This window comes from Aethalodelphis obliquidens, unplaced genomic scaffold, assembly GCF_003676395.1.
Source record: "Aethalodelphis obliquidens isolate GAN/ISIS:26980383/991018 unplaced genomic scaffold, ASM367639v1 scaffold1, whole genome shotgun sequence".
Taxonomy (NCBI): domain Eukaryota; kingdom Metazoa; phylum Chordata; class Mammalia; order Artiodactyla; family Delphinidae; genus Aethalodelphis; species Aethalodelphis obliquidens.
The window spans coordinates 94416565-94692661 of NW_020837945.1; the positions used below are offsets into that span (position 1 = coordinate 94416565).

Here is a 276097-nt window from a genome sequence, read left to right on the forward strand (position 1 = left end):
CAATATCCTGTGATAAACCATAACAGAAAAGAATATCTATCTATCTATCTATGTATCTATGTATCTATCTATCTGAATCACTTTGCTGTACAGCAGAAGTTAACACAACATTGTAAATCAACTATATTTCAATTAAAAAAAAAAAGACCTGGGTTCTGTACTGAGGATTCCATCTGATATATACAAAAAGGAATGAAAGGGCTTCCCTGGTGGCGCAGTGGTTGAGAGTCTGCCTGCCGATGCAGGGGACATGGGTTCGTGCCCCGGTCCGGGAAGATCCCGCATGCCGCGGGGCGGCTGGGCCCGCGAGCCATGGCCACTGAGCCTGAGCATCCGGAGCCTGTGCTCCGCAACGGGAGAGGCCACAACGGTGAGAGGCCCGCGTACCGAGAAAAAAAAAAAAAAAAAGGAAGGAAAAAATTAGAAAATTAATACCCTGCTAACCTCAGTGCAGCAACTGATTCAAGCACAATGGATACCTTTACAATGGAAAATATCTTAACCAGGATAAAGGTTAAGTCACCATCTTAACCAAGTGATCAAACTTTAAGTCACCAACAACAGGGCAAACCGACCTCACCGCCTCCTGATATGATGCATTGCCTCCTGATATGATACCATTACCTGTGTAGCACTTCTGGTAAAAATGTATAGCTTGAATCTAATCACAAAGTTACAGTCAAACTCAGATTACTGGGACATTTTACAAAGCACTAGCCTGGACTCTTCAAAACTGTCCATGTCATGAAAGATAATAAAAAAGTTACTGGGACAATTGGGGAAATATAAACCTGGAGTTTCTATTAGATAACACTAGTGCATCAACGTTAAGTGTCTTGGGAGTATGAATGGCATTACAGTTACGTAAGAGAACGTCCAATTGGTGACTAGGTACGTTAGTGTTCTTTATGCTTTCTTCCAGCCTTTCTGTAGGTTCGAAAATTTCAAATTAAAAGGTGGGAGAACAAAAGGGAAAAAAGAAAAGATCTATGGCTTTAGTAATGTGCAAAAAATGAAAGGCCTAACTTTTACTCAGACATCCAGCCATGCGGCTCAATAATCCTTGAGAGTATTGACGAATGTAGATCACAGTGTAAGGAATGCCCCTTCAACACCAAGACGAACCTGTCTTCCTAGCATAGGAACGATCGACAGATGTGTTTGATTATACCGTGAAGACACAGCCCTCATGCAGACACACTAATGGGTATCTTTCATATACTTTTTTGTCTTTCCAAATATTCCAGGTTCTTAACTGGATTAAAAACATTTCCAGTGCTCATTCATAATGCACACTTCCCTCTGCTTTTGACTAGCTGTTCGGCTTCAACTTTGAGTGAACCCTCCCTTCTCATAATGGCTTGGGGTTTAAGGAGAGCAAAGTTCAATATTTATCATCCCTAACTGGGAACTGTCAAATTTAAAGGCTTTCAATCTGCAAGATGTTTGGATCGAAATAGAGATCTGTGCCTCAACGTGTACTTACCTAATTCAGATTTTATCTGCCTTTTTGTATATCTGACCCTCAGATGTGTTTTGAAATCATCTGGAATTTATCAGAATTTTCTTCTGTTTTCTCAAAGAAAAACAACTCAAGTGTGTCACCGGCAAACTTGTGCAGCTTGCTGTCGGTTGGCTCTCCCAAGCCCTGCAGCTGGAAGGAAGTGGTCTTACTGGCAGACTTGACGAGCCAGGCAGCCTCCCACAGGCTACTGTGGAGATGTCTGTCTTTTAGAAAGGCTGCTCCTATCTTGTTTTATCATGGAGATAGAGAAGCCACAGATAGAATCGATTGTGACAGCGGCAGTGATTGATTGGTGCTTTGGCCACCAAGGAGAGGGGAAGAAACTAAGAAAACAGGAAGAGAGAAAACAGTGGGGGTGTCTGGGGAAGAGAGGTGGGGAAAAGACGGAGAGGAGAGAAGGACAACAAGAGAGAAGTCAGAACACAGAGGAAAACATTCCCGAGGCCAAAACCAGCTTCTTGCGTCACCCTCAGATCCAGAGCCTGGGTTTGGACAGAGTTGACTCCGGGACAGAGGAGTGATGGGAGCCATGGGCCGTCCGTGTACATTTTACAAAAGTGGTTTGTAGGGAGGACAAAAGGGAAATAAATAGAGGGAAAGGGCAAAAAAAGCAGAAGGAGAAAGAAGCTGCTCTAAGTATCCGGAAGTATTCTCAGATTATGCTTGTTTTTAAAGTTGCTTTTAGGGACAAAGTTTTAAGTCCTCTTAAATGGAAAATGTATATTCATTTAGATCCTTCTCTTAGCATTTTTGAAAGAGGAAAGGACCAAATTGTTCTGTGAGAAACGAAACACACTTTTTGATCCAATTATACCCATGTGAAAGGCAAAAGGGAGGGAGGAACAATGAGGATGAGTTCACTAAAGCCCTCTACGGTTGTCTTCATTATTCCCATTTTACAGATGGCAAAACTGAGGTTCTTGGGTGTTAAACAACAAGTGTGACCCAGCTAATTAGTGTCAAATCCTGGTTTGGAACTTAGGCATACTTGACTCTGACGTTTGTAATTTTTGCTTTTCTCTAGTAGATCAGTATACAGGTGTACCACATCTTTTAAAGCACATACGTACATCTGAAAATTGAACCGTGAAGTACCAAAGCATATAGGGCTGTACTCAAGCCAAGGGCATAATGGGAATGGAGATGCTGCTGCAGATGCACAAAGGAGACGTTATTAGAACTGCTGATTCTACTCTCAGTTACAAAAAACAAAAACAACATAAAAAAACTGAACAAAGAGATTCCTTGCTATTTCTTTTTTAAAAATTAGAACAAAGAGGGAACTAAAACCAAAGTTTCATTTCTGTGTATTGATGTGAAAATCCCAGAATTCCTATCTAGAGCGTTGCTGTGGCTAGTTTTCCATTCTGCAGTGCTTCATGTCGGGGCTCTTGCCCTTGATGTGGAGATAGACTGGGATGGTTGCTGTATGGAATGTTCCTGAACATCTGCTTGAGGGGGTGTGGGCTAAAACAAATGAATATTATGAGGAGCAGCCTGGTGTAGTAGACAGAGACCAGGGCTGTGTGACCTTGAGTAAATCAAAACCTCATAATCTTGGTGTCCTTCTCAGTAACATGTGGAGGTTAGACTAGATAATTTCTAAGACTCCTTCCATAGCTAAGATTCCATGGCTTAAAATAAATCCCAAAGAAGCAAAAGTACCTAAGTGGCCAAAATGCCTGTCCTTAAGAAGTCTGTATCACTAAGAATGTTATCTCCTTGAGGACTGGAAACTTCCAACTAGATCCCCCTCTATCTGGTACAAACAATGGGCATGTAATAAACACTGCATGCTGTGTACTGACTGGCTAATTGGATTCTTGCTGGACAGATTTCCCCCAGAATTCCTCCAAGGAGGCCTCACTTTGACCCTCGCGGCACACAAATAACCAGTAACTGGGAGCCAACATCCACCAGCTGGATAATTAAAAGACTCCAAGTAACAAACCGGTGATCTCAGCCCAGCTCTGGTGACTGTGTCATAAAATAATGAAAACTTGTCAACAAACACAGCAGAGGCTAAGGAGGGCAAGGATTGAAGGAACATAAAACCTAATCACTCTTCTTTCCCAGCTTCTTGAAAAGGGATGAAAAGCTGGGAGGGAACTGGTAACAAACATCTCAGGCATGGAGTTCCTGGCGGAAGAGATGAGAATTTAACGAGGATCCGGATGTGGCAGAAAACTCAAAGGCAAATCCCCATTCACTGGCCAAGAGTCACTAGATAGGGTAAGCCTCTCTCAACTAGTTTCTGATTGGTCAGGAACCAAAGTCCCTACTCTGTTTTCCAAGCAACAGTTAAAATATCAGCAGCCTCAATTTTCTATATATTTTAAAATATAGGAAAGCCACATGAGCTAAGCATGGTATGGACAACGGATTCACTCCTTCACTTCATCAAGCTCTCTGCTCAAAGGGCCCCTCATCACAGGCCATCCCTCACCAATCTGTTTCTCCATCTCTTTTCTGAGCTTACCTATGACTACCTGATTTATTCTCCCTAGCTTCCTGGCTTACTTGTTTACTGTGTATCTTCCCAGCTAGAATGAAAGCTCCGTGAAGCCAGTACTTTGTTTTGTTCGCTGCTGCATCCCAGAGCCATGAGCAATGCCTGGCCCACAGGAGATGTTTAGAAAGTACTGATGAATGAATGAATGAATGAATTTATGAAGTCACTGCTTATCACAATCGCTAGTTTATCCAGACCATTTTGCTGTGAAAGCTAGCTCCTGAGGCCTTCACGTAAAAAGATTTAATGTCTTGTACCTTAAATCTCTCCTGTTCTCCATGAAAATCCACACAGAAACACAAGGAAAATCTTCTGGGTTAGCTCACCCAGCTGTGAGACTGCACTGTGACACTTCTGCATTGTATGTAGGTATATGGGAGAGGCACTCTGAAGTCACCCACTCTGGGATTCTTTTGGCCTGGCTGAACCAGCACGTGACATACTGCCCATGACCCTGTGTTAAACAGAGGAAAACACAAGGTCACAGACTAACGGCCTGAGTCCAGCAAGAACTTCCGCCTCTGAGAGAAAGCTCTTGTGTGTACTTTTTTAATCCACTGATGATGCCAACTTTTAAATTGGTTCACGTTCACAGTGATCTATCTAACATAGTGATTTTATGGATCTCTGCATATTCAAAGGCTTTATCTATTTCTTTATCTGACCACTTTCCATAGATAAAAAGTATTTTCTCCTAATCTGTAGAAAAATGAAATAACAAAGACATAGCAAACTTTCACTTGGGAGAATCTGGCTACGCAAACTTATGCTTCTATTGTATTTTCATACAGATGATATTGTGATCTTTTCTGAGATAGGATAACTAATAAACTAAGTGCATCCTTATGACATAAGGAGTTGGGTAGCAGAGTAGAAACATGACCTACCATTAGCAGATGATGGTATCATTTTTGTATACAAAGGCCCACACTTTCCTTTTTCAACAATACAGATATCCTGCCCTAGTTTTTTTTTTATTTATTTTTTAAAGAGGAGAAAGGTAATTTCTTGAAACTTCTGCATAGCATTGTCCCAGTACATAAACCCTTCTAGTTCTTCCTCACTATCCACAGAAAGCTAATAGACATAAAAGATAAAAGCTAGGCTTAAGCAACCCTCCTTTATCTAATGGACAAGTTCACTAAGAAGAATGTGGGGCAATGAGAATGAAAAGTACATGGTAATAACCCAACTGGAGGATCACAGACAGAGTCTAAAAGAACCTTAGAGATCCGCTGGTCCATGCCTGTCATTTCACAGAATAATTCCATGGTTAAAATACCAAGAAAAAGAGCCATCCAATTGCAACATTAACCTTAAATTTAAAAAGCCAGTTGTGACCGATGATCTTTCTGCTATATCTGCGTTTAGCACTAGGTGTTGCTCTACTGCTATGTATAGACCAGCTTTTCTTTGATACGCAGCAGGAATTGAACCTCCTAATTTGAGTTCCATTCTGCAAATGCTGTTTCTAAGATTATGCTCTGCTACTATATTATATGTTATGTTGAACAAGCTTCATTTAAATGACGTAGATATAGCATACTGAATCTACTGAAACAGCCACTCTGGAAAAAAGTGATCAATACATGCCAGGGAAAGGCTATTCCAAAGCTAACTTTTTCAAATTGTCCTAATTCAAATATTTACTTAAACTCTGTTTTTATATTGTGTGCAATACAAGGGGAATGACATTGTTAGCCGTGTGTTTCCTGGAACTGACCATCTGCTACAAGGCCACAGATAAAGTTTGTTTATAGAAAAACAAAATATGAAAAAAAAGTTTACCACTGTTCTATTTGAGGTTTAATACTCCCACACACACTAAGTGGGAGAAAGGACAACTTTCTAGAATATGTCTTTCTCCGTGACAACAGAGGACAGAAATACTTTAACCCCCTCTAGTGACAGATGAATCATTACATAGATTAGTTCAGTTGTTCAGAGTTGAATGATAATACCACAAGGACAGACAGGTCATGCTTCAAGAAGTTTATAGTTTAGGAAGAGAGCAAATTTTCAATTCACCTGTAAGTTTTAAAGGGTATAAAATTCAGCTGTTGGGCTTCCCTGGTGGCGCAGTGGTTGAGAGTCCGCCTGCCGATGCAGGGGACACGGGTTCGTGCCCCGGTCTGGGAAGATCCCACATGCAGTGGAGCGGCTGGGCCCGTGAGCCATGGCCACTGAGCCTGCGCGTCTGGAGCCTGTGCTCCGCAATGGGAGAGGCCACAACAGTGAGAGGCCCGTGTACCGCAAAAAAAAAAAAAAATTCAGCTGTTAAGTGTGACTCTTCAACATCATTACTTGGTTCTTTCAACTTGGGTCAATTTGGTATAAACCTCAGCATAAATGTTCCAAATTCTGCAAGTTACATATGTTATACTTATCTAATCTGAATTTTAAATCTTAGGGATATATGTAACAAAACAATGTCTAGTATATTGTTGCTAAATGTTATTTCTCAGTTTTGATATTTACCAATAACTATTTGTAAGACCAATAATCGGGCAACGATGTTAATAACAGCCCTAGGTTTTTATCAAAAAGGAAAGTGGCAGCCTGAAGCCCAGAGTGGGAGAGTCGTCATCACGCTCTAATCAGAGCTTAGAGCAAAGAGAGAGAGCAACAGTTCATGCAAAGCTAGCTGCTGGGATCCATAGTGTAAATCCTTCAATCTAGTCCTAAAGAGAGGGTTTCTTCTAATTTTTATAGTTTGGGCTTCAGGCTGAAAAAACTGAGTCCTTGGTTGAAATTTGACTTTCTTACAAAATATACTTTTCAGCTCTCTCCCTAGCACAAACGCAGCTCTTCTTTTCTGAGGATTCTGTTTTCTTTACATCCTTTGAGGATAAAACTATACTTTGTGGTTTTTATACCATATTCACTTAGGATATTTAAAAACAGAGTAAACTCTACTTTTTCTCCCAATTCTCTCTTCACAGAGGTTCTCCTTTCCCCACCCCTTACAGCCTCAGTGATAATGTAAAATAGTTTCCACTATTAGTTTTGCACTTCTTCTGTCAGGCTCCATATTAAAGATGGGCAATTTTTCAAAAGTGATAGGTCAAACTCCTGATCCATGTTCTTGTAAACTTGGGGTAGGAAGATGTTTACATGTTAAGAGAATTGTCTATTTTCTCCAAAGGGGAGAGGGGGAAGAATTTCTGAAAGAATCCATTTTGGAAATCAATGTTTAGTGAATGGCAGGACGGAGAGGCCAGTAGGTGCCGAGGAAATTTCTGCCATCTCTAGTCAGACCCACGTCTACATGGACCATTTATAGGTAAGTCTGTGGGTGTGTGCGTAGTGGATAAGAACAGTAAGATCTATGAAAATACACTTACCATTCACACACACACACAAATTACAAAATGCTTACCCTTCATTTTTCTTAAGACTAAATTAACCAAAGCTTAAAAAAAAATTCTGCTGTATGAGCTCTTCTAATGTCACCTACTAATCTCTTCCATCCCTTTCAATCCTCCAAGCAGGTTCCATCTGCATGATTCCAAAGAGGTGAACATGGGTCCTGTTCCTGCTTAAAAATTGTTTCCAGCCTAGCTTAACCACCTCTAATGTTCAAGTTCATTCCAAGATTGAGACAAAATCTCTCTATCTAAAGCAAAATAAAAGCTAAATTCCAACCTTTTGGCCTCATTTCATGTTTTATTATTCTACGTTAAATTCCTACCTTTTGGCCTCATTTCATGTTTTATTATTCTATGTTTCCTAATAATACATTTTGTAAATATTGAAATGGGCACACGTGCTGTGTACCAGAGGCAAGGCTATGCACAGTTAACGCAAGTCGCGATCCTCAGAAGAGGTCCATTTCAGGCCACATGCAATTTACATTTTTTCCTCCTTCTTGATATAGCAAAAAGAAAAAAAAATCTAGAAAACATTATAGAATCCAATTATATGCATTTTTAGGCCAATGATAAAGCATAGGCTTTTAATGCTCACAGTAGGGACAGAGCTGGCCTGAGCTGCAGCCTGGGGATGTGTAAGCTGACGTACAGCTGTGATATTCACAAATCAGAAAATGTGGGGATCGCATTATTACAAGGTGCTACTAAAAAGCTTATTAAAGTCTAGCATTATTAAAGCCTAGAGATGTTTGCTTAATGCCAGCTAAGCTCACACACACTTGAAGAATTCATTTTATGTGTTTTAATAATAATAATAGAAATAAAAATTTCCCCCCAATCTGCTTACTTATTTCTTGTTAATTCTTGGTTAGAGAAGACAGTAATTATAAGAAAGACATTTCAAAGAGCACGTACACTTGCGTCAAATAAAAGAAGTATTTACAACATAGATTTAATTATGCTTTTTAAAATGTAATTATTTCAGTTAGACAAACCTTGTGCTCTATTTCCTTAAAGGAGAGGTTTGCAACATTTTGGGGGTGCACTTTCAGTGAGCAAAAGCCTTCCTTTTGAATACCCACATCAAAGTAACTTTGGAATGAGCAATCAGTAGTTTCTCCCTGATGTGATAAATGTGGTGTTTTTAAACAGAGGACACTCTATAGCACAGGTGAGTTACCTTTTATCGGCACTTCCTCATGATGAATGATAAAGATGCTCTTTGAAGTGCATCGGTTTCCTCTTCAGATTTTTTTCAAAATACTTCAAAACACTGAATCCCTGGGCAACACTGTTTTCCTGTGACTTTACTCCTGCCTGTAGAATTGTAGGACTCTGCCCCAATTCTGCAGCAGAATGTTTCCTGTCTCCCTCTGGGAGTCTGCTATTCTTGCAGCAGAGGCTCCTCCATTCATTTCCTCCAGCTGCCTCTAGGCGGCCCTGTGCCCTGTGCCTTCATCCAGCAGCTGAGGTGATGCTCCAGCTGCTGCATGTCCTTGGCAGATAGCTGCAGTATGATCTAGTCCATTATCTTTGGACCAGGCCTCTGGCCTTGACTCTCCTTCCTTGTGAGTCTTCTTCCCCAGGGGAGTCCACAGCCTCATACACGTACAGCTGGCCCTGGAACCTCCCTAGGTTTGTCTGAATTTGCAGCAGTTTAGGCTGGCCTGGGGGCCCTCAGTTATATAAAGATTGGGGCTCTCACTGTCAGTCACCAACTGCTTGGTGCTTAGCTACAGAAAGATAGGAGGAAAGGGATGGCGGGAGGGTGGGAAGAGGAAGGAAGGAGGTGGGGGGAGGGAGGGAGGAGGAAAGAAGGAAAAGAAGAGAGAAAGAAAGAAATTTTAAAAGGATGAAAGAAAAGGACTGGAAATGAAAATTCTAAAAGGTACATGTTTCCTGTCTGTAAGAAGTTTATTATCTACTTGGTTATAATTATTCATAGCTAAATACACTGCAAATTTCATAACAAGATGACTAAATCAGGGCATATCTAGATGCCAGCTTAAAGACTATTTGCAAACAGACAATCGATATCAATCAAGCCAGCCAATAAGCTCCTCTTATAGGACATGTCATTGCAAAAAACAGCTTCTCTGCCTAGGACCAAATCTAAGTTTATGGTTTTAGTAAATGAAAGGAGAAAAACTTTTTCTATCCATCAATCTTTTTTTTTTTTAAGATTTTTTTTTAATGTGGACCATTTTTAAACTCTTTATTGAATTTGTTACAATATCGTTTCTGTTTTATGTTTTGGTTTTTCAGCCCCGAGGCATGTGGGATCTTAGCTCCCTGACCAGGAATTGAACCTGCACCCCTGCATTGGAAGGTGAAGTCTTAACCAATGGACTGCCAGGGAAGTCCCTATCCATCAATCTTAAATTCAACTGTGGCCTGGACTTCAGAAATAAGTTTAGTGCTAACGATTTTTGAAAGTCCTTATGCAATATTTTTTCACCAATACTCTCATAGAGGAGGAAATTGCAAGTTAGGGAAATTGCGTATTTAGTCTTTAGCTGATCTAAGTATTGGGTCTGAAGAAGTGTGTGAACTTCAAAGACACCAGCAGTCATAGCATTGCTCACCTGGCACTGAAGAATGTCTCCCAAATTCTCTGGGATGAGGAACATCTCTTCTTCCCCCACCCTCCCCCATTCAATGAAACTGGGCCAATTAGAGCACAAATATACAAGTAAAAAGGGTTGTCATCTAATTAGAGAATGAGGGAATACTGTCTACCTGTTCCACATGTGACATTTTTATTAACACTGCCTAACATCATGGTAGCTTTGGGCCAGGCAGGCAGCACTCTTAGGTCTTACTGAGCTTGCAGTCAGCTGAAGCTCTCAGGTGTGTTACTGTACCAGCTCTTCAGGCATCTCCCATGCCATATATACAGCACTGATTTGTCGAACTGGACACTTATCGCTCCTTAATTTCTTGGTAATGTTCACCCACTCTCCTATTCTACTGAAATCAGTGTGAATCTTGATTCTGATATTTTCCCTCAGTTTCCCTCTGCAAACTTAATAAAGACAAATTTGTTACTGCCATCTACTTTATTTAGATGAAGCTACCTGGAATCCTGCGGCAATCTGCTAAAGGTCTTGTTCCACGCTGATAATCACACATTACTAGAAACACTTTTGGGGAGTGATTATTCAATCAGTTTTGGTTCCACATAATAAAATAATCAGAAATACCATGTATATGTATTCTCCTAATTTACCAGTAGCTCTAGCCAAATATTACATCAGGCTTGTTTATGATAACTAATTCTGAGGAAACCCTTGCTGGCTCATCTGAACTTCCTCATCTGAGCAAAATAATATTCATGAGTAGTTTTCTGCTTATAAAAGTAATAAGAGGCTCTTTGTAAACAGGGTTTGGTTTTTTTTTTGTTTTTTCTGTTTGTTTGTTTGTTTTGCGGTACGCGGGCCTCTCACTGTTGTGGCCTCTCCCGTTGTGGAGCACAGGCTCAGCGGCCATGGCTCACGGGCCCAGCCACTCCACGGCATGTGGTATCCTCCCGGACCGGGACACAAACCCGCGTCCCCTGCATCGGCAGGGGGACTCTCAACCACTGTGCCACCAGGGAAGCCCCCTGTAAACAGGGTTTTAAAATAAATGCATAAAGAAGAAAACAAAGCCATATGAAATCTCACCACCTACCACTGTAAACAGTTTGGTAACTTCCTTTCAGCTTGCTCCTTCCGTGTCCACTCCTCTCTCTCCCTCCTCTCCATGCACATACCTTATTCAATCCCCTCTGACATTCACTCTGTGCCTTCCCATCCCCCAGATCAAGTAACTGGATAATAGTCACCTGGCACTTTAAGAGTATATGGGTACAACAAAACCTGGAAAAAAAAGGGTAAGAGAATTTTGACCTTTAAGATCAAACGCTGCAAGACTAACTCTTAAACAGAAATGTCTGCGTGCATACTTGTAGAGTGATTACTCTTGAAACAGGTCAGAGTAAGTCAAGGACGACTGAGGTGTAGACTTGGACTTACATTGTCAGGAGCAGCCGGAGTTCAAGAGGACACGGCCCCAGCCGCTCATCTGCACCAGGGAGCCACCTGGGTGCCAAGTCAGTGCCCAGGTGTTCTCGCCGATGCCCAGTGGAAGCCACCAGTTGGTAGTGGCCAATTGTCTTGCAAGTTATACCCCTCTGTGGCCAAGGCTTTTTCACACGTGACACAGTCCTCTCTCTTCAATGGCCCAAATGATATTGGAGGAACAGGTAACTCAGATTTCATCAGCCCAAAGCCCTATCTGTGTTGAATGAATTTGAGGCCCAAGTAAAACCGTTGCCAACTGCCCTCCAAAAAACCCCCTTCAACATGTATACATATATCATCATATACATGTGTATTTATCTATAGCTGTACTGTACACTTACACCTCTATACCTCTGGGTACTTGTCAGCCCAAGGCTCTGCCATTGCAGCTGCCTGGTCTCTGCCACACTGAGGTGCTGCTACCATCCCTACAGCTAGAAATCTACTGAAGCCCTTCTCACCCCCCGCTTCCAAGGCTCCACCGCTGAAGGCCAACCTCCCCACTGTTCTGAGTCCCGGTGCCCTCAGCCCTCCCATCCCTTGGCAGCTCAACATCTGCTCAGACAGCACTGAGCTGGAGCGCTGTTTTGTTCCATACAGTTTTTCCTCCTCGGGTGCACACGAGCTCCGATATCTTACTGTGCTTTATTTTTATATTTTAAAACGTCCAGCGAGGTTAAATACTTTTTCATTTATTTATTTGCCATCTTTAAGTTTCTTTTGCAAACTGACTGTGTAGCTCATTTTTCTGTTTGTCTTCTTTTATGTGCCCCCCAATTACAAGCAAACCCTTTTCTCAAATATTGGGAAATCATCTCTTTAGAGGTCCATTGCCCTGAGGTCACTGAACAGCCTTATTAATTCCTGCATGGAGTAAAAAAAAAATATATAGGTCTAACTATGTCTTCCCTTCGCTATCTCTGGAATTCCCACTTCAGTAACCTTTTCATCAAAATTATGAAACCCTAATAAATCTTAGGGTTCTATGTAGCTCAATTCACACAGTCATTGTTAAAGAATGGCAGTCCAGGGCTTCCCTGGTGGCGCAGTGGTTGAGAGTCCGCCTGCTGATGCAGGGAACACGGGTTCGTGCCCCGGTCCGGGAAGATCCGACATGCCACGGAGCGGCTGGGCCCGTGAGCCATGGCCGCTGAGCCTGCGCGTCCGGAGCCTGTGCTCCGCAACGGGAGAGGCCACAACAGTGAGAGGCCCGCGTACCGCAAAAAAAAAAAAGAATTACAGTCCAACAACAACAAAGAGTAATTTTAGAAGATTTCTGATATTTGTATATCACAAAGACCATAAAAAGGGTTCCAATTCATACCCCCAGCAACACAGAGCTCAAGCCCTTTCGTGCAGCCGCACCGGATCCTCCTCTTGGCTCCGTGCTCTGACACTTTCCCTCTACTCCATTTCCCACACAAGTTTTCTTCCTCTCTCTTCCCCACTGTCTCCTAGATCTTCATTTTGTAGATAGCTTAGCCTCTCTGTCTGAGTCCTCTCTTCTTTTATATCTATCTCTCCTGCCTGGTTCCTTCCTACTCATTTTCCTAATTACAAGTCACAAAGGTAAGGAAGTTGACTAGGCACATTCACACCTTGATCAATTTTGTTCTTGTAACATTTGAAACATTTGACAAAGTCTACTACCATCTGCTAGCAACCACAGGCCTAAGATACCATCAGGAGCAACAGTTTGCACCTGCATGGAAATAGCTCTACATAAGAGAGCTATTAACACTTCAAGCCAATTAACTCCAACCCTGCCAATCTCTCCTGTACCCTTGGCCAGCTCCCCAACTGCAAATGTACTGGTTATTCATACTCTGGTGTGCTGTGTTTTATCTTTTTTGCCTCATTAGCTCCAACACTAAACCTACCTCTGGGGCCTTCTTATGGTGCTCTGTTGCCCTCTAAACAAACTTCTCATCCTGAAATACTCACAGAACAATATCATGTGTCTTGCACTCCTGTAATGCTACTCTATTCAGTGCAGCCTGATGGAAGGAGGCCACTGTGGGATTGGGGAACCATGTTCACATAATAAAAACTTATCCCTCTTTTTGACAACAACTCTTTGAAATGATTTCATCTGCAGTTTAAAAATGTTTGTGGCCCTCCTGTTTATGAGTATGGATTACATGCAAAAGTTACAAGGTTAAAAATAAAAGGCAGCCCTTAATAAATATTTGTTAAACTAGTAGAAATATTATTTGTATGGGCCAGTTGCAGATATTCTAAAATGGTTAAGAGGAATTAGTGGACTTAGATGGGACCCAAATCTATAATATCAAGTACAATCAGTACGCCAAAGTACACTTTCTTTGTTGAGTTACATTTTCTTTCTTGCTGAAAACTTGGATATCAGTTTTTATTTTCCAGTGTTCTGGTGATTTTCATCTTCTCCATGACTCTGCAAATGTTACCAAGCACAGATTCTGCAATTGCATCTACAATGTTTTTAGTGAACTGGAATGTCAAGCATCTGTGTTTAGAATCCAAAACTTAGGAGGAGCTAAGAGTTCTCTTCCTATCTGATTCTTCACTTACCTTAGCCTTAACCCTTGTGGTTGTTCTCAATTTTTTAGCTTGAAAGTTACTCCCTTAGATAAAGACAGGCTAAAATGGAAATTAAATACTTCTGCTTTCTTTTTGCATCTCTACTGGCTTCATCTCTTCTTCCTCCTATTTCATGTTCCAACCATTGCTTTATAAGATAGTCTTTCTTTTTTTTTGGCTGCATTGGGTCTTCGTTGCTGTGCACAGACTTTCTCTAGTGGCGGCGAGTGGGGGCTACCCTTCGTTGCAGTGTGCGCGGGCTTCTCATTGCGGTGGCTTCTCTTGTTGTGGAGCATAAGCTCTAGGCACGTGGGCTTCAGTAGTTGCAGCATGCAGGCTCAGTAGTTGCAGCGCGTGGGCTCAGTGGTTGTGGCTTGTGGGCTCTAGAGTGCAGGCTCAGTTGTTGTGGCACACGGGCTTAGTTGCTCTGTGGCATGTGGGACCTTCCCAGACCAGGGATCGAACCTGTGTCCCCTGCATTGGCAGGAGGATTCTTAAACACTGCATCACCAGGGAAGTCCCTATAAAATAGCCTTTTAAAGTTCAGCTTAGTATTCGTCATGAGTCTCCACTTAATCAGGGCTTGAGCCCTTTTAACAAAATTCTTTACTCTTTTGGTTTTGGTTCTCTCTTTCTATCTTTTCTATCTATGCTTTAGAGGGCTAGGAAACTCCAGGAACATTCCTTGAAGAGTCTCTTGTTATGCAATCATGTCAAAATTTCTCTAAATATTTTTTGAAATCTGCTTTTCTAATGTTTAGAGTTTGTGTGTGAGTAGGCTCAGGGTTCTCATTTTTGGCTACTGTAAATGCTAAGAAAAAAGTAGACAATTTCTGATCTCAAATCAACAACATAACTTTAAAATCTAAGGAAATAGTAAATAACAAAATAAACCCAAAGCCAGCAGAAGGAGAGAAATGAAGATTAGAGCAGAGATAAGTGAAATAGAGAATAAAAGAACAATAGATAAAATCAATGAAACTAATTGTTGCTTCTTTGAAAAGATCAACAAAATTGACAAAACTTTAGCTGGATTAAGAAAAAAAGAGGAAGACTCAAATTACCTAATTAGAGATGCAAGTGGGGACATTACTATTGATTCTACAGAGATAAGAGAGCACTAAGAACAATTGCATGTCAAAAAATTGGATAACCTAGATGAAGTGGACAAATTCCTAGAAACACAAAACCTACCAAGACTAAATCACGAAGAAATAGAAAATCTGAATAGATCCAAGACTAATAAGAAGATTGAATCAGTAATCAAAAATCTCCCCAAAAAGAAAAGTCCTGGACCTGATGGCTTCACTGGTGAATTCTACCAAACATTTAAAGAAGAGCTAATACCAATCCTTCCCAAACTTTTCCAAAAAACTGAAGAAGAAGAAACACTTCCTAACTCATTCTATGAGGCCAGCATAAATCTGATACCAAAGCCAGACAAAGGCATTACAAGAAAAAGAAACTACAGACCAATATCCCATATGAACATTTATGCAAAAATCTTTAACAAAATACTAGCAAACAGAATTCAATAGCATATTAAAAGGATTATACACCATGACCAAGTGGGATTTATTCCTGGAATGCAAGGATTGTTCGATCAATGTAATACACTACATCAATAAAATAAGGGAAAAACCCAACTTAATCATCTCAACTGATGCAGAAAAACATTTGACATAATTCGACACCCTTTCATCATAAAAACACAACAACATAGGAATAGAAGGAAACTACCTCAACAAAAGAAAAACTATACACTTGACTCTTGAACAGCAAGGGGGTTAGGGGCACCAACCCCCTGCACAGTTGAAAATCTGTGCATAACTTTACAGTCGACCCTCGGCATCCGCAGTTCTGTACACGTGGATTCAACCAACTGTGAATCGTGTAGTATCATAGTATGTATTTATTGGGAAAAAATGTGTGTATAAGTGGACCCACACAGTTCAAACCCATGTTGTTCAAGTGTCAGCTGTATATGAAAAGCTATGTTTCATATGTGAAACAGCAAACATCATACACAATGGTGAAAGACTGAAAGCTTTTCCTCTAAGATTAGGAACAAGGCAAGGATGCCCACTTTCACCACTTCTATTTAACATAGTACTGGAAATTTTAGCCAGAGCAATTGGATAAGAAAAAGAAATAAAACGCATACAAGTTGGAAAGGAAGAAGTAAAATTATCTCTGTTTGCAGATGATATAATCTTATGTGTAGAAAACCCTAAAGACTCCACAAAATAGTTGTTAGAACTAATAAATGTATTTACCAAAGTTATAGGGTACAAAGTCAACACACAAAAATAAATTGCATTTCCCATCAGCAGCAACATGGATTGACCTGGAAATTATCATACTAAGAAGTAAGTCAGAGAGAGAAAGACAAATATCATATGATATCACTTATATGACGAATCTAAAAAAAATGATACAAATGAACTTATTTACAAAACAGAAACAGACTCACAGACATAGAAAACAAACTTATGGTTCCCAAAGGGGAAAGGTGGGGTGGGAGGAGGGATAAATTGGGAATTTGGGATTGACATATACATACTACTATATTTAAAATAGATAACCAACAAGGACTTGCTGTATAGGTCCTTTTGCTCGATATTCTGTAATAACAATGGGAAAAGAGTTTGATAAAGAATAGACATATGCGTATATATAACTGAATCACTTTGCTGTACACCTGAAACTAACACAACATTTTAAATCAACTATAGCACAATATAAAACAAAAATTAAAAAAAATAAAGTGTACCTTTTTAGCATAAAAAATAAGCTGCATTTCTATACATGAACAATGTCAAAAGAAAATTAAGAAAACAATTCCACATACAATAACATCAAAAATAATAAAATACTTAGTAATTAGCTTATCCAAGGAGGTGAGAGATATGTGCAGTGAAAACTATTAAACGTTGCTGATGGGAATTCCCTGGTGGTCCAGTGGTTAAGACTCAGCACTCTCACTGCTGTGGCCCAGGTTCAATCCCTGTTCAGGGAACTAAAGATCCTGTGAGCTACAAAGCATGGCCAAAAAAAAAAATTATAAAAAAAGTTGCTGAAAAAAATTAAAGAAGACATAAATAAATGGAAAGACATCCCATGTTCATGGATTAGAAGACTTAACATTATTAAAATGTCAGTACTACCCAATGTGATTCAATGCAATCTCTATCAAAATCCCAATAATGGGGCTTCCCTGGTGGCGCAGTGGTTGGGAGTCCGCCTGCCGATGCAGGGGACATGGGTTCGTGCCCTGGTCCGGGAGCGTCCCGCATGCTGTGGAGCGGCTGGGCCCGTGGGCCATGGCCACTGGGCCTGCACGTCCGGAGCCTGTGCTCCGCAATGGGAGAGGCCATGGCAGTGAGAGGCCCGCATACTGAAAAAAAAAAAAAAAATCCCAATAATGATTTTTTTCCAGAAATAGAAGAACCAATCCTAAAATTCATATGGAATCTCAAGGGACCCTAAACAGCCAAAACAATACTGAAAGAGAAGAACAAAACTGGAGGACTCACGCTTCCTGATTTCAAAGCTTACTATTAAGAGCTACAATAACCAAAATCAAGCGTGGTATTGGCACACAGATAGACATATGCACCAATGGAATAGAATGGACAGTCCAGAAATAAACCTTACATATATGGTCAAATGAGTTTTGAAAAGGATGCCAAGACCATTTAATGGGGAAAGGACAATCTCTTCAAAAAACGGTGCTGGGACAACTGGATATCCACATGCTAAAGAATGAAGTTGGACCCTTATGTAACATCATAAACAAAAATGAATTCAAAGTGGATCAAGGACCTAATTTATGACCTAAAACAATGAAACTCTTGGGAGGGCTCCCCTGGTGGTGCCGTCGGTTAAGAATCCACCTGCCAATGCAGGGGAAACGGGTTCGAGCCCTGGTCCAGGAAGGTCCCACATGCCGCGGAGCAACTAAGCCTGTGCGCCACAACTACTGAGCCTGCACTCTACAGCCTGCGAGCCACAACTACTAAGCCCACGTGCCACAACTACTGAAGCCTGTGTGCTTAGGGCCCGTGCTCCGCAATAAGAGAGGCCACCGCAGTGAGAGGCCTGTGCACCACAATGAAGAGTAGCCCCCGCTCGCCGCAACTAGAGAAAGCTCGCGTGTAGCAAAGAAGACCCAATGCAGCCAAAAATAAATAAATAAAAAATAAATTAAAGTATAGAATCTTAAAAAAAAAAAGAAACTCTTGGGAGAATAAATAAGACAAAATCTTCATAATATAGGATTTGGCAATGATTTCTTAGATATAACACTAAAGGCGCAGGTAACAAATGAAAAAGTAGACAAATTGGACTTCCTGAAAATTAAAAAAATAATAATGCATTGAAAGACACTATCCACAGAGTAAAAAGGCAACCCACAGAATGGGAGAAATTATTTGCAAATTATATATTTGATCAGGGAATAATATCCAGACTATAGAGAGGACTTCTAAAACTCCACAATAACAACAACAAACAACAAACCCAATTCAAACATAAACAAAGAACTTCAACAAACATTTCTCCAAAGAAGATATGCAAATGGCCAATAAGCACATGGAAAGATGCTCAACATCACTAATCATTAGGAAAATGAAAAACAAAACTACAACCAGATAGCAACCCACAACCATTAGGATGGCTACTTTCGAAAAAACAGAAAATAACAAGTGTTGGTGAGGATGTGGAGGGACTGAAACCCTGTGCACTGTTGGTGGGAATGTAAAATAGAATAGCCAATGTGGAAAACATTATGATTTCCTCAAAAAATTAAAAACAGAATTATCATATGATCTAGAAATTCCACTTCTGAGTATATACCCAAGAGAATTGGAAAAAGGGTCTCAAAGAGATATTTGTACAGCCATGTTCATAGCAGCATTATTAAAATGTGGAGCAATCCAAGGGTTCATTGACTGATGAATGGATAAGCAAAATGTGGTATTTACATATAGTGGAATATTATTCCATCTTAAATAGGAAGGAAATTCTGCAATATGCTACAATATGGATGAACCTAGAGAACATTATGTTAAGTGAAATAAGCCAAACACAAAAAGACAAAATGCGGTGTGATTCCACTTACATAAAGTACGTAGAGCAGTCAAAAATCATAAAGTCAGAAAATGAAATGGTGGTTGCCAGAGGCTGGGGGAAGGAAAGAAAGGAGAGTTATTGTTTAATAGGTGTAGATTTTCAGGTTTGCAAGATGAAAAGAGTTATTTGTATGGATGGGGGTGGTGGTTGCACAACCACATGAATGTATTTAATGCCACTGAACTGTACACTTAAAAACAGTTAAGATGGTAAATTTGATGTTACATGTATTTCATATTTAAAAAATTGAAAAAAATAGACACTAGACATTTTCTGTCAAGATTTTCCTCATTCCTATGTTACCAACCAGCTCCTGTGGGTCAAAATTAAATCCTGAATAGCAGATCTCTTTTATTGCAAAGAAATTGTGAAAGTTTGTTTTCCTGTCACAGCTGACGGAACTGTGGCCCACAAGCAAGGCAGAATGGCGACATCCTTTTACCAGAACGAGAACTGCAGTGATGTCGCCATTCTGTCTTGCCTGTGGGCCACAGTTCCATCATCTGTGACAGGAAAACCCTACACCATCTATATGCTTTATTCCTAAAACAATTGTCACTTTTTAAATCTTTGTCTTCTTTTTTCCTCATCCCCTCCTTTTGGCTCATCTACTTCCTACAAGTGTATGATTTCTCAATTTAGAAAACTGAAGATTTAGCCTTTCTATTCCTCTATTTCTTTGTACATATTTTAACTCGTTCATTTTGTCTTCAATGTGTATATACAAAATTTTGGTGATACACATGTAATTTGTGTAAAACTATAAAATTACATTGCTTACTATTCATATGCAGTAATTGGTCTACAGTTAGCTAAATTGCATGAAAACAATACCCAAAAGGGATAAAAAAGAAAGTAACATATTCCTCATTTACAGCTATTGAACCTCAACTGCGTTTCAATATTCATTACAAAAGTCAATCTTTCTTGGGACTTCCCTGGTGGTCCAGTGGGTGAGACTCCGCACTCCCAATGCAGGTGGCCTGGGTTCGATCCATGGTCAGGGAACTAGATCCTGCATGCATGCCGCAACTAAGAGTCTGCATGCTGCAACTAAGAAGCCTGCATGCTGCAACTAAGAAGTCCGCAAAAAAAGATCCCACGTGCTGCAACGAAGATCTCGCATGCCACAACTAAAACCCGAAGCAGCCAAAATAAATAAATATTAAAAAAACAAAAAAAAATCGATCTTTCATAAGTGCTAGCCTAACAGATTTGTTAAGTTCTGGATTTGTAAATAAAGTTATGAGAAAAGATTCCTTAGTTTGTGTATGTCATATATATATGTATATTTAAATATTTATTTATTTATTTATTTGGCTGCGTTGGGTCTTAGCTGTGGCATGCAGGATCTTTCCTAGCAGCGTGTGGGCTTCTCTCTAGTTGTGGTGCACGGGGTCCAAAACCCACGGGCTTAGTTGTCACCCCCCATCCCGCATGTGGGATCTTAGCTCCCTAACCAGGGATCGAACCCGTGTCCCCTGCATTGGAAGGTGGATTCTTAACCACCGGACCACCAGGGAAGTTCCTGTATATGTTATATATTAATCAATATATTTTCATAGGGTTCAAGTCTGTAGAAATCGTTTTATAGTGACCAACCAAAAGAATAATGTAAGACACACTCTGATTAGGATTTATTTCTGTTTAGTGCCTGCAAATCAGAATTTCTAAGAGCAAATTGTTTTGGGCTAAATATATTTATATTTTTAATTTAATTAAAAAAATTTTTATTGAAATCTAATTGATTTACTCTAAGAGCAAATATTAAACTGTACAACTCAGAGGAAATAACTACTCTTACAATTCCCTGCAAAGCAGGGAGAAAATATTACATTTTTATTTATTTTTATTTTTAAAAATAAGAAGGGAGTTAAGTCTTAATAAAATATTTTGGTAGACACAGGCATCCTTCCTCAAGTTTTTCTTGTGTGGAAATAATGTGAGGAAAAAAATATGGCAACCAAATGTCAGCAAATAATTGTGGAAGATGCATAAATCATATTGTGGAAGAATTGAAGAAACAAGTGTTAGAACAAGTTTTCAGCATGGGAGCCTTTCTATACAGTTGGAGGAAAGAATGAATATTTCTACAGTGTCTGGGCTTATGTTGGATTCTGCTTTAATTAAATACTAGAAGTAATTTTCCTGTTTCACTTAAGCAGTGGCAATCAGCAGAGGTTATACTGTCCCACTGGAACATTTTGGAAATGGGGTGTATTCTTGACCAACACAGTGACTGGGGGGCACTTACGGGCATTTAGTGAGTGGAGGCCAGCGATGCTAGAGATCTGTTATTCATGGAATGGTCTTGTACACTGAACAATTGTCCCTGATCCCACACAACCTCCAAAGGTCTTATTGGACACTCATGTAAGTAAAAAACTCTGCTGAGTATCTGAGCCTAGAACCAACTCTGTGTTACGTAGAAGTTCATAATATTGTTTGTATATTTTTCATATAGACTGCATTTTTGGAGAATGTAACTAGTGTACATTGAGGGAAAATTGTTCTTTGGAACTTTGCTAAGAGCTGTTCACAAACAATTCTTGTTCATTCAACAATCACGAACAGATTGTTCATAACTCACTTGGCAGCAAAACCTGACCTGAATTGATTTGAAGGTATCTGGAAAATTAAGTCACTGGTGGCAACACCTTTATCAGCTGACAATTTAACTGTCACATTCAAATATCAATATAAAGAAATGTGTTGACCCTCTCTACTCAGTGTCCAGCTTTAGGTAGACCAGCAGCTTCAGAATCACAAGCTTGCTAGAAATGCCCACTCCAGACATGTGAAATCAGAATCCACATTTTAACACAAGCCACAGGTGACTTGTGTGCACATTGAAATTTGAGAAACAATGATGTAGACAATACTTAGGTGGAAATTTGTCTTTTAAAAGACCTATATTCATTATAGGGAATAAAAACATCTATCCCTCTTATTATGTCTTCCAGTATGGTTTGTTTGAGAATTTTACATGTTGAGAGATACTCTACTCTTTTATAATTTACTTTCTCTTATTTCTCCTTTATTTTCAATACATATTTGTATTTTGTGAAATTATGAATTAATTCCACTTCAAGATAATAAAGAGGATGTTACAACAATAAAAAGGATGTGTTGCTCTTATAGGGCTGAAAGCTACCGAATAAAGCAAAGATGTACTGAAGGACAAAATATATTATCAGCATATATGAATTCCATAACAAAAACAATGTTTTATGGAAAAATTGTGACAATGTCACCACTGATGGAAGAGTTGCTTTGGCTGGAATAAAATTTGGATTCTGGGATAAAAATGCAGACAGCTTTAAAATAAATTTATTCATTGCATCATTCAGAGGCAAGAAGTTCTTGCAGCTAATAAGGTGAAGCTAAAAGTGTGCAAATTGCTATAAATATAGATACTATATCTACTGACATAGATAATGGTATAAAAATAAGACCTTTAGACTATAGCAAACTATTCACTGTTCTTAGTAGAGATGATGAGTAATGATGTAAACATTTTGTATCGCAGACAAGGTTACTGGTTTTATCATGGCTGAGTACGTTAAAGGAGTGACACACTTTATTTTCCAAAAACATTAGTGTTTCACACTCTGTCTTTTCTATAACAAGTGTCTATCAATTCTGTGACAGTAAAACAGAATTTAAAATTAATACTGTCTTCATAATAGAAGTGTCACTTTAATAACAAGTGGGAGAGTTTCTGCTTTTGAAGGAAACTCGGGCCATGGTGAAGGGCATAATGACAGCAGACCTTTGGAAGTGCTTCCTTCGTAACTGATTGACTTTGGAAAATATGTGTCATCTATAAAAATTCTCATATCTGTCCCCCTTAAAAAGCTTGGAAATAGAGATTTTTTATTCAATTAAAAAATCTTCCCCAAAATGACTTTCAAATGGGTTTTGAATCTATTTGCTAAATACAGATGTTAAAAACATAAAAATACAATGAATCTGATTAGTTGGCAAAAAAAAACATTGTGCTCTAAGATATTGAATGAATTGGGAGGGGGTAGGGAAAAGGGTTTTAAAGTGTTCTTCCTTGTCTCCAGGGTCTACTCCATTCTGTTTTAATTCAGGTCTGTGATGCCCTATCCAAAATTCTAAAATCCAAAAAGTTCTGAAAACCAAGTTTTCTTCCGAACTCACTGCACAGGAAAATCGGACCTGAATTGATTCGAGGCTATTTACAGTTTTTATTTTTCCATCCAGTGTGTCTATTCATGTCTTTTGCTGCAGAAATATGAGGGTATTTAATTATGGGGTGCTGCCCCAAGCCTCACTGGGGCTATTATATATGATTATAATATAACATAATTATATAATATATAATTCTCCAAAATTCATAAAATTCTGAATATCCTAAATTCATCTGGTCCTAAGGGTTTTGGAGCTTGTGGACATGTGCGTGTGCGGTGGTGAATATAAGATGAGTAAAGAATTGAAAAGTATTTTTGATGATATGTCGGGGTCTTTTTCATTGTAAGGTTAAGGACTGATAATTCTGAAATTTGATCCCTGAATTTTTGTTGTTAAAAGGATAATGAAGTCACATCTTTGGGCAGAGGGTCTATAATTCAAAGTGAGCATGTAAGTCAAATAGATTGTCCCACTAAAGAAATAATATATGTATGTATATATGTGTAAAATATATATTTTTTCTTTTTTTTCCACTTTGTTCTTGCAGAGGGTTCTGCATCCTGGAAACACCCAGAGCTCAACTGAAGCTGCGAGCTGAGAGGTTTCTGAGAGATGCTTTTGCTGTATCTGGGTGTGAGGGTAGGACAGTCTCTACAGGCTTACAAACTAGACTAAGGCATGGATTTTTTTTTTTTTTTTTTTTTGCCGTACGCGGGCCTTTCACTGCCGTGGCCCCTCCTACTGCGGAGCACAGGCTCCGGACGCGCAGGCTCAGCGGCCATGGCTCACGGGCCCAGCCGCACGGGCCCAGCCGCACGGGCCCAGCCGCCCCGTGTCATGTGGGATCCTCCCAGACCGGGCCACGAACCCGCATCCCCTGCATCAGCAGGCGGACTCTCAACCACTGCGCCACCAGGGAAGCCCTAAGGCATGAATTTGAAAGTGCACCTTTAGTGCGACAGATTATACAAGTGTGAAAACCTACATCAGCAACAATTTAGTGTGAATGTCCATATGATTACATTTCTACTGGAAAATAAAAAGTGATGCAGGCAAATGATAATGTTTTCCAAACCCCTTAGCTGTTAGCAAATGTTTGCCAAGAAAACACTTCCATAATTCTCTGGAGGTTCTAAAAGATTAGAAGGCACACAGGCAGGGACCGAAGTGGCTCTCATCCTGGGAAGTTTTGCCACTCTATTATCATTAAAGAAACCTTTTATAATATGTCCTTCTATTTCTATTCTTTTATTCTAAGTAAAAACATTTGCTGGTATAACAAACATAAATTTCTAAATCTAAACTGAACTAAGAAAGTGTAAAACCAAACAAATGTTTGTAGAAACATTTAAATTGGAAAATGCAAAGAAGGCTAATGTGTAATAGAGTCTGAAGCTAGATGCTTTTGAGACTATAGGTACAATATCTGATTTCAACCAGCACTGAACTTATGATGTGAAAAGCTGGATTTGTTGCATGTTTATTTGGGCAAAGGCTGAGTCAAAACTTGATGGGAAAGAAATCTGTCTTTAATTTTGAAATGGGAATATGTATGGTGTAGGAACTGGTCTAAAGGGTGGTAGAACTGAGTTCCACAGGGCAGAACTGCAATAAATCAAACTTACATTTCATAAACAAATAGGGCATTTGCCCAAGTGAAGATAAAAAATGCAACAGTACAGAGAACTCTACTCAATATTCTGTAATAACCTGTATGGGTAAATAATATGAAAAAGAATGAATATATTAATAACTGAATCACTTTTCTGTACACCTGACACTAACACAACATTGGAAATCAACTATACTGTAATAAAATTTTGTAAAAAATAAAATAAACTGAAAAAAATGCAGCAATAATGCTACTAATTGGACACCACTGATGCCTTCACTAATTCATCTCCCCAGGAATTTTGTATGGTCAGGGAATAACTAATGCCCTTGTTGAGTAAGCCTCCTCCTTAATATTTGGTTTTCCTTCCTTGGTTTTCCTGAATATTGGTTTCTTTCCTATCTACACCAAGATGCAGAATCTGATCCCTTCCAACACCTCCATGACTCTCACTCCAGTCCATCCTTCCTTGGACTGCTCCTTGGTCTTCATGCTTCTATCCTCACCCCCACGCAGTCTAGTCTCCAGATGGCAGTAGGTGTGCTCCTTCTAAAACAAAAGTCGCACTGTGTCCCTCTTCCGCCTCAAGATTTTCGTATCAATCAACATTAAATTCCACATATACACACTACTATATATAAAATAGATAAGCAACAAGGACCTACTGTATAGCACAGGGAACTCTACTTAGTACTCTGTAATGGCCTATATGAGAAAAGAATCTGAAAAAGAATATATATATATATCTGAATATATGTAGAATATATATATGCATCACCTGAAACTAACATGACATTGTAAATCAACTATACTCCAATAAAGTGAAACACAAAACATTCAATTCAAACCCCTTCCTCTTAGGAACTTGCACCCTGCCACCCCTCTGACTCCATTTTCTATCATTTTTCTCCCTGCTCACGCCACTCAATTCACCTTTGCCTCCTTACTCTTCCCTGGAAAATATCAAATATATTTCTACTTCATGGCTTTTGTACAACCATGAAGTTGATGCTCTTCCTCCAGACATCTGCAAGATTTGCTTCTTTTCTTCTGCTCTGGTGTCACCTTATCAGAGAAGCCTGATAAGGCTTTTCTCTGTCAGCTTCCCTCAACCTCATTCTGGAAGCCCTTGTCTTTTCCTTTACCCTGGTTTATATTTCTTCATAGTACCTTTTATCTCCTACATATTTCAGTCTGTCCTACAGAAAAGCAGACGCTTCATTTGTCTTATTCATGTAGTACCTTCTTTTAAACTTAACATTATAAAAACCCACTATGTTGCAGCTACTAAAACAGTACCTGCAACATAGTGGTTTTTTATAATGTATGAATGAATGAAACTTTATACTTGATGTTAAGTTTAAAAGTTAAAAATACATAGATATGTTTGTATAAAACATGTTAGCTTTGAAAAACATGTTTTTCTTTATTATGGAGTCACAAAGCAATACTTCCTTGATATCATTTTTTTACTGTGCAATTTATGGATTTGGGGGGAACTGATTACAGTTGCTTTTATAGTTACTTGAATACAATTGTAGCAACCAACTGACATACAATTGTATCATGCTAAACAAATATTCACTCTTTTAAATGATTTTGCATGTTTTCTCATTTAATAATCATGCTACTTTTATAAATGTACAAATCCATGAAAATGAATACAATTTTAAAAGATACATAAACATTGAAGATATAAAGATATTTTAAACAAGGTTTTAGACTTACCTACTGACAGTTAGGGCAGTTGGATCCTTTTGGGTCTTTGGATATGAAAACACTTCAAAGGGACTGGCTAAAGGTAACTGAGAAGATTACCTCTGATGTTTCAGCTCCAGTTGTAGGCATCAGTGCGGCCCCTTTTTAAAGAGTCACATGGTAGACAGCCCACAAACTGAGTGCTGTTGGGAGAAATCATGAAATGGATGAATGGTCCGCAGGAAGCTAAAATGAAGATCGAGAGTTACAATGCTTCTGTACACCTTAGCAATATCCACTCTGTTCCTCGTTCTCTCTTGAGAGTTCTGGTCCTAACCACTGTCACTTTTTTTTTTTTTTAAGCCTTGATAATCACATTATTCTCATCTTTCATTCCATCAGTGTTATGATGGCTAAAATGATTTATGTCAGCAGGTGACTGAGGATAAAATATCCTGCTTCATACTCTGAGTTTCCAGAGTAGCATGTGTACTGTGATTAGTTAATTAGGATTCATAACGAATAAATGAAGTGCTAATCAGGGGACTGTTAGGTGGATGGAATGATATAGAAGTCACACAAGTTATGTTAGTGAGGGTTATCAAGAGACAAGCAATGGATGCAGACTCTTGCTATCTGAAGGAAAAGGGCCCCCAGGGGCTCAAAGACTCAAGGCAAGGCTGGGAGACAAGACTGGAACCAACAGTGACAAAGGAAGTGCCATAAGGTTAAAAACAAACAAATCAGGAAGTGGGGAATCGTCTCTGACTGGGCCACCCTGGTCAGGGTAAAGCTGCTGCTGAAGCTGCTACTGCCTCTGTCCAGTGAGCCCAGCCCCAGACACTACCCACTCTCTCATTCCTTGGGATTCAGTCCACCTGACCTACAGCATAAATGAACTGGTGGTGGGAATAGAGAGGAAGGATCTGCCTTTTGTCTTGGAGATTGCTGCCTCAAATTATCCTTTTGCTGAGACTATACACATTTGGGTAGAGATAATTCTCTATAAGAAAATGGAATTATTAGAAGAGATGACGGATGCTGGGTATCCAAAAATGACCTAGATGATCTGGACAGCAGCGTACATACAAAATATACCACAAGATAAAATCTGGGGGAGGACACTGGTATGTAAATTTTATTTATTCTATAGATAATACATATATAAATAATGTTTCTATTAAAAGCATTAATGTAAATTAACAAGAGCAGCAATAATATCACATAGGAAAAAACAGGCAATAGATATGAATAGATCATTCTCAGTAAATTGTACAAATAATAAACATGAAAAAAGTTTTCATCGTTATTGATTATTGAAGAAATGCTGATTAAAACAAGATATGATTTTGGTCCATCACATTTCCAAATTATAAGCAAGATTATACTTAATATTGGAAGGTATTTTTGCAGCATCTCAGAGTTTCAAAAATGTTTATAAATATTGATCCAGTAGTTCCATTCTTAGGTCCCTATTCTCAACAAAGATGGGTATTCAGTGTTCATTCCTGAATGACTTAAAACTTCCAGAAAGTCTGGAAACATTCTAAAAGCCACCAATAGATGAGCAGATAAGTAAATAATTAGAATATTCTTCAACCACTAAATTTTTTTTTAATTTAGCGATGGTAAAAAAATACTCAATTTATAAATATTCAGTGAGATAAACAGGATTCAACATTGTTTGTACAGGTGGTGTTACTTTAATTTTGTAACAAATCTTTATGTATAGAAAACAAAAAGGAAATAAAACAAAATGTTAATAATGGGTATGTGTGGAGGGGGAAAATATAGGTGCTTTTAATTTAAAAAATTATTTTCTGTCGTCTCCAAAACCCTGTATTTTTGTAAAATATAAATGTAAAAATTATAAAATGGGCATATATTACTTTTATACTGAGAAGAAAAGATAAAACTTGAGGAGGATTTAGAATACCACTTGTGTGATAAAAATGTCAAATATGTATCCAGATGGATTTATAACAGGATTCCATAGTCGTTTCTTTCTTGACATCTCTGAAGATATGCAAGATTTGGAAAAACAACCACCAACCGTCAGCAAATCTCTCAGGACAATAGAAATAATCACATAAAGAATCATACTATATATAAAACTTATATTTGACAGTCCATAGCTTAAGTTTATCTCTAAACAACGTATGGCCTTTTTCTATTTTATTCCTCTAGCTCAGGGAAGCAGAAATTCAATTACTGTGAGGGCACTTAAATAATTTTATTTCTTATTATACTTAATAGAAAAACCTATTGCCAAATGTTTTAATGATGACACTTCGAATTTGGGATGCAATTTTATAGCCTGCTGGTTCCCAATCAAAAGTGTTATAATTTCTAAAGACAAGCTTGTAAGAGTGCATTACTTGTGCGTATAATACTTATCAAATCATCTGTGACTAATAAAACTTGAGAAATAAGGGGAGGAAAGGGTATTCAGCCTTTTGGTAACATGCTTGTCTTACACTTGCCAAAGTCCTCTTAGGCAATACTCTGCTTGCTCAGAGGGCCATGTGTTTAACTGTAAAATTCTGTCAGTATCATAGGATTCAAAAGACATCAATCATTTCTGTCAACAAGGAAAGAGTGAAGGCAGTGTGACTCTTCTATCATTAGGAAAAGATGTGCTCAAGAGGGAAAAACGTAGTCCAGGGAGAGCTGAGCAACTATAGGTTACAGGAAAACAGAGTTCCAGACTACAGTATAATTTCACTTCTCCTACCCTACTTTGGACTGGAATATTATATTTTTCACTTCATGTAGTTACACGTGTGCAGTAAGACATTATGTAACTCAGCCAGTCTCGGCCGCGCAGTATCCACTAAGTGCTTTAAAGAAGCCATCATTATTAACAGTTTTGGGGTATGTGGAGGCAATAGCTTCCTTTGGCTTTGGCAGAAAGCAACACTATGTAATGAGGTTAGGGTGGCATATATTCAAAGCTATATTCCAAAATGGCTGCTAGTCAAGCCACATGACAACTGGTTCTTTTTTTTTCTTAAGACTTTGTTCTAAGTGGACATCAAAATCGCTTTATTTGGACAGTTCCGTGGGTGGCATGGGAAATTTTCCATGTTTTACTCCTGGTTTATTATTTTATACTAAGATTTCTGAATCATACCCAGCTTGAGTTTCAGACATCAAGACACAAATTCTAGTCTCCTACGTTCTTGACTGGGTGACCTTAGGCTGGTTACGTCACTTTTCTGAGTCTCAGTTTCCAGTTTCCTTTGCTTGTAAATTAGTGATAACACCTACCGCCAGGGAGTTGGAAGAAACCTTATGGATGACATCAACGAAGCTCCTACTTCTTAATTGCGTCACCTCAGGCAAGTTACTACACTTTTTGGCTTTTCTCCCCTACTTGTAAAATAGACCAATTCTGGCTACCAGCTGCGATAGACGAGGATAAGATAATCTAGGCAAAGCTCCTACAACAGTGTCTGGGCCCTTGGCGGCTCAAGAGTACCTGAAAATAATAATAAAAATGCTAGTTAACGTTCCCTAGGTTAACGCAGTTGAGTTCTGAAACTCTGGGAGAAGAGAGAATCAGCAATAGGGACCAGGAGAGAGGCCCAGCGGCCTGAGACCTCCTGCCCAGCGATGGCGGCCCGCTTGCGCCGCGACGCATCCTGACCGACACCGCCTCGCCCCACCCCTGCCGGGCCAGCGCGAATCCCGGCGCCGAGTTCCGGGAGACGGCGCGGTCCTCACTCAGGCCCTCCTTCCTTCCCTCCTCCCCAGCCTCCAGTGGTGCCAGCTGCGCCCGAGCCCCAAGAATCCGCCGCCACCGCGCAGGTTCCCGCGGCCGGCCGCCCTCGCCCCACAGGTAGGAGCCGCGCCGCGGCTGGGGCGCGCAGAGCTCCCGCGGGAGGCGGTTTCCGCTGCGCTCGCGCTCCGTCCCTCCTCCCGCCAGCCTCGGGCAGCTGGCCGCTCCCCGCCCAACTTGGACGGAACCTTGGCAGTGGCGTCGGCGGCGGGCGCCAGCTTCGTGCGGCCTCGCGGGAGCGGCCTCCCTGGCAGCCTCCGGGGTCCTCCTGTGCACGCCTTCGTCCCGGGTTCCTGCAGAGTCGACGCTGACAACTTCGGCGCTCACTCTTGCCGGGGCGGGCGGCTGTGTGGCGCGCAGAGCCGCGCTGGCTCCGGGCCGAAGTTGGGGGCGTCCTCTGCAGGATGTACCCATCTCCCTCGCCGCGGGGGCCCCCAGTACAGTGTGTCCGGTGACCCCAGGTCATCTCGCGCGCCCGAGGGTTCGCGTGCGCTATGGGATGACCGGGATGGCGGGCGCGATGGGACCAGCATCCCGGACCAACCAGGAAGTGCTGCGTTCCGAGGCTTGGAGCCCAGCCCGCCAGATGAACCGTCCCGGGCGTGTGGCCACACAGCTGCCCGCTGCGGGGCCCACGAAGTGATGACGCCGGAGTCGGGCAGGGCAAGGTGGGGGGCAAGGAGCTGGGCGTGTGTGAAGGGACTTGTTTTTCTCGCTCCAGCTCCAGGTATGTGGGACTTAGGTCTCAGATCCAAGAGCGTGGTGCTCCAAGCCTTGAATAGGATTTTGTTAAGCCCTTCAGAACTACCCTTGTAGAATCAGTCCAGAGCTACCGCCACGCCTATATTTGCTCCCTCTCCTAGTCTCCGATTATTGCCTTCTTTACTTCCTTTGTGAAGTACTAAACGCAAGTAGATTCTTACTGATCATAAGGGTTTCTGCATTTGATTATCGCTAGGTTTTTCCCCAGAATGAGGAGTTCCCTTAACTTTATCTGCCAGGCCTGCCTGTTACAGTTTAGATCGCCCTTTGAGTGCTTTCTCAGGGCTTTGGGGAGACCAGGTGTCCAGAGTCCTCTGTGCTGTGTTAAATGGCCAGTTAATGGTGGTGCAGTGCAAGTGTAAAGAATGGAAAGAATCTACGGCTTGAACTATTAACAGGCTCCACAATTACACACTGCCTATTTGAATAAGAATTTCTTAAATTCTTATTAAATTTTTAATAGTATTAAATGTTTTGTGATAACATACATACAAGTGAATTGTACACAGGCTTTTAGCTTGAGTTTGTACACAGCCTTTAAATGTTGTTTGAGGATCTTTTCACTAATTGTCTGAGCTCCCAGCCTGTCTTCTCAGGATCTAGTGTAACTCACAATCCATATAAAAAGTGTGAGTATTTATGGCTTTGAGGAAAGTGTGTCTTCACCATGTTTGTTCCTGATGTCAGAATATTTGTGAACCATGGCGAGAAGTGCTGCCTAACATTCATTTAGGCTTGTTGATGCACTTTCAACTAGGTCGTGGGGGGACCCTGCTCCTTAGAAGTTGTCTGATTACTAAATATGTGTTTCTTAATTGAAAATCATTTGTTATAAATTTCATTTACCTTTAAGTCTTACAGGGTTGTTGTTTTTTTTGTTTTTTCTTTGTTTTTTTTCTTTTTTGCGGTACGGGGGCCTCTCACTGTTGTGGCCTCTCTCTTTGTGGAGCACAGGCTCCAGACGCGCAGGCTCAGCGGTCATGGCTCATGGGCCCAGCCACTCCGCGGCATGTGGCATCTTCCCAGACCGGGGCACGAACCCATTTTCCCCTGCATCGCCAGGCGGACTCTCAACCACTGCGCCACCAGCGAAGCCCTTACAGGGTATTTTAGTTATTTTATTTCACTTTATTTTTATTGTGCTAAGATACACATAACATAAAATTTGTCATTTTAACTTTTTTTTTTAATAAATTTATTTATTCTTGGTTGCCTTGGGTCTTCATTGCTGCTCATGGGCCTTCTCAGTTGTGGAGAGTGGGGTCCACTCTTCGCTGCGGTGGCTTCTTCTGTTGCGGAGCACGGGCTCTAGACACACGGGCTCAACAGTTGTGGCTCGCGGGCACCAGAGCGCAGTCTCAGCAGTTGTGACGCAAGGGCCCAGCTGCTCCACAACTTGTGGGATCTTCCCAGACCAGGGCTCAAACCCGTGTCCACTGCATTGGCAGGCGGATTCCTAACCACTGCGCCACCAGGGAAGTCCTCATTTTAACTATTTTTTGGTATAATGTTTAGTGTCATTAAGTACTTTCATATTATTGTGTTACCATTGCCACTATCCCTCCACAAAACTCTTTTCATTTTTTTTAGGGTTTTAATAACATTTTAATGATAATGATTGTAATTCAAGCTTTAGTTTTCTCACTAAGCAAAGTTTGAGTTCCTTCTCATAGCTTTAGAGAAATTCACTTTTAAAGAAGAAAATTGAAAAGCTGTAGCCAGACTGTGTTTAGTAAATCTTACCTCCATCAGGAAAGGTCTAATACATTACTCTATGAGGATAAACTCGTGAGCTATTTAAATTTGTGTGTAAAGGTACTGTGAGGTTTAACTATTAAGTGGGAGAAACAGGTAAGGGAGTTTTTTGGTTTTGTTTTGATTTTGGTTTTTTGGGGCCACACCAGGCAGCTTGTGGGATCTTAGTTTCCAGACGAGGGGTTGAACCCACACCCTGGGCAGTGAGAGCTCTGAGTCTTAACCACTGGACCACCAGGGAATTCCCTGGAGTTATTGTTGATAGTTTCCTCTCCTTAATCTCTAACAGAAAAATGAAATACTTTTGTCTCCTTAGCAGTGCAGTAGCATGTTTCTAAATTATGCTTGAGTTCAGGTTGTGGCAGCCTTTTAGTAACTAGAAGGAGTTTGCTTTTTTTTTTTAATGTTCTTTTTTTTATATAAATTTATTTATTTATTTAATTTTGGCTGCATTGGGTCTTCATTGCTGCGCTTGGGCATTCTCTAGTTGTGGCGAGTGGGGGCTACTCTTCGTTGAGGTGCTAGGGCTTCTCATTGCTGTGGCTTCTCTTTTTTGGAGCTCGGGCTCTAAGCGTGCTTGCTTCAGTAGTTGTGGCATGCAGGCTCAGTAGTTGTGGCTCGCAGACTCAGTAGTTGTGACTCGTGGGCTCTAGAGCGCAGGCTCAGTAGATGTGGCGCATGGGCTTAGTTGCTCTGCGGCATGTGGGATCTTCCCAGACCAGGGATCAAACCTGTGTCCCCTACATTGGCAGGCAGATTCTTAACCACCGCGCCACCAGGGAAGTCCTGTAAAAGGAGTTTTGATCAAGCTAGCTGCTAGGTGTAGCAGTTTCTTTTCCACTGTAGGTGTTTTTAAAGATTGATGCCAGAGGACCCAGCACATAAGATATGGCCCTTTAAACTCTTAGTTTGAGTCATTGTGTCCGCGAGAGAAGCTGTAGCTGTGCGAGGCCTGGTTTTATGTTTATAATCCTTTAAGTCTTAGCACCACAAAATAAAATGTATTCTCCCACCAGGGTATGGGTAAATGTCTTTGCAGGGTTAAAATGAGAAACTTGTAACCTAAATTTCCCATAAGCCTGTGACATTTCTGATTAGAAAAGGAGTGGTACAAATCATATCTCATGCTGCAGTGGAAATGCCTTCCAGTGTGTTAGTTTCCCTAAATGCACACAGTGCAGTGTAAAATCTGGATCTCAGATGTTTTAGTGCTGGGTTATTAAACAACAGTATATGGATATGTAAGTGTTTCATACTGTCTCAGTTATTTTTTTCCTTTGTGTTGTGAAAGTTGCTTAATTTTTGAATTTATTGAACAAATATTCTGGGACAGAATAACATGATTTGCTTATTTAATCAACACTTAAAGGTGCTTACTGTGCGCTAAGTACTATTCTAAGCGATTTACAAACATGAATACATTTTATTCTCAAAACAACCCTGTGAAGTAGGTAATAGTCCTACCATCCCCATTTTATAGATGAGATAATTTGAGGCACAGCGAGATTATACAGCTAGCCCATGGCAGACCTGGGATTCCATCCCAGGCATCCTGAACCCAGGGTTTTGGCACTGCTGTCTCATCAGAAAAATATAACCCAAGATTCCACCCTCCTAACAGATGAACTTTTTTCATACTGTTATATTCCTATCTTGTCCTTGTCCTCAGGGATAAATAATTTGACATAATTGCAATCAAAGTGCAACTCAGAGAATCAATTCAATGCCCTTGTTTTTCAGTAGAGGAAATTAAAGTGGAGTGTGGTTATGTCCAGCTCTGTGAGCACTGGGGGAGGGTCCTGGAGACTTTCTACTGGTCTCCTTGCCTCTTGATTGTAAGGAGTTTGGGACAGGGATCCTGAGAGGACCTGGGGAGGCCAAGGTGTGTATTTTGGTGGGGGGCAGTATTTGCCAGTCGTGGGGAAACTCTTCAACATTTTAATAATCATTATGACCATTCCAGAGGCAATCTGCTAAATAAAGTCCTGGGTTATGTTCCGGGCAGATGGAGCAGAAGCTTGTGGGTGACTGTGGGTCCTGGAAAGTCTTGCTGCTCAGGGCTTCAGAACCCCAGATTCTTTCCCCAGCTGCTGGTGATGCCTACCTATGACCTCAGGCTCCCCTCTGGATGAGAGGAATATTTTATCCTGTACTCAATCATTTTTTGAGCTTTTTGGATCTAGAGTCGGGAACCTTTTGAAAGCCTCTGACGCACAAAAGAAAATGAGCCAAGAGCAACATGGAAATAAAAATAACTTTGGTTGTGGCTCTTTTGTTGAGAGAGGGAGAGACTTCTAAGGGCATAAACTGCCAAACTTTATATTAAGGACAGGAAAATCAAAGTTCAATATTCAACAGTGATTTTTTTCAAAGTCGTCTTTTGCAGAGAGTAAGTTACATTTGGATGAAGGGGAATAAGGAATAAACATGGACAAAGGAAGGTGGTGGAGAGGGAGAGAGGAGCCAGCACAGGGGAAGACAGGGTGCTGAAACCTTCGTCAGCTCTTTACACAAGCCCGGGCTTCCGTGTGGTTCCTCTTAACAGTGCCCTTTGAAATGTCAAATGTAGTTGAGAATTATCTTTTCTTTGGTTTATCTTGAAGTGATTATTTATTATTTTTTATTGAGGTTACATAGATTTATAACGTTATGTAAGTTTCATGTGTACAACAGTATATTTCTACTTCTGTATACACTACAGCCACCAACATTTTGTTTCCATCTGTCTCCATAGAGTTGACCCCCTTTACCCATTTCACCCTCCCCCACCAAAGCCTGGCCCTTCCCCTCTGGCAACCACTGCTCTGTTCTCTGTATCTACGTGTTTGGTTTGCTTTGGTAGGTTTGTTCTTTTTTTTGCTCTTTTGTTTGTTTTTTTTTTAATATTCCACAAATGAGTGAAATCATATAGTATTTGTTTTTCTCTGACTTATTTCACTTAGCATAATACCCTCAAGGTCCATTTATATTGTGCAAATGGCGAGATTTCATCTTTTTTATGGCTGAGTTATATTCCATTGTATATACCACATCTTTTTTATCCATTCATTCATTGATGGGCACTTTGGTTGTTTTCATATCTTGGCTATTATAAATAATGCTGCAATGAACATAGGGTGCATATACCTTTTTAAATTAGTGTTTTGTATTCTTTGGATAAATACCCATAAATGGGATAGCTGGATCATATGGTAGTTAGTTCTAGTCTTAATTTTTTGAGGAACCTCCACACTGTTTTCCAAAGTAGCTGCACCAATTTACAGTCCCACCAAAAGTACACTGAGGGTTCCCTTTTCTCCACATCTTCACCAACACTTGTTATTGCTTGCCTTTTTGATAATAGCCATTCTAACAGGCATGAGGTGATATCTCATTGTGGTTTTGATTTGGATTTCCCTAATAATTAGTGATGTTGAACATCTTTTCATGTGCCTGTTGGCCATCTGTATGTCTTCTTGGAAAAATGTTTATTCATCTCCTCTGCTCATTTTTAAACTGGGTCATTTGTTTTTTTGTTGTTGAATTATATGTGTTCTTTATATATTTCAAATTATTAACCCCTTATTGAATGTATGATTTGCAAATATCTTCTCCCATTTAGTAGGTTGTCTTTTTGTTTTGTTGATGGCTTCCTTTGCTGTTCAGAAGCTTTTTGGTTTGATGTAGTCTCACTTGTTTATTTTTGCTTTTGTTTCCCTTGCCTGAGGAGACATATCCCAAAAGATATTGCTAATAAGACCATTGTCAAAGAGCATACTGTCTGGGCTTCCCTGGTGGTGCAGTGGTTGAGAGTCTGCCTGCCGATGCAGGGGACATGGGTTCGTGCCCTGGTCTGGGAGGATCCCACATGCCGCGGAGCGGCTGGTCCCGTGAGCCATGGCCGCTGGGCCTGCTCATCTGGAGCAGAGGCCACAACAGGGAGAGGCCCGCGTACCACAAAAAAAAAGAAAAAAAAAGAGCATACTGCCTATGTTTTTTTTCTAGGAGTTTTACAGTTTCAGGTCTTACATTCAGGTCTTTATCTTGAAGTGATCTTACTTTTGCTTAAAACTATTGCTAATTAACAAAGCATGTGGACAGGGAGATACCAGGGAACTTTTAGCCCCTGCTTAGGATCTTCATACCAACCTAGTTTGTTTTTGTTTACACTAGTTTTATATGAATGAATTTTACATATAGCATAATATTAGAATCACTGGGTTTGAAATTATTTTATCACCCATCTTCCTTGTGAGAGGTCACAGACTGTGTTTTTGCCACTGTCCATTGTAGTGTTCAGTAAGTGTGAGCAGAATCAAAGGGTGCATTTAAAGGATAAAGCAAGATGGTGTGATTCATTATTCAAAATATGTAAATATTTCCCAAAAAGAAGGTTTTCATAGTGAATGTTTTACTTATTTATTTGTTCTGCTGTGCCATTTAACTATTTTTAGAAATAAATTTATAGATGTGGAGTGGACAGTCTGTGGCATTTTGAATTAGCAGCTGTACTCATTTTATTGTCCTTTTCCTGCAGTGTTTTCTACCTAAATTCTGATGAAAGAGTCCTTTGAAGTAAGGATATTGGGGAGGTAGCAGTGGACTGAGATGCAGGTTCCAGAATCCTGTTATCCTAAGGAAAAAAAAAATCACCTGATAGGATATTGTAGATGCTAAATATTTCAAAGCTAGGAACACAGAGCAAAGATTTTTAACCCTAACCCTCACCTCACCGCAGTCCCAACCCCAAGCTGCCAGTGTCTTGGCTGGTAATGCAGGGTGATGAGACAGTGACAAAGCAAAGCGGGTCTTGCAAAGCAAGTAAGGTAAATAACAGTAAGACACAGTTGAGCCGCACAGGTTCCTCACTAGGAGGAATAATGACCACAGGCCTTGTCCTAGGAGCCAGAGAGCTAGGATTCAGATCCTGAGGACTCTAGCACCATGTAGCCTGAGCCAAGTAACTTAAAAATCCCCTATACCGGGCTTCCCTGGTGGCGCAGTGGTTGGGAGTCCGCCTGCCGATGCAGGGGACACGGGTTCGTGCCCCGGTCCGGGAAGATCCCACATGCCGCGGAGCGGCTGGGCCCATGAGCCATGGCCGCTGAGCCTGCGCTTCCGGAGCCTGTGCTCCGCAGCGGGAGAGGCCACAACAGTGAGAGGCCCACGTACCGCAAAAAAAAAAAAAAAAAAAATCCCCTATACCTCTCTGTAGAATTGGGATAAAAATAGTACCTATCTCATAGGATTATTGTGAGGACTACAGGAAACGATGCCTGTAAAGCATTTAGCGTAGAGCCTAGAACATAGAAATGACACAGTAAATTTTAGGTTCCGCTCTTTCACATCGCCCTCCCTGCTCCACCCCAAATCCAGCAGGAGTGACATCCATAAATAACCAAGCAAACTGGAATCACTGCTGGAGGAGACATGGAGGTGGGGCCCTATGGGAATGTGGACGAGGGAGAAATTAATTTTGCCCAGGAGGAATTCTTGAGTGAGAATGACATTCCATGAGACCCCAGTGATGAGAAGCAGGAAGACTTCTGGCAGCAGAGCTGGTTACAACTAGGGAGAATGGACTGTATGCCGTTGACAGTCATACTTTTTGGGTATGTGTTTTGACATTAGGTAGAAAATTTGATTTTTCTTAATTTATAAGCATAGGATGGCATTTAGTAGAAGCAGGATTCATTGCTCTTTACCAAGGAGCGCCTGTATAGAGGTGTATTTTTTTTTTTTTTGCGGTACGCGGACCTCTCACTGTAGTGGCCTCTCCCGTTGTGGAGCACAGGCTCCGGACACGCAGGCTCAGCGGCCATGGCTCACAGGACCAGCCGCTCCGCGGCATGTGGGATCTTCCCGGACCGGGGCACGAACCCGCGTCTCCTGCATCGGCAGGCGGACTCTCAACCGCTGCGCCACCAGGGAAGCCCTAGAGGTGTATTTTAAAAATGTATTTAGAATTAAGAATAGAGTGCACTCTCAAGGTGAGAGTGAACTAGCACGTGCTGTGTTGGAAAAATATCCCTCCCATCACGTTCTTTAGCTTTACATTAGATTGGAGGAGGGCATCGTTGGCACCACCAGCTTTATTCGGGTGTGGGTAACACATATCTGCACCATCATGGATGGACGTGTAGACTGTGTGTCAATAACCTAGACCAGCACTTTTCACACTTGAAGAAAAACATTGTCGTTACTGTTCCCCGCCCTGCCCCCAAGAACTGCTTTTCTGAATGAGCTCTTGTGTGAAATCCCAGTATGTAAAACACCCCAAGCACAGGCATTCTTGATGAGTCCTAGATGGGGCCAGTGAGCCAGCTGCTTCCTCCCATCCCCCTCCCCGCCCACCTCCTGGCACCAGCTGCCCCTCAGCAGCTGGAACCGTGGGGCTTCTAGGAGCAGATGTGAAGACTGTACATTGATTGTAGGGAAGAGAAGACTAAGACCTGAAGAGGGAAAGGAAAGGAAAGGCAGTGGACTGTTTTTTTTAAAAGCTTTTGCCAGTGGTACGCAGGAACTGGCTCATGCTGAGAGCTGGTTTTAAATTTTCAGGAATTTCATGAGCCACTGTTAAACATGACATTATGAAACATCATATAGCCTAAGTTTAGATTTTAAACTTACAAGGAATACATTATATTGAAAACAAAGGTAATGTCTCCTGAATTTGGAGATGTGGCTGGAGGGAAAGGAATACACCTAGTTACACAATGTTCTTAACTGTATTTTCCTATTAGCTGGTACAGTTTTGGTTTCATATATATATATTTTTATTTCAACTGCATTCACTTTATTTTTTTCTTCCCAACTTGTAGAAGATTTTTTTCTTTTCCTTGTTTAATTGCATTAAATATGACATCTATAATGGCATTGAAGATAAGTGGTAATAGCTGTCAATCTTGTTTCATTCCTATTCCTAGGAGAATACTCTCAAATTCTCCATAAATGATATAAGCTATACATTTTTTAGATAATCTTTATTAGACTATAAAATTTTACTTCCCTTTTTCTTTTTAAATAATTTTTAAAATTATGAGTGGACACTGAGTTATACCAAATGCTTTTACTGCATTCACTTCAGTCCTTGATTCTGTTCGTTTGTAGAGACAGGATTCTTCAGACTCAACTTTCCCGTCCAGGACAAGCTTGCCCTCTCCTCACTCCCAATCACAGTCATTCTGAGATCTGGCTAAACAGAATCACCTGGGAACTTATTTACCTTCAGATTCCCAGGTCTGTCACATATCTACTCAATTGGGATTCTTGGGGTGGGGGAGACTCAGTGCAGTATATAGTAAGTTCCCTTTGGGTTTTGACGATCCTCCCGTGCACCTGCTTGGCCCTTGTGGGCCCTCGCTGCCCAGCCCTGGGGCCTCATGTGCCCTGTATAGTATCAAGTCATTTGGGCTGCTGGGCCCTGGCCACATTGCACAGGAGTCTTGATTTTTATGTTTGGCCTCAAATTCTCTTCCTGTGAAACAGCTTTCAGAGGCTGCCTCTTTGCCCCATGCACGTGTTTCTCAGATGAGGGCCTGATTCCCCGCACTCAGTTCTTTTGGGGCCTAGCTTCCCAGCTAAGGACACAGCTCTGCGTGGTGCTTGGAGACTAGCAGGGCCGTTGGCTGTGCTGGGTTTATTTCCACATTGGCCTCAGATTTCACCTTTCTGAACTACAGTTGCCCATCTCTGGGGATTGTCAGGAGGTTTTTGTTTCTGGAACACACCAACCTGGTTCCATTTTAGGGCCTTTGCATTGTGCCGTTCCCTCTGCTAGGAACACCCTTCTCCCAAGTCTTTGCATGGCTTGCATCTCTTTGACATTTGGGTCAGTGACAAAAAGTTCAAATATTACCTGTCTGGCAAGTCTTTCCCGACCATAAAATCTGCCTCCCCGATCCGTCCGTATTACCTCGCCCACAGCCTCATCATCCTAGCATTTTACCGTGGGTGATTTTCACCCCAGCACTTATCACTATGAATTTTTCTTCATGTCTTGTTTTCTTAAATATTGAGTTTCCTACATAAGAACATAAGCTCCATGAGAGCTAGGATTTGCCTGGCATGTAGTGTGTGCTCACTAATTACTTGTAAAATGAATGCCTCTCCAAACTGCTACATAAGTATGTGATGCTAGTGTGAACCCTGGGTTCCCAAGTGATTCATCTGTTTTCGCAATAGTTCTTTCCTGACTCCACAGATGTTACTTTCATGACAGAGATTCATTGCTGAGATATTACTGCCGTTTGGAACAATGGCCACTCTCAACTGATGGGGAACAAAGTCTTTTGCTCTCTGTGTGAATGTTAACTTTCATTTGCAGAGAGAGCGTAAGGGCTTGATTCAGCTGTACCCATTTGTCCTGTGGGTGATTAATCTGTGATAAAATGGATCAGTTAAACATGAAAGTAGTATAAAATAAACCTGATCGATTTTCGGAATCTCCTGTTTCCCTCCTTTTTTGAGTTCTACTGGAGGTGGTGTTTGGGTGGGGTTATGGGGGTGAGGGGGAGTGTGCATCACTCTGTAAGACTCCAGGAGTCCAGAAGGGCATGTTGGAGAGGTTTGTCCTATCTGATCTCACAGGGAACAGACTTGACGAATGGGGAAGTAATTTTTGCAGATCTGTGGCCAAGAAAGGCCAGTAGGGCTGGCAGTGAAAGCCATCACCTTGTGTTTGCAATGGTGCTGCTCATGCTGGTGCTGGTGAGTTTGTCAGCAGAGTGTTTTGTCAACAGAGCGCTCAGCATGCGCTTGTGTGGCTAAGATGTGGTTCCCACATAGAGCTTGTGGTCTAATACAGTCAGTTGAAGTCATGCAGCTCAATGCTGCTAGACTGCCTGAAATGGGCTGGTGTTTTGTAATGGTAACTTGTCCCAGTTTTTCATGATAGTGATTTCAAACTGCTCTGGGTTTCAGAGAGGCAAGCTAGGATTGGAGCAGCGGGTGGGGTCAGAGATATATATATTTTAAAGATTTTTCAAAAAATATTTATTTATTTATTTATTTGGCTGCACGGGGTCTCAGTTGTGGCACTTGAGATCTCCAGTTGCAGCATGAGGGATCTTTTAGTTGCGGTATGCATGCGGGCTCTAGTTCCCTGACTAGGGATCAAACCCCGACCGGCTGCATTGGGAGTGTGGAGTCTTAACCACTGGACCACCAGGGAAGTCCCTATAGGGTCAGAGATATAGAGAGCAGGGCTCTGGAGCTTCTCTGAACTCTACTTTTAATAAAAGCATCTCATTAAAAAAACATGATTTTGTATATTTACCTTTTTAAAAATAAACTTTTTGTTTAAGGTTTATAGAAAAGTTGCAAAGATGGTATACAGGGTAAACTATGGTTTCCTATCTTACAACTTACACTGGGATGGCACATTTGTTATAAAGAACCAATACTAATGCATTATTATTAAAGTCCATACTTTATTCAGATTTCCTCAGTTTTCTCTAATGTCCTTTTTCTGTTCCAGGATCCCATCCAGGATACCATGTTACATTTAGTTATCATGTCTCCTTAGGCTCCTCTGGGCTATGACACTTGCTCAGATTTTCCATGTTTTTGATGACCTTGACCGTTTAAAGCGGTACTGGTTAGGTACCCCATAGGTATCATGTAGAATGTCCATCAATTAGAATTTTCATGATGTTTTTCTCATGAATAGACTGGGGTTATGAGTTTTGAGAGGAAGACCACAGAGGTGGTCTCATCACATGTCAAGAGTACACACCAACAACATGACTTATCACTAGTGATGTTAACTTTGATCACCTGCCTGAGGGAGTGTTTGGAAGGTTCCTCCACTGTGAAGTTACTCTTTCCCCCCCCCCCCCAATACTGTGCTCTTTGGAAGGAGGTCACTCCACACAGCTATTGAGATGGCGAGTTATACTCCACTTCTTCGGTAGGGACAAGCAGCTGCATAAATGATTTGGAATTCTTCTGCATGGCAGATTTGTCTTTTCATCCCCACTTGTTTATTTATTCAATTATTTGTATATATCAGTATGGACTCGTGGATATTTATCTTAAACTGTGGGTTATAACCCAGTACCATGTTATTTACTTATATTTGGCTTTTTAAAGATTGTATTCAAACAAAAACATTCTGCTGTTTTAAAAGGTTAAAAAATATTGTTCATATATATATATAGTTATCTATATAGTTTTCTATATAATGTTATGATATGTAATAATTATTTATATAAAAATAAATATACATATATTTATCTTTCGCTCTGTTTTTCCTTTAAATGTCCTATTTATGCATTTATTTATTTGGGACAATGAAAAGCAAGTTACCACTTAGGATTTAATCATTTTGTTTCCATTATTTTTTGCAGGAGTGAAATTAAGATACAAATATTTATGTTTTTTGGGGAGTGGTAGAGGTCAAGGGCATTTCTTCCCCCACTGTGTACTGAGTTTGCACTCAGTTCTTTGAATTATTGCTGAGATCACCTATATGGCGATTTACACTCATCTGTCTTCCTAAAACTCCTTAGGAAGTATAATAACATACAGGGATTTAGGAATAATTTTTGTCCTTTTTGTCTTCAGATTTTTCTTAAATAGAAACTTTGAAAATGCTACTCAAGGTACTATTCTTCTCACTGCTGGAAAAATGGTAGATTTGTTACAGGAATCCCCCCATCAGTCTTCTACGCCTTCTGTTTTCTACAACCAATCTCCTATGTGCAGTTTTTTTCTCTAGTAAAGCATATAATTTAATAAACTGTATGTAAACTTGTATCTCACCTTTTATTTTTTGGAATTTTTGAATTTTATTTTATTTATTTTTTTATACAGCACATTCTTATTAGTTATCCATTCTATACATATTAGTGTATACATGTCAATCCCAATCTCCCAATTCATCCCACCACCACCACCCCGCTGCCACTTTCCTCACCTTGGTGTCCATACGTTTGTTCTCTACATCTGTGTCTCAATTTCTGCCCTGCAAACTGGTTCCTCTTTACCATTTTTCTAGGTTCCACATATATGTGTTAATATATGATATTTTTCTCTTTTTGACTTACTTCACTCTGTATGACAGTCTCTAGATTCATCCACATCTCTACAAATGACCCAATTTTGTTCCTTTTTATGGCTGAGTAATATTCCATTGTATGTATGTACCACATCTTCTTTATCCATTCGTCTGTCGATGGGCATTTAGGTTGCTTCCACGTCCTGGCTATTGTAAATAGTGCTGCAATGAACTTTGGGGTGTGTGTCTTTTTTTTTTTTTTTTTTTTACAGTACGTGGGCCTCTCACTGTTGTGGCCTCTCCTGTTGCGGAGCACAGGCTCCAGACGCGCAGGCCCAGTGGCCATGGCTCACAGGCCTAGCTGCTCTGTGGCATGTGGGATCTTCCTGGACTGGGGCACGAACCCGCGTCCCCTGCATCGGCAGGCGGACTCTCAACTACTGTGCCACCAGGGAAGCCCTGTTTGTTTTTTTAATATTGAGCTGCATGAGCTGTTTATATATTTTGGAGATTAATCTTTTGTCCGTCGATTTGTTTGCAAATATTTTCTCCCATTCTGAGGGTTATCTTTTCATCTTGTTTGTAGTTTCTTTTGCTTTGCAAAAACTTTTCAGTTTCATTAGGTCCCATTTGTTTATTTTTGTTTTTATTTCCATTACTCTAGGAGGTGGATCAAAAAAGATCTTGCTGTGATTTATGCCAAAGAGTGTTCTTCCTATGTTTTCCTCTAAGAGTTTTATAGTGTCCGGTCTTACATTTAGGTCTCGAATCCATTTTGAGTTTATTTTTGTATATGGTGTTAGGGAGTGTTCTCACTTCATTCTTTTACATGTAGCTGTCCAGTTTTCCCAGCACCACTTATTGAAGAGACTCTTTTCTCCATTGTATATCCTTGCCTCCTTTGTCATGGATTAGTTGACCATTGGTGCGTGGGTTTATCTCTGGGCATTCTATCCTGTTCCATTGATCTATATTTCTTTTTTTGTGCCAGTACCATATTGTCTTGATTACTGTAGCTTTGTAGTATAGTCTGAAGTCAGGGAGTCTGATTCCTCTAGCTCCTTTTTTTTCCTCAAGATTGCTTTGGTTATTCGGGGTCTTTTGTGTCTCCATACAAATTTTAAGATTTTTTGTTCTAGTTCCGTAAAAAATGCCATTAGTGATATTTGATAGGGATTGCATTGAATCTGTAGATTGCTTTGGGTAGTATAGTCATTTTCACAATATTGATTCTTCCAATCCAAGAACATGTTATATCACTCCGTCTGTTGGTATCATCTTTAATTTCTTTCATCAGTGTCTTATAGTTTTCTGCATGCAGGTCTTTTGTCTCCCTAGGTAGGTTTATTCCTAGGTATTTTATTCTTTTTGTTGCAATGGTAAATGGGAGTGTTTCCTTAATTTCTCTTTCAGATTTTTCATCATTAGTGTATAGGAATGCAAGAGATTTCTGTGCATTAATTTTGTATCCTGCAACTTTACCAAATTCATTGATTAGCTCTAGTAGTTTTCTGGTGGCATCTTTAAGATTCTCTATGTATAGTATCATGTCATCTGCAAACAGTGACACTTTTACTTCCTCTTTTCCAATTTGGATTCCTTTTATTTCTTTTTCTTCTCTGATTGCCATGGTTAGGACTTCCAAAACTATGTTGAATAATAGTGCTGAGAGTAGACATCCTTGTCTTGTTCCTGATCTCAGAGGAAATGCTTTCAGTTTTTCACCATTGAGAATGATGTTGGCTGTGGGTTTGTCGTATATGGCCTTTATTATGTTGAGGTAGGTTCCCTCTATGCCCACTTTCTGGAGATTTTTTATCATAACTGGGTGTTGAATTTTGTCGAAAGCTTTCTCCGCATCTATTGAGATGATCATATGGTTTTTCTTCTTCAATTTGTTAATATGGTGTATCACATTGATTGATTTGCATATATTGAAGAATCCTTGCATCCCTGGGATAAATCCCACTTGATCATGGTATATGATCCTTTTAATGTGTTGTTGGATTCTGTTTGCTAGTATTTTGTTTTGCATTTTTTCATTTTTTCATCAGTGATATTGGTCGGTAATTTTCTTTTTTTGTATCTTTGTCTGGTTTTGGTGTCAGTGTGGTGGTGGCCTCATAGAATGAATTGGGGAGTGTTTCTTCCTCTGCAATTTTTTGGAAGAGTTTGAGAAGGATAGGTGTTAGCTCTTCTCTAAATGTTTGATAGAATTCACCTGTGAAGCCATCTGGTCCTGGACTTTTGTTTGTTGGAAGATTTTTAGTCACAGTTTCAATTTCATTACTTGTGATTGGTCTGTTCATATTTTTATTTCTTCCTGGCTCAGTCTTGGAGGGTCATACCTTTCTAAGAATTTGTCCATTTATCCCAGGTTGTCCATTTTATTGGCATAGAGTTGCTTGTAGTAGTCTCTTAGGATGCTTTGTATTTCTGCGGAGTCTGTTGTAACTTCTTCTTTTTCATTTCTAATTTTATTGATTTGAGTCCCCTCCCTCATTTTCTTGATGAGTATGACTAATGGTTTATCAATTTTGTATATCTTCTCAAAGAACCAACTTTTAGTTTTATTGATCTTTGCTATTGTTTTCTTTGTTTCTATTTCATTTATTTCTGCTCTGATCTTTTTGATTTCTTTCCTGCTACTAACTTTGGGTTTTGTTTGTTCTTCTTTCTCTAGTTCCTTTAGGTGTAAGGTTAGATTTTTTATTTGAGATGTTTGTTGTTTCTTGAGGTAGGAGTGTATCACTATAAACTTCCCTCTTGGAACTGTTTTTGCTGCATCCCATAGGTTTTGGATCATCATGTTTTCATTGTCATTTGTGTCTAGGTATTTTTTGATTTCCTCTTTGATTTCTTCAGTGACCTCTTGGTTATTTAGTAACGTATTGTTTAGCCCCCATGTGTTTGCGTTTTTTACGTTTTTTTTCCCTGTAATTCATTTCTAATCTCATAGCGTTGTGGTCAGAAAAGACATTTGATATGATTTCAATTTTCTCACATTTACTGAGGCTTGATTTGTGACCCAAGATGTGATCTATCCTGGAGAATGTTCTGTGTGCACTTGAGAAGAAAGTGTAATCTTCTGTTTTTGGATGGAATGTCCTATAAATATCAATTAAATCTATCCGGTCTATTGTATCATTTAAAGCTTGTGTTTCCTTATTAATTTTCTGTTTGGATGATCTGTCCATTGGTGTAAGTGAGGTCTTAAAGTTCCCCACTATTATTGTGTTACTGTCAATTTCCTCTTTTAATAGCTGTTAGCATTTGCCTTATGTATTGAGGTGCTCCTGTGTCGGTTGCATAAATATTTACAATTGTTATATCTTCTTCTTGGATTGATCCCTTGATCATTATGTAGTGTCCTTCTTTGTCTCTTGTAATAGTCTTTATTTTAAAGTCTATTTTGTCTGATATGAGAATTGGTATTCCAGCTTTCTTTTGATTTCTATTTGCGTGGAATATCTTTTTCCATCCCCTCACTTTCAGTCTGTATGTGTCCCTAGGTCTGAAGTGGGTCTCTTGCAGACAGCATATATATGGGTCTTGTTTTTGTATCCATTTAGTGAAGCTGTGTCTTTTGGTTGGAGCATTTAATCCATTCACGTTTAATGTAATTATCAATATGTATTACCGGGACTTCCCTGGTGGCGCAGTGATTAGGACTCTGTGCTCCTAATGCAGGGGGCCCGGGTTCAATCCCTGGTCAGGGAACTAGATCCCACATGCATGCTGCAACTAAGAGTTCGCATGCCGCAACTAAGGAGCTGGTGAGCCGCAACTAAGGAGCTCTTGAGCCGCAACTGAAGGAACCCACTTGCCACAACTAAGACCTGGTGCAACCAAATAAATATTAAAAAAAAAATGTATTACCATTTTCTTAATTGTTTTGGGTTTGTTTTTGTAGGTCCTTTGCTTCTCTTGTGTTTCCTACTTAGAGAAGTTCCTTTAGCATTTGTTGTAGAGCTGGTTTGGTGGTGCTGAATTCTCTTAGCTTTTGCTTGTCTGTAAAGCTTTTGATTTCTCCATCAATTCTGAATGAGATCCGTGCCAGGTAGAGTAATCTTGGTTGTAGATTCTTCCCTTTCGTCACTTTAAATATGTGGTTGTCGACCATAATCTCTTCACATGTTTTCTCGGATCCTTTCTCTCTCTCTTCTCCTTCTGGGACCCCTATAATGGGAATGTTGTTGCATTTAATGTTGTCCCAGAAGTCTTTTAGGCTGTCTTCATTTCTTTTCATTCCTTTTTCTTTATTCTGTTCCGTGGCAGTGAATTCCACCTTTCTGTCTTCCAGGTCACTTATCTGTTCTTCTGCCTCAGTTATTATGCTACTGATGCCTTCTAATGTATTTTTCATTTCAGTTATTGTATTGTTCATCTCTGTTTGTCTGTTCTATAATTCTTCTAGGTCTTTGTTAAACATTTCTTGCATCTTCTCGATCTTTGCCTCCATTCTTTTTCCGAGGTCCTGGATCATCTTTACTATCATTATTCTGAATTCTTTTTCTGGAAGGTTTCCTATCTCCACTTCACTTAGTTGTTTTTCTGGGCTTTTATCTTGTTCCTTCATCTAGTACATAGCGCTCTGCCTTTTCATCTTGTCTATCTTCCTGTGAATGTGGTTTTCCTTCCACAGGCTGCAGAACTGTAGTTCTTCTTGCTTCTGCTGTCTGCCCTCTGGTGGATGAGGCTATCTAAGAGGCTTGTGCAAGCTTCCTGATGGGGGGCACTGGTGGTGGGTAGAGCTGGTTGTTGCTCTGGTGGGCAGAGCTCAGTAAAACTTTAATCCGCTTGCCTGCTGTTGGGTGGGGCTGGGTTCCCTCCCTGTTGGTTGCTTGGCCTGAGGCGACCCAACCCTGGAGCCTACCCCAGCTGTTTTGTGAGGCTAATCGTAGACTCTGGGAGGGCTCACCTCAAGGAGTGCTTTCCAGAGCTTCTGCTGCCAGCTTCCTTGTCCTCCCGGTGAGACACAGCCAACCTCAACTCTGCAAGAGACCCTCCAACACTAGCAGGTAGGTCTGGTTCAGTCTCCTATGGGGTTACTGCTCCTTCTCCTGGGTCCCGATGCACACACTACTTTGTGTGTGCCCTCCAAGAGTGGAGCCTCTGTTTCCCCCAGTCCTGTCAAAGTCCTGCAATCAAATCCCGCTAGCCTTCAAAGTCTGATTCTCTAGGAATTCCTGCTCCCGTTGCCAGACCCCCAGCTTGGGAAGCCTGACGTGGGGCTCAGAGCCTTCACTCCAGTGGGTGGACTTCTGTGGTATAAGTGTTCTTCAGTCTGTGAGTCACCCACCCACCAGTTATGGGATTTGATTTTATTGTGATTGCACACCTTCTACCGTCTCATTGTGGCTTCTCCTTTGTCTTTTGGTGTGGGGTATCTTTTTTGGTGAGTTCCAGTGTCTTCCTGTTGATGATTGTTAGCAGTTAGTTGTAATTCTGGTGCTCTCACAAGAGGGAGTATCACCTCTTTTTAAAGCACTTAAAAGTCTAATGTATAGCTGACCCCAACATGCTCATTGAACTGACTTAAAGTAGAGGAGAGAAAGATCCTAAAAATATTTCATTCCCTTTACTTCTCTTAGTGTTTTAGATTTTCTCTTGTATTTCATTAGTCAATTTTGTTCTAAAGTGCAGTGCTTTTCAGTGTTCTTGTTTCTGTGCCAGTTCATACACACAGAAATACTTTAGGGAGTGGTTTTAGTCACAGGGAAGTGCCTCTTTTTTTTTTTTAATTGAAGTTGTGGGTAGATAATTATACTTGGAGACCATTTGGGCCAGGAAGATGCTTCTGAGTCAGGTGTTTGCTGGTGGCTTAGTGTGTGGTGGATTCCCCAAGCAGCCCTACTGTTCTGATGCCCCACGGAGGACTCAGTACTCCACCTTCTTCCTCTTTCTTGAGTAGGCATCAGGCTTCTATCATCAGCTCCTTCTCCGCTTCGGGCAGGGGAGTTTTCTTGTCCCTACATGGTCAAACTGGGACTGTCATGGCACAATGGAAATGAGCCAAAAGGCGGTAACATATACTAAAATATGGTAAATCATTTCAGGTTTTAGTATAATATAATATCACCTTTTCCTTATATTTTTGTTTATAGTGCGTGCAGAGGAGCATGCCCTAGGAATCATTAACTTACTGACCTCACTGGGCAGGATATGGGTCTCTTTCCACCATTGTTTTATTGTTTTGGGGCATGTCTCATACTTCTGTTGCATGGTTTTGTTGCTAAGTAAGTCTGCTTGGTTTTGTGGTTAAGCAAACCTGCTTTCTTGAGTGATCATTAACTTACAGGGGTCTCCCATACTTATTTCTCTACTTACAATCCCCTAATGGGATTAACTATTTAATCACCTACTTTGTCCCTTTACTCTGTCTCTATCACCAGCATGACTGACACCATCAATGGCAAAGTAAACTCTAGCCTATGGGTCAGTTCCCAAGAAGATCAGGTAATATGCCTAGAGCTGGACCTTGAGATCTGGCCAGATAGGTGTGAAGAATTTTCTGTTACAATCAAATGAAGGATACAGTATTAATTTAGAACATGTTGAGAAGTCATTATTATACTGCATGGTAATTAAGCACAAGTTAAGCATAAAGGATAAGCACCTCACTTAATTGACTGTAATTAGAATTATTTTAACACAGCCAGAGCACACATTTCACTTTCATCCTTTCCCATCAAACCAGTGCCTGTGTTGACGGACACCTACTCCTGATACCATCCAGGATTTTTTTCTCAATTTATTTGTTGATTCACTGAGTCATAGACCTTTAATCTGATGACTTCTATACAGTAAAAGTTTTCTTACACCTTGATTTCCTTGGGCCACTGGCTCAGGAAGGCTATGAAATTTATCCATAACTTAAAATGACCATATGTTCCTTGAGCAGGAATGACTAGAAATGATGAATGTAATTTCTCTTCTTTGTTGTGGCTCACAGCCACTCTGGGTCTGGGGCAGGGAGGGAGGGGCATGGCTTCAGATAAGGCCTGGGCTTCTTTGCCTTTGGGGTCCTCTTCACCATAGCCCCCAGAGCTGATGCAGGGCAAGAGAGATAGCACAGCTCTGGGGCAGACAGGATGGTGACTCCCTCAGCTGGAAGTAGGTCCTGAATTGGTCTCTGGGCTCACCAGCCACCCTGGAGCCTCTTCTCCTCAGAGCGTAGGCCTGGAGGACATTGTTGCCCAAAATAGAGTATTGATTTTCTTCAAAGTGTAGATCCATTGCTTAATGCTGCAAAAAATGGCTTTAGAGTTATATTAGTAAAGGATGTTTAAGTGATCGTGATTCATTGAAAACACCCTCATCATTTAGTTCTGCATCACACCCCTCAGCATTTTAATCAGTTCACTTTGATCTCAATCCAACTCATTTTCCTACTATTGCTGATTGTCGACTGGAAAAAATACACAACCTAAAAGTTGAGCATTCTGTTTTATTTGGTGGCAAAACTGAGGACTTATGCCCCAAAGACAGCCTCTCAGCTAGCTCTGAGGGACTACTCTGAAGAGGTAAGGGACATCAAACGGAACATCAAAAGATTACTGTTAATTAAAGAAAACCAGACAGCTCAAGTTAATGAATTTAGCGCTTTTCTATGTATGGGAAGATGCAAAAGTCTGGGCTCATTGATATTATTCCTTTGATATACACCTTCACTATCTAGGGCCAGTATCCTGCTTTTCTCCATCCTGAATCCCCTCAGGGTGCACGGTTGGGGGCAGCTGCAGTCCCTGCTGGTTCGGTGGTTGCCACATCCTTTGTTTACTGATATGGCAGGCAGTATTTTTCATCCACATGATTATACAACAGTAGGACAATCTTACTACGCAAGCATGGGTATTACCTGGATTCAGTGGCCTGAGTGCTTTTTCCTTCCCTTTAAAGTTTCTTTAGGTTTCACATTTTAAGAGTCAGTGATATTTATATTTATCTATTATTTCTCATTTTACAAATAAGTCATGAAAAAATGGAGAACGGGTTTTACTATTCTCACATGACAGCCATCACAAAACTCATAAGAAAGAACAGCACTTAAGGACTAATAAGCCTCTAAAAACTCCAAAGATTGAGAGAAAAGGAATGAACTCTCCAAAATTTAGCCAACTTTAGTCAATAGGAGGCTCAAAATAAATGAGAAACTTAAAAACATTCACATCGGTACATGTCAGTTTTTTCATATTATTAGGATATTTGCATATGTTTTGGTCAAAAGCTGCTTACTTAAAAACTATGCATTCAAGAGGAAGATATCCACAATATAGTATAATGTGTTTTTAAAAAGACAAGCTTCTGAGTTTGCCTCTAAAAATCATTCTGTGTGCCTAATTTACTTGTTAATAGTGAGTCTCACGAGAAGTTTGAAGAACACGCATTCAGTGACTGCTTATTCTTCAGTTCCTGTAGGATTTCTCACTTCATGCAGACAGGGCGTCTCTAAATAAACCTTCTTGGCCAGATCAACTAATTCATCATTTTGAAGATGACAGATTGAAAATGACCTGATTTGTTTATTGTACAATCTGACATTATTAGGTAATGTAAGTGCATTTCCTATTCCATGTAGCTTTTTATGCACGGATTTAAGCAGTCTAAATTCCCTATCACAAACTGTGGACGTGCTGCAAAGAACTCTGGGCTGATATTTAGCATAACCTGAGTTCTGGTTTTGTCTCAGCTGCTAACTTGGTGTGACCCTGGGAAATTTATTTCGGGAAATTCCACTGGTACTCTTATCTGTTTCAGGCCAGGCCTCTGGAGCTGGGATGAATTAATCTTAATCCTCGCCACTACCCTCGGGGGATTTACCGTCTAGTGCAGTGGTTCTCAGACTCCACTGTGCCTCAGAATCCCCTGGAGGGCTCATCAAAACAGAGTACTGGGCTTCACCCTAGAGTTTCTGATTCAGTAGGTTGACTGAGCGGAGAATTTGCGTTTCTAACAAGTTCCCAGATGCTGCTGATGCTGCTGGTTTGGGGCCCACGATTTGAGAACCACTGATCTGACGGTTTAGCTGACACATCTGTAACCACAATTCAAAGATTAAATACTGTGAAATAAGTACAAGTAATGTGCAGTGGGAAACGGAGTGTGGAGAGGTGGGTCAAAAGATTAATGACCAGCTGGAGATCTGAGAAGCCCTAATGGAAGAGGGAGAGGTTAGGCAGGATCTTGACAGGTGGATAAAGCCTGAACAGGTAGGGCATTTTGGGGGCTGGCATCACACCAAGCTCCTGATGGGAGGGAGAGTGCCGAGTGTATGTGCAAGTAGGGGTAGCATCCAGCCTAGGTGGGCTGGAAGGTTGGTGTGGGGCAAGGAACAACCGGAAACAGATGGAATTGAGAATGAGAGAGTTGGAATTGTAGACTAAACATGCTTTTGGCTTTTGAATTTGGGCGGCAAGGGAACAGCGTGATCAGAGCCATGCTTAACAAGGGCAGCTCCGGCATTGTGATTTCAGGAATGACTGGGGTTTAGGCCGCTTAGGAATTCCAAGCAAGAAGAGCATGAAGGTGGGAAGCATGTCGTTGTGGGATGGATTTGTGCAGAAGCCACAGATTTGGTAGTTGATTGGTTCCTGGGGATGAAGGAGATGGAAAGGTCAAGAGAGATTGAGGATTCAAGTCTGAGTTGTTGGGGAGGAAGGAGGGTGGCTGGATCTCTCGGGGGAGGTAGGTTGGATAAGAAAATGAACCTAGTGGGACCTTGGTTTCTTTAGGAGGGGACTGGATCAGATGCCCTTAAAGGTCTCTTTTTAGTATGACTGTAATCGATGTTTTGAGGGTTGTTGATTGGCTGAAATATTACAGAAGATATTTTTACAAAAAATAAATGGCTTATATATAACCGGTACTCATACATTTGTTGATCGGTTTGTCTGGGTTCATCATTAGCTCTAAAATATTTACATCTGTAAATAGACTTCTTTTTGAGCTTTTCTTCATTTTGCTTATAGTTTTCTTAGTGTGTCGACCTCCTCTTCCTCCATTTTATGTACTGTACATGTAAACATCTTTTGGATATGTGTTCTACACACATATATATTTTTTATTTTATTTTATTATTATTATTATTTTTTGTGGTACGCGGGCCTCTCACTCTTGTGACCTCTCCCATTGTGGAGCACAGGCTCCGGACGCGCAGGCTGAGCGGCCATGGCTCACGGGCCCAGCCGCTCCGCGGCATGCAGGATCTTCCCAGACCGGGGCACGAACCCATGTCCCCTGCATCGGCAGGCGGACTCTCAACTACTGCGCCACCAGGGAAGCCCTATATGTATTTTAAATGAGTATAGCAAATATTTTAAACCTTTTGGACTCATTCTTCATTATAATAATCACACCATGTATTGGTATGTTTGTGCACAACCCTGTCTTTCCCACTGGATTACAAACTCCTTTGAGTAAGAACACGTCTTATTCATTTTTATCTTCCCCACTGCACTCCTCATAAGTGCTTGTATAAAGTGGCCAGCAAAAGTTTGAGGGATTGGATTGAATCATTGAGTAAAAGTCAATTACTATCTGCTTCTTTAGCAAGAGACAAAATGGTTCAGGCAATAAAAAGTAGTAGTTTAAAGGGAAATGGAAATCCATGTATCTTGGGAGGCTGAAAGAGGAAACATTTAATTCAGTAGACTTTCAGGACTAGAATAGAGATATTCATGGACATTTTCGGAACCAGAAGCAGAAGCCCGTAAAAACGAGGAGAGTTTTCAGCTCTGTCTTAAATTAGCCCTTGAAAACGTTGTGCCAGACATTCTACTCTGGACCTCAGTCTTTTTCATTTGTAAGGTTGTGATTGTAGTAAATTATAGCCTTTTATACCTCTCTGCATATCCTTTGGGGAGAATTCTAAGCAGAGGGAACAGCATGAACAAAGCATCAGAGATGGGAAAGAGTATGTGTATTCTTTGTGACCCGATGTGACATGCTAGGAAATGAAGCAGGAGAGGGAGGGAGAGGCCCGGGTTCAGAGAGCCATTACTGCTAAGATAAGGATCTTGGACTCTATCCAATGGGAGAGTCTTGTGCCAGGTAGTTTACTTGGGAATGCCATCTGGGGAGCAGGAGTGAAGGAACAGAAAGAGTCACACAGGGAAGGAGACAAAGCCAATACAAGGAGGAGTTTACTGAGTTGGCTATTGCTATAAGCAATTGGTTGCTTGTTTCCAAGAGATCTGCTTAGGAGAAGTCTTATGAAATGTGTCTCAACATAGTTCAGCTAGAGAAAAAAAAAGGAGTACCTTTTATTCATCTTTCTCGTCTCCCATTGATTAAAGGCAGCCCCACTCTTTCAGACTGGGCATGTCTAACTGCCAGGTGGGTTCCCATGGGCACCTCATGAAACAGCATCAAAGGAGCTTGGGATGGAGAGGCCCTGCCAGGCTACACTTGTGTGAAGCTGGTGGGATTCTTCCTGGAACTGGCTGCCGTTGCAATGGCAGGAATACAAGGTGTGTTTGAGAGGATTTGAAGTTATGTATAAAAGGTGGCCGATGCAGCTACTGAGGGTTTTTTAACAAAGGAACCAGCTGATCGGATTTATGCAGTGGTGTGCTTGTAAATGGTTAACAAATGTTGAACCAGCTCTCCAGAAAAATGTGTGTGTGTGTGTGCGCGTGTGTAGCAGTAATAAATTTTACTGATATAAAAGATGTGTAGTACCCTATTTACAAATAATGATAAAACAGACAGTACTTTTTATTGTAAAGTCCATATGGCTAATTGATTCTGACAGTTTTCTGTTGGCAGTTTTCACTGATCTCTTGTACCCGTAGCCAACCTATGGTTACAACTGACGAGAGACGACAGTTGATGCTTTCCTATTACAGTATGAAGTAAGATGAAAGTAAAACAATGAAGGCATATCCCAGAACTTCCCTTGATCATTAAGCATCTTCTTTATGAATTGGATAGTACTAGAAGAATATTACCTCAACTTTTTGTTTTATTCATAATAGAACTACAGCAGGCACCACACATTAACTTTTTCTCCATCACTTTTTGAAGCCTAGACAATCAACAAAACAAAAATCAAGCTATGATTCATAGGGTTTGTCAATTTCCATATAAAAATATTCCCATTCTGGCCGGTTTCAGGTTACAGGGAACCAGGAAGAGACATACAGTAGACAACATTATACAGCATTTCCACAGACAGTAAAACAGACCTAAGGAACCTAGGAGCATAGATATTACTGACATGTACTAAAGCAATAAAGACGTGATGAATTTCAAGTGTTTATTACCTTTGGGGTTAATATAATTTATTTCATTGTAAATTTATATAATTTAATTGTTAATAATTGTTAACATTTAACAACTGATTCATAAAATTTCTGAAAATTTACCAGTCAGCTCTCAGGATCTGGGATGACCAGCCCAGCACACTCCTGGAGTTATATTTTCAGAAGATCACTTTGGTAAAAATCTGTAGAAACGATTTGAAGGGGAGTGGTCCGGAGTCACCACTGAAAAACATACCTGAGCTACGTTAGGGGTGAAAAGTAGGAGAGAGACTTAGGAAATGTCTTCAGATCCCAGTAGCATGAGGCTTCAAATGAGGTCAGGTTAGTAGAGATAGTGCAGATTTCACTGGTTCCTGTCCAAACATGGTTATGTAGGACCTTTAATAGAAGTCTCCTCCAGATGTTCCTGGAGTCTCTGAGATATCTTACGTGTGCTTGCAGAGGCCCTCGCTCTTCGGGTTTCTTGTTGATAACTCTGGGCCAAAGGGATTTGAGGGTGAGGCCCCACCCCTACCATAGCTGAGAATGGGACCCATGCCAAGGAAGCCACCTGTCAGGCCTTGCTTTCCCAAGTTTGCAAATCTGGGGGAGGGGGCTTTCGAAGGACGCTGGTACCTGGCGTGTACCCCACAGAAATTTATCTCCAGGAACATGAAGTTGCTGGGTTTGTTTTTCTGTGACTCACAGATGCAGGGGGAAGACAGCCTTCTCCATTTCTTCCTGTAACTGCTCACTGCGGCAGCCCCGGCCAGTCTGGAGCTGGGCAGGGAAACAACCCCTCTTTCCTCTCCTGGTTTGGCCCCTGGAAGTCACAGAATTGTCTCTGTCTGAGGGGTCCCTCTCCCCTTGCAGAGCAGCTGGTGCACATGAGTTCCTGATGACCAGGAGGCCCTCTGACCCATCCAAACTCCCAGAGCATATGACTTTCATCTGGGGGTTGTATAGCCACCACTGCTCTTAGTAGAAAAATGAGGTGGAGTAGATAAAAGGGTGGAAGTGGCCCCTGGGCGCATGGTGGGGCTGGTAGCTGAGGCATTGAATATGGAGGGTGGTGCATGTGTGGCTGGGCTGTGGGAAGGGGAAGAGGATGGAATTGGGGTTTGAAGTAGAGAAGTTTAAATCATGCTTGGTTTTGAAGTTGATAAAATAGGTGCCTGTGGGACAGCTCAGTGGGTACTGGGCGTTCAGGAGAAAGAGAGGAAAGGAATGGTGGTGTTGAGAATAGTAAAGCTGGTGAAACCGTGGATGACTATGAGACCCCCTCCCCATGAGGGCATAGAATGAGAGAGTCGGCAGGTAGACCAGCAAGGGCTCAGAACCTCAAGGAACACTAGTGGTTAAGGGATGGTGTGGGGTTAGGAGCCCAAGAGCCACACAGAGAGGAATGTCCAGGGAACTCTGAAGGGAAGGAAATGGCAGGAACAAAGGAGCAGAGGCAGGATTGTGGCTTCTCCAGGGAACAGTTTGGGCCATTGTGTTTATGCTTATAGTTTTCTATACGTTTATCTATTCAGAGTTATGATGGTGTTAACCTTGCCTCCTTTCCTCCCTCTAACAAAAGAAGTCAAAGACTCTGCAGTATCATTAATGACCCAGGGATAGGAAGACATCTGACACTTTTGTACCATGTTAATACTTTGATCCAGGCTTTGATAGTCAGGGTGAGAAGAAAACAAATTTGCTAAAGGTTTTGAAGCTAAAGGAAATGTCAACTGTTTCCTGTTTGATGTTTCTTGCTGTGTTTTCCACATTAATCACTTCATTTTTCCCTTGGTCACTGACCTGATGTTTTGGTTTTTTTTTTTTTCTCTCACAGTTGTCAGCTGCCTGGTGTGTCAGACAGTTTCTCACCATGATATAGGGACACATTAAGAGTTTGAGCTGGCAAGTCTACCGCCCAAAGTGTGTTGCCACTCTCAGTGGTTATGTTCACGAACATCCCGAAAGCCCAGTGCTACTGAAGTGAATTATAGGTTTTGAAATGACCAGGTGGTTTGCATTTAGCAAAAAAAAAAATGTACCCCAGACGTGTTCAAGGGTTGCTGGTTTGGGAGAAATTAGATGACTCTGACATGAAAAGACAGACCCTATCTAAAGAGACAGGAGTGAGAGTTTTCTACAGCACAAGTCTGTCGAATAAGTGGATTTGGATGTGACCACAGGCCTGCCATGTGAAATTCTATCCCATGGGAATTAAAGTTAGTGGCTTTTTGAAGGCATTTATCGCAGACTGTGTAAACTTTTCTTGTTTTCTTTTGCCAAAGCATAGAAGAGTGGAGAAATAAAGGTGGGCTTTTACTGTGATTGTTTATCTGCTCTAATCCTCTTAAACACTTAATGTGTCCCCATGCACACAGCAGTGAAAGTAAATATAGCTATTTCTTATAACACAGCAACTTAGATGTGTTAGTTTACGGCTAAGGGAGTAGGAGAACTAGAGAAAACAGTCCTTATATCGGTTAGGTACTAGGTGTTTAGCTACAAGTATCAGAGACCCCAGATAGTGGCTGTATTTCCCGAGTAAAAGCAGTCTGCAAGCAGGCAGTTGAGAGCTGGCACGATAGCAGGAATCATTAGGCTCTCTTTAGCTCTCCAATCTCCCATCTCCAGGATGTGGCCCATGTCCAAGAGGGCTGTTGGAGCTCCAACCATCATACAGGCTGTCCTCCATTACCTGCGGGTTCCGCGTCCAAGCCGGATTGGAAATATTCGAAAAAAAAATGGCAGCGTTTTCCAAAAAGCAAACCATGAATTTGTCACACACTGGCAACTATTTGCATGGCATTCACATTGTATTACAATTATTTGGATAGCACTCCCTTACACTGTATTAGGTATTGTGAGTAATCTAGAGATGATTTAAATAAATGGGAGGATGGGCATAGCTTATATGCAAATACTATGCCATTTTATATAAGGGAATTTAGCTTTGGCAGATACCCACGGGTGAGGGGTGGTTCTAGAATCAATCCCCCAAAGATACCAGGGGTGACTGTATTTACATTACAGGCAGAGAATGAAGAGGGAAGAGGGCATGCCATCTCCCTTTTCAAAGATCCGTCTCGGATTTCCAGTATTCCTAACTTACCTGTCATTGGCCAGAGCTTAGGCTCATAGCCCTGACTAGCTGCCAGCATTGTGTTTAATTCACTCCATATCTCTAAATTATTATAAGTCTCATTTTTGAAGAATTAATTAACCCATAACCTTCTGTTCTCCTGGCCGTTATTGCAAGAGATTGGGAGAGAGCTTGTGCAAGAGTGAGATTCTTCAGGGTCTTTCTGGATGACTCCATACCAAGAGGTCTTCCTCTCAACAGTAATGACTGTAACATCATGAATCAGCCAGCATTTACCCTAAAGGCAGAGCTGGTAGATGATATAGATTAAGGGATTAATCTATTAAGGAGTTGGCTTACTCAGCTGAAGGGCCTGGTTGAGAATGCTTGAAAGGGCAAGCAGTCAAGAAGAGAATATGGGCTTCCCTGGTGGCGCAGTGGTTGAGAATCCGCCTGCCGATGTAGGGGACATGGGTTCGTGCCCCGGTCCGGGAAGATCCCACATGCCACGGAGCGGCTGGGCCCGTGAGCCATGGCCGCTGAGCCTGCGCGTCCGGAGCCTGTGCTCCGCAACGGGAGAGGCCACAGCAGTGAGAGGCCCGCGTACCACAAAAAAAAAAAAAAAAAGAATATTATTGGAGGGCTGGAGCAGCTCTTAGAGTCTCTGAATTCAGGGAGGGCCTGACCCCTCTTTTTAAGGGCTTTTAACTAATTACATCAGTTCGGTCTAGTAAAATCATACTTTTGACTAACTAAAGTCAGCAGATTCGCTCTCTTAATCACATCTGCACAATCCCTCCACAGCAGTGCTAGATTAGTCTTTGATTGACTACCTGGGGACAGGTGTATGTACCTGCAGCCTGGCTGCTGCCTCCATTTACTGCAGCTCTCAGGAGTCCATATCCCTCGCAGTTAACCCTAACCAGGGACATGTAGGAAAGGGAACTCTGGGGAATGTAGCGCGGCTCAGCCAAGTTGACACATCACAAAGCCATCGTATCCTATTAGTTGTCAACTAGAGTCAGAGGGGCTGAGCAAAAACAAATCAGTGTTTCTGTGTTTCTTTGTTTCTGGCAGAAGGTGGACTGATGCTCTGATTGGTCGTTAAAACCAGGGCCTGGCATTAACTGTGCATCTTAATTATATTTCTGCTTTGTTTTCCTCCTCTGTTTCTCATAGATAGTTAAGACTTTATTGTTGATGTTTTCGTTAGGCAAGTAAAGAGCTTTTAGGCTTATCAGTCATTGCGAACTCATCAAAGTTAACAGAACTTAAGATCTGCTTTTAAAACTAATGGTAAGATGTCCAGTTTTTTCCTTGCAGTTTTACTGAGATATAATTGACATACAGCACTGTATGAGTTCAAGGTGTACAGCATGATGATTTGGCTTACATACGTCATGAAGGGATTATCACAATAAGTTTAATGAACATCCATCAGCTCATATAGATACACAATTAAAGAAATAGAAAAAAATTTGTGATAAGAACTCTTAGGATTTACTCTCTTAACTTTCATATATAACATACAGCAGTGTTCATTATATTTATCACGTAGTACATTATACCCCTAAGATGTCCAATTTTCTAATAGCACAAATATTTTTTCTCACTTATGCCTTTTTTGGGATCTTCTTTATACAGAGATACTAATGGACCCTTTCATTCTTTATTCAAACCAATAATAGCTTTTGTAATTTAAGTAGCACTAAATTACACTAAATGCTAATCTGTTTTTACTGATGAGAGTCAGATGCTCATTAGTCTTTTGTTGAAAGAGTCCCGTATTCTTTTTTTTTCAAATAACAGCTTTATTGAGACATAATTCACATACCATGAAGTTCACCCTTTTAGAGTGTACAATTCAGTGAAGTTTAGTATATTCACAAAGTTGTGCGTTGATCATCACTAATTCCAGAACCTCTGTATTCTTTCATATTAAATATAGATGTGAATGTTTTAAGACAAATGAAGAATTTGAAAAACTCAGTTCTATTGTCTGATTTAAATTCATGTGAAAACAAATTGGTGACTTTTGCTCAGGGCAGAGCTGCAAACATTTGGTCTTAATTTTGTGAGAAGAATATACATGAGGCCTTCATTATGGGATTTTTTTAACCAATTTATGTATATTATTCCCTCAGATGTAGTTCAGAATTGGGGCTTTCATTCATTTGTTTAGCCGGTATTTATGGAACCTTTACTTCGTGCCAAGAGCGGTGCTAGGCACTGGCAGTCCCAAGTTAAATGAGACTTGCTTAGAAAGCTTGTGGTCAGGTGGGTGGAGAGGTTGGTAAAGTCATTCTTTTGGCCTTTCTGATGTCACCTTGACTGTGAGCTCCAAAGGCACGAAGCCACCTGTGCTAACATACACGTGTGCGGGCATCCACAGTTATTGCACCGTGACCAATTGGAGGTGACTGTGTCTGTAAAGAAGACTTTGAGAACATATCTGAACATTCCTTGAGAGACCCAGGTCTTCTTAGTGGCTGGTTTCACAGCAGCTATGGGGGAAATTGCTAAGCTCTTCTAAGAAGTGGACACAGATTCTGAGAAGTGCAGTGAATGTCGCTGCAGTTAGTGAGAAATGAAGGGTTCCCACTGCAGTGGGGTTTGCATCCTCACTCCCTCCAGAGCTCTACTTACATAGCACCTATCAGAGATGCCTTCCCTCACCGTCTCTCTAAAATAGAGCTCTCTCCAGCTCTACCACTTTGCTCTGCTTTCTATCTCTTCTGAGCTTTCATATCTGATACATTTTTTTTTTTTTTTTTTTTTTGCGGTACGCGGGCCTCTCACTGCTGAGGCCTCTCCCGTTGCGGAGCACAGGCTCCGGACCCGCAGGCTCAGCGGCCATGGCTCACGGGCCTAGCCGCTCCGCGGCATGTGGGATCTTCCCGGACCGGGGCACGAACCCGTGTTCCCTGCATCGGCAGGTGGACTCTCAACCACTGCGCCACCAGGGAAGCCCCATTTATTTTTTATTGCACACCACCCCCCGCCCTGCCCCTGGCCCCAGGAGAGCAGATAATTTGTTTTATTTGCAGCACTCTCTCCAGTACAATGTCTAGTGCTGTGTCCAGCACATAGTGCTAATGAGGATTTGTGGTGTGCATGAAGGATCTTAAAAAGGATGCAGATTATAAAATTCTGCTTATATGGTTCCTCATGCAAGCAGAAATTAATTTTCTTTTCCTTTTTTGGTCTTTCAGAATTCAAAGTTCTTTTTTTTAACTGAAGTATAGTTGATTTACAATGTTGTTAGTTTCTGGTGTACAGCAAAGTGATTCAGTTTTATATATATATATATATATATATATATATATTCCTTTTAGAAATTAATTTTCTTAATAAATATGCCAGATCTTTGGGTGTGTGTTTATTTGTGGGTGATAAATGGATGAGGCTATTTCTCATTGCAAAATAACAGTCTGAAATTTGAATCCATCTTACCTTTTCTGTTCCTAGACCTCAGTATGAAGGTGAAAACAGCTGGGACTTCGCTATTGGTCCAATTTAAAGAAGCATGCTTTCCAACCTGGGTTAGGTCCTCTCTTGGAATGTAAGCTTACTGGGAGCAGGTTTATCTGTTCTCTTTTGTATTCACAGAGCCTAGAACAGTGCCTGGCAAACAGTAGGCAACAAAAAATAAACTTCCACCCCTCTCTCAGTAACTGACCTTGTGTCTTTCTTCTCCGAGAAAACAGGCCATAGGAATGAACTCCCTCAGAATGCCCTTAGGCTCCAAACATTTCCATCCTCCCTTCCCTCTTTCTTATCTGTGTCAAACTGCTCGGAAGTTCTTCTCTGTGTGTTTTTTGTTCCTTTAGGAGACTTCCTGTGGGGCACGCCCCCTCTCAGATATGAAACCATTTAACACTATTAAATCTTTCTCTTTAACTTACGGAGTGCCCGAGTCTGCCCCATATGTCCGGACCTTGTCTGGGCCCTCCTTCTCTCTTGCTTCTCTTCTCTTTCCTCTTCCCTGGGCAGTTTCAGTCTCCTGAAACTGCCCAGGAAGGTTACCACGATGCTGAACGGCCTAACCCAGTGGCCTCGGCTGGTCCATAGTTGGCGCCTGTTTGAGCCTGCTGACTTACCCCCCAGTCCTCTTCAAGCTGGCGCCATGATGCTCCGCTTTCCCTCCACCCTCTCTTTTGGCTTTGCACATCTCTGGCAATGGCGTTACCCACACCTCCTCGTTTAAGTAAGAAATGTGGGTCATCTTTGACCTCCTGCCTCCCTGCTACCCAACTCAGCTCATTACTGAATTCTTCCCTGATGCCTCCTTTCCATCCCCACTGTGGCCACTGCCCAGGTGGGCTCTTGGCGCCTGGAATCTATTGGAATACTGCTAATTCTCTGCCTCCAGCTTTACAGAGTGCTCTTTCTAAAACACAGATGGCTTAAAACCTTCTATGCTCCCCATCTCCAAAGACTGGATCTAAAACTCCTTAGCATGGCATTCAAGACCTGTCTCAGTCCATTCACGCTGCTGTAACAAAATATCACCGACTGAGTAGCTTATAACCAACAGACATTTATTGCTTATGTTTCTGGAAGCTGGAAGTCCAAGATCAAGGTGCCAGCGTGGTCGCTTTCTGGTGAGAACCCTCTTCCTGCTTCATAGCCAGCGCCTTCTTACTGTGTCCTCACGTTGTGGAAGGGGGCTAGGAATCTCTCTGAATCTCTTTCTTACATTACTAATCCCGTTCATTAGGACTCTACCCTCATGATTTGAGGACCTCCCAAAGCCCTCACATCCTAATACCATCACCTTTGGGGGTTCAGATTTCAACATGTGAATTTGGCAGGGGTAGGGGGGCACAAACACTCAGACTCCGGGCAAGACTCTTCTCAATGTGACTGTCACGTGGCTTTTCAGCTTCCTTTCCATCTTCCCCAATACATATATGCGCATCCTCTCTCCCTCTCCCTCCGTCTCTCCCTGGCTGTCTCTGTCTCTGTGTCTGTCTCTCTCTGCAGGGATTCTCAGTGTCAGAGCATGCTGTGTGCTCTCTGGCCTTTGGGCTCTGTGAGTCGGATGCCTTTCCTCTCTTGTCCACTTCTAGATAGAAACATCCTAACCCTTCCTTGGCCACCCACTTTCCCTGCATGCTGACTCCCGTCTGCCCCCTTTTGTGTTTGCACGGCATTTTCAGGCACAGCTCTGTACACGTCTACTGGGCCACGTAGGCTGCCTTCTCCATGAGTTTGCCAGCTTTCTGAGACCATGTCTGTCTTAGTCATCCTTGAATCCTCAGTGCCTAGTGGAGTACTTAGCAGATTGAAGGTATTCTGAAGATATTGGAATGAAGGAATAAAATTCAATTAAGACGTCTCAGTAACAGATGCAAACCAACCTCTGTAATGGCAGCAGAGAATATAAGTGCAAACAGATGATTGGACTTGGCAATTGAAGTATATCTGAACTGTAACAAGAGCTCTTCTTTGCCTTCTGAAGCTATCTTCAGCAGTGATGTGTTTTTATAAATGTGGAGAACCACAGATCAGCATATGTGTCAAAGCTCTTCTGTCCAGGACAGAACTGAGTTTCATTGTCATCTTAACAGTACTTTCCTGGATCAGTGTTCAGGAGATGTGAAAAGTTTTTAGAACAATTCAAGGAATGTGTAGTAAAGTTTTGTTATTTTTTTTCCTTTGTTGCTGTATTGTTTTTGTCTGTGCATTCTGGTTTTTATTTGGGCAACTAATGAGACACAGCCTGTTAGAAAACCAGAGGCAAGCTGTTTGGCTTATTGACATACTAGCTGACTGAAGTCAGTTGTATGGGTGATCCAGGCATCTGTGCATTAAGGAAAAGCTCATCTCTACGACCTCCCTGGTGTTGGTAGCTTGTGAACTTGGCCTGGTTTTCTCTGCAGTTGGTAAACTGATCATCCTGTTTCTCTCTCTCTGTCAACCATCTCATCAGTTTACAGGTCAACATATCCTCTGTTCAGTTCTTACAAAGTGAAAATGCAGGTGCACTCACAAACACAAAGGTTCATTTTGTCCTGGAGGCTGACAATCATAATACTTTTTTAAAAGAATACTTTTCTTCCTTTTATTAAAAACCAAGTTCTCGTATTATCTGAATTTCATTAGATTATTAGAGAAAAGAGATTTCCTTTTCCCTGATGAGAATGCAGGTCCTGTGGACTTGCTGCTTCATACGAGGCATCGCCCTTAACTTGCATCAACCTGCCTTGTATATACCTGCTCCCCAGCCCCCAGTACACACCGCACCATGCACGTTAAACACCATGAACATGAACACCACACCAAGAACATTAAAAAGGGGGAAAATGTCCTTAATTTTATTTTCTGGACCTGTTGATATCTGAGTTGTTACATATGCAGATATACTTTCGATTCTTTTCCTGGTGCATAAGTCCGTAAGATTTTCTCTAGGGTTAATGTTACGGTCATGAGGCTTCTCTTGGGTGCTGCATTTTGTACAGCCAGCTCTTGCAGTGTGAGAGAAGCATCAGCCACTTGGGGGCACCCAGGTATTTATTTAATGAAGAAACTGAAGGAATTGCCAAGGAAAAGTAATTTGATCCTAAGAAAGAAGGGGAAAAATACTCAGTGCAGATAGACCATTTCAAAATAACTAATCCAGAAAGTAGGTCTGTGTTGAACACTGATGACCATATCCTAAGGAAGGAAATTTACCAGACAGCCTAATTTACTGTACAGAGTCAATAAAACCCCAGAGAGGTTCCTGTTCCTTAACGGGACTTCCGCATAGGCACGTAACCTTGGGGATCTCAGAGGGAGGCTGGTAGTGGAAACGCAGAATGAACAGTGATTGGCGAGAGAATTCAACTGTAAGCTTCCCCAGGGCCAAGACTATGCTTTCTCATTCTCTGTTGTTGTATGCTGGGTGCCCAGCACTCTGCTGGAGATGCGTATCCAATAAATATTTGTTTACTGCATGACGTCATGGATGAATTGAGTGAATGTACAAGGAATCTAACAAAGAATGGGTGGACAAAGCCTGGAAGGTTTGAAACAGTGATGACCTAGTAATGAAGGGAGCTAGTTAGCATGAAATATAACTACAAGGCATTGCAGGTATTATTAGAAATATTTGCTTGGCTCGAACATTTGCACATGTAGGGAAAATCCCACATGGCCTATTCTAGTTGAAATTTTGTCAAGTTGAGATATTGTGTTATATACGTTATATATGTAATATGTATAATAGACTTGTTCATTTGCATTTTGAGTATGTAATCACACAACACAGAAGCTCAAATGACACGGATGCTCAAATTACAATTTTTATGATACCATCCAGTGCAAATTTATGATTATAATGTTGTTGTTTGAGGCATAAGAGATTCTGAAGTGCCTTTTGAATCCTCAGATAATATTCAATTATGTTAAAATGTATTTTTAGTGTTCTTCCTTTTTTTATCCTTTTCTAGTTCCTTGAGAACTGGAGACCCAAGCAACTACGTAGGCAACTCAGTTGCTCTGTTAACCCTGACTCAGTAGATAGGACTCTGGGTTGGAGCATCCATCTGACCAGCTATTCTCAGATGGGTTCAGGGCTGGTCGCTTCTTGGTTCTAGCTTCCTGAGTCTTTTCCTCAGCTTTGTAGCTTCAGAAATTTCACTTCAGAAAGTCAGCTAGGGGTGAATGAACCCTTCACATTTGCTAGGAATCAAACTCACTAGGGACTGAAGAAGACAGGATACACTTTTATTTGTTCTGAGAAATTATTATTTCCAGATAGTCCAGGATATGTTATTCATTGGTGGGTAAAATATTCTGCTATCAGGAAAATCTGCCATGAAACCACAGTGAGTTCACAAGGCTCCTTGGAGAGAACAGAGCAGAAGAATAAAGGCTCTCTTCCAGCCTCATCATGGGCATTTAAATTGGGATAAACTATTTGAAGGGTAATTTGGCAACATCCCATGAGATTAAAAAGTCTGGATGTCTATGCTAGTTACTTTAGTATTAAACACAGAATGCTGAGCTTAAAATAGACACACCTACCATTGTGTTTAACTTTCCCTTATGAGTGTCTCAAAAGTATATCTTTGTACTGGCAACAGCTATTTGTTGATTAGCTATTATGCCAGGCACTATGTGAGGCATTCTGAGTTCAATACAAAGGTAAAGCATGGAGAGTTCCAGATTAGAATGATCTTCTCTAAGGGGGCAGGTTCTATAGGTCCCCAATAGCTATGATACCAGACACAACTTTATAGATATTTTAAGAGGTGCAGATGCAGAGCTTTGGCGGTTCCAGAGGAGTGTGGTCCCTGTTCGGCTTGAAGTGTGTGCTTGGGCTGGAGCCTGAAGGATAATAGGATGTGTGTGCCCAGAGATTGGGTAGGTGGAAGGGATGTCCGGGTGAAGGGAACAGCAAGAGCAAAGGCTCAGAGGTGAAGCAGGAGGGGTCTTGTAGGAGGAAGGGGAGTTCACTTGCCTGGGACATGATGTGTGTGCAGGGGAGTAGGAAGGAATTGGGCTTTAATAGTGGAAGGCCAGCCTGGGGAATCTGGACTTTTTCCTGTAGTACTTAAATGCCGGTGAGAGTGTGGTGCCTTCAAATGGTTTCTTAAAGACACAATTATCAGTCTTTCTCAAATTCTGAATGCCTGAAAGAGCGCTAGCATCTTTTTTTCTTTTTTTTGACAATGAGGTGACTTAATGGTTCAATGTTTTAAAAATAAATTCTCTTGAGTCTAGTTTTTTTCAGATCCTCCTAATGTGGTATTTGTTTTGTTCCAAGTAGCAACATGTTCTTTTTAGGAGTGGGAAATATATGGCATAAAGGGATGTGCTGAGAGACAAGAGAATAATTTTTTCCCTTGTAGCCGATTTGTTGAGATGAAAAATCACACCAACTCTTTGTCTTATATGTCCCAATTTCATGAAAATAAAAACATCTTCTATAAAAATTATTTTTAAGGACACGAGGGCAAATAGTGTCCTTGAGTCTTGGAAAAATCAAATTGGTACACAGACTGCCCCAACACAGAGAATGACAGAGGCCAGGAGTGCTGAAATCGCTAAGGAGCGTTACAGTTAGGAGGGTGGACTTCGGAATCAGACATATGAGTTCAAACCCCAGCTCCACCGCCCACCAGTTTCTCTGCTCACTTCTAATATCCCAGATCAATAATTTTATCGCTGATCCTTTGACTCTGCCACTTTTGTTTTCCATCAATGACCTGTGTATTCCCCCTCTACTCACCTTACATCCCCTGGTCTGCTGACCTCTCTCCTCCCTCTTTCTCACTCTCCTGAAAAACCCAGCCCTGGTTAAAGTCAGGTTTGTCCAGGAAAAACTGCACACACCGCCCCCAGTCACACACACACCGCCCCCAAACACACACACACACACACACACACAGAGTTCTGATGATACTAAACTGATTCATCTACCCGTTGCACTGACACTCAGCACTCTGGCAAGCCTACCATGTTCCCTAGTAAATTTGTTCTCTCACTTTCCCGGGTGATTATTTCACACCTTTGTCTCTTTGCTCAAACCTCCAAAGTCCCCTCCTGTCTCTCTCTCTCAGCCAGTGATCTTGCTGCTTATTTCAGTAGGAAACTACAAGTAGTTGGAACAGAAGCCTCTCATTCCCCTACCACCAAATCCTCCTGCGTTGGCCCGTAATTCTACTCCCCCAACACCCGGTCTTTGCTGTGGACGAGCTGTGTGTGCTCCTGGCTGAGGTCCATCTCACTCCCAACCCACCAGATCCTCTGCTCTTGCCTATTTGGAACTTTGCTTCTACAGTATCCTCCCACTAACTTCATCAAACTTCCTCTTTCTACAGGATCATTCTCATTATTCAAACATTCTATAACATCTCCATTCTTTTAAAATACCCTCCTTAATCCTTTGTCTCCCAGCCGCTTTGCCACACCTCACTGTTCCTCTTTAAAGCAAAACTCTTTAATAAGTTGTCTGTTCTCTATCTCCAATAACATACCTCATACTTTCCACCCCACCCTGCCTAACATGTTACTATGAACATTTTCAAACATACAGAAAAGTTGAAAGAATTTTAAAGTGAACACCCATATAACCACCACCTAGACTCTACAATTAATGTTTTATTTGCTTTAACGTTTTGTTTTATTTGCTAACACATATCTTGTCATCTCTTCATCCCGTGATCCTTCCATCAATCCATCTTAGGTTTGGGATGCATTTTAAACCAAGTTGCAGGCATTAGCACACGCTCTCTTAAACACTTCAGTGTGCATGTTATTAATTAGAGTTCAGTATTTGTTCATAGTGCTGCTGTCTTTGGAGGTGAAATTTACATACACTGAAACGCACCAATCGTAAGTGAATCATCAGGGTTCTGACAAATAGGTACATGCCTCTGCAATCCAAACCCTTACAAAGTGTGGAACACGACCATCACCACAGAAAGTTCCCTCATGCTCCTTCCCAATCAATCTCCAGTCCACCCTCCCATCTCCTGCCGGAGGCAACCTCTGTTTTGATTTTCCCCCACCATATGTAATAATTTGAATTATACAGTATGTACTCTTTTGTGTATGTTCTTTCACTCAGCAAAGTGTTTTTGAGATTCACCCGTAGCATGTGTATTAGTTATTCGTGCCTTTCTACCGCTAAGTATTATTCCGTTGTTTGACTATACAATAGTTTGTTTATTCATTATCCTATTGATGGATACCTAGGATGTTTTCAGTTTGGGGCTATTATGAATAAACTTGCCACAAACACACACAAAAGTCTTTTTGTGGATATAGGTTTTCTTTTCTTTTGTCTAAATACTTAGGAGTGAAATTATCATGTAATAGGGTAGGTGTATATTTAGTTCTATGAGAAACTGCTAGAACTTAAAAAAAAAATGGTAGTATTGTTTTACACTCTGACCAACGGTATATGAGAGTTCGGATTGCTCTGTGTCCTTGTCAGCATTTGGTTTTGTCAGTCTTTTTCAGTTTATCCATTCTGGTGGGTATGTAGTGATATCTCATTGTGCTTTTTATATAAATTTCTTTGATGAATATTAACATTCAGTACTTTTCATGTGTTTATTGATCATTAGTTTATCTTCTTCTGTGAAGTTCTTGTCCAGTCTTTTGCTCTCTTTTTATGGAATTGTAAGCCTTCATGACATGTCCTAGATATCAGTTCTTCATCAGATATATGGTTTGCATACATTTTCTCCCAGACTGTGATTTACCTATGCATTTTCATTTTTTTTTTTTTTTTTTCTTGGCCACACTGCACGGCTTGTGGGATTTTAGTCCCCTGACCAGGGATCGAACCCAGGCCCTCGGCAGTGAGAATGTGGAGTCCTAACCACTGGATCACCAGGGAACTCCCTTCATTTTCTTAATGGTGTATTTTGATGAGTAGAAAATTTTAACTTTGATTAAGTGTAATTTGTTTCCTTTTAAGTTTATTGCTTTCTGTGTCATATCTAAAAGCTTTATAGTTTTAGCTTTTACATTTAGGTCTATGATCCATTTCAAATTAGTTTTTGTGTGTGATGTGATTTGGGTCAAGATTTATTTATTTTGCCATAGAGATATTTAGTTGTCTTAGCACCATTTGTTATAAAGCCTTGTCTTTCTCTATTGGATTTCTCTGTCAACTTGTGAAAATTCAAATGATCGTATAAGTGTGGGTCTGTTTCTAAGCTCTCTGTTCTGTCTCATTGATCTCTTTGTGGATCCCATGCCAGTATCAGACTGTTTCATTACGGTAGACTTACTAGTCAAAGTCTTTTCTTTCTTTCTTTATTTATTTATTTTTTAAAAATTATTTTTGCGGTACGCGGGCCTCTCACCGTTGTGGCCTCTCCCGCCGCAGAGCACAGGCTCCGGACGCGCAGGCTCAGCGGCCATGGCTCACGCGCCCAGCCGCTTCGCGGCATGTGGGATCCTCCCGGACCGGGGCACGAACCCATGTCCCCTGCATCGGCAGGCGGACTCTCAACCACTGCGCCAGCAGGGAAGCCCTAGTCAAAGTCTTAAAGTCAGGTGGTGTAAGTTCTCCAACTTTGGTCTTATTTTTTATAATTGGTTTGGCTATTCTAGGTCATTTGCATTTCTATACACATTTTAGAATTAGCTTGTCAATTTCTACAAAAAGCCCAGTGAAATTGTGACTGGGTTTATTGAACTTACAGATCAGTTTGTGGAGAACTACATCTTAATATTTAGTATTTTAATCCATGAACATGGTATGTCCACTTATTAGATCTTTAATTTCTCTCAGCAATGTCTTGTAGTCACAGTCTCATTTGAACCCACTCCATTTAGGTTTTGTGCCCAAATTTCCCTGAAACCACTCTTTTCTAGGTCACCAGTGACCTCCACGCTGCTGTATCCAATGGTCAGTTCAGTCTTCCTCTTTCTTCATCTTTCAACTGCCTTGACATAATTGGTCACTCTATCCTTGAAGCATTTTGTTCACCTGGCTCTGTCTCACTGTGCTCTCCTGGTTTTCCTCCCATCTCACTGGCAGCTCTTTTTTTGGCCTCCTTTGCTGGATCCTTCTCTTCCTAACGTTTAGATGTGAGAGGACCCCGAGCCTCAGTCCTCAGACTTCTGTCCTTTATCCATTCTCAATCAGTCTCATGGTGTGAATATGTTACTTAAAGCCAACAACAATGTCTAAAGCCATCAGATTCCCAATTTCATATCTCAGTCCTGACTTATATATCCAAAGCCCAGACTTATATATTCAACTTCCTACCAATCTTCATTTGGATATCTAAAACGTATCTCAAACTTAACCCTTCCAGAATGGAACTCTTGATTTGCCTCTGAAATGTTTTGCACCTTCTCACTCCCCACCACCCACCATGTTCCCCAGATCAGTAATTGGACTTTTTTCCTTTTTGCTTATATATCAGTCTTAGAGTCTTCCCTGGCACCTTTCTTTCTTTTACACTCTGCATTTCCCTACATTAGAAAACCCTCTTGGCTCTATCTTAGATCTATCCACTTCTTAGCTATCACTCTATTCCAAGACACCATCATCTCCAGTTTACTGCAATATTCTTCTAAGTAATCTGCTTTCTCTCAGTCTATTCTTTATACAACTTGAGTCACCTTTTAAAATATTACAGCATTTCACTTCCCTGATTAAAACCTTCTAGAGCCTTTCCATTATATTTAGGGGGAGGAAAACCTGTGCAATGGTTTACAAAGCCTCACATGATCAGACTTCCCTGTTCACTCTCTGACTTCATCCCCTTCTATTGCTCCTTCTTTCACAGTACTCTGACTACATTGGCCTCAGGGCCTTTGCAATTTCTGTTTCTTCTGCCTGGAACCTTTTCCCCAGATAGTTACATGGCTTGTTACCTTACTTCATTCAGGTCTCTGCTTAAGTGTCATCTCCTCAGAGAGGCCTTTTCTGACCACCTTATGTAAGGAGGGTGCCCTCCACCCCATTTCTCTCCATTCCCTTACTCTGCTTTGGTTTTCTTCTTAGCCTTTAGCATTATTTGGTTTGATATTTATTTGTTGATAGTCTATTTCCCCTAGTAGAATACGTACAAGCTCCCTGAGGACAGGGACTTTCTGCTTTGAATCATTAATGCTGTTAACAATGCTTGTCACATAGTAGGTGCTCAAAAAATATATGTTGAATGAATGACTATGGGCAAGTGAACCTTGCAGGCTTTATTTTCTTCATCTGAGAAGTGGGGGAAATCATGGTATCTACCTCATAGGGCAGATGTGAATGTCAAATAAGATACTGGGTATAATAAGACATTTGTGGCAATAGTGTTGGCTGTTATTGTAATTACTGTTCAATAATACAAATAATTTAAACCTCTTACAATCAACCAACAAATAGCTAATTAAGGTGGGTTTTGCCTGTTATATGCTTTTTACAGTGGTTGATTTCAGAGGTATAACTTGTGATCCAGTTATTGGTAACTTAGTTGGAGGAAACATATAAGTACATGAAAAGTTAAATGCCATAGACTATTTAAATAACCAATCGAGACAACAGTAGAAATGTTATCAGGCTTAAATAGTTGCCTAATGCATTGCTGATGGTTATTGCTCTAGGTATGAGAAATAAAAGCGTTTTTTTTTTTAAACCAGGGTAGTATGAGGAGGCCTTGTGTAGCACGTGGATTTAGGCTATGCCTTGAAACACTGCGCACGATTTTAATCCTTTATTGGCCATGAGGTGGAAGGGCATCAAAGGTGGGACAGTGGCATAAAGACAAAGTGGGGGAAGAACTAGGGGAGTTGAAAAATGGAATGAATCAGTTTGGCTGGAGGGAGAGGTCTTGTGAGGAAGTTTGAGAGCAACGCAAAGAAAACAAGGTAAGAACAAAAGCAAGTGGCTTCAGGTGACAAGAAGCCCTTCCTTACTAGGAATGGGCAAGCAAGAAAGAAGTGCTTATGGGTAATTAGGAAAGAAGGTAACACATCACAGGCTTCCTGCTGCCAGGTTCACTCCCTTCTCCCGCACAGTGCAGGTGGCTCAGGGCATTACTCTCTGCTGCACAGATAGTGGACAGGCATGCTGAGTCCATGTGTCCATGTGTCCAAGGAGAAGCAGACACAGGAGGGCACTGCTCTTCTGTCCCCTGGGCCTGGAAGCCAATTTTGAACTCTTTTCATCCACAGGAATTCTCACTCTAGGTGGCTGTGACGAGAAGGCAAGGGACAATTTTCACTATGGCTTCTTACTTTAAAAAAAAGAAGGAAGAGAATAGAGAAACTTAGAAATTAAAGGCCAACCAATAAACATAATAATTTACATTTTAATATGCGTATTAAGAAATACTCAACTTTTTTTCGGAAGAACGTGAAAGAAAGCAGAATATGTCACCCTAAAATATGCTACTTTGGCATATTGATTATTTTGAATTAAAGTTACTTAAGAAACAGCCAGTGCAAGAAGGATACTCTCATCTCCTTTGTCTCCTTGAGAGCAGGAAATAACTCTCCCATGTGAAAGGGATCCTCCCTATACCAGGAGGGTAGAAGGCATCCTTATTGCCAGAGACAGGGAATTCAGGGCCAAGAAGGCTATATAAACAAATCTTGTTACTTCTTCATTAATTTGCTACCCCAAGCCCAAACCCGTATGTTTTGTCAATTTTTCACAAACTTATTGTTTCTTTTGTCTAAAAGGCATAAAAGCTGCCTGCTTCGGTCACTTCTTTGAATCTCATATTTTTACCGGCTCTCGTATGTACAAAATTAAATGTATATTTCTCCTGTTAATCTGTCTATGTCAATTTAATTATTAGACCAGCCAAAGAACCTAAAGGGAAGAAGGGAAAAGTTTTCTTCCCCCACAAGGATATTAGGTGAGTCATGTATAGCCACATTCTCATTATCATGTAAAAGGAAACACACATTATATGAGAAGAGGCCACAGTAACCTGTGAACAGATCAGATTTTTGAAAAAAAATATCTAGCCAACCACGAGATAAAACTTGCTTTAATGATATAATTTTGTGTAAATTTGAAGCAATCTAAAAGAGTGTCCTTGTGTCCCTTCAGTTTTTTGTTATCAAGAAGTTAAAAAATAAATGTTACCTTTTGCTGCGTTAGAATAGATGTCAGAGCAATTTGTAGTAGTTAAGAAAATGACCCTGTAAGAGAATCAAAATAAAACAAAAAAGATAAAATATAGATATGAGCCATGACAGATGTGGCAGAACAGGGAATGGATGTGAAGACAATAAACCACGTTGTCGTTCACAGAGCCCTGGCAACACGGCTCTGACACATTAAATAATGAACGCCTGTCGGTGGGCACAGCCAGGAGAGAACAGAGAGCGCATTGTTTCAGCCTGTTTATCTAATTTCAAACTAATGGCTTAACTATAGGCTTCTGTTCTGATTATAGCCAAAGGAAAATCAAACAGTTGGAATACTGTAAGTCCTGTAATTCACCCCGTTTAAGAATCAGAACTAAATAAGAGAATTTTGAGCAAAGCATCCAAATAAATTGTTAGTCCTCCCTGCAAACGGAAGCCTGAAGAGAAGAAGGATCTACTCGTCAGGTTCTGCACTCACTCTTCTGTCCTCTCCTGATCAGGTTCTAGCTAATGTGATATGTGGGCTCGGCCGGTCGTCGTCGTCGCCTCTTCTGTGCTCAGGACTATGGCTCGGCTCCATAGAGGGGTGTGAGGGGGTGGCAGATGCCAGGTTCCACGCCTGGGACTGGCCCGGGGAGTGGTGTCTTCTCGGACAGCGGCTTCTCTGAGGTTTCAGGCAGGTTGGCGTCACCTGCCTTTTCCTACTCTGGGTCTTTGTGATGAGCTAGTGAGCTGATAACCTATGAAAGCACTTTGTTGACACAAATGAAGGGGTTCTGTGGTTGGTGGAGGAAAGAACACAAATCAGAAGTCCTGGGTTTGAATCCAGGTCATCTCATACACGGTCTCCCCTTTTCTGTATTCCTTTATTTAAGTGTCTTCCTGTGTTTTTCTCCCCCCTCCCCTTAAATCAGATGTTCTTTGGTTTTTTGTGTGTGTGCATGGACCCCCTTTGGCATTCTAGTGACGCTAATGAATCCCTTTTCAGAATAATGTTTAATGCATTAAGTTAACTGCATAAATTTAAACGAATAAAATTAGAGGTTCTAGCTCTTTTTGCCGTAAACATCTTTGCCGTAAAGCAGTCTCATTGCACAACTAATTGGTCGTAAGGCAATTTTGCCGTCAAAGATAAAATAACTAGGCGACAGTTTGGTTTCGACTACGTTATAGCAACTTGATAGAAAATACGGTGAAAAGAAAACTTACTGAAGTGTGAAATAAGAAAGTGTAAAGCCAGACTGTATACTATACCAGAAAATAGCATAACAGTTTGCAAATCCTTCGATGAGTACAGTCATCCCTCTATCCCGTCAGAGCAAGTTTACCAAACTATGACAAATATAAAAGAGGCAGCTAGTAATACATGACAGTCTAAGCATTAATTATCAGTTCTTTAGCTCATTTAGATACAACAGCTTGTTTTGTAATGCCATCTTTACCAAGTTTGTCACGCAGTATTAGAAGTTGGAGGCAAAGGAAGAATCAAGCTTCTCATCTCCTAGAAAGAAATTGGTTACATGATTCTTGATAAGTTTTATGAAAATGGTGAAATTTTTTTGCTCTTTGATAGTGGAGAACATGATGTAGACAAAATTTTCGTATTTGGCATAGAAACTGGCTTAGATGATTTGGTGAAATATAAGGACTGTCATGGAACATATAAATGCGGTACAGATATGTACTACTTTACATATACGTTTATATACGTGACATAGATAAATAGCAGCATACCTTGTCTGTTCGGTTTACTTCCAGGGAAACCTGAAGAGCCTTACAGCAGACTGTTTTTTAAACCATGAAGAACTTATGTTCAACACGAGATCCTGAATCCTTAATGACTGACTTTGAGAAAGGACGTATCATTGCTTTCACTAAGAAGATATTTTAAAAATTTTGTTATTAGTTTTTCATGTTTTGTTATGTCCTTTTTAATGTCCCTATTTTAGTTTCATTATTTCATCTTTTACGGCAAAATTGTCTTATGGCCAATTAGCTATGCAGCAGAACTGCTTGCAGTAAAGATTCTTACAGCGAAAATATCAGACATGAAAATTAGTATGCATAGGGTTACCAAGGAAACCGATTAAACTGATATACAGTTATACCAAAAAAGTAATAATATAATAATATCCACCCCTTATTAACACACTACCTACCAAGAGCTAGTGGCAGATTTAATAACTACTGTAATTTTGGGGTAGTAATGAGCGGAAACGATACTTTGAGATACTTGCAATACTGTACTGTGATATGAAGATGTCTTTGATTTCTACTTGTGACAAGTCACAGTTACACCTAATTTTACCGTGAATTATTGCCTACATTTGTAATTGAAGGGGATGCTAAATTTCAGTTAAAGGTGAGTAAAAATTAAAACAAAAAATTTCCCGGGCTTCCCTGGTGGCGCAGTGGTTGAGAGTCCACCTGCCGATGCAGGGGACACGGGTTCATGCCCCGGTCCGGGAAGATCCCACATGCCACGGAGCGGCTGGGCCCGTGAGCCGTGGCCGCTGAGCCTGCGCATCCGGAGCCTGTGCTCCGCAACGCGAGAGGCCACAACAGTGAGAGGCCCGCGTACCGCAAAAAAAAAAAAAAAAAAAAATTTCCCTACCCATGTCCTGAATTCTCTCTGAAATCCTCAGATACCTCTTGCCTTGAAACTTCACCCTTTCCTCTTACGCTGTGTGCCCCACTGCTGCCCTCCAGCTGCTGTCACCCTAGATGTGTGCCTCCCGTCCATGCAGGGGACAGGAGCGCCAGACCTGTATCTCCTGCAGCCCACTGCACATCCACCCTGGACGACCCACAGGACTTTGCACTCGGCCTTGGTCTCCAAAAGCCAACTCCTCGGCTTGTCTATCCCACCCCTGCTCCTCCCGCCAGCCTGCTCTTCCTCCTGTGTTCCCTGTTCTGTTGGTAGCATTAACAACTTCCACGTGGCTCAGGCCCCAGACCTAGCTTGAGCAAGTAAGTGAGCGCTGCTGTGGCCAGGGTTACCGCCCTAGCCTCCTTGATAATGTTTATGGAAGTGTAGACTTGTACATTTTAAAGCGCTGGTCTGCCCTTTTCTTTACCTGCAACGTCTTCTAAATTCCTGCGTACCCTACAGGGCTTAGTTCCTTCTTTCTTCTCTTTCCAACATGTACACACTGTGGTTTAAAACGTCTTGGTCATGTCTCTTTACCTCCATGATGTGACATCAGAGGACTCCCGCCTCCCTCACAAAGTTTTCTTCTGTTGGTCCCCCAGCCTCACCAAGCTCCCTATGATCCCTCCAGCGGCCCACTCCTCACTTCCCCCTTTTCCTTGGCAGACAGAGTGAGTGCCTTCTGCCTGGGGATTCCTTACCTGCCTCATGGCCTCCAGGTCTCAGTTCTGCGGCTGCTTGGCTGGACAGCCTTTCCCAGCCTGTGCCGTTATGAGGACTGTCCATAGAGCAGTTCTTGTCCAACCAACTCCTGCTCCCTTGCATTTGAGCAGAGTCTGGCAGGGTTTCACCAGTGGTGTGCACCCGGGAGGACAGCATTATCAAAGTATGTGGTTAGCGGCGCTGACTTCAGAGCCAAATGACCTGGGTTCTAATCCCAGCTCCGCCACTAGCTGTTGGCAAGATACCCTTTAGATGCCTCAGTTTTCTCATCTGTGAAACTGGCATAATTATGGATTTGTGTGATATAAATGAATTAATCTCCTGAAGCCCTTTAGAACCATGCCTGGCTTATACTGAGAGCTTAAATATCAGCTATTGTTATTAGTTTTAGTTTCAGTAATGTGGCTTGGGCTCGTTTAAAAGTCACATCCTACTATACTTTTATTTTTGCTGGAGTTTTATTAGAGACTGTTGTGTAATTCGAAACCCAATATTTAACTCTTCTTCATCTCCATTGAGGTTGATATCAGAACGTTGATTTTAGCAGAAATAATTTATGTGAGGCAAAAGGAAATACTTTTTGAAAGAAAGGTAGGAGGACTCCTGGGGATACAGCCTCTTAACAGAATGATGGAGACACGGTCCCACCAGCAGTTAGCTAGTTGAGTTGGGGATTTATCCATGGTTCTTCCATTTCAGAGATTATGTTGATCTCACAGGAATTTTTCTTGCAGCCCTTTGGGTAGGAGAGAGATCAATATTATTTATCAGAGGATTTCTCTGGGAATGCATATCATCATATATGCTTGCAAACCAATCCACATAAAAAGATGATTTTGAATGTAATTACTTTTTTTTTGCATGAGTGTTTTCATATCCTCTATAAATATTGTGCTCTGAGGGAAGAAACTTTTCATGATTCCTACCACACATTGTGACATTAATGTGCTCTTATAACTGATCCTTTTCTTCCCTTTTTCTTTCAACATTGAAGCAGTATTTCCCCTGAGGTTTAACTGTTTCAGCCTTTTCTACGTTTTGCCACCAGGTGGGGCACTGGCTCCTTTGTAAGGCATGGGCCAGGGCTTGAGGCTGGTTTTCTCACTGAGGTGGCTGTCTTGCCCCGTCATTCTGAAGTGACCCCTGGAGAAGCTATTCAGCCCTGACCCTGGGAGTGCGTAGAAGAGGCCAGCAGGGTGAGTGTTAGATCTGAGGGAGTTTCAGGGCTTTTCATGCCTGATCTTGTTGAGCTAATATGCTAATGACTTCTGTTTCATAGGTTTTGAGTAACTTGAATTTTACCGGAAATACATGTAAATCTACTTGGCGACAAGTGAATCAAGTTTTCCTCGGAATATTTTTTGTTTGTTTGTTTGTTTTTTGCGGTACGCGGGCCTCTCACTGTTGTGGTATCTCCCGTTGCGGGGCTCAGGCTCCAGACGCGCAGGCTCAGCGGCCATGGCTTACGGGCCTAGCCACTCCGCGGCATGTGGGATCCTCCCAGACCGGGGCACGAACCAGTGTCCCCTGTATTGGTAGGCGGACTCTCAACCACTGCGCCACCAGGGAAGCCCCTTCCTCGGAATATTTGGTCCCATTTTTATGGCTCAGAAGAAACATTAAATTTGGTAACCTTGACCATTATGTTAAATAGGTCTTATTTAAATAAGATAGAAATCATGGAAACAAGAATTAAAACTGCTCTTGGCATTGAAAATTAGGGGAAGATTGTGTATAACTGTGAACACTTCATGTTAAAAAGCAGCGCGTGGATTTTTATTCTTTTTTTTTTTTTTTTTTTTTGCGGTACGCGGGCCTCTCCCGCTGCGGAGCACAGGCTCCGGACGCGCAGGCTCAGCGGCCATGGCTCACGGGCCCAGCCGCTCCGCGGCATGTGGGATCCTCCCGGACCGGGACACGAACCCCTGTCCCCTGCATCGGCAGGCGGACTCTCAACCACTGCACCACCAGGGAAGCCCGGATTTTTCTTCTTAAGCGATGTACTGGAACATTATTTTTTTTAAGATATAAATGCTTTAAATTATCAATTAAGTTTTTCTAGAATGAAAAATAAATTTCTTACTTTGAAACCATTGTGAGTCATAAGTCCCAGTTTAAACTATAAAAAACTACAAAACCACCAAAAAACTTTTTTTATTTTATAATATAACCTAACTGTAGATGGTGAATTTGAATTATGAGTGATTTTCACAGTTACAGACACTAAGTTAGAATCAGAAGTTAGAAAATGCTTTCATAAGTTTTCCTCTTGAACCTAATTGTTAGACTTTAGTGATTAATGAGGTTTTATGCTTATTTAATGTATTTTAAAAATCTAGAAATAGTGGTAGTATGTGCCTTTGGTTCTCAGAAGCAATAACTTCATGTGGTCCCTCTTAGGCAATGTGAAATTATAGTGCTATATGTTCCATCACCACCACCACCAATTTAGGCAACAATATAAAACTCATTTCATGGCACTAGTGGAGGGCAGACTGTATTCCTCTTGTTTAAAATGAATGAGTCACTTTAATACAGCATCTGAGGGGCAAGAAGGGAATGAGAGTGCTCTTTGTTTCAGCTGGTGTGTTACAGTTTTCTTGGGTAGCAAGTACAAAGATGAAGCCTGAAGCCTTAGCTCATTCTGTATGTGAGTTTTATTTCTCACAGCAGCCCAGTGTCTATTTAACATATGGGAGTGGTTTCAAGTTCATTACTAAAGCTTATAGGCTAAAGTGCTTTGTGGGCTTGGCTATGACTTAAGTGGCCTTTGGGGAGTTGGCCAAAAACGGGGCTTGGGAACACACTGCTTTCCCCGTGTCTGTGGATTCTCGGGGTAGTCAGTTATTTTTTCCCCTGTCGGCTATCAGCTGCTTTGGAGATTAGTTTCATAGTAAGGATTCTTTCTTTCAAGCAATATGAAGCGACTACTTTCACAGGGGCACCAGGTTAGTAAATAAGGTTTTGAACTTTCTGCTGCATGTGTCAGATTTTCTTTCTGTCCTCCCGGGGCGATGACATGACAGTCAGCATAGCATTTGTGCTGTTGCTGCGTTCTTTTAGAAAATAATGTGAGTTCGTCGATCCCACGGAGGTCTGGGGGTTATGGTTCTCCTTGTAATGTATGCATTGCTGGACAATATTAAATGCAGGTGGAAGCCAAGAAGAAATGACATTTATGTGTTGGATGTGCAGTCTAGAGGTTTGTACCTGTTCACATGCATTTTCAATTCCTTTTTCAGAATTCCTTTCTTTGTGTCTTCCCATTATATTTTCTAGGAATAACTATGATTTTATACATGGTTGATTTTACTTTGTGGAACGGGAGACAGCAGTGTGTAGTGCCCCAGCCAGTGGTGTCGTCCTTCACACCCTGTGCGTGCTTGCCTGATGCATTGTTTTCTCTGGGGCCTACCGCTTATAGTTACAAGGAACCAGAATATGATTTTAATTTTCTTTTTGAAAAGTCTGACATTTTCCTAGAATGCCTCAGAAAACACCTGCATAGCAGTTGACGTGGGCAGAGTGTAGGTGGATCAAGCTGGACTGAATCTCTTCCTTAGTGATCACTGTTTTTATTCTTAAGTGATTCCTCTAGGAATAAATATGACTGTCGAAACGGTGTGCCTTGTAAGACAATGAAAGGATCGCTAACAGTATTGAAATGAAATTAAGTCAATAGAGCGAAGTATCAAGAGAATATCTTCCTTAACGTCATTAACTTAGACATCTAGAGAGCGATATTACCTTTGTTTACTTGTCACCAAAGCAATCCAGCATGAAGTTGTTTCATAAGAGTACGTAGTTTGATTTGATGGTGTTTTCAAGTTTGCAACACTTTATGAAATATATTGGCTTTTATGTTACTTTATGTATGCTTTAGTTTGAGGTAAGCGCTGGTGGGTTTTTTTTTAATAAATGTATTTGTTTGTTTTTGGCTGCATTGGGGTCTTTGTTGCTGTGCGTGGGCCTTCTCCAGTTGCGGTGCATGGGCTTCTCATTGCGGTGGCTTCTCTTGTTGTGGATCACAGGCTCTAGGCGCCTGGGCTTCAGTAGTTGTGGCTCGCAGGCTCAGTAGTCATGGTTCACGGGCTGTAGAGCGCAGGCTCAGTATTTGTGACGCACGGGCTTAGTTGCTCCGCGGCATGTGGGATCTTCCCAGACCAGGGCTCGAACCTGTGTCCCCTGCTCTGGCAGGCGGATTCTTAACCACTGTGCCACCAGGGAAGTCCCAGTATGGGTGTTTTAAAATATGCTAATATGCTTCTGTTATTGCCATTTGAGTCTCCTCTTTTTTCCCCCGCTGGGAAATACAGTGTTTCAGAAAGGGTCTGTTCTCTCAGGTTCTCCTGTGTTTAAAAATATAAAATTGAGGGAGAAGGGAGACAGAAGTAGGTACTTAAAGAAATCTTTGAGGTGATTTGCTAAAGTTTAAAGATCCCAGTCCTATCTCTGCTGAGGCTGAAGTTGCAAAGTTATGGCTGCATGCTATCTCAGGATTGCAAAGTTGACTGTACTTTATCCCCCTCAAGACACAATTGTACAGCTGTATTATTACCCCTGCCTCTGCAGATATTTTCTTCAACAGTAAATCCAAAAAAAAAAAGAGCAGAGATTGCTATGACTTGCTTAATATATGCTAGTACTGCATATGTGGCATTATTAATTATTAAATGCTATTAACTTAAAATTTTAAAGAAGACTTCTGTAAATCTGATTGTAGCTCCTCAATGATTTAAAGGACTGTGTTAAGACATTTTACTTGTTGATTACCTGTTTGCTCTTAGCTGGCATGGATAAGTCTTAAAAAGCTCACGTAAAGCTCATTTAGATCTGGTAAGTCTCAGTTTCTGTGTTCCCAAGTGCTTCGCAGCCTTTTCTTCTACAGATGATAACAGAACAGTACTGATTAGAAACAGAAATAAATAAAATCTTACTCTAGCAAAGGCTAGAGTAAGAGGGGAAACTCCTTAAAAACCAGATTTTAGGGTTTTCCCAAAGGATATTCATTACAATAAGCTTCCTCCAAACATGAGGGGAAAAAAAAAGACTGTACAATAGAGTGCTCAAAATCTGTAATTTGGGATGGAGGCAAATCTTATTCCTGATTCCAGGCTTGGCACACACATTGCAGTTTTGTTCTCATCTTGCCAGACTGGTTTAGTTTTGTGACATCTCTGCTTTTTGGCTAAAATCAAGTAGAGACAGACATTTTTCCCGTTTCATATCAGGTTAAGCTTTGAGCCGATTAACTTTTATCCAACATGCTTTCTTGTTAACAGTCAAAAGTACCCTTGATGCCTCATAAATCTCAGATGGTTATGAACGTAGTTGATGATCCATTATTTCAACATGCATTGGCCCACACTCGAAACATCAGGAAGGTTAAATGTCAGTAGAAGGTAAGGACTTAGAGGAAAGAAATGAATAACCAGGAGGAATCATGATGTCAGGAGTGGGTTTTCTGACTGCTGAACCTTTATGATAAATGTTCACCTGTTGTCTGGTTCCATTCACACCCCAGATCACTCTCATTTCCTGCCCACCGTCTTCATCTTCGAGGTGCCTGTTTGGGGAGCTGTCGGTTCTTGATTTGCAGTTTCTGGCCTTGTCAGAGTCATCTTGTACAGCCACCCCTGCCTTTTTCATGCCTGACCCGCTGAGTTCTTGCTCCTAACCCTGCTCACTGAAGGTGCCGATGTGCAGGGGTCTTGTGTTTACATATCAGAAAGTGGGGCAGAAAGCAAGGGAGACTGTGATGCCGCCCACCACAGAAATGAACTATTTTAATAATGACAGTGCATACTAACTTCCCAGAGGGATTGCAAAGGCTGAGGACAGATTCTACTCCCAGGGCTGATCTGACCATAGACTTCCCCAGTTCCTTGGTTCCTTCTGAAGAAGCCAATTTAAGTTTGCCCTTCTGGCATTTCTGGGGTTGAAGATATTAGTACCTGTGGCAGGAGTAGTAGAGGGAGTGGTAATAGTAATAATAACAACTAACACGCAAAAAGCATTTCCTAAAGGCAGTCTCTGGTCTAAGCCTCTCATGTAATCCTCACAACAACCCTAAGGGGTCAATTGTCTTTATTATCCCCATTTTACAGTTGATGAAACTGTCCCAGGGAAGTTACATAATTTGTCCCAAGTCATAGCAGCTAGTCAGCAGTAATAGTATTGTGCCTCAGAGGAGTGCTGTGGTGGGGAGAAAATGGTACGAGGAGTTGATGTCTTTGGGAAATATAATCCAGTCTTTATTATTAATGAGAAGCAACCACGTAAATACTGATATCTGTGCTGCGCTTCCTACTCAAAGATGCTTCTGTTGACCCACTGTCAACCAGTAAGGCATGTCCTTTGTGTCCTTTTCCTACTGGGTGTTTGTGTGGGTGAGCTTGTACTCTGCTTTCTCACATGTTCTGCTGGGGACCAGTGGCAAGAACCAGTGACCAGTGGCAGGATGTAGAGCTTACTCGTGGTCAGTAACTGAGATCAGTGGTGACCAGTCCACGTGGCAAATAAGCCCACAGTTGAAAACTGTCTTTTAACTACACAAGCTAATCTTGGAACTTTTGAGACTTTTTAATGCTAAAATGATAAAACCACTAAGGCTCGAACTTGGACCTTTTGATTGTTTAGCTTTAATTTGGCCTGTATGAGTGTCCTCTTCCTTCCTGCCCAGTATGATTTCCTGCTGATAATCAAAGCTCTGATTATTTTGTCAGTCCTGAAGGCTTACTGAGGCTTAGTGGAGAACCAGGAGTATGAGACACGTATTTCCTTTAAAAACATAAATGTGCATTTGAAAATGTGGGGCAAATAACTTACTCTAGATTGGGCCAAAACGTAAACATGTGACAAATTAGGTTGGAACCTTTAAAAATATATAAAAATACAGTCCATAGGTTAAGGAGTTATATTTTAAAAAAAGAAAGAAAGAAAGAAATCAAACGGTTTTATTATTTGGATGGGGAAGCACTTTCTCTTCCTAAAACCAATAGAGGAAATCGCAAAAGGAATAGGGCAATAGATTGGAATTTTCCAGGTAGGAGTGCAAAAGCTTTAACTACAGAAATACTCATTGAAGTGTTATTTATTGTCATGAAAAGTTGGAAATAATCAAAATATACAATAAAAGAAAACTGCATAATGGATCATTATGCAACTACTACCGTTGTACTTAAGAAAAACTGTAATTGGAGGAAATGGTGATGATAGATATTTAAGATAAAACACTGGATAGTAAACAATTTGTGCATCACGTACTTGGTTATGTTTAAAATATACCTGCCCTGGGGCTTCCCTGGTGGTGCAGTGGTTAAAAATCTGCCTGCCAATGCAGGGGACACGGGTTCAAACCTTGGTCCCGGAAGATCCCACATGCCGCGGACCAACAAAGCCCGTGTGCCACAACTACTGAGCCTGAGAGCCACAACTACTGAGCCCATGTGCCTAGAGCCCGTGCTCCGCAACAAGAGAAGCCACTGCAATGAGAAGCCCGTGCGCGGGGAAGAAGAGTAGCCCCCACTCGCTGCAACTAGAGAAAGCCCGTGCACAGCAACAAAGACCCAACGTAGCCAAAAATAAATAAATAAAATAAATAAATAAAAATAAAATAAAAGGTACCTGTCTCTGTATGTGTTATGCTTAGGGAGAGAACAGAATGGATGATCACCTTAAGTTAATTGGGATTTAGGGATTATTTTAAAGGTGGGAATTTCTGGCAGTTTTAATTTTCTCCTTATACTTTTCTGCATATTAATATTTAAAAATATGATTCTCTTATATTTGAAAACATAAAAACTATTCATGGAGAGAGAAAAATAAAAGCAAGATATACAAAAATTTAATAGTAAGTTAACATCACCCATAATCTATTTAAGGTGGTAACTCTAAGAATGCTTTTAATTTCCTCAGATAGTTTGTAAACTTAAGGTTTCCTTTAAGAAGAATTTATTATTTTTATAATAAAAATTAAAATAGATTCGGAGTGACAGGTTAGCGTTAAGGAAGATCAGTCTTTATAAAGGAGAGGATATTTTTACTTTGGAGAGCAATTATTTTGCTGCATTTCTGCATTATTTTAGGAAAGTGCCTTTTGATTTTTAGGCACCAGGTTTAAAATCTTAATCAGACATTATAGCTGATTAAATTATAAGATATATAGTTTATTTAATAAGGGATGTGGGAAGATGCTCACTTAAATACTTGAAACAACAAACCAGGAAAGACACTTTCATGGATTTCCAGTGTGTCCAGATGTTTTGATAACTCTTCATTGGTCCAAGGGCAGTTGCTGATGTTTAGAATGGGACAGGTCAACACAGTGAGACGGTCCTTGGAAGATATGATTTGACTGGAATAATGAAGGTGGAAGAGAACCTTGGAATAGTTGACTTCCTTCTTCCTCCTCCTCCTTTTACAGATGAGGTCCCCAAAGCCCAGAATGATTGAGTCCCCAAGGTCACAAGGTTCTAGTCGACTTGACTGGAGTCTTTTGGGGCCTTTTGAGGTCTTTTGATTCCCCTATTGCTGCTGGTTTTAGTATTACATTCTGTCCACTTACAAACATTTTAGTAATGAGGAATGAAATTATTTTTCCATTTTTCCTGGGTTGGTAAAAATCAGAAGCTAATACCATTCAGCACTTACCTGATGACATTGGAGAAAGAAGCTGACGGCTCATTATGGCTTCCAAGGAAAACTTCCCAGCTTCACAGGCGTGGTCTTTATTCTCATCATTGTTGTTCGAACATTTTGTTCTTGGGTAAAGGCTTACTTAACGCACATCTGGTTTCCATGTTTGTTCTGAAAGACAGCAGCCACAAGAAGTGACTAGAGATCACTGGATACTGAACCCTGGGAATTATTTTTTATTTTTTTTTATTTTTTATTTTTTTGCGGTACGCGGGCCTCTCACTGTTGTGGCCTCTCCCATTGCAGAGCACAAGCTCTGGAAGCGCAGGCAAGGGAATTATTTTTTAACAACTTTATTGTTATTGTATAATTTACACATCACAAAGTTAACCCCTTCAAAGCATACAATTCTGTATTCTTTAGCGTATTTACAGAGTTGTGTAACCATCACCATAATCTAATTTTAGAACATTTTTGGTACCTCCTAAAGGAGACCTTGTACCCACTCTCCCTACTCCCCTCTCTTCCTTACCCAGCCCTAGGCAACCACTGTTCTAACTTCCTGTCTCTAGATTTGCCCATTCTGAACATTGAGTGAAATCATACACTGGATGAGAAAGCTAGAAATTTTAGTTTGATGCTCAAAGACCACTTAGACGAACATGACCTGGTTACTCTGTGGGCCCTTTCTTCTCAACAGTGTCTTGAACTGTGAGATTGAGACCAAATGAACTCAGTGTTGTCACCTGTTTACTAGATTAAGTGGCTTATTTTTGTTTTCTGGAGTCCCTGTATTCAAGATTCAAATAAAAAATATTCAGTATTCAAATTTTAAAAATATATGGGAGTACATATCCATTAATATGAGATTTTTGTAGGCTGTGCTGCAAAATTGTTAGGTTAGACCACAGCTTATTAGATGGGACCTTGAGTGACTTACTTGACTTTTCTAAGACTCAATTTCCTTATCTGTAAAATGAGGATCCTAATACTAGTACTTACCTTTTAGGGTTCTAATGAGTATTAAATGAAATAATGTATATATAACACCTCCCACAGTGCCTGATGCATGAGTGTTAAGTGAATGTTACCTATTGTTATTAGTGTCATTTATAATAAACTGTAGGAGTTATTTTATTTCATTCTCTCTGACTTCATCTATCTACTACTGAGGATTTGAGTTGGCTTGCAAGAATATTTACATACCATTAAACACACACACACACACAGAGGAATAAAACAAAAGCAGGGATGATAAAGTTAGTAGAAGGACAGTATCAGAGGAAATAATAATAACAGTAGTAATGAGAGCTAACATTTATATAGCGGGTTATGAATGGACATTTCTTCAGTGTCCTTCCTAGTGAGCTGAGGGAATATTGCCAGATCAGAAATGGGCAGAGACACTGAAATGAAGCCCCAGGCTGGGACCTGGGAGGGACCTTGGTGGTCTCTGGTCCACCTTCATACCCCGTGCATGAGGCAGAGCCAGAGATGACAGCTTGGTGTTGGAACTCACAGTGTGAAGGTGAGTTCACCATCCCACAACATGGATAGTCACTATTTATTAAGCACTTACCATGAGCTAAGCTAGAATTAGAACCCAAAGTGAATCCAAAACTATATAATTATGAAGTAAACTTGTCTACTCCAGGCAACCAGTTTCTCTGTAAATAGTTCTTTTTTAAAGAATGGCCTTATATACATTAAACTGAAGTGTACACTCTCGTAGGCACCCCCCTTTCCCATTCACATAGTACCTTCTACTCAGAGATTTAGATAACATTTGCAACATGGACAATGTAGTTGAATCTCAAAGTTCATAGTAAACGTAATACCCGTGTTCGTAAATGTTGATAAGAAGACACAGTCCAAAGTTATGCTTCTGTTTTAATCTGGCATCTTAGCAGTTTTTCATAGAGTACGGTTAAAGGTTATTTCCTAAAGCATGGATAGAGGGTTAATTTAAGAAAGAGTATGTAACTGGCGCAAGAAGGGAGCTGGCGTGCATCTGAAGGAAAGAATGTGGATCTCAGCAAGGCTTTGCTGTCATTTGTAAAACTGGTCTGCCCCTTAAATGGAATCATTTGGGGCCGAACAAAAACATTCTACATGGAGTAGGTCAGGCGCTGGTACTTCCTCTTGCTGCCTCAGTTCGAATCTGTCAGTCTTCATCCAAACCTCATCTTTACCTCCCATGTGAATTGCTACAATATTAGACACCCCAGGGAATCCGTCCCCTCCTCCCTTCACTTTCTGCCAGTTTCATGGTTTTGTGCTAGCTTTTCCCTAGCCGGTGGAGCCCTAGCTCGTGGAGGCCAAGGGGGCCACCTCTGCTCAGAGTGGTCCCCTGAGGTCTGGCCTGGGTTTGGAGGAGGAAGACGCAGGCGTGGTATTCTAAAGCTGAAGTGGACACAGGGTGCAGCCTCTGAGACCAAAAAGGAGGCTCTTCTGGCAAGTGCTGACGCGGCACCGTCCAGGCGCTGACGGAGCACTTCCTGTTTTAGGAAGCTCTCCATTCACCAGGGCTCTTTCACTCCTAGAGAGCTCAAAATGTTAGAAAGTTCTCCTTTATGCTGATGTGACATGGGCCCATCTAGAATATCCATCCCTGTGTTGCAGCTCTGTCCGCTGGAACCACAGAGGAAACATCTACTTACACCCACAGGTCTTGATACGTTCAAAAGCCTTCTCATTTTTGTGCAGCCTAAAAATTCCAGCTTATTTCAACCATTCCTCTTAATATCATGTTTTTCAGACTTCTCCAGCCTGGTCCCTATTCTCTGAGTATCCATGGTTTGCCTTTGTTTTTCTGTGGCCCTCAGACCGAATACCGTTCTCCAAGTGTAGTCTGACCAGCAGCTGGGATTATCGGCTGCTTTGCTGGGTACTGCTCTTCTGATGATGTATCCTAAGAGTGCATCGGTTCTTAAAAAATAATGTTAACATGTGCCATTTTGGGGGGACAGTCACTCTTTTCAAGGCAACGTGCCAAAGTGCCTTATATATGTGATGTTATTTACTCTTCACAGCAGTACTGAGGTCAGTATTACTACTGTATTTCCTTGATTCTAAGACACTGTTAATGGCAAGATACACCATCAGTTAAATTTCAGCTTTTCAGGGAGAAGTAGAGGAAGGAAAATGCCATCATATTAAACGGAGACATAAAACGCAATAGTCCTGCCCGTTTCAGAAAAGTTAAAATGCGTGTTGGGGGAAGGGGGACAGAAAGCACATCTTAGAATCAAGGAAATATATCTTCATTCTGCAGATGCGGAGCCCAGGCTTAAGGATTTGAGTGACTTGCTATGGTCTGTAGAAGGGAGAACCGGTTCAGGCCCAGCTCTGCTGACTTCGGTGTATGCTCCCACCATTCTTGCTACTCCCTCCTAAGGAGCCCTAAAGTGAAGTTGGTTCATCCCAAATCCCTGGGGCTTTTTCACAAAACGGCTGCCCATCCGGGTCATCCCAGCCTGCACTTGCGAGTGTTTAAACCTAAAGGCAGATGTCTGCATTTGTTCTCGGCAGTGAACTGCTTTCCATACGTCCGTACTTTTAGAGTGTGGTTACCAGATCAAAGCCTATAAGTCTTTTGTGGCTCTGCAAACATATTACTAAATTGTGCCCCAAAGTGGTGTATTCATTAACAGTGCCACCAGCTATGAGGTTGGTTTAGCACAGTTGTAGCTGGTTTTCAATATAGTCCATCACTGGCCTCATTGAGAATGGGAATTTGGGTCTGTTGTGGGAAACTTATGTGTATATTTGATTCTCTCGTGGGACTCCTCAGGCCCCTGAGCCCCCATCGTAGGCTGACTCAGGCCCCTTCAGTGGTTCTTTGCAGTTAATATGTGCCTTCCTGTTTCCATGGCCTCTGGACTTAACTCTGAGTCAGAATCCTTGGGGGCCGCACAGCCCTAAACTTTGCTGTCTTCCTGCTTGCCCTCTGGCTCTGAGCATACCCAAGTCCTCCCCTTGCCTTTATTGTAATACCCTGGGTTATTTGATGCAGCCTGTAGAAAATCTCTGAATCCCAAGGACGATTTATGATGGTAACAGAATTAATGGGTTGAGAATTAAAAGCAGTTCTCGTTTTAGATGCATTGTGGTGAAAGCAAGCCTTCCAGGAGATTATCTGGATGATTAATTAGCAAGAAATCCATTCTCATTGTTCTAGTTCTCCCTAGGGAGGACGTAGAACGTGTCAAGAATATATAGTTGAAGGCTTTAAGGAGAAGAACCTGCCTAGTAGATTTCAAATGGCTAAAAGGATAGAAATGAAGAAGAGAATGGATTTCCACCTGTGTGCAGGGCAGTCTCTTAGCTCTGGGAAGCACAGAATTGCGACTGGAAAAGAATGTAATTTATTTTTTATTTTAAAAGTGGGAATAAAGAAAGAGGTCAACTGTACGTCTCACTTCCCACTAAGATAACTTTTACTTATATGCATAGCTTTTATATGTGGAGTTATTGGGGTTTTATAACTCCGTTTAAATGGGTAAGAAATAGTGAGCAAAAATTAAGTCCTTCAGATGCTTCTTTAGATTCTGCTTCATAGCACAACATAACTCATATCTCTTGTGAGAGGACAGTTGCTGTCCTGCACTTCTTGGCTAAAAATGTAGGCCACTTTCTGACTAGAAATGTAGGTATGTGATTTAAAAAGAAAACCATAAACCATATTGAAATAGCTCAAAGTTAAATCAAGTTTACACTCAAATTTAAGTTGACTTCGGTGTTGGGTTCAAAAAAAGTGTTAACATTCAAAAGGATAAAGTTCCCTTGTTAAGCAGTGACTCCTGGATTGTGAACGAAGGTGGTGATGTACAAGTCTTGAGCTTATCAGTCCATAACACAGCTCTACCCTTCACCTCATGAGAGATTCAGTATTTGCCAAAGACTTAATGTATTTTTATTTGCTACGTGCTTCTAAAGACACAGGTTTGGAGATTTTAGAAGGCGTGGAACTATAGTTACACTCCCTATAGATTCAGCCATTGTCTCTATCATCAACTCCCTAGGCATCTTTATAGGTCCTTTATAAATATCTGTATGCCATTATCTAGGTGAATTAAGGTCCTGACACAGCCATAGCAAGCTGGTTTTGTTCTCCCCGACTATAACATTTCTGTTGTATTTTCCTTCTCAGAGCTTCTTTCCTCCTGCCATACAACGTGTCATGTTGGAGCTAGTCTAAACCAGTGCCTTTCAAACTGAGATGTCTCTGAATCACCCAGGTATCTTGTTAAAACACAGATTCTGTTTCTGGGATACGGCTAAGATTCTGCATTCCCAGAAAGTTTCAGGGTGATGTCTATGGTCAACGGACCACCTTTTGAGTAACAAGGATCCCAAGGTTTTTACAGTCAATACTCCCAGGAAGACAGGTGGTGGGAAAAAGCAAGCAATAAAACAAACATTAAATTGGAGGAGCCTCATATGTTCATTAATGACTGCGATTACTTTGGCCGGTGCCCCGTTGAGTTCAGAGGGGCAGTAGTGCGTAAGTGCACATTGATTAAGAGCTCTGGGCCCTGCAGTCCTCTGTCTGCCACTCAGCAGTTGAGTCACGTGGGCACATTACTAATCTCTCTAAACCTCAGTTTCTGAATTCGTGACATGCAGATAATATGAAAATCTACTTCATAGGGTTATTGTGATGATTAAATGATATAATGCATATGAAGTACTTACTTAATAAGTGCTTGCTAAATGTTATCTATTCGTAGTGATAATTCAGAAAGCATTTCTTGAACATCTACCATATGCCTGGCATGTAGGTGTGTAAAAATTCAAAGACAACTCTTTAATTTCAACAGAGATTGAATTGGGTTTTTTGGGAGTCCCCAAAGTTGAGATTAGATCTAAAACTGGCTCTGAGGCCAGTACTCTTCCTGCCTAATTCTGTGCCTAATTCACTGGCTGTTTCTTATGTTGGATAACCATATTAAAGCTAACCTGGTTTCAGACGATTTTAAGTAAGTGAAACCCGTGTGCCGAGTCACAGTGGATTCAGCATGTTTTAACTTAAAACCAGAAGTGAGTTATGTTTGGTTCCTTGGGTTTGAGCGAGTTATCTTTGAGGATAAAGAAGGAAGGATAGGTTTTTGTTTTGTTTTGTATCAGCCGGATTGTTTTGCTTGGTTAGGTGAAACTGAGATCAGAGACTGGGCATAGTTAATTTCTATGCCGGTGGATCATATTCTGAGCATACACCTGCCTTCCACTTTGGTATCTACCTTTTGAAGTGATTTCAAAAGGATTCTGTCTTTGCACGAACTAACTTGTTTCTCTAAGAGACTAAAAAAATTACACCCTGCTTCTTTCCCAACAAGCACCCAGCACACACGCATGTGTGCTTATGAGGTGCCGGGTATTGCCACTTTTCATCTATCTTTTGTACCTTTCTTTCGAACCCTGTCTTGAAAAGGAAATCATCACTGACCCAGAATTTGTCTTTTCTTTATCAAATTGTTTCTCTAGATGTTGAGACTTGCATGCTTTTTCTGAGCTTATAATAGTTCTCTTTGTGATACATACTTTTGTAATTTCTTAGCAAGATACTCGTTTGGCAGAAACTTCCCAATGAGACCGCTGTGTTTGTGAAAACATAATAATCTCACTGAGCAGAGTCTTCTGGCAGTGAAAACGGTGGAATTAAAGCAATATTCAAGGTGGGAATTAACAGATTGCTTTCTCTAAGTGTTTTGACGATGTCTTTTCTTCCCCTGGTCTTTTTGGTTGTAAGTAGTAGTTTGTCTATTTTTGTTATATGTAACAGAAATAAATGTAAAAATGACTTTGCTGCTTGTTATTGCTCTATAGGATCAAGAAAAATTACTTGCTCTTCGAGTATCGATATATTTTTTTGAGTATTGATATCTGTTGATTGATATAGTAAGCAACTATATCAACAGTAAGCAACTCTGCTTACTATTCCTATGTCTTGGCAGATTTTTTAAAAAGTAGCTTCATTGGGATATAATTTACAAACCATAATTTTCACCCATTTAAAGTGTACAATCTAAAAGTTTTTAATATTCGCAGTGTTGTTTTTGTAGATTCTTACCAGTATATTTTTCTTTTCTCTTTCTACTGTGTGTGTCAACCCCCCTCCATATTACCATATTTTTAATGAATTTGGTTAGTACTGACAGTTTGGGGCAGATATATGTACAGTAACAAGGAACTTTTAGAAACTACTAACTTAAGGTACTTCCTGATTACTTTGTGGCTTTTTATTAACTTTATATTAGTGCCGTTTTAACGATGAATTGATCATCTGTGAACTATGCCCATGCGTCATTAGGCATAGCCTGTTTCTCATCCCTCCTATCCTTCCTTCCCCTAACCCTCACCCTCCACCCACATCCAGTTTAGCTTGTTTACCTTAAATATTATGTTGTTTCTCAAATGTGGCAGAACTGAACTCTGATGGTTCCACGAAGGCATTACTTTATGTACCTGAGACTCATCTGGAAATCATTGTTGTCTGCAGTAACTTTATAAAGAAAGCAGAGCCAGTATTCCATTTAGCCCAGTATCTTTTTTATTTGGGAAACCACCATTGGTTATCTGGGTAATAAAAAAAATAACCATCGAAAGTGATGTCACTTATCCTACAAAATCCCATTTGGGGCAGCCCCAAATTATTGTCATTGAATACTTTTTAGCTGCAGGCCTCCAGCATCGAGAGTGGGGAGTGAGAGGTGGTGGATGAGGACTTTGAGATAAAGTCTAAATGCCTTAACATCACCTGCCCTTAACCCTATGCCCAGCTACACTGCACCTTTTTTCATTTCCTCAAACCTGCCATGGTTATGGAGATAAAATATAGTGGCTAGACTGAAGAGATATTTAGAATTTGACAGGACTTATTAATTGGTTGGATGTAGAGAGTTAGGGAAGGAGAATTGCTGAGGATGAGTTCCAGGATTCAGTTTATGCAGCTGGGTAGATGATGTTCCCAATTCATGCAGGAAGGAAACACAGGACAAGAAGATGTTTTGGGATTTGGAAGATGATGAATTCTATTTTGAGAATATTAAGTTCACCTAAAAGGGAAGTTCATAGGGAGCTGGGTATATAGATCTGAAGCTTAGTAAGAAGAATAAGGCTGGAAAGAGTTACTGAGAGCCCAGTAGATACTAGTGACTGGGAATCCAGAGATGGCCCCTGCCTTCAGGGAGCTCTCAGTCTTCCAGGGGAGACAGAGGGCAAGTGGAAAGGAATGTACTCAATGGTGGTATCAGCTGGGAGCCATAGCAACACCAAGGAAAGGAAACAGCAGCATGTATTATAACCATTAGAATGAATGAAATTACCCTGAGAGGTGAGTAGAGTCAGAAAGGAAGATCCTAGGATCCTGAAAAATACTAGCATGTAAATGCTGAGCAGAAGAAGAACAGCCTGAAAGAAGATTCCATCTCAGTGGTGAGAGAGAGAGGAGGAAATCTAGAGGAGTGTGGGAACATGAAAGCCAAGAGAAGAGACTCTTAAGAAGAAGAGAGTCAAGCAGTGAAAGGTTAAGTGACATAAGAGTGTGGAGGGGCCCTTTGGGTTGCACAAAATGCAGGCAGTTAAGAACTTTGGTGAAGGCTAGCAGGATGTAGCAGTGGAAGCCAGTTGAAGAATGAGTGAAGAGTGAAGAAATGTAAGAAGCAAGTAGACAATTTTCTTAAGAAGTTGGCCTTGAAAAGGGAGTGAGAGATGGCGGGGTAGCCCAGCTGAGGTTGGGGTCCATAAACACTAGTCCATGCGTTTGGATGCTTTTTCCACACCCATGTTTAGAAAACTTGGGGTAGGGGCCAAGAAAGCAGATAGATGGATTGACCTGGACTGGGCCTTGCCAGGTGACTACAACAGGACAGTGGGGTAAGTGAGTAGAGCTTTTCAGTGAGAGAGGAGTTAGGGTGATGGATCATGTGCCCTCAGCTGGATGAATGGGTGTGAGGCCTGGGAGGGGCTGAGGGGTTGCTAACAGCCTGTGGGAGATGCAGTAGTTGCTGGGTATCAAAGGTGTTCTTGGATAAAAAGTGCCTTCGCTGCTGTCCCACCAGATAGGATGGTGATTTCCTGGCTTTAATAATGGGTGGATCACAGGACAGGTCTGTAGCCATTTCAACACGAACCCTAAATCTGAGATGTTCTGCTCATTTGGCAGGAGGATATGGTGCCTAAATCATTTATGTTGATTCATCCCACCAAAGGAAGATAAAAGTGGTATCTGTGTTGTTCTGGCTATATTACTTCCTTTTCTAGATTTACTTCTTTTGTTAAAATTGGTCAGAATTCATTTCTGTTCCTTCTAGTAAGTAGTTTGGTTAAGCACAAGGCGAGCAGACTAGTTTCCAGATAATCAGGTTTCAATGAGGAGCGTTTGTATAGTCTTGTGTACATCTGACTATGAAGACGGTAGCTCACAGGGAATGGAGAAAGCCGGGAATGTGAAGTTCAAGGATCATAATTTGAATCTCAGATCTACCACTTCCACAGTATGACCCTCATCAGACCTCTTACTCATTTTGGATCATTGCTTCTTCAGCTGAAAAGAGGGTTAAAAATAATACCGTTTGCCCTGCAAGATTAGGAAGATCAAACAAGATATATATGTGGAAAATACTTTGTAATCTGGAAAGCTTTATGCACATGTTATTATCTGTTTTGCCCATACCGTGAGCTATTCCAAGTCTTATATTCATTCATTGCTCATTTGGTCCACAGACAGTTAGTTACTCAGAGCCCAGTAGATACTAGGAACTGTGGACCTTGAGATGGCCTCTCCCTTCAGGGAATTGAGAGTCTTCTAGAGGAGACAGAGGCCAAGTGGAAAAGAATGTTCTCAATGGACTCACCTAGATGCTGTAGAAGCACTCAGGAGAGGCATCTGAACCAGCCTGCAAGGTCAAGGAGGCTTCCTGGAGGAGGTGGCACCTGGGACAAAGAATGAATGACAAGAGTTAATCAGGCAAAGAAAGAAATTGGAGGACGGTAAACTCCAGAGGGAGCAGTCTGTTGGAAGGCTGAGACGTCAGAGAGCATGAAGCATGTTTGGTTCAGTCTAGCTGAGCAGGGCAATACAAATCCTTCAAAAGCTTGACTCAAGTCACAGGGAGAGAGAAGTGAGAAGTTGAGTGGAACATACATGTAACTGAGATGCCTGAGAATATTTTAAGTGGCAATAGGAAAAACCCACAGAAGCAGGAGAGGTTGATAAGGGAGTTGATTAATGGAGGGATGAGAGGAGGGTTGGAAGGAAGCACAGGTGGGAGACAGGAGAGGTGGGAGGAGGGGCGCTCTTCTGGGGTTTTGGTGGGGAAGGAGGTAAACACACAGGGTGAGGTGGGGCGGAACGAGAGTGTTCTTTTCACAGTGAAGTAAAATATGTGAGGTCATTTTGTTTCCCCAGCGCCTATTTTGGTGCTCAGCACACTGCAGTTGCTCCATAAATACCCACTGAGTGAATTACATCATCCCGAGCCGCTTGAGAAACCCGCAGAGCAGCACGCCTGGAAGGCAGGATGGCTGGCCAGTCCGGCTGGCACACGCTGCCTCTCTCCAGTTCACCGAAATTTGGTGGCCTGTCTTTCAATCTCCCATTTCTTGTTAGCATTGATGCAATCCATGTGCTTCTGACCATCAGGGGTGTCAGAGTCAGGTGTCAGTAGAACAGCTCTGTCCCTTAGTGACATTCATGGGAGTGGCAGTTTCTTGAGTGAGGACCAAACTAGTTCTTTTCCTGTGAGGCCGGCAGCCGGTCCACACCTACTGAGCAGAGTCCGCCTGCAGCTGAGACAATAGTGGTTTATCCTGCCTGTCAGGTCGTACTCCTTACACACTTCGACGTGGTTCAGAGCTGCATTGTAAGGAACGAATCTGCCCTGGAAACAGACTTGTGTGAGCATGCAGGGCATGAAGGAGGCCTGAGTTCTAGTCTCATCTCTGCTTCCTCTGTGGGATCCCGGGCCTCTCCTTCTCAGTGCATCAGAGGAGGTGGAACCAAATGATTACCTAGATCTTCACGTGTACTGGATGTCACTGACCAGGTTTTGTATCCATCGGTTTCATCAGTCTAAAGATTGTATCCTCATTTCTTACCCAGTGTCTGTTATCAAATACATGTGGCATACAGGTTTATTGAATTGGATTGCATTAGCTTCTGTTTTTTCTCAGACACACACACACACACACACACACTCACTTATGCACACCCAGAGTAAAATAGTGCCCACTGATGGTGCAGTTCACTATGTTCATTTAATTCATTTCTGCTCAACAAATGCTAAAGATATGAGACAGATCAGACTTGACTTCTTTCAGAGATAGCAAGGAGCTTAAAGCCACGGAAATAGAGAAGTCAGAAGAATTAGGAGGCTGTATCCAGGCCCAGGGAAGAAAAAGGGCTGTGATCACATAGTGAAACTAGCCATGGGGCTGTGATTAGAGAGGCTGGACACAAGTGTAACACATTGTCAGTCTGGGTTCCCAAGGAGCTCACAGCTCAGTAAGAGTGAAAGAAATGCAAACAGATAACTTCACTTTAGCGAAAAAATGCTGGGTTTGTATGATGGAGACCAAAGGAATGACAAATACACGGAGTTTTCTACTCCCACAGTTTGTCTGGCATTGCATAACCATGTCTGTTACTAGGTTTTACATTTTTAATTCACTTGGCTAGAGTGTCAGTGTTTGGTGATTGACATGCCTTTCTTATTAACGATACTAATAGTAACAGTAATATTTATAATGTTGACTGTATTAAGTATCTTACTTTGTGTCAGATACTGGGTTAATTACTTTACATGCACTATTCTACCATCCTATTAAGTAAGATTAGCCCTGTTTTACAGATGAGAAAACTGAGGCTCAGAGAGACTCAAGCAATGTAAGTAAAGCAATGTAGTTACAAGACTAATAAGGGGGACTTCCCTGATGGTCCAGTGGTTAAGACTCCACGCTTCCAATGCAGGAGGCCCGGGTTCAATCCCTGCTCAGGGAACTAGATCCCACATGCCACAACTAAGAGCCTGCATGCCGCAACTAAAGATCCCACGTGTCTCAGCGTGCCACAACTGCGACCCAGCGTGGCCAAATAAGTAAATATTTTTTTAAAAAAGAAAGACTAATGAAGAGCAGAACCAGGATCAAGGGCCTATGTTCTTAACCCAGGTGGGCACTCAGGGTCTGTACCTTGGTTGCAGGTAAGCCAAAGGAGTGAGTGAGGATAGATTGGAGGCTGAAGATGGGGATCTTGTGACAGGGTGAACCCCATGGATTCAAAGTTCTCACCTAACTTTTAATTGACTAGCATTTTTCACTCAGCAAAGAGTTTAGAGTGCTTACAGTGTACATCTGTGGGAATGATCCAGCTTCCCGTCCCCAGTATCACAGAAGAAATGAGGCTCCTAACCCTCTGAGATGCAAGTGCTGCCAAACACTTAGAAACCAAGTACTGGGAAGCTGAGTCAAGAGAGATGGCTACCTCTGTCTTCTGGGGATGGGTGGGGAGAGCCAGGAGAGTTTTAGTCAAAGGCAATGTGGAAGGTCTCCTCAGGCAGAGAAGTGGGGGAGGTGGGTATTTAAATGACAGGAGAAGACGCATGGGTGGGAGGAGGGCCAAGGCCACATGTACAGGTTTGTGCATAATTATAAATCAGACACCCATATGACCACTACTCGGGTCAAGAAACAGACCCGTGCCAGCCATGCCAGAAGCTGCTTCCACATGCCCCGTCTCAGTGCCAACCCCCTGATTCCCAGAGCAATCGCTATCTTTGTGTTTCTTCATAGTTTTATCACCTGAGTGTCATCCCTAGACAGTAAAGTTTAGTCGTGCCTATTTTATTATTTTTCTATTTGATATGTATTTTGAGCCACCTTTAATCTACAGATTCTCTTGCATCCTTTTCCTTATAATTTTTTTGTTGAAGACCCCAGGGCTTTTGACTTGGAGAGTTGCCCACAATCTGGATTTTGCTGATTGCAACCTCATGGTACAGTTCAGTGTGTCCCTCTGCCTTCTGCATGTCCTGTAAATTGGGTTGGGTCCAGAGGTCTTCTGATCAGAGGAAAATAAGTTGGGTCCAGAGGTCTTCTGATCAGATGAGGCCTCAATCCCTAGGACCTGTTAGACTAGGCAGGAGTGAATGAATGGAACTGGAGTAGGAGGTTGGGCTGTAAAGGCATTTTGAGGTCAGATCACAAAGGGCCTTGAATGCTGTAATAGTGAGCTTGAGCTGTGGTGTGTGTTTGTTTAGGTGGAAGGGAGTGAGGAGACTCGAGGAGGCCAACTTTGTAGGTTTTTGAGTCAAGGAACAACAAGTACCCTTTCCAGCCACATATCTATATAGGAATGACTGTTGGTCATGACGTTAAAAAGGTGAACTAATGAGTGTGAAATCTTGAAATAATATGCAGATGGTTGGTTATCATTTTCTGTAATACTATGATATAAGGTTGCTAAGAATTTCCTATAAATGCTTTGTGAGTGAAACTATGTAATAGGGAATAGTAAGTTCATAATATACATACTTTTTCGAGGAGCATTATAAATATTATAAGACTAGGTCTAGGGAGAAACATGGATCTTAAGTCAAGAAGTGTAAAAGGAACAAATCTGAGAAAGTTGTCTGTTGAAAGAGAGGGAGGTATTACCTATTCTGCTTAAGAAATCTTAATTTCTTAAGATTCTTAAGTATTTCTAAAAGAAATACTCTTTTTCCAAATGGCTTATCAAAAACTGCTACCACCAGTAGAATTTAAACAGGGCAATGGACTCACAAGTATTATTTCTTAGAGTCTCGAGGAACTTCTTGACTTAATTATTCACCTTGTTTTACTTTTTAAAAGTAAGAAGGCCAGTTTATAATAGCAACTCACATGTACATAGCACGACTTTGGGCCAGATGTTATTTTTAGCATTTTATATGTTGACTGATTTAATCCTCAGAACAATCCGGTGTGGTAGGCATTACTACTCTCCCCATTTTCTAGACTGGAAAAGTGAAGCTCTGAGAGGGTAAGTTACTCATGTAGGTTTACACAGCTGGTAAGTGGTAGAATGGAGATTCAAACTCAGGTAGTCATATGAGTCCACGACACTGTCTCAGCTAGAATCCGGGTGGTAGCTGGGCCAGTGACTCAGGTGTTTTCCTAATAGGAAGACTCCTCCATATCTGTTTTCAGTCTGAAATACCTGTTCCCTTGTCATTTCGCTGGGACTCATGTTTGAGCCCTGGCCCACTGCACACTGTCGCTGAATGAGTGGGCACAGCGCCTGTGTTCTCTTGAGTCTCAGTTCACTCACCTCTGCCGTGGAGATGAAAGTAATGCCTCCTGGGGACTTCCCTGGTGGTCCAGCAGTTAAGACTCCGCACACCCAATGCAGGGGGCCCGTGTTCTATCCCTGGTCAGGGAACTAGATCCCGCATGCTGCAACTAAGACTTGGTGCAGCCAAAGAAATAAATAATTTTTTTTTAATTGCAAAAAAAAAAAAAGAAAAGGAAAGAATGCCTCCTGTCTAGGGTATTCTGAAGCGCAAATGAGATCAAGTCTAGGAGAATGTGTTAAAAGAAGGAAAAGGCTATATGTTGGTTATAATTTTAATAATTATTATTATCTGTACTTATATATTTTTGAAGAACTTGTGAAATGAGTTCCACTATATTTTAAATGCTTAGATTCTTAGAATAAAGAAAGAGACTACCTAATTTGGAGAGTTAGATACCCGGTGCTAAGGAGGGGAAATTTTCAAATGAATTTATTAAGGCTTTCTTGTTTTAAAAGTTTAATTGAAGCAATTTTAATAGCTCCTCCAGGAAGGAAAACTCAAACAGAACTTCAGTTTTGATGACTGTTTTCCCCTTACCTGAGCATCACTACCATTAATAGTGGACACCCCAACTTTATAGACAAGAGCCCTGGAGCACCAAGGCCCTCTTTGGAAGGTTAATTTCGTTGTCTCAAAAGAGGTCAAGTTTACTTTCAGTTCCAGTATGGGCCTATTTAACTTCATGTTTCTACTGAACATTGAACTAATCCCTAAGCATGCCAGCAATTGGGGATGATAACTGTTGACTGTAAGGGGAATCAGGTTGAAGTCTACAAATATGCTTTCCATGGGTGGGCGAGGGACGGTGGGGGACAAAACGGTTCCAAGTATCTTGCATATTGCCCCGTTAGTGGGTCACAAGTATTGGCTGAATTGAGAAAGAATAGTGAATTTTATTTGTTTGCAAGGAATGCAGAAGTCATTAACCACGACTGGATTTAAGGATATTAGCAAAGTGTCACATTTGGCAGCTTTTTTTTTTTCTTCGATTGTTTGTTTTAAATGAAATATTTCAAAAATAGAGAGGAATATTTAGGGAAAAAAAACCCTATGTACCTATACCACCCAGATTGAAAGAAAATGTTACTGATATATTAAGTCCTCTTTGTACCCTGTCCTAATTGCATAATTAGAGGGTACCCACCCTCTTTCCGTAAAGGTAACCACGCTTCTGAAGTTGTCGTATATTATTTCCTTGATTACTTTTTCTGTCATACTTCTACATATGTTTATGTTAATAGACAACATACAGGATTGTTTGCTTGTTTTTTTAATTCTAAATACAAACTGTAAGCTGACTTTTTTTTCACCAAACTTTGTGTTGAGATTTATTCATGTTGATACATGTAGTTCTGATCCACTTATTTTCTCTGCTGTATAGTGTCTTATTAAAAATATAATCCAGTTATCCATTCTCTGATGAATGAACATTTTGATTGTCGAGTTTCCTTTACTATGAACACTGCCTCAGTGCCCATTCATATATGTTTTCTTATACTCCCATGGATGAGTTCTTTGTGAATATACTTAGAGGAAGAATTGCTGGGCAGTAGGTTATACCATCTTCAAGTTTATTAGATACTACCAAATTGCTTTCCAAAAGGTTATTTCAATTCATACTTCTACCAAGGAGTGAATGAGAGGTCTAGTACCTTACCAATACATTTTAATTTCAGACTTGCAAAAATTTTACTAATCCAATGGATTTGAAAAAGTATCTTATTGTTGTTTTAATATTACTTCCCTGATTACTGGAAAGGTTGAGAACGTTAAAGGGTTACTGGAAATTCATAATTTATCTTTTGTGAATTGCCTATATATTGCCAGGCCTATTTTCTATTGTTTTGGATCTTCTTCTATAATTATAATTCTTTATATATTCTATGTGTATGTTCTCCAAATCTGGGCTTGCCTTTTAATTTTGCCATTGGCCTAGCAATTTTAAATTTTAGTGTAGTTGAATTTATTACCTTTTCCTTTAAGGTTTGTGCTTTTTATGTCTTAAGATTCATCCCTGACCCTGAAGTCATAAAGACATTCTTCTATATTTTATTGCAAAGGTTTACATCTTTATAATACTTTTTATGACTTTAATCCACATGGAAGTTCTTATGGAAACTGTGAGCTAGGGAACTAATTTTATTTTCTATTTCTTTATAAATTTCCAATTATATTTCTTTATGAATTTCCAATGTTTATTGAAGAGTTCATTCTTTCTTCACTAACTTTTTTTCATGCCAGTTTTATCATACACCAAGAACCCATGTATGCATAGGTTTGTTTTGGGTTCTCTGTTTGGCTCTAGTTGTCTGTTTCTGTGCCAGTAATGTACTATTTTAGTTTCTCTAGCTTATAATATTCTTGATATCTGGTTGGATAAGACTTATATGCTTATTCTTAGTTATTTTCTGTTATGAAGTTAGGATCATAATGTCAAGTTCTGTGAGAAATTCTTTGGAATTTGAATTAGTAGATTAGCTTGGGGAAAGCAACATATACTCATTTATTCAGTTCCATATTTATTGAATTTCAGGATGTTGTTTCACTGTCTTATGGACTCTGTTTCTAATGATAGTTTAATGTCATTAATTTGGTTTTTCTGAATATTAACAGGACATTTTTCTCAGGCCGCTTTTAAGATTTTCTTTCTTTATACTTCAGCAGCTTGACTTTAATATCCCTAGGTGTGCTTTTCATTGCATTTATTCCTGCTTGAGATTCACTAAACTTCTTCTGTCTGTATTTATTTCTTTCAGCAATTTTTTTTTATTGAAGTACAGTTGGTTTACAATGATGTGCCAATCTCTGCTGTACAGCAAAGTGACTCAGTTGTACACACATACACCTTCTTTTTTTAATATCCTTTTCCATTATGGTTTATCCCAGGAGACTGGATATAAGTTCCCTGTGCTCTACAGTAGGACCTTGCTGTTCATCCATTCTAAATGTAGTAGTTTGCATCTACCAACCCCAAATTCCCAGTCCATCCCTCTCCCTCCTGCTCTCCCCATTGGCAACTACAAGTCTGATCTCTATGTCTGTCTTTCACCAAACTTGATAACTTTTTTAGCCATTATTTCAACCTTTTTTCCCCTCATTTTCTCTCTTGAACTCAAATTATGTGAATGTTAGATCTTTTGATATCATCACATAGGTCACTGAGGCTCTGTTCGTCTTTTAGAAATCTTTCTACCCCTTTATTTGTTCTTCACTTTGGATAATTTCTATGGATCTGTCTTCAAGTTCACTGACTCTGTCATTGCCATTTTGATGTTAAGCCCATCCAGTGGATTTTCCTTTTTTTCTGCTGAGATTTTCTACTTGCTCATTCATCAGAAACATATTTTCCTTTACATACTTGAGCATGTTATAATATTTGCCTTAAAATCTTTGTCAGTTAATTTCTGCATCTCAGGATGGGCCTCCACTGATGGACTTTTCTCCTCAAAATGGATCACATTTTCCTGTTTCTTCTATGTCAAATAAGTTTAGATGATATTGTAACATATATTCTAGAGACTTTGGATTCAGTTATGTTCTATTCAAGAGTTCATTTATTTGTTTGTTTTAGGAGGCACTTAACTTGGTTGGACTCATACTTCAAACTCTATATTTCCTGTGGTGGGCAGTAGCAAAAATCTCTGCTGAAGTCATTTTAGTACTATCTGAGTGCTTTGGAGTGTATGCCATTCCTACATGGTTCAAGGCTCAGCCTAAGCAGAACTTGGTGCTCCCTTTGTGTGGCTCTCTGCTTTGCAGGGTTTCCCAATTACTTTTAAGCTGTTGTAATTGCCACTGAAACTGTTTCCTGGATCTTCAAGCCAGTACAATTATGGATTTTCTTTCTGAGTTTTAGGCACCCCACTTGGCATGGACTAGGTGTGCCCTGAGACAAAAACAGTGCCATTACTTTCTTCCAAATGTTGATTCCTTTCTGGTTTCTGCTTGCTTTTCTGATTGTTCTTCAGTCAGCTATTTTATACATTTTGTCCAGAATTTATAGTCATCATCTGTGGAATGGCTGACCTAATAGGAGCTACACCTCTATTACTGAAAGCTGGAAGTTGTGATCCCAGATAATTTTTTCTTTTTTTTTTGCGGTACGCGGGCCTCTCACTGTTGCGGCCTCTCCCATTGCGGAGCACTGGCTCTGGACGCACAGGCTCCGTGGCATGTGGGATCTTCCCGGACCAGGGTACGAACCCATGTCCCCTGCATTGGCAGGCGGACTCTCAACCACTGCACCACGAGGGAAACCCCCAGATAATTTTTATATAAAGTTTCTTATTTTGTGGTTTCCAGAGTCTCTTTGAAACAGATTGTGCAGCTCTTTGAGGCTCCGTGTTTTTGTAGAAGTCCCACCTTTAGGCCCCTGCCTCCCATAGTCCTGGGATCATGTCTCCTGACAGTCACCTGGGGACAGAAGAGTAATCCCAGACCCTTTATCCACGATCAAAACCCTTTGGGCAAAGCTGATATTGACACTATGTATAAAATAGATAACTAATGAGAACCTACTGTAGAGCACAGGGAACTCTACTCAGTGCTCTGTGGTGACCTAAATGGGAAGGAAATCCCCAAAAGAGGGGATACGTGTATACGTATAGCTGATTCACTTTGCTGTACAGCAGAAACTAACACAACATTGTAAAGCAACCATACTTCAGTAAAAATTAAAAAAAAAAAAAAAGCCCTTTGGGTCCCTTTAGCTTTAGTTCTAGTATACCCACCTGACTTTATTTCTTTACCCTTGGAAGCTGGAAGCCTTTCCTCATTATTGTTTTTGTTGCTGCTGCCTCTGTTTTTATCCTTGACTAAGTATTTTCAAAAAATGATTACAATTTATTAAGCAGTTCCATGTTTGTAGTGGGAAATGGGCACCTGCATTAGCTTAATCCATTTTGTTTTCAGACATCTGCAGCAGTGTTTTCTATAGTGGGAAACAAAGAGACCACCCCCAGAATACTACTCTGGCTGCTAATTGCTGTACTCAAGAGGGGACTGACTTCTGATACTGATACGTGGACTTTGGACAGAGGACTTGTAGCTCTTAGAATAGCTAACAGCGTAGCTGGAACTGACATGATTTCAACATCTACTATAGCCCAAGCTCTAAGCTACTCACTTTATATCACTTAAATTCTTACAATTCCTTACTTTAATAGTATTACCTCCACTTTACACATTAGAACAGAGACTTTAAAGAGCTATAAGTAACTTGTTTCAGCATAAGGAACATCAGAATTCAAGCTGTTTGACTCACAAATCACATACCTTCCATGGTACTCTTCTGTCTCAACAAATTTTTTCGGTAATTATATAGATGAGTAAAAAATTCAGATTTTGCTGTGTTTCCCAGCAGTTAAGGCAAAATTTGAGAGCTCTTTGGCACTGGAGAAATGTCTGGAGTTTACACATGTATGTTTGCCAGTTTCATTCTTTTCATAGGTGAAATTCATGGGTTATCAGTGAAAATACTTTCCGTGCTGCCTAAACTCACACTAATGGAGGTTGTTTGCCAATTCCTTTGGAGGACAGTGAGAAAAAGGAATCATAGAATTTTACACAGCTGGACAGAATTTTAATGATAAAGTCTGTATGTGAGAACACAGTTTCTTCTAGTTAAATGGGATGGCCATCATAAGATGCGAAGAACAGTTTTAAGAAAGAAAAAAGCAAGAGTAGAAATGATTATATTAAAACCCTTGAATTAATATCTGTAAATTCTTTTTCTTTATAAATTTATTTATTTTTGGCTGCGTTGGGTCTTCATTGCTGCACACGGGCTTTCTCTAGTTGCGGTGAGCGGGGGCTACTCTTCGTTGCGGTGCGTGGGCTTCTCATTGCGGTGGCTTCTCTTGTTGTGGAGCACAGGCTCTAGGCGTGCAGGCTTCAGTAGTTGTGACACACAGTCTCAGTAGTTGTGGCTCACGGGCTCTAGAGCACAGGCTCAGTAGTTGTGGCTCGCGGGCTCTAGAGCGCAGGCTCAGTAGTTGTAGCGCACGGGCTTAGTTGCTCCGCAGCACATGGGATCTTCCCAGGCCAGGACTCGAACCCCGTCCCCTGCTTTGGCAGGCAGATTCTTAACCACTGCGCCACCAGGGAAATCCTATAGATTCTTGATCAACATGTGTTCTTATCAAAAGCAACATTGTGCTCAATAAAAAAATCTTTACTTACTATTCTGAGCCAGTGAAAGAATTTTTTTCTTAAAGTCATTTTAATAGAGATTATCCTGGAGAAATATTTATCTTGTTCATATATTGCTCACCTACTGAATCATTGGTGTTCTAAATCTCCCTTAGTAAGAAAAATGTTTATATCACTTAACATAATTTGTTAGCCAGAATAAAGAGTGTTTCTATAAATTTAAGTGCAGTTAGCTGCTTCTCCTAAAGCCCCATCACAATGCATGCGTATTCTATTCTTGGCCATGAAAAATTGAGTACTCATTTAACACTGAAGGATATTATTTTTAGAAGTTTGACCGCAGTGTATAGCAATATTAGTTATCTTTCTTTATTTTTATTTTTTTTAACATCTGTATTGGAGTATAATTGCTTTAGAATGGTGTGTTAGTTTCTGCTGTATAACAGAGTGAATCAGCTATATGTGTACATATATCCCCATACCCCCTCCGTCTTGCATCTCCCTCCCGCCCTCCCTATCCCACCCCTCTAGGTGGTCACAAAGCACCGAGCTGATCTCCCTGTGCTATGTGGCTGCTATCCCTCTAGCTATCTACTTTACATTTGGTAGTATACGTAAGTCCATGCCACTCTCTCACTTTGTCTCAGCTTACCCTTCCCCCTACCCTATCTTTCTTTTCATAAAGAAGAATTTTTCCTTTGGGATCCTTATTGGATTTAAGTCACTTTAGTGGCTGTACAAAGTCTCTCACTCATCATATCTAATAAACTTATTAACAAACTTTGAGGTCAAGAGGGCCCCTCTTTTTTTTTTTTTTCGGTACATGGGCCTCTCACTGTTGTGGCCTTTCCCGCTGCGGAGCACAGGCTCCAGATGCGCAGGCTCAGCGCCATGGCCCACGGGCCCAGCCGCTCAGCGGCATGTGAGATCTTCCTGGACCGGGGCACGAACCCTTGTCCCCTGCATCGGCAGGCGGACTCTCAACCACTGCACCACCAGGGAAGCCCCTAATTTCAGTTTTAAATGAGGAAACTGAGTACTAAAGTCCAGGTTAGTAAGGCAAAAATAGGAGCAAACCAGGCTGCCATCAGATTGCTGTGTGACCTTGAGCAAGTCACTTAAGCTGTCTGTGTCCTCAGTGTCCCTGTGTATGAAAAAGGAGATAAGAATAGCACCCGCTCCATAGGGCCTTTGTGAGGGCAGATTGAGTTAATGCATGCAAAGCCCCCGTATCACTGCCTGGAACATGGTAAGCACTATTCGAGTTTACTTTGTATTATTACCGTTACTATTGCTTTTTATCATTACTGTTAACTTCAGCACAAAATGGACTTCTGCAAGAGGGGAGATGGCTCAGTGGTTCATGCTGGTTCTAACACTGTCCGAGTGCTCGTTTCCTGGATCACAGAACCTGAGCTAAGGTAGGCTTTACTGAGAGCAGCAAGAGGAAGGGGAGAAGAGAAGAGAGGCAGGAAAGCATGGGAGGTGGTGCATTACCTGGCCGGCCCAAAATCAGACAGTGGCTTGGTCGCATAGGACAGCTTCCAGATTGGCTGTGTGGGACCAGTGTGCTCAGCACAGGCAGGCGAGGAGAGGGGAGAGGGGTACGTCTTCCATGCTCACAGGTTGTGTGTCTTGATTCCCCACGCTCCCTTCGCCCCCCCTCTTTCTCCCCCCACCCCCCAACACACACACACACAACGCCTGAGGAAGCCAGGTTCCAGCCCCTGGTGCTGAACTTCCTCAGAAGCCTCAGGATGAGCCAGTCCTTCTGTCAGTCTGGCCAGAGGTGGGTGGGGCTGGGTTGCTGGAGCCGTGAGAGCTCCTGCTGGGTTGCACCCTGGACACTGTGCTGAAGCCCTGCCCTCAGCCAGGAGGAAGCCAAGATGGTTTGGTGGCATTAGGAGAAGAGGTGAGAGTGGCAGTGATGGGGGTCTCCGCTGAGCCAGCGGCAGAGGCCAGGGAGCCATCTGGGGGCAGCCCATGCACTGGGACCAGCCCCACCGCTCACAACTCTGTAGCCTCAGTAAGGTGCTGTGGCTCCGTGTCTTGGATTCTAAATGAGATTGTCCTGAGGATTAGAAGTGATACATGTAATGTGCCTTCAGTGCTTGGCTCAGAGTGGGTACTCAATAAATGACCTAATATTTTCCTATCCACTCATATTTGAAACAGACATCAGTTTCTCTTAACACTTGTATTTGCCTCTGGAAATGAAATATCTGTTTGAATTCGAAGATATGACTGAGATGAACTAGAAGAAGCTGATACTATTGCAAAGAGGGTAATATTTTACCCTAGAACACGTCAAGGGAAATGACTAAGAAAGCTTATGGCAGAGAACAGAGGCCATCCAAGGAGGTCAAAGGATTTAGAGAAAATCATGAGAACTGATTTTCATGCTAAAAATTGCTTTTGTAATTGTAGATTCGGCTTTATTTTTAGCTAGGAGGAAAAAGAGAGCATGATTTCCAACTTCTGTTCTGTGGACACAGGGAGTCCAGATTATTTAGCACCATCGTCTCCAATCTCGACACCCCAGGGAAAAAAGCAGAGTCAGTGCTAGGCCAAATGGGGGCTTTGGGATGAAACCAAGAAAGAAGGATGAGAAAGTCGGAGATTGCTGGGCTCTGGGGGCTTCAAGACCAAATTAGATATGAAGCTCCAAAGGAGGGTAGTGTTTGTGAATTAAACGTCTATCTCTTGGAACCATGTAAGTAATAGCAAGGCTGTCCTGTTTGCATTTTATGGAGGAGAAACCCTGGAGGCTGTTAGTTGCCTAGGTTACGCTGATAATAAGGAAAGAATGAACTTAGGTCATCTGACCTGTCCTCTACACCGATGACATTTAATTATCTATTCAAGGCTCATGATAAGCCCTCCAGCGATATTTGTGGAACCGATGTTCTCTTTAAAAAATTCAAAGATCCAAGTAAACATTGAGTCGTTGTTTTTTTTTTTTTTGATATGTTACTTTCTCAAAATATATAAACTGGAATGTAAAATATGATAATATCATTTACTTTATTCAAAGTCAGCTAAACTCCAGAAATAATTATCCAAGGCTTACTATGTCACTGGAGATTGAGTTTAGTACTTGAAAACACATTTATGATTTTTTGCATTTCAGGGAGCATCAAATCAGTTCCGTACAAATCACTGCTGTATAATATGTTTGGGGGAGGTTACGTAGTATGGATCTGCCAATTAATTTCATCAAAATGAGAAATGGGAAGACAAGAAATTCCCATGACTCAGTTTGGTTTTAAATGATCTAAGTATAATTCATTTCATATTCATACAGTGTGATTTTTGGTTTAGAAATCCATTGCATTTATTTCCCTTGGTAAACAAACATCACATATTGAAAAAAGTATGGGGGAAACTTTCTAACTTACGTTAGAAAGGGAAGCAAGAAGTGAATCACAGTCATCTTCACAAAATGGAAGTTGAGGGGTGTTGTTTGTTATTATTGTTCCTTTTTGAATTGTTTTATTCTAAGACTATGTGAAGAAGTAAAAGTGTCCTTCCGTCCTGCCACCCCCAGTTCCACCTCCGGCTGGTTAAAGAGCTGGACTTTGGAGTCAGATCAAGCAGGGTCAGGTCCAACTCTATCACTTCCAGCCGTGTGGCTCTGGACAAGTTGCCCATGCTCTCTAAACCTGTCATCTTGAAAATGGAGGTAACAATAAGACCCAGCTCCTAAGGTTGTTGTGAGGAGTCAATGAGATCATGCGATTAATCTCTTTGTATAGTGCGTGGCAGGTAGTACATATGCAGCAAATATTAGCTAATGTTAATATTTTAATGTTAATAGTTATAGTTGATATTATTATTCTTGTATTTTGGCTAAGGCAATGTTTATGCGTGTATCTGGGAAGGAAAATATCTGCTCCCTTTGATGTTCTGCTTCCCAATCATGTTGAAAACTAAGATCAGAAGGAAATTCTAAATTTCTCTGATTTCACCAGTAAATAACTGGAGGTAATTAAATATTCCCTGCAAAGAATTTTAATTCTAGTATTTAACCCCAGAAAAAAACAAAGCGTATTTACTTCCCGGATACAGATGCAAATAGAAATAAAACACAGCTGCTGTTATTGCTCCATGGGCACCGTCTCTACTTGGTACCAAAAGAGATAATGATCTTGCAGTATAATTTTATAAGGAGGTAACAAAATCAATGACACTATCTCAAGTGTAAACACTGCAAGACCTTATCGCATTGCTGGTTAAGATAGGCTGTAACTGTGACAGCTGCTCACCGACCATTATATATTATTTTAGATGAAAGAAAACATGGACTAATAAATTATGATTTGACAGCATAAGAGTGTTGGTGGCCTTACAGCTTCATATTCAAGAATGAAACCAGCAATACACTTGTTGGATGAAAAGTCAACACAAAGCAACCATGCACTCAAGTGAAGGCAGTAATAGACAAATAATTTGGTTCATTTCCCATTAATAAAAATGGTAAGGTCTTCACAAAAGCATAAACAAATCTGCAAAGCCTTTGAGTCAACTGAAATTCCATGTAACCTTATAAAATATTATGAACCATAAAAATAAAAGGCTAAGATAAAGTTTAGGATGCTGTCAGGATGTGTTGTTTCCTTAATTGTAATGACAGTGGAACCAGGAGGATCCCTTCAAAGGGTGATGATTAAAGAGTATCTATTGTTATGGAACTTCAACGTCATATAAATGATCAATTTATAGACATTCAAGCCCACAAAATAAAATCAATAATTACGAACCTCTATAACCAAGTCCATGAGATTTCAGAGCCAGACAAATCTGCTTTATAAATTCAACACTGACACAACTGGAGTGACCTTGGACAAGTTATTTAACTAAATAATCAAAGTTTTGAATGCAGATAAGTCAGAATCCTAAGTACCAAGTAGGATCGTTATGGGTACTAAATAACATAACTGAGCTCAAATGGTGCTTAGCACATAGTAAACACTTGAGGATAAATGATAAGAGGATTCCTTTCTGTTTCTTTTCTCACTCTTCCTTAAGCTTTTCACAAATTTATATCCTTCTGTTCTCCTGATCTGAAATAGGATTTTTTTTTAGCTTGATCCAATGACTATTTATTCCAATTAGCTTGCAATGTATAAATTACTCTGTTCTCTGTATATCTTAAATTCAACATGCATTTTTAACATTAACAGTCCCAAAGGAAAGTCATTTGGAGTAACCCTTGTTTTCCTTTGCTATGCTGAGAAAGTTAACTGAGTTAGCCATTAGACTGTTTAATCAATGGAAAATACCTAACGTCTTGACAAATTCACAAGCAGCAATGATGTGATGTAATTTCTTACTTGTTTTTCCTTGTTTCATTTCCATTTAAGTTTTTCATTACCTTGTATTTTAAATAAAGTAAACCCTGGCTCATAGTTGGCATCTAATAAGTATTTGTTGAACTGAGAGGGAAGGAAATTAATGTTTTAATTATGGCAATGGCTCCATGAGAATGAATCCATGAATATGAATTCATATGAAAAACTACTTCAGTTAATTTCTTGGGATAGGAGAAGGGTTAACTTGATTACATTATAAGGGGAAGCTGAACAATTTATAGCATCTTTTATTTACATTTAGTGTTTTAGTGTTAAAGGGACCCTAGAGATGAAATGGCTCAGCCTCCTTAATTTATAGAGGAGGAAACCAGAGCCCTGAGTTTAAACGGCTGAGCTGCAAGAAGAATTCATTTCTTTTTCTTTGCATTTGAGTCAGCTTCTAAAGGGACTTGCTCAAGGGCACTGGTTTTACTAAAACTTCCATCTATTCTAGGGGCACTTACATATCTACAAAAAATATACAGAAGTTAAAGGCCATGGTTAAGAACATCAGCTTTTGGATCAGAGAGACCTGGTTTCAAATCCCTTCTCCACTTACTAGTTATGTGACCTTGGACAGATTGTCCAAAGTATTCATCAAATTACCTGATCTCTCTGTGCTTCAGTTTCCTTATCTATAAAGAGGTGATGACAAATCCTGTCTTCTTCGAAATGGAAATAACAAACCTTCATAGATTTATTATTGATAATAAATGTGATAAGGTATATAAAGGTTTATCACCAAGCCAGGTGATAGTAAGCAATCAGTACACATTAACTGTTACTATAAAATGAATTAGAAGTGGGAGAGAACGTAGAAGGGAAGTGATATAGGCGAGGCTAGTCCTATATTTTGCTAATAGGAGGCCACAAATTTGGCTCCAAGCTTCCTTATAGCCAACATGGGGGAGGAAACGTGATTGACTACACAGTTCACAGAGAGGTTAGATATATTGATTTTACATGCCTGGCCAAACCAGAACCTCCCTCCTCTACTCCCATCTTTGTATTTCCATACAATTTCTCTTTCTACCACACATGTTAGTATAGGTTTGAGAGACTTGTTGAGTTACAATAGGGCTCCCCAAGTCTGCCCAAGACTCTGTCCTAGCATTTCTCACAGAGACCAGCCCACCCCTGCTTCTTGATAGCACCTGTAGGAGAGAACCCAGCTAAGTGTTTTCCGCTCAGCACATGCCATTCTCAGGAAGGCCAAGACCGTGGAGGAGGCCAGGGATGAATTTGGGGTCGTGTAGCATATCTCCATCACCTACATCAGGCACTCCTTAATAGTGGGAACCAGTGTCTTTACATATTCACTCATTCCATCTCACAGTGAGTAGGTGGTGGATACTCTGTAAATGTTTGTGATTTGCAGTAATAAATGAACGTATGTGGAGGAGTTACTGGTACGGAAGCCCTCGCATTTTTGGGTCTGGTTGTAATGGAGAGATTATTTCAGCCTGTACCGATTTTTTAGCCAATTCCAGTGACAGCATTCAAGGCTTAAATCTTGGTATTTTAAATGAAAAATAAAATCTCTGTGGACTCTTCTTTCCTGGGTTCTGATGTGCAATGACCTGTGTTATTAAATGTCGGAATGAAATAGAACCAGTTTTCCTAAAAAAGGAGAGAAGTGCAGTTCTTGCACTTCTGGTATCTTTCAGAATAGGTATACTAATTGGTTACCTTCCAGGACAGGTACGTCACTATAACTCGCGTAAAGTCATGGCCAAATCTCATATCTCAAAAAGATAGTATATGGTTTGCTGGGGATATCACCTATAGGGGAAATGTAGAAAGGTTATGCTACATAAAAATACTTTTTAAATCTGCATCTTGAAATTATTGTAAAATACCCTAAATTTTCTGTAGAAAATATTCAAAGTTGCTTATTTTAGCTGGTATTCTTTCTTCCCATGTATTTGTTAGAGTCAAGAATCAATTCCTTTTCTCTGGATAATGATGCCCAAACCCATCTACCTTGAGTCTCTCCTCACTTACCCAAGTTAATAAAATCGGATGAAAGATAATATTGGCATTTAGTCAGTGTGGTGTGTCTTTTTCTTGCTTGTTTTCTTACTTGAGATACAAGTAAGTATCTCATTCCAATTTAATTTACAAGCTAGGAATCCTTTAAATGTTAAACTCAAAATAAATTAAAAGGTTGTTTGAGGTAACTGGGGCTCACATAGAGCTAGTTGACTTGTTTCCTTATGCTATACCTAAGCCTGGATTTAAATAGTAAAATAGGGTTTTTGGGTTTTTAAAAAATTAATCTTTATTGGAGTATAGTTGATATACAATGCTGTGTTAGTTTCAGGTGTTTAGCAAAGTGAATCAGTTATACCTATACCTATAGCCACTCTTTTTTAGATTCTATTCCCATATAGGTCATTACAGAGTATTGAGTAGAGTTCCCTGTGCTATACAGTAGGTCCTTATTAGTTATCTATTTTATACATAGTAGTGTGTATACGTCAATCCCAATCTCCCAATTTATCCCTTCCCTCCCCTTTTCCCCCTTGGTAGCCATAAGTTTGTTTCCTACACCTGTGACTCTATTTCTGTTTTGTAAATAAGTTCATTTGTACCGATTTTTTAGATTCCACATGTACGCAGTATCATGTGTTTGTCTTTCTCTGTCTGACTTAACTTCACTCAGTATGACAATCTCTAGGTCCATCCATGTCGCTGCAAATGGCATTATTGCATTCTTTTTTCTATTTGACCAAAATAATAAGTCTAGTAACCCTTTTCTTCTTTCCTTTGCTTTTACCCTGTCTCAAGCCAACATGTCACTGAAAGATGAGCCAAGAGTAAATACCTCTGCACTGCAGAAAATTGCTGCTGACATGAGTAATTTGATAGAAAATCTGGACACGCGGGAGCTCCACTTTGAGGGAGAGGAGGTGGACTACGAAGTGTCTCCCAGCGATCCCAGGATACGGGAAGGTAAAGACTGATGGTCTGAGCGAGGAGAAGAGAGCGTATCAGGGTTGCTTGGCAGAGCACAGATTTGAAATAACCGGCAGATGATTGATCATCCTTGCTGATGTCACAACTCGGAGCTCATTTTCATTAGCTGTTTTCTTGTTGTAGCACGTTATGATTCTTAAAAAAGATGCCTGCTGGGGCTTCCCTGGTGGCGCAGTGGTTGAGAGGCCGCCTGCCGATGTAGGGGACGTGGGTTCATGCCCCGGTCTGGGAAGATCCCACATGCCGCGGAGCGGCTGGGCCCGTGAGCCATGGCCGCTGAGCCTGCGCGTCCGGAGCCTGTGCTCCGCAACGGGAGAGGCCACAACAGTGAGAGGCCAGCGTACCGCAAAAACAAAAACAAAAACAAGAAAAAGAAAAAGATGCCTGTAAAAAGCAAGTTATGCTAATATCATTGTATTCTTGAAATAACTTTGTTTACTTATTTATTTTTTAGTGTATATCCCTTTCTCTGCTATTTATAAGACTCAAGGATTTAAGGAGCCTAATACACAGACGTATCTCTCCGGCTGTCCAATAAAAGTTCAAGTTCTGGAAGTGGAGCGCTTAACATCTACAAAAAGGGTCAGAGCATTTATAGACTCAACTGGTATCCGTCAATATATACGATTTAACACATTGCCTTGCAGTTTCCTTCCTCCTAGCTATGACTATGCTTTTAACTTTCAGTTTGTGTTTTTGTTTATCACTTCTGAGTGCTCATCACCTCTCAAGTTTTTGCATCCTTCTCATTTAGTCTTTATTCTTATTCATCTGTTTCCCCATTCTGGAAAATGCTTTTTTAAAAAGGCACTTAAGGCAGATTGTAAGTTTAATAAATTGCAAAGGGCCTCTCCCCAGTTTTCTGTTCCATGTGGACTCGTGAGGCATTGCTCTAACACCTAGAATGCCAGATGTAAGTCAAGGAAAAGTTTAGCTTTCCTAATGCTTGTTCAGCAAGAAAATAATGATACTACCTGGCTCTTGAAAGAAACAAAGCCAGGAGGCTGCACTGGCCAGTGCCATTGCCCAGAAGTGCTGCTGAGAGAGTTCTGCTGGCATACCCTGCCCTTCTGACTTGTTCCTAACACCATCCCTTAAGCTTCACTCACGTTTTCTCTTTAAGCTCTGGAAAGGCATTGGGAGTAGAGTTTTCATCAAGCAAACCTGCATTCTTTTGAAGGGGATTGGACTAGGAGAAGCTGTTAGGGGAGCTGCGTTTGCTCTGTTACTGACTGGATTTCACACTTGTCAAGTCTGAGGGTAGAGAACATTGACGCAGGCTGGTGACCTTGGTCCATTCGAGTTAAGCTCTGGCCCTGGCAGAGTAAGGCAGCCATTGGCTCCTGCCTCCGGGGAGATGTAGAATAATCTTTCCGCCGGGGGCAGGCTCTGGAGGGTGGCACGTGCTGCCCGCTTCCTGATGATTTTGCCTCGCGCTCTGCCCTGACCTACCTGTGCATGTCCCGGCTCCTAGTTTACAGCCACCTCGGTATTCAGCTTTCCTTCAGGCTCTTCCTGTGAGTTGGGTCCATATCTCCCTGATACACCACTGAACACAGCCTACCAAGAAATGTCTCTAAAATGACCTTTGCCTTCTTATTTCGCCTACCAGCATTTAGATGGAGAGGTGATAACATGTGGAGGTTAAATGCACAGACTCCAGAGCCAGACCACATGGTTTAATTCCTGTCTTTGCATTGTGACCCTCAGCCATTTACTTAAACTCTCTGTTTCTCAGCTTATCCTCATCTGAATAATAGGTATCATAGGACACACCTTTTAGGTTTGTTATGAGGGTTTAATAATAATAAAACATAGTATAATATAAGAAAATTATATATTGTATTATACAAGTATATACTGTATAATACTATGTATTATTATTATTACTAGGTATCTGCTAATGTTATTTATGAAGATAAATATTTAAGCCACCAAACCAGGGACTTCTCTTTGCTCATACTCTTCCGTTGGTCAAGTGAGTTTAGTTCTGTTCTTTTTTTATATATATTAACATTTTTCCTTTGGATCCTAATTTTTAAAGTATAGTTGATTTACAATATTATATTAATTTCAAGTTCTGTTTTAAATCTTAGTCTGTGTAGGAAAGCTAAGGAGCTTCCTTATCCTACTTAGTGTTTAGTTTACTAAGAAATATGAACTAAATTCATGCAGTTTGAATGTGATTTCAGGTAAATAAAAATGACACTTTTCTAATGACTGAGTGCATTCTGTGTGCCGGCTCATGGTTAGGCATTTCTCTTTTCACTCTCATGACGACCCTGAGGGACATATGTTGCCCTGCCTCCCCAGCAGATCTCCCACTTGCCCCTCCCACTCCTCCTCCCACCCTTCTCCACCCTGTGCTCTGTCCCCCCAAGGCTTCCTTGCCTTTGTCTTCTGGCAGGGTTCAGGCAGTGGAGAGCCCAGACTGGGGCCACCCTGGCCTGGCTGTGTCCCTTGACCAAAGGCATCCTCCCCCCAAGGCAGCCTCTTTACATGGCTCTCTCCTTCCTACTCCAGCACCTGGTCTTGCCTCTTGTCCCTTTGGAACTGGGGATGCCTTCCTGAGTCCCAGGTAACTGTCCTCACATTGTGGTTTCCTTACTCTTATCACACCTTCATGGGCAGTCCCTTTATTAAAACTTCTCACACTATTCCAGTTCCAAAAAATTCCAGTAATTCTGCTGGGATATTATCTGACAGAAGTGATGCTCCGCTAAGGCTTCATAGCTGGTAGGCTGCACTACAGTGTTTCAAGCCTTTAAAATCTTCAGAAAGGATGAGACAGGCTGTTTCCATTGCCCCACACTGCCTTAGAATTGCTAAGAAGTTTAGTGTCCACAATTCTGGGTTTATGTGTGAAGGCTAAAACTTGGCACTTGCAGTGTTTTTTAAGTATTCAGTTTTCTTAGATTGGGAATGTAATCCTAGGATATGGGGCAGCTCATTTAACTTGTATAATTTTTCTTATTTATTTGGCTTGTGTTAAACTGAGTACTTTTCACTTGAATGCAGAGTTTCTGACCGCTCTGAGTTCTCCTGCAACCTTCTCTCTGAAACACGATGCAGGATGATGCCTGTAATGTTGGCCAAGGTGAAAGACAGCATATAATATTAGACCCCAGAACTGGGTTTTTTCGACTTCTGGTTATAGTAACTGTCATGGATCCCAACTAGAGGCAAAGCAAGAGCTGGATTTGAATATTTACCAGCGATATGTTTGGATTCCAGGCTTAAGAGTACGAGTTACATTGATTCTCGTGCTCATTTTTATATACTACATCCACACAGCGTGGTCCATGCTTTAGAAGTTTGCAAAATATACCAAACATCAATAATGATTGGCAGCAGCCCGGGAATCACCCTTGGGGTTGCTGACACCAAAGCCTGGATAAGCTAGTAAAGTAGGAGACATTTACTTTCTTTCACCCCCAACACTTACCAATACCTGTGGCGCCTCAATCTCCCAGCGGGGGCCAGTGCCCTCTAGGTGGTCCAGTGTCCACTACCCTCCCCTATCCTCCACACACCATGGGAATTTCTCCACAATCTCCTGTGCTTTATAAATATCCCTCCATCTCCTGACACTTTCCACAAAATCAAAACTTGTATCCCCCAGGTCTGTTAGCTCTTCTGATTGAAATAATTCACTAGTCACTAAGATATATTTGCGTTTTAGTAAGAAATATTTTAAAAATTTTAAGTGGAAATTCATTCTAGTTAAGTAGTTGGGGAAATATTTTGTGTGTAGGAAGATCTTTTGCTTTCTTCCCTCTAATCATCCTGTACCTTCCTAGTCACTGGTGTTGCTTCAGGACAGGGAGACGTTATAGACGAGGATGGACCTTGCAAGGCATTTCAGAAGGAGAGGGCATTAGTGTCTTTTGTGAAGAGCTGAAGTGGGCTAAGAATGACAATGGAAGTCATTTCCTCCAGCTTCCCTCTCACCCCCTCCACTGTCTGTTCACTGCTTGTACTTTTGGACAATCCCCCGATGGCTGATTAGGGCTTTCACTCATTGTCTCTTTTACCTGGTTTCTTGTTTCAAGGGTGGATGTGTGTGTCTGTGTATGTGAAACAATAGGACTGATAGGGGTTTACCTTTGGTGTGACTCCGAGTTTGTCTTATGTATATCATAAGATGAATATTTAAGAGCATATTACTTCTGTCATCAGTCGTTTTGGAAAACTTTTTGCTTCAGTACTTACACAGAATAAGTAGGCTGTATTTAAAGATACATCCATGTTACTTATTACTTAGCTATTGTTCATTGAGAGATTTTGGAATTTTTGTTGTTATCTAAACTATCAACCATTTTTATTTATCGCTATAGGTACCAAGCATCAATCTTTACACTATTGAATTAACACATGGGGAATTTAAATGGCAAGTTAAGAGGAAGTTCAAGCACTTCCAAGAATTTCACAGAGAGCTGCTCAAGTACAAAGCCTTTATCCGAATCCCCATTCCCACCAAAAGGTAACTGTCCCAGAATTAATTATAAAGTTGTCCCAGTATACAAGTTGGATTGAAAGAATATTTTATTCATGGTATTGGTTAATTGGTCCATTGTTGGTGGATATTTTTTTATCAAATAGTCTCTTCTAAAAATAAGCTATCTCCTGAAAGATGCTGTGACAGTCATGGTTTAAAGAATAATCTAATAAATGTTTGCATTGTGTGTGTGTGTGTCTCTGTGTTTTAGACACACATTTAGAAGACAGAATGTCAGAGAAGAGCCTCGAGAGATGCCAAGTTTGCCCCGTTCATCTGAAAACATGATCCGAGAAGAACAGTTGTTTGGTAGAAGGGTGAGTCCTTTCGCTCTTCTGTTGTTCTGAACATACTTGTGCAGTGCTGTAGAAACTTGGCATCTACTGCGGGGGGAGGTGGGCCTGGATGCAACTTCTCTCACCTGCTGATCCATCACCCAGGCTGGTTTAGCTTTTCTGGAACTAGTTAGGTAACCCTTCTTCCCCGAGCCACTCTGGCCCTGGGGAGGTTGCATTTTCCCAGAAGAGGAAGAATGTTCTATGTCAGGAGTGACTTTATGTGGAAGCTTCCTACCCCTCAGAAACCTTTTGGGGTTCATTGTGAGGCAAGATTGAGCTCATCATTGAGGGCTTTGAGAGCTACTCTTTTTTTTTTTTTGCGGTACGCGGGCCTCTCACTGTTGCGGCCTCTCCCGTTGCCGAGCACAGGCTCCGGACGCGCAGGCTCAGTGGCCATGGCTCACGGGCCCAGCCGCTCCGCGGCATATGGGATCTTCCCAGACCGGGGCACGAACCCGTGTCCCCTGCATCGGCAGGCGGACTCTCAACCACTGCGCCACCAGGGAAGCCCTGAGATCTACTCTTTTAAAATAATCTATTTCCATATATTTGCTTCAGAATTTGTAGTGGCTTCTATGGGCACTATGGACAATATGGAGGTTCCTTAAAAAATCTAAAAATAGAGCTACCATATGACCCTGCAATCCCACTCCTGGGCATATAACAAGAGAAAACCATAATTAGAAAAGATACATGCACCCCAGTGTTCATTGTAGCATTATTTACGGTAGCTAAGACATGGAAGCAACCTAAATGTCCATCGACAGATGAATGGAAAAAGATGTGTTATATACATACTATGGAATATTACTCAGCCTTAAAAAAAGAATGAAATAATGCCATTTGAAACAACATGGATGGACTTAGAGATATCATACTAAGCAAAGTAAGCCAGAGAAAGAAAAATATCATATAATATTGCTTATATGTGGAATCTAAAAAATAGATACAGATGAACTTATATACAAAACAGAAATAGACTCACAGACATAGAAAACAAATTTATGGTTACCAAGGGGAAAAGTGGGGGGAGGGATAAATTAAGAGTTTGTATATTAACATATATACACTACTATATATAAAGTAGATAACCAACAAAAACCTACTGTATAGCACAGGGAACTATACTCAATATTTTATAATAACCTATACGGGAAAAGAATCTGAGAAAAATAGATATGTATGTGTGTATGTATAACTGAATCACTTTGCTGTACACCTGAAACTAACACAGTATTGTGAATCGACTATACTTCAATTAAAATAAATAAGTAAAAATTTAAAAAGAATTTGTAGTGGCTTGTTCTAAATATATGTAAATATCATTCCCAAACTATAGATGGGACAGTTAGAGTCTCAGAAGAGAAGGACAAAGTACAGACACGTGCAGCAGTAGAACAGAAACCTCAAGACGGGGGACACTTCTGCCCACACTGATTCAGCGATATGGTGCTGCATAGGGCAGAAGATTAATTCACTTTTTACCAGAAAATTAACACATAAATGTCAGTTCTGTTTTGTAATCTGAAAGTTTTATGTTCTGAGAGGGATGTATTCAGGGTTCCTTGTCCAATGGAAACATTAATAAATAAATAAATAACTTACAGAAGTTAAGGTGGAACAGTCATGTCATTTGTCACTGTTTACATTTCCCCCTAAGTATGCTGATATCTCTAATGTAAAATATTTGCATTACAGAAACAACTAGAGGATTACTTGACAAAATTACTAAAAATGCCCATGTATAGAAACTATCATGCAACAGTAAGTACTATTCAGTGATTTAAATTTTGAAATAATTTATAAAACTGTAAAGCTAAATTTTGGATCATTTTATTAACACAAGTGCTTGTATTCACTTCTGCATTATTCCTTGGGTTAAACTAAATGAAATGAATCCAAAATTGATTTGTCAGCAAGGATCCAGTATATGAGGATGCTGTTTTTAAAATATCAACTATAACAATTAATATGTCTATAACAACAGATTTAAATGAACTTGAAATGCTACCACAGGCTAGGTTATCTAGAAATCAACCTCCTTCTCTCCTCAGGCTTCCAGAATAATGCCGAAAAGCATTTCTAATGCTGAAGAAAAAACATTGAGTAGTAGGTGATGAAAACAGTTGAGCAGAGTGGAATACCCAAAGATTATACAGAGCATACTGTGATTGCCATCTGATTGGCCTGTGATGCCTGTAAAAGGCTTGTCTTTTCACGAGTAAGTGAGAAGCATGGGAAAAGCTAAGGAGAGATAAAGCTCTAGAGAATTCAGAGAAACGAGAGGAGAGGTGGTGAGGCTTGGAAGCAGCTGCACAGACTTAAGTTTGGGAGGCACGTGGCTGGCAAGCAGGAGGAAGTGGGCTTTACAGAAGGCATCGGAAAACAATGAGCTCTGCCTTCTTAGAGGCCCTGGAGGCCTGGGGCAGGGGTAGGGGCGTGGTGGTGGTGGTGGTGGTGTTAAAGGGTTAGCCTTCAATTATCCAAAGGTTCAGATAACTGAGAGGGCACTGCATTATCATATTCTGTGCCTGTGTATGTATAAACCGTATTGCTGTGGAGGTTGAGTATGTGGGTATGGTATGTGTGCAGAAATTCAGAGTAGCTGCAGCTATGATTCGGCCTCTAGTTTAGAGAATGGCATGCACACATGAACAGAAAGAGGGAAGCCTACTGTATTTAGGAGAGGAAGCAAGGGTGCCTTGACTCTTGGGAGTTTTTTGGTGCCTCGCTGCCCTGTTGCTGCCTGCCTATGTGTTAATGGATGCTGGGCATGCACCTAGCTGGTCCCCTTTACACACAAACGACCTGGGGCCGGGCCACAGCCCACCTTCTGCAGCAACTTGCACTGTGATGTTCCATTGACTTAAAGGACCTTCTGTGGTTTCATAATCCTGGAGAAGCGTTTTCCCAGGGAAACCAGCAATTTGGATCCAACCAGAGAACCTCAAGAGAAGGCTGATGGGAAGGATTTCTTCCTTTCTAGGACTCAGGAATGTGCATCTTTGAAAGAACATAACGAATAAGGATATTACTTCTATTATTACTAAAAATGCTGCTTCCTGTCGTATTCTCTGAAATCAGACATGCTGTTTTCTTTGATAGAGAATTATTTAAATGCGTGCTAGTACCAGCATGCAATAATTTTCCATTTGTTTTACTTTCCTGCCTGCCTGTGACTTGGCTTTAATATTTCTTTTGGCCCTTGAACAGTACTTGCTGAGTTTAGTCTTCTTTTTCTGCGTGCCTTTCTATATTTTGGAGTCTAATGTTGATTTTTAAATGGTTACATTTTTTCAAAATGTTCATTTTAATTTCTTTTCCAATTATAAAAATCTTTTAAAAGTTGAGCCATATTGTATTTAGATATTCCAGAATGTCTTCTAAACATTTCCTTTGGAAGGGAAAACCTGGTTTAAACTGACTGAATATATATGTTCCTTCTTATTTTTTATTTTATTTTATTTTTTGCTGCACTGCGCAGCTTGCAGGATCTTAGTTCCCTGACCAGGGATTGAACCCGGGTCCACGGCAGTGAAAGCACTGAGTCCTAACCACTGTACTGCCAGCTGCCAGGCAATCCCTCTTTTTTGGTGGCTACTTAGATTATTCTCCCTAACAGCGGAATTCTCCGAAATACTTCAAGCATGGGATACAATTTGATCTGTCTTAATTTTCTAACGTTATTTTCCTCTCACACTAATTATAATTTGTCCCAGAGACTAGATTTGCAGGCCTCTGTCTCATATTCGAGAAATTAGATTGGCATCTGTGTGTCTCCTTTGATAATTGTGAGACATATTAAAACTTCTGTCTGCACAAAACATATTAAAAGTTATTTTTATATAATTACATATAATTAACTTATATTTTTATAAGTGTAAAACGAGCCCCTAGTAATTTCTAGGGTCCGTTATTACCCCTCAGGTTTGTTGCTTGTCCCTTTGGCATGGGAACCCTTTGCTTCCCTGTTTCCCTAACATTTAAATGTGCTTTTCACCAGTTCCATTGGAAAGAAAAAAGATATTGATTAGTACATTATTCAGAGATCAATAAGCCCTATGGACTATTGTCAGGCTAAATTGATCTTTAAATTCTTATTCCTGAGAATCGCCTGCCCAAATCGAGAATGGAATTCTTATCCTTGAAAATGCATGGAGAAGTTTGGACAATACCATATTATATTTCAAATTGTATTATTTAGGATTGCTTCTAAATTGGCTTTGCCACATTTTTTTTCAAATCCATAAATCTGTATTAGAACATTTATTGCCAAATATTTTTTTTCTATGTAATAAGACTAGTTCTTCCTCCAGATTTCTCTTTAGTAAACCATTAGGATAAATTTAAATTTTATCTTAATACACAACTTTAAATTTTCTGCATTGCTAATGTGTACCTTTTTATTTAGATTAAATTCTTTACATTTAGCAATTTTGGTATGATATTCTGAAGTTATCGTTTCTGAATTAGTTCAATGAATATTTCTGTTGTCAACTATTTGATAAGAGCTATGTGCATAAGAAGATATCCAGGTAATAGATAAGTGGTTTCCCTGATGTTTGCTTTTCATTTCCTATTCTTCCATTCAACTAGTCTCTGACTTTGCATAATTTAGTTACACCTCTGTAGTAGTTTCTTCCAGTGTAAACCAGGGCTAGTATTTTTCTCTCTGCTCCTTAGAGATAAAATGAGAACTTATGGCTTAGGATCTTGAGACATTTTGGATTCTGTGGCTTAAAGTCTGTGGTATCACTTCTAGTAACCTATGTATTTCTATATTTTCTGATTAGAAAGCAGTTCCACAAATCAGATTTTGAAAATGTGTGGTACCGAATTACCACGTTTTATATAAGAAATAAAATGTAAAGACCTTGACTTTTTCAAAATCCTTATAAAAAGTCCTATGTGAGGATATGTTTGATTTGGGGTTTTTAAAGATATTTAAATCCTTTTGAATTTCAAAGACTTCTTCAAATAACCCTAAGAAAGAAAACTAAGCATTTCATTGGACTTCACAAGTACTGACAGCTTTGAGAGGTGTGTAATTTTTCTTACAAGGCTAATATTAGAGAGTCCCAATCACGTATACAAAACTTCAAAGGAAAATTGTTATGTTTCATTTTATTAATCCCATTTACAAGCCCAGATCAAGTGCCGTTTCCTCTGTGATGTCACATTAGCTAGGAAGTGGTCACCCTCTCCCTATAACTCTCTAACTTTATAACTACTTTTCCATGTAACTGTTATGGTTCTTCCCATAGAACTTGGTTGATGTGGAGTATTTTCCATGTCTGTTCTCCCCTTTGCCTCCTAATGCCAGGAGTGTATCGTTTTTGTCTTTAATTTTCTGTTAAGGCTGTTACTGCCATGGTCTGCTGCCATTGGCAGATCTCTCCATGACCTTCTTGAGCATTTGTCTCTTCATCTTAGAGCACACGTCACTTTCTTGATTGTATTAATTGTGTATATATGCTTCTAAAATGTACTCTTTCAGGGCAATACCATTGTTATTGATCTGTGTCGTCTGTAGAGTACCCCAGACGTGTTTATACATGAAGGTACCTAATAATATCTTTCTGAATGCATAAATTCCCCCCCCCCGCTTTTTTTTGCCTTCTAAAGTTTGGATTTTTGGCCTCTTTTCAGACAGAATTCCTTGATATAAGCCAGCTGTCCTTCATCCATGATTTGGGACCAAAGGGCATGTAAGTTCCAGTGTGGGATCTCTAAGGAGGAGTGTGAAAAGTCGATGAGCATTAACACTTGATTTTTTAACATTTGCCAAGGTGATAGAGCTCACCTGGCTTCACTGATAGCTGCTTTTCTTCCCAACAGTTAGAGCAACTGAGGGACCTATTTATACAAAACAGCGTATCTTGCTACTTCAAACAAGGGTGTCAACTGCTCTACTTTCCTCCTCTAACCCCAGAGTAGGGGTGTTTAACAGAGGTAGCAAATATGATGTGTGGGAGAATGCCTTAAAAATCAAATATACAAGATCCCTTCTTTTAATCACTTATACTAAAAATAATACTGTATAAAATGTATGCCAAGTAACAGGATTGAAATTTACTTAATGATTATTTTCCTTCATAATATGAGAGCCTGATATTACAAAGAGCTTAACTTTTGTAGTAAAGAGCATTGATAGCAGCTGTTTTAATTTTTGTTTGTTTAGCCATTATTATTATTCTTTCTTTTCACATCTTTCAAAACCAGGATATTTTTTCTTCCAAAGTATCGCTGATAGCTTTGCTCTGCTTCTTTGGCATGGCTTTGTACCAGAACTGTAGGTGAAGGGATGCAGAAATATATCTCTGGAATCTGTGTGTGAGCACCTCCAGTGGTCTCAACAGCAGCTGAACATTCCCCGTGCAGGCATTTAGCAACGTGTGGGGTCTTTTTCAGGCTGTCACAGTGACTGGAGGGAACGCTCAGCATTTAGAGCCAGAAGCTGGAATGCTTACGGTCCTGCAGTGTGTGTAACAGAATTATGCTGCCCCCAGTGCCAACAGGCCTGCATCTGACCGGAGTACTTTAAAAGATTAGCTGCTGGAGTACTCAGCCTAGTAAACATAGCATTGAGCTATTTGACAGTGAAAGAGGAAAAACTGGGGAGGAAAGACACGGGAGAATGAAACGGTATATTTAGTTCTAAGTTGTGAGGCTGTATCAGCTAAGTGTGAGCTGGAAGCTTGAAGATGATGGGTTAACTTGATGTCTCTTTCAGAGAAGGTATGATAATGAAAAGATCCGGTGGACACAGAATACCAGGCTTGAACTGCTGTGGTCAGGGAAGGGCCTGCTACCGGTGGTCCAAAAGGTAGGACTTGAGAGTTTTGTGTGTTTGTTTTAATAAACTGAGTATTTGGGGAGTTTTTATATACTAGTTTTCAGTGATAAATCTTTGAAAGTCATGGCAGAGCAAATTTTAAATTAAGTTCCAGGTTTTAGTTCTATTTAAACATTCTACTCAAACTTGGACTTGTAAGCAGAGTGTGCCAATTGTATACATAAAGACCTAGTGGACCATAGGATTCAAAAATTGCTCTGCATGGGCTTCCCTGGTGGCGCAGTGGTTGAGAGTCTGCCTGCCGATGCAGGGGACACAGGTTTGTGTCCCGGTCCGGGAGGATCCCACATGCCGCGGAGCGGCTGGGCCCGTGAGCCATGGACGCTGGGCCTGCGCGTCCGGAGCCTGTGCTCGGCAACGGGAGAGGCCACAACAGTGAGAGGCCCGCGTACCGCAAAAAAAAAAAAAGAAATGGAAGCCTTGATCTGGTCCCTTTTGTCATTTATTGAGTGCCTAACGTTTGCCAGGCTGTATTCTAGCCGCTGTGAGAACAGTGGTGAACAAGACGAGGTCCCTGCCCTCACAGAGCTCTATTGGAGGGGAACGCAGGCAGTGGAGAAGCTGACAAGCAATGTGAACAACATCAACGCAAGTGGTGATCAGAGCTTCGAAGGAAAAAGAAGGCAAGGGGATAATGAGGGACTTGAGGACTGCAGATGGCGACTTTAGCTCTGGGAGCCAAGGAACTGATGTTTGAGTTTAACCTCTACGAGAAGGGGCAGCCCGAAAAGATGGGGGGGAAGACTTTGTTATATAAAGGAAATACACCTCCCCGACTTTTAAAGTCTGGATTATATCAGACTTCAACCAGGACAATCTAAAAAGATATGATCCTCCCAGGAATGAAATGTGTCATCATTTTAAATTGTATACATCTTTCCGTGAAGCTTGAAGCCTTGGTTCCATATGAATAAGTATTTCCTGAGTCACATTCGTGGGGTAGAAAATGTCAGTACCAAATAAAGATGATAAGATATAGCTGACAAAATTTGTTTCGAAAATTTCCCACACTAGAAGGCTATTGGTGTCTAAACGGGAGCTTACTTTTAAGGGCAACACTCGGTCATAACTCTTTTTGTTATTTTTGTATCCATAAAAAACCATTCTGATTGCTTTATATATTCTATATTGACAGATTGCCATAAGGCAAACAAGGCAATCAAACTTTCAATCAAGTCTCATAATGACCTTGTCTCAGGCACAAGTAGAAAGAAAAAAAAAATGGCAAACACAGCAAACATTTCTTCCCACAATTTAAAACATCTACTTAAACAGCACATCCTATTGATGGACTAGATGATGTTTCTTATCTCAAATAATGTCTTAAAAGAAAGAGAAAGTTTTTAACACATTTAGCATTTACTTTACTGAACTGTGAGCTATACCAAGAATTACAATTTTTAGACAGTGACAGTGTCTAAATGATTTCATTTACTCTCTGGGGCCCATTTGTACAGCCATTATTTAGGCAAAAGGATTGCTTTGCCTGAAGACTTGCTCTCGGCCCTGGGAAGATACCAGTGGACGTGACACACATTACCTGCTCTCAAGGCTCTCATTTTCTAGTGGAGGAGAGACAATAAACAAGCAGACATAAATAGTTCCAGATAGTGATAAGTGCTATGAAGAAGCTAAACAGGATGGAGTAGTGGGTGGGATGGGAGCCCAGGAAAACCTCCCTGTGGAGGAATGTTTAAACCAAAGGTTGATAGATAGGAGGGGACTGCCCATGGGAGGATCTGGAAGAAATAATTTCTGGGTGAGGAATAGCAAACGTGGAAGCCCAAAGAACAAGTGTAGCAAGTCTCAGGACCAGTGCGACCACCGTGGTGGGAGTGAAGGGGAGGAGACGAGGCTGAGAAGGTGATGTCTGGCTCATGTGGGTCTCTCTCTATCTTAATGACACGGCAAGTAGTAGCACAGGCGGTCACATCTTGTTAGAACAGACCGTAATCTCACCTTGTTTAGAACAAGAGTACTCATAAAAGCTCACGTATATTGGTGCCAGGTATTGTGTTAAGCAATGTCCATGAATCATCTCAGTGATTCCTCACAAACACTTATGAGCTGGGCATTATTGTTATCCTCATTTTATGGATTTAGACCTCAGGCTCAGTTACCCAAGTTCACAGAAGTGCACAAGTGGCAAAACCGGAACTGGAGCCCAGGGAGGCTGACTTCAAGGCAGACGCTTAGTCCCTGAGCAGCAGGGACTGGAGCCCAGGGAGGCTGACTTCAAGGCAGACGCTTAGTCCCTGAGCAGCAGGGACTGACCCCCTGAAGGCTGCTTGGTGGATTCCTTCTTGATGCATATTCTCCTGTTAAAGAAAAACATCTGTTGACAAAAGAGAGAAAAGGGAGAAACCAGAAGAGGTTTAACGAATGGCATGATTAAGAAGAGCTTTAAATAAAGGCCAGGCATCCATTCACCTTATATCTAATGACCATTGTAGAGAACAACTCATCATTGTCAAAATGGAAACCAGTATCTTTGGCCTTCAACTTTCAAACTCCAGCAGTCACTACTAAACTGTTCTGTATTTCCAGGCTCCACATCTTGGACTTTCTTTCTCAGTGTGACAAACCTGCCAGCTGTGGTTTTCAAAGCCTGTGGCTCCTTCCCCATCAGCAATATAGCACACCGGAGCTCTGGGCCTGTGCCCTGCTGTCTGCTCTCTAGCTTGCATTGAAAGTCAAGCTGGGACAAGGGACTGTAGCTAAAGAAGGACCTTTACCAGATATTTGATCCATCTACTCTCTTTTAACCTTGACCATCTCTTTATCAACAGGCAGCTACATGTCTGGACTCATAACTCAGCCCCATCAGAATGCCCTAGTTACCATGTGATATCATGGCCTTGGCATTTATATTGAGCAGAGTTATGAGAATTCTTATAAAACATAAATTTCTGCATTTGCTGAAAATTATTGAGAATGTTACCCATTAATATTGTTCAATTGCCTTATTAGGTTCCAAGTGAGAAACTTCCTTTGGAATTTAGTTTTTTGGTGGGCGACCTCTTTATGTCCTTAATTTATTCATTTGATAAGAAAAACCAGGAAGGGACTTCCCTGGTGGCTCAATGGTTAAGAATCCGCCTGCCAGTGCAGGGACATGGGTTCAAGCCCTGGTCCGGGAAGATCCCACATGCCGCGGAGCAACTAAGCCCGTGCACCACAACTACTGAAGCCCGCGCACCTAGAGCCCATGCTCTGCAACAAGAGAAGCCACCGCAATGAGAAGCCCACACACCGCAACGAAGAATGACCCCTGCTCGCCGTGACTAGAGAAAGCCTGCGCGCAGCAACAAAGACCCAAATCAGCCAAAAATAAATAAATAAATTTACAAAAAAAGAAAAAAAAAGACGGAAAAACCAGGAAGCTCAAACCCACATTGGCATGCCATCACCATAATTATATTAGTGTTGTGGTTAGGTGTTTGCTTTCTGTGACGTTGATATTTTTCCTTTTTATTAACCATAGCACATGTATGTCCTTTATTATGTTATCCTAAATCCATCCCACGCCCTTTTATTGGAAAGGAGACAGCCTATATATTAAAAAACAAATGAATTAAATGAAACCATGTGGAAATCAATGTAGATTTGTCTACATTAAATCCCAAATTAGAGAGGCACTAAAATGTAATGTGGTTAGCAATTTCAGTAATGATTTGTTATACATTTCTTTTAAATGCTGAGTTCACATGTTACGTTTACAGTATTAGTCAATTTATGTTCAGGTGTTCTGGCCTTACCTATTTCATAATGTGCTTTACGTTGCCTAGTGTGTGATATAATACTCCCATTGTTACTTTATTTAGTTATCGACCGATTCATTTGATCACTATACTATCTCAGGTGAATATGATGTTACATGCAGCTTGACAAAGTTGCCATTTGTTTTCACTTCAAATCAATCCCACCCTTTCTCTCTCGCTCTTGCCACTGTCAGTGTCATGCCTATCATCTGCGTCCTGACTATGCAGGGTGAGGTCCTAACCTCAGCATCCCCTTCGAGTCTTGTTAGAATGCAGAATCTCAGGCCCCGCCCCAGGCCTACCGAATCAGAATCTGCATTTTAACAGGATCCCCTGGTGATGCATATTCACAGTGAAGTGGTGAGAAGCACTGTTCTCTATTACTACAGCAGCTTGCTAACCTGCTACAGAACATCCTTCTTTATCCTTCAGACCTTTCTTTCTAAAATATAGTTCCCATGATTTATTGTCCCATTGCCTTGCCAGGGCAGGAGGATTCCTTTATTTAAAAGGCATCTGGGTGTTGTTTTAGAAACACAGATTGTCCGGCCTTTTTAATGGATCTATGGTAGGGCCTAGGAATCTACTGTTTTTTTAACGAGCATCTCAAGAGATTCTGATGATCAGGCAAGTTTAGAAAAAACTGGTTCCATGATGTAAAGTCATCCTCCTTCACATGGCCTTCAGACCCTCCTCAGTGTGGCCTTTGCCTGTTCCCCACGCCCACCCCACCTAACTTCACTGTCCATTTTCTCATACTACACCTCCTGAAACCCCGGCCTCTTCCAGACTTTCTTCCAATACAGGCAGCATTCCCACACGTTAGAGCCTTTGCTAACTTCCCTCCATACGGGATGTATACCTTGAACCCTTTGGGCTCTACGTGATGGGCTTCTTCCTGGCCTCCCTCAGACACCAGCTCTTTGGGAGAATGCCACTAGCTCATTCTCTTAGTGAGAACTAAGGACTCCCCCCTCCTTACACACATCACTTTTTGCTTTTTTCCTCTAGTACCTATCCATTCAGCCTAGAATTGTCATCGTGCCCCACTAGCCTAATAAGCTCCTTTGAGAACATGTCTGATTTATCTCTGTGTTGTTTCTACCTCTGCCCAAACTCCCAGTTTATCACTGTACTTTTGCATCACGAGGCTCTCATATAGATATTGGATTGAATGCCCATATACTTTTGAGAGACCATGTTCCACTGAGCATCATTTATTAATGGTCCTTAAAGCCACCAATAATTTGAAATGAACAACAATATGTAGATTTTTGGATGCTTACTGGATTTTCTTGAAAGGGGGGTTTTACTTACTCAGACTCATTGGCCTCTTTTTTTTTTTTTTTTTTTTTTTGCGGTACGCGGGCCTCTCACTGTTGTGGCCTCTCCCGTTGCGGAGCACAGCCTCCGGATGCGCAGGCTCAGAGGCCATGGCTCACGGGCCCAGCCGCTCCGCGGCATGCGGGATCCTCCCGGACCGGGGTACGAACCCGTGTCCCCTGCATTGGCAGGCGGACTCTCAACCACTGCGCCACCAGGGAAGCCCCTCATTGGCCTCTTTTATGGTGGTTTATTTTAGCAAACACCAACCCATTACACTTTTCGAACAACTATGGCGCCTGCTTTGCATCCTATTAGCGCTGCCTGCCCATATCAGGGGCATTCTTCCAGGATTTGCCATTAGTGTTTAAAGAGCTAATGAATTATCTTGAATTGCTTGGTGCCAGTACTTCTCAAAAATCACACTAGGAAGATTTTTTATTGTTTCTTGTTTTATAGTGTTTTCATATTTTTTAAAAAATAGATCCCTTGTGTAAAAAATAAAATTATGTTTACTGTCTGCTAGAGTGTTTACTTCAGATGTGTCATAATAATTTGTTCTTTTTGTTTCAGTATTTCAGTACAACTTTAAAAATACTTATTTCCTTCTTACAGGTGGTTGATAGTAAAAGATTCCTTTTTACTATATATGAAACCAGACAGTGGTGCTATTGCCTTCGTACTGCTGGTAGATAAAGAATTCAGAGTTAAGGTGGGAAAGAAGGAGACGGAGACAAAATATGGACTCCGAATTGATAATCTTTCAAGGTACAAATTGGAAATATTTTTAAAAGATTTCTCTAAAAGCAGAGTTTTTCTCCCAACCTTAAGTGAAGAAGATGGTAAAATAATTTAGATGTTAGAAAATTGTTATTTAGAACTCATTCTCAATCAAAAGTGATGAAACTACTTTTCTTTTTGTATATTTTTAAGATGTGAATTACATATGTACACGAGTCAGAATAAAGGATCCCATGTATTGCTATGTGCCTGTTTTAATAAAATATATGCCTATTTTAACAAAATTGACTACCCAATAATACTCAATAATAATTCATATTTTTAAAAAGTAAAATTTTACTTTATAAATTGATATCCTTTTATTAACAAAACATGTAAAAAGTGATTTGATTAGAAAAATTCTGTTTACATACAGATTTTAAGAAAGATACCTTGAAGGATACTCAACTGTACATTTACTATAGATTTTATTAGCGAGTGTGTGTGTGTGTGTTGATAAATGTTTGTTTCTGGAAGACTGTAGTTATACAATATACGTGTCTTTATATATACATCTGTCTCTATGAAGTCCAGCCTCATGTATATAAATACTTATACATTTCTCTCTTTATACACGCTGACATTAAATATATATATATATATTATATAAATATGCTACTCAGTAATATGTTTGCATGTGTGTTTGTGTGTGTGAAAATAAGTGCTGAACTTCCTGATCTCTGACAATAGAAGGTTCAGGATTGGTTATTGGAAATGTAGTGGTGCTGCCAATAAACCTCCCTCCTGGGAATCCCTGGTGGTCCAGGGGTGAGGACTCTGTGCTCTCAGCTCTCACTGCCCAGGGCCCAGGTTCAATACCTGGTCAGGGAACTAAAATCCCACAAGCCGCGTGGCACGGCCAACAAACAAACAATCAAACAAAAAAAACCCCACCTCTCTCCTGGTACTGTACTTCCCTGTTTTCTGGGGGACCATAGATATCAGGCCACAATTCTCATTGGTCGCTATAACAGTTACTTACTGGCCATCTTACCTCCATCTCCCATCCTCACTCACTTGCACACCCTTGCCAAATGAATCCATACAGATCCAGGTTTCATCTGCTTCCTCCCTGGTGTAAGTGGTCCTCCTCATTGTATCGAACAAGCCTAAGTTCCTCCATTTACAATCTGAGGCCTTCTGTCTCTCTGCCTTTATTAGCAACCCTCCCTAATACAGCCTTTCAGTTCTGTGAAGACGGTTCTCTTCACCATCCCTTCTCACACATTTTTAAATTCCTCTTCACCTTTCTTCTTCCTATCTCCATGTTTGAAATGTTTTTTTTTTTTCTTAACTCTGACTCACATCCTGTGATAAGACCGCTGTTTGTCATTATCTCTTCTACAATATCTGTTTCTCATAACTGGTTTTCAGAGGCATTTCAACTCAGTTGGAGTAGTACTAGCATGTTGGCTCAAGCCCAGGCACTTTCCATGGCCTCCTGACCTGCCCGCAGAGTCCTGTGTCGGCCCTGCGGCGGCCGATGGAGAATGCCTCACTGCTCCCAGCACCACCACGTCTCACCTCGCCCCTCGCCACCCCCCAGACAAAAGCCAAGCATCAATGTTAGGATGTTTGGACATCCCTAATCTTTATAAATAATTATTTTGGGGTCTGTGAATATAGCCCCTCCCCTGCTTCTCATCAGGATCATTGCATTTCCCCCCAAAGGCAAACTCTCCCTCCTCACTCACAGGGCTTTTATACTGAGGTGGGTTTCTCCCTAAATGGCAGAGAGACCGCTGGCTCCAACACCTTGTTTTCTCTGAACTTCAAATTTGGATAACTTATTTCCACCTCTTGGTGGTAATCACCATTTCTGACATTTGTCATGTAATAACTCCTTATGATCTCCTACTCTGAATTTTTTTTCAGCACTTATAAATCTGTAACCATTTAGGATAGTTTAGTCATTGGCAGTAGAAAAATCCAGTGCATTCTGGGTTACATCAGAAGTAACTAATAAGCCACGTTAACCATGGCTGATTCCAAGCTTCCAACTATGTCCCTGAGATGCGTTTTCCTGGCCTTTCTCAGCTCTGTCTCCTGGGATCTGCACCATCCTCAGGCTGGTCCCCTGGTGGTAGCAAGATGGCTGCCTCTTACACTCAAACCAAGTTCAGTGGAAGGGAAAGAATCTCTTCTTGGCATTTCTGAGCAAGTCCTTGCATTTATTCTCACTTGTTGGGTGGAATTGGCTAATGTCCTCATCCCTGAACCAATCTTTGAGATCAGGGGCTGGAAGATGCCATTTTGTTGGCTTTGGTGGATGCAGAGTAGGGAAGGGAGGCTGAGGGAATGGACACCAGGCAGTCCCAAGGGAAATGTCCTCTACAGGAGCCAACAACTCTCTAACACTTCGATGTAGGACCTCACCTTATGTCTTTTCCGTTGTCCATCTCACAGTGTAGCACAGCGAGCTCGAGGCCTGTAATAAGTGCCTTTACACAAGTTTGCATAAGTGAATGAGGGAATAAGTAACCTGAAGGTTTGTTTTCACTACGTTGAATATAGTTTTAAATCCTGCCAAAAACATTTAAAAATCTACTTTTCTGATATAGGTAAGGTGCTCTTTGCCTAAAATTTTCCACTTATGTTTGCTGCAGTAACAAAACAAAATGGGACATGTTTAATTCTTAAATTGTTTAAAGAGACAGAACACAGAGTGACCATTCTTTTCCACATTTTGCTTTTCTTTGAAGGACACTGATTTTAAAATGCAACAGCTATAGACATGCTCGGTGGTGGGGAGGGGCTATAGAAGAATTCATCCATAAACATGGCCCCAACTTTCTCAAAGATCATCGATTTGGGTCTTATGCTGCTATCCAAGAGAACACTTTAGCTAAATGGTAAGATCTTTTTGCTCTAAGACTATCACAGTAGTCATAGCATTTAATCTTGTAGTGGTCTAAATTCACCTGGAATCAATTTTTGAAGCTGTGAAAAGATATTATGCATTATACTTAACAAGGGACTTTCTTTATAGGACTACCTGAGCAGCACTTAGTTTTCCACTTTTTGCTTTTATGATTTTTTACAGAGAGCTTTAGATAGCTAGCTTTAGATTTTGAAGTTTGATTTACAAAGTTAATTTCATACATTTTCTTAATGATGCAAATGGAAAGTTTATTTAAGTCATTAGCCATAATTTAAGAAAGAGAATTTACTTGCCAGGTAATTCTTTTAAATGAAATCCTGCTTAGCATGCTTTTCTACCCATGGATTAGAAGCTGGTCTGCTTTCAGTCTCAGAAGAACAACCGTGTGTGAGTTCGACAGGATGGGAGAATTCATCTGACCCCATACGATGATAAGACCAATCAATGCGTTATTCTCTCAGCAGAAAAGAATCAGGTTGCCTACTCCTGTCTACTTACTGTACTTCCTACATAGCAGACAGAAGGTGTTTTCAATCCTTGTTTCCAGTTATACAAAGTAAACTGGTGGTTTTGTAGAAACTCTAGGCAGTGGCTTCCATCTTCTCTTTTGCCATACGATAGATTCCTTTTTGTTTGTTTGTTTTGTTCAAAAAATGAAACAGAAAACTTGTCTTTCAGGTATGTTAATGCCAAAGGATATTTTGAAGATGTGGCAAATGCAATGGAAGAGGCCAAAGAAGAGATTTTTATCACAGATTGGTGGTTAGTATTTGTCCCTGGGGAGTTTGTTTGGAGGTCTCTATGTTTAGGAATATAGAACAGTGTTGTGCTGTTGTAGAATTGTACATTAGGAAAGAGAGCAGTACTCACAGGTGGTTTGGCCAAAGTCTCAACTAATTAATTGTAGTAGCCTCCACTAAAAGGTCTTTTCAAAAAACCTGGCACCCATATATATTCTTAAAATATTTAGTTTGAACAGTTTTGTTTTTGTCTTTCCATTTGGAAGCAGATAACCCGTATTCATTTTAGTAAAGATTATTTTGCAATGCAAATATAGGTGTAGAGGTAATGGAAAATAATCTTCCCTGGGTATCTTTTCTCATCTGGTTATGTCTGTCATGAGGTCCAATGAATATGCTTCCTCTGAATTGTCCCTTTGAAATTAGAATATTCCCATTTGCCTATTCTATTAAAATATCCATTGTAATGGTTAGCTTTTTTGGAGATGCATCATGTTTCAACTTTCTAATCCCCTTTAAAATCATCCATGAGAGTTATTATGTTTATTAAAGCCACTGAAAGTCTTGTACCTAAAACTCATTTAGCTCTTGGGAAATTTTCCTCCTGGAGTGGGTGTAGGCTTTGTAGTCTGACTTTAGTTCCAATTATCCATCTGCCTGGATAGTTAAAACCCATTGCAGATGCTAACATTTGCTACAATGGAAATGAAAATGTCTTAAATATGTTTTCCTTCTAAGAACTTAGTTGCTTGAAATGCCCCCTGTTTTTCCCTATCCTGTTTCCTTCCAAATGCTCTCTTGTACTGAACTATGAAAATACCTTCATAATTCATTTCCTCCTAATTCTAGGTTTTTCAGGGAGGGGAGAATAATTAGGAATGTGATCACATCTTCTTCTACTGTTTTGCCTCAGTGATGAGGAAATCTATAATTCTAGGGCGTGCTTTCCCAATTGGCAGTATTGACCTTTGGGGCCAGATAATTCTTTATTATGGGGGTGTTGTTCTGTGCGTTGTGGGATGTTTAGAACCATCAGTATCCCTGGCTTTTATCCACTAGATGCCAGTAGCAAGCTCCCAGTTGTGATAACCAAAATGTCTTCAGCTGTCATCACATGTCCCCTGGCAGGGCACAGTCCCTCTTGGTTGAGAACGATTGATCTAGATTCAATAGATAGGGTGTGTGATAGTCAGCATGTCTGAGAACCTGCTTATTCTCATGTTTATGGAGGACCTTAATCTTGCCCTTTATATTCTTGCCAAATTTTGTCTCTTCTGTCAGTTACCAGGAATAAAAGAAAGTTTCATACTTAGAAGCTACCTCTTTGGTTGAATACTTTCTAAACACGTATGAGAGTAGATTCAAGCTTAATGTAGTAGGTATGTCCCTTTAAAAAGTATTTCTGAAAGTTTGACAGGGACATGAAAGAGACTGAAAATAGCATTTCCACTGAGCCCATATTTTCATGTTTTACACAAGCAAATAATATATATTTTGAAGGTTCTGAACACTAAAATACAGACTCATTTAAACATGTAAAGAGATGGAACCTTGAATGTTTTTTCTTCTGCTGTCAGCAAGAAAATAAATCAGGAGGTTATTCCTTTTTCGTGACTGCACTAGGATAACATCTTATTACAACACTCTTTGAAATAAAACCTTTGCAGGAACTTCCCTCATAACAAGGAAGAAAATACCTGTTGTGCAAGTATGTTGCAAAAGAGAGCATTCAGAAACTTTATCAAACCCTGATGTATCTGGGTCTGAGAGAGTGAAAAGCATAGTGAGAAGGTGCACATGACCTTTAGAAGTTTCCAACCTAATTCAAGAGACATCATATACATGAGTGAAAACTGTGTTAATCTGTTTCTAAAACAATTAGTATGTAAGCAAAGGCAGATTTAGTGAAATGAGAAGCAACCTGGGACCTAGACGCTCTTAGTTTCTTTATTTGTTAATTCATTTAACCATCCATCTTTTCATTTGTTAATTTATTCACTCATTCGTTCCAGAGCTATTTAGTGAGCAGCCTCTATGACGGGTACTGAACAAGGCCACGTGTACAGAAAGATGAAAGAGAAGCAGCCCCTACCCTGCAACAGTAGAGAGTCAGGAAGTCATGTGTAGAACAATGGATTAGGGCAGTGACTGAGCCTGCAGGAGCTGTGGAAGCTTCAACGGACAGAACGCTGGCCTGAGTCCTGGGTGATGGAGCTGTCCAGTTGAAGACAGTGAATGTTTTTGACAGAGGGATAACCAGGACCAAGGCATAGAGGGGTGAGAGAGCACAGCAATTTTGGAGGAAGGTAGAGGTCGTAAACAGCTTAAGCGTAGCATTCTTTGGGATGGTGGGTGGAGACAGCATTCAAAAGACGGGTTAGGGCCAAATTGTGAAGGGCCCTTGATGAGCTGCTAAAGAGTTTGCATTGTTTGAACACTGGAGTCCTTTGAACTCCAGTGCAGTCCCTTGAACACTGGGAATCAGTGAACATTTTTAAGCATGGGAATTTTAATCAAATTTGTTTTCTAAAAGGGACCATTTTGGTTATAGTGTAGAAGATGAATTGAACAGTGGTTATAGAGACCATCTAGCGAGTTATCGTTGTGGTCCAGGAGAGGAATGGTGAGAGTCTCTGCTCAGACCGCCTTAGGGGCCTACTATTACTAACTCGGGGCAAGTCATATTCACCTTTATAAGGGGTCATTTCTAAGGCATAGTTGAATAACATTAACAGTAAGTAGCTACTATTAGTTGAATTCTTACTAAACGCCAGGGACTGTGTTACAGATGAGAAAAGTGAGGCTCAGTGGGGCTGATGAGGAAACTGCCTGTAGCAACACAGTCTGTACGTGCTGGTGCTGGCTGGGATCCAGGGTGTCTGCTCTAGTGCCCACATGTCATGGAGCTGCCTCTCCCAGGAGCCGACTGCACCGCATGGTGTGCGAGATCCCTTTTAGCTCTGACATTTTTTAAGTGCAGATTGGATTTTTTTTAAGGTGCTGGATAAAGTCATAATCAGATTTGGGTAGATTTAGTCAGAAGACATTTTCTGAAGAGGTAAATTCTAAGGTAGGCTGTCAGGTTAGAAGAGAGAATGATTCGTTAAACAGCCCAGACTATCTGAAAATTAAGGTGAAGAGTAAATCCTAGCTAGAAGTTGAAGGTATCAAAAGAGGTAGTTTCTGTGTAAGGATTAGTGAACATGCCTCACTTGTTTATCTGTATCTACCAGGAGAACATGTCTTATATGTCTTTTCTGTGCTTGGTGCTACTTCACGTCACCTGTGAACTACCCAGTGTTCACTGGAGTGAGTCCTAGAATGAGGCTGGGTGCCAAGATGTGGCTTCCAGTCCACTGCTTTAACTTAGGATGGATGTATAAAGCGTGGCTTAGATCACCTTTCCTCTGGATGATGGTGATTCTCATTCCCACTGGTCAGCAGGAATGTTTGGAGCACGTGTGTTGAGTCTTTACCTAGATTGGTTCTCTGCCTGGCCTGTCGGTGGTGAGGGTGCAGGTGGGGTCTGCCACAGTGTCTGTACTGAGTCCGTGCATTAAACAGGCCAGAGACAGACGGGATTAGTAAAACTGGAGAAAAAGAAGAAAAACAATAAACAAAGATATTTAAAGGGGAAGTTTATCAGAGGAACGGGAACAGAAACAAGGTCTCCTTTGAGCTGGAGACAAAGGCTCTAAAGTGAAAAGCAAACTCAACATTTCATTTGGACTGGCTCACAAGCTAAGACTATTCTAAGTAGGAGACACATTTAAGCTGATTTTAATGTTATGTTTTTCAAATGGTGGGTTGCGACTCTTTAGTAATTATTATTATAATTATTATTTTTGTGTGTGTGTGGTACGCGGGTCTCTCACTGTTGTGGCCTCTCCGGTTGCGGAGCACAGGCTCCGGGCGCTCAGGCTCAGTGGCCATGGCTCACGGGCCCAGCTGCTCCGCGGCATGTGGGATCTTCCCGGACCAGGGCGCGAACCCGTGTCCCCTGCATCAGCGGGCAGACTGTCAACCACTGCGCCACCAGGGAAGCCCTTTGGTAATTATTTATTAAAAGAATTGGGCTTCCCTGGTGGCGCAGTGGTTAAGAATCCTCCTGCCAATGCAGGGACATGGGTTCGAGCCCTGGTCTGGGAAGAGCCCACATGCCGCAGAGCAGCTAAGCCCGTGCACCACAACTACTGAGCCTGTGCTCTAGAGCCCGTGCTCTGCAACAAGAGAAGCCACCACAATGAGAAGCCCATGCAGCGCAACAAAGAGTAGCTCCCACTCGCTGCAACTAGAGAAAGCCAGTGCTCAGCAACAAAGACCCAATGCAGCCAAAAATAATAAATAAATAAAATAAATTTATTAAAAAAAAAGAATTCAGTGGGTTATGTTCAGAATTTTATTTAAATAATGAAATAGGATAAGAAAAGGAAGGAAATAAGAGAACGGAAAGTTGCAACTTAAGTGGCAGTAAGGGTTATTTTGTGAAATTTTTATTTCAGTAGTCAGTAGAAGACTGATTGATAGGTAGGTAGATAGATGAAAATATTGGGGTGGATTCTTAATGTATTCCTGTGGATTATGACCCAAAAAGTTCAAAAGCCTCTGACTTTCAACAGGGTTGGCAAACTTTTTCTGTAAAGGGCCAGATAGTAAATATTTTAGGCTTTTCAGGTCACATGATGTATATTCTTCTTTGTGTGTGTGGGTGTGTGTGTGTGTGTGTGTGTGTGTGTGTGTGTGTGTGTTTAATAACCCTTTAAAAATGTAACAACCATTCTTAGCTCATAAGCCATACTAAATAAAACAGGCGATGGACCATGGAAAGTAGAAATCTACTTAGAAAGTAGATTCAAGTTACTGTATTATATCAATACTAGGAGTTAAATATATGGTTAACATGAGAAACTGTCAATCTGTTTTCCAAAGTGCTTGTACTACTAATGTATGAGAGTTTCATTCCTCCTCATCATTGCAAGCACTTGGTACTATTAGTCTTTTTTAATGTTAGTCATTCCAAAGGGTATGTAGTAGTCTCTCACTGTGGTTTTAATTTACATTAGCAATGTCTTTTCATGTTAAGCATATCTTCCTGTGACTTTTGGACATTTGTTTAGCTTTTTTGGAAACATATTAAAATCTTACCTTTCTTCTTTTTTTATTGGATTGTTTTCTTAGTACTAAACTGTAGAAGAACTTTATACAGTCTAGCTACAATTTGCTCCACTTCATTCTGGCCTCCATGTTTTCTGATGAGAAATTCGCAGTCATTTTGAATCATTATTCCCCTCTTAAATAATGCATTGTTGGGCTTCCCTGGTGGTGCAGTGGTTGAGAGTCCACCTGCTGATACAGGGGATGCGGGTTCGTGCCCCGGTCCAGGAAGATCCCACACGCAGTGGAGCAGCTGGGCCCGTGAGCCATGGCTGCTGAGCCTGTGCGTCCGGAGCCTGTGCTCCGCAATGGGAGAGGCCACAACAGTGAGAGGCCCGTGTACCACAAAAATAATAATAATAATAATAATGCATTGTTTTTCTTCTGAGTGCTTTCAACATTTTCTTCCTGCCTTTTGTTTTCAGCAGTTTGATTATGGTATTTGAATTTATCCTGTTTGGAGTTCACTGAGCTTCTTGAATCTGTAGGTTTATATCATTCATCAAATTTGAGAAATTTTCAGCCATTTTTTTCTTCAAACTTTTTTCCTGCATTTCCCTCTTTCTCCTCTTTTTCTGAGTCTCTGATGACATAAATTGTGTCTTTTAGTATTGTCCCACAAGTCTCTGAGGCTCTGTTCATTTTTTTCAATCTTTTCTTTGTTATTCAAATTGGATAATTTCTATTTATCTGTCTTTAAGTTCACTGATTATTTCCTTTGTCATCTCTGTTCTGGTACTGAACCTATCCAGTGAGAGTTTGGTTTTTTGTAATTGTATTTTTCAGTTTGAAAATTTCTCTTTGGTTTTTATTTATATCTTTATTTCTTTGCTGAGACTTTCTGACTATCCATTCATTTTAAGAGTGTTCACCCTTACTTGTTGAAACATTTTTATAATATCTGACAGAGAATTACATTAAATAATTCCAACATTTATGTCATTTTGGCATTGGCATTTGTTGAATGTCTTTCCTGCAAGTTGAGATTTTTCTGATTTTTTTGTATGCCAAGTATTGTATGCCAAGTATTCTGGAAGTTTTGAATATTATGACTCTGGGTCTTGTTTAAATCTTATAGAGAATGTTGATATTTTTGTTTTAGCAGGAAATTGGCCCATTTGGGTTCATACAGAATGTTGCAACCAGTCTTCTACCTGTGTGTTTTTAATGTCAATTTTGTTTTCAAAGCCTTTGCAGTGCTGTTTAGATCTGCCCCCCCATGTGCTCCACCTAGTGGCCAATTTGGTCAGTGGTCTATTTCTTATTTCAGTTTTCAAATTCTTTGGCATAATATTAGGACGAAACCCATGCATGGGCAGCTTAGGAGTGAGCTAGAAATTCATAAACAACTTTATAGCATTGCTTTTCTGAGCTCCTCTCTCTCCATGGTATACCCACTCCTTATGGGTTGCCTGTGGCTTCCCTTTTTAGTCCTCTTGTTAGAAAGAGGCTTTATTTACCCTGCTCTGCCACACTTTCTTCAATGACACTTTGTGTCCAGAGCCAAGCAATGGATATTTATATTTTCCTCTTGGAACCACAGCTCTTCCATTGGAGAGAAAAGTTCCGTTTCCTCATTTTTGATGCCTGTGGGTCCCTCCCTGCCACCACTATCACTGTCAGGAAATCCCACTCTTCCTCCTCAAGCCTGAGCTAGAGGACTTCTGAGGCTCTCTCTACCAGTGCCAATGCCCATTTCCAGGTTCTCCCTCCCAACTGAGAAATCAGAGGGGAAAGAATGGTAAAATCACCACTGGTTAGACAGTATGTCAAATTTTTTCTTCTTTCTCAGTATTGAGTCTTCCAATTCATAAACACTGTATATCCCTCCATTTTTTTAGATCTTATTTAAATTTTCTCATTAGTGTTTTGTACTTTCCATATACAGGTCTTGCACTTATCACTAAATAATTCGTGTTTTTTTATGTTATTGTAAATGGTATTTTTAAAAATTCATGTTCCAATTGTTTACTGCCAGCATATGGAAATGCAGTTGATTTTTTATATTGATCTTATTTGCTGCAATCTTGCTTAGTTCACTTACTAGTGTGAATAGCTTTTTTGTAGATGCCCTAGGATTTGTCCCATAGATGATCATGTGATGTGTGAATAATGACAGTTTTCCTTTTTCCTTCATAATCTGCATGCCTTCTATTTCTTATTTTCTTTTTCTTTCTTTTTTTTCCTTATTGCACTGGCTAGCATCATCAGTAAAATGTTGAATAGAAGTGATGAGAACAGACAACTTTCTTGTTCTCAGTCTTAGAAGAAAAGCTTTCAGTCTTTTATTATATGCTTTAGGTAGATTTTTTTTAATAGGTGCCTTTTATTACTTTGAGGAAATTCCTTCCTATTTATAATGTATTGAGAGTTTTTATTCTGAATGGGTATTGAATTTTGTCAAGACTTTTCTGCATGTATTGAAATGACCATTTTTTTCTTTTTTTCTGTTAATGTGCTGAATTGCATTGATTGATTTTCAACTTTTAAACTAACCTTGCATTCTTAGAAATAACCCCACTTTGTCATGATTTGTTATCCTTTTTATAAGTTGTGATGTTTTGGTAAAGATTTTTACCTCTATGATCGTAAGGAATATTGTACTTAATTTTTTTCTTTTCTTGGATTGTCTTTGTTTGGTTTTGGTATTAGGATAATGCTAGCCTCATTGTATGAGATGGTATTTCCCCTGCCTTTGTTTCCTGAAAGAGTTTGGGTAGGATTGTATTATTTCTTCCCACTTAAGTAAGAAATCTAAAATAGTCAAACTCCTTTTTTCTGTTTCAATCTAGCTAGTTTGTCAATTTTATTAATCTTTTCAAAGAGCTAGATTTTGGTTTCATTGAGTTTTGTCTACTGTTGTTCTGTTTTATATTGCATTGAGTTCCATTCTTATCTATTATTCCCATCCTTCTTACTTTTTCTTAATTTATTCTTTTATTCTATCTTCTTAAGATGGAAGCTCTGATCATCGATTTTAAGCTTTTTTTCTCATACAAGCATTTGCAGCTATAAAATCTTCTAAAAGGAGCATTTACTTAAAAGCACATTTCAACATCTCTGAAGTCGTAATACATCATACACTCAATAACATCTTATAGTTATAGCTGTCATTATTTTTTCTTTCTTAGTGATACACACAGTAATGATGCATCTTACAGTCATTGGTGTCCTAAACTCAATGATATGTAGTATTACACAATTCTTTTGAATTTTGCTTAGCTAATAATTACTTAGTAAAGATCTTGACATAATGATGCTTGTGGGTCATAGCTATTCTCTCCTTGCCTTTGTTTATACTTTGTTTTTATAGCATGACTATTTTTATCTTTTCATGTATTATCCTCAAAATCCAGGTCTCCTTGAGAGCCTGCTTAAGATTCTCCAAAGCATCTAATAGAACACTCTGCATACAGGGTACACAATGCTTTTAGATTTTAAAAAAAAGATGATGAAGGCTTAATTGCAGAGTATAGACCTGAAAATGGCCCCAAAACTGAAGGCCTCTGATCCCATAATTAATGTGTACATCAAAAATTACAAGTGTATATATGTTGTTGGGTATGTCCTACTTTCAGTGAACTAGCAGTGCCCAATGACACACTTTTCTATTTAAAACAGATCTGTTTTTAATTCATCTTAGATCTTTTCCTATCAGTTGCTGCATTTTTTTTTGTTTGTTCGAGTTGTTTCCTATTCTAAACTAAATATGTTAATATTTATACTGTACACACCCTTCTATTTGTCTGTTTTCATATTTATCTTACCCAATATGAGTTTCTTTAGATACTTTTTTCTCTGGGTTTTTATTTTCTTTAACTGAATGACACAGAGTGTAAAATTATTTCTTTTAATCTCTTTAGCTCCTTAAAACCCTGTTGTTTTCACATGCTTAGAAGACTCCCTGGCTAAGCCAATATTCCACGCTAGTATTCTGTAAGGCTTTGATCCTAACACAGTCTACTCCACTCCTCCAGGTCTAGCGTTTCAGTGGATGAAATTTTCTTCATTGTTTTTGTTTGTTTGTTTGTTTTTCCCATTATAGAGGAGGTACACTACTTACCAGTTTAACTCAGGCAGTAATTTTGAACACACCCCCAAGGGAAAAAGTGACTCCTGTACTGTGCTGCTTGTGGCACTACTAAGGAGAAGAACCCAGGGGTCCATTCTCACACTGGGAAAAGTTCATCTATCAGCAAGCCTGCCTTCTTCCCTGCTCAGAAAGCCCCAGGTTCCCATGGACACTGCTTGGTATAGGAAGTCAGTGTTCATGTTTATCTATTAGAACACTTTTGGCCTAGGTTGCTAGAATGCTCAACTAAAGGTGGCTCAAACAATGAGGATTTGTCTCATTGAATGAGAAATCTAAAGTTAGGCAGTACTAAAGTTGGTGAAGTCATCCAGTGATTTCAGGGTTCTGGCTTTGCCCTTAAATTTCCATTCGGCTGCACCTGTCTAAGCACCCATACAACATCCATCCTAGAGCCGCTTTTCCTGGGGTTTTTTTTTTGTGTGCATGTGTCTCTTCCTCTCATAAGAGAAACAACTTTTCCCTTAACCCCTCGTGTACCTCCTCATATATCTCATTGTACAGGATTGTGTTATTTTGTGCTGGAGCTGCACAGGAGTCTGGGAAAGCAATTATTTAGAATATTCACATTCAGTCATGGGAGGTGGGCTCTGACAGCAAGGAAGGAGAAGGTGGACAGTCAATAGTATCTGCAAGTGTGTCTATGTATGATGTGTGAGTAAGATAGAGAAATTGAAATTGACTTTTTTGGGGTAGAGGCTGATGTTCCCATATGAAGTTGTACATGGACTCATAGTGGAACTTTGGATGGCCTGCCACAGTGGAGGATGGTGATGACATTTGAGCTAAAATTGCCTCTGCTTCCTATGACACAATCAGAACTTTATATTTGTTTTAGTTTCTTGAAATCTTGGTTTCATGATTTCAGGTTGAGTCCAGAAATCTTCCTGAAACGTCCAGTGGTTGAAGGAAATCGTTGGAGGTTGGACTGCATTCTTAAGCGAAAAGCAGTATGTACTTTCCTAACAAATGCTGATGTAATTTTTTAAAAGTTTATTGCCTCTGAAATGCCTTTTTTTCCCCAAAGCCCTTCATATACACTTATAACTTTTTTCTTTAGAGCTTGACAAAAAGTAGAATACTTACTGTTTTCAAGTTCATTTGGTTCTGATTTTTTTCCCATTACTTGTGAATCATAAATATTTTCACCTAATTCACAGCATGGATTATATTACCAAGTCTAATTTTTGTTTTTTAATCAGTTGTAGGCAGCTGATTTGTTAGGCAAAAAATTGTAATAAAATTTCATCACTGAGTAATAAATGATGAAATGAAACATAGAATTTTATTTATTTATGTTTCATTACTTTGTCATTTGAGCAAAATTCGAAGTCATCTGAGAATGATTTCAGTCAGATGGGGTCAAGCTGATGTTGAAGCATGTCAAATGGAAGGACATAAAGAATCGGTGGTTCCAGTTTTGGGACAGTTCATGGTAATAGTGTGAAATGGTGTGACCCTGTAGATCCTGGGTGAGCATTGAGTGTGCTTTTTTTGTTATAAAAAGTAAACAACTGAAACAGTATAGGCTCACCAATGACTACTTTACATTCATATTTCTAATGAAATATTTTATGTGGTTGGCCCTCAACCGAGTTAAATTAAGTTGAATTAGAATAGTTGAATTAAGTTCAATTTATTATTAATCATGTCCAAATTAGGGAGCGCTAGTAGCCTTTTTACTATTATTTGAAACTGTCTTAACTTTTAGAATTCTGTCATTAAACATTCTAGCAGATTTGTAGGTCCTAAGTAATTGGGTTAGTATCAATATTTTCTATTTATCACAGCCATCACTTATTTCTTTTTTTCCATCCTCTACATTCCACTACCCCTTTCCCACTCACCTTTCCCCCTTCCTTCAATGTCTTTTCCCCATGCCTTTAGTTTAGGATATCTGGGGATAGTATAGGCAGACCTCACTGTTGATATTAAAGGCAAAAGAAGTTGATTGTCTTTATTTCAGACACATGTTCTGCCAAACAGCATCATTTTCAAGGCTAGTCTAATCTGTTGTCTCAACAGACTACCATTCACAAAATTGGAGATTCTGGTCTTGAAAAGCATTATTTGCATATTCATTAAATAATCCATCATACAGTTACTGTGTCTTCTCTGAGCCTGGTACTACACTAATTACTAAGGATGCCATGTGTGTGAATAGGATTCCATCCCCGCCCATGGAGGGCTTGCTGAAGAACTCATATCCTGGGCTTAGTCCTAGCCTTACCAAACATCTTTCTACATATTGAATGGGCTATAACTTTCTCCATGTTTCTCTCTGCGAAATGGCAGCTTTCCCATTTCTCCTCTAAAAGTAAACTCCTGAAACTCCATTCTAATAAGTTTTTCCAGCCTTGCCTAGCGATCATCAATCATAACAGAAAATCCTCTCCTCATAGAACTTATCCGATGCTTTACTCTTTTAGGTTTCAATTAACATGTTTTTGTTGAATGCCTCTTACGTGCAGGGCACTTGGCTAATCACATGGGAATGTACAAAAATAAAAGACACGATTCTTGAACTGAAGGAGCTTAAAAATCTACACAAGAGTCAGCTGGGTACAGAGACAGTGCCAAGATTCAAAGCAGGAGGGAGAACATTGGGTAGGTCTGATGTGGAAGCCCCTCACAACATGAGGAACTTAGGGCATTTAGTATGGGCCAGAAATTTTAAAAGAAGTGCTTTCTAGGTATAGGAAGTGTGATGGGGAAACATTCTGGATGCAGGAATTCATAAGGCCTTGTCAGTCACAGCAAGGTGACAAAGTTGATGACACCTGAGTGTTAGCATAGGTAGGATGGGAGATTGAGCTGGAAAGGCTGTTGGGATGTGGAGGCTTTGTGAGTCAAGCCAGTGGTTTGCACTTTACGGACGACAGTGGGGAACCACTGTTGGGGGGATATGATGGAAGAAGGGTGATCTGATAAATATGGTGTGTTGGGACGGTGAATCTGGTAGTAGGAGGAAGTGGGAAGAGCCCAGAGTCAGAGAGCTACATTTTAGATCATGTGCATGTGAGGTGCCTACAGGACATCTAAGTATACTCCAGAAAGCTAGTTGCCAGATCAGGGCTCAGAAGGCAGGTCCTGCAAACCTGGTCCTCCACTTCATGGTAGCTGGCGTGTGTTTGTTTATTCCCCTCAGTCCAGGTCCCTTTTCTGTCACTATCATGGCTTCTCTTTGCTTTTATGGCCCATGAATCCTGTGAGGTACCAGGTGAATACCATGACCAGGTGAATAGTGCTGCCTGATAACCGTGCTTTGTTTGTTTCAATTTCATCTGCTTTTTGAAACTTGTAATTTTTAAATTGCCTGAAATGATTTTTTTAATTTCCTAAGGAAATAGTAATACTATTAAATGTTAATTTCTCAGTGGTACATTTAAGAGAATTGCTCTTCCTTAATCCAGTTACAAAATATTATTAAATTTTTAACATTCAGATCATTCCAGATTGACATTCATATGCTCAGAAACACTGCTTCACATAAATAATTTAGTTTCTGAAAGCCACTAGCTTCACAAAGTACTGGGTTTAAAATAGCATTTATTCTTGCATTAATGGGTCCCAGAGGTCTGCAAGGTTGATTGAAATGAATTATTTTTTTCTTCTAACTGATTGTGTAGATCTTTGGGGAGAAATTCAGTGTCTCTGCTTTATAGCCAACATATAGGCAAACATTTCTTTTAATGGATGTTTCTTAGGGGGAAAATACAATATTTTGTTTCTCTGGTAATAGCCAAGTTGATATTTTCCTGTTTCTTTGGCCTTCTGATATGCAATGTCATCATTTAAAATAGTGTAAGCCAATGTTGAGAGGCAGACTGCTTTAACTCAAAGCAGCATCCCAGGGTTTTCACAGTTCTGCATTTATTGCACTAAGAGGTGAGATAAGTTGCATCATAGTTATCGTAACTGCATCCCTGTATCCAATTTGTATATTTTAACCTTAGAAATATGTGATATTTCTGATGAGACTCGCACCAAAAGATTCTTCAGGTGCAGTCACCTGGAGACTTAACAGAACCTAGGTTCTCAGGGAGGATTTAGTTGTCAGGTTAATTTCTTCCTGTCCTGGGTCACAAGGCACATTCTAGAGTTGCCGTCAGTGACCAACAGGAGGGAAAGATGTCCAGGTTTGTCAAACGAGATGAATAATCACATCAATGCAGAGAAAAATCAAAGGGAATCTTACCAAAATGGTGGGCTAGAAGGGCATGGCAGGGAAGGAGGGAAGGGATCTTCAACCTTAAGGACTGTGCTTTGAACAAAACTGGTTTTAAAAAAAGGCGCATGAGTACATGTGCTCTTACATCCCAGTGCTGCTTGCATTTAAATGGTGAGGATACGATTTTTTTTTATCCTTTACTTTGCATGTTCCTAAAATATCGCACACCTCCTCCACCTCCCATCCCCCCCTCCACTGGGGAAGCTCTTGACAAGTGATGATCCTGGAGATGTATTAGCTAAGCTATCTTAAGGCAATGGACAAACTTAGCTACATTTAGAAAATATTTGACCACAGTGCTTGAACAATCAGAGAAAAAGCTGGCTCAGAAGCAAAGTCTCTTGATTTCAACTATAAAAGATGTTTATTTTTCATTTTCTTCACATGCATTTGTATGTGTAAAGCACCTAAAAATTCCTACTGTTAATAGTATCATATCTGTTCTACTTGCTTAAAAACTAATTAGAAAAGAGGATAGAACTTTTATCTTTTTAAACTCAGGTGTCATAAAGTTTATTCTATGGAATCCTTGGGTTAGTTGACTGCAGCAGAGATAAGAAACATGGCATAGAAACGTAAGAAGCACAGTCAAGTCCAGGCTCTTTGTTTTCCTACTTCTCCTATTAATACTTTTCTTCTGAGCAAAAAGTAATTTCCCCTGGGGTCACTAAAAGGCATTGGTAAAACACTGGATACTTCAAAAGCGTATTTTTGAAATTACAGAATTAACATCAGTCCCTTTTTTTGTAATTAGGCTTTCATTTTGCATAAATATTTCCCATATTTTGTATAAGTCTGCATTATTATGGCCCAACAAATGCCTTCATTCCCAAAGGAAGTATTTTGCTTTGCCCTTTATAGTTTAGAGTTTATGGCAGTGTTGTAATGCCTTGACCAAAAGAAGAGGAATTTATTGCTTTATTATCACAGGAATCTTGTCACTAATTAACTGTTTATTGTGGGCATGGACATAAGTAAATAATTGTAAACCAGACTACATAAAAATGAACTTTTTATATTTAATTACTTCCTTATTAGTCATTTCTATTTAAGCTAAAATGACTTAAAAGTCTCTATCCTATTTCCTACAGAGTTATTTATTTCAATGTGAAAAGACACAGTATAGAAGAAAATGTCAGGTATTAATAGATGGAGGATAATGCTATAATCCATTAGCATTAAAAATCTCTGTTATTTAAAAAAATCCATTAGTTATGCAGATAAATGGAAAATTGTAAGATTCAGGCCAGTTCCTAATTTTCAATTACTGTACTTCATGGGTAATAATCTCATAAGCCTAAGAAGGAAAATTTCATCCATTTAAAATAAATGAACTGTGATGAAAGATGTCAGGTGTAACGTTCTATAATTTAGGTTGAAATTGGGGGTCTTAAACTTTATATTAAGTCATTCAACGGGAGTCTATTTTTTTAAACTGCTATTCAGTGCTGAATCCTAAAATATTCAAATAGCAAAGTAAATCTGAATAGTAGAGGAGAAAAATAAAATAATGTTCTAGTTTTCATTTAGAGTGCTCACTGACCAGATCATTAGAAATTAATCTGTTCACTTCCTGCCTGCACTTTCACTTCCTTATTTCTTTACTCAAGTCTGTACTTATGTACTTGATTACAACAATAGTTGCATAATATAATAAATAACAAGCAAGTTCCAAAAGTCAGCTGTTAACCAGAGAAACAAAATGACTTTTTTTTTTTTTTTTTTTTTGCGGTACGCGGGCCTCTCACTGTTTTGGCCTCTCCCGTTGCGGAGCACAGGCTTCGGACGCGCAGGCTCAGTGGCCGTGGCTCACGGGCCCAGCCGCTCCGCGGCATGTGGAATCCTCCCGAACCGGGGCACGAACCCGTGTCCCCTGCATCGGCAGGCGGACTCTCAACCACTGCGCCACCAGGGAAGCCCCCGACATGTGTATTTTTAATCCTGTTATTTTTCAGAGCAAGAATGGGTCTTCTCTTAGTACTCAGATTTCTTTAATGCAGCCCAGAATGTAAATCTAGTGTATCCCTTCAAAAATATGCACACTTTTCAGATATTACTGACACCAAGTAAGATAGAGTTAGTATTTTGAAGTGATGTGTTATTATAAGGATTTAGGGGCCAAAATATGCTTTTTATTGGCAGAGCAACATTGGGGAACTGTATATATGCTTGGTTTATTCCAAGATTTTACATCTTGCAGCCTAAAAATATTAACTCTTATGTTATTTCACATATTTATAGCATTGCAAAAATATCCAGTTGTTATAAATTAGATGTGTTCAACCAGTAAGGCTTCTTAAATTTGTGACTCAAATGTCCATTATGAACAATACCTAATTACCATGGATTACATTTAAACTGTAACTGAATTATTCACTCTAGTTTATTAGATATGCCTGCATCTCAAATACTCTAGAGAGGATTATGGAAAACTTCTTGCCTTAAATCTGTAGGATATTAAATGCCTAGGTGTAGCTACAGTACTCAGTATGCATGTAATATGTTGCAGGATGCTTTCAGAGCTGCTGGGTACAGTAAATGCAAATTAAAATGTTGCAAACTGCACGGCAACACTGAGGATGCAAACCTAAAAAGTAAAAAAGTGATATAAGAAGTGGGGGTAAATAAGATAGAGTTTCCTGGAGGAACTATATGTTGGTGGCCGAACTGTGTAAGCGGACAGGGATGGGGGAGGACATTCAGGTGTCAGGCAATTTATCATAAGCTAAAACCTTGTCACCGCCCAGAGCTAGGAGAGAAAATACTAGTACTTTTCTATACTACCAGCTGTTGAACATTTCTTTGATGGTTAATATTAAGAATAAATATTATTTGTATAGCATATTAAAGTTTATGAGGCAATTTTGATTTAATTTGACCTTCACAACGGCCTTGTCTACTTTCTTTTAGGTCCAAGGTCTAAGGATGGATCAATGTTAATTTCTGTGCTGCTGCTAAAACTCGGGGATTTTTGAATGTTAGAGAAGCTGACTTCTGAAGAAGTCATTTCAGTGGTGAAATAGACATTAATGATTTAATTATGGGTTAAGAGTATGAACCAATACATTCACCTCTGAAGACTGAGACATGTTTTTTCCACTGAAATAATTTTTAATAAAGAAAAACTCTATGAATATACCCCCAGAAACATTTAAGGCATGTTTAGCATAATTTATTGCATCAGAGTTTTAAAAACACTGTTATTTCAATTCTTTGTGGTATAATAAAGACAAGCAGAAGATCCTAATCCTGTAACATGAATCAGGTCAAAACTTTCCTCAAGGTCAAGTGTTCTGAGATGTTCAAAGCTGTAAGACTATCAGATACTTTTAGTACTTCAAGTTGCAATTTCAACTTTCTGGCTATAATTAGTCAAATACTGACTGTCTCAGTATGACAAATCATAGAATGGAAGGGAGATAAATTTTTATTTTTTATATTTGTGTCTTAATATACACTTATGTTTCACCTTCTTGTATTGCACTTTTCATTAAATATTTTATTACACTTGTTTATAGAAAAAATTTTTAGAAAGTACAATGCCCCAGAGATGAAGAAGAAAAAGAAAATCATAACCTACCTCCAGAAATTCTTATTCCTCCTTGTGTTTTCTCTTGTGACAGCAACAGGGGGTGCGTATCTTCATTATGCTCTACAAAGAGGTGGAACTTGCTCTTGGAATCAATAGTGAATACAGCAAGAGGACTTTGATGCATCTACACCCCAACATAAAGGTATTCAGGTCATCTTGCTTAACAATGTTTCTTCTTTATTATTCTGTAGTTTTTCAGATACATTTTACTTTGAGCAGTGGTAATCTTTAGAATTCCCTAATGTATATTTTGAATCAATAATATTGTGAACTTCTCAGAAATAAAATAATTATACTTTCTTATACTTCTGATCTTGATGGAGTCAGCAGAGTTCTCACTTCTGCTTCTCTTACCCTGATAATTTAGCCAAGAACATTCTTCCTAGAGTTGTTTTAAGAGCCCTGTCAAGTTTCTATACTCCTCATTAAGGTTATCCTGGAACCTCTTAAATGTGATCTCCCTGGGATATCCCTTGAACACTGATAGCAACAAAGAGAGCTCCTTTAGGATTTAAAGTGCTCTCCTTAAAAGCACTTTGTATACAGTACTAGTAAAGTGAATAAGCATGATAAGCAATTTGAAAAAAGCCTTTTGATATTTTACCAAAGACCTGAAGCCTATCAGTAAATATTGTCGCCCAGTCACTGAGCTACATCAAGACAATGAATTAATCTTCAGCAGGCTTAAAGTATATAATGATTATATATTTCACCTGATTAAAAAAAGATATTCCATGTAAATAATAACCAAAAGAGAGCAGGAGTGGCTATACTAATATTGGACAAAATAGACTTTAAATCAATAAAGTTTACAATAGATAAAGAAGGACATTATATATTAATAAAAGGTTCAATGCAGCAAGAAAATGTAATAATTATAAACATTTACATACCTAATACTGACCATCAAAATATATAAAGCAAACATTGAAAGAATTGAAGGGTGAAATAAAGCAGTTCTATAATAATAGTTGGACACTTTAATATCACACTCTCAATAATGGATTGGTATATACATACAATGGAATACTTTTCAGTCTTAAAAAGGAAGGAAATTCTGACATGTGTTAAAACATGGATGAACCTTGAAGACATTATTCTAAGTAAAATAAGCCAGACATAAAGACAGATATTGTATGATTCCATTTACATGAGATACCTAGAGTGGTCAAATTCATAGAGACAGAAAGTAGATGGTAGTTGCCGGATTTTGTGAGGAGGAGGGAACAAGGGGTTTTTGTTTAATAGGTATAGAGTTCCAGTTTTGCAAAATAAAAAGTTCTGGTGATGGATAGTGGTGATGGTTGCACTATATGAATATGCTTAACACCACTGAACTGTACACTTAAAAAGGTTAATATGGTAAATTTTATGTTATGTGTATTTTACCACAATAAAAACATGTTATTAAAAAATAAAGTTGCCTCCAAAGTTTTTGGAATGTTTCTACTTAAAGACATACAAAAATAGGTCAGTCTGGGATTATTTAAGAGAGAATTCCGTTTGAAACCAGGAGGTTAATAACTTCTTAAATTACCTTTAAAATCAAGAGCTGCCCAAACATCTGTATCCCTATATCAATGTGATTACTAGTTCAACTTAATAACTGCCAAAATATCAACATACTTATTAAAAAATTTTGTCAGAGAGAGGTGTAGGCTAAAAAGTTTCAGTGTTTTTTATATAACATATAACATAACCCTTTTGGGGGAAAAGGGAATCTGCTATTCCATTGAACTGACTTTTATTGAAATATGTGGCCAGATTTCAAGCTGAAGGGCAGCTTCCCCCATATGTGAGGGGTCCAGGGTGGTCAGGGGAGTTTTGAAAAGTATCCAGGGGTAAATAGTGAGGATAAAATAAATAAATACTCTGCTAAATACTGAGGATAAAATTAGAAGTTTGGGGATTTTCTTTGATGTATAGATAGCACATTTTAGCATTTGAATTGTAGGCAGTGTTGTTCAGGGGAGTGAACAGACCTATTTTATTATAATATGAAAGACATTTTAGAAAGCATATTACGTGTGTGGTTTTTTTCCTCTCAAGGTGATGAGGCACCCAGATCATGTGTCATCCAGTGTATATCTGTGGGCTCATCACGAGAAGCTCATCATCATCGACCAGTCAGTTGCCTTTGTGGGTGGGATTGACCTGGCCTATGGAAGGTGGGATGACAACGAACACAGACTCACGGACGTGGGCAGCGTGAAGCGCGTCATCGGGGCACCTTCTCTGGTTTCCCTCACAGTTAGTAAATTTCACCTTTATGGAACTGCATATAAGGGACACAGTTTGTATAAGTGTGTATTAATAGTGTGATTGGTTGACTGATGGATTGAATGAGAGGTGGCCTATCCCTGGAGAGGTAGAGAACATTGAGTCCAACACAGACCTGGTTTCAAATACCACTTAGTGAGTCTGTAACTATGCATCTGTTAATCTCAGTTTCTTCTCTTGTAAGAAGAGAAAACAGATCTGATAGAGCATTTGCTATCTCATAGTCAGTTCCTTTGCTTTCCATTTAAATTAAAGATTTAGTTCCTATTTGGGAAAAAAGTTCATAAACAAAAATGTGCGGCAAAATTGGACTTGAAGTTAAAGAAGCAACCTTATTACAGTTAGCTGCCAAGGTTTTCAAAATCTTCCTTCTTACAAACATACAAAACTAGGATAGGTCAGTCTGGAGTCATTCAGGGAATTCTGTTTGAAAGCAGGAGGTTAATAACTTCTCAAAGTATCTTTCAGATCAAGAGCTGCCAAAGTCTCTATATGCCTATATTTGTGACTTGTTATTTGAACTCGAATGGTTGCCAGAATATCAGTGTGCTTATTAAAAAGTTTGATGGGCTCCATCTTATTTTACTGCTGTCCATGTTGGTGACTTTTCTGGGAAAACAGAGATTTAGTGAAAAGGCAACGGGGAAAGTAATTGACAGAAAAAGCATCGCTTACTTAATATTTATCAGAAGAAGTTCAGTAGCTCAACAGTGAGTATAACTCATGTAATTGTAATGGAAACCAAAAAGTTAATTGGCATGAAACTTCTGGCCCAGTGAAAGAGGAACTATAATGGACTTCCTGGTATCCCTTTGGAAGTATTTAAACAGCTCACAAGGATCGCCCACTGCCCTGTGGCTGACCTCACACATACTATTGTGTGTCTCTTAGGGAGCCTCCGTCATGTGTAAACTTTAAACTGGAATTAAAAGGCCACAGCGCAGCTTATCTTATGCAGTTTCTTTTCTTCTCTTTCTTTTTCTTGTTTTTTAAATAATTTTCTCAGGCTGAAACAACAGAGTCTATGGAATCCTTATGCCTCAAAGATAAAAACGAATCTAACAAAAATCTGCCTGTCCTGAAGACTGTTGATGATGCAGATTCAAAACTGAAAGGAATAGGAAAGCCCAGAAAGTTCTCCAGATTCAGCCTCTACAGGCAGCTGCACAGACACCACCTACGCAGCACAGACAGCATCAGCAGCATTGACAGCGCCTCCAGTAAGTCATCGTCTGCACTGGAATTTATCTCAACTGTGCTCTGTTCCTCCATAGCCAGACACTGTATACCTGTTTGCCGAACTTGTCCTTCTATAATGGAGTAAAGTGAACAATGCTGAGAAGTCGTTATATCATCCTATTCAGTCTCATGCTATTTCATGGCTCTGTTTGACCCATTTTAGAACAGATTTATTGTTTTATTCACATCACTAGTCATAACAGCCACAATTCATGCTTCTAATGGTTGCAGAATGACTAAGCATTTCTAAAATAATGCCAAGTTATAAAGGAAAAAGAAAAGTATTAGGTGTACTTCATAAACTTTTCATATAAGAGATTTCATGTCTCTTTCTATCCAGAAGTACACCCAGCTTTTATCCTCAAACATCAGATTTTCTACCTCTTATAAATTTACCATTCTTTAAGATTTGTCTTAAAGCTCTAGAGTTTTCTGTTGCACAGAATTTGTGACTGATTTTATAGCCTCGCCTTGTTTTTAAAATGATTGAAACTGCTTCTGAGTTTAAAAAACTTGGTATATTTATATATATATATATATATCTTTGTAAAGAAAGAACTCTCAACTTTCTCCAGGTGATTATAATCACTGTAGGAGTCGTCAGAATTTAATCCATGGTTTAAAGCCCCACTTGAAATTCTTTCGCTCTTCCAGTGAGTCTGAGCAGGGGCTCACTAGACCTAACGTTGGTAAGTGACGTGTGACGCGCCGCAGTCTCTGTAGGCTTCAGCTTTTGCTGCATGAGCAGAGTGACCGTGTCTCTGGATTGGCTTTCCATTCTCACAGTGTTCACCCCACGTATGCTTTTAGAATGGATAATCTGATGTTTCTCTAAGAACTAGGTTCTCGAATAAATTAATCAGGGCCTAAAACATGGTGGAATGAAGAGGAGTTTGGCAATGGATCAGATTTAGTAACAAGTGATCATCATCAGAAATAGCAACCATAGTAAAATTGTAAGCTAGCGTTTATTGTGTGCAGACTCTGCCGCTCACTGCCCCGAGCGCCTGTGGGGCTTGGTAATAACAGCGTTATCTCCTTTTTATAGAGGAACCAACGGCAGGGTTAGAGATGATAAGTGATGTGCCCAGAGAAGTTCTAGTTTATCAGTCTCCCAGAAGTCATGCTTCAGACTTGTGATTTAGCAGATATGCAGATGACTACATCAGGACCTTTGGGCTAAATTCTTAAGGCCACAGTTCTATGTACTGTTTAGGAGATGGCTGAGATAGAGCCCAGCTAGCATGGCTGGCTGTGAGTCACTTGTGGCTGTCAGGAGCTGATGACCCTGAACATTAAGCTGGACCTTGAGCAGTGGTTCCAGCATTCTGTAGTCTGGAGACCCTGCAACTTTTAAACTGATTAACTGTATATAGTAAACTAAAGCTCCCATGTAACTGTTAAGTAAATTTGTTTGTCTTGAATCACATTGATATAAAATACGTAAACAACATTGATATATATTAAAATATGGAGAAGAGCATATGTGGGGAGACATTTTCTTTATTTAGCATACAGCTAGTCCTTGTTGCCTATGTGGATTCAGTGATAGCTCACAGTAATTCCTGCGCTCCGTAGAGCGTCATAGCCCTGAGACAGGGCACTGGGGAGTCCAGAGAGCCAGGTCAGGGGTGCATGCCGGGGCAGACATTAAAGATAAAAGGTTGCAAACAGGTCCAGGTATTGCTTTGTAATTCCAGAGTGTGGCTTTGCTGCGTTAGGACTGACAATGAGATGGAGGAATGAAGTTGTGAAACATGAAGTCAAGGGGACTGAATGCTAGTGTTGCTGACAACAGGATTGGGGGCAAGTGGAAAAGAAGATGCAAGCTGGGTGCAGACTACGTTAAGTAATTCAGGCTGATGGCAGGCTGAGAGGGGTGATCACCATAGTGGTGAACTAGGGACAGCAATGTGGGTGGTTTTCAGGTGTTGATGGAAATCCTCTCCCTAATAAACTGGATACACGTCCAGTGCAGTGTTTTTTATTGAGAGAGAGAAAAGAGAGAAAGTAAACAACCTAAAATCCAAGAGTAGAGGATGGAGGATGGTTGAGAACATAATGAGCAGTTCATTCCCTTGATGGAATTGCACAGTCATTAAAATCTGTAAGTGGGGGGCTTCCCTGGTGGCGCAGTGGTTGAGAGTCCGCCTGCCGATGCAGGGGATGCGGGTTTGTGTCCCGGTCCGGGAAGATCCCACATGCCGCAGAGCGGCTGGGCCCGTGAGCCATGGCCGCTGAGCCTGCGCGTTCGGAGCCTGTGCTCCGCAACGGGAGAGGCCCACGTACCGCAAAAGAAAAAAAAACCAAAAACTGTAAGTGGGGATACAAAAATAAATGTATATGACTCATTTGTTCTTTAAATAAGTACTTACTGAGCTCCTATGTCAATCACTGTTCTAGATACTAGAGATGGAATGAACAGCACAGACAAAATTCTGTTAACTAGTAGGAGAGTAAGGATGGGAATTGTATATACAAATAGATCATCAAACACAACGTGTCAGGCGGTAAGAATTATCATGGAAAACAGTACAGCAGGGGAAGGGGGGAAGGGCAGAGGGGAGGAGTTACTATTTTATATGGGGAGGGGGTCAGAGAATGCTTTTCCAATGAAGTGAGTTTTTGAGAAAGATCAAAAGGGAGAGAAGAATCAGGATAAGATAATGTCTGTGGGGAGGGAGTCCAGCCAGGAGGAGTAGCAAGTGCAGACTATGAGGCAGGAGGGGATTGGTATGTTCCAGGAGTGGCTGAAGTCGGGTGGGCTAGGGGAGAATGATAGGAGCAAAGTCGGAGAGGCTTGGGTAGATTATAGAATTTTGGTTTATACGTTGAGTGAAAAAGGAAGCCATCAGATGGTCTTTCTTGAGCAAAGGCCAGACAAGGTCTGATTTGCATTTTTACAAACGTTTTCTTCAGAGCAGACAGGGGTGGCAAGTAGTGACCAGGCAGGTACTGAATACATCTTGAGGTGGAGCTGACAGCATTTGCTGATGCACTGCATATGGAATGTGGGGGATGGAGAGGACTCTTTCCATTAACTACATTAAGTTACAAATTTAATTTTTTAATAGGAAAAAAGTTAATTTACTTAAATAGGAAAGCCAAAGGATAGTTGAGTCCTTCTGGCGCAGTGCTTTGCAAAGTCTATTCCTTGGATCCTGGTGTTTCTCAGGGGGGCTCTGAGGATAATACTGAGGGCCCCGGACCCTCCTACCTCTATTGGTACCTGAAGGCCCCGGACACTCCTACCTCTATTGGTACCTGTGTCAACCAGAAAAATCCCACATATATTATTTTATATATTGGACTGCCGTGTGAATTTGTATTGGGAAAAAAAAAGGAAGTTCTACTATTAATAATGAAGGAAGTTTAAAGAGCACAGCTCTACATTTAAATCATGTAATGACTTAAACTTATATTGTCTTATAGGACTTGAAACCCAAATTAAGCACACAGTGACTCTTCATTATAAGTTTGAAACTGAATGTTTACTTGAGTTAATAACTTCCTTTCCTGAATATATGAACTGGATTAGCTTCTCTGCAATGTTTCACTTGAATGGAAAAGGCCATGGCTGAACAGGGCTCCTAGCGAAGCCTGGGGTTTTTTTTGGTTTTGTTTTTGTTTTGTTTTTTATGCTTCATCATGGTTTCCTTTGTTTTCCATACATTTTTTTTCTTATGGTCTGTGTTTTCTTTTCATAAATTTATTTATTTTTATTTTCGGCTGCATTGGGTCTTCTTCCTGCACACAGAGTGTACACACAAGATCACTGTGGGTTTTTAAGTAGAAAAAACTGCACTAAAATCAACTCATCTTAAATGTGATTAGTAACTATGGTAGATTTCTATAGTATATATTTTAATTCAAAATCACTCAGCCATCTTCAAGATGTTTTTTCTCTTAAAATTATGTTGCAAGAGGGAGAATTTCAAGCACATTGTTTCCTTGATACAGTTATTTTAAAAGGGTTGACTTTTTTTTTTTTTTGCGGTACGTGGGCCTCTCACTGTTGTGGCCTCTCCCATTGCGGAGCACAGGCTCCGAACGCGCAGGCTCAGCGGCCATGGCTCACGGGCCCAGCCGCTCTGCGGCATGTGGGATCTTCCCGGACCGGGGCACGAACCCGTGTCCCCTGCATTGGCAGGCGGACTCTCAACCACTGCGCCACCAGGGAAGCCCAAAAGAGTTGAATTTTATTCTTCTTATATTCAGTAATTGTTTGCTAATCTTTTCCTTTTAAGCAAGATTTAATATATGGCTGATGGGGAAAATAATTCTTGCCATTTAATTGAGACAAGTGTTTCAAACTCAGATATCTAATCATAAGGGATAATGAAGAGTAGGTTAAGTCATTTCTAAACTCTGTTTTCAGTGGTGTAGAATGTATAACACTTATTTTCAGTCTCAAAGAGCTTATTGTCTAATAGGTAAGTGGTGGTATTACTAACCTAGTGCCTTAGTAATTCATCAGGGGGAAATACCCTCTGGCAAGAGTTGTCAGCGAAGCCTTCTCCACAACCGTAAACCTGATCCACAATGCCAAAATCCAAAAAGTTTCAAGAACCAAGAGATTTAAAAATATATATATATAACTCATTGGGGACCTGTTTCAGAACTGGCCGTGAATATAGGCAGAAATTCAGTAGGTAGAGACTAAGAAGGGAGAGAAACAGGCACTCCAGGTAGATGTTATATCTTAACACACATATGAGAAATGCCAACAACAAAGGGGGAAACCAACAGCAAAATGAAAAGACAACCTACTGAATGGGAGACGATATTTGTAAATGATATATATAATAAGCAGTTAATATCCAAAATATATAAAGAATTAGTATAACTCAACAACAATAAAAAACAACCCAATTAAAAATGGGTAGAAAAGCTAAAGAGACATTTTTCCAAAAAAGACATACAGATGAACAACAGACACACGAAAAGATAGTCAACATCACTAATTGTTAGGGAAATGCAAACCAAAACCAGAATGGCATATCACTTCACACCTGTTAGAATGCCTGTTATCGAAAAGGGAAAAAATAAAAAATGTTGGCAACCACGAGGAGAAAAGGGAACTTTCATGCACTGTTGATGGGAATGTAAATTGGTGCAGCCACTTTGGAAAGCAGTATGGAGATTCCTCAAAAAATTAAGAATAGAACTACCATATGATCCAGCTATCCCATTTCTGGGTATTTACCTAAAAAATACAAAAATAAAAACCTAATTCAAAAAGATATATACACCTTTATGTTCATTGCAGCATTATTTACAATAGCCAAGATATGGAAACAACCTAAGTGCCCATCAGTGAATGAATAGGTAAAGATGTGGTGAATATATACAATAGAATACTGCTTAGCCATAAAACAAGATGAAATCTTGCCATTTTCAACAACATAAATGGACCTTGAGAGTATTATACTAAGTGAAATAAGTCCGACGGAGAAAGACAAATACTATGTGATTTCACTGATATGTGGAATGTAAAAGACAAGGAAACAAACACAGAAACAAAATAAGCAAACTAAACAGAAATAATTATGTAGATACAGAGAACAGAGTAGTGGTTACCAAAAGGGAAGGGATTGAGGGAGGGTGAAATGGGTAAAGGGGATCAACTGTATGGTGATGGATGGAGAATAAATTTTTGGTGGGGAGCATGCTGTGGTGTATATAGAATAGAAATATAATGTCATACACATGAAACTTACATAATGTTATAAACCAGTGTTACCTCAATTAAAAAAAAGAAATTAGAAGATTCTGGATTTTAGAAAGGTAATACAATACCTATACTCCATATTATGTTACACTCCTGGCAAAGTCCAGGAAATACCCTATAAGCAAATCATTTATATTCGTGCAACATCAAGTGGGATAAATAAAGATAATAACCTCAAGTTCACGTCAGGTTTTGCTAACAAATGAGCTGTGAAGAAACATTTGGATTTTCAGAGCTTTTGGGTTTTGGAATTGCTGTTGATAGGTAGTTAATTTGTATGGACTGGGCTGGTGGGATATAATTGTACCAATATCTGGAGAGTCTTGAAAGTCAGGCTGGGTCATTGACCCTCATTCCTTAAACGCTGGAGAATCCCTGGGGAGGTGGAATTTGGGGGGGGGGGGGGGGGGGGGAAGGGTAGGGGAATAAGGGTGGTATTTTATGAAGGTCATACTAGAGACATGGGGAGTCTGACTAGCTTGTTCCAGTGGGCCCAAGAATGAAGTTGAATAAGAGAATCTTTTTTCAGAAGAAAGAATCCGCAAATTTCAGTAGGATTTGAGAAGTGGTGATGGGGAGGTGGGTGGAGAAGACAGTGAAGAAGAGAGGGGAGCCAGAGGTGATCCTGAGGTTTTGCTTGAGAAACCATGAACAGAAAGCAGAAATCTCAAGGGAAGACTTGATTTTGTGGGAATGATGGTGATTCTAGTGTTACGCATGAGTTTATAGTTTGGTGGGACAACTAGGTAGATGAGGTCAAGTGAGGCATTGGACGTGGCTGTAGATCTAGAGCCCCAGTGAGAAGCCAGGGCTACAGGGGTACATTTAGGGGAAAGCTGGGGAAAACCTTGTGAGGGAGGAGCTAGGAAAGAAGATCAAGAAGGGTGAGTTGGAGTAATGGTAGAGGAGTGCAGCCTTGGAAGCCAAGAGACGAGAGAAAAAACAGGAGGATGTGGCAAAGTCAGAAGACACCGGGTGAGGGGCAGGAAGATACCCTCTTCCCTGGTGGCGCAGTGGTTGAGAGTCCGCCTGCCGATGCAGGGGACACGGGTTCGTGCCCCGGTCTGGGAAGATCCCACGTGCCACGGAGCGGCTGGGCCCGTGAGCCGTGGCCACTGAGCCTGCATGTCCGGAGCCTGTGCTCTGCAACGGGAGAGGCCACAACAGTGAGAGGCCTGCATGCCACAAAAAAAAAAAAAAAAAAAAAAGTTCTTCATGAACTTCAGCAGCCAGAGTCTGGGCCACCGATGGATGAGGCTTGCAGTAAACTGGCATGAAAAACCGGTGCCAAAAGACAAGGCAGATGCAATTATGAAATCAACTGGGAGCCAGATATAGACTAATAAGAACCACCTCAGGTCGGCATTGCTGATGTAAAAAGTCCTCCCTTCCTGCTCGTACGTGTTCATGCAATTCTGAGCAGTAATCGCAGTAAGTAGGAGTATTTTGTTCTGTTTAGCCTTAATATTATTTCATTTGTTCTGAGGAGGACCCTGATTTATTTGGACTAGTTTTGGCCATGACTAAAACCAAAACCAAATTTGAACTGTGAGCAGGTTGAATTCAATTAGCACCAAGATCATTATCTGAGACTAAGAATTTGCTTTGTTTTTCGTATCAAAACTGATTATTAGGTGAGATTTTTAAACAAGTATATGTGTATACATATAAAGATTTAGCCTGGAGTTTCTCAATTGATGAGAACAAATTTTTTATATTATATATATATATATATATATATATTTCGGAATTGACCCACTGTTTATCTCGTTCTTTGTCCCCTTTTTTTCTTTTCCTGTTTTTTTAATAAACAAAGTGCCATGCTTACTATAAAGAGCCTACAGGTGAGCAAATAGACCTACCAGTACTTTGGCCTTTCAGTCTTAGAGAGCAGGAAAATAAATCACTGGCAGAAATCAACAGAATTCTATTTTTAACATTATTGAGTTTTGTTCATTGTTAGCATTTTAAGACATATTCCTTTTACAGAAAATTCCAATACCCTTTGGAGGTTAATTATTCAGTCTGAGATAGAATACTAGCAGTATGTGTGGTGATTGTTTAAAAACTTTTGCTCTGCAAATACTTATTGATTGCCTACTGACTGCCAGTAGCTATACCAGGCACTGAGGTGACATACTCCCCACCCCAAAGTTTATAGATGAGTGAGTGGGGAGCAGGGAGGAGCATCCTTACACAATTGGGTCCAAGAGTCAGAAGCCCCGAGGTGTGCAACTGTTAATGGACAGCAGTGCTAGGGACTGCCTCTCCCTGCTGGGATCTGGGAGGTGTCTCTAGGACAGATGACAGCTAATGTGGCTCTTGAAGGAGGATGAGGAGTTCAGACCAAGAGGGAGGGAAGAACCTTCTAGGCAGAAGGAATAATGTGCCAGCTGCATGATGAACCAGGCCTGTCAAAAGCAGTGAGAAGTATGGTGTGCCTGGGGTCTGGGCTGTGTGAGGAAAACAAGGACCAGAAAGAGAGATTGTCAGCAGTTTGAGAAGAGCTCTCTGTGCATACTAAACCCTTAGGATTTGACCCCCTCTAGGCAGTAGGTCATCCTAGAAGGCTTTTAAGCAAGGAGTCTGCATTTTTAGAAGGACGGCTCTGGGGCAGTGTGTTGGTAGGGAGACCAGTCCGGTACTCTCAGTGGCTCCTGCACGCGGTACCATTTATTCATTCAACAAGCATTTTTGCATCCAATGTCTATCTGTTAAGTGTCTCTTTTGTGCCAAGCGCTGCATTTTGTGATTTGTAGTTCTGCTAGTTTTCCTGCTTAGTTGTCTTTGTGATCAGCATATTCCATAAACATACAAACTATTTAAGTCAACATATTTACCCTTAAGTAAAATGTTCCCGACAAAGTTCTTTGTGAAATACTGCAGTGGATTGCTGCTTTTGCGCCTGTGTGGCTATGAGCTTCTGTCTATTGTTACACTTCTTATGGATGTCATTTATAATTTTAGAAAAATAGAATGTTAAAGCCCAAAAGATCTTAGATGTCATCTGGGCCAAATGTTTCCTTTCACACATAAAGGATTTCTGACCCAAAAAGATGAAGCTCAGTGTCACTTAGCTAGTCAGTTCCAGGGCTGGAACACAGGCTGTCTGCAAATTTGAGGTTCTTGCATTTTGAGATGCAAAAGACAAGAATTATACATTAGATGTGCACCATATTGGTTGAGGAAAAAGAAGGACATGACTTCTTTATGGCCTCTGCATCTCATGTTCCTCCACCTGACCTGACTTTACTGCTCTCTCATAGGCTCTCCTAGCAAGTTCTTTATTCACAGTTAACCCTGTGATCCATTCCTCCAGTGATCTGGTAGATGGTGAGAATAAAGTATTAAATTTCACTGCCAAATGATGAACCTGATTATAGCCCCAACTACCCACTAATAGTAAATTCATGAGGGTTTTAAAACCTTGTCAGTCCACAGCCTCATGAACACATGCCGTCCTAGTTATGAGGCTTAAGAAGAAAAGTTAAGAAGTCTTTAGGTGTTTAAGAAATAAGAGATGAGCCTCCCTCTCTGGGGTCCGCCTGAACCAGTCTCTGAGTGAGTCTTGCTGCATTTACAGACACGGGCTCCATCCAAAGTTTGCAGACGGGTGTGGGAGAGCTACATGGGGAAACCAGATTCTGGCATGGAAAGGACTACTGCAATTTTGTCTTCAAAGATTGGGTTCAACTTGATAAACCTTTTGCAGGTAAGTACCATGGTAGTGGGTGGCTGCTTATATTTTGTCTTTTCCTTGTCAGCATCTCAACAAGTATGCATGTGCATGATCTAATATCTTTTGTTTTGTTTTGAATATTTGGTAAAACACTGGAAGCTATGATTCAGTCATGTACTTAAGGGCTTTTCCTTAGAGTAAGAAAAGAAAATGAAATAGAGCTTACTTGTTGGAAATCTCCGGCTTCCATATAGGCATATTTTAGGGGGGTAATAGTCTGTAATTCTCCAGGAGATGGTTCCCTTCCTTTGATCATCTCCTTTTTTCTGCGTATCATCTTCATCTTCCAGCGTTAAAACAACACATTTCAGATTATCACTGTGCTTGTATATCTAACAGGAAATAGGAACGTAGCTTAACATTATTTCAACAGGATAAAAAAGAAAAATGTAATGTCAAGTACACAGCTTTAAATAATTTGTACCAACTCACATCTGCCTTGCCTAGTGATTCTCTAGTAAGTGAAGTGGAAACATATTTGGGAGAGGTGCGTGGGAGACTGGGTTCCTCACTGTGAGATCTATGTTTCTCTTGGCTGTAAAGGTATTGTTCTATCCGAGCCAAGTAATATACACACGGTGGGCATTACCACATTTTCTTCTATATATTGTAGTCAGGGTCAGAGCTGGGGTCAGATGGCTTGTATGCCTCTGGGCACATAAGTTAGTGAGGACCTTGCCTGGTGCGCCTGGGCAGATTTCATTGACAGGCACTCCACCCCCCGGATGCCATGGCATGACATCGCCTCTGTAGTCCACGGGAAGGCTGCTCGCGACGTGGCCCGTCACTTCATCCAGCGCTGGAACTTCACGAAGGTACATAGGTGGTCTTATCATGATTCAGTCCACATGAAGAGAAACAGGCCAGGAAAAGGAGGCGAGAAGGGGCTGTGGTAGCCGCAGCTGTGCTATGCATCCACTCTGGGGTGCCCGGTTGTCAGAGTGCCTGGGTCTCTGAGCAAAAGAAAAAGAAAATGTTCCTGAACTTTCACACCACAGACAATTCAGAGGGTGGAGGGATGATGCTACTATCACAGCCTATGGTTTAACCCTTTGAACACTTGGGACACTCAGTGTCGTTTAAGCATCTGGCCGGGGCTGATAGTCACGTGGAGGGCTGTCGGGCTACTGTAGGGGAATGGGAGCCTCGTTCAGGTAAGAGAGCTGGAGCCTGCAAGGCCTTCCAATCCTGGCACTGCCCTGGGCCCATATTGGTACAGGCTTCTGAGAGGCGGTTCTGAGCAAAGTGAGTAGTATGAGAAAATGGAGACATTTTTCTTTTCTCCAGTCTGTGTCTTCCTTAGTATGATGTCTTCATTACTTGTAAGAATTTGACCTAACATTCCTAAGTTAAGTACCTATCGTCTAGGTGTTATTAAGATTCCATTTTATTTATAGAATCTTAATAAATAAAATAAATAAAATGGTTTTATAGGCATTTTGTCCCTACAATTTGGAAAAAGATTTAGTTTTATTAACAACTTAAAGTGTCCCCTTATTTTCATTTAAATAACATTATAAGCAGTTAGTGGGAGCTCTTAGAAATAGTGGAAATATTTTTAACAAGAATTTAGAGGCAAATGAATGAATAAATAAAAGGATAATATTTTTAACTTATTGGACTGACAAAGATAAAAACGCTGCAGTTACCTACAGTTGGGTTTGGGATCTATGATGCTCTTATACCTTGCTCCTGGGAGGATAAATTGGTACAACTGCAGAAAACTTTTTAAAGGTATGTAACCTTTGACTCAAAATCTATTTCAGGTATTTAACCTAAAGAAATTACTCAATAAGTCATTTATCTTGACATTGCATCTAATAATTCATATAAAATGAGAAACAGCTGACATCCTCATTGATAGAAATTGTTAAACAAATTATAATTGTTCCATGCCATTTTACTGTGAAATTATTTTTAAATGATATATAGTGCTTTACTGCTGTTGCAAGATATCTACAATGTAGTAAAAAAATCAGTTTATAAAATAATCCCATTTTTGCAATTGTGTACTTCTATAACTCCAGGTTGTATTTAAGTTTTCTTTAAAAATACAAAGCAATAATGCTCACTCGAAAAGGTAAAAGAAGGAAAAAGGGAGTTTTCTGTCCCTGGGAAATAGACAGAAAACAAAAATAAATAATCTATTGCCTCTTCACCTAGAAACACCCATTGTTAATATTTCTTTCCCTTTTTCTTTTTCAAATGAACCTGAATTTTTTTTTATAATCACAAAGTAAGGAAGACTGGAACTGTTTTTTCATTTGAATCTTTTTTACCTGATTTTTCTTTATTTTAGATTATGAAACCAAAATATCGGTCCCTTTCTTATCCTTTTCTGCTTCCAAAATCTCAAACAACAGCCCATGAGTTGAAACACCAAGTGCCTGGGTCTGTCCATGCTAATGTACAGGTAAGTCTGGCTTTTCTTTTTCATGAAGTATTACTGGGTACAATCACTCTTATGGGACTAAATGCCTATTGGCTTCAACAATAAGGACAACTCCAAAGCAAATCTAAATAGACCTTTTAAAACTTCGTATTGTATTTTCTATTTTAAATGTACTCAGTTTATCCTCTTGTTAAAACTCTCGTATAGATATAATAAATGCATATCTTTAGAAAAGGCCACTCAAGGAGAGGCTTGTCCTGTAATTCCTTCTGAAGTGACTCTAGCAACATGATACCCAGTAAACCTGGAGCTGATACCAGTGAAGCACCAGGAATACGGCTGAAACTTAGCATCTAGGAAGCTAGTTATAGTTCAATCTAATTTTAGTTCCTAATTAACCAAATGCCTTTTAGAGACACTTTTAAAAGAATGAGAAATTTGCTTATTAAAGTAACAAAATTTGACCATATCCAGTACAACATTCTCAAATTACAAATAAGAAAATTAAGACCGAGTGAAACTTGGAGACTTGCCCAGGGTCATCGAGCTGGTTATCAACAGAGGTGGAGCTTGAAATCCTAGTCTAGTCCACAGTTACCCAATCTGCTCCCTGTACCAACTCCAGCTCAAGTGTCTTGAGATCATGCAGGGACAGAACTAGGATTGCATTGCCTTTTGTTCAAAGTCATCACTATCGGCGTCAAATGTATTGTTTAAGTACAGAACAGATTGGTGTTTGCCAAAGGCAAAGGGTGGGATGGAAGGGGTGCAGAAATGGGTGACAGGGGTCAAAAGGTACAGCTTCCCATTTTACTCTTAATAAGTCCTGGGATGTAATGTAGAGCATGGTGACTGTGGTTAACAGTACTGTGTTGTATATTTGAATGTTGCTAAGGGAGTAGATCTTAAAAGTTCTCATCACAAGAAAAAAAATTTGTAAGTATGTGAAGTGATGGATGTTAACTAAACTTATTGTGCTAAAAGTATTTCTTAAGTGAAGATCCAGTAGTCTGCTGCTGACATCACTATTATGGATTTATTTAATTTGGATATGGATTCTGGTGAATATGATTATATAAATGAAACGCCTAAATCAGTTACTTTGTACTACGTGCAAGGAGAGGTGTGTGTATCTAAGAAATAAAAAGACATTTCAGACCGTAGATCGAATAATAGAACAATCAAAAAGATAAATCACTTAAGAGAATTACCTACAGCAAATACTTCGTCATCCCAGGCTAAAGGAGATAACTAATTTAAACTTAGAGGCACAGATAGATATGCATTCATATGTAAGTTAATGAATATTTTATGAACCTGTGTAATTTTATTCTACTTAGAGGGAAAAATAACCTGTGCTGTAAGATAAAATAGGAGCCTTGATATTAAGAAAATAAGAGAATTTAATTTAATATTTGAGATGGCATTAAAATTGACTCAGTGATCAACTTACCCAAGTTAGCCGATGCTAATTAAGCATCTGTTGAAAAGTTATTTCTGAGAATTGTGTATTTTTATGATTAGCGAAAGATGGTTTATCCCAGTGTTGCATATACAGACATCTTCTAATGTTTTTTGGTAAAGCCCTGGTTTATGTAATCTCTTCCTGCCACCCTGATGAGGCAGATAGATGCTCTGCATATCCGCCCTACAAAACGCCTCCCTTGGTTCACCTTCTCCCTATTAGTGGATGTTGTGGTAGAAATGGTGCTAGATCAGTGACTTCTCAACATGCTCACATGTTCATCCCTGACATGCGCAGGCTGCCTGCACTCTACGAAGCCAATTGATTTGAAAGGAAGTTTACCAAGACTCATTAATTCATTTATTCAGTCAATTTATGTCTACTAAGTGCCATCTGTTTGCACAGTCAGATCATCAGTGCACACCTGGATACTGAGGAGACAGACAAAAGGAGTTCTCTGACTCTGGAAAAGGAGTTAGATGGGGGAGAGGAAGCTGTGATGTTAAAGAATTCAGTTAACAACGCAAGGTGTGGTCTAGGACCAAATGCCAGTCTTGAGAGTATGGACCAGCATGCCATGAGAGGTTGGCAAATGAGAGGGACAGAACTGGGTACCCCCTTTAAGGAATAAGTCTGCTGCTCAGAAGATGGTAGAACCCACTGCAGCAAACCATTTGCTCTTGAAGAGGTAGTAGATGAGGTTCAGACAGCATAAGGCCAGATTGGGGTTGCCCTGAAGTGCTGGCCTGGTTCATTTTGACCTGATCCTGGAGGCATTAGTGAACTTTGGAATGTTTTGTTGTCATCTGAGAGGAAGCATGATACATGAATATTTTATGAAGATTAATCTAGATCAGAGTTTCCCTAGTTTTGTCTGTGAAATGCTAATAGCTATTCCACAAAAAAAGGTTTCCATGGACAGACAAGTTTTTGCAGATTTTTAAAATATAGGACTTCTTAGTGCCTTCGTTATGTCAATGTGCATAATGAAATCACTAAGACTGAATATTCTATGAGCTTTTCCCAAGCTTAATTGATGTAGGATCTCTCAATTTGTCACCTATTTCCGTTTTTCCAAACAAACACACTTTGGGACCTAAAGTTTATACATGTGCAAAACTTATAAGAGTAGGAGAATGAACACAGGAGACAAGTGAAGAGACTGCTATAGTAATTCTAGAATACACTAATTTTGTGTTTATAAATTAGTATTCTTTTTCTTAAAGAAGACTCCCCCATAGTTTAAAAAGTTTTAGACCTCACAAAACATCTACTAGTTGCCAGTAGATGTTTTGCAGAACTGCCAAAATAACTCCAGTTGTGAAAACAGTGGGCACCACCAGGCAGTGCATCTTTTTGAAGACAGGAAAATCTGAGATGACCAGACACTGAAGAAAAGTAAAGAAATTACTCTGCTCCATTTCTCCTTTTCTGTAAAATTCTGACCACAGTATTGTTTCACTTCACATTACTTACTGGCTCTAAACATTATTCACCTTGTTCTAGGCATTGTTGTTGTCAAGTTATGAATGTATAGTGCTTAGCGGGTAAAAGCAATAATCTAGTCCAATCCCTGGTTTTCCAGAGAATCCAGAAGACATCAGGGAGATAGGGATCTGGCTGTGCAGGAGGCTACTTAAGTTTTAAAAAGTTTATAGTCGTATTTTCAAGTCTTTCACTCTCTCAGTTACAGTGTGGCAATAGCCAAATGACTGTTAAATACTCTTGGTTGAGAAATTTAATAAAACGTAATAAAAGTCTTCTTATTCTTTTTAACATTGATTTTAACATAGTTTTTAACATAGTTTATTGTTCATAACGTAACTTAGAGACCACAGGCTTAATTAACTGGAAAGGAGCGATGTAATGTAGCCAGGGGAAGGGGCAGACTGTATTCAAATTCCTGTCTCCAGGCTTCCCTGGTGGCACAGTGGTTGAGAGTCCGCCTGCCGATGCAGGGGACACGGGTTCGTGCCCCGGTCCGGGAAGATCCCACATGCACGGAGCGGCTGGGCCCGTGAGCCATGGCCGCTGAGCCTGCACATCCGGAGCCTGTGCTCCGCAACGGGAGAGGCCACAACAGTGACAGGCCCGCGTACCGCAAAAAAAAAAAAAAAAAAAAAAAAATTCCTGTCTCACTACATACGAGCTGTATAACCTTGGGAAAATTATTTCACCTCTCTGAATGTGTTTCCTTCATCTTTAAAACAGGAAACACAATAGTACCTGTCTCATGGGGTTGTGGTGACAGTTAAATAAATTAATCCATGGAAATCACCTAGAAGAGTTTACTAGTTTGAATACTAGTTTGAATTCTATCAATATTAGCTACAACCTTCAGGCATAGTGTTTTCAAAAATTTGCAGCATTTGCAAAATTTGCAACAAAGAAGCTGACATTTCTCTGGATGGGTCACAGGCTAGTTCTGGATACAAAAATCTTTATACTATTTATACCATATATATTGAAATGGAGAGAGAAAGAGCATTGGACACAATAAAGTAAATAATAGATAAAATTCATGTTGTTCTTGGGCTTCCCTGGTGGCGCAGTGGTTAAGAATCCGCCTGCCAATGCAGGGGACACAGGTTCGAGCCCTGATCTGGGAACATCCCACATGCCGTGGAGCAACTAAGCCCGTGCACCACAACTACTGAGCCTGCGCTCTAGAGCCCGCGAGCCACAACTACTGAGCCTGTGAGCCACAACTACTGAAACCCGTGCGCCTAGAGCCCGTGCTCCACGACAAGAGAAGCCACCGCAATGAGAAGCCTGCGCATCGCAACAAAGAGTAGCCCCTGCTCGCCGCAACTAGAGAAAGTCCGCGTGCAGCAACGAAGACCCAATGCAGCCAAAAAAAAAAAAAAGATTTAAAGAAAAAAAATTCATGTTGTTCTTTCATCTGCAGAAGGGAACCCAGTTATTTAATTTTTTAATACAAAAGCACTGGGCCTCATCACCCTTAGGCATGTACTACTGGTGATTCCACACCAGCTATGTGCATAGCTGTCACAGACGCTATGGCCGACAGGGCCGGCCAAGGAGACTAGAGCTACAGCAGCCAGAATGGAGACCTGCCCTCACCAACATGAATTTCTGCTTCTAAAAATGTCATCCAGACCTGAGAGCTGACTTCAGCAACTTCCACTGACACTTTAAAATAATCTTGGGTGTTTCCCCTCAGTGCTGGGTATTCTCAGAAGCCTGGCAAGAACACGCAGAGAAGGCATAGCAGGAGACAGGCGTGGGGAGGGGGTTGGAAGAAGGATGATTCTGAAACTGCTTAGGCACAGAGTTTATAAAAGAACTTGTTTTCTCCCTAAAAAGAACAAACTATGTTCCTGAATGCTTTCATTGCCACTTACGATAAATGACCAAGACAGAGGACATCTGACATTTCTATTAAGGTAAAAGAAAGTTCTTCATGCCAAATGAGCGTTAACACGGAATCGATACGTGGAACTATCCTTTTTATTAAATTAGGTAGCTTATAGCAGAAAAGTCATTTCTTAGACAGTCATTGCCAAGAAGTTCTACCAAACTGAAGGAAATAATTCCAGTGGAGTCATGTCTTCAATCTCTTTGTCTATTAAAAGAAAAGAAAAATATATAAAGGCAAATGTAAATGACATTCAAATTATACTATTGGAAAAATTCGTTCCTACACTTGGGGAAAATGTCCAAAAGACACTCCAAAGGATGTCAATGTAGGAATCAATGTAGATTTCAAAGGACAGCAAAGCGTTTTGTATAGTGATAGAACAAAGTAGGTGGGGAAGGGTGAAAAAAAGCCGCTTGATTTATTTCTAAGGAAGTTCCTTAACATAGAAGCTGCTTTCTGTTTACGGACCAGGTCTTCGTACAGTAAGGCTTCTGTACATCTTGCTGTGGGTCTTGACTGGCTGAAGCCACGTGAACAGGGAGTGTTCACTCAGTGGCCAGCATTGCACTAAGTTTTTTATGGAGTATCTCATTTAATATTCACCAGTCTATAAATTATGGTCCTCTTTGACCCCATATTTTACAGATGAGGAAACTAAGACTTTGAGAGGTTATTACACAGTGAGTGTTGGACAGGATGAGACTGGATTCTAAGCAGCCTGCTTCCAGAGGCTGAGGTCATAACTGCTCAGCAGAGAGACTGTTTCCAGTGAGTCCCAGGATGGTTGTAACCACCAAGGGCCCCAGCAAGGCAAAGCTGCATGTCATGCTTGCCTTTTGATATTATCCTCTGTTGCCGCAGACCCAAATCCAGCCCAATCCAGCCCCAACTCTCCTTTTGTTTTCTGGCTCCAAAGAGCCCTCAAGTCTGCATTTTGTCCTAGGACTTCTCTCCCCTTAAGTCTTATTCTTCAAAAAGCATATTCTCTTCCTTTCCTTCAGCCTCAAGTTTAACTTTTCACTATTGCTCAGGCCAAAGGAACATCCTATTCGAATAATGACACACTGTGATGTGAATGGATGACGCTCAGCTGTAGAAAAATGGTTCTTAGAAGGAAGAGCTTGGAATTCCCTGGTGGTCCAGCGGTTAAGAGTCTGCGCTTCCGGGCTTCCCTGGTGGCGCAGTGGTTGAGAGTCCGCCTGCCGATGCAGGGGACACGGGTTCGTGCCCCGGTCCGGGAAGGTCCCACATGCCGCGGAGCGGCTGGGCCCGTGAGCCATGGCCGCTGAGCCTGCGCGTCCGGAGCCTGTGCTCCACAACGGGAGAGGCCACAACGGTGAGAGGCCCGCATACCGCAAAAAAAAAAAAAAAAAAAGAGTCTGCGCTTCCACAGCAGGGGGCCTGTGTTCGATCCCTGGTCAGGGGAACTAAGATCCCACAAGCCACGTGGCACAGCCAAAAAAAGAAAAATATGGAAGGAAGAGCTTGGTAATCTGAGGCAGATTCTTGAACAAAGTCCATTTCTGCTGCTCCTTGCCTGCAGTGCTTCTCAATGCAGACTGGAAGAATGAGGCCCAATAATTTGAGCACTTCTTTTCTCTCCCCAATCCATGCCACTTGTGAGCTGCAACATGGAGGCCAACTTCTACATGAGAGACAAAAAAAAAAAAATAGTGCTTTTGTTCCATGATTGACTTGGGAGTTCAGAGAAACAAAAAAGAATTAAGATATGTACTGAATTTATAGGGAATAAAAGCATTGCAGTAAGAGAACAGGAACTTGGGACAAATATTAAGAAAGTTTTGAAAGTTTTCCTTCAAGAAGAGATTTCTGTATTTTAAGCCACATATTCAGCTTGGACCCACTGTATGTAAGAGGGTTAGAGCTTGTAGATAAAGAGAAGGTTATCTTTTAAGAAGTCAAAAAATAGGACACAGTACAAAGGAAAATGATTGGTTTTAGTTACAATCTTGAGGCGAAAACATAAAATCAGAAATATGCCCTTTATAAAGGGCATAAATATACTTTAAAATTGTGTATTCAAACTTGAAGTTTGAAAAGCGTGGGTTAGATTTGATTCTCAGTCTACTTGGGGCAGTAAGATAAGCCACATTTCTGTGTGTGTAAGGAGGAGTTTGAGGCTTGTCTCAGTTACATTGGATTGAAACAGAAATGCAAGACAAGTTAGGTCAGTTAAGAAAAAGAAGTGAGTAAATCTTAAATTTGAAACAAAAGTAAGTCAATCAAAATGTCTTTGACTTAGTAGATTAGTTTACAAATTTCCTAGAACATCAAGCATTTAAAGCAGTGGAGTTGGTCCCTGGTTCAGGGGTAAAAGAGAAATTCATATTTTCAATTTATCTTATGGTGATAAACAGATTTTAACTAATCAGAATCATAGTAAATGAATCATAATTCCAAGTAATTTTTTTCTGTATTACTTGAAAGATATGTTCAAGTTTAACCAAAAACGATGACTTTTTAAAGTTAAATGACCTTTCATTTTGAGAAAATGATGTAGATTTGGATCCAGACAATAAGACAGGTAATGCTGAGCCCGCTTAGGATGTAGGCAACCCCCCACTTCTATGGTTTTATAGGCCTCAGGGGGGCTCCCCCCTACTTTGCTTATGCTTTCCCACAGGCTGATGCCAAAATGGTCTTCTTTTGGCTTACAAGTGTACTTAATATAAACATTCAACTGCCTTTAGAAAGGAAAACTTTTACCATTATCCTTCACAAGAAAGACGGCAGAGATGTGACCTTCATGCTTTCCCTTCATGGCCGCCATTGGCCTTCAACCTTAGATTTCTTCCCCAGTGTGTCTAGTCCCAAGAATCCATTCTTCAACATAGCTGTTCAGGAAGACTTGGAATCAGTTAGTCTTGACCTTTGAGTTGAAAGTTGCTCGACAGTCCTGATTTATGTATTATGCAAATGAGTTCATTAAGCCTTTGAAGCAGCAAATTTTGAGAGTGTGAAAGGAAAGAAAGTATAAGGTTTTGGGATTTGAGGGCAAGACTAGGACATTACCACCAAGGTGGCATATAAACTTTGCTCATAGCTTTTTAGAGAGGTAGATCAACCATATATCAAATATCTACTATGTGCTGCGTAACATAGTGCTTTGTGTTTGTTATGCCATTTTTTTTTTCTTTACAACAGCTCTATGTGGGAGTGTGTGGGTGGGCAGATGTGTGTGTGAGAGAGAGACAGAGACAGAGAGAGCAGTCTCAAGTGTTCAGAGGAGGAAACTGAGCCTCCGTGATGTTAAAATGACTTGTTCAAGATGAAAGAGCTAGTGAGTGCAGAGCAATAGTGCATATCTCAAGAGTTCCTATCATTCCAGTATACTCTGCAGTTTTATACATTGTTTCCAGAGTAACATAGAATTGGATCAGGATGGGTGGCAAAAGAATCTTCTCAAGGTTGCCTGCATTTTAGGGCTGTGCTCCTTAGCAACAAAAGTCAACATAAATTTGAGTGGACAAAGAATGGAAACCTCTATTTGTTCAACCTTTGTTATTTCTGCTGATGAACAATAATGCAGTTCCTTGAAGATTATGTGAATCAAGCTATTTTCCAAGGGTGCATTATATTTACCTAAATTTTTCTTCTGAGATATTTGACTATTCTTGTTCACAGTTAATTTTTCCAATTTCATTTTACAGATTCATCTGATAAAATTAAATAAAATGCTTTGAGGGAACTATATTGTAATAAATACCTCGTAATGAATAAAGAAATAACATTTTGAGAATGGCACAATCAGTTTTAGCAAGTATTAGGTTTGAATTTCAGTAGCCTTATATGTGCAATTTTTAAAGTTATTGATTAAAGCAAGAATTTTACCAGACCTTTTATATATAACAGATATAAAACTGATTATGTATTGGATCACTTTATGAATTTCTAAGTATGGGCTATTCTTTTATTTTCAATTTCAGTTGACCTCATGAGGAACAGTTTCAATATATATTTCAAACCAGGATTAGTGAATATATTTTTATAGTGATTCTTCTGTGATGAAACTCTATTGCTTAAGGAAAGTCAAGTAATAAGCATTTATTGACCACCTACTATATGACTAACATTATACTGGAACCCTAGTTAGAGTGCTGAAAAAAAATTACAACCAATGGATTCTTAGTGTTGAAAAAGCCTTCCATGTGGCCAGACTGTAGCCTGGCCGGACTGCAGTCTACTCTGAAGCGTCTATGGCATGACCCACCACAGCTCAAATACATCCTCTAAGTTCTCATTAATAACAGCAAACACTTATGTACCACTTACTAGGTGCTTGGTCTTCTTCAGCTCACTGCACAGTAATTAATTTAATCCTCTCTACAACCCTATAAAGTGGATACTCAGTTTTATAGAACAGAAATCTGAGGCACAAAGAGATTGAGAAACTTGACCAAGATCAAAGCCACTAGATGGTTGAGCTAAACTTTGAACCAAGGCAGTCCCACTGCGCATCTGTGTATTTAACGTATATTCAGGTGTCTGAGCTGGATGCTCTTGTTGTAATCCAGGAGGAAGCAGGTGAGTGTCTGAATAGAGGGAGGTGGTATGAATGAGAAAGTTGAGAGTTGAAGTGACACACCAAAGATCAGACAGCTAATTAAAGCCAGAATCAAGATTAAATGTCTAAATGAATCTATTTGTCTTTTAGAATGTATTGTTCTGAACAGTATCTATTTGAGGGAAAAAGAGTAATCACATTGTCAAGTCAGAGCTAGGGTGACTGTATCATATGATTCAAACCGGGACACTTCTGAGAGTAAAAGTGGTGTTATTAATACGTGAGGCATTCTGGTGTGATTGTGGGGCCGTAACAGAAAAAGAGTACAGATGGTCACCCTACTCATAGCCACCAAAAGAGGTCCTTCTGAAACGCTCTTTGTAGAAACCACACCTCCTGGTTTCCAATCTTGAATGAAAATAATCCTGGGGGGAAGAATATATATTCAGGATTTGATTTCCAGCTGGGCCCCTTCATTATGGATGATGTTTAAGGACCAGTTCCCTACCTACCTACTCTGCCTTGGCCCACACATGGCACACAAGCCACTGTAATCAATTAGTTGTTTGGAAGAAAAAGATGGGCTTCATTTATTAATACCTCTGGTGTCATCTCCATTGTCTCATGTTTGCTCATTTCTGATTGCTGCCTTATAGTTGCTCCGTTCTGCTGCTGATTGGTCTGCTGGTATAAAGTACCATGAAGAGTCCATCCACGCTGCTTACGTCTATGTGATAGAGAACAGCAAGCACTATATCTATATAGAAGTAAGTCTTGCTCGTGTCAATTGGTATGACAACCTGCCTTCCTGTAAATATCACAGAGACTGCAGGGTCCCCGAACTCAGGACCTGCTGCATTAATAAGTGTATGTTGAGATGTGAAGAGGTCACCTGAATTTTGATTCCCCCAGCATACCTGACATTCACTTTGCATTTTCATTAACTCGGGATTCTAACAGGAATCCCCCAAATCCTTATTATTAAAATGTATCAATTCGTAATATTATTAGCCAGAAATGTCACAACATGGAGACGTAAGTTTTGATTTGGCTTGAGTTGGAAGGTGTAAATGTGAGGCGTGTGCTGCTTCAGGAGAGCACACGCAGGGGTAAGCTGTTAACATAGAGACCACTGGATGCCTCTGGTTTGGGGATGTTGGAGTGGGGAGAGGGCAGGAAAAGGAACATGGAAAAGGGAGATGTAAGAATAGCGAGGGCAAGTACCAACTTCTTCAATTCTGTGTCAACTGCCATTCATTATAAAGCTTTTTCAGTTCTCAGAGTTTGTGTGTAGAGACTAGGAGAAAACCCGTGGGTACTGGATTTAGTTTGGGAACCTTAATTGTGCTTCAAAGTAGATCTGGAGCTAGTTCAGAGCACTTGGAAAATCCTTAAAAAATAAAAAGCCGTGACAATGGAAAGATAACTCAGAGCACATCTCTCTTCTTTATTTTAGTATTTTCTTTCCCACTGAATTTAAAAATATATATGGAGAGAGATGGGGTCACTGGGGAAAACCATTCTAGCCCTACTTTCCTTCCCCTTGAGTCCTGGCCCTATCCCCTTCCATGAAGTGACAGTTAATTAAAGGAAAGTGGGAAAGAATTGGAGCTTAATTTATTTTACAGGCCTGGAGAAAGAAAAGGCTGATTAAAACTATTAGCAGGCTAAATGCAATGTGGTATCCTGGATGGGTTCATGCAACAGAAAAAGGACATTAGTGGAAAAATTAGTGAATTCTGAACGAAGTCTAGAGTTTAATAAAACTAATACTATTAGTGTTATTAATTTCAACAACTATACCATAATAATGTAAGATGTTAATGGCTGGTTCATCTGTTACCCAGCATCCTTTTGCTTTGTCTCTTTTTAGTAGTATTAAATCAGCCTTTCTTTGTAACGCTACCACAGTACTAAATGAGGTCAGGAATGCCATATTGACACACATGGCTGTAGACATAAACTTGGTTGAAATGCCTGTACCCGAGGTAAGCAGTTGGCATTCACCCTGCTCCCTCCAAAAAAGGAGAAGTGAAGGATGTGAGTCTGTGTTACAGCTGCTGAGGAATGCTAAGCTTCTCTGTGATAAAAATTCAGAACAAACACGGTTTGGTTGCCACTGAGATTTTGATTGTTTGATGCCCTAAAGGGAAACATATTCTCAAATGAGTTCTTGTCTTCCTCAAAGTTTGTCTTCTGGAAGCTGTTTACAGCTTTATGCACTTAAGTTTAAAAGCGTGTACAATAGTAAAAATGATAATGTGGCAAAAGGATGATAATCCTATTTCGAGTCATTGCCTATATATCACTTTACCTAAGATGATCAGCAAAGATTACTCTGTGATGATTGTGCTTATAAATTACAGGTGTGTTATAACTATTTGTATAGTAAACAGAGCGTGTGATATTCATAATATTTGTACCTAATTTTCAACAATCCATAATGTAGCAGCTAAATCGTTCATACCATTATAATAATAATGTTGTACCCTGGTTTCTAAGTAACAGTTTTAAAGAATGTTGCATGAATCTATAAGCAGAAGTACTTAAAGAAAAAAAAATATTTCTCTTTCCATCTTACTGGTTTATTTATATAATGCAACATACTTCAAAAGAGATTTGTAACTACTTAAAATAGAAGTTCAGGAATAATAAGAGACCTAAACAAATGAGATAAGATCAAGGCAGATACTAGGAAAAGTGGAGAAAATTAGACCAGAATTCTACCATCTACCCTGTTCAGAAATAAACTTAGCATGAGATAGAATGTTTACCAATATGGAATTTTTAATCAGAAGCATTTATACAATATGTGAATCTGAAAAACCTGATTTCTCTATTAAGTTCAAAATGTTCCTACCATTCTAAGAATGTAACCTACAAGGAATTTGCATGATTAAATAATAATTTAGCTTTCCACTTTACTAAGATGATATAGGTAATATTGCTTAGAAATGCATGAGACCCAGAGTGACATGAGACTTCTTTTATTCCCAGTGTCATTTACTTTCCTGAGGTGATTTTAGGAATCAGAACATGTCTGCTAGGTGAAACATTTTTTTTAAAAATATCAAAGTAGTTTTTTGTTATATACGACATTTTCCTTGTATGCATGCTACTAAGATAAGAAAAGCATATTATAAATCTCATTTATTTTGTGTAGAACCAGTTTTTCATAAGCTGCTCTGATGACAAAGTTGTGTTCAACAAGGTTGGCGATGCCATTGCTCAGAGGATACTGAAAGCTCACAGGTAAAGTTTTTGGCATTTTGGTAGGAGTTGTTACTGCAGATGTTCTTGCATTTACTGCTAAAATGACTTTTGAAAGCCCATTTTTAAAATACTATCTTTTTCTAACAGGCATGACTTTGGTTCAACTACCAGTAGGTTATTGATTCCTTAAATCTGAGTCAGTTGCTGAAAATTTTTGAGTCCGTTTTTGAGGGGCTCTGAATGCTCCCAGAGCACAGTCATTTTTTCCTGGCCAGTCTCTTTCCCACGCATTAGATTTGTGATTTGATTTATTTAAAGGAAGACAGTGAGCTGTGTTCACTTAAAACTCAAAGCAAAATAGTCATAACGTTTTTCCATGGGTTATATTTAAATTCTTTTTACCTTCTGTCGTATTTTTTCAACTCATGGGATTATTTTCTTTAATAACACTTTTATTAAGATATAATTCACATACCATACAATCCACCCAAAGTGGACAATTTAGTCATTTGTAGTATATTCACAGAGTTGTGTGCAACCATCGCTGAATCAATTTTAGAACGTTTTCATCACCCCAGAAAGGAACCGCATACTTATTAGCAGTCACTACCCATTCCCCCTATTCTTAGCCCCTGGCAACCACTAATCTACTTTCTTTCTCTGTAGATTTGCCTGGTCTGGTCGTTTCATATAAATGAAATCATACAATATGTGATCTTTTGTGACTTGCTTCTTTCACTTAGCTTAATGTTATAGAATGTACCAGTATTTCATTTATTTTTATTGTCAGGTAATATTTCATTATCTGGATATACTTCATATAAATGGATTTATCCATTCATCAGTTGGTATATATTTGGATTGTTTCTACTTTTTGGCTATTATGAATAAAGATGCTATAAACATTCTGTACTAGTTTTTATGTGAGACATGTTTTCATTACTCTAGGGTTGGAATTACTGGATCATATGGCAACTCTATGTTTAACAGTTTGAGAAACTGTCAGCATGTTTTCAAAAGTGGCAACACCATTTTCCATTCCCATAGTGTATGAGGGTTCCAGTTTCTCTGTATCATCGCTAATACTTATTATTATCTCTCTTTTTGATTATAGCGATCCTAGTAGGTGTGAAATGGTATCTCATGTGGTTTTGATTTGAATTTCCCTAATGACTAATAATGTTGAGGTTTTTTTTGTTTATTGGCTATTCATGTATTATCATTGTCCGTTGTTTAATTAGGTTGTCTTTTTTTATTTTCATTATTTTTGCGGTACGTGGGCCTCTCACTGTTGTGGCCTCTCCCGTTGCGGAGCACAGGCTCCGGACGCGCAGGCTCAGCGGCCATGGCTCACGGGCCCAGCTGCTCTGCGGCATGTGGGATCTTCCCGGACCGGGGCATGAACCCATGTCCCCTGCATCGGCAGGCGGACTCTCAACCACCGCGCCACCAGGGAAGCCCTAGGTTGTCTTTTTATTACTGAGTTGTAAGAGTTCTTTAGGTATTCTGGATACAAGTCATATCAGATTTATGATTTGCAAATATTTGCTCCCATTCAGTCTGTTTTCTTTTTTACTTTCTTGGTAGTGTCCTTTGAAACTCAGAAGTTTTAAATTCTGATAAAGTTCCATTTATCTTTTTTTTTTTTCCTTTATTGCTGTGCTTTGGTTTCATAGCTGAGAAACCACTGCCTAATCCAAAATCATGAAGATTTATGCCTGTTCTCTTCTAAGAATGTTATAGTTTTAGCTCTTACATTTAGGTCTTGATTCATTTTTAGTTACTTTTTGTATACGGTGTGAGGTAGAGGTCCAACTTCATTCTTTTGCATGTGAATATACAGTTGTTCCAGCACCATTTGTTGAAAAGTCTGTTCTGTCCCTAATGAATTGTCTTGACACCTGGGACTATTTCTTTTTATGGCTGATTTTAGCTCTGTGTAAAAACAGCAAAATAAACAAACAAACAAAATCATTACATTTTATTATCTTAATTCATTGAACATATGCAGTGGAGAATGCTAAGTACATAAGCATTTGGGGCTTAAAACACATTTAAGAACATTTTATAACAACAACTGCCAGCATTTTATATGATTCACAGTTTATATCTACAGACTCTTACTGAATTTTCACAACTACTCTTGAAAGTAGATCATATAGTTTTGTTCTTATTATTATTGTTGTTTCTGTACATTTTTATTTTTTTCTGCTTAATTTCTTTATCAGCATTTAAGCGAGATACCTCTGCATTTTTTAGTGGTTGGTCTGGGGATTACAATATGCATCTTTTTTTTTTTTTGTCCCCATTTTTAAAGTTAAACTGAGTTGAAAGAGTTGGTGTGACTTGTCTGGGCCACTAACAGCAAAAGGCAAAAACAGCTTTGAAGCCAAGTCTTTGGACTTCGGACCCAATGCCTCCCACACCATGTAACTCCAATGCATTGACAGGATTAGAGACCACTTCAGGGTTGCCCCCTATTGAAGCAAGTAGGTTGGGCCTTTATAATCTCCTCCTCCCATTGACTGGTCTTTGGATGTAGGCTGACTTCAGGAAATGGGCATGGCCTTGGGTGAGGCAGGCCCCTTTGGCCTCTGGAGGGCAGTTCCTGGAGAAAGGCTTCACTGTGAGTGAGTAGCCAGCGGCCAGCTCTCTCAGCAGCTGGGGGAATGGCTGTCTTGATCCCACAGTGAGGGCCTTTGGGCAGCAAGGCACAACACTCACCCATCCTGCGGGCTGTACAGTGTTTCTCACCCCTTCCCATGCATCAAAATCACCACTTTACAGACACAGAGAGGGCTGGACTCAACTCCAGGCTTGCTGGATCAGAATTCTCTGGAGGAGGGCCCAAATACCTGTATTTTATAATATTCCACAGGCACTGCCAGGATTATATAGTACTCATCTAGAACAGCGTATATGGCCATAAATATGAATGATGGTCTGTGCTTTTACAAGTGACCTTTATTCTTTGCCTTCTCATACGCTTTTTTTAAGAAAGTCACCAAGGACTGTTTCTGAGATGACTTAAAAACAGTCTTGTTTCCAGTTAAACACATATGTACACACAGAGATTCCTTGCATCCTTTCCAGTCTCCAGTCTCCCAATTTTCTGGGTCAATTTATGTCTCATTTACAAAATTCCATTATATTTCTGACAACTCTTGCATTTTATTGATGTAGGAGCGTCCCCTTTATAAAGCACATTTGACAAAAAAGAAAAATAATTTTTTCATGAAATTGAAATGTCACAAAAATACATTAAATTGACAAATGAGCTCATTGGGCTGAGCACTGAATCATGAATTTTGGAACTTTGACAGCTGATTAGGAGAGTAGGATGACTCTCAACTTCACTCATTCCAGTTATTGACTTATTAGTACGTGGTTTAATAAGTATCTGTAAGATTTGTTTTTAAGTGTTCAGGAGCCTGAACGAATATTTTTCTTTAGCATATTAATTTGTCTTTTAGTATCTGGACTTCTTCTAAAATCATAGCACTTTAAGGCTGGAAGGAATGTTAAGATATTTTCTGATTGAACATTGCCCAGTGACCCTGGGATCCACAGTAAGAGAGCATGGTAAGGTAGCATCTGTTGCAGATTTTATCTCATGCTTAGAAGTTCACAGAGCACCTTAAAGGGTGGCAATTTCAAGCTCACTTTGTAGAAACTGGGAAATGAGTTCATCAAATTTCAAATTAACTGTGTGTCATTTAGCTTTGATCTCTCAATAATCTCACTTGCTTTGATAGTCAAATTTTAAAGTGGCATGTATATCACACATTCAAACTTAGTGGATACACACACATATCCTGGAAACCTGTTTTACATTTTCCCCCTCCTCTGTATCTCCACATTATCGTTTATCTCCTGTGTTAATTCCAAACTGTAAAATATATTTTCATTGAATAATTTCAAATCTGTGAGCTTGTATTCTTAGGAAAAAGGTAAAGGTAGAATTAGAAAGCTCACCTTGCAGGCTGCCTACAGTGGCTCCCCTTCTTCTCACTGAGGGCCGTCGTGTACCATCCTCAAGCTTACCCCTCTCTCTTCCTTTCACTCTTCTGCTCTCTACTCTTCTGAGACTCAGAACTTCCCTGCCAGAGTCACGTGCCTAGCAACAAGTATAACTTTGGTTGTTGGAAAAAGAATAGAATAGAGCACAAAGCAGATGGAGGGAAATGATAGTCAGCACTCGGCCAGCCTGACCAAGGAACACAGACTCTCTTCCAGGACCCTCCCACCCTAGAGAGATTGGCATCTTTAAATTGCCAACTTCTCTCGACTGGGCTGAGCCTTTACTTTTCTGCCAGTGCTGCAATCTGGTCCCACACCAGTTCCCTAAAGTGAGTTCTCTGCTTCCCTCACTTTCTCCTCATTCTTTCTCAGCAGCTGTAATTTTTTTAAATTAAATTTTATTGGAGTATAACTGATTTACAGTGTTGTGTTAGTTCCTGCTGCACAGCAAAGTGAGTCAGTTATACATATACATATATCCGCTCTTTTTTAGATTCTGTTCCCATATAGGTCATTACAGAGTACTGAGTAGAGTTCCCTGTGCTATACAGTAGGTTCTTATTAGTTATCTATTTTGTGTATAGTAGTGTGTATATGTCAATCCCAGTTTCCCACTTTATCTTTCCCCCACTTTGCCCCTTGGTAATCATAAGTTTGTTTTCTACATCTGTGACTCTATTTCTATTTTGTAAATAGGTTCTTTTGTACCATTTTTTTAGATTCCACACATAGTGATATCATAAGATATTGTCTTTGACTTACTTTACTCAGTATGCCAATCTCTAGGTCCATCCATGTCGCTGCAAATGGCATGATTTCATTCTTTTTTATGGCTGAGTAATATTCCATTGTATATATGTACCACATCTTCTTTATCCATTCTTCCATCAATGGACATTTAGGTTGCTTCCTGGCTATTGTAAATAGTGCTGCAGTGAACTTTGGGGTACATGTATCTTTGAATTATGGTTTTCTCAGGGTATATGCCCAGGAGTGGGATTGCTGGATCATATGGTAGCTCTATTTTTAGTTTTTTAAGGAACCTCCATACTGTTCTCCATAGTGGCTGCACCAATTTACATTCTCACTGGCAGTGGAGGAGGCTTCCCTTTTCTCCACACCCTCTCCAGCATCCATAATTCTTTACAGAAACAGGCCAAGCCTCCATGATCTGATTCATGACCTAGAGCCTCAGAATACTGTTCACCCCAAGCTGAACTAAAAATAACTATGGGAATCTCTGCAGAAAACAAAAGGTCTGCTCTAAAAAAGTAGAACTGTCTTCGAGTTGAGCTCCCAAGCCACTGGAAGCCTATCTTTGACAACTCAAATAGGACTAGAGATCAGGGTGAAGAAATCATAATCCACAGTCTAGAATTGACTGCCTTATACCATGTTTGAATAAGCCAAAACGTAGAGAGTAACCATATGGTCCAAGTAGAAAACATTTTAAAACACTGTGTGCCATGAATGTACGGTTTCTGAGGATGAAACCATTTTTGCTTATGGAAACTTGACATGCATAATTTTGCCGCCCTGCTAAAAAGTTTGGAGGGAGAGAGTGCATTTTGCACTGTTACCACCACAAGTTTGACACATGCAATGAAATTAGGCAGTTGATTTAATGCTTCTGTATTTTAATATTAAACTGCACTGGAAAATACACAATTCAACTGCCTTGGAAAATACACAGTTTTGAAAATCGCTCAAACTCTTCATGCTTCCTATGACCGTAGAACAGTGCCATATAGTGCTTGCAGTTTGCACATGAGTGATGGTATGAGGGACCTCCTCTGGGGAATCTGAAATTAATTGGGAACCAGATGTCTGGAGATCTGAGTTCTTCCCAACTCTGTGTCTACAGGTATGTGACCTTTTGAATCTATCATTTTTGCCTTTCTGGCACTCTGTTTTTTCACCAACAAAGAGAATAATAATATCTGCCCTACCTATCTCATATGAATAGATGTGAAAGCAATTTGAAAACCGTAAAGCACCAGTTCATGTAAGAAATTATGTTATTTCCAGGAAATTCATCATCTGGAAATATGCTAGCTCATGGTAAATTCTAGCAGGGACAAAGAACCACAATATCAAATCAACTATTTAGAAATTAATATTTATGTTAGAAACAAATGTTTTACTTAAAGAGGTGTTTAATGTGCCTCATTTTAAATTGTTAGATGACTGTTGCTGGATAAGGGCAACTGGCTCTGGTTCCCTATCGCTGGCACTTCTCATCCTGTGACAAGTAGAGGCACATGATTAAAACACTGTCTAGAGGTGTCCTGCCAGAAAGCTGTAGCTGACTCCTCATGGGAATCCATTTTTGGATTCCCCATGTTTGATTGGATTACATCTTCCCCCAAAATATAAAATAAAATGCATTCTGAAACATAATGTGTGTTCAATTTTGCTTTGCTTTGTTTTAATTTTAGGCACTGTTGATGATTCTTTGAAGCTTTCCAATTGAAATCACTGGTTGTTAATTGATTAATAATGTTATCAAATCGTTTTTGAGGCATTCCACATCCAAGGTGCTTTTTATGCATTCCTTCATTTAATTCTCACATCAGCCTTATGAAGTGGATGCATAATGATTTCCATTCTACAGATGAGGCAGCTGAGGCCAAGTGCAATTATGGTAACTTGCCCACATCATGCAGCTATTGATGAGTAGAACTGTGACTCAGACCACATCTTCAGGACTTAAACTTGTGCTCTTTACCTTGTGCTGCTACCTTTGTAGCTCAGCTACAAAGCTTCCCTCATTTCAAGGGAAGTAGAAATGTTCTAATGTTAAGCCTGCAAGAAATCTAGAAGAGGTACTTTATTTATTTCTTAGGTTTAGGGCTTCCCTGGTGGCGCAGTGGTTGAGAGTCTGCCTGCCGATGCAGGCGACACGGGTTTGTGCCCCGGTCCGGGAAGATCCCACATGCCGTGGAGCGGCTGGGCCCGTGAGCCATGGCCGCTGAGCCTGCGCGTCCGGAGCCTGTGCTCCGCAACGGGAGAGGCCACAACAGTGAGAGGCCCGCATACCGCAAAAAAAAAAAAAAAAAAAATTCTTAGGTTTAAAGAAAAATCTACATCCTATAATTACCACATCCTATAACTTGTGTACCAAGTTGAAAGGACATGTTGGGTATATTTCAGAATCACTGTCTTAATGAAATTTAAGCTGCAGTTATAATAAAAGAAGAAAAATATGAAAATTAAGTATGCCGATGGCTGGTTTCACATTTTATCTTGTGGGATAATCTCCAAGCTCTATGAAATTCATGGAGAAGAGGTTACATTAGGGCAGAGATGACAGATCATGGCGGGAGAACTTTTGATTTAGATCATTTAATTGCTTTTATTTGATTCCAAAAATTATATAAATGATAATCTCAGCAGATAGAGAGAGTAAAGATTAGTACTGGTCAGAGGCCAGAAATCATTTTGAGTCTGAGCATGTGCCCTGGCAGAGAGATGAAGGAAGGGAGAGACTCTTTTAAAAATGAAAATGAAAACGGCTGGGCTATTGTGGGAACAGTTTAATAAGAGGTTTTGTAGAATCTTATTTAAGGGACACTGAGGGACATGCCTGCCAAAGGTTATCAAGTCCAGAGTGAAGTCTAAGTCACACATGCTGGGCTAACCCTGAACATTCTTACATTTAAAAGCTTGCCGTTTTCAAAAGATAACCAACGAAAAAATTATGTGTGTGTGTTTTTGTGTGCGCACACAATATGTAATGTCATAATCTATATAAATCTCACATATGATATGCAAAGTCAGTGCTAAATAGAACCAGCATTTCTAGTGGACTAACAATGATTTTCACCAACTCCTTCATTTACAGATGAGAAAACTGAAGCCCAGAAAGGTTTACTGCTTTTAAAAAGATTTGCCAAACACAAAATAAAATGGGCTATGTCCCAAACCACTGAGAAGATACAGATCCAATTCTCCCATAACTGATACCACTATAGAATAAAATTCTCTCCACAAAAAAAAAAAAAACAAAAAAAACCAACCACTAATCCCCAACCACAATTCTTCTTACTTCTGGCAGCGTTCACTGCTGCAAAATCTACAACGAGAAGATTTATACCAGCTCCTGAAGTTTATGGCAATGAAACATGATCTATAAATCTCAAATTCTCAAAAAAATATAGCATCTTGTCACTGGAGAAACACAATGAGCTCCTTTGGGGCCTTCTTATAGATCCTGAGACCCCACTCTGAGCAGAAGACCCCTGACTACCCACCATGCTGGGGAAGGAGGAGGTGAAGGAGGAGGGGTTCTTCTGGAGAGAACAAGGTGGGAAGTTAGAGGAAAACCACTGCTAAGACCCATTTACGTTGGTGAACTAGGACTTGTTTGTTTTTTTGGTTTTTGTTTTTTGATTTTTGCGGTACACGGGCCTCTCCCTGTTGTGGCCTCTCCCGTTGCGGAGCACAGGCTCTGGACGCGCAGGCTCAGCGGCCGTGGCTCTCGGGCCCAGCCGCTCCGCGGCATGTGGGATCCTCCCAGACCGGGGCACAAACCCATGTACCCTGCATCGGCAGGCGGACTCTCAACAACTGTGCCACCAGGGAAGCCCCTAGGACTTGTTTTTAAAGGGACAAAGCAGCATTTCAGCAAATCACAAAAATTGAAAATATTAAAGATCCCACATTCTCATCACCTAAACAATTTACTTTTTGTTTTCCTATTTTCTTTTTGCTCCATATTAATATGCAGACATATTTTCTGAGTTGTAATTTATTTCCTTTTCCTGTAACTCACTTGGATTTCTGTCTCAAGTCCCTTTTCCACACAATAGAAGGAAATTTAGTTTAGTCACTTCCTGATAAATGTGGCCACATTCAGTGATTTCTCATTTCTGCTCTGTATTCAGTCCGTCAGGGTGCTCCCTGGTCTTTCCTCCCCTCCCCCATCCTTGGTATAGACGCTAAGGGGCCCTGGATCTTTGGGAAGGGGCTTCTAGCGCTCAGTATCGATCTGTCAAGCCTCTTCTGGCATCTGCTTACTGTAACCTGGGGTCCTCAGCCTTCTCCTTTAAAACCTGCCTTTCTGTCCCTTCTCCTCTACTGCTGCCAGTAGAGGGTCCCTGCACTGAGTCTGACTCTTATTTCTTCTTCTTTTTTTTTTAATTTATTTTTTGGGGCACGCTGCACAGCCTGTGGGATCTTAGTTCCCTGACCAGGGATCGAACCCATGCCCCCTGCAGTGGAAGCGCGGATTCTTAACCACCGGACCACCAGGGAGGTTCCTCTTATTTCTTTATACTCCCATCTCAGCTCAAAGGATCTCTCCTCAGTTCCCCAAATCTAAGAAGCTGACATCTTTGTGCCCTGGTTCCTCGGTGAGAGCGCCGTCCTAGGAGCAACGCCTGCTTCATATCTCCAGTCACAGAGAGGGGGAATTTAACATATTTAAGGAGAAAAATTATTTAATATTTCATAGTATCAGCCTGCCATATCTATAATTGTCTTGTAATTGTAACTTTGCATTAGGGCCATTTTAACACACTACCAGAAGTACTTTGCTAGTAAGTCATAGTGGTCATTTTAGTAAGAAGTTACATCCATTGAGTGACTATAACATAATTTAGTTAATCATCCCCCCATTATTGGACATTTCCAATTTTTATCTATTATACGTAACACCGCTGTAAGAGTTAGTGGATTTTGAAAGAAAAACTTATTTTAACAAAAAGCCTGAGCATGCAATTTTATAAAATTGCTCTGAACTAAAGTGGATGGAGCAGTTGCCTGCATGATGGCCTGGTGCCCACTAGCTCTTCTGTTGCTTTTAAGATCATAAATAATTCTGCACATTAGGGGCTCAGGTTCTTGCCCTATGCTGACTGCTATCATTTGCACCACCTCAGCATTGTGAGGATGCAGTGTTTTGGAAGAGGTTAGAATCCTCAGTGGCCAAGAACTGTTATTTTCTGGGGACCGGATCAAGGAAGGAGACTGGACAGGTTAGCACATAGAATTTTCTCTTCATTGGCTTAAACTTAGCTACAACTTTATGGTTTGAAATTCCAGAGCCCTTTTTTTTTCTACAGCAGTGAAAATCTAAGTCATTTATGCTAATTTGCTGAACACAGTTTAAAAATTTCATCATTTAGGAAATTCAAGAACTGCATTGTGTTAAGAAAATAAAAATAGGGCTTCACTGGTGGCGCAGTGGTTGAGAGTCCGCCTGCCGATGCAGGGGACACGGGTTCGTGCCCTGGTCTAGGAAGATCCCACATGCTGTGGAGCGGCTAGGCCCGTGAGCCATGGCCGCTGAGCCTGCGCATCCGGAGCCTGTGCTCCGCAACGGGAGATGCCACGACAGTGAGAGGCCCGCGTACCGCAAAAAATAAAAAAAATTTTAAAAAAATAAAAAAGCAAGGATTTTGATATAGAGCTAACCAAGAACAAGAAAATGTGAATATTCTGATTTCTACAAACTAAATTTGCAAATACGCTTTATCTAAAGATACAAGATTTTTATAGAACATTTCCCAATGTCTACATTTTGAAGTCATTTTTGCTTTTATAAAACACATGGGCAAAAGGTAACCATCTTTTCCAAACAGAATTACAAACACTTGGTGTTCAAGACCAGCAATACTGCTTCTAATAAATGTGAGAGATGACTTATGTGGGTTGGCACACATAGCAAAATAGGCATTTTGGGGTACCAAAAAATTAGAAACAGTTGAATGCCCAGCAATAGAGAACTGGTTAAAATATTATGGCATGGATTTGGAATACTGTCGCTCTTAATTAAAAACTGGGCATCTCACTAAGTACAGTTATCAAAGAATTTCCAGGATGCATTGATAAATTACAAAAAAAAAAAATAACGTTCAGAAAAGTGTTTACAGTATTCTAACATTTGTGTAGAAGGAGAGAATACATATATATGCTTATTAATTCATAGACTATTTCTGAAAGAACATGAAAGGTAATACAAATTGCCCTTAGGGAGGGGAAACAAAGGCTGGGGACAAAGGAGTGAAAAAGAAGTTTTTTCATCATATAATCTTCCACCTCTGAAGGTTTGCACTGAGAACATATATTATCCATTTGAAAATGTAATTTTTTTTGGTGGTTCCTCAAAAAGCTAAACATAGAATAACTGTATGACCCAGCAACACCAGTCCTGGGTATATACCCAAAATAACTGGGACTCAGATACTATATGCCCGTGCCCACTGCAGCATTATTCACAATAGATAAAAGTGGAAACATTGGGGCTTCCCTGGTGGTGCAGTGGTTGAGAGTCTGCCTGCCGATGCAGGGGACATGGGTTCATGCCCCGGTCCGGGAAGATCCCACATGCCGCGGAGCGGCTGGGCCCATGAGCCATGGCCGCTGAGCCTGCGCGTCCGGAGCCTGTGCTCCGCAATGGGAGAGGCCACAGCAGTGAGAGGCCCACGTACAGGAAAAAAAAAAAAAAAAAGTGGAAACATTGCAAGTGTCCACCAACAGATGACTGGGTAAACCAAATGTGGTCTATATATATAACAGAATATTATTCAGCCATAGGAAGGAAGGAGATTCTGACCCATCCTACACCATGGATGAATCTTAAGGATATTATGTTAAGTGAAATAAGTCAGCCACAAAAAGACAAATATTGTTTGATTCCCCTTAGCTGAAATATCTAGACCAGGCAAATTCCTAGAGACAGAAAGTAGATTAGAGGTTACCAGAGGTTGCAGGGAGGGGAAATGGGAAGTTACTGCTTAATTATCACAGTTTCTGTTTGGGCTCATGAAAAAGTTTTGGAAATAGAGATCATGATGGTTCACAACATGTGAAGGTAATTGTTAACACTGAACAGTACACTTAAAAATGGTGAAAATGGTAAATTTTATGTTTCATATATTTTACCCCAGTAAAAAAAATTCAAATAAGATGTAATCTAATTTAAAGAAAAACATCCTGTTTAACCTCTTGTCTACCAGAGGCTTCCCAGAAACAAACATTCTTCCAACCTGACCCCATCCTCTCAAAGCAAATAGTACCAAGTGCATACTGAGTGCAAAGGTCCTCTGTTGGGCATTGCCCAAAACAGAAAGATATGTGGACGCACATTCAAAAGGGCTTATCACATAGCCTAGCCTAGCAGAGGTACCTGTCACTGTTGTGTAAAGCAAAAAAGATGCTGAGTAGGCATCCCAGCCATGTGTAGCGGGAGTGCGGAGGCAGGAGCAAACCGATTTTCACTGGCACATCCAGGATGGCTTGATGGAAGGAGCCGGTTATCAGCTCCTCTCTGCGAGGCAGAGAAGGACATCCAGGCTCAGGGGGCAGATGAGTTAGGTTGACTAACCTGCCTTACTGGGGGTGCACCTCTGAGCGCAGGGCAGTGGTGTCCAGTCACTGGAGTGTGGGCCTGGGAGGACCAGACCAAAGGTGATTCTGTAAAGGCAGTTGAAGCCAGATGGTGTCAATTTTCAACAGTAAAATTCGTTTGGACTTTTAAATACCGGCTGTGAGGAAATAGCATAGGCATTCTTTCTGTTCTTCCCACTGTCCTGTTTACTATCTAGGAATGTGAGCTTCGTACCCTTATTTGACAGATAACTTTAACCATTTATATATTTTTTTTAAATGGGTTTTTCCAACTCAAACTGTGTTTGCCATCTAGCGATTAATCCATGCCATTACAACACCCTGGTTCAGATTCCTCATTTCTCAGCACTGCGGTTAAAGCTCATAGGCCTCCAGACTCCGTTCTGTTGGTCGTGGCTTCTGTCTCAAACTGCACTTTCCCTGTGCCCTGATATGTACAGTATGTTGGCATCAGAGACCTCAGTAATGAAACCTGATCCCTCTGAGAGTAGTAATAATATTCACCTGGAAGAAAAATGTAGCTGTTTAGAAGACAACGCACCTTAGAAATTAAGTATTATGAAAAGTTTAAGTAGGTTCCGATTTGAAAATTAACCCGTAGCAGCATCTTCGTGTGAATGCAGACTTCTCACATAAACTGGCGAGATTCTGACCATAAGGGATACCACAGTCATCTCCAGACTTTCTCTTCTTCCTGTGTGTTTTCTAGGGATAAGGATATTAACAGTCTAGCCTCCAAAGAGGCAATACCTATTTGAACACAATTCTCCAAATTTCTGACTTTCTGAATGCAGATCAAAGTTAGGAGCCCCACTTTCTGCTTCTGTTTCTTTTCTTTCAAAAGCTGTTCAGTTGGGACAGCAGACCAAGAAATATTGTGTTACGTCTACAGGAGATTTAAAACTCAACATCAGTCATTCAAAATTCTTCACAGGCCCAGGGTAACATTTTGCATCTGAAGCAGAGTTTTCAGAGATGAATCAGAGTTTCTAAACAATGCTGATTTCTGCATTGGAAAATATACTGGGTTCAATATCTTTTTTTGCCCCTGAGATTTAGGCTGTGGGAGCTCATTTACTCAGTAATTACTAACTGAATGCCTACTATTTGCTGGACTCTGAGCTCGGTACTGTGGCTATAACTTGTTATACATAAAACAGTTGGGATAACGTCTTTTTCGAAACTTTATTATAACCCCTCCACCTCCCATGGGACCCAAGCAAGGCTTTTTTACAGTGAATTTTGTCCTAGGAAGGATTGTGCTATAGAGAGATAGTGGGTACAATTCCCACTTTACTGCCAAGTTCAGCTTACTTTTCAGGTTGTTATGAACGGTTAGCCTGGGTAACAGTTTCTGGCCTTTAATCCAACAGCATCCCCTTCCCTGCCAAAGCCTGGAACGTGAGAGAATGTATCGTAGGGAGCCATTCACTCAATCTCCAAAACGATGTGAACTGCTTGACTGTCATTTTTAACTTACTGTGTCTTTTTCTGTGTGTATGTGCAACTCTTTCCATCTGACTTTTGCAGGGAAAGCCAGAGATACCGGGTTTATGTTGTGATACCACTTCTGCCAGGTTTTGAAGGAGACATTTCAACCGGTGGAGGAAATGCTCTACAGGCAATAATGCACTTCAACTACAGGTGCCAAAGTTCTAAAATCCTCTGTTTACAGCTTTCAATCAGTTATGCATGTAAGCTGGCGAAAGCAATGGAAATGTTTCTCCACATCTATTCAGTGGAGCATTGAACAGATGGACACTTTGCTTTATTTTACTTTTGAATCTTGGCCTGTTTACTAGTTGATAAAATTCAAATAGAGCCTAAAATCATAAATGGTAGGCCTAGGACACATGACACATATAAAAGAACTAAAATATTAGTGTCTCTTTTATACTCATTGCCTATCACATATATAGAGTGCTTGTCTCCATTTATGAGGTATATATATATACACACAATATATATGAATATAAAAAAGACTAATATTTTGTTCTTTTAATATATATTAATATATTATAAATGCAGACAAGGACTTTATATAGAAACAGATATGAAGTCCTTTATACATAATTAATTTTTAAAGATAATTTTAAAATTATCTTTAAGCCACCAAATAGTTATTGAGCTTTCCATATTCTTTGCAGTAAGTAGATGAAAGAAAAAAATTAAATGCTTAAAATGGTATGATTTGCACATATTAGTTTATGATTTTTCTAGGCAGTGATCCTTCAACAAGGTTGGTAGTAATAGTCTCTGCCAGTAAGTGAAGCGTGAAGGTTCTTTCCTGTCTCCTGGAATGTTAATTGTTTTCCCTGCCATCACTTTGTTAAAATTTTAGGGAACGTGGTAAGTCCTGTTCTCAATATTCTAAAAAGCAGAGTTTCCATATTCACGCAGAAAGGCACATGAGACTTCAGACTTGGCCAGTGGAAGATTGTGAGGGGGGTTGAGAGGTGCTAGCTGGTGGGCGGGTGTAGAGAGGTGCTGTAGAAAGTGATGGAAAGGCCCCCCTGACGTTCTTTTTGGGTCGCTTAGCTGAGAAGAGGTAAATGGACAGGCCTGGCATGAATCCAGCTCCCAATTATAAGCTCTGTGACCTGAAGCACAAAAGAGCCCTACTCAGGATCACACTTAATAAGTCAAAGCAAGGACTAGCGCCTGGATATTTTCTTTTAATATCCCCTGTTCGTCAGAACCACCTGTAGTTTCCCACCTTTCTAATCAAATTCTTTTGTGGGGGAGGGACAAATGAAGTCTTGCCCCAAACCCCCAGTGTGTAAAGCAGATAAGGGTTCAGGGCCTTGGTCAAATTGGGGCCGGGGGCTTAGATGCCCTCTTGCTCGAGTCCCCCTCCCTAGAGGCACCTCCTCAAGATCTAAGGTCCTCCAGGCACAGTTTGAGCGCACCACTGTGGTGGAAATCTTCTTTTTTTAATCCTCTTGCTTCTTTCCGACTTTTTAAGCTTGTATCTTTCTGTCTGCCGGGGTTTCAAGTAAGGCGTTTTGTTTCATCTGGGGTAATTTTGCCTCATTACAGTATGAGGAAACTTTAACTGTGCTTTGGTCTATACACTTGGATTGAAGATTTGCCCATTTCTAATATTATCTGATTTATAACATGGCAAACAAAGCTTTTCAAGTATTTAAGGCACTTAATGTTTTAAGTATTTAAAGCAATAATGTTTAATTGGATTTTATCCACTTCATTTGCCATGCTAACATTATTTTTGGAATATTATCGATTGTAATTATTTTCTGTAACTATTTTCTTGGGTGTGAACCAACTGAATGAAATAACATGCTTCGCTTTTGTTCAGCAACCAAAACTATAACCTTTTATTATGCAAAAAATCTCTATTTTCTGGCATCATCTTTAATAATATCAGCATTTCCCAGGCATAACTGTACTTTTAATTACTTTCACAGAGCAAAGTAGATGGAACATAGAATTTTTTGTCTTGTCGGTCTTTATAATTCATCGACTATTATCGGAGTCTTGAGAAGCAAAATCATTAGTAGAGGCAGCTATTTGAGACTATATTTTTCACTTTTAAGGGGTTTTCTGACTTTACAGAGACAGCTCAGGTATAATAGTTTCCTTAATCCCAGAATTACTCTGCTAAGTTTGCCCTTTTCACCTCTGAAAGTAATATGATTCTGTAAGTATTCTTATCTATTGTGGCATTCTAAGTTTATCTTTGCAGTCGCCACATTTTCTAAGTGGGAAAGCTCATTCATAACCCATCTTTTAAAAATAGCATCTCTTTCTGAAATCTAAGATCAATTTTATAACTTTTCCATTTACGCACTTCAGAATAACTTGTCCCATCAATAACATTACAGAAGTGACATTGATTTTTTTGGCTTTTAAAAAATCTTCTCATAAAAGCACTTGCTCTATTTTTATTTGGATTAGGACTCTACCCCACAGATATTGCAATTGAAACCTTTGAAACCTCTATAATTATTTCTTTCCTTTACATATGTTCAGAACCATGTGCAGAGGAGAAAATTCCATCCTTGGACAATTAAAAGCAGAGAGTAAGTAACTGCTTTTCTTTTCCTCCATGGTTGTTTTTGGTGACATATCAGTGATTATTAATGTTTTCACAGTGTGGTTATAGGACTCTTCACGAAAGGTAGCCCACAAAATGCTTAACAGAAATAAATTACTTATTCTCATTAAACTGTCCAAACAGATGTTCAAATGAAGACATCACAGCATGAGCTGCATAGGTGATAAAAATGAGAGTATGTTTACAATTTTTTATAATTTATTTATAATAATTGTTTTGGTAAGAAGTGGGATTTGTAAGGCACTTCAGAATGACCTCGTATGTATCTTCTCTTGCGATCCTTCACCACGGTCCTGGGAAGTAAGCAGGAAGGTGTCATCCCTGCTTTAAAGATGAGGACGCAGTCAGCATGTATATACGTGGCCTCCTACAGATGTAGAAGTCCCAGGGTCCTCACACACTGTCATATTTAGGGAGGAAAACTAATTATATAACCATTTTAACACCATAACACTTGACTAAATCTTCGAGGGTATTATACTGGAGGTAAGTAAATAAGAAAAAACCCCACAGTAATACCTTTTACTCCTGAAATTCTTCACATTTTCAAAGGCACTTTCTCAGATATCTTAATTGATCCTTCCACATAGTTCTTAGCTACAGTACATTGTAATTGTGGGTTTACTTACCTATATCTCTGTGAACTGACTCTAAGTTTAGCACATAGTAGGTACTCAATCATCTTTTATACCCTGAACAGTAGGTACAGAAAATTCCACAAGAACTAAGCTGAAGAAAGAACCCAAATTGTCTGACCTCCAGTTCATATCGGATTAAGATTGTGAAAATTTGTAGGTCACATTAAAAAGACTAGATTTTTATCCAGAAAAAGACAAGGTATGGTGTTGAATGCCTCTGATCACTGATTGAACTCATCAAAGTGGTGTTTATATCAAAGGTCACTGACTGATGGCAGGTGAGAGAAAATGGTGCCTTGGGAATGGATAGAAAGGTTATGTATGGATAAAACTGTGAAGGAGCATTTGAGGGGATGTGGGAGCAGAAGAGTAAGGGAAGGGTCAGATAATCCTAAGAGTTTCAGCCCAACTTATCAGGAGGATGGGGCTGCCACAGGAAGGTCTAAAAGGTCAGGAGCCACCGCAATCATGATGCCCTGTGGTGTGGCGTTCACATACGCTATACACCTCAACTGAGGTTTTTGAAAATTTTAGTTTACACTGGGAGCCTCCTAAACGTGGTGCACTGGGTGATGTATCAGAATGTGGGGAGAACAAATTAGGCCTTCCATGTCTGTATATTTTTCCTCAAAAATAAAGAATTAGGACATTAGCAGGAATGGTATAGTAAGGATCCCCCCAAATCCACTCCTACATAAAAGCAACAAAAACACTCACAAAAATTGTCAAAAATCGACTTTTTCAGCACTCTGGAAATTAACCAAGGGCATGTAACAATCTGTTTATTCAAGAAAGACAGCAGAGAGCTTCCCTGGTGGCGCAGTGGTTGAGAGTCCGCCCGCCGATGCAGGGGACACGGGTTCGTGCGCCGGTCCGGGAAGATCCCACATGCCGCGGCGCAGCTGGGCCCGTGAGCCATGGCCGCTGAGCCTGCGCGTCCGGAGCCTGTGCTCCGCAACGGGAGAGGCCTCAACAGTGAGAGGCCCACGTAGCGCAAAAAAAAAAAAAAAAAAAAAAAGCAGAATCTTGGTAAAAGCAGCAAGCTTTTTAATTTGCCGTATGCCCATCCCCCTCTCCTCATTTCACAGTGGCCTTGAAAACCAACTCCCCATCACTGTGAAAGAAAGCCAACAGCCTAGCAGCCACTGGAAGGAGCCAAATGGATTTGAAGCTCCCATTCCCCAACAGTTCTCAGAGAATTGTCCTAATTTCACCCGTCTGACAGTTTAAAAGACTTTAAAATGGCTAGTTTAACTATGTTCAAAAAACTAAAGGCAACAAATCTAAAGACTAAAGAGAAGTCTGAAAACAATCTCTCCCCAAATGGTATAAAAAAAATAGAATTTTTTAATTTAAAATTTTTATTAATTTTTTTACATAAAAAGAACCAAATACGAATTCTGGAGTTGAAAAGTATAACAACTGAAATGAAATGTGCGTTGGAAGACTCAGTAGCAGATTGGAGTAGGCAGATGAATCAACAAACTTGAAGATAGGTCAATTGAGATTATCCAGTCAGAGGACCAGAAAGATAAAAGAATGCAGAAAAATGAATAGGGCATTTAGAACAGCCAAAATAATCTTGAAAAAGAACAAATTGGAGGACTCATGCTCCCAATTTCAGAACTTACTATAAACCTACAGGAATAAAACCAGTGTGGTGCTGATGTAAGGATAGACATATAGATCACAGGAATAGAACTGAGAATCCAGAAATAAACTCTTATGATTATGGTCACTTGAATTGCAACAAGGGTTCCAGGACAATTCAATGGAGAAAGAATATTCTTTTCAGCAAATGGTGATGGAACAACTGTATATTCACATGCAAAACAAGGAAGATGGACCTCTACCTCACACCACCTACAAAAAATAAGTCAAAATGGATCAAGACCTAAAATGTAAAAACTGAAACTATAAAACTCTTAGAAGAAAACATGGGCACAAAGCATTATGACCTTGGATTAAGCACACGTTTCTTGGGTTTATAACAAAAATGGATAAATTGGATTTCATCAGACATAAAAGCTTTTGTGCTCCAATGGACACTATCAAGGAACTAGAAAAAAATGACAGAATGGGAGAAAATGTTTGCAAATCATATCTCTGGTAAGGGATTCATATCCTGAATATACAAAAGAACATTTACAAGTCAACAATAAAAAAATAATCCAATTTAAAAATGGGCCAAAGATCTAAATAGACATTTCTCCAAAGAAGTTACACAAATGGCTAATAAGCATATAAAAAGATGCTCAACATAATTAATCATTAGGGAAATTCAAATAAAAGTCACAGGATACAACTTCATATCCACTAAGATGGCTATAATTTAAAGCATAAAAAAGATAATGATGAGAATATGAAGATATTGGAACCCTCATATGTTGCTGCTGGTCATTCAAAATGGTGTGGGTTCTTTGGAAAGCAGTTTGGTAATTCCCTAAAAGTTAACCATAGAGTTACCATATGACTCAGCAATTCTCCATAGAATATACCCAAGAGAACTGAGAACATATGTTCACACAAAAACTTGCACATGAATATTTCTGGCAGCATTATTCACTATAGCCAACAGGTGTAGACAACTCAAGTATCCATTAATGGGTGAATGAAGAAACAAAATGTGTATATCCATACAGTGGAATATTATTTAAATCTAAAAAGGCATGTACTGATCCATGTTACAACATGGATGAACCTTGAAAATATTATGCTATGTGAAAAGCGAGACACAAAAGGCCACATACTGTATAATTCCATTTTTATTCAGTGTTTTTAATAGGCAAATCCCTGGAGGCAGGACAGTAGATTAGTCATTGCCAGGGTCTGGGGAGAGAGTGGAATGGGGAGTGACTTCTAATGGGTACGACATTTCTTTTTGGAGTAATTAAAATGTCTTAAAATTGGATAGTGGTGATGATTGTACAGCTTTGTGAATATACTTTAAAAAAAACACTGAACTGAATACTTTAAAGAGATGAATTTTATGGCATATGGATTTTTAAATGACTTGGAAGTTTAAAAATAATGAATTAAGCCTTTAGGACTACATAATTTTAAACTTACCTATTGGTGTGTGGTATTCAATAATTTTTCACTAATGGTCTCCTCAATCTAAAAAATCTTAGAAAGAACTTTGGACATAAGACATGTACATCACCAATAATAAATAATTTCAGGGACTTACCTTGTGGTCCAGTGGTAAAGAATCCACCTTCCAATGCAGGGGACACCGGTTCGATCCCTAGTCTGGGAACTAAGATCTCACATGCCGCAGGGCAACTAAGCCCGCACACCACAACTATTGAGCTCACGCGCCTCAAAGAGAGAGCCCGCGTGCCGCAAACTACAGAGCCCAACGCCTTCTGGAACTCGCGCACCACAACTAGAGAGAGAAAACCCACACGCCGCAACTAGAGAGAAGCCCAAGCGCTGCAACGAAGAGACCGCGCCTTAACGAAAAGATCCTGCATGCCTCAACAAAGATTCCATGTGCCACAACTAAGAGCCAACGCAGCTAAAAAATTAAGGAAAATAAATAAATTAAAAAAAAAATACTTTCAAAAGGTGTATCTAATTTTATCCAGGACATAGATTTACCAGAGTATTACCCTATCTCTATTTTCTAACAGTTGAAAATTAAACTGATAGTGAATGAGTAAGGTTCTAAAAGATATATTGATTAAAAACAAAATCAGGAAAGCCATTCGGTAATAACAGTGGCTAGTAAAAATGCAAAGTGAGGTTATAGGAGAATAAGAAGTCAGAACAAGCCTATTATTTAGTTTCTCAACCATAAAAGTGTCCTGAACTTACTATAAAGCATTTTCTTTGGCTCTGGACCCTTTTCCTGTCTCTGCCTATTTTGGGGAAAAATTGGATTTTAACATAAGTCATTTCAATGTTAAGCCCTCTTATGAAAAGAGTTCCAAGTACCCTGGGAACAAGTCAAAATCATGCATCTCAGTGGGGAAAATGTTCATTGAACATGGAAGAACAGATTAATTACATAATGCCCCTTTTTGAGGTACAATGTTGTATTGTTGGTTTTGTTTTTGTAAATGTATAGTGGGTTTTAAATACATGAACTAACTAATCTCTAATTGGATAGAGAGCTGTAGTTTTTAGAAATAACAAAACTGCTGCTACGAATATGTTAAAATTCCTGAAAAGAAAACCAGCTGCGATTAGTGTATGATTTTCTGATACACTAATCTTCAGGGATTTAGTGTTTAATTTAAAGCATTTCTTTATTATTTTTATAATTGTTGTGAATTATGGCATTTTAGCAGCCAATTTCGTTTAATTTAACCCAAGGTCTAGAGGTATTCAGTCAGGATTAGAAACGTACATATAGGAAGTGCTTGTTTAAGCAGCAAAAGCCTGTAACAACTCTTCAAGTCCTTTCACAAAGTGTCCTTATAAACATAGAGTCTATTGTATCAAACTTCTCATCTTTCGAGCTATCGATATATATGCACCAACGTTCACAACAGATATGTCTTAGGGGCCTGTATAAATCTCCAGATTCTCACATACCTCCATAACATGTAAGTTGGAACCCCTCATGATTCTTTTCTATCTATTGCTTCTTATTAATACCTGTCATGCTCCTGGCTTTCTTACATTTTCTTCAGAAGGCACTGTTTCAGTATATCCTCACACCACAAGTTAACATCACCAACTTTGTACCTGTTACTCGTTGAGCCAGTTTCCTTCACAGGATAAAGTACAGTCAGACCTCTGTATCTGCAGGTTCCCCATCCACACATTCAACCAACCGCAGATACAAAATATTTAAAAAGGAAAAAAAAAAAAAAACCCAGAAAGTTCCAAAGGGCAAACCTTGAATTTGCCATGTGCAGGCAACTATTTGCATAGCATTTACATAGTATTAGGTATTATAAGTAATCGAGAGATGATTTAAAGTGTACGGGAGGATGTGTGTAGATCATACACAAATGCGATACCATTTTATATAATGGACTTGAGTAGGGCAGATTTTGTTATCCTTGGGGGTCCTGGAACCAGTACCCTGTGGGTACTGAGGGACGACTGTACCGGCCAAAGTAATTTCTCAATTTGATTTGTCTTCTTCTTACTAGAGTGTGTGGTGGATCCATTCACCTCATTTGACAGGCCACACTTTAATTCATCAAAATGTCTGCTTTCTGGCTTGGAACCTTTGTTTTTCTTCTGGTCCCTGTGACTGGCACTCACCCTTAGCTTTCTTCTTAAAGGTATTTTTCATAAAGAAATAAAGATTTTTTACCACTTCACAAGAGCTATTTTGGGGACTTCCCTGCTGGTGCAGTGGACAGAAATCCGCCTGCCAGTGCAGGGGATGCGGGTTTGATCCCTGGTCCAGGAAGATCCCACATGCTGCGGAGCAACTAAACCTGTGTGCCACAACTACTGAGCCTGAGCTCTAGAGCCCGCGAGCCACAACTACTGAGCCTGGGCGCCACAACTGCTGACGCCCACATACCTAGAGCCCGTGCTCCACAACAAGAGAAACCACCCCAATGAGAAGCCCGCGCACCGCAGTGAAGACCCAACGCAGCCAAAAATAAATAAAATTAAATCTAAAACAAAACAAAACAAAAAATCCTTTTAAAAAAAAAGGTATTTTGTAGCAAGGATGAAGGAGTAGGTATGGACTGTGGGCTGTGAGGCTCGCCCGCTAGTTGGAGTGTTGCTGAGACTTTCCAGACCTGCTGTGGAATGGCACAAATCTGTGCCTTAGGAAATTACAAGTTATTACGTCTTAAGCTTTTCAGGCTGCTAACAGCCAGTCGGTATCGTTAATCTTTAAAAAATATTTTTAAATAATTTCAAACTTATGGAAGAATTTCCAGAACTGCCATATACCCTTCATCCTGATTTCGCAAATGTTAATAAATTTGCCTTCTTTGCTTTATCATTCTCTCCAGATAGATAGATAGATAGACAGATAGACAGACAGACAGGTGGATGGGTTTTTTCCCTCTGAACCATTTGACAGTAAGTTGCAACCATGATGCCCATTTACTCCTAAATAAATGTGTGTTTCTGTGAAAAAGAAGGACATTTTTAAAGCAGCTATAGTTCAATATAGAAATTAATGAAATTAACATTGATATAATACTATTATCTTGTTTGCAGACCTTATTGAAATTTTTCCAATTGTCTTACTAATTAAGGTCCTTTATAGCAAAAGGGGGGGAAATGTTTTTTGTGTGTGTGTGGCCCAGGCTTCAATCAACAACATGTGGTGTATGTATCTTTATTTTCCTGTAATCTGAAATAATCCCTCAATCTTTTTTTTTTTGGGAGGATGGGGGGACTTTCATGACCTTGGTATGTTTGAAGAGTACAGTTATATTTTGTAGAATAGCCCTCCGTTTCGGTGTATCCATTGTTTCCTTGTGATTAGATTCAGGTTATGCGTTTTCAGCAGGCATATCACAGAAGTGATGCTCTCTTCATATACCATGTCAGGAGGAACATGGTGTTGATTTACCCCATTACTGGTATATTAACTTTGATCATTTAGGGAAGGTGGGATCTGCCAAGTTTCTCCACTATAAAATTACCATTTTTCCCTTTGTAATTAAATATTTCGTGGGAAAACACTTTGAGTCTATATAGTAAATATTCTGCTTCTTATCAAACATTCACCCACTGGTTTTAGCATATATTAATGATTCTGCCGGGATCCATTATTACACTATGATTCAGTTATTATTACTATATTTCTAAATGTTGATTTTTTTTAGTTCCATTGCTTCTTCTATATTTATTACTTTCTTCTAAATTTCTTAGTTGCAATTCTACTATAAGAAAGTTTTCCCTTCTTCCCCACTTATGCATTTATTCATGTGTGGACCTGTGGATTCTTATGTTATTCAGTGGGTAATAATTTTGATGATCAGCTTGCACAGGTTTGGCCAGTGAGGGCCTTTTTAAGCTTGCTCCTATGTGCTTTGGACATGTTCCCATCAGCCTTTTTTTCTTACTGGCACAAGAGTTCCAGACCCATCTTGTATATTCCCAGAACTAGCCCTGCAATCAACCATTTCTCCAAGAAACCTAGGTTCTTTTAGTGGAAATTGGCATTTAGAAACCAAATTCTGGGTGCTAGATGTGATCATTACTACTGGGATATTACTGCTTTAGGCCTTTTGTATACACGTTATTTATTATATGTCTATCTATCTGTCTATCTATCTATCTATCTACCTATCCATCTATCTACCTATTATCTATCTATCTCCATACTGATACTTATAATTCCAGTCCCATGCCACAGGATTCCTTCTGTTATCTCTGATATATATACTTCCTCAATCTTAGAATACACAAAAATCTGTAGCCCATACTACTACGAAAAATAAATCTCCCTAGAATTCAATATTTGTTTACAGTTCTTTTTGTCTTTAGCCTAATAGTATATGCTCAAAAACCAGTGTTGAAAATTTACTTGGATTATGTTATTAATTTGAAATACAGTTAGGTTCATTGCTTTAATTTGTATTTCATTTTAGGCTTTTCTTTTTTTCTCTGTCTTTCTTGATTAAGTGTGTGTAACAGACTTCCAATAGTCAGAACTATACAAAAGGCATGCTTAGACAAGTGCCACTCCGCTATACTTCCTTTCAGTTTCTTCCCCACCCATCTTTTCCACCCTATTCCACTCATCCCCTATTGGTAACCAATTTTGTCAGTTTCTAAGTTATTCTTGCTGTGTTTCTTTTTGTACAAATGAGCAGATACATGTATATTTTCTTATTTCTCCCAATCTCTTTCATAAGAATAGCATACCACATATTTTCTTGTGCATTTGTTTTTTCATTTAACACTACATCCTGGAAATCACTCCGTATCAGTTCATAGCGATTTTCATTCCTTTTTAGCTCTGCATAGTCTCCCATGTATAGATTTGCCGTAGTTGATTCAATCATTCTCCTCTGTATGAACATTTAGGTTGTTTTCAGTATTTTTCAATTACAATTATGCAGTTGATAGCTTTGTGCATATATGTTCTTATTTGTTGGAAGTGTATATTTAGGATAAGTTTCTACAGTGGGAATGCTAGGTCAGTAGGTAAACACATAGGTGGTTTTGTTAGGTATTGCCAATTACCCTCCAAGTTTGTACCAATTTGCATTCTTACCACCAATGTAAGAGAGAGCTTGCTTCAACCCAGTCTCACCAATAGAATGTGTTATCTTACTTTTTTTTTTGCCCAATCTCATAGGTTAAAAAATGGTTTCTCACTGTGGTTTTAATTTGCATTTCTGTTATTATGAGTGAGAATGTATGTGTTTTCAAATGTATCTTTTCGTGTGTGTGAATTGTCTGTTCATGTCTTTTGCCTATTTTTCTGTCAAGACTTTGATCTTTTTCTCCCTTCAGTTATTGAGTTCTTTATACGTTCAGACTCAGTTCTTTGTCTGTAATGTATACTGCAAATATGTTCTTCCTCTTTGTCATTTGTCTTTGCTTGTTGTGTTTTGTGTCATGCAAATATGTTTTTTTTAATTTAGCCAACATTATTGATCTTTTATTGGCTCTAGATACTTACAAGCCTTCCCTGCGCTCAGGTTACCAGGAATTCACCCTGTTTTCTTCTAACACTTGTATGGTTTCATATGCTTACATTTTCATCTCTGATTTATTTGGAGTTCTTACGATTGCTGGGAGAAATGTATATAATTTTTATCTTTTTCAAATAGCTATGCAATTGTACTAGCACCTTTCATTTAAAAATTCTAGTCGTTTATGTAAAAAGCCCTTTTCCTAGAGATGCAGCCTTTATCATATGCAAAATTTCCATACCTACTTGGGTCTGTTTCTGGACTTCCTATTCCATTCAGTGGTTTGGCTTTCTATTTATGTACCAGTTCTACACTGTTTTAACTATACAGACTTTATAGTATGTGTTAATATAAAATATGGGAAGGTTTATTTGTAAATGGAGGAATCTCTGTATATTACCTATGAACTAACTTCTTTCCAATATACATAAATTTAATAGATACACTAACATCAGCAGTAAAATAGAAAGCATCAGTAATACATGGAAACTTCAGTAAATGACACATGAACTACCATTGGTTCTATTAGTATGCTTCAGATTCTTTTAAAAATTTATGTTCTCTGTCTATAAGAATCTAAGCTGGTTTGGTTCCACTCCATTTATTCTTAGTATCAGACTTTGCTTATCCAGGGCGATTGCTACGTGGGAGAGGGACCATAAAATCTCATGACTAACACTCATGCCAGAGTCATGAATGTGGGTTGGTTTGATATGGAATGCATTTCTTCTTATCACATAAATGACCCTCACATGATGAGAGGACAACATTTTAAAGTACAAACCTAGTACTGCTTGCTCTGAATAAAATTCTCCGAAGTCAAATGTACTTAGGATTCTTTCCTAACTTTAGTGATTTAGAAGGAGTGTTGTTTAATTGCCAACACTCTTACTTACCCAAAGTCTGCAAAATTTATCTGCTGCTTTGCGCTGGATATGCTGCAAAGTATGTGTACATCAGGTAGTTTGGGCTCACATCTTGCATCTGATTTAAACAGCGGCAGGTGTCAACCAAGACAGATGCAAATGTCACACTGAAATCTTGGGTTATCTACTGCAGCTATACTTTATCACTCTTCAGTAGTTGCTCACCAAATCATTAAAATAAAATGTTCATATTTGAATTTATCTTTGGATTACCTCGGCGTAAGAAATTCTTAGAAATCACTTCAGTATGATATTTTAAAATTGTATCTCCATTCATATTAACAATATAAAACTCTTCAGAAAGCAAAAATAGATCCTAGATGTATTCTGAAATTATACACACACACATACACACATATATTTTACAATCTATTCTTAACCTGTTTATGTGGTATATTTGTTTTGAAAGACAGTAAAATTTAAGGTGCCATTATTGAACTTGGTCATATTAATTTTAGTGATTTCTTATTTAATTTACAGTCGGCAATCAGTGGATAAATTACATATCCTTCTGTGGTCTTAGAACACACGCAGAGCTTGAAGGAAACCTAGTCACTGAGCTTGTCTATGTCCACAGCAAGTTGCTAATTGCTGATGACAACACTGCTATTATTGGTAAGTACTTGGTCTCTAATTGTATTCCTTGTTAGTTGACTTACCTCATGCAACAATCTTTCTTTTTATTCCTCTAAAGCTTCCTTTACAGTTGAAAGGGACAGTCACACAGTTATCTAAAACATTTCCAAAGCAATCTTTTTTGCTTATGTCCTGTCTAATCCCTGCTTTTATCTATGAAGTAACAGAGGCACAGAACAATCGAATGGCCATCGTGTAAATTACAGTGTCCAGAGACAGCAATTTAACCCAGCAGTGCAATAATCAGCCTGCTCTCATTAATTCTTTATTATTTCCTTATTTTTATTTTGAAGCCAAGTACCTAGATTTCTGGGCTTGGAAGGAGGAGATGTGGGGAGGGAAATGTGTCACAAATGAGTACCTCGTGGTAATTTGTACGTGCACGCATCACACCCACCTAAGCATTACCACAGATCTGAAGTTTTGCGAGATTTAGGATCGGAAGGATATTAAAATATTGCTGCCTCTGTGCTTACCATTTTTTCCCCGGAGTCAATGTTTTGGACGTTATTAATCAGAGTGCAGAGCAGACCAGCTTTGTTGGGGGTGGGAGTGAGGTGGACATTGTGTAGTAATGATATGATGTAGTCCTAGACTAAGGTCTGCAGTCTGTTCCTGCAGTCCTCGCCCCACTGACAGATTCAGGAGAGTTACTGGTGTACATTCTACCCAGATTAGATCTTGACCAGAGGGGTGGGTTTGCAGCTTCATTCTTGTATACACCTGAAAAGCTTCATTTTCCCATCATTGAATTGGCTTGCCTTCTAATATCATGTTACACAAACACTGAAAGGCCAGGAGGAGAAATAGAGTATAAATAACCAGCCAGATAAATGAATTGACAAGGGTGGGGGGATGTTACTTAGAGATATGCTGTGTCCCACTATTGGGAATTCCACTCATCCATTTTAAATAAAATGTAGTTTCTCAGCTATAATAAGATACTTAACTATTCTTTAAGAAATTAAGTGTCATGGGGTGCTTCGAAAAATTTTGGCAGTAAATATGCCTTTTCCAGGTCTATCCTCCACTGAGAAAAGAAAAAAAAAATTCATACCTAGGAGTAATGAGACTGTCTTGTCTGGAAGATGATTTGAAAAGAAAAAGTAGTTCAGAAGCCAGAAAATAAATAGACCACAGTGTGGTGATACATCTATATATATATATGTGTACACACACAGACATTCTTTTTTTTTTTTTTTTTGCGGTACGCGGGCCCCTCACTGTTGTGGCCTCTCCCGTTGCGGAGCACAGGCTCCGGACGCGCAGGCTCAGCGGCCATGGCTCACGGGCCCAGCCGCTCCGCGGCATGTGGGATCTTCCCGGACCGGGGCACGAACCCGTGTGCCCTGCATCGGCAGGCGGACTTTAAACCACCGCGCCGCCAGGGAAACCCCAGACATTCTTTTAATACTTATCGGGCATTTAAGAAAAATATCTTGTGTCTTCAAGTTCTTGCTCAGTAGGGATCAAAGCTCTTTAAGGATTTATTTCCTCCCTTACTTCCCCCAATATACAAGTTTTCTCTTATTTCCCGCAAGCTATTCTGGTCTTGCTTTTCAGAAGCCAATCTCAGAATATTTTTATATTGAATTTGGCAATGACAGTAAGGAAAGGAAAAATATTGATTTTGCTGAAATGAAAAAACAAACAAAGCCAGATAAAATTCAGTTGATCTCTTCAGCAAGATTTCAGAACTCTTGAAGTAAAAATTGACAGATGTAAATATTTTCCTTTTAAAGGTCATTTTGACCTTCAGCCTGCTTTACTTTACATCAAGTATAAATGCAAAGTAGTTTTCAGTATCTGAGCTAACAGTTAAACAGATTTGTAGAGTTTTTTAGTTGACTTATTTTCTTGAAAGGTCTCTGACCCCTCAAAGGCTACAGTTTATTTAGGCTAGCAATAACTGATCCATTTTGCACGTCATTCTTACCGACTTTCTTGAAACTGAATGTGGCCTTGGGAGTATGACGAGGTCTCACTTGTTAGTCTTCAGAGGCTGCATTTCTTTTTCTCCTTCCCCAAGGGCAGAACACATTTCCCCCGTGGAAAATCCACAGGTACTTTTGTTCTTTTTATCTCAGTGGAAACTCTAGGAGAAGCAGGCTTGTTATTGCTGCTCTCAGATATCTGGCCTGTTTTCATAACACAGACAGAGAACAATGTTTAAAATTCTCAAAGAGGAACTTGAGAAGTTAGGTTGACAGTATTTTACAGGTGTTAAGCAAGTAGTTGAGAGCTTAAAAGGAATTAAAGTAACCTGTGATTAAATTTTCTAACATGGCAGACTTATGCCAGAATTATTGAATAGTTGACGTAAGAAAAATGACTAATGGTTTATCCTCATTTTTTTTCCTCACAAGGAAATACTTGGTTTCTCACATTGGGATCTCTTTTGTGTGTACCTTTAATTATCTCTTACCCCCGGTGGCCCTGTTGGTCCCAAAATCTGTGACCAAGTCCAATTTTCTAATTCATCTTACTGGCACTTAACAGAACTAACATTTATTTGCTTTCCTAAACAAAACAAGGCTATCCTTAAATAGAATTTAAGTCTATCCCGTTGACTAAGTGAAATGATTTTTTTTAGTATTCACTAATCCATTGCACAACACAATAGGGAGACACAAAACATGATCACACAGTGCCACTGCCCTACACAGCTCATGGGCTACAGGGGAGGCAGGTATTCTTTCCACGAAACACCAGAAACATCGGGATGGATATTGATGAACTGGTGCGAGAAGGTCCAGAGACTGTCAGCGAAGGTGGGTATGTGGGAAACTATGGAGAGAGAATGGATATCAGTGCTTAAGGGGCAGGCTCGAGAGCAGCTGTTGAGAGTCTGTAGTTGAAAGGCCACCACGGTAAAGAGCGAGTCCCGTGGGTCTCAACCCTGGCTGCCTTAGGTTTGCCTGGTGGCTTTTTTTTGGTGGACTATCCTTTTTTAATTAAGCTATTATATATAGTAAATTGCATAAGTGTACAGCCTAATGAATATTCACATATGTTTACATTCATGTAACCACCACCCAGAACAAGATACAGAATATTTCCATCACTCTGACAGGTGTCTTCCTGTCTCCACTCAGTCAATCAGCCCCTAAAATGTTTTCACTGTCACCACAGAACAATTTTGAACACAGATGAGTTTCAGTTCAGATAAATGAAACTATCATTTAGGGGGAAGATTATTCATGTCTGCAATTTACTTTCAAATAGATTCCCCCCCCCCCCGAAGAGGGATTAATTGATAGATGAAGGGATGGAGTGGTATTAGGGGAAAATATTAATGCCTGGTTCCTACTTCCAGAAATTCTGACTCATTGGTCTGGTTTGAGACCCAGGCATCAAGGTTCTTTTGCTTTTTGTTTTTGTTTTGGCACCAATATCTTTTGAAAGCTTCCTAGGTGATGCCGCTGTGTAATCAAGCTGAGAACTCCCAAACTGGAGGCACAGGGAACACAAGCGGGTAGAAAGTACTGAGTAGCCCATTGACGCTCAATTGAAGAATCAGTTTTCCTTTAAAACAAGTCAGCTAGAACAGGGTAGAGTTTGTGTGTTAGTTGTCTATTACTGCTGTAACAAATGACCACAAACTTACTGGTTTAAATCAGCACAAATGTATTATCTAACCATTCTATAGGTTAGAAGCTCAACATGGGTCTCACTGGGCTAAAATCAGGGTATCAGCAGGGCTGTGTTCCCTTCTGGAGGCTCTAAAGATGAATCCATTTCCCTGCCTTTTCCAGCTTCTCCGGGCTGCTCACATTCCTTGGTTCATGCCTCCCTTCTTCCATCTTTGAAGGCAGCAATGTTAGATGTCTCTGAAAGTTCTCAAAGTGTTAACCCATTCTTCTGTAACCGCATCTCTCTCTGAATTCCCTTTACTTTTAAAGACTCTTGTGATTATCCTGGGCCCACCTGAATAATCCGGGATAATCTCCTTATGTTTAAGGCTAGCTGATTAGCACCCTTAATTCCACCTCCACCTGCAGCCTTAATTCCCCTTTGCCATGTAATATAACATATTCACAGGCTTTGGGAATTAGGACATAGTCATCTTTGGGAGCCGTTTTTCTGCCTACCACAGAAGAATTCACAATTTCTGAAACAGGACATTTTAAAAAAGCAAAACCACAAAGGAAATGACAGATAAATCCAACTGCATTAAAATTCAGAACTTTATTCATTAAAAGATGCCATAAATAGAACAAAAAGATAAACCACAAACTGAAAAAGGTATTTGCAATACAGTTAATATTCAAAACATATAAAGAACTCCTTAAATCAATAAGGAAAGACAGTATCTGAAGAAAGATGGGCAAAGGAACTGTATAGGAACGTCCCCAAAGAGGACATACCTGAAGCCCATAAGTATATGAAACATGTTCATCCTCATTAATATAATAATGAGACAAAGAACAGGTTTTCAAAATACCAATTGGCAAAAATTAAAAATTGGACAATCCATGGGCTTCCCTGGTGGCACAGTGGTTGAGAGTCCACCTGCTGATGCAGGGGACAGGGGTTCGTGCCCCGGTCCGGGAGGATCCCACATGCTGCGGAGCGGCTGGGCCCGTGAGCCATGGCCGCTGAGCCTGCGCGTCCGGAGCCTGTGCTCCGCAGCAGGAGAGGCCACAGCAGTGAGAGGCCCACGTACCGCAAAAAAAAAAAAAAAAAAATTGGACAATCCAAGTATTGACGACACTGAGGAACACCAGAGACTCCACTCTTGCATACAGAGCCCAGGTAAACTCCCACATGTGTACACCGGGAAACATACACAACTATGCAGAACATAATTGTGTATTATAGCAAAACTCTGGAAACGACCCAAACATCCATCAACAGTAGAATGAAAAAATAAGTTTGGGTGGGACACAGTTTTTCAAGGCAGGATCCCACTGTGTTCCCCTTTGCCTGACAAAGCAGGAAAGCTATCCTTTTCTACTTCGCCCAAAACTCTGTCTCTTCGATTCAGTTTGGCACAGGTGTACAGAGAGGCTGAGCTTTTGGCATCGGGAATCCTGCAGGTAAAGACAGTCCAGTCTTGAGGGCCATAGCTAGTGAGGGGCAGGGGTCGTTAAAGAAATACTGACTCCCATCTTGTTCTGTGCTTTACCCAACCTGAAAAGAAAAAAATCATCCCTCTGATAAATGCTTATTGAGGGCCTACTCTGGTCTGGGATGCAGGAGGTGGGGGGCTGGGGGATCAGGCAGGTCAACGAATGATCCATTCTTATGACAAAAAGATGCAGTCGGGGGCGGGGCTGGAGGAACTGTGGCACATGAGAGGCAAGCCCCATCTAAAGGCATCCACTAATAAAAAACGTGTTAAACACGTCCCCTCTGTGTTTTAAACCCCAAGAGTGAATGACTTCTCCCTTTGGGGAGTTTACCATCTAGTGGGGAAAATCGGGTAAGCTACAGACAAATGAGGCGCTATGAGAATATACTGTTTCTCTCTCTCTCTATGTGCATATGTATATATACATAGAGAGAGAGAGAGAAGGAGAGGGAGCGGGGAGGGAGAAATGGGGTGGAGGGAGGGAGAGGGAGACAGGGAGAGAGGAGAGGTGGGAAGTGATGTCTAAACTGAGACCTGAAAGGTGAGTAAGGCTGAAATAGGCACTGGGTGGTGAAGGTAACTGAGATTCCAAGATTGCAAGCAGCCCATGTAAAAAGGGGATTTTTAGCCTCTGCCAGACTGCTTATCTTGCATTCCACACCTCATAGGGTACTTTGTTCTTGTCCTCTTTTCTTTATCATTGTGTTAGGTTAGGTGACAAAGAGGGGGGGAGGGGGTGGGGGGGGGTGATGCTTCCACCTGGGTTCCCACCTGTGCTATTTAGGCTGCCCAGGAGTGAGGAAAAAATAAAAATAAAATAAAATGTTTGGGGGTGTTCATTCAAGGAAAATAATGCATTACAATTATGCATAGGTAAATCCCAAAGACATGATTTTGAATGAAAGAAGCAAATCTCCAAAGTTTATCTTCTATATGATTCCACTTATACAAGTTAAAAATAAGCCAAAAGTAAACTTTTTTTGTTTAGGAAAACATCATCAGAGCATGATGAACACAAAATTCTATACAGATTCTCTCTTAGGAAGGGAAGGTCTTTAATGGGAAGACAGCTGAGGGCTTCTGGGATGTGGTAATGTTCTGTTTTTCAGCTTGGGTGATAAGTTCAGTGATTTTCTAAAATTATTACCTAAGTTGGACTTATGTTTTCATATACTGTTTTCTATTTTGCTATATTACATACTGTTTAAAAAGTTCCTAAGAGCAAACTTAGAAAAGGTCATTTTCCAAAAATTATCAAGGCATTGTCCTAATAAACCAAGGGATTGCAGTTACCATAAAACATAGTACATGAAAATAGAGCATATTTCTTGTAAACAATTAAAACTCTAAGGACTCATAGAGAGTAAAAGGTCAAAGTTCCCCTTATTGTCTCCCTGTCTTTGCCAGAAGGTACTCACCACTCTTACCCTTCAGTGTGCATCTTTCTAGAGGTCACTTGCCCTCTCTTCTTCCTAGTATGTTCTATAGAAATGGGTTAATACTATACCTGCTGTTCTGAATTTGATTTTCAGAATATGGGAATGTTTAACAACAAGAAGGGAGGGTAACATTTACATCCATCAATATCTCATTTTTGGTATCTCATTATTAAATTCACCTGAAATTTTCTCTTCCCTTTCTTCACATTCCTATTAAGTAGTAGCCAACTCACTTATCCAGTGTGGTTGAGAGTCAGCGCTCTGGGAAACTCCAGATGGGCCCTGGAAGTACGAGAACCACACCCTCTAAGAATTCCAGCTCAGAAGGCCAGGAATGCATTCCTCCCCTGGTGATGGGAAGGAGTCTGAGAGGACTGGTGTGAAAGTGTGTGTGTGTGAAAGTGTGTGTGTGTGTGTGTATGTGTGTGTGTGTGGCTTTCCAGGGGGCTCACATCCCCAGTCTCCCTGACGGTGAAGAGCAGCTATGTCCTCCCAATTTGGCAGCCCCAGCCCGAGAGTGGCCTCTGCTGGGGCCCCGTGGTAGTGATGTCCCAAAGCAGCACTATGGAGTCCTTATTTCTTGCCCCTGACAGTTGATTCACCCAGAGAGGAGGCTTCTTTGATACAAACGCTACATGCCAGCAAGTCTTCCCTTCCTATGGTAATGTTCTCTAGTGCAGATATTCTCGCGGTAACAAGTATCTGATAATAATGCCAGTAATAATTAGCATTTGTGGGACAGTTTATAGATCAGTAAGTGCTTTCACATGGTCTTACTTAATTTTTACAACAACCCTACAAGGTCTGTATTATTATCTCGATTTATAAAAGATCAAATTAAAGCTGAGAAAGATTAAATGACTTTGCCCAAATTAATGCTGGGCCCCATGTTAAGCCCAAAGACATGGCTACAAATTTTATAGTGTAATTAAAATGTAAGTGTATGTATAAAGGTTGATTTGTTGCTAACAAAACAAAGTGTTTCAAAGGTGGGGCCCACCTTACAGCGCTCTAATGGTGCTCCCAGCTTTCTGTGAGGTGCTCCATCCTTTCTGTCACCCAGAGTCCCTATGGGACACCGTTCCCATCCACAGTTATCATAGAGTTGTGTATTAACTATGTGACCATATTGTAGCAAATGGCAGTATAGACTCTTCAGCAGGAGCCAGCTTCCTCTCACGTCCAACATCCCACCGTCTGGGCTCTGGGTAGCACTGCTAACACCTTACACCCTGATGGTCCCCATCACAGACAGTAGCCCGAGCTTGTGTTCAACCTAACTCTTCTGCACCCTGTCTGCAGAAGCAGTGGAGTGTGGGACTAGGGCAAGAGGACCAAGAAGAAAAAAGAGTCAGGCCCCTTTTGTAGTTTGTAGGACACCTCAAGGATTCAAAAGTGTGGATCCTGGGGCTTCCCTGGTGGCGCAGTGGTTGAGAGTCCGCCTGCCGATGCAGGGGACACGGGTTCGTACCCCGGTCTGGGAAGATCCCATGCCGCGGAGTGGCTGGGCCCGTGAGCCATGGCCGCTGAGCCTGCGTGTCCGGAGCCTGTGCTCCGCAACGGGAGAGACCACAACAGTGAGAGGCCCGCGTACCGGAAAAAAAAAAAAACCTGTGGATCCACAATGATTAATGCAAAAATGTTGCAAGGTTTTTGAATACACAGCAGAGGAGCTCAGGAAGTGCAGGTTGAACTAATATTCAAATACTTGCCCTTCACATGTGAAAGTCAGCATTCTCAGCTCCTTTGGATTTAAAAATAGAATGGAGGGAAGTTGATACAGAAGCTGTTGGCATGCCACACAAGTGAGGCAAGAGAATGAAAACCCAAAGCCACTAATGATAATCTGTATTTGGGAGTGGACTATATTGCTTGTGAAGGTCCTTTTGTGTTTTGACATTTATAATTATGTGACCATGAGTTAACGTCTACAGAGTGTGATTCTTAAGCATGAAACCTTACTGCACTGAGCTGGTAAGTGTTCTTGTTTCTTTGTGTGCTTAATGACTATATCAGTTAGAATCCTTTGAGCCACAAGATAGAAAATTCAACTAGAAGTATGTGAAACAATAAGGGAAATGTATTACTTCACATAACAGAAAATAAGAAGGTTCTAGGGTTGGCCAGCTCAGTGACTTAAAGACCCAGAGTCTTTCTTCTTTCTGCTCTGCCATGTTCAACTTGTCTGTTTGTCCCTTGGTTACAAAGTGGCTGCAGCAGCTCCCACAATCATGTCCTCATGCAACCCTTCAAGCCAGAGTATCCAAAGACTGTCAGTGACACCATCTTCTTCTTCTGTCTATTTATAAGAAAGAGAAAAACTTTCTCAGAAGCCCCTGGCAGATTTGCCTTATGTTGCATTGACTAGAATCATGACAAGGGCCCATTTCTAAGCCAATCACTGGCAAAAACAGTGAAATGACCATGACTGGCCTTAGACTGATCAAGATTTACCCTTGGGTTAGGGAGCGCCCTGCCTTCCTAGAGCACAGCGTCTCTTGATACCTGAACAAAATTAGGGGTTTTTTTAGCAAGGAAGAATTGAGTCTGGAGGGCAAATGAGTGTCTGCCGGAATAAGAAAATTGTTCAGTTTCACTGTTTCTCTTTATAGGCTCTGCCAACATAAACGACCGAAGCATGCTGGGAAAACGGGACAGTGAAATGGCTGTCATTGTGCAGGACACGGAGACGGTCCCTTCAGTAATGGATGGAAAAGAGTACCAAGCTGGTCACTTCGCCCTAGGACTTCGGCTGCAGTGCTTTCGGTGGGTCTCGGAAGCTGGGTCTCCCTCACATAATCCCGCTGCAGTGGGCAATGGAACCCAGCCCAGCCTCTGGCCCTTAGCACACATGCCATCTCCAGGTTCTTCTTTGTCCAAAACAGCGTGAACCACACCAGTCGTATACAAAATGGCTCTGTGTGGGGCATAAAAATTTCCTGTTTGAACAGCTTTTATTATTTTTATGTGTAATGGAGAAAACTAGCATTTTAAATCTATTAATTGATTTAGGACCAGGTCAAACCATCTAGTGTCTATTTAAGTTTTTTATAGTGAGTCCATTTTTAGAAATTGAAATAGTTCCAGCGATGTAAGGGTATGATAAAAATTACTAAAGGAGAAAGCTAGTGACTACTGGTGTTAAATTAAATGTGGAAACTTCATTTCTCAGATTTAAGATGACTCCAGACATGGAAGCTTCCTGATCTTCTGCAAGAAGATGTGAATTTTAAACAAACCTGTGGTCCAACAGAGAGAGCACTGGGCTAAGTAGCAGGGGATGTGTATCCCTAAATAAGTGCTTCATTCAGTTAAGTGTCACTGAGAACTTTCCTGGGCGGGGCTCTAACTGGCCCCATGCCAGCCCCTGTAGTCCAGTCTCAGTTGTCAGAGTGATCCTTCGAGAACCTAACTCAGGTCCTATCACTCCGCTATTCAACCAATCCTCAATGCCTTCTTATCTCTCTTTTTTTTTTTCTTTTTCAAATAGCTTCTTATCTATCTCCTGACCCTCTCCCCCAGCCCACTGAAGACACACTAAGCTCCCCACTGTCTGTGGAACACACCCTGACCACTCTCCCACCTGTAGGCTTTTGCAGGAAGTCCACAATTATAAGATTCTAGAACTATATTGGCCAGGATGGGATTTCAGTGTGGCCGCTATGGTGAGATAGAGCCAAGTGTCCCCGATTAAGGGTGGTATTTTAAGCTATTTGATGAAAGGCACTGCACAGATACTGTTGTGGTGCTGTTGTTTTAACCCTTCCAGTGTTAATGGTCGCTTCTGAAAACTGGCTCACTTGCAAATGGGCACAAAACCAGCACTTCCCTCCTGCAAATGCTGGCGGCCCTTACCTCCTACCTCACTCCAGACTCTGGCTTTTGAGGACCAAGCTTCAGTTCCAGAGACGTTCCTTAGGCTCCCTCTGCCCCAGGAGCTCAGCAAATCCATCCCTCAAAATTTGACTGTCAGACCTTCTCACAGTTTTTATTGCTGTATTTGTCGCCTTTGTTACTAATTGTTTTGTCAGTAAGGTTTTTGTTTTTGTTTTTTTTTAGACCATTGATATTTTAATTGACTTCTAATGTTAATTTGTTTTGTTTAGCAGGGGAGAGTTTAAGATTAGCAACCCACTATTAATCAACCCATTGATTGCCTACTGCAGCTCATATAAGGAAACAAATATTTCCTCCTGTAAGCTAGAAATAAATGTCACACCTTTTCAGTTCCATGAGAACTTAAGTATTCTCTTTAAAGGCGTAGCCTCCTTTATAACTTTCTAAATGTATAATAATTATAGAGGGAGAGGGTTCTGATTACAACATATTTTTCATTGTAGAAAATTTGGCAAACAGAAAAGCAATAAGGAAATTAAATTGATCTGTAATCCCATCACCCAGTGCTAGCAATTTTAACATTTGATGTATATCATTCCACTTTTTATCTATATATAAATATTCACTACTGTATTTCTTTTTTTAAACATAATTAGGATCTTGCAGTTCTACAAAGTCCTTTATTACTTAAATAATGTTACACACACTTTTCCATGTCATTGCGTTCTTCTATAACATTTAATGGCTGCATTGTATTACATTGTTTGAGCCCGCCATAATTCCTTTAACCAAAACCTCATTGATGGGCAGATTTTTCGCTGATATAAAAAAGTGGGTATGGTTGTAGATAGTATCTTGCTTACCTTCTTAGTTGTTTCCTTAACTAAATCCTAACTATAGGATTTCTAACCAAAGGAAGTGTGCAATTTCCTTTGCCCTCTGAGTTCTATTATTATCTTTGCCGATTTGTTGGGTTTCAAATGGAATTTCATTATCTTAATTTGAAATTTGAGGGTTTAAAAATGTATCCATTAGCCATTTGTAATTGTTCTTTTGCAAACTGTCTAGACTATTCACGTCCTTTGCCCACTTTGTTGCAATGTTTCACTTTCTTTTAATGATTTATCAGTAATTTAAGTACATAAGAGCCTAATTTCTTTCTCCCATTTGTTGCAAAGCTGATTTGCCAATTGCCTTTTAATCATATTTAGAGTATTTGGGGGAACCATCAATTCGTTTTTGTTTTTTTTTTGCGGTACGCAGGCCTCTCACTGTCGTGGCCTCTCCCGTTGTGGAGTACAGGCTCTGGACGCGCAGGCTCAGCGGCCATGGCTCACGGGCCCAGCCGCTCCGCGGCATGTGGGATCTTCCCGGACCGGGGCACAAACCCGTGTCCCCTGCATCGGCAGGCGGACTCTCAACCACTGCGCCACCAGGGAAGCCCGAACGATCAGTTCTTATTAATCAAATCTATCAGTTTTTTTCTTTTCCCCCCTTTTAAAAAATATGCTTAGAATAGCTTCCCCAAGATAAAATATTTACTTATATTTTCTTCTAGTGCTCATTTGATATTACTTTTACATTTAACATCTGCAATTTATTTTAATTTTTTAATAAATTTATCTATTTATTTATTTATGCTGTGCTGGGTCTTCGTTGCTGTGTGCGGGCTATCTCTAGTTGGGCGAGCGGGGCCACTTTTCGTTGCAGTGCGTGGGCTTCTCATTGCGGTGGCTTCTCTTGTTGCAGAGCATGGGCTCTAGGCATGTGGGCTTCAGTAGTTGTGGCACGTGGGCTTCAGTAGTTGTGGCTTGCGGGCTCTAGAGCACAGGCTCAGTAGTTGTGGCTCACGGGCTCCATGGTATGTGGGATCTTCTCGGACCAGGGCTCGAACCCATGTGCCCTACATTGGCAGGCGGATTCTTAACCACTGCGCCACCAGGGAAGCCAACACCTGCAATTTATTTTAATGTAAGAAATGAGGTAGGGACTCTAACTCTTTTTCCCAGGCAAACCAACTGATCCAGAACTGCATGACTGCAGTACTCATTGCCTCTCTAACCTGCAGTGCCTCTTGATGGTGCACCGAATTGCCACATATCCTGACCTGTCTGTACTCTCTACTACTTCCTATTGAAAGTCTGTTGCCTTGCATGCCATTATGATACCAGTTTAATTATTGTAGGTGTGCACTTTAATACTACTTCCTACCATACCACTTCCCCAAATTAGTATTCTTTTCCGGAATAATCTTGGCTACTCTTATTCATTCTTCCACACGAACTTTAAAATTGTTTTTTCAAGTTCTCTCACTAGTTTTTTGATCAGGACTACAGTATATTTATAGATTAATATAAAAAAGAGTTGATGTCTTTATAATATTGAGCCATCCTATTGAGGAAAAGGTATGGACTTCAATTGATTCACATTTTTTTGTTCTTCAGTAAAGCTCTAGGGTTTTCATTATTGGAAGCAGAAGTTGTTCTTCAGTGATCATTGAAGTTTTTTGTTGCTGTTCTTTTGGTTTTATGCTGATCCTATGCATTTCATGCTAAGTTTATTCCTAGATGCTTTATTTTTCCTGGCAGCTTTCAAACTGTCTTGAAGAGGCAGTTCTTGAACAAGCATTTTCACTTTGCCACAATGGCAGACACAGATAATAAATTAAAAAGCACCATGAAAACCTTGTGTTGATTTTAGCTCTTTTTATTAGGAAATATTCTCAAAGATAAATGTGACCTAGAGCAGAGCCACTTTCTCCCTTAAAAAAATGCAACTTCAATCCATTTTCCATCTGGGGTATTTTTGAATAGAAATAGAGAGGCACATTTCGATGTGAAATCAATTCTAAATAGAATCAACCATCAGGGTACTGCACTAAATGTCACAACTGCATGCCAAACAGTTCATTAAGTCCTAGAAAATTATCCAAATTTTACAGATGTAACCATCACTCAACAGAAACCATTATCCACACAAGTAGAGCTCAGAATCATTTACAGTGATAGACATGAGGAATGGAAAGAACAGAAACAATTTTCTGCAGTTTTCCTACTGTCCCACTGATGCATAAACAATTAAACATTAAATAATTGACATTATTCATGTCAACATAAAATCAAATTTGTTTTCTCTGAAACCTTACTCCTCTAAAGAACATCCAGAGTACTTCATATTATTTTTACTGTATAAATTTTTATAATTAAAAAGCTGACAGGGGGGCTTCCCTGGTGGCGCAGTGGTTGAGAGTCCGCCTGCCGATGCAGGGGACACGGGTTCGTGCCCCGGTCCGGGAAGATCCGACATGCCGCGGAGCGGCTGGGCCCGTGAGCCATGGCCGTTGAGCCTGCGCGTCCAGAGCCTGTGCTCCGCAACGGGAGAGACCACAACAGTGAGAGGTCCGCATACCGCAAAAAAAAAAAAAAAAAAAAAACCTGACAGGGAAAATAATTTATTACTGAACATTGTCTGTTATAGACTTATTTAAATACTTTTTTCTCTACACAGGCTCTTAACTGATAACTTGATAGACACATTGCCTCACCTCCTGTTCTCATTTAAAAGCAAAGTCATAGAAATATTCTTTCGGCTCTGTTTTCAGTTGGTTAGACGCCACCCAAATCAAAGGCATTACTATAATTGACTTATTGTTATAACCTGCACTGTCCTTCAAATTTGGCATGGTTAAATTTTGCTTTGGTTCTTAAGGAGCGGCAGCATCTAGGTGCAAACATCATCCTTTAGAACCTTTTTGAAAGTTATTCCCATATAGTCTGAGGGAGACATTATTTGAAGTGGAAATAGAATTTTGAGGTTATAAAACTCTAGGAATCCTAGTGAGCCCAGATGCCAGATCCATTTATTTTAGAAAATTTTTATATAGTAGAAAAAGTGAAGACTAAAACTAAAATGTGATGCCCTTTTATCCCTATAAGCCTGGCTGAGCCTTTTCAGGAGTTGATAATATTGGAGTTGACTGGCGAGAACACACATGGTTAATACCATGTGTGTTGGAACAGCCTTTCTTGAAGTAGATTTTGCAAATTGTTTTTTTTTTTTTTTTGCGGTATGCGGGCCTCTCACTGCTGCGGCCTCTCCCGTTGCACAGCACAGGCTTCAGACGCGCAGGCTCAGCGGCCATGGCTCACGGGCCCAGCCGCTCCGCGGCATGTGGGATCTTCCCGGACCGGGGCACAAACCCGTGTCCCCTGCATCGGCAGGCGGACCCTCAACCACTGCGCCACCAGGGAAGCCCTTTGCAAATTGTTTGATCCAGGATTTTAATTCTTAAATTTCTCCTAGTGAAATAATCATAGAAATTCACAAAGTGTTATATATGATGAATAAATTATGTTCATTATAGCATTGTTTATAATAATGGAAAACTGGAAACAACCCAAAAGGTCATAATAAAATAGCTGGTTAAATAAAATTTCACATAATGGGAAATTCTGCAACCATTAAAAATGGTGATGTAAATCTACACATTTAAATACAAAGAGGGTAACAATATGATGACCTCCACCCTGTTAAATCCAATGGTCCATTCTCATCTGAATTTGACTCCGTGTGGCTCCAGGATACCCATCCTCTGGCTTCTCTGCAGCCTCACTGGCTGCTCCTTCTCTCCCCTACTGTTGAGGTGCACTGGTCCTCTTCTCTCTCTACACTCACTACTTTGGTAAAGTCAGTTGAAGTCACATGGCTTTATGAGTATACATATGTGGACAGTTCTCAAGTGTGTATCCCCAGCCAGACCTTCTCTCCCAAACTCCAGATTCTTTTATCCAGCTGCCTACTTAGCATCACCACTTGTATATTTACTAGATGTCCCAACAGGTTCAAAACTGAATTCCTGGTCTTCTCCTACTAACTGGCTCTACCCACAGAATTCCCCATCTCAGCTAATGGCAACTACAGTCTTCTGTTTGCTCAAGGCAAAGCCCTTTTAGTCATCCTGATGCCTCACTTTTTCTCACACTCTGTGTCCACTGGATCAGTGAAATCTGATCTCTCCACCTTCCTCTCCACCACCCGAGCCACCGTCATCTCCCACCGAGATCGCTGCAGTGACTCCTGACTGACCTCTCTGTTTCAATCCTTGCCCTGCACGGTCTATTCTCAATCCAGCAGCCGTTTGTTAATATTTAAGTCAGATCCTGTCACTCCTTGCTCCAGTGTCAGCAGTATGTCCCAATTTCATGCAATGTAAAAGCCAAAGTCCTTCTGAGACCCATTTCCCCACTTTTCTTTCTTTCTTTCTTTAAATAAATTTAGTTATTTTTGGCTGCATTGGGTCTTGGCTTCTGCGCGCGGGCTTTCTCTAGTTGCAAAGAGCGGGGGCTACTCTCCGTTGCGGTGCACAGGCTTCTCATTGCAGTGGCTTCTCTTGTTGCGGAGCACGGGCTCTAGGCATGCGGGCTTCAGTAGTTGCGGCACGTGGGCTCAGTAGTTGTGGCTCACGGGCTCTAGAGAGCAGCCTCAGTACTTGTGGCTCACGGGCTTAGTTCCGCGGCATGTAGGATCTTTGCAGACCAGGGATAGAACCCGTGTCCCCTGCATTGGCAGGCGGATTCTTAACCACTGCGCCACCAGGGAAGTCTCCCACTTTTATTTTCAATGTAGCACAAGCCTTTTTGGTATTCCTTGAACCTACCAGGCATGTGAGCAAAGAGCTTTGGATTCAGTTTCAATTCTAGCTCTATTAATAGAATGCCTCCAACCTTTTGTTTCCCATTTGCAAAATGGGAATCCTGTACCATCTACCTCCCAGGATTAAGATGGAAATGCTTTTTAACATTCAGGCTTTATGTAGGTACCAGCGCTTTTATAATTTTCACATATGACCTCTAAAACTTGTCTTGCTTTGCTTGAGAATTTCTTCTTATTTCTAGTCCTCTGTTTATATTTGATCAATTCAAACAATCTACTGTATGGCTTCTTTTATGCCAGGTACTCTGGGGATATGAGAATAGCCAGGTCATGTTCTCTTAAAGAATTTACATGCTAGAAGTGGGAGATGGGCCTATTAAAAGCAAAAAGTGCATGAAGTATTGCAGGTGCTCTGATAAAAACGAAGCATAGATGAAGCACAGTGAGGGCGACAAAGGAAGAAAGTTCAGATCTCTCAGGACTGACGGGGAGAAATGGGAGAAGGGAGAAAGGGAGCCATAAAAACGTTTATAGAGGCAACCTTGTACTGAATCCTGAAAGATGGTAGGTAAGGTTAGGCAAACAGGTAGGGGAGGGAAAAGCCTCCCCGACTACTCCCATCTCACACTCTTAAAGCACACCTGGTATTTACCACATTTTAATTAATTCCTTTTGAGGGTGATTCTTTATTCATTGTTGATCTCACCTACCAAGTGTAACTGCACCCAGAGAGGCTCCGTGTCTTTCATATTCATTTCTGTACCCTAGAGTTCAGCATAGTTCTTGGCCCAAGGGAGGGAAGAAGGAAGGAAGGAAGGAAGGAAGGGAGGGAGGAAGGAAGGGAGGAAGGGAGGAAGGAAGGGAGGACGGGAGGAAGGAAGGAAGGCGTGGGGAGGGAGGAAGGAAAGTCAAGTCTTGGTTAAGAGGACAGGTTTGGGAGTCAGGTGGTCCTGATTGGAGTCCCAGATATACAGTTTGCTAGCTGTATGACCTTGAAAGAGTTATTTGACCTCTCTGTGCCTTAGTTCCCTTTTCTTTTTTTTTTAACATGTTGATCTATTTATTTATTTATTTATTTGGTTGCACTGGGTCTTGTTGCAGCAGGTGGGCTCCTTAGTTGCAGCTCGTGGGCTCCTTAGTTGTGGCATGTGGACTCTTAGTTGCAGCATGCATATGGGATCTAGTTCCCAGACCAGGGATCGAACCCGGGCCCCCTGCCTTGGAAGCTCAGAGTCTTAACCACTGTGCCACCAGGGATGTCCCCTTTGTTCCCTTTTCAATTAAAGGAAAATAATACTACTTGCTTCTTTTGTTTTTACTATTCTTTTACTTTTTTTTTTTTTTTTAATAGCTGCTTCTTCATAAGGCTGTTGAGGATTTACTGAGATCGTTTTTGGAAAGGCTCAGCACGATGAAAGGCACATGCTTTGAATACTAATCCTATCTTCCAAGGTTCTTGCCCTCTTAGGCCAAATTACAAGAACTCTCTTAGAGCAAAATGAAGGTGTTTCTCTGTCTCAAACATCATAACAACTTAGGCTTTTCTGTTTTGTTTTGTTTTGTTTTGCAACTGGGCTTTTTTATATATAGACACACAGACACACACTTAGTCTTAATGGCTTCCTTTGATTTCCTTAAAAAAAAGAGGACTTCTGTGGTTGAGTGTCTGAATTGCTGTACCATTAGAAACAGTGCCTGCAGCAAACTGCTTTGTTTCATTTACTCATTTTGGAGGACACTTGTATTTCAGGGTTGTCCTCGGCTATCTTTCTGGCCCTAGTGAAGACATTCAGGATCCAGTGAGTGACAAATTCTTCAAGGAGGTGTGGGTTTCAACGGCAGCTCGAAATGCTACAATTTATGATAAGGTGAGGTTCACATATCCTGCTCCTTTTTTAATTGAATCATGTCACAAAAGCACATAATTATTTCTGCATATTATTGGCACAGAGTATTCTTAATGAGTGTAAAAAACCAATACACCTCCAAGGTGTAATAAAATACTTCTTGGTAGACGTTAAAAAAACAGAGTCAAAAAGAGCCATGGATTATTGTTTAGAAGAGACTTTAGTGGCATTCTGGTCTCAGATTCCAGAATCTCATCATAAGCATCCTTAGCACGTGGTTACCCAGCCTTTATACATGTCTAGTGACAAAGAGAAAAGAGGCAGATGGGATCAAAAAATGAGTCAGACTTGGGTTCAGCCCAGCTCACACAGTTGCTGGTGATATAACTATGAGTGTAGTAATTTGATGTTCTGAGCCTTCCTTTCTTTCCTCTCCTATAAATTGGGAGGAACATTCACTAGGTGGTCGTGAGGATAAAGAACAGTCTATTAAATGTATTTAGCACATAGTACATATAGTAAATGGTGTCCATCCTAATGATCAAGCTTATTAATAATGAGAAACTTCCTCATTTGGACAGCTCTAATTTTGGAAAGGTGTTTTAAAACCAGCTTCGTTTGTTAGGGAGGCTAAATGCATCTTCTGGTAAGTTCCGTCCATTGATGATGATAAAGAGTGTACAAGAGTTGAGTCACCTGACACTGAAACAGGTTACATCATGAAGTAGCCAGCATTCCATCATAGAAAATATTCAAGCTGAGTTCCACTGACCATCTATTATAAACTGGGTGAGAGTGCATTCTTCTTCTGACTTCCAGAGTCGCCTCAGCACAGAAAATTCATCATTTCTAATGAAACATGACAACTATCTACATAGCCTTATTTCATACTGAGGCCTCAAGGCCATGATCAAATAGGTTGTGTGCATGGAGTCTTTTCAAATGTAATTTTTAAAATGCAGGGCACAGCCTAGTTTGGATCCTGGATTGGGAGGAATAACAGCTATAGAAGACATTTTGGGAATAATCGGGTAAATCTGAAAATGGACCATATCTTAAATAACATAGAATTGATTTTCTGAGGTGTGAGAATTGTACTGTGGTTATATAGGCTCGTGTCCTTATTCTTAAGAAATACATGCTGAAATATTGAGGTGTGAAGTGTTATGATGTGTGAAACTTATTTTCAGTTAGCAATATACATGCACAATTGATAACTTTAAGTACAGGTACAGATAAAAACATTTTTCAAAATTAAAAAGTTAGAGAAAATATAATACACAATTTTCCTTTTAGACCAGAACCTCCAGTGAAATTCAGGGGTGATTATTATCCAAAAAGTAAGGTATCACCCATGAAACTCCTTACCCCTAGCTTGACTTTATCCTGAGGTCAGTCATTTATGTAGATCAGATATAGGATCTGTGTTGATTTTTTTTTTGATGGAAGCAAATCTAGCACTCTCTTTGTAGCAAATAAAAGAAGCAACCCTTCAATCAGGTCTGCGCTGTAACATAAAACTAATTAATATGTGTTTCATAAAACAAAGGTTTTGTCCGTCGGAATGAGTATTTTCAGTAAAGGGGATATCCTTTCTTTTAAACCTGTCACTCAGTTTCCTATTTAATCAGGTGTTCCGGTGCCTTCCCAATGATGAAGTACACAATTTAATTCAGCTGAGAGACTTTATAAGCAAGCCCATCTTAGCAAAGGAAGATCCCATTAGAGCTGAGGAAGAACTGAAAAAGATCCGTGGGTTCTTGGTACAATTTCCCTTTTATTTCCTGTCTGAAGAAAACCTACTGCCTTCTGTTGGAACTAAAGAAGCCATGGTGCCCACCGAGGTTTGGACTTAAGAGTCATACTTGTTTGCAACTCAAAGACTTCCACCCTGAAGAGTACATGTCACACAGTGACTTTCTGGAGACCTAACAGCCATAGCGAGACCCAGTGCACTCTTGTATCCAACACTTGGACCCTTTGGGTTGGCTGGGAAGGGCTGTAGTCATACTGATATAAGGACAGTGAAAATCAGCAGGGCTTTATAATTCCTCCTGCCTGTCCCTGTGAAAAAAGGACTGTATTCGTAGGTAGCATATACCCAACAGCTTAAACACATACTAAAATTCCATGATGTATACCAAACTGCATTTTCTTTGCTAACAAGAATTTACCTGTCACTGTGATCTACTTTGCCAAAAGTTGTCTGAACCTCCTTATTTTTCTCTGACCCTCACTTATGCAATTGATGTCTGCTGGACCTGCCTTCCTCTCATAGTCCATACAGGCTCTGTTTGAGGTATTGTCTATTGTTAGAAGATGTTGTGATGCTGCTTCAAGGTTATTTAAGGTTACATGGGTTGCTCCTGCCCCTGCCCTTCTGGCCCCGGAGTAGTCGTGTGCACCCAACCAAGGATGTGGTCCTTATTCCTTTCCAGTGACTGAAAGGACAGGACAGACCTTAGTCTACACAGCAGCCCATGTTAGGCACTTCTGACAACATTGACAGCATGTATGTTGACACCACAGATCAACAGGAAGGAATTAAATTCGGTTATTAAGGCAGAGATTTCACTTTGCATCCAAAGGCATCGATAAGATGTGTCCTTTTGATAGGGCCCACCCTATCAGATTTGAAAACGTGTAGGATATTTGATTACACAGCAACCGATAAAACTCAAAGACACAGCATGCAGCCTTCAGCAATCTTCAACGTTTTGGTGGGAATCTGATCCAGATAAGAAAAGAAGATTTCTTATAGGCCTGTAAAATTTCCTGTCATCCTTAGCTGCTGGATTGATTGAAATTTGAGTTTCTACATTTCAAAGTCAAACCAGTGAATACAGCTTGTCTTTCAAGAGAATCAGGGGCTTCATAACTCATGCCAAGTTAATGAGTATGAGCCTTATTTGACATTCAGCTCGCCAGCTATGTTACCTTCTTTAAGAAAAACTGTTTGCAAAATGCATACAACTTCACTTGCGTTATTAAATATACATTAACATTCCACCAGGGTTCCAAAGAGGTTAGGATTATTTTTTAATTCACATTATCCTAGTCTGTGAATTGTTCTGGAAACCCATTTCTCCTTTTTGGATGTTAGTGTACATACCCTTTGGTACCCCATAGCTCTAAATTTTTTTTTTTTTTTTTTTTTTTTTTTGCGGTACGCGGGCCTCTCACTGTTGTGGCCTCTCCCGTTGCGGAGCACAGGCTCCGGACACGCAGGCTCAGTGGCCATGGCTCACGGGCCCAGCCGCTCCGCGGCCTGTGGGATCTTCCCGGACCGGGGCACGAACCTGTGTCCCCTGCATCGGCAGGCGGACTCTCAACCACTGTGCCACCAGGGAGGCCCCCACCATAGCTCTAATTTTATTAAGCAGAACTATTCTTACAACCTAAAGAACTAATGTGGGTTCCCAACGGGCCTGAGGCCATAAAACATGGTGTAGGTGCAATGATTACACCTCTATGGATTACCTGGACAGACTCTCATCCAAAGGAGTAAGGACCCAATCCCTATTTTCCTAGAACTGATAGTCCAGTGGAAAAGGTTAAACAGGAGCACAAAGTCTGTGAACTAGGTTGGTAGGAGAGAGACAGTGTCATACCCAGGAGGGTTTTACAAATGAGGTGGAACTATGCAACCAACAATGGAAATGAATATGCTTTTATGGTGGCTGAAGATAGAAAAATGACTTCATTCTATAGCAGTTGTAAATAAGATATTTGCTATTTATGAAGTTTAGATTGGCATTTAAAGTGTTGAGTGTATGTGGAATACCTAAGGAATTTTCATGTTTTCTTTTTAAATTTTTAAAAAATGTAGAACAGTCAACAAACTGGCTCTTGAAAGGGCCCTTTCTCTTAAAAAAAAAAAGTCACTTAATCCAACCTCTGCCCATTTTATAGCTGAGGAAACTGAGACCCAGGTTAATTGAAGGACTCACTGAAGTTTACCCATTAGGACCAGTGACATCGTTGGTCCATTACTGGCCTCTCCTTTCACTCATCACAGCCCCAAAAGGAGGAGATGCAGTAGATTTCAGACAGGATGTCTCTAAGCTATTTTGAACCCTGTGATATTATGTATTTATGTGCTTGTCTGTCTCCCCCTACTAGAATGTAAGCTCCATGGGGCAGGGACTTTCCTGTGTTTTGTTCTTAGTGTATCCCCCAAGCCTGAAACGGTGCCTGGCTCATAGGAGGTGCTCAGTACGTGTTTGTCGGATGAATAAAGGAGGTGGAGGAGACAGCTAATGAAATGAAAAACTTACGGAGTCTCAGACAAGAAATCTTCCTGCTGTTGCTAAAGAAACTGTTAGCAAGTTTCTTTTCTACTGCATCCTCTTAAAGGCAAGATGCTCATCTGCAAAGAGAGGGGCTGCAAGATTTATTTGGGTGGATTTTATGGAAAATACAGTGCCATAATTGCCTGCTTTGCAGTAGCAGTTTACATAGTGCAGCATTCTGCAAAAATTGCATGGGACACAGGATTGCCGTGGACACAGGATATACCATATGGCCTAATTACCCATCATTCTCTGACACCATTACTACCTAATAGAAGTTCAGATAATTTATCTTTAACATCGCAATGTCTGATGTAAACATTAAAATGCAAGAGATGCAGTCTTGAAAAGCTATTTTGAATCTGTTCAGCATTTTAAATTGACTATAATCTTTTGAAATGCCTGTAAGTGCTGTACCTGACACTCTGATAATCTCTGTAATAATTTTTGCTTTCTAGAAGGAAAAATTCTATGATTATAAGAAGTGAAGGGTAGAAAGTGGTCATGGCCTTTTAAAGCTATTCAGATTGGCCAAGCTTAGTGGTTGGAGGATACTAAACACAGCAGGTTGGGTTCAGGCATTTGCTCTGGAGCAAGTGTCCACTCAGGGACTCACCCTTCAGTGGGATGGCCTTCATTCTCAGCTGTCATGCATCACAGAGAGCTGGTCATTAGATAACTGAGTAACATATTGTAAAACAAAACATTGGTTATATTTTAATAGCATGTTTGGAAGAAAATTTTGTCTCTAGGTAGTCAAAACCAGAAGCAGTTAATCTTTTATGTAATAACTTGGGAAATTGTAACATATTGTGAATTAACAGTCTTCCAGATGAAGACAGTAAGCCAGGAAGTCTTTTTGCAGATATAAGACGACAGGCAGAACAGATTTTATATACATCATGGAGATCCTGCACGTCTTTCTGCCCCTCCTCATTCCTTATTCCTTCAGCCTCTTTCCCCAACCAGAGCCCTTCCGTATTATGGAAACCATTTTAGAGGACAAGGAAAAGTTCTGGGAAAAAACAACATTAGGCATCTAAAATAAATCTTCAGTTTAACTCACACTTTTAAGTGATTGACAAAATATTATCATTTTTTAACAGAGGTGGTGGTTCTTTTTAGCATCTCTGATCTGATGTGGCACTTGAGCATTTTCAGATGCCGGTCACCCTCTGGAGAGGGGCTAAAGAGGGCCCTTCATGTCTTCTCATCCCTCTCAATTCTCCCATGTATGAAAAGTGAGCAAACGCTAAAGGATTTTCGGTGTGCTTAGGAATACAATTTTATTTCCTTAGAAGATCCTCTGAAGTCAATTACTACTGGCAACTTGGAGGTTTAAAATGGGTTTTACCAGGCATAGGCCTTGAGAAATTCTTGAATCTAGAAATTCCCTGGAAAAGGAATTCATCGCCCTCTATCCAAAAGTTGCAGGTGAAGAATCGATGGATTCACATTATGTTTAGGGGGAGGCAGATGCCACAATATGATTCCTAGTGGCATTTAATTCACATGTGATATATTATTGGCTTTGACTGCAGAGTGGAAGGATTCATTAAAGGAAACAAAAATTCTTTGGCTTAATATATTATAGGTTATTTTCTTTTTTCCTTTATACCCGTATTAAATTTTAACTTAAAAAGTAATCAAAGTAAGATAAATGGAAATTTGTCACACTAATCATTTTAAACTTTTAAGTTTTAAAATCAGAGACTGGGATTGCAATCCAACCAAAAGGCAGACTTAATTACTCTTTCCTATTCCCTAGCAGCTCTAGTTGTTTGCTTTATTCTAGATAAATGCACTTAAGTGAATGTTGTACTAGCTCTGCTCAGCACTAGGAAATGTAACATCATGCTCTCCTAATGTATATTCCACTTGGATTCTTCCCATAAAATTGTCTGAGTCAAAGGTACTGATATTCTCCTCAGCCATTCTAAAAATTCATACCAAAGTATTGCAGTTGGAGCACATGTCTCTGATGCAAAAACCAGATACTTGCTGGTGAACATCCATCCCTTCAGAATATTCAGATATTCTGGACAGAGCTCAGGCCCTAGCCTCACCCTTATGGCAGGCTTTGGCAAACTAAGGCTGGGCCTCCTGTTTTTGTAAATAAAGTTTTATTTGAATGTAGCCATGTCCATTTGTTTACATGCCTCATGACCGAATGAGCTGCAAATCTGAGAACACTTGCCGTCCTTAAGAAACGTTTACTGATCCTCCCTCTAGAGAGAGCAAAGAACGTCCAATTACGGTGCCTCAACCAAACAGGTTTGGGTGAGTTCTAATCTCTTCCATAAGCAAGGTTTTCAACTCTCCCTATCCCAGAGCCCAGCATTCTACAATAGATTTATTCTAACAAGGTCAAGTCCTTTCAAGAATGAAAAATCACATGTTTTTTTGTTCTGAAAGAGTTTTTGTCAACTAAAGCAATCTTCTCCCAGCTGAGCACTCATATGGAAGCGTGGTTGATAATGTTTGTAACTAAAGTGTTAAATGAGGACAGATAGGCCTAACGATTTGTATTCAGAATGACAATTGTGAACTCAAGAAACTCAGTCTCCCTGGATTTTCCTTCTGGGAAGCCTTGGAAATGATACGTGTATCCATTCTCTGCCTCACAGTCAATGCTTTTGATGCCAAGTCCCTTAACTGCTTTTTTTAATGTAAATATTCATTAATTAAACAATTAAAAGTGTGCAATTGGCCGTGTCCGTCTACTTGAAAAGGAGATTCCTCATTCTGCGCATGGGGTTTTTACAGCCAGCGCACTGTAGGTCTGAGCTCGAGACAGTAACCTGTGCCTTTGGAGCAGATGTCAGAGCCCCAGCATCCCCTGCTGCCCCCAGTCTTCTCACAAACTTCATGCACACATCTCAGCGGCACCCAGAGAGAGAAAGAGACAGAATTCCCCTTTTGCCCCCTCCTCCACCAGTCACTACCTATTCCCTGAAAGGCAATCACTTTCCCCAGGTCTTGAAACAGATTAGTTTTGCCTATTTTTGTACCCCACTGGCTTTTTCAACAAGGACACCCTGAGCCTTTATCTCAACTAGGCATCTCTGAAGCTTTCTTTGTCTTCCAGGTGGCTGCTTACGTTTGTAGAATCATTGGTGGGCTCTCCATTTCACTTCTTCAAGATCTGGCTTGTTCTTATTCTACTCAATGCTCAGGTGATCCGTCACCTCCCATGGCTTCACTGCCATCCCTGTGCTCACCTGCAGCCCAGGTCTCTCTCCTAAGCTCCAGACACATTAGATGTCTGAGCAATAGATATCTCTACTTGCTTTTCCCACCATGCACCTCAAAGTCAACAGTACGTCCTGTCCAAAATGGCAGCCATCACCAGCACTCTCAAGTGCTCCCCCAGTGCTCCTTCTGTTGTTCCCCCTATTAGAGAACAGCCCCACTATCCACCAAATGTTATCCAAATTGGAGAAATAATCATCATCCTCCATTCCTCCCTTTCTCTCACCTCCCCCACTTCCAATCAGCCACCGAGTCTGCTAGTTCCACAACTAAATGTCTCCCAGGTCCTGTCACTTATTTCTCCTCCTAATGCTACTTCCTACTTGACCTTGTTCACCATCACCTCATCTGGATCAACTAGTCTCACTGTCAGGTCTGGTCCCTCCCAAATCCATTCACTACAGTTAGAGATAATTTTTAAGCGCAGATCTGATCATGTCTCTTCTAGCTTAAATCCCTTTAAGAGCTTTTGTTTTCAGGGTAAAGTCCTTATAAGGTTTTATAAGCTCCTTATGGACCCACCCCTCCTTAACTCTCCAGCTGAATCACTCCCAGTTTGCCACCCTTCTTTTCAGCAATAAAGTATCTTTATCCACAGATTTCCATTTCTTGTTGGTTAAATATTGGCCCTGGGGGAGTCAAATCCCTGGCACTTCTGGAACTTCCCTACACAAGGACTCAGCAAGCTGCTGTGGGTCCGAGAGAGCTGGTGGAGAGACAGAGGGAAGCCCATCAGGGGCAAAGCTGCAGCTTGGGGAACTGCCTTCTGCAGCTACAGTTGAGCTCAGAGGTGGGTGGACAGCCTGTGTGATGGGGCGTCAACAACACCCCCTAGAATGGGCCTGTGATTTTTCCTTTTCATGATGTAGTAGTTCTTATTCTAGAAGCATATAATCTGCTTTTTGTACATTTTTATTGGAGTATAAATGCTTTACAATGTTGTGTTAGTTTCTGCTGTACAACAAAGTGAATCAGCTATACGTACACATATATCCCCATATCCCCTCCCTCTTGCGTCTCCCTCCCACCCTCCCTATCCCACCCCTCTAGGTGGTCACAAAGCTCCGAGCTGATCTCCCTGTGCCATGCAGTTGCTTCCCACTAGCTAGCTATTTTACATTTGGTAGTTTGTATATGTCCATGCCACTCTCTCACTTCATCCCAGCTTCCCCTTCCCCCTATGCCCTCAAATCTGTTCTCTACGTCTGTGTCTTTATTCCTGCCCTGCCACTAGGTTCATCAGTACTGCTTTTTAAAATTCCATATATATGCATAGCATATGGTATTTGTTTTTCTCTTTCTGACTTACTTCACTGTGTATGACAGTCTCTAGGTCCATCCACCTCACTACAAATAACTCACTTTTGTTCCTTTTCATGACTGAGTAATATTCCATTGTGTATATATGCCACATCTTCTTTATCCATTCATCTGTCAATGGACACTTAGGCTGCTTCCATTTCCTGGCTATTGTAAATAGTGCTGCAATGAACATTGTGGTACATGACTCTTTGAATTATGGTTTTCTCAGAGTATATGCCCAGTAGTGGGATACTGGGTCATATGGTAGTTCTATTTGTAGTTTTTTTATGAACCTCCATACAGTTCTCCATAGTGGCTGTATCCATTTACATTCCCACCAACAGTGCAGGTGGGTTCCCTTTAGAAGCATATAATTTGAAGACGAGGATCTTCTTTCTTCATACTTCATATTGGGCTTGTCACAGTGCATAGCGTATTGTTCAGGTTATGTGAAAAGTGACTTGAAAATCTTCCTTTGCTCATGACACGTGAGATTCATTAGGCCAATCTATAAAGCATGGATGAGAACCCAAAGGAGAGCTGTTTTTATGTGAGAGTGGTGGGGTAAGAAGTGGATTTTTCAAGTGTTCTTTAGTATTAATAAAGTCTCAACCACTTTTTTAAAATATGAAATATAGTTCAAGCTGTGATAGTGGAACCTTTAAACATCAGGTCAAAATCTCATTTAAAGGATAAGAAAATTAAAGTTAAATAGCTTTTCTCATGATATTTGGCTATTCACTTTCTAGACAGTAGGTCAACAGGTAGGTTTAGAATTGCACCAGATAACTCAGTACACAAACACTTGGTGATTTATAAGAAACAAACAAACAAAAAAAAACAGGAGCAGTATTGTTTAAAAGTCTTTTAAAATAAAGACATTATTTTCTGAGCCTCTTTTTCATAACCGTTCTTCATTCATAAGAAATTTTACTTTACAGTGCATTCCCTGGATAAAGACACAAAGACCCTAAGGTAGAAGGCAAAACTGGCCTTGATTGGCAGCTTAAATCAGCCTCCCCTCACCCTGTTAATCACCTGCTTTTATGCCCAGAACAACCCAGCCCTGGAGCACAGATGTCTTTTTGTTTTGAAACTGGTCCGAGGTGTCACTGGATGTTCCTCCTCTTTTTCTATCACTCTTTCACATGCCCTTCCTTTTGAAAGTCTGGACTTTTTTCCAGTAGTTTTTTTTCTTTAATTCTAGTTCTCAACTTCTAGTTCAGAAGATTGAGTAAATCACATTCCTCAGTCCAAGGCCCCTTAAGATTCCCTCTCTTGTTTAATTCATTTGTTATTTATTTTTATCTACACATTCCATTCATTTTCTCCTCCTTGCCATGATCTGCATTTTAATGTATTTTTGTATATCTTTTTACTTGAATGTGTTCTTGCGAAATGTGTATTGTTGTTTGAGGGATTTTTATTTGCATAAATAATATTATTTCTGGGGAAGCACTATTTTTAATACCTACGTATGTTGATGTATGCAGGTCCAACCTCTTGCATTTAATCATGGAGCTTACTGTTATGCAATCATCACATTTCACCCATCACTTTCCCACAAACTGACACCTGGGCTACCTCCAGCTACCCACTACCAGAAACATGCTGCGGTGAAAATTCTCATACCATAGGGCTGCTTGAGTGGTCTCACAATATGGCAGCTGGCTTCTCCCAGAGTGAGTGATCCAAGAGAAAGCAAAGCAGAAAACATACGTCCTTTTTTATATATATATAAATTTATTTATTTATTTTTGGCTGCATTGTGTCTTCGTTGCTGTGTGTGGGCTTTCTCTAGTTGCGGCGAGCGGGGGCCACTCTTTGTTGCAGTGCGCGGGCTTCTCATTGTGGTGGCTTCTCTTGTTGTGGAGCACGGGCTCTAGGTGTGTGAGCTTCAGTAGTTGTGGCACATGGACTTCAGTAGTTGTGGCTCCAGGCTCTAGAGTGCAGGCTCAGTAGTTGTGGCACACAGGCTTAGTTTCTCTGTGGCATGTGAGATCTTCCTGGACCAGGGCTCGAACCCACGTGCCCTGCATTGACAGGCAGATTCTTAACCACTGCGCCACCAGGGAAGTCCCGAAAACATGTCTCTTATGACCTCGCCTTGGAAGTCACAAACCATCATTACACCACTATCCTATTGATTACACCAGTCAGCCCTATTCAGTGTGGATGAAGACTACAGATCTTTTCGACTTACGATGGGGTTATGCCCTGATCAACCCATTGTAAGTTGAAAATATTGTTAAGTTGAAAATGTATTTAATACATCTAACCTACCAAACATCATAGCTTAGCCTAGCTTTCCTTAAATGTTCTCAGAACACTTACATTAGCCTATAGTTGGGCAAAATCAACTAACACAGAGCATTTTATAATAAAGTGTTCAATATCTCATGTAATTTATTGAATACTGTACCAAAAGTGAAAAACTTCTGTATGGTTGTATGGGTACACAATGGTTATAATTGTACCAGTTGTTTACCTTCGTGCTCACAGGGCAGACTGGGAATTATGGGCATGCCACCACTACCCAGCATCACCAGAGAGTATCATACTGCATATTCCTAGCCTGGGAAAAGATCAGAATTTGAAATTTGAAGTACGGTTTCTACCAAATGTTTATCCCTTCACACCATCATAAAGTCAAAAAATTTCAAGTCAAACCATCATAAATAAGTCAGGAACCATCTATATACACAGCACAAATACCAGGAGGCGGGATCATTGGGGTCATCATGGAAGCTCCCTACCACAGACATTGGCCATTATACTTTTTTTTCAGACTTCTTGTTCTCCCAGGTAGATATTTCGTTTTGCTCTGTTCTTTTCATGAGTTGATTATTTGTGTGATAACTCTGCTACCTAGAAAATGTACATTACTTTTCTGCACTTGCAAGAATCCCAAAGACTTTTGTGTTCATATTCACACTGGGTTCTATTATAAGAATTGTCAAATGGTTGTCAAATGCCGTTCATAAAAAGGAAAATCATAGGGCTTCCCTGGTGGCGCAGTGGTTGAGAATCTGCCTGCCAATGCAGGGGACACGGGTTCGAGCCCTAGTCTGGGAAGATCCCACATGCCGCGGAGCAACTAGGCCCGTGAGCCACAATTACTGAGCCTGTGCATCTGGAGCCTGTGCTCCGCAACAAGAGAGGCCGCGATAGTGAGAGGCCCACGCACCGCGATGAAGAGTGGCCCCCACTTGCCACAACTAGAGAAAGCCCTCGCACAGAAACGAAGACCCAATACAGCCACAAATAAATAAGTAAATAAATTTTTTTAAAAAAGGAAAATCATAATAGATTTACAGCACCCGGAAAAGAGCCCATCGTATTCAGGATCCTGAATCTCAAATAAGCCACGGTATTATTTTGTTCACTTAAAGCCAACCTCAACTCTTCTTTCTAGTGCTGTAAGTAGTAGGATCTGTTTCACCTGATATAATTTTTTAAAATGTATTTGCAAATAACATGTAATTAATAAGATATCTAACCTTTTTTAGAAGTCTAAAGAGGCATAGGAGGGAGAAGCATCCTCTCTGATGCTTTTATAGGTCAGAGAAAGCTATAACAAATGCAATGTTTGTTGAAAACAGAAAATGGCCATTATAACAACTCTGACATTATACTGCGTGAAACGTTTAAATGTTAAATATTTTTTCTGTTTCTGCTAGTCTGTGACCCTCGAGTTTTTCACACATGAAGACATGGATACACATGAAATAAAAGATTATGGATCATGGATAATAGCAATACAATGGGGAACCAAATGTTCATGTTTCATTAGCAAAAATAGAAAGAGAGAAATTTATCCCTGCCATTTTTTATTTATTGAAGAAAAAATACTGTTCAGCACAAATGCAGCTATTACCATCCAAAGTGCAATACAGATGAGCATTGAGAGTCTGAGGGGAAAACAAAGTCCCTCAGCCTTGAGAGTTTTCCCATCACATAGACCAGAGAAATAAATTATTGAACTGTGTCTGAGTTTATATGGTTACCATGATTGAGAGCCTCAGCACAGAAGCAAACTACTTCAATTTATTGTAATTTTTGGCCCTTCATTCCTATGCTATGATAAGCACGTTATGGACCATTAACAGCCTCCTATGGGACACCTGTCTCTGGTGGAGATTATTTGTGTGATAACTCTGCTACTTAGAAGATGTACATTAGCTTCCTGTGCTTGCAAAAATCCCAAGTGGGTGCTCAACCTGTGTCTAACCTGAGACAGACACAAGCCAAGGGACCACCAGTTTATCCCCTTCCCCAATGGCACCCAAACCAGTAAACATCAAGCAAGACCAATCAATTTTTTTTTGCCTTGCTTCATCTCTCTGGAGATTTATTTGTACAGTTAGGGATAGAAATTTAGAGGAATAAAAGACAGATAATAACAATTGAACATCCATCATAGGCCAAGCTTCCAATTTTACTGTTGAAGGTAAGACTTGTAGTAAAGAATACATAAGTCAATCAGTGAAAGTGCCCTGAAAATTGTAAAGGGCTGTATAAATATAAAACATGTACCTAGGACCAGAAATAGATTCAGGATTACTTCAGGATGAGTGCTTTGGGCTCGGAAATTCCAGAGAGCATGCACCAGACTCAAGTAACATAAATTTTTTCTGATAAATGTATCTCCTGTACTTGATAGCAAGGAGTCAGGGCCAGGAAAAAATTTGACCCTCAGATGACATGGGGTGTATATGTGGGTATTGTCTCCATTGACTATGCTGCTGTTTCATTCACCACTTCAGGGCCTTTCTTCATCAGAGCATGCCAGTTATTGACCAGGTAAGCCTTCAAGAGGGCCATATAAGACCACTAAAAGGTCCACCCTTCTCCAAAGAGCTTCAAACATTTCAAACTAGGATCTCAGAATAGTTGCTCATGGCAGATCAGAGCAGCTGTTATATTTTCACATTTTATGGAGCAGAGAACTGAGAGATTAAGTGATCTGGATAAGATCTAAATAATGGGTAGAGAGAAAGGAACAGACTCTCTCCCCCGCCCAAGGTGTTTAGAGCTGACTGAGTTAAGCCCCACCTCCCCACAAGTTTGAGGGAATGAGCCAGCTGAAGCAACCCATACCTGTTCTGTGCTTCCTCTCACTCTCCCACGCTATCAGGCTACTAATAACATTAACTGCGGCCCAGGATAAAATGCTTCATTGACCTTTCCTGACCTTCTCCATTCCATTTCCAAAAATCTTAATGATCGGTTTGATTCTTGACCCTTTTTTTCTTTTTAGTTTAAAAAACTGAAAATCACTCAGACCATATCTATGAGTCATAGTAGGGGTGACTAAGGTGGAGTGAACATGAATTTCACAAGCATTGGAATAGAGGTCAAGATACTGAGAGGTCAGGGTGTTAGAAGAGCTACCCAGCTGGACAATGAGATCACCTTAGTTAACAGTAAAAAACACATGAAAAATCTCATCTAGGTTGTTTGAGTGGGAATGACTAAAGGATTGATTGATGACAGGTAGAGAGTGATGAAACAGAGCTAGTGGGAAGCAGCCACATAGCACAGGGAGATAAGCTCGGTGCTTTGTGACCACCTAGAGGGGTGAGATAGGGAGGGTGGGAGGGAGACACAAGAGGATATATGGGGATATATGTATATATATAGCTGATTAACTTTGTTATAAAGCAGAAACTAACACACCATTGTAAAACAATTATACTCCAATAAAGATGTAAAAAAATAAATTAGGGCATATCACCATGGTCAGTTTTAGAATACATCCATCACCTCAAACAAAAACCTGTATCTTTCAGCTATCACCTCTCAAACATGCCCACCCCCACCTCACTCGTAGGCACCACTAGTTTATTTTCTATATCGATAGATGTGCCTTTTCTGGATATTTCATATAAAGGGAATCATATAATATGTGATTTTTATAACTGACTCTTTTTAGCATAATGTTTTCAAGGTTCATTATGTTGTAGCATGTATCAGAACTTAATTCATTTTTATGCCTGAATAATATTCCTTTGGATGGAAATACCAAATTTTGTTCATCCATTCATCAGTTGATGGACATTTGGGTTGTAGTTATTATTAATAAGGCTACTATAAACATTTGTCTAGAAATTTTGATGTGGACATATGTTTCCATTTCTCTTAGGTTCATACCTAGAAGTGAAATTGCTGGGCCATATGGTAACTTTTTCACTTTTGGGGGGAACTGCCAGACTGTTTTTCAAAGTGGCTGCACCATTTCACATTCCCATCACTATGTATGAGGGTTCAATATCCTCACCAACATTTGTTATTATCTGATATTTTTATTATAGTCATCCTAGTGGGTATGAAGTAGCGTCTCATTGGAGTTTTCGTTTACATTGTCCTGATGGCTAATGATGTAAAGAATATTTTCACATGCTCTTTGGCCATTTGCATATCTTCTTTGGAGAAATGTCTACTTAGATCCTTTGCCCATTTTTTATTGGTTTGTCTTTTTGTTACTGAGTTATAAGAACTCGTTACATATTTTATACAGAAGTTCTTGTCAGATATATCATTTGCAAGTGTTTTCTCTTATTCTGTGGCTTGTCTTTTCATTTTCTTCATAGTGTCCTTTGTAGTACAGAACTTTCTTTTTTTTTAACATCTTTATTGGCGTATAATTGCTTTACAGTGTTGTGTTAGTTTCTGCTGTATAACAAAGTGAATCAGCTGTACATATACGTATATCCCCATAACCCCTCCCTCTTGCATCTCCCTCCTCCCCTCCTTATCCCACCTCTGTAGGTGGTCACAAAGCACCAAGCTGATCTCCCTGTGCCATGCAGCTGCTTCCCACTAGCTATTTTACATTTGGAAGTGTATATATGTCAGTGCTGCTTTCTCACTTCATCCCAGTTTACCCTTCCCCCTCCCTGTGTCCTCAAGTCCATTCTCTACGTCTGTGTCTTTACTCCTGTCCTGTCCCTAGTTTCATCATAACCATTTTTTTTTAGATTCCATATATATGTGTTAGCATACGGTATTTGTATTCCTTTTTCTGACTTACTTCACTCTGTATGACAGTCTCTAGGTCCATCCACCTCACTACAAATAATTCAATTTCGTTTCCTTTTATGACTGAGTAATATTCCATTGTATATATCTGCCACATCTTCTTTATCCATTCATCTGTTGATGGACACTTAGGTTGCTTCCATGTCCTGGCTATTGTAAATAGTGCTGCAATGAACATTATGGTACATGACTCTTTTTGAATTATGCTTTTCTCAGGGTATATGCCCAGTTTTGGGATAGCTGGGTCATATGGTAGTTCTATTTTTAGTTTTTTAAGGAACCTCTATACTGTTCTCCATAGTGGCTGTATCAATGTACATTTACACCAACAGTGCAAGAGGGTTCCCTTTTCTTCACACCCTCTCCAGCATTTATTGTTTGTAGATTTTTTGATGATGGCCATTCTGACTGATATGAGGTGTTACCTCATTGTAGTTCTGATTTGCATTTCTCTAATGATTAGTGATGTTGAGCATCTTTTCATGTGTTTGTTGGCACTCTGTATATCTTCTTTGGAGAAATGTCTATTTAGGTCTTCTGTCCATTTTTGGATTGGGTTATTTGTTTTTTTGATATTGAGCTGCATGAGCTGCTTGTATATTTTGGCAATTAATCCTTTGTCAGTTGCTTTGTTTGCAAATATTTTCTCCCATTCTGAGGGTTGTCTTTTCGTCTTGTTTATGGTTTCCTTTTCTGTGCAAAAGCTTTTAAGTTTCATTAGGTCCCATTTGTTTATTTTTGTTTTATTTCCATTTCTCTAGGAGGTGGGTCAAAAAAGGATCTTGCTGTGATTTATGTCATAGAGTGTTCTGCCTATGTTTTCCTCTAAGAGTTTTATAGTGTCTGGCCTCACATTTAGGTCTTTAATCCATTTTGAGTTTATTTTTTTGTGTATGGTGTTAGGAAGTGTTCTAATTTCATTCTTTAACATGTAGCTGTCCAGTTTTCCGAGCACCAATTATTGGAGAGGCTGTCTTTTCTCCACTGTACACTCTTGCCTCCTTTATCAAAGAAAAGGTGACCATATCTGCGTGGGTTTATCTCTGGGCTATCTATCCTGTTCCATTGATCTATATTTCTGTTTTTGTGTCAGTACGATACTGTCTTGATTACTGTAGCTTTGTAGTACAGTCTGAAGTCTGGGAGCCTGATTCCTCCAGTTCCATTTTTCTTTCTCAAGATTGCTTTGGCTATTCGGGGTCTTTTGTGTTTCCATACAAATTTTGAAATTTTTTGTTCTAGTTCTGTGAAAAATGCCATTGGCAGTTTGATAAGGATTGCACTGAATCTGTAGATTGCTTTGGGTAGTATAGTCATTTTCACAATGTTGATTCTTCCAATCCAAGAACATAGTATGTCTTTCCATCTGTTTGTATCATCTTTAATTTCTTTCATCAGTGTCTTATAGTTTTCTATGTACAGGTCTTTTGTCTCCTTAGGTAGGTTTATTCCTAGGTATTTTATTCTTTTTGTTGCAATGGTAAATGGGAGTGTTTCCTTAATTTCTCTTTCAGATTTTTCATCATTAGTGTATAGGAATGCAAGAGATTTCTGTGCATTAATTTTGTATCCTGCTACTGCTACTCCTTCCCCTCCCCCAGCCGCCCCTCAGGGGCACCAGTCCCATCCCACCTCCAGTTCTCCTCCCCCTTCACTCCCCCCATGCCCCACGTCCTACCTGGTCGCTGGGGGTTCCTCCCGTCCCCTTAGGTGTCCATGGTCCCCCACCAGTGCCTGGTAGGTGCCCTAGTTGTGAGGAGATGCGAATTCCACATCCTCCTAGTATGCCATCTTGACTCCACCCCCAGAACATTTGATTTTGATGAAGTCCAATTTATCTTTTTGTTGCTTGTGTTTTGGTGACATATCTTAGAATCTATTGCTAAATCCAAGGTCACAAAGATTTACCCTGATGTTTTTTCTAAGAGTTTTATGATTTTGACTTTTACATTTAGGTCTTTGATCAATTTACAGTTAATTTTTGTATATGGTGTGAAGTAAGAGTTCAGCTTCATTCTTTTGTATGTGACTATCCTGTTGTTTCAGCAGCATTTATTGAAAAGACTATTCTTTCCCCATTGAATGGTTTTCACACCCATGTTGAAAATTAGTTACCATAGATACATGGGTTTATTTATGGACTTTCAATTTTATTTTGTTAATATATGTCTATCCTTATGTCAATACCACAGTCTTGATTACGGTTGCTTTGTAGTAAGTTTTGAAATTGCGAAGTGTGCATTCTCCAATTTGTTCTGGTTTTCCAAGATTGTATTGGCTATTCAGGGTCCCTTATGTTTCCATACGGATTTTAGTATCAGCTTGTCAATTTCTTGCAAAGAACCAGCTGGTATTCTGATACAGATTGCACTGAATCTATAGATCAATTTGGAGAGTATTGCCATCTTAACAATATTATGTCTTCAATCCATGAACAAGGGACTTCTAAATCTGTTTATTTAGATGATCTTTAATTTCTTTCAGCAGTGTTGTAGTTTTCAGAGCTTCAGTTTTGTACTTCTTTGGTTAAATTTAACAATGAATACTTCTTTAGAATAAGTATTTCTCATGCATATTTATTCTCAAGTATGGACATACTTACACTAAAAAATTATACCTTGTTTATGTGAAATTCAAATTTAACTGATAATTCTCTCTTTTATTTGGCAATCCTACCTTAAAAGTGACCAAAACATAGAGTGAAGCATATGAGCCTACAGCTGTGAAGGGCATCTGAGTATCCAGAGACTAGAAGAGAAACAAAGAGAACTAGGTCTATATAAAAGCAAATATTTAGCTCATAGGAGGTTATAATAGTTAATTAGCATAATCTATTTTGTCCCTAGAAGTTGTTCTGCTTTAAACTTTACTCTGAAATATCATGTTGCTTTGAAGAAGAAAGTAAACATTTTGAAAATAAGTGCCATTAACCTGACCTTAAAAAAATATTTTAGTATCAAGCTTCAAGATAGTAAACCCTGAGCTATGTCTGTTACTCTCAGCAAAGTCATCTCTATTCTCCCAAGAGCAGAAACTTTCAGTGCCCATGAAGCCTATGTGATATGGGTGTGATGTAGCGATATAGTTACACCCTTGAGCTCTTACTGGAATTGTTTCATGTTTGAGAAATTATTTTTTCAGTCTGATACCTAAAGAAATAACTCTTTATGTCAAAATTCTGATCTGAGCTTTACCAAAATTAGCATGACAGTGGAAGAGACAACAGCCAGCAAACATGGAATAGTGATGGTCAGAGAAAGAAAATATTCAAAGAGTACTTATAGGAGAGAGTATGCATTTTTGGAGTAACAAGTGGTTTAACAGCAGGAACTTTTACAGAGTAGATTGGAGAAAGTAAAACCAGTCTAGAATCAAATTATAAAAACACTATCTAAAGTAAACTTGAGGGACTTCCCTGGTGGCTCATTGGTCGACTCCACGCTCCCAGTGCCGGGGGCCTGGGTTCGATCCCAGGTCAGGGAACTAGGTCCCACATGCATGCCACGACTAAGAGTTTGCGTGCCACAACTAAGGAGCTCATGTGCCACAACTAAGGAACCTGCCTGCCACAACTAAGACCTGGCACAACCAAATAATAAATAAATAAATAATTTTAAAATATCAAAAAAAAAAAATAAACCTGAAATATCTGGAGATACAAAGTCTATGATTAATAAGGGCCCTGATACAAAGATACAACATCCCAGGCAGATTAGCCTGGGCCAAGGATATCATGAGACTCACAGAAATAAATCTGTATCCTAGGCAATGTTCTTTAACAAGGAATAAACTGGTCCCTCAACAGAGATGATTTTCTAAGTCACATTTACTTAAGATTCTTACTAGATCTTTAGAAAAGGAACATTGCATATGGTGTAAGCTCCCTATGCGTCGTATACATATTCAGATATAATTGAGCCTGTGTTGACTTTACAGAGGAATTTAATTATTCATATATTTAGCTTACAGGTATGGAAGGGCATGTCCAAGAACAAGAGATGGATACCTGGTTGGGGCCACATCAGGAAACACTAGGCAGGTAGCAGTTTCTTTTCCATGAGACTCCAGACATTTTGCAGGCTGACATCTTAGCCAGGTTAAGCCCTGTCCTGGTGTGCTTCAGGCTAAACAGAGTAAAATCTTACTGTCAGAACATTGGAGCCATCAACCATGCAAGAGCCCATGGTCTTTTTTCTGAGCTTAAAGAACAGGCATGACTTCTTGTGTGCCTGTTTGCTAACACATGCTTCTATGTGTGGGAGAATCCCATCTGACATTCCTTTAGCTGAAACATACTACCCAGTAGGAATGTTGTAAAGGAGACCTATAGCTCTCACAGACCTCCAATCATGGGAGGCTACCAATACCCACGACCATAGAATCTAATGTACATGAAAGGACAAATTGACTTAAGGTTATACACGACATTGATTTTAAAAATATGTTTTCCTCTAACCTATTATTGAGGAATAGGCTAAAGTGGGCTTTTCCAGGGGTGACGATGATGCGAAGATGTGAACAACAAGGTGTTATGAATTCAGATTCTGAGATCCCAGTAAAAATACATAACTGGCATAAGGTTACTGCTCAGCCTTCTTGTGTTTTATTTTTCTAAATCAAACTAAAACCATTTCCAAATCTTGACTCGCCAATGTGCTGAGAGGTCCTATATTAGTCATTAGTAAGAAGATTCCCTCCCTCCATCTAAGGTCACTTAAGAAACTCAAGAAGCTCAGACAGTCCAGAAAACTTGGGGACAGGCCCTCAGTCTTAAGGACTCTGTAGCCACTAATGTTATGTGCATTTTACAGCCTTTCTGTTCCACTAGAGATGGGTGACTATTGGCCTTTCTTCCAAACCTGGGCAAGAGAATTTTTGATGTGTCTCCCAATGCCATGGCAGTGGATTGTTACAGTAATGACCCCTGATGAATCACATCTCCCTGTATCTATGCCCTTGAGTTCCCTCCCATGTTGACTCAAGCTTTTGCCACATGACTTGCTTTGGCCATTGGAACATGATGCAAGCTTGAAGAGTGCTCGCAGCCTGGGGCTTATGCTCTCTTGCTACTGTGGGACCACCATGTGAAGAAGCCCAGGTCATTCCGCTGGAGGATGAGACGACCTGGAACCAAGTCAAGCTGTCCCAGCCGACACCTCCTAGACGCGTGTACTCCCAGTCAACCTGCCAGTTGTCTGCAGTCACGTGAGTGACCTCAGGTGCGACCAACAGAACTGCCCGACTGAACCCAGCCCAAATTCCTGACCCCTAGATTATTCATGAGGAAATTAAATTTAAAAACTGTTTTTATTAAAGCCACTATTTTTTGAGATGGTCTGTACGGCAGGTGGTTTATCAGATGGCCCTCTGATTCCAATCTCCGGCATTTATATCCTGCATAATCCCCCCACCTTGTGTGTGGAGGGGACCCTCGACTTGCTTCTAGCCAGTAGAATATGGCAAAGGGGAGGGGATTTTGCAGATGTAATTAAGGTCAGTTGATTTTGAGTTAATCAAAAGGGAGGTTATCCTGGGTGACCCTGACTTAATTAAGTGAAAGTCCTTAAGAGAGGGACTGAGTCCTCTCGAGGCCAGAGACTCTTTCTCTATTGGCTTTAAAAAAGCAAGTCATCATGATTCCTATAGATGCAAGGCAATGAATTCTGCCACAACCTGGATGAATTTGGAAGCAGGCTTTTCCCCATTCAAACCTCCATGTAAAAATACAGCCCGCTGACACCTTGATTACAGCCTTGTACTACCGTGAGCAGAGGACCAGCTAAGCCATACCCAGACTACTGACCCAAAGAAATTGTGAGATAATAAATGTGTGTTGCTTTAAGCCGCTAAATTTGTGGTAATCTGTTACGTAGCAATAGAAAACTAATACAGCTTGTTACTCAGCAATATAGAAGCTATACAGCCTCATTACCAGGTATTCAGTCCCTTTGTACCCATAGGTTGACCCTTTGAAAGTTCTGTCACCTTCTAGTGCATAAATCCAATGACTGCCCCAGTATTAGTGCTGGAAGTCCTGGGTCCCAGGAAACCCCTCAGTCCAAAGCAAACCAGGATGGTTAGACACCCTAATACATGGTAGGTCACCATCACATGTAGACTGGCCACCCATGTCTTTCCTCTCAAGGGAAGATATAGCTCTTTCTATAGGGTTTGTGGCCCACCTCCTTTTTAGCTTCCATCTTCAAGTCTTGGCGAGCCATGGACTTAATCCCCTTTATTGAGCCAGAAAGTTGTTATTCCCACAGAGGTGGGAAGTGGCGTAAATAGAGTTATATGTAAGGAGCTCAGGCATTTTTTTTCGCAGGCTCAGTAATTGTGGCTCACGGGCCCAGTTGCTCCGCGGCATGTGGGATCCTCCCAGACAAGGGTTCGAACCCGTGTCCCCTGCATTAGCAGGCAGATTCTCAACCACTGCGCCACCAGGGGAGCCCGAGCTCAGGCATTTTGAAGCACAAAAATTCCTGGTTGGGAGTGGAAGAAAGAACTTTATCTGGCATGTTGAAAGCAGCTAAAAAGCTGGAACTAGGTAATTTTTTTTTCCATTTCTTTCTTCATAACTCATCTTGTTCAAACAGAATAAGAATTTGAGTAAGAAAGCCAGTGTGAACTGAGATGGGCTCTCGTTGCTACTCATGATTGGCAGGCTGAGACCAGACAGCTTCTCTCTTCTGATTCTCATTGAGCATGGCTCCAAACTAGCTTGGAACCCTAGCTGGGCAAAGCTAGCAGAACTTACCAAAACCCCTCCAGCCTTGCAGAAGGGTCCCGAGCATCTCTTCAGGCTCTGGTCCTCCCCGCTGTCCGTTGCACTCTTGTTCTGACAATATTGCCTCTCATTGGTTTTAGCGTCTTTCTGTCCAGTCCTTTTGCATAGGTGCTTAGGATTGGTCCTTACTAATTCCTCTGCTGTCCACCAGCCAACCCGAACCTCATACCCAACCCCGGCTTCCAGAACGCCAGCCTGGACTCTGAGCCCTACACCCACCATTTATCCAAGATGGAGTGTTAAGACATATGGGATAGCATAATGCTGGCCTCACAAGCAATTAGGAATGTTTGAAGCTCCAACCTAGACCTGGCCCCAAGCTTTGTCTCAATTTCTGTGTCCAATCAGCTAAATTGGGGATTTCCTGGGCTGCCCGTATGGCTCCGACACCCTCTCCCATTTCACATTAAGCCAAAGCCTCTGACAGCTCTTGGGGGTATGCCAGGGTTCTTCTACAAGGCTGACAAATAAGAATTCATGCTGCACAAAATCCAGCTAGATTCATAAAGAGAGGACTTCCAGGGGAAAAACAGGAAACTGACAAGGGTTCTTATCCCCAGTTCTCTGGAGAGGGAGGGTGTGAAAAGATAAGAAGCTCCCTTCAGAGTGGGCTGCATGAAGTAGAATTAATTATCTAAAAAAAATATGAGCGCACTTCTTCCCCAATCCCCATCCTATATAAATCTACACAGAAATTGTTTTGTTTGTTCTCAAATGGTCCATCAATTTTAGATATAGGACGTGTTCAGGTTTCTGTAGAAAATTTAACTTTTTGTTATCCTTACAAGAGTACTTGTGAAGATGAAGATCTGACAGTCTGTAGATGAATATTTTCTCAGTCTCTCTTTCACCTAAACCTATAAAATAGTCATCTGTATCAGTAACCTATTGTCACAATAATGCTGCATGACAGCTTCAGAATCCAGGAGCTTTAAACAGCGAACACTTACTCTTGTTTGCGCACCTGTGGGCTGGCTGAGGGTGGGCTGGTCTAGGTTGAGCATACATCCACATCTGCATCATGGATCTGTCCTCCTCCACAGACCACTGGGTTGGCCATTTTCCTCTCATGACAATGGCAGAAGCACATGACGAAAGCACAACTGAAAACACAAATGCCTACTAAGGATTAACCTGGAACTGGCACATGGTCACTTTGCCCACATTCCATTGGCCACAGCAAGCCACACGCTCAAACACAACACCCACACTTCTAGTGGGAGCAACTGTAAAGTCACAGGGCAAGGGGGGTGGCTACAAGGCTACAAAAATCAGAGCCAATAAGTCAATGCACCAGAACATCTAACAGGACGCTGTTTCCTATGCTTACAGTATCTCTCACCAAGTCAATCCCATCTGGTTTTCCCCTAAGAATACCAATAGCACTCTGAACACATTTGAATTTCCTTCTTTGCCTGACAAAGTGCAGTCTTGCAAAGTGCAGTCTGAGGAGTCTTTTGCTCCTCAGATTCCGGCTTTCCTCAACAGTAAGATTTCTGGAACTCAGTCACTTCCAACTCTTAAATGTATCACTTGGGTGAGTATGAAGGTGGGTACCGCTCATGGAAGACTCATCTGCCCGGCCCCAAATAAAATAAGAGCTTCCAACTTTTCTTGGGGGAAAATTTCCTGATTTAAATACTTCTGAATATGTTGTTTTGTCACTTTAAAGATTGTGGTTCTGTTGAGTTTTTGATGTATTTTCCTGCGTCAGGATATGTATTTCATTCCTCTGTTTTCCCAGAGACTTAATATGGTTCTGGCCATGTTTTCCTGACTACAAATCAGGTACACAGGCTGACAAGGAGAGGGACAACAGGAAGGACTGTTTAAAGCTAGCAGTTACTGCATTTGACATATTGCCTATTATTGATAATTTGTATTCTTCATATTTCCCCTCACAGGGTATTAAATTTTGATTAAACCCAAGGACCTCTGACTGTCTTCCATAAATAGGGAAAACTCTAGAATCCTAGGCAACGTTTTTATATGCAAAATTAGTGCTAACTTATCATGCTAATTGTTCCGATGGCTATCCCCTGAAGTCCTAACTGCTCCCTTCAAATTTGCACTAAATCTTCCTACCAGCCTATGGCATTCTGGGTGATAAGCAGTATATTTTTTTATGAGGTTCCACTTCCACAAACTGTGGAAGGAAATCACCTTGGAAGGAAATTTCTACCCCTGTTTGCCAGGATCTCGAGCCAGTAACATCCAATGAAAAAATGTAAGAGGGTCTCAGGAATCAACAGAGGTCAATGTCACTGTTTCTGGGTATCTAGGGCACGATCCAATCCTATAAAAATAAAATCAGAACTCACTGTGTGCCAGGCCCTATGCTAAGTGCTTTGCATATACCACGTTAGTGAGTCCTCACGACAGCCCTGTAAGGTAGGTGCCATTGCCTCTCAGCATACTGATGAGCAAATTGACCAGCCAAGTCCTTGTATATGTTGACAGAGCCTGTATTTGGACCCAGATGCATCTGACTCCATAGCTTATCTTTAACTTTTAAAAGGGCCCCTTTGGGGCTTCCCTGGTGGCGCAGTGGTTGAGAGTCCGCCTGCCGATGCAGGGGACACGGGTTCGTGCCCCGGTCCGGGAAGATCCCACATGCCGCGGAGCGGCTGGGCCCGTGAGCCGTGGCCGCTGAGCCTGCGCGTCCGGAGCCTGTGCTCCACAACGGGGGAGTCCATAACAGTGAGAGGCCCGCGTACAGCAAAAAAAAAAAAAAAAAAGGGCTCCTTTGCTACCCTCTTCACAATGAGGAGGGATTATAACGAGACCCACAACCTCAGATGTGTTACCAAAATCTACATCTGCTACATATTGTATTGACCCAAGAAGAAGAGATTCTTTAAGAACTATATTTAATTCCTTCTAATCCGTCAAAGCAAATCTTGAATTATCTCCCCGTATTTCTTCTGTGTTTCTGCAAGAATGTCGTTCCAAGAGCCCCCTCGGTTCTTGGGTATACATATTGAACCCAGGACTCAGATGCCTTCCCTTTAGGCATCTCCAGATTGTTTATCCTAATTTTTCTCCCCAATACACAAAATGTATATAATTGTTCTTCTTCTACACATTTTATTCACTGCCCTGTTTAGTAATGAAGGTTTCTTGCTTAAAAAGATGACTTTCATGCGAATAGTCATAGCAGCCTTATTCATAATAGCAAAAAATTGGAAACAACCCAAATGTCCATCAGCTGGTGAACAGACAAATAAAATGTGGTCTTTCAATACAATGGAACACTACTTAGCAATAAGAAGACATGAAATACTGATAAATGCTACACCATGGGTAAACCTCAAAAACATTATACTCGGGGCTTCCCTGGTGGTGCAGTGGCTGAGAATCTGCCTGCCAGTGCAGGGGACACGGGTTCGAGCCCTGGTCTGGGAGGATCCCACATGCCGCGGAGCAACTAGGCCCGTGAGCCACAACTACTGAGCCTGCGCGTCTGGAGCCTGTGCTCCGCAACAAGAGAGGCCGCGATAGTGAGAGGCCCGCGCACCGCGATGAAGAGTGGCCCCCGCTTGCCACAACTAGAGAAAGCCCTCGCACAGAAACGAAGACCCAACACAGCAAAAATAAATTAATTAACTCCTACCCGCAACATCTTAAACAAAACAAAACAAAACAAAACAAACATTATACTAAGTGAAAGAAGCCAGCCACAAAAGAGCACGTGTTGTATGATTCCGTTTACATGGAATGCGCAGAAAAGGGAAATCTATGGAGACAGAAAACAAATTGGTGACTGTTTGAGGCTAGGGAGTGGGAAGGGGGATTAAGTGTAAAAGAGGTACAAGGGATCTTGTAGTGATAAAAATGTTCTGAAACTGCATTATGGTGATGGCGGCACAACTCAGTACACTTACTAAATATTAATGAATTGTATATTTAAAATCAGTTAGTTTTACCATATGTAAATTATACTTGAATAAAGTTGTTTAAAAAATAATCGATTCATGGAGAATATTTGCAGTTTTATAAAAAATTGGTCAAACTCTGCACAGTAAGCTCCTGAGAGGTGAATTTCTTCATCAGTACAATGAAGATAGAATTTTCTAACTCAAAGATAATTACCTGAATATCAAATGAGATATTAAAATGAAAGCGCTTTGAAAACTGAAAAATGGTTAATAAAGATTCCTTCGACTTAGCAGTGAATGGAAATTATTTCATTCTCTCCTCTAGGTGGTGCTAGAATCTAAAAATGAGCATGCCACTGGTAAAAGCAGCTGCTTTATACAAAATTACCTTTCCCTATGACGTTACATCCCTAAAGGGAGTTTACAGTCCAACTGTCCTTCAGTCCAGAGCCTTCTCGTGAATTAATCTCAGGGTAATAGACATCCAACTTCAGTGCCAGCCTTCTAGCCTCTCACAAATTGTCAATTGCACATTCCATATTGTATGGTCCCCTCTTTGTCCTGGGGAATTATCCCTCAGATTAAACCACATTCGTCTTCCATTTCTCTCCATCTTCATGGAAACTTTAGTTTCCAACATATTGATAATTGCATACTTCTCTTCCGTTGCAGTTTCAATACTCTCAATCGCTTTTAGTGTTTAGTTTAATTGGCAACGATGGTCAATTCATCAAACCATTTGTAAAATGTCTCAAAAATAAACCCAAGCCTAGCAAATGTGGCCACATCCATGAAGAAACGCCACAGAAGGGCGCCTTCCTGCTGGCGCCATGTGTTGGTAGAAGGAACAGCTGATGTGCTGTTACTTTGCTGTGTGCCACGTAGCTTTAGACATACGAAAATTAATGCTTCGAAAGGTGTAAGATGAGCTTCTGTCTCATGTTCAGGACTTTGATCTGAGGCCAGCCCCCATTCTCCCTTTCTCGCTTTCAAAAGAAAAAGAAGGGTTTTTAGATTATTGTTTTGCTCTTCATCTGATGGCTTCTAAAAGCATTTGGTTCAAGTAGGAGAGCCAAGAGCCCAGGGTGCAAGGCACATGGGCCCCGCTGTGCAACAAGGACACTCAGGGCCATTATCTGAGGCCCCGAGCTCCTGCAGGACCACTTAACTCAGTTCCAAAGGGTGCCCAGGGCTGGTCTTTCAAGAGAGCATGAAAGCCGAAGATTGTGCCCCATGATGTGTCTTGCAAAAGGGAGAATACAGAAGCAGCACGAGAACATTCGCACAGGAGTTGTGCAAACAGACAGCTCATTATTGAGAATTCTTTGCTGGTGAAAATGCTTTCCAGCAAGGGGAAGGGTTTGAAAAACAGCTTTTGCCTCCTGAAGCCTGCTCTTGGGTGGAAACAAACCAGCTTTGAAAACACAATACCATAAAAGCTTTAAAAATTGGTATTTAAGGAGCATGGAAATAGCCTACGAGAAATTAATGTGAAATCAATTCAGGCACACAATTTACATCTGCTGCATTACCCAGAATGGCTCTCTTCTATAACTGGAAATCTATGGACCTAAATCTGGGATGACTGGAAGGAGTTTTATGTCTTCTGAGATGTAACTGCACAATCTGTCACCAGGAGGGAAAATCTGTAACCCTTTAGGGCCGGCAGAAGCTGGGGCCCTATTGTTAGAAAACACATTTAAAATCAATGCCCAACGAAGTAAGTGCTGTTCACAGGTCTAGGCCTTTAAACCTGGCCCTCTGCCCAAACGGGCAGTCTTTCCACACCTGGGAGGCTTTGTCTTTCCTAAATATAGTTCCTAGCAAACAATGAGCTGCTCGTGCTTTGAAGGTTGACAGTGACTGCCCGGAAGAGACACAGCCAAGCTCATCGCTGTGCTGGGGCTGGGAACCCGGTTTCTCATGGGATCGGTGAGCAAACCCATGGTCTGCTATGGGCCTTCCTCGTGAAGTTTTCCCATCCCCACCCCTTGTCATGATGTTGATTTTTTAGTTCATCAAAACCATTGTGAGTTAATTATGCACAAAGCACCTTTAAATTTCCAAGTTTGGAAATTACTTATAATCAAAGAGACGGAGAGGGAACATCAGAGGAGTGGGAAGCGAATGGGAAAAGGATGGTCTTGGGAAGTCACTGGAGTTTCAAGAAAGGGAAGTTTCAAGGAAGAGAAAGCTGGTAAGAGTGTCAAATGCCACAGAGAAGATGGGCAAGATAAGGACTCTCCATGCCCATGAGGCCGGACCTTTAGGAGGGCACGGTTCACCTGGGGGAGCATTTCACGACATGGGAGGGGAAGCCAAAGGTTGAGTGGATAAAGATGAACAGACAGTAGGTGTTGGCCCTGTGGCCCCCTCCTGTGAAGGGAAATGGGAGGAGTTTGCCATTAAATAGGAAATAGGAAAGAGATGTTTTTCACATGGCAAGGACTTTTAGACATGGCATGCCTCTATCCAGTGCTGAAACCACAGCCTAGGAACTCTGATCTTGCCATCCTTTGAATGGCTCATGGTAGGGTTTCAATAAATATTTGTGGAAGGAAGCAAAGCCGCACTCTCAGAACTGCCTATTTGCAGGTTGTTGAAAGCAGAACTTTTTAAAAAAAAATCGTATTGAAAGATTTCCACTCCTTTATCTTTTAAGATTTTGCCCTTCTTAATTGTGTGACCTTGGACAAGTAACTTGACTTCTCTAGCCCTCAATTTCCTCAGGTATAAAAGTGCATGGCTCCTGTGTAAGAGCGCACGGCTCAGAGTAAGGAGATTATGCTTTCTCCTTCTCATTATTATTATTCTCTTCATAACTGTTTGTCATCCTGGAAGCAATGGGAGGCGTGTGACATCTGTACTATGTATCCAAAGAACTCACAGAATATTTCTGCCTGAGGGGAAAGGTTTGAAAAGCAGCTCTTGCCTCCTGAAGCCCTCCCTGGGTGGAAACAGAATTGCTTTTAAAATGCAATACCATAGAAGCTCTTTTAAAAAATACTAATACAATTCCAAAAACGTTCTTAAGAAATTGAAAAAGTCAACACCAAGAATAAATCCTAATATAAACTACAGACTTTGGGTGATTATGACGTGTCCATGTAGGTTCATCAGTTATAACCAATATCCCTCTCTGGTGGGAGCATTAATAATTTGTGGGGACAGGGGGGTCTCTGGAAAATCTTTGTACCTTCTGCTCAAGTTTGCTGTGAACGTAAAACTTCTGTAAAAATATAGTCTTTTCTAAAAATTGAAGTATAGTTGATTTATAATGTTGTGTTAGTTTCAGGTATACAGCAAAGTGATTCAGTTTTATATATATATATATATATATATATATATATATATATATATTCTTTTTCAGATTCTTTTCCATCATAGGTTATTATAAGATGTTGAATAGAGTTTCCTGTGCTGTGCAGTAGGTCCTTGTTTTTTATCCATCTTATATACAGTAGTGTGTATCTGTTCATCCCAAACTCCTAATTTGGGATTAACAGATCCCCCTTTCCCTTTTGGTAACTAGAAGTTTGTTTTCTATGTCTGTGCATCTATCTCTGTTTTGTAAATAAGTTCATTTGTATCATTTTTTTAAATTCCACATATAAGTGATATCATAGGGTATTTGTCTTTCTCCGTCTGACTTCCTTCATTTAGTATGATAATCTGTAGGTCCATCCACATTGCTGCAAATGACTTTATTTCATTCTTTTTTATGTCTAAAAGAATAATCTTTAAAGAAGTCTGAAGCAATTCTCTAATCGTGTTTGTAAAAGAAAGGAACCACTGCATCATGCCAGGACGATGGCAGGGCAGATGTGCCAGGGCAGCTGTGGCTCTGGGTGGTTGGGGAAGGGGAGATAGCCTCTGTGTTCTGTGAAAGGCAGCCAGAGGAAGGGAATAGGATGGGTACAAGCCCAAGACTGGACTCTGACAGCACCTCGTGAGCTAAATTCTGTAGATCTTCCTGCGTAGCTAGGGTACAGGTGAACGCCTGGGGTAAGCCTCCAGGTTGGACTCAGGTTACAGGGAGTGCCCAGTACTCTTGCCCATGACTGTAATGAGGTGAACTGTGGGGTTTTCTAGACAACATCCTAAAATGGAACAGAGTAGCAGTCTTATAGAAGAATTCTGTCGATGGCAGAGGCAGGGGTGCTAAGAAGTGACGGCCCTGCCTTGGTAATCAAGCAGGCCTGTTTTGAAATCTTGGCCTCATCACATGGTTGACTGACTTTAGGCAAGTTACCTAACTTCTGACCTTCAGCTCCTCATATGTCGAGTGGGGATAATAATAGGACCCGATTCAGAGGGCTGATGTCAGGCTATGGGGAGATAGTGTGAATATAAGGCACTTTACAGTACTTAGTGAACAATGGCCAATTTTTTTTTTTAAATCAGTGAATCTAACTCTTACCACCCTCTGCTTTTGTCCTTCATGGAAAACAAACAAACAAACACATTTCTACATGTTACTTCCAATTCCTGTTGTTTCATTAGCTTTGAGGGAAAATTTCCTAGTGCAGATTTCCTTCCTTGTTCCTACAAAGATCCAGGATTGAATTGGGGAGGGGTTAGTGATAAAAGTGTTTTTCTTCTTTCTAAAGGTCAGAACCTAAGTTCATGTTTTCATACTGGTTTCTCTCTGACTCATCCTCGTGCCTGAAGCAAACTGTATATTTCCTGTCTCATTTTCTTTGCCAGAAAAATGGACTTTAATCTTTTCTCTCCCTGCCTTGCAGTACAACCTTGCCATTTGGGGACATTCTGTAAAGTGCACTTGAATGTTTTGTTTCCAGTTTCCTCTTCCAGGAGATGTTTTAGATTCCTTTCCAGCAATAAGAAATGGGGGAAGTATTTCTCCAGTGGTGTCATAGAGAACAACACCAGAGATCTGTTGTTCTCACCTTGGGGTGATTTTGCACCCAAGAGACATTTATCATTGTCTGAACACATGGTTTGGTTGTCACAGCTGGGGGCCCCAGATCCTACTGGATTCCATGGGTGGAGGCCGGGGATGCAGCTAAACCTCCTGCAATGCACAGGACAGCACCTCCACAACAAAGAATCATCTGGCCCAAATGCCAACAGTACCTTAGTTAACAAACCCTGATATAAAGAGTCTTGATATGTTAACTTTTCTCATTTACTTTTTCTTTTTACATTTTTGTCCTTGGTCTCAGTTTTCTTTATCCCCCCCCCCCAATCCAACTTCTTTCCCTCTCTCCTTTTTCCCTCTTACCACTAAGTCTTTTTTCATTCTCCCTTTCTATCTTCTTCCCTAAATCATTTAGTGTTTGATGACCCTCCAAAGTTCCTAGTCCTTGAAAAATATTCATGAATTTGCTTTTCCAGCTTGGTCACTAATTCACCATGTGCCTTTGGGCCAGTCATTTCACTGGCCAGTCATTTCCCCTCTCTGGGCCTCAGCTTCCTCCGTGTACATGGACACAGGACTGAATGACCTCTAAGACTCCAATCTATGACTGACAATTGTCATGAGAATTCAAATGCCTAGTACTCTTACAAGAAGGTCTTAGTGTGAGAGAGGGCCCCTATAAAAAAAAAAAAAAAAACACTGAGTTTATTGGTATATAGTGAGAAAGAAAAATATGTTTATGTGGGTGTGTGAATATATGGAAATTCAATCTTGCGAAGGCAATTAGGGGTAAGATAAAATTTATGGGAAAATTAAATGAGCTAAAAAGATAGATTGCAGCATTATTTGTAATAATAAAAAGTTGTAAACAATATAAATAACCAACAACTGTGGATTGAGACCAAAAAGTATGGTATATTTATATGATGAAATACCATGCAGCTATTAATAATAACTACTAGGAAGTCTCTAACAACGTGGAAAATACTTAAATGCAGGTAACAAAATCATGTATACTTTATACTCATATTTAGTGAACGTATTTTCTAGAATGAACATTTTTTAATTATTTTGTCTTTTCCTACTTCAAAGGTCATACATGCTTCTTTGTAAATAATTTTGAAAACTCAGATAAGACAAAAGGAAAAAATGATCTACAGTTTGACCACCAGAGTTAACCTCTGAGACAACTTTCCAGTCTTTTTTTCATTCTATTTCAAAAATAATAGTAGGGTTATACTGTTTTTATGACCTGCATTTCCTTCCCTTGTCATTACATAGTCTTCTGCAAAGGCGTTTATTTTAGTTGCATAGTACTCCTTTGTATCTGTACTGGATCTAATTGAGGGACAGTAAGTAAATTTTAAAAAACGAAGAGTGCCACTTCACAGCCAGGGACCTGGTGGACCTGAATGACTGATGCTTCTCTTCATGACTAAGTCAATGGAATCTCCATCAGGTGGCAGCTTGAGCAACGTTGGACTTGTTAACTCCTATCACCCAATCATCAAATAGCAAGTTGGGTGGGGATTATGGAAGTCATTTAGTGCAACCCCTTTCCCTCCCTCTCCCCACATCCCCACTAAATGGTTAGTAAGGTCCTAACCTTCCAACTAACCTATGACCTGGTGCACTTGGTTTGATTAGCCAGGCCGGGAGAACCATCTGTGTGACCCTCCGCTCTCCTCCAGTCTCCCTCCCAGCTCCATCCCCACTTCATCTGTTGAAATGATGGGGTTGCTGTTTCCCAACCCTTTCTCCCAGGGCCTTGTTTGTCATCGAGTTCCCATGACACAGGCTCAGTCTCAGACACTCTTCCCTCTGTGATTCACTGCCAAGTCTGCGTTCTGCTTGCCTGTCTGGGGATGTTATGACATCAGATTTATCTGGTTAAAGGGGGGAAAAAGTGCTTACCGGCTCATTTTTCCACCGCAGGCACTCTGAAAATCTTCTAAAGTTCACACAGCCTCACCAGCAGTATCAAAGCTTCCAAAGGCCCTCAGTGACATTGCCCTGGTCAAGGCCGCCTGGCCTGATGAAATTCCAAAGAAGACAAAACTGCTTTGTTCCAGAAACTCCTCCCTCTGTGTCCGTATTCCATTTCAGATCCCGTTTCCCAGTGCCTTCCCAGCAGGCAGAAAGTACCTGACAAATGAATTTTCCCATATCCTTTGGGATTCAACACACTGGCAGTTGTAAAGAGAGCTACAGTGGGGCTTAATTCAAAGACATGACTGGGTTGCTATGGGACCTCAGGTGTCTCCGGGGGGCTGTTTGATCAAGAGGCGCTTATAAGGCTTTCACCACGGGCTGTACCCCCTTCACTCACATCTGAAGGGTTGGGGTTGGGGAAACCAAAATTCAGGAAGCCCCACAGTGTGCCGGGCATGGTACCAGGTGCTTTCCGTAGGTTTCCACGTTTATTCCTCACAGCACTGTGCACTGTGCATTGTTAATCTAATTTTAACCTAGAAGAACCGAGACTTAAAGAGGTGACGTTGTTGGCGGAAGGGGCAGTCAGGATTTGAACTCAGGGCTGTTGGTTCTAACGTTACATCATAATGTTGCCTCCCCATAAGATTAGAACCTGTACACTTTCAAAGAAAAACAGAATGCTTGAGCCCTAAATTAGTGTGCTTCTGTGCTCCAACTTATAGGTTAATACAGTGTCTTTGTACACTGTAAACTTCCCTAACTGAGCCCTTTTGCTCCAGACATCAGGCACGCTGTAGGTTCAAAGAACAAGAAAAGGGGCTTCCCTGGTGGTCCAGTGGTAAAGAATCTGCCTTCCAATGCAGGGGAAGCAGGTTTGATCCCTGGTCAGGGAACTAAGGTCCCACGTGCCATGGGGCAACTAAGCCCACACGCCACAACTACTGAGCTCACGCGCCTCAACTAGAGCCCGCGTGCTGCAAACTACAGAGCCCATGCGCTCTGGAGCCCGTGCACCACAACTAGAGGGAGAAAACCCGCACCCCACAACTAGAGAGAAGCCCATGCCCCGCAACGAAAGATCCTGCGTGCCTCAACGAAGATCCCGCGTGCCGCAACTAAGACGTGACACAACCAAAAAAAAATTAAAAAATTAGAAGAAATAAAATAAAACAAAGGACAAGAAAAGTCCAATTCACTTCCAATTCACTTGTACTGACTCTAATTATTGCCTCTCCTGCCTCCCTTGTCCCGTTGCAATTGCTTCCCCAAAGTCACAAAAGTGAGTCACAGAGGACCCGGAGCAGCGGTTCTCAAAGCGCGGTCCTCGGACGAACAGCATCCGCAATTCCTGGGAATTTGCTAGGAAGGCAGTTTCTGGGACCCCACTCCAGGTTTGAATGAGAAATTCCAAGGGTGGGGCCCACAATCTGTATCTTAACAAGCCCTCCAGGTGATTCGGACGTGCTATAGCTTGAGAACCACTGACCTCGAGAATCGAGAATGGGATTAGCATACATCCTTGACGGCACCCCACATCCAGTCAGCTGCTAAGCTCTGTGAATGCTGCCTCCGCCTCCTAGCTTGTCTGCTTTGTCCTAGTTCAGGCCCGGTTAACTCCTGCCTGCACCGTGGCCGTGCCTCCCAGGAATCTCCCCTCTCATCCCTCACTTACTTCTAGTCCATGTCACCCTCTTATCTCTCTGCTATGAGATGTCACGCAGCTACTGGAATAAAATCCAAATTCCTTAGCTTGATAGTCAAGATCCTCCAAAATAGGCATCAGACTTTTCTTTTTGATCTTATTTCCTACTTGTCCCTCCCTTTATGCATCCAAAACCCAAGTTGTGCAAAACGACTCACTGTTTGCTACAGATTCATACGTCCTCCCCTCTGTGCCTTTGCTTATGTTATTCCCTCTGCCTGGAATCGCCTCCCACTCATCCCCACATAGCTGTTAAGGTTTAGCTCGAATGTCATCTCCTCCATGAAGTCTGTCTTCATCCTAACAACTTTCTATTCTTTAAAAAATAATAATAAATTTGAAGTCATTTATTTAGTTTCCTATAGAATTAGGTTAGAATTTTGTCTCTTTGCATTTTTAAAGTTTTCAAATTGAAGTATAATTGACCTACAACACTATGTTAGTTCCAGGTGCACAACACAGTGATTCGATATTTCTATACAGGACAAAATCTTGCTTCCTTTTCTTGAACTCACAGAATTTATCTTTACTTCTCTTGCTGATGAAATTATACCGTATGCTCCTCATGAGCATATTTTATCTCCCTCCTAGGTAGTGAGAAGAGGACAGAGTTGTGCCTTTTTTCATCTTTGCACTTCCTACAGCAACCAGCACAGTGACAGAGCTTAATACATGGTTGTTGAACGGATGAATGAGTGAATGTTGGATCCACATAAATAAAACTGAAAGATTTTTCATCCTTTACTCTAAATATACCTGTCAAAATCAACGATATCATTATTGCTGTTTTCTAACAGTGTCCACTTTACCTCCTCTCAAAACTGGACCAGTCAGAAAGAATAGATCATAGCACAAAGTTTTCAGGGATGACAGTGTGGGTAGAAACAGATTGTTCCCGTAATATCTGTGGCTTGAGTAACAATATAGGAGAATGAAATGACAATTTTGTTGTTAACCTTCACCTTGAGCTGCATAATGGACAGCCAAGCCCCAACAGGTTCTCCTGCTAAGCAAAGTAAGAAAAAAGCAGAAATGATTCTCAAGGAAGCAATTGCTGGAACCTCGAAAGTCCCCAGCCAGAGTTGCTGGCCTGGCTTCATTCCAAAGTTGGGAAAGAGACTTTCTGCTCAGACAAAATTAGTTATGTAGGTTGTGCATACTCTGCTCCATCTTGACGACACCACTCATTGAAAACCTTCCTCTACGTGGGCTGAAAGAGGTGACCAAGGGCACTTTTTCAGGCCCTCAGCCCTGGAGCACCAGCAACAGTGTGTTAAGCACTGAACAAAACCCACAACAGAACACATAACTCTGGGTCCCTGGCTTTACGGTTCAGTGGGAGGGCCTGTGGCTGTGAAGAAGCAGAAGTGTCTAGTGTTCTTTAAGGACAGTCATGATTTTGATGGGTTTTAAGTTTTCCTGAAAATCCAAGCATTAGAGATGCAATCCCTCCTTTCAACAGCTCTGGGCTTCTATTTCTGTGTGGTACTTGACTTGCATCTTCTCTCTGACTCAACAATTGTCTTTTCTTGGAAAAGACTTGGCCATCTTTCTAGCCTCACTTCAAGAAGGCAGTGGGCCCTTTCCCTCCAACCTGCACTTGGGCAGAAAGAAGAGTTAGGAAATGACACAACATCACGGAGTCGTGCCTGGCGGTCATGGTTCCACTGGAAGGCAAGTGGCCCCTTCTGCTTCCACCTCACTAAGCAGGATGGCTCCCCAGCCACGAGCAGCTCTTTTTGGCTGACGTCTCAGCCCTGGGGCTTTTCTATCGTGTGTGGTGGCTTTGAGAGATGAGCCTCTGGGAGATCCTCCACCGTTCTTGCTTTGTCTTCTCCTGCGTGAAGATTCTTCTAAGAAGGAGGCAAACTTCCTAGGCCCTATATTCATTTTGTGTCTATTGGTGAGAGTCTATGCTGTGAATGTTTTGAGTGGCTGGACACTTGTTTTTAGCAGAATGCTCAATGATCCCCCCGTATCTCAAGATGAATTCCTAGGTGGGCTGACCGCATTGGAGTTGGTGTCACTGTGAGGCAGTTTTCCGGCAGTGTCAAAAAGCGCTCTGGTAGAGGAATGAAGGTTTAATGATATGGAAAGGCAATCACCATATGTTAAACATAAAATACAGGTTATAAAGTAATGAACATTGTAACGTGTATACTCACACACAAATATGTGTAAAAAGGACAGATATTAAGTATTAACAGTAGTTATCTCTAGTAATTGGACGGATTTTTCTTTTTTCTTTATTTTCCTAATTTTTTACAATGAACAGATTTTGTTTGGGTGATAAGAAAAGAGAAGTAAAAATATTTTCAGTTTTCTGGGACTTCTCTGGTGGTCCAGTGGGTAAGACTCCACGCTCCCAATGCAGGGGACCTGAGTTCGATCCCTAGTCAGTGAACTAGGTCCCACGTGCATGCCGCAACTAAGAGTCCACATGCCACAACTAAGAAGTCCACATGCCACAACTAAAGGTCCTGCGTGACACTAAGACCTGGTGCAGCCAAAATAAATAAATCTTAAAAAAATATTTCAGTTTTCTAAACAAATAAGTCCTTGATGGAAAGAAGTTTGCAAGAGGACCTCTGGATTAGTACCTGCAGGGGTTCAGATATACAGCACAGTGCTCTGATCTTAGCAATATGGGGCAAGTGAGCAGGGGCTTCTGGGACTTTGCCAAAGCTCAACCGCTGAGGCAGGCAAGACCCTGGCTCCATCCCATTCCAGCCATGGCTGACACCAAAGGAGCCATCCAGGCAGCAGGAAAGCCTCCGGAGTCTGGCAGGTGGGCTTTCTGACTCAATCAGATTTGGCAACTGAAACCACAGGGCAGGAGCAGCTGTGGCCCCCACTCTGAGGAATGGGGGGGTGCATCTGAGGAGCTGACAAGAGGTCCCCTACTTTCTCTCAGCCCTCTCCTTATTGTGCAGAGTGAGTTCTGTACAGATTTCAGCAAAACTCTTAAGCATTAATGCCCCCTAAGTACTATGCCCATTTAGTAAACACCCAGTTTTAGACAAATTGCTTGTTTTCCAAGATCTGAATAGATAAAGTGCTAGAATTTTGAAAGATGCTATTCACCTGGGCTGTTTGGGAAAGTTCACGTTAACTGTGCTCCCTGCTCCTTTCATTTCCTTTCCTGCCTCCTGTTTCCACCTTAACGTGCTAAAGGGGTCGACCATGCTCATGTCTGTGTTAACTACCACATGGAAAGGCCATCATCAGCGTGGCCCTGGTGCACATTTTAATCAGGGGCAAAGAGCCCTGAACACATTGCACCCTTGAGAACTGCCTTGTGTGGCAGCATCAGGGGTCTCCACGGCCTGAATCTGGGGCTGGCCAGGCTAGAGCAGCGCGAGACCTGTTATTCATCGCGCTGCTGCTCCTCCACCTTGTGTAATTCCTCAGCTACTCTTCATCTTGCAGTCTCTTCACTGTGCACATGGACATACCAAGGGACATGTGTTTATGGGGTACTGGCTCTCTTGCTGAAGCTCATGTTTTCTAGACTGCTGCTCAATCTGTTTAAAGCTTGAGGCTGAACACATCGTCACTGAGCATAAACTTAAACATTTTTAACACCAGAACACTTATTAGGGCTTCCCTGGTGGCGCAGTGGTTGGGAGTCCGCCTGCCGATGCAGGGGATACGGGTTCGTGCCCCGGTCCGGGAAGATCCCACATCCCGCGGTGCGGCTGGGCCCGTGAGCCATGGCCGCTGAGCCTGCGCGTCCGGAGCCTGTGCTCCGCAATGGGAGAGACCACAACAGTGAGAGGCCCGCGTACCGCAAAAAACAAAACAAAACAAAACAAAACAAACACTTATTAGCTCCTCCTTTCCTTTTGTGTACTCCCCCCAATAAAGACTACTTGTTTATAGTCCCAGGGCAAAATCCTTGGCATGTGGGGATACACTGGGACTGCTCCCAAGGCTGCTTTAAAATCTAGAGGCTCTAAGTCAAATCTCCGAGGTTTGTAAGGAAATAGTAATAGGAATAAATATAGAGTTATTTTTGCGAGTATTTTTATTAATAGTGAATCTGAACAGATGGCTAGAAGTCATATCTAAGATGTATGTGGGTAAGAATTTGAGACTTTGGTTCCACAGCTTAAGTCCAATAAAACTATAACTCATGGCATTTTTTAAGAAGTATTGAATCTCCTCTCCTGATGGCTAAAACTCTGTGGTCCTGGACAAATGTTCCCATCTCTCCTAAACCACTGAAAATGTTATTACAAATAATTTAAATGACATAAGCCTTCTATCCTCCCTGAGAGAGATTTCATAATATCCTGAAAGAAAAATGTGACCTTAAGAGATGAGACTAGTATGATCTCAACTACTTTTAAAAAGATATTCCTAAAAGCTTCTGCACAGCAAAGGAAACCATCAACAAAATGAAATGGCAACCTACTGAATGGGGGGAACTATTTGCAAGTCATATATCTGATAAGGGGTTAATATCCAAAATATATAAAGAACTCATGAATTGCATAAAACAACCTGATTTTAAAATGGACAGAGGATCTGAATAGATTTCTCCTAAGAAGACATACAGGTGACCAACAAGTATATAAGAAGATGCTCAACATCACTAATCATCAGGGAAATACAAATCAAAACTTCAATGAGCTATCACCTCACACCTATCAGAATGGCTATTATCAAAAAGACAACTAATAATAAACGTTGGCAAGGATGTTGGGGAAAGGGAACCCTTGTGCATTGTTGGGAGGAAGGTAAACTGGTGCAGCCACTATGAAAAACAATGTGGAGGTTCCTCAAAAAATTAAAACGAGAACTACCATATGACTCAGCAATTCCACTTCTGGGTATTTATCCAAAGAAAATGCAAACACTAATTTGAAAAGATATATGGGGCTTCCCTGGTGGTGCAGTGGTTGAGAATCCACCTGCCAGTGCAGCGGACATGGGTCTGAGCCTCTGAGCCTTGGTCTGGGAAGACCCCACATGCTGCGGAGCAACTAAGCCCATGTGTCACAATTACTGAGCCTGCGCTCTAGAGGCCGTGAGCCACAGCTACTGAAGCCCGCGTGCCACAACGACTTAAGCCCGCGTGTCACAACTGCTGAAGCCCACACACCTAGAGCCCGTGCTCCGCAACAAGAGAAGCCACCGCGATGAGAAGCCTGCGCCACAACAAAGAGTAGCCCCAGCTCACCACAACTAGAGAAAGCCCGTGAGCAGCAACGAAGACCCAGCACAGCCAAAAATAAATAAGTAAATAAATTTATGATGTGACAAATTAAATGTGACAAATACATGTAAGCATACCTAATAGCTGCAACTCACCTTAATAAAATGGGTTTAAAAGAAAAATAACAGAAAAGATATATGCACCCAATGTTCATTGCAGCATGTTTTCACTAGCCAAGATATGGATGCCTCTTAATGATGAATGGATAAAGATGTATACAAGGAATATTAAGCCAAAAAAGAATGAAATCTTGCCTTTTGCAACAACATGGATGAAGGCATTATGAAGGCATTATGCTAAGTGAAAAAGTCAGACAGAGAAAGACAAATACTATATCATCTCACTTATACATGGAATCTAAAAAAACAAACAAACAAAACAAAACAAAACCCACCACCATGGGCTTCCCGGGTGGCGCAGTGGTTGAGAGTCCGCCTGCCAATGCAGGGGACATGGGTTCGCACCCCGGTCTGGGAAGATCCCACATGCCGCGGAGCGGCTGGGCCCGTGAGCCATGGCCACTGAGCCTGCGAGTCCGGAGCCTGTGCTCCGCAACGGGAGAGGCCACAACAGTGAGAGGCCCGCATACCGCAAAAAAAAAAAAAAAAAAAAAAAAAAACCCACCACCACCAGCAAATAAACAAGCTCCTGGATAGAGAGAACAGATTGGTGGTTGCCAGAGGTGGAGAGTGGGCAAAATGATTGAAGGGGGTCAAAAGGTACAAACTTCCAGTCATAAAATAATTAAGTCATGGGGATGTTATACAGCGTGGTGACGATAGTTAACGATACTGTAGTGCGTATTTGAAAGCTGCTAAGAGAGTAGATATTGAAAGTCCTCATCACAAGAAAAAAATTTTTGTAACTATGTACGGTGACGAATCTTAACTAGACTTACTGTGGTGATCATTTCACAATACATACAAATATTGAATCGTTATGTTGTATGCCTGAAACTAGTATAATGTTAAATGTCAATTATACCTCAATGTAAAAGAAGATATTACAGTGCACGGCAAAAAGTCTCTAGAAAATGTACTAAAACGAAATCTTTGGGTAGTGAAGTTAGGGGTGATTATTCACTCCCTTTGTTTTCAACAGTGAGTATGCTTGACTTTTATGATCAGGAAGAAAATGAACCATTTAAGAAAGGAAGGTTGAATGCTAAGTCACAATTATTCTGTGGCTCATAGAACCAGCTTGATTTTCATCTGCAGCTGGGTCCTTTTTGACTCTTGTCTCACTTAGCTGTTTGGCCAACAGATCTTTGAGGTTACGCAACTGCCAGGGTCCTGTTGAAGAGAAATATATTTTTTCAGCTACAAAAGAAAATTCCAAGTTGTCAAGGGGGGCCAAGCTCATAAAAAGAAAGCTTTTGAGAAAGAAGCTGTTTTCCACCCTTCCTGCATTCCACCCCATGACCAGCACTGTGTTAATGACAGAACTCCTGTGTGCGAACCTGTGTGGGGAAGTTTCTACGATACAGGGTTGCATTGTACAGACAGCCTGTGTCCCGGAGGCTCACCGCAGCTGCGTGCCCTGGGGTCAGCATGAACAAATTCCCCTGCAGGAAGGGAGCCTCCCGGGGAGCTCAATGAAACCTACTCAACTAGGAAAGCACGCAGTAAGAGCTAGAAGTTTGGGGATCTACAAAAGATAGTCCTAGAAACGAATAGCCTGCCTTTAAGACCCCTCTGTAGCTTAAATTTTGGGGGGAAAATCCTCCCACAGCATTTACCTTTTCTTTCCCACCTCTCTTTCCTCCATCATCGATTCAAGGCTTGCTCTTGACAGGAGCTTCTTTGCCCTGGGGGTGATTTCCTCTAGCTGGCCTCTAAGAGTCAAGGAGAGGAAATTAGAAAATAAATGAGGGACCTAAGCTGTGTGCCATCACTTACTGTGTACGAGAGACAGAAAAAGCTAATTCTGTGACTGCCGTGGAGAGCGTGGCTGTCAGGGATCTATAGGAAGAGGCCTAGGAGATTATATCATCAGCTCACAGATGGAAGAGTCCGGAAAAGCACTCCAAAGCTTCAGAGTTCTGTAATTCTTCTCCTACCTGACTGCCGAGGCTTAGTGATCTCCTACGACCTGGACTCTGGTAATCAGGGTTGGAAGCAGCAGCAGAGACAATCTCACCTGGGGATTGCCACCTCAAATGCCTCCAGAGGTCAGGAGAGTGACAAACATGAGTGAGGAACACTGGGTAATAGGTCAGAAGGAAAGGTCGGGGCTGAGTAAAACCGGAAATACAGGCATTTTAAAAACACTGTGTGGGCCAATAAAACAGGGCTGCTAGCCAACGTTGTCACGCAGCCTGCTCGTTTGTGACATATGGCTCCAAACGAGTTTTGTGGATGAAGAAAAAAAGGCTCAGCGAGGTGAAGTGGCTCACTCCAGGTCACACAGCCATGTCGTGGTGGAGCCAGCGCTGGCAGCCCCGTCCCTGGACTCTCTGTGCCAGGGCTCTCCCCATCTCACCACACCACCTCCTAGCCTGCACCTTGGGTGGAGTTGGATCATTGAACGGTGTACTTCTCTCCTCTTATGAAAGCTGATATCAGGCATTTTAGTGAGACTCAGGGAACTTTTTCCTGTAACTCCACATTCTGGTTTACCCAAGAGGTCACACCAGCTGCAAATGCCACCATCAGTTATGGCTTTCCCACACTGGGGATTCCTGCCTTTGACAGCATGGGAAGTGTTTCCTTCTGTTGGGTTTCCTTCTGTTCCCCTCTGGGTACAATTTGAGAACTGGTTGCTCCTCATTCCAAGGCTTCAGGCAACAAAAGGACGGTCTGGGTCTAAAACTTCTGAGTAAGGTATTCTGAGCATCAGTGCTGGAAGTTAACTCTAAATATGTCCCTAAGATGTTGGATAAATTAATTACTAGTTGTAAAGCACTTTGAGAATTAGGGATGAAAGGATACATGGATCTACAAAATATTATTATAATTAATGAATACCTGTCAGTAAACTGTGATTAAGAATAATGGGCATTCTCCACAGGTTATCAAGCTGAGGCATCTTTCACACGAGTCCTTTTAGTATCATCTGCTTTGCCAGAAATATTCTGTTTGTAATTTGCTCATGGGAGTTTTGGTTCAATGTAAAAAGGTACATTTTGTGCTTTGATGAGAATATCACTGATATTTTTATACACCATGAGTTAGTAACAATGGATACTACACTTAATTTCCATTTATAATTTCTTACTCTTGGGAAACTTTTTCAAATTTCCTCAAGCTTGGTTTCAAGGAGAATTTTGTCAGATAATATATATGTTTAGGTTTCCTCCTACGACTGCTCCTCTGTCTAAGAACTCAATGTCCTTTTGACTTTCCAACTAGGAGAGACTCTTTTGATGTATAAATATCAAACACCGTGCAGAGCTCAGGGTCTACACATAGTAAATGCTCAATACACATTTGATGAATGAATGAGTGAGTAAGTGAGTGACAGGCAGGCCGTGGTTGCCTGAGTCCAGTTTGGGAGCACGGATGACGTTAGCCCTCTGAGTTGGGAGGCTATATTAGTTCTTCGGGTAAATGGACAGACTGTCCTCTGGTAGCGGGACCTGGCTGGAATCCCTGATTTCTGAGGCTTGGTTTGGATTTTCAGTCCATCGCTCAAGCCCATTTAGTAACTGGTAGTGGTCTTCCTGCTCAGTGGTGATGAAGACTGGCTTCATTACTTCATTTGTTTGTGGACCATTTATAAAAATTCCAAAGTCAGCAGGCCTGAGAACATAACAAAGCAATCGCAGTGATTCCCCTTGAGACTCACAAACCACACAGGTGCTGCTTTGAAACAGACGTACTTAGGTTCAAATTCTAACCAATAATGACAAATGATTACATTATGCTTAGCACTGTGCTAAGCACTTTGCATGTATTATCTCATTTAATCCTCACCATTACCTTAATGAAGGCAGTACTATAATTATGCCCATAATTAAGTTGAGAAATAAGAGGCAGAGAAGTAACGTAGTTCATCCCAAACAGCACTGGTAAGTAGCAGAGCTGGGATCTGGGCTCGGATCTATCTGGTTCTAGGGTCTGACCTCTTAATCCCTATAATATATTGCCTCTTGTCAATCACAGCTTTGCCACTTATTACCTCTGTAGCCTTCAATGAGTCGCTTGACCCTTCTGACACTTGGCTATCTCATCTTTAAAATGAAGGTCATCACATCCACTTTGCAGCGTGTGTACCTAAACATCAGCCTCTTCTTTATTACTCTCTCTGACTCTAATCATAAGGTTCAAAGGGAGTTGTTCTTTTCTTACAGCACCCACTCCTGACCCCACTGATAGTTGAAAGGGTGAGCACATGACCCCAAAAGGCCCAATCAGAGTAGCCTATCTCCTTGGCCATAGTTGTTTGGTGAGGGGATGGACACCTGACTCAAGTCAGGTCAGTGGAGCCTCCCTCTGGGATTTTCTTTTACTTGGCACCAGAGAAGGTGAGCTTTAGCCCCCTCGGTAGTAATAAAACAGAGAGATGGGAGCCAGGCTATGCTTCCCTGTGATAGGAGAAAGCCTGTTACAGAGAATGAAACCGATGTAAAGACTGAAGCAGAAGGAATAGATGGAGAAAAAATCCAGGTCTAAACACACCCAAGCCCTAGCAGCTCCTCTGCCATTTCCAGTATATTTCCAGAGCCAACAGATCCCCATTTATGCCTAAGCTAATCTGAGTTATGTTTTCATACTGGCACCAAAGAAACAAACAAAAAGGATCCTGTCAAGTACAACATTGCATTGCACCTATATAAGCCTAAATGAGCACATGTAGGGAAACCCATTTATAAAGGGTCCAGATTTTAGATATACCATTAGTGGGCTTACAAGGAACCTTGGGCAAGTTATATCAATACTGAGAATGGTGTCCCCTGGAGTTTACAGTACATAACCTTTGCACTCCAGTGCCATAGATATGATCATTACGTGACCCTAAACTTGATTACTGACTCTTCTCCTCCCAGTGCAAACATATTGCTCATTACAGACCTTTGGAATCTTGGCTTTTACCAGTAGTTTTGTTTTGTCACAGAGCTAGTGTCAAATATAAGAGAGGAAATTAAATACTTGCAAAATGCTCAAAAAAGCAGGCAACAATGATTTTGTTTAGGACGTTTCAAGATCACATGCATCAATGCCTTTTTAGGATGTAAACTCCTTAAAGATACTATGAGGATACCTTTTAATTTCTATTTCATTAATACCTGGAACTTGAACACACAAAAAAAGAATGGGATGTTTTCAAGTGTGAAGCAACATTCAGAAGCAGTTCTTTACATCCCAATCACTTGGCATGTTATTTGTCACAATTATTTCCTGCTAGAGATAAGAAACACGCATTTTTATTTTTCAAATTTTATAGATGGGGAATTAGACCCAGAGAAACAGAAATAACATTAGTGGCATAATCCATACTGTTATATTATGGTTACCAGTACAGTAAATGTTAACTATGTACATAGACACACACACATATAGTTATCTCTTGCTATCCTATCACTATTTGAACTCAAGAACGAAATGAATATGTATAAATCTCTCCTGTCCTAGTAATTCTCCCTTTGCTCTCCAGATCAGGTTTCCACCCTCCAGTTCCTACTCTATGTCTAAGGCCTGCATCACCAGGGATCCCTTACCCTCTAGCTTCTAGGTGGGCATGGTCAATGGGAGATCAATGGCGAGCATGGTTGGGGTATTTATTTCCCTCCTCCCCTGTGGTGGACACTGTTGGTGCTGTGCCTAGATGCCTGTTTCTGTGTGTCCATTTCTGCTTCTCTGTGCTTTGCTTCTGTTGGCTGACAGCTATAACTTTCTTCAGAAAACCACCTTTGGGGGCTTCCCTGGTGACGCAGTGGTTGAGAGTCCGCCTGGCGATGCAGGGGACACGGGTTCGTGCCCTGGTCTGGGAGGATCCCACATGCCGCGGAGCGGCTGGGCCCGTGAGCCACGGCTGCTGAGCCTGCGCGTCCGGAGCCTGTGCTCCTCAACGGGAGAGGCCACAGCAGTGAGAGGCCCGCGTACCGCAAAAAGAAAAAAAAAAAAAGAGTGGCCCCCTGCTTGCCGCAACTAGAGAAAGCCCACGCACAGAAACGAAGACCCAACATAGCCAAAAATAAATAAATAAATAAATAAAAATTAAGAAGAGAAAAAAAAGAAAACCACCTTTGGGCCATAAGATCTACTTCATCCAGTACAGGTAGAGCTGGGAGTGTCTGGGAGTTCATGTCCCCCAGGGTCTGCTTCTAGAGAACCTCAACCAAGGACCTCCCCCACTATCTGTTCCTCCAGAATCTATTCACAACCTCAGCAGTGGCTGAACCCCTCTATAGCCACAGATCCTGTCGTGTGGCCCCTCTTCCAGGACTCCAGTTGTCACGGAGGCCCTGGGAACACCATTTCTTCTTGTTTCTTTAAGTCTAGGGATGTTAACTGCTGATGCTAGTCCTTGGGTTCTTGTTGGTTCCCTTAAACTTGTCCACAGAACACTAAAGTGTCTTTCTTTTCTCCTGCTAGAGATAGGATACATGCATTTTAATTTTTTTAATTTTATAGATTAAACCTTTTAAATGTACCATCTATTTCTGAATAGGACCCTGACTGAGAATCCTCTCTCCTCCCAATTCTGCTACTCACCAGCTAAAAGTTAAGAACCAAATTGATCCAGATATCAAGGTATCCCTTATTATCCAAACTCTCTGTCAAGAGTGTCTCCATTTGAATTTATGATCTAACAGATTATGAATAGTGAAGATAATTAGACACAGTCTCATACTCACATGTATACACACACACGAACACACACACACACACACACATCACACTTGCCTCATAGAGTTATTTTGAAAGTTATGCTGAGGATAGTAAAAAAAAAATCACTTTGATGAGAAGTGGTAGAAAATGCCTAAAAAATGTTAAGTAGTTTTCTGATTCTACCCATTAATTATTAACTGCGAAAGGAATTGCTCCATTGATATACACAACTAGAAAACCAGACAAAATATATGAAACAACTGTTTGCAGATTTTGGACAGGCAAAGGAAGACTGTAACGGCTAAGGGAAAGGAAACACAGGACAGGAGCCCTCCCTGTGATTACCCCAGTTATCGCCTGGAGGCAGTTTCCAGACTAAAGGGCAGGAAAAGGGAAACCCAAACAGAGGGCAGCAGTACCATTCAGATGAGGAGATGGACATTAGATTTCAGGGAAGCCAAGGCAATGGAATCACTGGGACAGAGTACTGGAAATGAGGAAAATGCACAGAGAGAACTCTGGAGCTGTGCTGATAGGCCCCTTGAAATCTTTGGCTGAATACTGACCTGTGCATATGTGGAGGGAAAACCATGAGTCTGGAAAAAGAAAAACAAGAAAGAAGAAAGCTAAACAATTCTTGGAGTTCATACAGGGTTGGGAAATATTCACTTTTTTTTTAATCAACCAGAGTACAAAGACTACGTAATACACAGGGCATGAGATATAGTATTTTGCTTTCTTAAAGGGGCTAAATTAGCTCTAAACCAAAGACTTCTTTGAACCCCACCTAACAAAGCTTAAAAGAAAACCTTGAAAGAATCAAGCTGTTTCCGAGTAACTTAACTGCATGTCAGAACAAAGTCCACAATTATTTAAAAGAATGCAACGAAATCCAGCACCCATAAACAAAACAAAACAAAACCAAAATTTACAATGTCTGTTATCTAAGAAAAAATTACCAGACATGAACCAAGCAGGAAAATATGACCCATAATCAGTATAACAATAAATCAATATAAAATCCAGAAATGACTGAAGGGATGGAATTAGAAGAAAAAGACCATAAAAGAGTTGTTAGAAGTATGCTCCGTGTGCTCAAGAATATGAAGAAAAACATGAATACAATGAGAAGAGGAATAAAAGAGACAAAAAGAAGTCCCAAGGGGAACATCTGGAGATGAAAACTGCAACAAAAATAGTGAACATGAAGACATAAGGACAGAAATTATCCAAAATAGAAGAAAAGATTTTTAAAAACTGAACAGAGACCTTTGAAAAAATGCCAAGCAGCCTAGGATATGGTAAATAGAGTTCTAAGAGGAGAGGAGAGAGTAAAAACATAAAATATTTGAAGAAATTATGCTTGAAGATCTCCAAAATTTAATAAAAATGGTGAATTTATAGATCCAAGAATCTCAACAAACAAAATAAACAGAAAGAAAATGACATAGACATATTATAGTTAACTTGCTAAAAAACAGTGGAAAAGAGCATCCAAAGAAAAGAAGTAAGATATAATGAGAACATGTCTCTTGTCAGAAACTATGAGCCAGAAGACATCTTTAAAGTACTGAAAGAAAATACAATGGTCAACCTAGGATGTTATACCCACTGAAAATGTCTTTCAAAAACAAAGGTAAGGGCTTCCGTGGTGGTGCAGTAGTTGAGAGTCCACCTGCCGGTGCGGAGGATACGGGTTCATGCCCCGGTCCGGGGGTATCCCACATGCTGCAGAGCAGCTGGGCCCATGAGCCATGGCCGCTGAGCCTGCGCATCTGGAGCCTGTGCTCCACAGCGGGAGAGGCCACAGCAGTGAGAGGCCCGCGTACGGCAAAGAGAAAAAAAAAAAACAAAGGTAAATTCACAGTTTTTCATACAGACAAAAGCCAGCAGACCTCTACTACAAGAAATGTTAAAGGAAGTTCTTCAGGAAGAAGGAGAGTGGTAGTAGATGGAAATTTGCCATAACAAAGGAATAAAGAACATTGGAAATGGGAAATACATGAGTCATACAAAAAACATTTTTCTCATTCTTTAATTGTGAGGTTTCTACTATATGTAGAATTAAAATGAATGACATCAGGACTTCCCTGGAGGCACAGTGGTTAAGAATCCGCCTGCCAAAAAAAAAAAAAAA

At 40.5% G+C, this 276097-nt stretch overlaps 1 protein-coding gene and 1 non-coding gene across 8 annotated transcripts; both read left to right on the forward strand.

Moving 5' to 3' along the window:
• Positions 1–16978: 16978 nt before the first annotated feature.
• Positions 16979–17050, forward strand: TRNAE-CUC (transfer RNA glutamic acid (anticodon CUC)). The gene has a single exon. It is a non-coding gene; the product is annotated as a tRNA-Glu (tRNA).
• Positions 17051–30371: 13321 nt separating this feature from the next.
• Positions 30372–229902, forward strand: PLD1 (phospholipase D1). 7 transcript variants are annotated; one of them, XM_027111828.1, is made up of 27 exons: positions 30372–30473; positions 115416–115580; positions 116059–116186; positions 119942–120087; positions 120314–120419; positions 122139–122204; positions 126090–126148; positions 127174–127266; positions 132996–133148; positions 135863–136012; positions 136720–136803; positions 146894–146975; positions 153880–153990; positions 155898–156098; positions 157135–157348; positions 157943–158056; positions 166682–166810; positions 167534–167652; positions 169137–169250; positions 179258–179368; positions 181765–181853; positions 195717–195830; positions 198180–198229; positions 208891–209025; positions 218172–218325; positions 226799–226916; positions 228527–229902. In XM_027111828.1, exons 2-27 carry the CDS (start codon positions 115421–115423, stop codon positions 228749–228751), a joined length of 3225 nt encoding a protein of 1074 aa, XP_026967629.1. In that variant the 5' UTR covers positions 30372–30473; positions 115416–115420; the 3' UTR covers positions 228752–229902. The 7 variants fall into 7 exon arrangements, with proteins under 7 accessions (XP_026967629.1, XP_026967639.1, XP_026967656.1 ...); XM_027111838.1 differs by lacking the exon at positions 30372–30473 and adding an exon at positions 77343–79350; XM_027111847.1 differs by lacking the exon at positions 30372–30473 and having other exon boundaries at positions 115298–115580; positions 228511–228618.
• The last annotated feature ends 46195 nt before the right edge of the window (positions 229903–276097 follow it).

Excerpts from the sequence above, each read along its gene's own strand:
- PLD1 (XM_027111828.1), top strand. The coding sequence starts at position 115,421 with ATGTCACTGAAAGATGAGCCAAGAGTAAATACCTCTGCACTGCAGAAA. Across the intron at positions 153,991-155,897 it reads ATCTACACCCCAACATAAAG|GTGATGAGGCACCCAGATCA; the intron begins GTATTCAGGTCA and ends TTTCCTCTCAAG. Across the intron at positions 157,349-157,942 it reads CAGCATTGACAGCGCCTCCA|GTGATTATAATCACTGTAGG; the intron begins GTAAGTCATCGT and ends AACTTTCTCCAG.